At 44.9% G+C, this 261398-nt stretch overlaps 2 protein-coding genes across 2 annotated transcripts; both read right to left on the bottom strand.

The window, feature by feature from the left end:
* Positions 1–41908: 41908 nt before the first annotated feature.
* On the bottom strand, positions 41909–185857 carry LOC148506376 (uncharacterized). Its single transcript, XM_088446875.1, has 17 exons — positions 185812–185857; positions 157698–158027; positions 154790–155089; positions 152931–153215; positions 151913–152020; positions 149222–149536; positions 146772–147119; positions 144615–144908; positions 142433–142759; positions 119016–119303; positions 118115–118456; positions 91802–92089; positions 87571–87936; positions 82549–82836; positions 79054–79419; positions 77718–77756; positions 41909–42201 (listed from the first exon to the last, which is right to left on the bottom strand). Exons 1-17 carry the CDS (start codon positions 185855–185857, stop codon positions 41909–41911), a joined length of 4623 nt encoding a protein of 1540 aa, XP_088303001.1.
* Positions 185858–226965: 41108 nt separating this feature from the next.
* On the bottom strand, positions 226966–232082 carry LOC148506375 (uncharacterized). Its single transcript, XM_088446918.1, has 2 exons — positions 231522–232082; positions 226966–227614 (listed from the first exon to the last, which is right to left on the bottom strand). The coding sequence occupies exons 1-2, from the start codon at positions 231850–231852 to the stop codon at positions 227427–227429; spliced, it is 519 nt and encodes a 172-aa protein (XP_088303044.1). The 5' UTR covers positions 231853–232082; the 3' UTR covers positions 226966–227426.
* Between the last annotated feature and the right edge of the window lie 29316 nt (positions 232083–261398).

The following is a 261398-nucleotide window of genomic DNA, read 5'->3' as shown; positions in this document are numbered from 1 at the left end:
GGCAATGCTAATATATTGCAATGTGTATTTCTATGCTGTAATACTGTGTGACAGTGGTGTGTGATGAGACTATTATACTGTTTAGGGATAATTAGAGATTAAAACAGTGGTACCCAAACTTTCTTGAATCACGGCACCCAATAGTGTCAACATTTTTTTCACGACACCCTTAGGTCAAAAATGTATTTTTTGAAAAAGTCAGCAACAATTAATAAATTAGGTAAACTGTACTAACCTGTCACCCTTAGGTGCAGTTATGTGGTGGTGCACATGTTTGCACTTCTGGTAGTCCAGCCCCCAACATTGATTTTGCCAATCACATTGACCATAAGTAATTTGGTTTAGTAATGGACTACCAACCCCTGGCACCCATGCAAGTGCCCTGCGGCACCCCAAGGTGTATTAAGGTGTTGTGGTTTTGGAGTGTAGGGAGTCATTGGTGCAAATTTTGTTGCTACACTTTTTCCTATTAAGGGTGATACTTCTACGATAATGTGTTCTCTTGTCTACATTCTCTTCTATTCCATTTTCTATATTGCATATTACTGCTCTCATTAGAAGATTTGTGCTAAACATCAGCATTGCCTTGTGAATTTCTATGCCAGACATTAGTTTCATGTGTGGTTACTGACTTCTTTTGTCTGATGGTGATTTCCAACATTGCCAAACATCCATTATCACCGATGTCTATTGATAATTCTATGCATTGTCTATTGTCCTATTCAATTCTGAGATTTGTTCTTTTTCAACTTCCGTAACTGTTTCATGGCTGTCCTAAATTACCATGCGCTATCTCAACGTTATATTCTTACCATTGTCGTTGCTGATCAATGTGATTCTTTTCATGGTTCAGAGGTTGCCACACACCCAGCGAGACGCCAGGCTGCGACTTTACTCGCACGGGTAGTGGTGAACCACACGTACACAATCGCAAATGAGGCACAAAGGAACAAGGCGGAAGGAAAAGTCACGGCTGCTCGTATTGGAGCCCTTTTTACACAGATTGAGACTCATTCTCACAGTTATGTACAAATGCCACAAGCCCTGAGGGTGAGTGTAAGCTAGCAATACAGTTCTGTCGTTTCCGTTTTGATTGAAAAATATGCTTGGCGCGGCCGAGTCGCACGAGCCCTGGCGTGCTGAGAGGGGCTATTTGGCATGACTTAAACCAGTGTATGAGAACACATCTATACGAGTGGGGGGTAGGAGTTAATGTTACAATGGGGGTCAATGGACTAGGGGGACATTTTTTTAAATAAAATATTTTGACATTTTCAAAATGGGTTCTTGATTAAAAAAAAAAAGTCATATTTTGAGAACCTTTTTGCAAAAAAATAAATATATGGTCAGTTAAGTGGTTAAAAAGCTGGTACTGTTCCACATATTGGCCAGTGGTCATCGTGTTTCTTCTATATGAGATACAGGAAGTCTGACAGCGAGAATAAGACCACATTCGTCTCCCGGAGGCATCGGTGAGTTGTGTAAACTGTGAGCCTGTGTAAGAGAAGGCACAGGGACAATAGCGGCTGGGGTTCGCCAGTCGTTACTCCAGGGCACAGTGTATGTAGTAGGCCCCAGCAATTAAAAATTTAAATAAACAGATATCATGAGACAATGACACGGTGTCAGCCATGGATGGCTAGGCTTCACTTCAGATATCTCTCAGACCGTAGGCTTACACCATACTTACCTACTCTGGGAGTCAGGGGAGTCTTTAGAGAGGAGGGGGCCCGTGTGCATCCCCCCCGTCACGGGCCACCTCCTCTCACCGACTGACACGGCTGGCCGGCCACCGCAGAATCAGACTCTGGGCACTAGAGTCTGCCCAAAGTCTGGGGGTGGGGTCAATACGATGCAAATCATGTGATCAGGTAATTTTGGTCTTGCTCCCTCTTCTTAGACCTGTGATTCGCAGGATTATGCCAAGATGGGGGGCGTGGCTTAATGACACAAAGCTCCCGCCCTCTCAGGCACTAGCTGCAACTTCTCTCCTGGCTTCTCTGGGAGAGGAGTTAAAAAATGTAGGCAAGTATGGTTAATGGACTTGCTCCTGCGCAGTTTTGCACAGACTCAAGTTAAATGTGTAAATCCTTGGTTAGAGTTGCTTTGCAACACTATGTAGTGTACAGAAGTAACCGACGCACAAAATTAGCAACTCTGCTAGTGTCGGGCATCTATTTTGCTGAAAATGCATCTAATTTGCAATTGCGATGTGACTAGGAAGCACCAGGAGACTGTGATGATTAATGTGATATGTGAGACTGTGTAAGACTGAGAACGTAAATGGAGGTTGGCGTGGAAAAAAGGCGTGGCCGCTACATTGTAGCACTTCACATGCTGCTTGAGAGACTCTGGGGTACATTTACTATAGTGATAGTTTTTAGAAGTGGAGATGTTGCCCATAGCAACCAATCAGATTCTAGCTATTATTTTCTAGAAGGTGCTAGATAAATGTTAAGTATAATCTGATTGGTTGCCATGGGCAACATCTCCACTTCTAAAAACTCTCACTTTAGTAAATATACCCCTCTGCCGCACACAGATATACAAGTGTCGCCTATCAAATTAATCACCACAGTCTCCTGGTGCTTCCTAGTCACATCGCATCTTAAATGCATTGTCAGCAAAATAGACTCCCCGGTGATGGGTGTAGTAGGTATTACCGCCGGACGCGTGTCTGGCGGTTCAAATCCCGACAGCAGCAGCCCGCCAAGGGTGAAAATCCTGATCGTCAAAAGGTAAGTATGTTCTAACCTAATTCTACCCCCTAACCCTATCGGTCCCTTAGGGGTGCCTAACACTACCCTTCCCCCCCAAGTGTCTAACCCTAACCCCCCCTTCCCCGCAGCCTAAACCTAACCTCCGGGGGGGGGTGCCTAACCCTAAGTCCCCCCGGGAGCCCTAAACCTAACCCTCCCCCCCTGCGGCTGTCCGCGCCCGGCATCACTTCAATCGGGATGCCGGGCGTCGGTCTTCCGGCGTCTGGTTAATGACAGGCGTCTAGATTTAGACGACTGTCATTAGTACCACACCGGGATTAGAACGTCTGGAAGCCGGCGGTCGGGATTTAGACCATCTGCTTCCAAACTACATCCCCCGGTGCTAGCAGAGTTTCATGGGATCAGGCGCCACAGGAGGGGCTCTTTGACGCGACTGATGCAAATACGACTGAGGACACATCTGTAAAGATTACACTTTTTTTTTTAATTCAAAGCATAAACCATATATATATATATATATATATATAACATTTTCTTGTAATGTGGATGAACGAGTACTGCCAGGATACCTGTTAAGACTTACAATCGGCGGTGTGATTAACATTTTCTAAATGGGCAGCACAGTTGGCGTAATGATTAGCATCACTGCGTAGCAGCACTGAGGTCATGGATTCGATTCCCACCACAACTGTAACTGTGTGGAGTTTGTATGTTCTTTCCGTGCTTGTGTGTGTTTCCTCCGGGTGCTCCAGTTTCCTCCCACACTCCAAATATACAGTATACTGACAGGTTAATTGGCGTCTGACAAAAATTATCCCTTGTGTGTAAGTGTGTGTGTATATATTTGTGGAAGGGAGTATAGAGTGTAAGCTTCACTGGGGCAGGGACTGATGTGAATGGCCAAATATATTCTGTAAAGCGCTGCGGAATATGTATGCGTTATATTAATAACTGGTAGTAATAATTCTTGAAATTAAGTGTATTCGTTGCCCTTCACTGATCGAAATGTTTTTCTTCCTGTTAAAACCTGAATTATCAGTTTCACTAAATGCTTTAAAAAAAAAAAAAAGTAAAAAAAAGAGACATATTGCCACCAGCTGGTGTACACTGGTAATGCAGCTGTTCATTCTATATTATTTCACATTATAGAGCTGATACTATTATTGCTTATTTATATGGCACCACCATTTTTTGCAGCACGCTACAGAGAACATAATGTATGTATTTCACATCAGTTACTGCTCCATTGGAGTTTATAGTCTAAACTACCTAACAACAAGTACACAAACAATAGGGTTCATTTTGTCAGGATCCAATTAACCTCATAGCATGTTTTTTGGCAAACTGCAGTACCCGGAGGAAACCCACAGAAATGCAGGGAGAACATCCAAACTCCACATAGATAGGGCTCTGGTCAGGATTTGAAACCATGCACCCAGTGCTAACCACTGTGCAACTGTGCTGTCAGTTTATATATTTTAGATATAACAATTCAGATACAAAAAGGAAAAAAGATGAGAGACCCAGGTGGATGGTATTGGAGAGTGACAGGGATGGTGCTGGTGAGATACAGGGGGGTGGTGCTGGTGAGATACAGGGGGGTGGTGCTGGTGAGTTACAGGAGGTGGTGCTGGTGAGATACAGGGGGGTGGTACTGGTGAGATACAGGAGGTGGTGCTGGTGAGATACAGGGGGGTGGTGCTGGTGAGATACAGGGGGGTGGTGCTGGTGAGATACAGGAGGTGGTGCTGGTGAGATACAGGGAGGTGGTGCTGGTGAGATACAGGGAGGTGGTGCTGGTGAGATACAGGAGGTGGTGCTGGTGAGATACAGGGGGGGTGGTACTGGCGGGAACCTCTGTTGCATGTTGATGACATTGGCTTTACTCCTACGCTAACAGGCGGCTTCCGGACCATGTGATCTCCTGCATGAATAGTGAAAGCCGACAACTGCCAAGACGCTGCCTGTCCAGGGAGGATCAATTTCTTCAGAGGTTCCTTGTTGCAGATACTCATATAGGTAAGAAAATACTTATTCACATGCTCGCTATGTTTAGTCACTGGAGAGAGGAGCTGGGGGCATATACATCAGCTCCCGGAGCAGTGGGCATGCCCCCAGCAAGATGAAAACAAGGGGAGTAGCTTGTGGGCGTAGCATTTCACATGCGACCACACCCCTAGCTGCAAGGCCACACCTATTTCGTCAGGTGCGCGCCAAAGGCCGCTTTCAAGAACTTTTCCAGGGCCACTTTAAATTCCCCATCTGCCCCTGACTCTCATACACACTTGAGTTTGTTTTCAACTGTGTTATCAAGTGCAGACTTTGTTGCAGACAACAGTTGTCTGCAACAAAGTCTACACTTGATAACACAGTTGAAAACAAACTGAAGGGTGTACGAGAGTGTTCCAGCTGATAACACAGTAATAATACTGGTTGGATTCATTGTGGTGGTATAATTATTATTATTGTTTTTATTTTTATTATTGTTATTATTATTATTGTTACTATTATTCAGTTTATTGTTGTTATTATTATTTTTGTTATTGTTATTGTTATTATTATTACATTTTCATATTTTAAATACCTGTACTAAACCACTAACTTAGACTTAGGGGATAATCCTATTCCACGCGAAGGGTGCGAGTTGCCTTTGCAACTGCATAAAAACTCGACAAGAGACCGCCACCTCGCACCCCCCCGAGGCCCACTCCGAGCTCCAATTTGCTTAATTTTGCTCGGAGCCCTATGGGGCTGCAAGCACTTTTAAACGAATCCGGGAATGGGGAGGCAATCGGGAAGCCAACTGCCTAAATACCGGCAGCCGGCTTCCCGACTGTCTTATCTCAGCAAGGGTGAAATGCCGGGCGTCTAGATGTAGACACCCGCATTTCCCCGACGCCGGGAGACCGGCGCCCGGCATCACGATCGTAGTGATGCCGGGCACCGCAAGGGACAGCCGCGGGGGGGAGGGTTAAGTTTAGGGCTCCCGGGGGGGGACTTAGGGTTAGGCACCCCCCCCCGGGAGGGTTAGGGTTAGGCTAGGGGGAGGGAGGGTTAGGGTTAGGAACCCCCAGGGGGGACTTAGGGTTAGGCACCCCCCCCCGAGGGACTTAGGTTTAGGCAACGGGGAAGGGGGTGGTTAGGGTTAGGCACTTAGAGGGGGGATTAGGGTTAGGCACTTGGGGGGGAAGTTAGGGTTAGGCACCCCTAAGGAGGGTTAGGGTTAGGGGGGTTAGGTTAGTGGATACTTACCTATCAACGATCGGGATTTCCAGCGCTGTCGGGCTTCCGCTGCGTCGCACTCTGCTCCTGTCGGGCTGCCGCTGACGGGAATCGAACCGCCAGCCATGCGGCCGATGGTATTTCATACCAATTCCCAGGAATGCCGTCAAGTGCGGCTATTGTCGCGATGTCTCGCACCCATGGAATAAGATTGACCCCTTCATCTTTTTTCCTTTTTGTATTTGAATTGTTATATCTAAAATATATAAACTGACAGTACAGTTGCACAGTGGTTAGCACTGGGTGCATGGTTTCAAATCCTGACCAGAGCCCTATCTATATGGAGTTTGGATGTTCTCCCTACATTTCCATGGGTTTCCTCTGGGTGCTACAGCTTGCACCCACATGCTACGAGGTTAATTGGATCCTGACGAAATGAACCCTAATGTTTGTGTACTTGTTGTTAGGTAGTTTAGACTGTAAACTCCAATGGAGCAGTAACTGATGTGGAATACAGTACTGTATATTCTCTGTAGCATGCTGCAAAAAATGGTGGTGCCATATACTAATAACAGTAATAGTATCAGTTCTGTAATGTGATATAATATACTGTAGAATGAACAGCTGCATTACCAGTGTACACCAGCTGGTGGCAATCTGTCTCTTTTTTTTTAACTTTTTTTTTTTTTTTTAAAGCATTTAGTGAAACTGATAATTCAGGGTTTAACAGGAAGAAAAACATTTCGATCAGTGAAGAGCAACACTTAATTTCAAGAATTATTACTACCAGTTATAAATATAGCGCATATATATTCCGCAGAGCTTTACAGAATATATTTGGCCATTTACATCAGTCCCTGCCCCCAGTGAAGCTTACACTCTATGGGTCTGACTCAGAGCAGGACGCAATTTGCGGACGGTCGTTCTGAAAAAGGGGGTGGCTATTTAAATGAACCGTGCGCTCTTTGCGGTCTGTTGCCCCCTCTATGTCTGAACGAGCGAACAAAACATGCGGTCATTTTTTAAAAAAATACGCCCCCTGGCCGCTCGCACCATACGTCATGTCCGCTATTTAATAGATTGAGTACATCAAACAGCGTATGAACTGCTCGCTATTCTTGTGGTTGGTTTTTCCTACCGCAATCTTGCGAGCAGTTCTGACTATAAAATAACCCAGTGACGTGGTCAATGACGCTGCTGTATTAATTATGCACACCCTTAAAACGCCCGTTTTGACCTTTACGCACGCCTGCGTTCTGATCTCCACTCCCCGTTTTCAAGCACCTTCCCCTTTTACCACCCACATACGCCTCCTCCTGTCACTCAAAATAGCAGGCATTCGCTATTTAGCGAGCACACGATTTTCGGCCGCACTGACTGGTTCGCACATGTGTATTACTATCCATACGCATGCGCAGATGTGCGAACATCGCTCGGAACGAGCGAACGGCCGCTTACGAGCGGCTCTGAATGAAGCCCAATATTCCCTTCCACAAATATATACACACGTACACTTAATGGTGCATACACACGGTCAGACTTGCTAGATGAACAATTTGAACGATTTGACCAACGATTTCATGAACGATGAACGATTTTTTACAGCATTTAAATGAATGAAATCGTCCAAATCTGACTGCAAACACAGTCGATGTCAGATATCGTTATCTGACATGCGGGAACGCGCATCGTTGGTCTATGCATGCCCTACATGTCAAAGGCCCTCATTCAGAGCCGCTCGTTAACAGCAGTACGCTCGTTGCGTTCCAATGTTGACTAACCGCGCATGCGTCGGTGTTACACTGCGCATGTGCGTACGGCAGACTGCGAGCTTATTTTGACTCGTTCGTAAAATAGCGTACAGGAAGTGACATGTCAAATGTGATTGACAGAACAGGGCGTTTTTGGGTGTTGACGGGGGTGGAGATGGAAAAACGCAGGCGTGGCGAGGCGTTTTTGGGGCGTACATACATTAGCAGATGCGAACGTAAAATGTGTTCGTACCGACTCATACGTCACTGGATGATCCTCTTTCCCTTCAAAATGCTCGCACAGCTTAGGGTCTGGATTACTCGACCACATTGGCGATGGCCTTCTCCTCCGTCCCGGGACTCCACGATGTTGTTGCGATTAATCGCAGGTGGTCAGAACAGCAATTAGTGTTGGATTGTAAACCGGCTTGGTTTGTGTTTTGAAATCAGTTTTTTGGGTTAGCACAAAACCGTACGCAGGTGGAAATCATAGCTGCTAATGTCAGGATGACACAATCAATTAGCGTACATTTGTGGTGGTGTATTTTGGCCTCAATTTGTTGGTTTTGGCCTATTGTAACAATAATGTCATCATGTTTTTTTTGTTTTTCCCTTTTTCTTTTGGCCTGGTGAATTTGCATCGTTATGTAAATTTTTAAACGTTCCTTAAAGAGCCCTTTTTTTTAATTCATGTAAAATGTTGTTTTTGCACGTTTTTGCCTGTTGGCCCAGGATTAAATGTAACCCATTTTGACAATAATGTGAATACAATTTCAAACTTTTTTTTGAATTTTATTGCTCAAACAAAAACTAAAATAAAAATCAGATTGTAGATAAAGATTTTTTGCAGGGTTCATTCCCAAAGTTAAAATAATTGGGCCAACATAAAAGATTTAGGAAACTTAAAACACAAAATTAAAAACAATTCACAAGAAAGGAGAGGGAAGTTTTGTCCAGAAAGGAATATGAGCCAAGCACAGAAGGAGTGTTGGAAAAGTAGCCATTGCTGTCACCGTTTTTTCACCCATTTGGCTGGGGGAGGGAGGGCGCCAGACCGGGTCCGGGATGTCATCTGGCTGGCCTGTCCAGAGGCAGATGTTGTAGCCTCTGGACTAGGCACAGGGCTAGGCACATTTGGAGGATTGGCTGATGTTGTGCCAGAGGTGGAGGATCCTGATGTTCCGGCAGGAAGGGAGGTCGGCTCCACCATGTGCTGGCGAACGAGCTGCTCCAGGGCATTGGCGATGCGGATGTTGGCCCTGGTATTTTCCGCCAGGGCCTGACCAATGGTCACGTTGGCCGCAGCATTTTGCTCCAGGGCCTCAGCCACCCGTATCAGACTGGCGTCCATCCTCTGCAGAATCTCCGTATGGAAATCCGATTTGAAATTGAGTTCTGTGAGGAGGGCCACTGCCTGCGAGGGGGATTGCCCTGGACTGGCTTCTGCAGGGTCCTCAGCCGGATGTTCTGGTTCCTCCCCTGCAGAGCCAGCAGAAATTCTGCGGCCAAGGCTCCCCTCTGGAGCAGACTCATCCGCCTGTGTCTCTGTTGGAAAAATGAGAAAAGACTCACATTAGAATCTACATATTGGCACAATAACATTTCAGAGTTGGTGACATCACAATATTTACCAGGGACAACATGAGGAGCTGCAAAGTCTGGCATGTCCGTATCCATGTTGGACACGCCAAACACCTCCACAGGCTGCACACACCCCTGTGCCAGCTCTTCTAAATCCGTCAACTCCAATGACACAGGGGTGGCACCCCCTCCTGTCCCCCTTGCATGCCTAGCCCTGTCCGCCAGTTTTTGCTTTAGGCGATATTTGAAGTCGGCCCATCTGTGGGATAAAATTGGAAACATTATCCTTTTGTTTAAAATGGGGTTTGTTTTTAGGGGGGGCAAGTGTTTACTTACCGCTGTTTGACATCCCGGGCTAGACGGACATAATCACCCACCCTATTGACAGCAACGGCTACCTCTTCCCACATTCTCCACTTCTGGCTTGCACTCATATTCCTGTCTGCCTGTGGCAGGATGTCCACACACTTCTGAACCAAAACCTCCATCTCCTTTCTTGTGAATTGTGGCTGCCTTTTCTTTTTGGCAGCTTTGGCCGGAATACTGGGCCCAGCAGCCTCTTCCATGTCGTCCTCCTCACCTATTTGGGTAAATATGCAGAATTCTCAACTTCACAACTTGCCCAATATTATGTTTCTAATTAATCATTGAGACAAAATGCATGAAATACTTACCGCCTGACTGTTGTCCATTGTTTCCCTGGTCTGTAGCCATGTGTGAGCTTAAAACAAGAAATACACCAGAATTGTGTTTTTGTCTCGTGACGTATTTATACATGCGTCCTTATTTTGCGGCCGCATCATTGATTGTGCGTTCCTATGATCCCTCCTTAATTTGTGCGGGAAACTAAACACTATTTATGGCTTGGTGTGTCTCGAGTTGAGGTGGCGTTTTTGGATTGTTGGAGGTTACCTTGGTCGGAGTTTCTTGTTTGCGGATTTTGGAGTTGGCGTTGTTGGGAGTTTATTTTGTTTGCTATATTTTTGTGTTTATTTTCCGGACGCTTTTTTTTTTGGTGTTTTTTTTGGCCTCGTTTCTTGATTTGGTAAGTTTTGGGAAGTCTAACTTTGGTTCAATTTGTGTCTCCTTCTTTTTCAGATTTTTCTTAAGTTTTTTTTTTTCCTAATTTCATCTCTGTTAGGTTTTTATTTGTCTCGGCCCCAAAGACCTTTTGATCGGGAATCTTATATATTAGCTCTTGGTAAGTCCATTTTTTAACTTGTATTTGCGAACTAATCAGCGCATTTTTATCTGTTTGTATAGTGACTTGTATTTGCGAACTAATTAGTGCATTTTTATCTGTTTGTATAGTGACTTGTATTTGCAAACTAATTAGCGCAATTTTAAATGCTTATTCATCCTGTAAAATTGTTTGTGTTTTCCCTTTAGCATTTTTGGCTTACATTTGACACCAATTTGACGTACTGTGTGCAATGTCGTTTTGCTCGTTGGCCAAATGTGTGTTTCGCCTATTTTAGGTTTTGTCTTGCACCAAATTTACAAACATAAATGCACAGACTGAACAGATTTTTTTAAATATTGGGAATATTTACAGTTTGGACGTATCATGACAATACCCCGGCATGTAAGCAGCAATGGATGGTATCATCAAGCTAAGTTGTTTTAATTTTATTTTGGGGTGGGTAAAAAGCCTTACATTCAAATCTTGCCATTTCAGGTTGATCTGGGTCGGATTGTTCTGGCCATGCTCCCGGAAGCCGACCAACCTCAATCTCGTCCCAGGCGTAGGCATCGTAGGCGTGCAAGGCCCCAGATATTTCGAACACGTGTCGCCCTTTTTGGAATGCCCGATGATGAGGTTTTAAGACGCTACCGTCTTCCTCCCAAAATCATCATAGACACTCTCTCATTAATAGAGAGTGATCTTGAGCGGCAAATTGACAGTCCAACAGCAATACCACCACTTACGCAATTTATGGGGGTGTTACATTTCTGTGCCTCAGGATTGTTTCAAACAACGGTGGGAATAGTGGCGGGCATCTCACAATCCTCCTTTTCCAGGATCCTGAGGGCAGTGATGGAGGCACTTTTCAAGCACCTCCATCATTTTATTACAATGCCTTTGGATATGGGTGCCCTTAGTGTGGCCAAGGCCAATTTTTACCAAATAGCTGGCTTCCCACACATCATAGGGGTTGTGGATGGTACTCACATACCACTTCAGCCTCCAGCACGGCTGGAGGCCATATTTCGCAACCGTAAACACTATCACTCCCTGAATGTAATGGTGGTATGTAATGCCTCCCTCCAGATCCTGTCCCTGAATGCAAAATTACCAGGAAGTGCACATGACTCCTTCGTCATCCGGCAATCAGGGATATGGCACAAATTAACCAACCTACAAGCTGGTGATGCGTGGCTTCTGGGTAAGTGGAGACCTTTAGTACATAACAATGTTAAGCTTGATACACAGTGATCCTGATGTTGTCTATTCTTTTTCACAGGAGACAGTGGCTACCCTTGCACGCCCTGGCTGCTCACTCCTTATTTGGCTCCCACACCAGGCCCACAAAGTGAGTTTAATACCGCACTTACAGCCACCAGGCAAGTGGTGGAGCGCTGTATCGGCCTTTTAAAAGGCCGATTCAGATGCCTCCACCGCTCTGGTGGCGAGCTCATGTATTTGCCGGATATGGTGTCGAAAATTGTGGTCCTGTGTGGGATATTTCACAACATCGCCATAAGGAGTGGTGTCCCAATGCAGCCAGAGGATGCCTTACCTGAGGATGGCCCCCCCGAGGTTGGTCGGAGGTCAGTATGTGGGGGGGCCATACGCGATGATGTGGTGGCCAGATATTTTAGGTAATTATTGACCAAACAACAGTGTTTATACCCAATGTGTTACGGTTTGTTTGCGTTCATCTTTTTTTTTTATTTATTTTTTCCCCATCTTCTGTTTGTTTGCATAATCTTTGGCACTCCCACGATGACTACTTCCTGCTACCCTTCAAAAACCTTTATGTGGAAACTTGTGGAATATATTATGTTACCCATATTGCAACGCCATATTTGTGGAATCATGTGGGCATGGTCCTTCGTCAACCAGTTCTTGATTGTTGTGTGTTTGTTTCCTGTTTTTGGTATGTGGTGTATTTCTGATTATCACTGTGTGTTTTGTTTGTGAGTGACCACTTTGTTTTTTGTTTTCTGTTGTGAATACATTTTTTGAGAGTGTAATTTGGTTCCTTTTTGGGCATGTTAGAAGCAAGTGTAACCAGGCTCAAATGTTACATTTGCCTAAGGGGTAACCCAGTAATGAAGCAAGTTGAGCTAAAATGTAATATGTTTTCGGGGTACAAACCAACACACCAAGGAATCCTGTACAATCAGTTGGCTTCGTAAGATCGGCCTAAGCAGCTTGCCCACCAAATAGGAACCTGTAAAATGTTGTAAACTATAATGTTGCCCACCCCAAAAAAGGAAAATGACATTGGTACTGGTAGGTGCCTGTTTGCCTTCAAAATACAACACACAATCTTTAGTGAGAATAATTGGCAATCCTTGCTTGAAGAGTCTACTTATGTCAGTGTAAAGAATCTTTGATTTTCATAAAACGCATGAGACAGAGCGTTAATTATAACTAGGGGTGAGCGGGTTCGGATTTCTGAAATCCGAACCCCCCCGAGCCCCCCCGATCCGAGTCCGATCCGAGTCAGGCTCGACTTTTCCCGCCTGACTCGGATCTGACATCGAGGCAAAACGTCATCATCCCGCCTTCCGAGTCTCGCGGGTTTTGGATCCTATATAAGGTACCCGCGTCGGCGCCATTTTCTCACTCGGCTGTGGACAGTGAAGAGGGAGGGTGGGAGTTAGTGCTGTGTAGTGTAGTGTAGTGCTGCTGTTGTCCACTACTTCAAAGTCCATAGGGGCTGGCTGTGTTGTGCTGTGCTGCTGTTGTTAATAGGGGCTGTGTCCACTACTTCAAAGTCCATAGGGGCTGGCTGGACTGTGTTGTGCAGTCAGTTCTCCATAGGGGCTGTGTCCACTCCAAAGTCCTGTGCAGTGTCCCAGTCCTAAAGGGGTGCTGTAGTGTTGTCCAGGGGGTGCTCTGTCCATCAGGGGTGCTCCCCCCAAGTGCTAAAAAAATAATATATTTTCTGTGTTTGTGAATTGTGTGCGCAGTAGCCGCACGTGCATCAACAAAGTAGTGCCAAGCGTGCGCCTGTGTCATAAGTAAAGGGCCGGCTGGCTTGACCGTTAAAGGGTGCTGTAACCCCCGAAAGTACACTCCAGTCCAAACCAAAAAAAAATTATTTTCTGTGTTTGTGAATTGTGTGCGCAGTAGCCGCACGTGCATCAACAAAGTAGTGCCAAGCGTGCGCCTGTGTCATAAGTAAAGGGCCGGCTGGCTTGATCGTTAAGGGTGCTGTAACCCCCGAAAGTACACTCCAGTCCAAACCAAAAAAAAAATTATTTTCTGTATTTGTGAATTGTGTGCGCAGTAGCCGCACGTGCATCAACAAAGTAGTGCCAAACGTGCGCCTGTGTCATAAGTAAAGGGCCGGCTGGCTTGACCGTTAAGGGTGCTGTAACCCCCGAAAGTACACTCCAGTCCAAACCAAAAAAAAAATTATTTTCTGTGTTTGTGAATTGTGTGCGCAGTAGCCGCACGTGCATCAACAAAGTAGTGCCAAACGTGCGCCTGTGTCATAAGTAAAGGGCCGGCTGGCTTGACCGTTAAGGGTGCTGTAACCCCCGAAAGTACACTCCAGTCCAAACCCAAAAAAAAATTATTTTCTGTGTTTGTGAATTGTGTGCGCAGTAGCCGCACGTGCATCAACAAAGTAGTGCCAAGCGTGCGCCTGTGTCATAAGTAAAGGGCCGGCTGGCTTGACCGTTAAGGGTGCTGTAACCCCCGAAAGTACACTCCAGTCCAAACCAAAAAAAAAATTATTTTCTGTGTTTGTGAATTGTGTGCGCAGTAGCCGCACGTGCATCAACAAAGTAGTGCCAAGCGTGCGCCTGTGTCATAAGTAAAGGGCCGGCTGGCTTGACCGTTAAAGGGTGCTGTAACCCCCGAAAGTACACTCCAGTCCAAACCAAAAAAAAATTATTTTCTGTGTTTGTGAATTGTGTGCGCAGTAGCCGCACGTGCATCAACAAAGTAGTGCCAAGCGTGCGCCTGTGTCATAAGTAAAGGGCCGGCTGGCTTGACCGTTAAAGGGTGCTGTAACCCCCGAAAGTACACTCCAGTCCAAACCAAAAAAAAATTATTTTCTGTGTTTGTGAATTGTGTGCGCAGTAGCCGCACGTGCATCAACAAAGTAGTGCCAAGCGTGCGCCTGTGTCATAAGTAAAGGGCCGGCTGGCTTGACCGTTAAAGGGTGCTGTAACCCCCGAAAGTACACTCCAGTCCAAACCAAAAAAAAAATTATTTTCTGTGTTTGTGAATTGTGTGCGCAGTAGCCGCACGTGCATCAACAAAGTAGTGCCAAACGTGCGCCTGTGTCATAAGTAAAGGGCCGGCTGGCTTGACCGTTAAAGGGTGCTGTAACCCCCGAAAGTACACTCCAGTCCAAACCAAAAAAAAATTATTTTCTGTGTTTGTGAATTGTGTGCGCAGTAGCCGCACGTGCATCAACAAAGTAGTGCCAAGCGTGCGCCTGTGTCATAAGTAAAGGGCCGGCTGGCTTGACCGTTAAAGGGTGCTGTAACCCCCAAAGTACACTCCAGTCCAAACCAAAAAAAAATTATTTTCTGTGTTTGTGAATTGTGTGCGCAGTAGCCGCACGTGCATCAACAAAGTAGTGCCAAGAGTGCGCCTGTGTCATAAGTAAAGGGCCGGCTGGCTTGACCGTTAAAGGGTGCTGTAACCCACAAAGTACACTCCAGTCCAAACCAAAAAAAAATTATTTTCTGTGTTTAGCCGCACGTATATATCAAATCGATATAACATAAATGGAGGACCAAACTTTCTCCGATAAAAATAAAATAGAGAAAGATCAAGAACCACTTCCTCCTAGTGCTGAAGCTGCTGCCACTAGTCATGACATAGACGACAACGTCGTCTGCCAAGGCCGATGCCCAATGTCATAGTAGAGGGCACATACAATCCCAAATGGCAAAGTTCAGGAAAATGACCTTGAAAAAGACATTTAAATCAGCTGAAGAGAAACGTAAACTTGCCAATATGCCATTTACGACACGGAGTGGCAAGGAACGGCTAAGGTCGATCCCTAGTATGTTCATGACTAGTGGTTCAGCTTCACATGACGATGGAAGCACTCCTCCCACTAAAAAAATCAAAAGAGTTAAGCTGGCAAAAGCACAGCGAAGAACTGTGCTTTCTAAGAAGATATCACAAATCCCCAAGGAGAGTCCAAGTGTGGTGGTGGTTGCGATGCCTGACCTTCCCAGCACTGGACGGGAAGAGGTGGCTCTTTCCACCATTTGCACGCCCCCTGCAAGTGCTGAAAGGAGCACCCACAGTCCACTTGCTGATATGCAAATTGAAGATGTCACTGTTGAAGTACAACAGGATGAGGATACTGGTGTAGCTGGCGCTGAGGAGGAAGTTGGCGAGGAGGATTCTGATGGTGATGTGGTTTGTTTAAATCAGGCTCCGGGGGAGACAGTTGTTGTCCGTGGGATGAAAAAGCCCATCACGGTCATGCCTGGGCAGAAGACCAAACATTCCACCTCTTTGGTCTGGCAATATTTCTATCCAAATCCGGACAACAACTGTCTTGCCATATGTACCATATGTAAAGGTGAAATAAGTAGGGGTAGGGACGTCAACCACCTAGGAACATCCTCCCTTATACGGCACCTGCAGCGCGTTCATAAAAAGTTACTGTCAAGTTCAGAAACTTTGGCTCAGACCGTAAGCAGTCCAGGGACACCTAAATCCCGTTGTCCTGTTGTATCCAAGCGCCTGCAAACCACACCGTCAACTCCCTCCTCGTCAATTTCCTCCTTAGTCAGGATCGGAAGTAGTCCTGCAGGCCATATCACTGGCATGACTGACTCTCCTATCCGGGATTCCTCCGGAGGATCCTGCATTGCTACGCCTACTGCTGCCGCTGCTGCTGTTGCTGCTGCTGCTGGGAGTCATTCATCATCCCAGAGAGGAAGTAGGAACACCACTACTTTTACTAAACAATTGACCCTCCAACAGTCCTTAGCGAGGAGGATGAAGTACGACAGCAGTCATCCTGAAGCAAAACGTATAACTGAGGCCTTGACTGCTATGTTGGTGTTAGACGTGCGTCCGGTATCCGCCATTAGTGCAGTGGGATTTAGACAATTGATGGAGGTAGTGTGTCCCCGGTTCCAAATCCCGTCTAGATTCCACTTCACTAGGCAGGCGATACCGAGACTGTACAGAAACGTCAGAAAAAGTGTCCTCAGTGTCCTGAAAAATGCCGTTGTACACAATGTCCACTTAACCACGGACATGTGGACAAGTGGAACAGGGCAGACTAAGGACTATATGACTGTGACAGCCCACTGGGTAGATGTATCACCTTACGCAGCAACAGCAGCAGCGTCACCAGTAGCAGCATCTCAGAAACGCCAGCTCGTTACAAGGCAGGCTACGCTGTGTATCACCGGTTTCAGTAAGAGGCACACCGCCGACATCCTCTTAGAGAAACTGAGGGAAATCATCGCCCAGTGGCTTACCCCACTTAGACTCTCCTGGGGATTTGTGATATCTGACAACGCCACCAATATTGTGCGGGCATTACATCTGGGCAAATTCCAGCACGTCCCATGTTTTGCTCACACAATAAACTTGGTGGTGCAGAATTTTCTGAAAAGCGTCAGGGGCGTGCAGGAGACGCTTTGGGTGGCCCGAAAAATTTCTGGCCACTTTCGCCATTCAGCGACTGCGTGCCGAAGACTGGAGCGCCAGCAAACACTCTTGAACCTGCCCCGCCATCACCTGAAGCAAGAGGTTGTGACGCGGTGGAACTCAACCCTCTATATGCTTCAGAGGATGGAGGAGCAGCAAAAGGCCATACAAGCCTATACATCCACCTATGACATAGGCAAAGGAGGGGGTATGCACCTGACTCAAGCGCAGTGGAGAATGATTTCCGTGTTGTGCAAGGTTCTTCAGCCCTTCGAACTTGCCACACGTGAAGTCAGTTCAGACACTGCCAGCTTGAGTCAGGTCATTCCCCTCATCAGGCTTTTGCAGAAGCAGCTGGAGAAAGTGAAGGAGGAGCTAAGACGGAGCGATTCCGCTCGGCATGTGGGACTTGTGGATGAAGCCCTTCATTCGCTTTGCCAGGATTCCAGGGTGGTCAATCTGTTGAAATCAGACCACTACATTTTGGCCACCGTGCTCGATCCTAGGTTTAAAGCCTATGTGGTGTCTCTCTTTCCGGCCGACACAAGCCTGCAGAGGTGCAAAGACCTGCTGGTGAACACACTGTCAGCTGAAGCGGAACGTGACACGTCAACGGCTCCTTCTTCATTTTCTCCCGCAACTGGGGCTGCCAGGAAAAAACTTAGGTATCCTAAGCAACCCGCTGGCGGTGATGCAGGGCAGGCAGGACCAAGTTTGGACATCTGGTCCGGACTGAAGGACCTGGCAACAATTTCTGACATGTCTACTGTCACTGCATATGATACTGTCACCATTGACAGAATGGTGGAGGATTACATCGGTGACAGCATCCAAGTAGGCATGTCAGACAGTCCATACCTGTACTGGCAGGAAAAAGAGGCAATTTGGAGGCCCCTGTACAAACTGGCTCTATTTTACCTGAGTTGCCCCCCCTCCAGTGTGTACTCCGAAAGAGTGTTTAGTGCAGCCGGGAACCTTGTCAGCGAAAGGCGTAGGAGGTTGCTTCCACAGAATGTGGAGAAGATGATGTTCATCAAAATGAATTATCAGCTCTTCCAGGGAGACCAGCCTCCAGAACGTACAGAGGGACCTGTGGTGGTGGATTCAAGTGGGGACGAGTTAATACTTTGTGAGGATGAGGATGTACACACTGAAGAGGGTGAGGAATCGGTGGATGAGGAGGATGAGGATGACATCTTGCCTCCGTAGAGCCAGTTTGTGCAGGGACACATTAATTGCCAGCTTGTTTTGTGGGGGCCCAAACGAACCAATCATTTCAGCCACAGTTGTGTGGCAGACCCTGGCGCTGAAATGATTGATTTGTTAAAGTGTGCATGTCCTGTTTATACAACATAAGGGTGGGTGGGAGGGCCCAAGGACAATTCCATCTTGCACCTCTTTTTTTCTTTGCATTATGTACAGTTTGGGGCCTAGTTTTTCTAACTGCCATCCTGTCTGCCACTGCAGTGTCACTCCTAGATGGGTCACGTGTTTGTGCCGCCCACTCGTGTCGCTTAGCATAGTCATCCAGCTACCTCGGTGCAACCTTTTGGACATAAAAACACTATTGTGAGGTGTGAGGTGTTCAGAATAGACTGGAAATGAGTGGAAATTAAGGTTATTGAGGTTAATAATAGCATAGGAGCAGAAAAACCTACAAATTCTGTGATTTTAGCTGTTTTTATGCTTTTTTTCAAAAAAATACAGATCCAAAACACAAAACCCAGAACCCAAAACACGGAAGGGTGGTTTTGGCAAAACCAATCCAGATCCAAAACACGAAGAAAGATCCAGATCCAAAACCAAAACACAAAACACGAAAAGTGGCCGGTGCACACCCCTAATTATAACTGATTTATTTTTAAACAATTTGTAAAAAAAAAAAAAAAAGAACTAATTCCTAAGGAGGACCGCCAGATGGTCAAGGCCCTGAAGCAGCCCGGTGACTTGCTCCCGCATACGGGCCACACACTGACATATTTCAGCCCGACGCCTCTGTTCCTCTGTGGGTGACAAAAGTTTGGGGATTAATACATCAATAATGAAGCCACATTCAAAAACAACACAAAACAAGCAAACCAAAACTTAAAAGCTTGTGAAAAAAACAATCATTACACGGATAAAACCCAGCACCCCAAAATGTTGTAGGCCAAAAATACAAGGGCCAAAAAAAAATGCCCACAGGTGTGATATGTGTATGGTGAAATCAGCAGGAACAGGTAAAGACAATCCCCCAAAAAACAAAAAGGCGACAAAAAGGCCGCAAAAAAGGGGACGACACATGATTACATACAAACAGTTTGTGGTGCCAAAAAAAAAAAAGCAAAAACATACCGTTCTGCAAAACGCCAGAGCGAGAAGCCACTCCCTCGACCTCCTCGGAGGTGGCTACATTCCCCAAACCTAGGGGCAGGGTGTTGGCTGAATCCGGGGAGGGGGTATTTGGAGGAGGGGCGGTTGGAGGAGAGGGGGAATTGGGCTGGAGGGGAAGGAGCCCCGAAATCTCGGCCACAGGGTCTGGGGAGGAGGGGGTAATTGAGGAATTGGGGGTTGGCGAGAGGGGCCGTGACCGGCGTCTTGTCTGCCGATGACGCCGTAGTCTTTGCTGTGCCCCTAAAAGATATGAAAAAAATTGTGGTTAGTTTCAACATGAATCCAAAAAAAAAAAAAATTTAAGACAACAATATAGGAAAACATGGCCATGCAGATATGAGTACAATGAATAAATAGGACAGACATGAAAACATGCACACGCAGATATGAGTACAATGAATAAATAGAACAGACATGAAAACATGCACACGCAGTTAGGGCCCACAAGATAAACATGAAAACCACAGTCCATAAAACTTACTTTCTGCGATCTGCATGCGAAAGCATGCCAGCAAGCGGGGCGTCCGCCGGTGCAGGTCCGACCACCTGCGCTCCAGCTGGCCGATATGTCGGCGTGAGCCGAAGGAGCGCAGGCGGCGACGTACCTCCGCATATGCGGAACGCTTTCTGCGATTTGTGATGGGTGGAGGCTGCCTGGTGATCCGCCTGTCCATCACCTCCGTGAGCACCAGCAGCTCGCGCCTGGTGAATGCGCCGGCTCTCATGATGGCAATGGTGTATTTTTAAAAAATTAATTTTAATAAAGCACCAAAAAAAAATTTGATTGGCTAATGTATTTTGGAAATTAACAGGACCAATTCTATTGGTTAGTGTATGAGTCATGTGTTCGACAGGGCCAGAAATCTCTTGAGAGTTATGATAGGCTTGATGCAGTGACATGCGTAAGCAAATTTAAATAAAGAAATGAACCCCGGAAAATTTGCGGGGATCCAAACAAATAGAACAATTGTTTAATTGGGGCTAACATGTATTTTGACCAATAAAAGCGAATGTTTAAGCCGTATGTATTCTGCGGGTAAACACAAACACGGACAAGATTAAAGTTTATTGCATTGTGTTGAAAAAAAAAAAAGAATTAAGCTAATTGATACATTGATTGGCAGGATACGATTGAGGGAGGTAGGCAGAATAAACGAGCAGGTCATCGGAATCGGACAGGCCCACTTCCGGTTTGTACTTGTGCGTGCGTTCCCTTCAAGCCATTTCGGGGATGTATGTTCGCTATTTGGCACGCTCGTTAGTTAGAGGAGGGGTCTGTTGAGTTTGGGGCGGATTTTTATCTGCGTACGAAAATACGAGCGAGTGCTTGAATTTAAATATTTTTTTACGTACGCCGAACGTACGTACGCCCACTTGCGTCCGGGTCTGAATCAGGGCCAAAGATATGAACGTTTGAACGATTTTTACAATTGTTATCGTTAATATCTGATAAGAAATCTGACCGTGTGTATGCAGCATTACACACGCACACTTACACACTAGGGATCATTTTTGTCATAAGCCAATTACCCTACCATTATACTGTATATTTGGTGTGTTGGAGGAAATTGGAGCACCTGGAGGAAACACGCAGCAGCACAAGAAGAGCATACAAACTCTGCACAGTTATAGTTGTGGTGGGAATCGAATCCATGACCTCAGTGCTGTGTCGAAGCTGGATAATTGGCTGAGACAAGATCAGTTTAAAAATTGAATCGCAGCGACGCCATCTTGCGACTGGCCGCAAGACGCCATTTTGGAAATGAGATCGCAAGACGCCATTTTGCGAATGGCCGCCTAAGCGCCATTTTAGATATGCTTACCCTTTAGTACATGTGGCGATATTACTATTAGCACCATGCGATTGCATCTTTCACCATTTCTCATACACACATTAATATGCACAATTGCGCTGTTAACTAGTCGCATATTAGCGAATGCATAAGACTTTGTATGAAAACGCTGTTTTATTAGCTTCATGCGCACGCATCTGCCCCAAGTTAACTAGCGTCCTTATATCAAACCCCGAATACTCACACATTACATATCCACATACAAGGTTTAATAAGCTTTAAAGTATAAGATTTAAGTTGGCTCAGTTAGTATAAATGCTGTGAAATAAAGATTATTTGGTAACTAAGGTTTTATACATGCCAAGTAAGCCGTGTTTGGTTTTGTACTGATGCATACTCTTTCAACAGAATTCCGGTGTTATCGGTATGGAGATCGCATCATGCATTCCCAACTTATGGACTGCAGAGACTTCAAGCAACAAAATGTATATATAATATGAACAACTGTTAGGATGTTGCAGGGGGCGGGAGGGCAGAGACCCCCAGTTGTTAGAGGCTGGGTTGAGTCTATTTGAATCAGCCTGTTAAACGCTCTGTAACAGATGCTCCCCCCCTGGGAACCAATGGTATTAGCAACAAACTTCTCTATTGTCCTGTCTATTTCTGGGGCGTATAAATATGTGTGCTCCAACACTGGGTTTTTAGTCTTCTTGCTGAATGCTGAATGACGAAGGGGTTTCTTGCTGATGCCTATCATCTGGTCCGGAAGCGCTGCGTATGTATACTGTACTTGGGTCTGTATAATTCCTGTGTGCCGAATTGTGTCTGGATCAATAGCGTGTAACGGACTGTACTTTTACTTGAATAATACTTTGTGCTTTGGAACCACATGTTCTAAGTCTGGAGTCTCTATTTACTGTATGACTGCGTACGCAAAATAGCGTCATCCTTAGAGGTTTATAGGTAGGATATTAGAAGGTATAGGCAGGGGTATATAGAGGTTCAATTTCAGTATCGTTAGCTGTTACGCAGTGTTGCTAATCATTACGTCAACCGCGCTGCCCATTTAGAAAATTCTTAATCACACCGCCGATTGTAAGACTTGTCAGGTATCCTGGCAGGGAATCAGTATGATGAAATCAGTATGCATGGCCGGTGGTTCAAATCCCGACAGCGGAAGCCCGGCAGGGGTGAAGATCCCAAAGCTACAAAAGGTAAGTATTTACTAACCTTTTTTTTTACCCCTAACCCTCCTTTAGGGGTCCCTAACCCTAACCTCCCCCCCAAGTGCCTAACCCCTCTCTAAGTGCCTAAACCTAACCCTCCCTTCCCCTAGCCTAACCCTACCCTCCCGGGGGGGTGCCTATGTGAGAGGTGGGTGCGGTGCAGTGCCTGCTGCCGTGCAGGTGTACGTCTGTTCCTTACCTTGCGTCGCACCCTCTCACCTTCTGGCCGTATGCTGAGCAGACGGTCCTGGAACTACCAAATAAAACACGGACACGATGACCTAGGGGGAAGGAGACGAGGTGAGTACCGTCCTTCCTCACGTCGACCGACGTGCCCTACCGAACCGGGGGATAAATTCAGGTTTTAAGTGAAGATCATCATTGGCACTTTCGGCCTCAGATCCCGAATTTTCACTCACGCACCAGGTGAAGATCCGTCCTTGCACCGGGTTGCAAGGTTCACCGTCCGCCCAGAAGGAAGGAGAGATAGATAGTGACAAACAAACAGGGAGAGACAGTACACACAGATATTCCTCACAGTGTCCACTCTTGCTCTTCGTCCACTCACATGCCTACAGGTCCCTGTAAGGAGATACACAACACAGCCGTGCAGGGCCCAAACCTATGTCAAGCAACTACACATACTAAAACTGCATCACCCTCAACCTACAGTGTGTGTAGTGCGACAGATATAATAACTAAACTTTTGCCCTGCACGGAACAACAATCACAGACTATAAGTACACAAGAGCAAAACACGGTGCTGTCCCTTTAAATGTCTGCTACCTACCTATCCAGAGCTGGCCAGCTCCTCTTCTCAGTGACTGGGGAAACCACTACCTCATGGGTGGGAGCCGTACAGCTCTCCACCACTGCTCACACCTCTGATCATCTACCCCTCTATATTAGTGCTGCAGCTAATGGGCTCAGGGCCCTGGGCCTAACGCCCAGGGTCTTACCTGCGGCTCAGGCCTAGGTGCCTGCCAAACGGTGGGCTCTGGTAGTGGCCTGGGCCTAATGCCCAGACCACTTATTATGGGGCTCAGGCCTATTTGCCTGCCTATCTGTGGGGCTCATATAGCGGTCTGGGCCTAATGCCCAGACCACCTTATATGCTGGGTGGCTCGGGCAGCTGCCCGCCTATTTTATTGATTAGTGACCTGGGCCTACTACCCAGGCCACTTACACCTACTTAAGGGGAAATCCTTTTATGGGGCCTAATGCCCGCTACTGTGCCCCGGGCCTTTTGCCCGACTAATTACCCGCGGGCCTACTGCCCGACAATGCTCCACGTGCCTAACGCCCGACAACCCTGGCGGTCTAGGGAGGGGGGTATATGGTGGGCCTCACGGAGGGCCTACCTGCGACGTTGGAAGAGGCTGCAGGGGGGAACTTCGTGACGCTCTTTTACTTCCCTCCCCCGCAGTCCTCTCCGGTCCTCGCATTCTTCGGCCGCTGGCCCGTCCTGGCCAGCGGCACCGCCTCTTCCTTTCTTCTTCCAGCCGGCGCCGCCTGTCTTCTTTCTTGACAGCGGCATCTTCTGGCTCTTCCGCGGCCGCCTCCCTTGTTGACACGCCGCTCTTCCCATGGGGAATTTTCTTCTAAGGGTGCCGCAGCCACCCACTCTTCTTCCAACTTGTCTGGGGCATCTTCACTGCATTCAGGGTGTGGCACTAACCACCACCCAATAGTCGCTTCCTCTGGGGCATCCTCTTCTTCCCGGGTCTCTGCCGACATTTTCCATGAATCTGGACTCTTCTCCACAGACTCCTGCAGCAGGCGACAATTTCCTTCTTCAGCGAACTCCATCTCTTCCGCTGACATCTCCGGGTATCCAGATCGCGAACTCTTCCAGCATGGGGAGATCCTAGACTTCTTTGCCACTGGGTCTTCACGCTCTTCCTTATAGCGCGGCATCTTCACCTCCCAGTCATCCACATCCGTCCTCTGCGGGCAAGGATTCTTCTTCACTGGGACCTCTTCGGCGCATAACAGTGCCACTGCATCTTCCCAGGGACACTCATGGGCCAAGTGTCCCTGCCACTGACACTTCCAGCACGGGGGTGCTGTTGCCACCTTCTTCACAAAGGGATCTCTACCCTTCGGCTCCTGCTCAGGAACAATGGGCACCTGCGAACGTACTTCCAGCAGGCTCTTCTGCTCCATTTCCCTGGCTTCTTCTATCCATTTCTGGGCTCGGCCATCCAAGATCATCCGGTCTTCGTCCCACGGACAATCTTGAAGCTCATGCTCTGGATCTCCACATCCTTCACACCGGAATTCTTCGTCCTCCTGGTGCCACTCTTCATCACGTGGACAGCTATTATGCTCATGCCCGTAGGTTCCGCAGAGCATACACCAGAGTCTCTTCTTCACAGAGTTCTAGGACTTAACTTAGTTACCGACAAGTAACACTGTATTCTTTGCACTACTATTGATAGACTGTGTGAAGGGTACAAATAACACAAGTCAAGTAGACTGACCTTAACACTATTGACCAAATTAATCTGGTTTTACTATGATCCATATTACTGTGAGGTATTGGTCATAGTGTAATGAAGATGATGATGTGATCAGTATACTTTAATTACTCAGTCAACATTCAAGCAGTAACAACATTTATACGTTACATATAAACACACTATTAGTTTATGTACAGGATAAATTGTTATCCCTAATATTAGTTTTTTCAACAGTCATATGAATTATAAGAGGCATGAATACTCAGAAGTAATTATAATTTTCTTAATAGGATTAACAGTTGCCTTAAGTGTCAGCTCACTTATTTTATTCACATTTTTCCATTCTTGTCACTCATTCTGATTCTATTATTTTATTCTATTAATATTTCACTATATTAAGGTTTTTAAACATAATTAATAAAGGTTATATTTTATCTTTACTATAGTACATTTTCTTTTTGTGCGCCAATGTAGGACATTCCTTTTTTCCCTCTTGTGGAATTTGTCTGTTAGAATTTAGTATTGTCCTGGGCAGCACCCCCAATTTAATATCTAATTTGTAATTTATGATCTAATGGGGTTCAAAAGTATTCAAAGTGCAGTGGAATTTCCCCTTTTCCCTTTCCTTGACTAAACCCTTTCCTATACAACCTGACAATATTGTCAGGTTGTAGCATATTTGATGATGAGGGAGGGAGCCTGGCATTGAACAATATCGTTCCTGATATCGTTCAGTGTTTCTGCTCAGTGTCGTTAACGACACTGAGCCCACCCCTGCCGGGGACACACTGGTCGATGGCGCTCATGGAGCGAATCGTCCCGTGTATATGCAGCATTACTGACCCAACCTCCTCAGACCCACAGAAATGTCACTTCTATTAATGTTCAACTTTCCATTCTCAGTAACTTCTCTCCCAGACTTCTATGTTCACCTGTCCGGAGCTGAAAGTCCCACTTCTTAATCATTCCCTAATTAACAGCCCTTAACCACTTACCTGGTATGGTCGCAGTTTTCCGATCACACCAGGCAGATTAACAGTGGCGCCAACCTGTGGTGTGACTCGGGAGCGCCCGACATCTTTTACCTTCAAATGCATCTTATTTGCAAAGCAATGAGAATAGGACGCACAAACAGCTTCTGCGGATTACAATGATACGCGGCATGCCTATATTCTGTGTGCGACTGCCGGTGTGTCTGCATGTGAAACGCTGTGTTACAATGTCAGTGGCTGTCACATTTTGCATTGGAATAAGACACATTTTGGAGGTAAAAAGTTGCACGAAAAGACGCTCATTGCTACCGAGTCGCTTGGCGCTCACGCTTTATGTTTAACGCAACTTGTAGCGCACGGAGGTAAGATGTCTGTGGCATACTTGCCGACTTTCAGCCTTTCAGGTGATGATGATGCATTGGACCGAGCGCTTGCGTCATTGTGGCCCCACCCCCTCTTCACAATGCCAAGATTAACGGCATTGTGAAGCCGAAAAGGGGCCACGATGACGCTATTCAGTGCGAATCGTGTCACCGGCCTCCCACCCCCCGCAGCGGGGGTTCAATTTCTATTGTTTCTATTGCTTGCCTGCCTTTCCGGGGGGCCGGGAGCTGAATTTTTTTTTTATGAGTGATTTAGGTGAAGAACATCTTTTTCAACTTAGAAGATTTTTTTTAAATATTTGTAAAAAAAAAAAAAAAAATCGTTTTTGCAAACATCGGATCACCACCATCGGAACATCAGAAACATCAGCTTGAGGCACACAGTTGCAGATAGACTGGATAGGATGAGCTTAGAACCAGTGGGAACTGGAATACTGGAAAACTGGAATGGGACCGAATATTGGAGTCAGTAGTGCAGCAAAATGGTCAACTGTACTTAGAGTCTCTGGGCTGAGATTAGAAATCTGCAGGAGCTCTCTGAATATGCACGCAGCTAGACTGGGCACAACATTGCACTGGCAAGTGCTGTGTGCAGGGAGAATCCTTATATACCCCTGGCTTGTCAGGGATTGGCTGCCGGCATCATATGACCGCATACTGGTCTCCTGTTGGTGGAAATCCGGTCACCTGATCCAGACTGTCATGGCTGCACCTAGCCGTCAGCACTGGCAAGTGCTGTGTGCAGGGAGAATCCTTATATACCCCTAGCCTGTCAGCAGGGCCAGCGCTACCATTAGGCAGCTGCCTAATTGCGTTGGCACCTTAAGGGCGGCACTCACTGCGTCTCCCTATCAAGAAAATTAAGCCTGTTTTTTTTTTTCTCAGCGCCCCCAGGGAATGAGGGATCAGCAGCTCCTAGCACTTCTGTGCACAAATTTGCACCCAGTCGCTCACCGCTGCTACAGTTAGTGAACAGCAGCCAAACAGGCTTGCTCCACAGCAGGGGTGGGGTGGGCTGGGCCTGGGCAGGGTGCCAGATTGTCCCCCCAGGGTGGTACCATTTACTCTGTTTTGGGCTGGCCCGTGCACCTGGAGACAGCGTTATAGCATACGCTGTCTTTGAGCGATGCCAGAAGATAGCACACACAACCAGCAATAAGTTCCAACTGTAAAATGCACACGCACGTGACCCCGCCCCTGTGTATGCCTAGGTGAGAGGAGACTTAGCAAAGCTGCGGACCCCTCCTGGCTCTGCTGCGATGAGTCCAGCTTCAATTCTGCAGCCTTTCTTCTTCAGTCAGTGCTGCTGCCCCTGCTGTAACTCAGCGAGGCCCGTCTTCCTTTACCTGACAGCCGATGCCTGTGTCTGAGGAGCTGTAACTCAGCGAGGCCCCTCTTCCTTTACCTGACAGCTGATGCCAGTGTCTGAGGAGCTGTAACTCAGCGAGGCCCCTCTTCCTTTACCTGACAGCCGATGCCTGTGTCTGAGGAGCTGTGACTCAGCGAGGCCCTTCTTCCTTTACCTGACAGCCGATGCCTGTGTCTGAGGAGCTGTGACTCAGCGAGGCCCGTCTTCCTTTACCTGACAGCCGATGCCTGTGTCTGAGGAGCTGTGACTCAGCGAGGCCCCTCTTCCTTTACCTGACAGCCGATGCCTGTGTCTGAGGAGCTGTGACTCAGCGAGGCCCCTCTTCCTTTACCTGACAGCCGATGCCTGTGTCTGAGGAGCTGTGACTCAGCGAGGCCCTTCTTCCTTTACCTGACAGCCGATGCCTGTGTCTGAGGAGCTGTGACTCAGCGAGGCCCCTCTTCCTTTACCTGACAGCCGATGCCTGTGTCTGAGGAGCTGTAACTCAGCGAGGCCCCTCTTCCTTTACCTGACAGCCGATGCCTGTGTCTGAGGAGCTGTAACTCAGCGAGGCCCCTCTTCCTTTACCTGACAGCCGATGCCTGTGTCTGAGGAGCTGTGACTCAGCGAGGCCCTTCTTCCTTTACCTGACAGCCGATGCCTGTGTCTGAGGAGCTGTGACTCAGCGAGGCCCATCTTCCTTTACCTGACAGCCGATGCCTGTGTCTGAGGAGCTGTAACTCAGCGAGGCCCTTCTTCCTTTACCTGACAGCCGATGCCTGTGTCTGAGGAGCTGTAACTCAGCGAGGCCCGTCTTCCTTTACCTGACAGCCGATGCCTGTGTCTGAGGAGCTGTGAAGGAGCGGAGAAAAGTGAGTGCGTAACTATAACACACACTCTGCTGTTAGGGTAACACACACTCTGCTGTTAGTATAACTGTAACACACACACTCTGCTGTTAAGTGCCCCTAATACACATAATGCCCACAGAAGTAGTGCTCCTTATACAATGCCCACAGCAGTAGTGCCCATTATACATAATGCCCACAGCAGTAGTGCCCCTTATGCAATGCCCACTGTAGTGGTAGTGCCCCTTATGCAGTGCGCCCATTAGCAGTGCCCCTTATGCAATGCCCCCATTAGTAGTGCCCCCAATGTTAATGACCGCAGTGGTAATGGCTGCAGTAGTAATGCCCCCATTAGTACTGCCCCGACCTGCGGCTCCTTGGAGCTATGGGAGAGAAGTTATGACATCTCTCCCATAGTGCACACTGCAGGAAGCGGAAGCCAGAGATCAGTAGTGAGTGCCAGCCTCTGGCTGCCGCTGGCACTGTGGGGAAGGAGCCAGGCACCCCCTGCTAACAAAATCTCAGCTGGTGCCCAGCAAATGGTGCCTCCCTGTGGCGCCGGGCTGACTGACTGGCAGGGAAGGGTGGGCCCGAGGAGACAGAACTGGTTCCGTCTCCAAATAGAACAGATGGAATGCAGTTACGTCCCGTTCTGGTCCACTGTAACCCCTGGGTAACTGTAACACACAAAAGTAAGACACACACGCTGCTGTTAGTGTAACTGTAACACACACACACACTGCTGTTAGGGTAACTGTAACACACACACACACACACTGCTGTTAGGGTAACTGTAACACACACACACACACACACACACACACTGCTGTTAGGGTAACTGTAACACACACACACACTGCTGTTAGGGTAACTGTAACACACACACACACACACACTGCTGTTAGGGTAACTGTAACACACACACACACACACACACACACACACACACACACACACACACACTGCTGTTAGGGTAACTGTAACACACACACACACTGCTGTTAGGGTAACTGTAACACACACACACACACACACACACACACACTGCTGTTAGGGTAACTGTAACACACACACACACACTGCTGTTAGGGTAACTGTAACACACACACACACACACACACACACACACTGCTGTTAGGGTAACTGTAACACACACACACACTGCTGTTAGGGTAACTGTAACACACACACACACACACTGCTGTTAGGGTAACTGTAACACACACACACACACACACACTGCTGTTAGGGTAACTGTAACACACACACACACTGCTGTTAGGGTAACTAACACACATACACACTGCTGTTAGGGTAACTGTAACACACACACACACACATTGCTGTTAGGGTAACTGTAACATACACACACACACACTGCTGTTAGGGTAACTGTAACACACACACACACACACACACACTGCTGTTAGGGTAACTGTTACACACACACGGCTGTTAGGGTAACTGTAACACATACACACACACTGCTGTTAGGGTAACTGTAACACACACACACACACTGCTGTTAGGGTAACTGTAACACACACACACACACACACACACTGTTGTTAGGGTAACTGTAACACACACACACACACACACTGTTGTTAGGGTAACTGTAACACACACACACACACACACTGCTGTTAGGGTAACTGTAACACACACACTGCTGTTAGGGTAACTGTAACACACACACACTGTTGTTAGGGTAACTGTTACACACACACACACACACACACACACACACACACACTGCTGTTAGGGTAACTGTAACATACACACACACTGCTGTTAGGGTAACTGTAACATACACATACACACACTGCTGTTAGGGTAACTGTAACACACACACACACACTGCTGTGAGGGTAACTGTAACACACACACACACACACTGCTGTGAGGGTAACTGTAACACACACACACACACACACACACACACACACACACACACACACACACACACACTGTTGTTAGGGTAACTGTAACACACACACACACACTGCTGTTAGGGTAACTGTAACACACACACTGCTGTTAGGGTAACTGTAACACACACACACTGCTGTTAGGGTAACTGTAACATACACACACATTGCTGTTAGGGTAACTGTAACACACACACACACACTGCTGTTAGGGTAACTGTAACACACACACACACACTGCTGTTAGGGTAACTGTAACACACACACACACTGCTGTTAGGGTAACTGTAACACACACACACACTGCTGTTAGGGTAACTGTAACACACACACACTGCTGTTAGGGTAACTGTAACACACACACACACACACTGCTGTTAGGGTAACTGTTACACACACACACACACATTGCTGTTAGGGTAACTGTAACACACACACACACACTGCTGTTAGGGTAACTGTAACACACACACTGCTGTTAGGGTAACTGTAACACACACACACACACATTGCTGTTAGGGTAACTGTAACACACACACACACACACACACTGTTGTTAGGGTAACTGTAACACACACACACACACACTGTTGTTAGGGTAACTGTAACACACACACACATTGCTGTTAGGGTAACTGTAACACACACACTGCTGTTAGGGTAACTGTAACACACACACACACACACACACACACACTGTTGTTAGGGTAACTGTAACACACACACACACACTGTTGTTAGGGTAACTGTAACACACACACACACACTGCTGTTAGGGTAACTGTAACACACACACACACACTGCTGTTAGGGTAACTGTAACATACATACACACACACTGCTGTTAGGGTAACTGTAACACACACACACACACACTGCTGTTAGGGTAACTGTAACACACACACACACACTGCTGTTAGAGTAACTGTAACACACACACACACACACTGCTGTTAGGGTAACTGTAACACACACATACACACTCACACTGCTGTTAGGGTAACTGTAACACACACACTGCTGTTAGGGTAACTGTAACATACACACACACACATTGCTGTTAGGGTAACTGTAACACACACACACACACTGCTGTTAGGGTAACTGTAACACACACACACTGCTGTTAGGGTAACTGTAACACACACACACACACACACATTGCTGTTAGGGTAACTGTAACACACACACACACACATTGCTGTTAGGGTAACTGTAACACACACACACACACATTGCTGTTAGGGTAACTGTAACACACACACACACTGCTGTTAGGGTAACTGTAACACACACACACACTGCTGTTAGGGTAACTGTAACACACACACACACTGCTGTTAGGGTAACTGTAACACACACACACACACACACTGCTGTTAGGGTAACTGTAACACACACACACACTGCTGTTAGGGTAACTGTAACACACATACACACTGCTGTTAGGGTAACTGTAACACACACACACACACACTGCTGTTAGGGTAACTGTAACACACACACACACACTGCTGTTAGGGTAACTGTTACACACACACGGCTGTTAGGGTAACTGTAACACACACACACACACACTGCTGTTAGGGTAACTGTAACACACACACACACACTGCTGTTAGGGTAACTGTAACACACACACACACACACACACACACACACACTGTTAGGGTAACTGTAACACACACACACACACACACACACACACACACACACACACACACACACACACTGTTGTTAGGGTAACTAACACACACACACACTGCTGTTAGGGTAACTGTAACACACACACTGCTGTTAGGGTAACTGTAACACACACACACACACACTGCTGTTAGGGTAACTGTAACACACACACACTGCTGTTAGGGTAACTTACACACACACACACACACACACTGCTGTTAGGGTAACTGTAACATACACACACACTGCTGTTAGGGTAACTGTAACATACACACACACACTGCTGTTAGGGTAACTGTAACACACACACACTGCTGTTAGGGTAACTGTAACACACACACACACACTGCTGTTAGGGTAACTGTAACACACACACACACTGTTGTTAGGGTAACTGTAACACACACACACACACTGCTGTTAGGGTAACTGTAACACACACACACACACTGCTGTTAGGGTAACTGTAACACACACACACATTGCTGTTAGGGTAACTGTAACACACACACTGCTGTTAGGGTAACTGTAACATACACACACACACTGCTGTTAGGGTAACTGTAACACACACACACTGCTGTTAGGGTAACTGTAACACACACACACACACACTGCTGTTAGGGTAACTGTAACACACACACACACTGCTGTTAGGGTAACTGTAACACACACACACACACACTGCTGTTAGGGTAACTGTAACACACACACACACACACTGCTGTTAGGGTAACTGTAACACACACACACACACTGCTGTTAGGGTAACTGTAACACACACACACACACTGCTGTTAGGGTAACTGTAACACACACACACACACTGCTGTTAGGGTAACTGTAACACACACACACACACACACACTGCTGTTAGGGTAACTGTAACACACACACACACTGCTGTTAGGGTAACTGTAACACACACACACACTGCTGTTAGGGTAACTGTAACACACACACACTGCTGTTAGGGTAACTGTAACACACACACACACACACACACACACACACACACACACACACACACACACACACACTGTTGTTAGGGTAACTGTAACACACACACACACTGTTGTTAGGGTAACTGTAACACACACACACACACACACACACACACACTGTTAGGGTAACTGTAACACACACACACACACTCTGCTGTTAGGGTAACTGTAACACACACACACACAGACTGCTGTTAGGGTAACTGTAACACACACACACACACACACTGCTGTTAGGGTAACTGTAACACACACACACACACACACTGCTGTTAGGGTAACTGTAACACACACACACACACTGCTGTTAGGGTAACTGTAACACACACACACACTGCTGTTAGGGTAACTGTAACACACACACACACTGCTGTTAGGGTAACTGTAACACACACACACACTGCTGTTAGGGTAACTGTAACACACACACACACACACACTGTTGTTAGGGTAACTGTAACACACACACACACACACACACTGTTGTTAGGGTAACTGTAACACACACACACACACACACACACTGCTGTTAGGGTAACTGTAACACACACACACACACTGTTGTTAGGGTAACTGTAACACACACACACACACACACACACACTGTTGTTAGGGTAACTGTAACACACACACACACACTGCTGTTAGGGTAACTGTAACACACACACATACTGCTGTTAGGGTAACTGTAACACACACACATTGCTGTTAGGGTAACTGTAACACACACACACACACACTGTTAGGGTAACTGTAACACACACACACACACACTGTTGTTAGGGTAACTGTAACACACACACACACACACACACACACACACACACACTGTTGTTAGGGTAACTGTAACACACACACTGCTGTTAGGGTAACTGTAACACACACACATTGCTGTTAGGGTAACTGTAACACACACACACACACACTGCTGTTAGAGTAACTGTAACACACACACACACTGCTGTTAGGGTAACTGTAACATACACACACACACACACTGCTGTTAGGGTAACTGTAACATACACACACACACACTGCTGTTAGGGTAACTGTAACACACACACACACACACTGCTGTTAGGGTAACTGTAACACACACACACACACACACACTGCTGTTAGGGTAACTGTAACACACACACACACACACACTGCTGTTAGGGTAACTGTAACACACACACACACACTGCTGTTAGGGTAACTGTAACACACACACACACACTGCTGTTAGGGTAACTGTAACACACACACACACACTGCTGTTAGGGTAACTGTAACACACACACACACTGCTGTTAGGGTAACTGTAACACACACACACTGCTGTTAGGGTAACTGTAACACACACACACACACACACACACACACACACTGTTGTTAGGGTAACTGTAACACACACACACACACACACTGTTGTTAGGGTAACTGTAACACACACACACACACTGCTGTTAGGGTAACTGTAACACACACACACACATACACACACACACTGTTGTTAGGGTAACTGTAACACACACACACACACACTGCTGTTAGGGTAACTGTAACACACACACACACACTGCTGTTAGGGTAACTGTAACACACACACACACACTGCTGTTAGGGTAACTGTAACACACACACACTGCTGTTAGGGTAACTGTAACACACACACACACACACACTGCTGTTAGGGTAACTGTAACACACACACACTGCTGTTAGGGTAACTGTAACACACACACACACACTGCTGTTAGGGTAACTGTAACACACACACACACTGCTGTTAGGGTAACTGTTACACACACATTGCTGTTAGGGTAACTGTAACACACACCAGGGTTGCCTACCCTCCCGATTCGGGCGGGAGCCTCCCGATAAACGGGTGCAGCTCCCGCCCCCCCGGGAAGGCAGGCAAGCCTCCCGCATGCCGCCGATCCCCTGTCTCCCCCCCGCCAGTACCTGATAAACCCCCGTCAGTGGGGGGCCGCTGATGCGATTCCGTCATTTTGCCCCCCCCCCCCTGCTTCACAATGCCTGTATTTCGGCATTGTGTGGCGGGGGCGGGGCCAAAATGACGTGATCGCGTGGCCCCGCCCCTGTCACACCCGGAAACTGCCTTCAGCCCGCCCGGCCACGCCCCCTGTTCTGCCGATCTGGCTGCTCCCTCCCGGAAGGAGCAGCCAGATAGTCGGCAAGTATGACACACACACACATGCTGCTGTTAGGGTAACTGTAACACACACACACTGCTGTTAGGGTAACTGTAACGCACATACACACTGCTGTTAGGGTAACTGTAAAGGGGCACATCTACTTGCCGCTGGGGTAACGACAGTATGATTACCACATTGTAATTGTACCGTCATTCCTCATCCCCTGCAGCGCCTACACTAAAAGATATGTCGTTCAGTGCAGGCACCCTCATCCCCGATCTGTCGTTATCGTCAGTGACCGGCATGTTCTGGTGATGACTGATGTTGGAAATGACCAGCGGGAGTTCGCATCGCTGATTGTTTCTGACATTTTCATGCCCGATTTGTGCACGATTACTGAGCGATTGAACAATAACGTTGTCGTTATCATTCAATCGCTCTGTTTAATCTGCAAGTGGATACGCAGCATAAGACACGCACTCACTGCTGTTAGTATAATTGTACCACACACACACTGCTGTTAGTGTAACTGTAACACACACACAGCTATTAGTGTAACTGTAACACACACACACAGCTGTTAGAGTAACTGTAACACAGCGCTATTAGTGTAACTGTAACACACACACTGCTGTTAGTATAATTGTACCACACACACATACACAGCTATTAGTGTAACTGTAACACACACACTGCTGTTAGGGTAACTGTAACACACACACTGCTGTTAGGGTAACTGTAACACACACACAGCTGTTAGGGTAACTGTGACACACACACTGCTGTTAAGGTAACTGTGACACACACACACTGCTGTTAGTATAATTGTACCACACGCACATACACAGCTATTAGTGTAACTGTAACACACACACTGCTGTTAGGGTAACTGTGACACACACACTGCTGTTAAGGTAACTGTGACACACACACACTGCTGTTAGTATAATTGTACCACACGCACATACACAGCTATTAGTGTAACTGTAACACACACACTGCTGTTAGTATAATTGTACCACACACACATACACAGCTATTAGTGTAACTGTAAAACAGCAATGAACCTAAATACTGTTTTTGGCACTTACTGTATGAATTGACAGCAAACTGGGACTAGTACCACTTTTACAGTCACTTTAGAGAGTTTCTCCAAATTATATATTTAACTAAAATATATTTTTTACCCAGTAGCCCTCCCAAAACTGTCCTAGATACACCATGCCACAGCTACGTCAGTGTCTAACACCCCTTCCACACATAGAGCACAAACCCGGGCTTTTGCACGTGAACGGGTATCAAACTGGGTTCTTGCCATGTTTGAATGCAAACAACCCAGGAAGAAGTCCCAGGTGCACGTCCCTGCTCTTTACCAGGGTCGGGCTGAGACTGGGGTATTTGCTGTGTCAGGTTGGTAAACCCAGCATTTTCCCAGAGCTTAGTCTGAATGGGATATATAACACACCTGACCCGCTTCCATTCATCAACCCTATAAACACTGTAGCTTTTATAGGGATACATTGTCCTTAAATGCAGGGTCCCTGCTATACAATGATTCTGCTAGATGGGGAGGGGGACAGATGGGTAAAAATTATGTTTTAATGTAGTTACTTATGTCTTTATTTCCTAATCCTAACCAACTTCTAAAGCATATGTCACCCCTCCCCCATCCTCGCTTTATGTGCGGGCACACTGGCCAACCCCCGACCATATAACAATGTGGGCCTGATTCGCACTAACTACGCGCAATGCCAATATTCATGCAGGTGGCCGATGTTATAAGTACCGCGCATGTCACATGTATCCTGATGGTTACTGCAGGGAAATGTCATTTTGGGTGGGCCTTTCTGCGTGGGGATAGGGGTTGGCTACCCAGATGTGAGCGTGTACTCCTGCGAGTCTTTCCCTATTTTTGAAGCAGCGAGAAGACTCACAAGAGTTCCTGCAGCAGCTGCGAGTCCCAACCTATTACATGAGCACCATAATGTCTTGTTTACGCTGGAATGAACCATAATAACACATCAGCCATTACCTCTCCCTGCTCAGAGCACAGTGACAATGTCAGAGGAGACTGGTTACTGGGATTCTTTGCACATTTTGTCAGTAAATGTCATATATTGAGTCCCTTGTGCTTTAGACATCGCATCAGCTGTATGAGGTGTCGCTGTTGGCAGAGTTGGCAGGATGGGCAACAGGACAATGAGAACTCTGATCTGCTGTGGGAGGAAGAGGGAGAGCGGTATAAATAGCTATAGCAGAGCCAATGGACAGTGTCAGTGATTATTACATACAGTACATAACAGTTATACTCCTAATAAGGCCGCGTGTATATAGTGTATGATTAATAGGGGTGATGTACACAGGCTCCTGGCATAGTGAATGCACTGGGTAGAATGCTCGGTGTATCCAGGTTGCCCTCCCTCAATGTGAGTTGTACGCAAACCAAGATGTGGGCGGATCCTGGGAATATCTGCAAACCGCACATGCACCGTACAAAGCAATCGCTGACTGCACATGTGCCGGACATGGTACACGGACAAGGAGCGAGATTACATGTGCCGGACATGGTACACGGACAAGGAGCAAGAGTACAAGTGCCAGACATGGCACACGGACAAGGAGCGAGATTACAAGTGCCGGACATGGTACACGGACAAGGAGCGAGATTACAAGTGCCGGACATGGTACACGGACAAGGAGCAAGAGTACAAGTGCGGACATGGCACACGGACAAGGAGCGAGAGTACAAGTGCCGGACATGGTACACGGACAAGGAGCGAGAGTACAAGTGCCGGACATGGCACACGGACAAGGAGCGAGAGTACAAGTGCGGACATGGCACACGGACAAGGAGCGAGATTACAAGTGCGGACATGGCACACGGACAAGGAGCGAGATTACAAGTGCGGACATGGTACACGGACAAGGAGCGAGATTACAAGTGCCGGACATGGTACACGGACAAGGAGCGAGATTACAAGTGCGGACATGGTACACGGACAAGGAGCGAGATTACAAGTGCGGACATGGTACACGGACAAGGAGCGAGATTACAAGTGCGGACGGATTAATCCATATCAGAAAACAAGAAAAAAAGGAGCATTCGTCAGGGGGCACCAGGACCAACAATTTGTTAAAATAATATTTCTTTATTGGTACTATATACATTAAAAAGATATCCCCGTGATATAAAAACTGTGCAATATGTAAAATCTATTATATAGTGTGAAATAAAGATAGGACAATAGTGTTTATAGGAGTAACACTATATTAAATTAAAGGCCGTGCCCCTTGTCTTTATCCGTTATTTTATAATTGTAATTACTTCCGCTCAGTGGCCATATTTCTCTAATCTGAGTCTCAGGATTACTGTATTTGTCTTCTCCCATAGGGCCGTATTCAATTAGAGGCGAAAAGCCCGGTTTGGCGAAACGTTTTCACCGATTTGGACTTTTCGCCTGTTTTCAACTTATCTCTGTTCAATTCCCGGAGTTTTCACCTAAGCGGAAAAAAAACAGGGGAAAAGTTTTCTCTATGTCTAGGCAGGCAAATTGGAAGTGCAAAATCTCTATTTTGGGGTGCAAATGACACCCCCCTAATGACGAATCAGTCCAAAAAACTTTCAAAAATTTTTTTTTTTAAAGTGGGAAAATGGGTAAAAAGTGGGGGGCCTGGTACTTTGGGGGCTACAGTATATGGATGAGACCGGTGTTTTGGGGATTGCACAAGGCTGCAGCAGGTGTATTTTTAAGACATCAAAATATTCTAGTACCCATTTTCATGTACCCCAAATTTGACCTGGGTACTTTTTTTTCCCTAAAGAAATAGCTTTCTATCATTTTTCAGCACTTATGCATATAATCATATCACAGCCAACTGTGACACTTTAAGAACACAAAACACTTTTATTAGGGCTACTAGGACACTTATATCTTGATTTCTAGTGTTAGTGCAGCTTTTTCTGGGGTACAGGCTGATTTCCGCTACAGACCTATTAAAGAGCTCACATTCCTGACAATTGATTTCCATTTGCTTTATAATTTGTAGACTGGAAGAGGGATGGCTGGGGACACAGAAGAGGGATGGCTGGGGACACACAAAAGTGATGGCTGGGGACACACAAGTGTACTGGCTTGTGACACAGAAGAGGGATGGCTGGGGACACAGAAGGGAAATGGCTGGGGACACAGAAGAGGGTTGGCTGGGGACACAAAAGAGGGATGGCTGGGTACACAGAAGAGGGATGGCTGGGGACACAGAAGGGAAATGGCTGGGGACACAGAAGAGGGATGGCTGGGGACACAAGAGGGATGGCTGGGGACACAATAGGGATGGCTGTGGACACACAAGAGTGATGGCTGGGGTCACAGAAGAGTGATGGCTGGGGACACAGAAGGGGGATGGCTATTGACACAGAAGAGGGATGGCTGGGGACACAGAAGAGGGATGGCTTGGGACACAGAAGAGGGATGGCTGGGGACACAGAAGGGGGATGGCTGGGGACACAGAAGAGGGATGGCTGGGGACACAGAAGGGGGATGGCTGGGGACACAGAAGGGGGATGGCTATTGACACAGAAGAGGGATGGCTGGGGACAGAGAAGGGGGATGGCTGGGGACACAGAAGGGGGATGGCTGGGGACATAGAAGAGGGATGGCTGGGGACACAGAAGAGGGATGGCTGGGGACACAGAAGAGGGATGGCCGGGAACACAGAAGAGGGATGGCCGGGGACACAGAAGAGGGATGGCCTGGGACACAGAAACGGGATGGCCTGGGACACAGAAGGGGGATGGCTGGAGACACAGAAGAGGGATGGCTGGGGACACAGAATAAGGATGGCAGGGGACACAGAAGAGGGATGGCTGGGGACACAGAAGGGGGATGGCTGGGGACACAGAAGAGGGATGGCTGGGGACAAGGGGGATAGCTGGTGACACAGAAGAGGGATGGCTGGCGACACAGAAGGGGGATGGCTGGGGACACAGAAGAGGGATGGCTGGGGACACAGAAGAGGGATGGCTGGGGACACAGAAGAGGGATGGCTTGGGACACAGAAAGGGGATGGCTGGGGACACAGAAGGGGATGGCTGGGGACACAGAAGGGGGATGGCTGGGGACACAGAAGAGGTATGGCTGGGGACACAGAAGAGGGATGGCTGGGGACACAGAAGAGGGATGGCCTGGGACACAGAAAGGGGATGGCCTGGGACACAGAAGGGGGATGGCTATTGACACAGAAGAGGGATGGCTGGGGACACAGAATAGGGATGGCTGGGGACACAGAAGAGGGATGGCTGGGGACACAGAAGAGGGATGGCTGAGGACACAGAAGAGGGATGGCTGAGGACACAGAAGAGGGATGGCTGAGGACACAGAAGAGGAATGGCTTGGGACACAGAAGAGGGATGGCTGGGGACACAGAAGAGGGATGGCTGGGGACACAAGAGTGATGGCTGGGGACAAAGAACGGGGATGGCTGGGGTCACAGAATGTAATTTTTCAGAAAATATGGAGGGAGGGGGGCTCCAGTCCATAACTTTGCCAGGGGCGCTCAAACCCCTAGATACATTCCTGCTCCCTGCAAAAAGGATCCATTTCAATTCAGTCCTCCGATCTATGGGGCGGCCACCTCCTTTTGCTGTGCTGTCCCCTCTGGCTCTTCCTCTTCTAGTGCATTTACAATTTTCCCCTATTGATGGATAGCTCCAGCCATCCACCAATCAGTGCTTAGATACTCCCACAACAGTAATTGGTGGATGGCCAGCATCATCCACCGATCAGTAATCTAGCATCCAAAACATAGTACAAACACTGTACACACTGTGGCAGCAGCGCAGCACAGGAAGCAGTTATACTCCGGGGCCCCCTAGAACCTCGGGGCCCGGTACAGTTGTACCCCTGGGCCCCTGAGTAGAGGATCAGTAACGGGTCAGAGTTATCGGGTAACATAAGCATCATTACAGGTCTCTATGTCTCTACATTGCGAGAGAGTCAGCATTGTGAATGTGAACAGTTGACATGTTATACCACACCCATATGGTCATACTGCCGTGTGGCCAATCTGTTTGTGGATGGCATCAGTGACTGAGTTATGTCATTACGGGGTCTATTTACTAAGCAGTGTTAGGAGACAGAGTGAAAAGTGATAAGAACGTGATAAGGTGCCAGCCAATCAGCTCCCAACTGTCATCTCACAGACTGTGTTAGAAAAATGACAGTTGGGAGCTGGTTGGCTGGCATCTTATCACTTTCTTATCACTTTTCACTCTGTCTCCTAACACTGCTTAGTAAATAGACCCCTGTATTGTATAACACATCAGTAGCTGATATTCTGTGTCACAGTTATAAGAGAAGACCATTATCTTTGTGCAGTGGTTCTCAAACTCGGACCTTTCTCAGGTCACCCAGCAGGTGCACAGGTGTATTCATTACTCACTGACACATTTTGAAAGTTCCACAGGTGGAACTGATTATTTCACTTGTGATTCTGTGAGGAGACCTGGAAAACATGCACTATTTGGGGTCCTGAGGACTGAGTTTGAGAACCTATGTCTTAGTGTATAAATGTGAAGATGATTAATAAACAGCTGTATTTACAGTAAGTTATATTTATCAATGTAACGTACTCATCTGTCACTTGTGGTCCTGTCTATTGGCTGTACCAGGCTGGGATGTTGTACTCGGCAGATGAATTCTGTTCCTTGATCCTCTATCAGTGATGGAGTGAATAGCAGACAGGCTGTAAAGCTGTAGGTCTTATCTGGCTGCTTGTGTTTATTGCTAATTGTAGTATAACGTTCATTAACAAGATCCAGGTTACGGCCTCTACTGTCCTTCTTATACCAGGTCACAGTGAGATCATCAGGGAAATACCCAGAGATTCTATACTGCAATTCTATCACCGGCCGCCAGGGGAAATCTACAAAGGAGACTAGATTTACTGTGTGCAGGGGAAACTAGCAGAGCTGCAGGGGCAAACACAAAGGGATAAGAAAATCCCCAGTGTCAGCGCTAAAATATAAATGATAATATAATAAATAAAATAAATAAATATAAAAATAGCAATGAATGGTTTCAATTTCTAAAACTTGCTCCACGTTAATGTCAACTAAATGACCTTTAGGGGTACATTACTAAAGTGCAGGTTTTTAGAAGTGGAGATGTTGCCCATAGCAACCAATCAGATTCTAGCTATTAACTTCTAGAAGGTGCTAGTTAAATGTTAAGTAGAAACTGATTGGTTGCTATGGGCAACATCTCCACTTCTAAACACTCACTTTAGTAAATATACCCCTGAAGGTGCATACACACACAACGATTTTTTTGAACGATTATCGTTAAACGATATCGTTTAACGATAATCTTTTGTAAAAATCGTTCACTGTCTGAGTCAAACGATGAACGATTTTCGTTCATGCGCGTTCACGTTTGTAGTTTGTAGTTCAGTCAGACTTGTCAACTGAACGATTTTCAGTAAGTTATGGAGCGTACACACGGTCAGATTTGTCAGACTTGTCAGATTTGTCAGATGAACGACTGAACGACTAAACGATGTGAACGATTTGAACGATTTGAACGATTGAACGATTGAACGATTTTTGACTGCATTAAAATGAATGGAATCGTCCAAGTCTGACTGCAAACCCATCAGATGTCAGATATCGTTATCTGACAAACGGGAACGCGCATCGTTGATCGTCCATCGTTCAGGCATGTCAGATATGAACGATTTTCCTTCAGATATGAACGACTGAACGATTTTTAAATCGTTATCGTCCATATCTGAAGAAAAAATCTGATCGTGTGTATGCACCATTAATATGCAAAAATCGTTTGTAGTTCTAAAAAATCGTTCATTACATTTAGTAAATGAACAACTTTAGTAAACGATTTTAGTTAATTTTTTCAAGGGAAAAAATCGTTTTCTAAAATCATTCATTAACTAAATCGTTGTGTGTGTATGCAGCTTAAAGGTGCATACACACACAACGATTTTTTGAACGATTATCGTCAAACGATGAACGATTATTGTTCATGCGCGTTCACGTTTGTAGTTTGTAGTTCAGTCAGACTTGTCAACTCAACGATTTTCATTAAGTTAATATGCAAAAATCGTTTGTAGTTCATAAAAATCGTTCATTACATTTAAATGAACATAGTAAATGAACAACTTTAGTAAACGATTTTAGTTCATTTTTTCAAGGTAGAAAATCGTTTACTAAAATCGTTCATTAACTCAATTGTTGTGTGTGTATGCAGCTATAGACCCAAATGACTTCTCTGAAAAAAAAAAACATTTATTACAGCTGATATAGTATCAAATATATTTATATCAAAGGCATGTTAAACTGTAATTCCCACTTTCTTAGTAAATAGATTACAAATAAAAAATAAGTCAGTTCAAGAAAAAGCCTAAAATGTTAGATCCGTGGGATAACTAATTGGGCGATCCAACTAGCAAATGTCAGCATTCAGTCACATAAGACAGTTGTCACTTTATAATATAATCCCAGCTTGAAACATCATTCTAGGTGCTAGATGTAACTCACCGCTATGCAGTGGCGTAAATTCATCCCAGACGCCCCGGAGGCAAGTTATAATTTGGTACCCCCCCTATAACAAAAAGGGAAAATAAATATGGTGCATATCTATCTATCTCATATCTATATATATCTATCTATCGCATATCTATCTGTCTATCTCATATCTATCTATCTATCTATCTATCTATCTCATATCTATATATATCTATCTCTCTCTCATATCTATCTATCTCATATATCTATATATCTCTCTCTCATATCTATCTATCTCTCATATCTATCTATCTCATATCTATTTATCTCATATCTATATATATATATCTATCTCATATCTATCTGTCTATCTATCTCATATCTATCTATCTATCTATCTATCTATCTATCTATCTATCTATCTATCTATCTATCTATCTATCTCATATCTATATACAGTCAGGTCCATAAATATTGGGACACTGACAGAATTGTCATATTTTGGCCTCTATTCACCACCACAATGGCTTTGAAATGAAACAAACAAGATGTGCTTTAACTGCAGACTTTCAGATTTAATTTGAGGGTAATTACATCCAAATCAGGTGAACGGTGTAGGAATTACAACGGTTTCTATATGTGCCTCCCACTTTTAAGGGGTCAAAAGTAATGGGACTATCAACTCAAAAGCTATTTCATCGACAGGTGTGGGCTATTCCCTCATTATTTCATTATCAATTAGAGTTTGCCAAACAACATCTACAAAAGCCATTACAGTTCTGGAACAACATCCTATGGACAGATGAGACAAAGATCAACTTGTACCAGAGTGATGGGAAGAGAAGAGTATGGAGAAGGAAAGGAAGTGCTCATGATCCAAAACATACCACCTCATCAGTGAAGCATGGTGGTGGTAGTGTCATGGCATGGGCATGTATGGCTGCCAATGGAACTGGTTCCCTTGTATTCATTGATGATGTGACTGCTGACAAAAGCAGCAGAATGAATTCTGAAGTTTTTCGGGCAATATTATATGCTCATATTCAGTGAAATTCTTCAGAACTCATTGGACGGCGCTTCACAGTGCAGATGGACAATGACCCGAAGCATATTGCAAAAGCAACCAAAGAGTTTTTTAAGGTTAAAAAGTGGAATGTTATGCAATGGCCAAGTCAATCCCCTGACCTGAATCCGATTGAGCATGCATTTCACTTGATGAAGACAAAACTGAAGGGAAAATGCCCCAAGAACAAGCAGGAACTGAAGACATTTGCAGTAGAGGCCTGGCAGAGCATCACCAGGGATGAAACCCAGCGTCTGGTGATGTCTATGCATTCCAGATTTCAGGCTGTAATTGTCTGCAAAGGATTTGCAACAAAGTATTAAAAAGTGAAAGTTAGATTTAGGATTGTTTAGTTTGTCCCATTACTTTTGGCCCCTTAAAAAGTGGGAGGCACATATAGAAACCGTTGTAATTCCTACACCGTTCACCTGATTTGGATGTAATTACCCTCAAATTAAATCTGAAAGTCTGCAGTTAAAGCACATCTTGTTTGTTTCATTTCAAAGCCATTGTGGTGGTGAATAGAGGCCAAAATATGAAAATTCTGTCAATGTCCCAATATTTATGCACCTGACTGTATATATCTATCACTCTCTCTCATATCTATCTATCTAATATCTATCTATCTCATATATATATATATATATATATATATATCACTCTCTCTCATATCTATCTATCTAATATCTATCTATCTCATATCTATCTCATATCTATCTATCTAATATCTATCTATCTGCAGAAAAACACTAATATAGAATATGTGATTTTTTACTATTAGGCCTATTTACTAAAGTAAATTTGCAGGATACCCCCCTCCCCCCCTCTTTTCTGGGTATATACAGCTATGCGTTAGTCACTTATAAAGTCGTGACCATTAGAGTCATCCTGATGTAGTCGAAAGCCATCTCAAGTGGGTGGGGAGCCCTCCTGATACCCCAGATAGAGGGGAAAACCACCTGATGTCGGAGCTTTGAGGAATGAGTTTAAGACCAGATATTGTAAAAGTCCTACTGTGGTGGAACTACAAATCACAAAATGTCCAGTCTACTGCCGACTGCTTCACATGCTGGGAAGTTGCTCCACCAAAGATCTGCCCCCAGACTCAGTCGCTGGTGCCCCAGGACCCGCCTCCCATTCCCTCTTACCCGCAGCTCCGTCTGGTGCATCCTTGTTGACATCCAGCCCCTGGAAGATCTGCAGCTGTGATTATGCTCAGGTCCAAGGCTAGAGCTGCCACTAGGGAGGAGTGGGACAGGGAGTTGTGGGTGAGGGGGGCGTCAGGGTCACACTGGCATGAGAAGCTGCTGAGGAGCAGCGACATTAATGAGCAGGGACAGTCTATAGATAGACGAGAGCAGCATCTGATGGTCTGAGACGGAACCCACCACTAGTATATGGTTATGGTGGCTTCTCAGGTGCCGGGAAGAGGTGCCATGTATTGGGCAGCCATGACGGTACACTCCGGGTACATATTTACAGGCCTAAGTGGGGTGAATATATTGTGGGCAATGGAGAAGGTGGCCCTTCAGTGCTGGTGCCCAGCAGCAGGCGCCACCTTTGTCTCCCATAGTTTTGCCCCTGCCACTATGCCCTACATCTAGGGACTTAAAACTGCATGTGGCGGTGGCAGAGAATGTGCACGATGGCGCTGCTTTGTATATTACTGCTCAGTGGGTGAAGTTGAACGGGACAGCGCCAGCATTTCCCCCCTGTATGATCACAGTGCTGGGGAAATCCTGTAGTAGCTGGACTGGTCACAGCTGAGGGAGACAGGTACTTCTTAATGTCAAAGTGCTCCCTCACATAAACCAGGAACAATTCAGTAATGTATTAGAAGTACGGCTTGCGGCTGTAAAAGTGACAACCGCTATGGACAATCCACGTATGAGAATGGATGTAGCGGAGTAAGGCGTACCCACGCGTTTCGTTCTACTGCAGAGAACTTTTTCAAGATAGTTAGCTCTCCATATTCCTCCTCTGTTATAGCAGGCTTACATAAAGCATTGCTAGCCACTGGTGGTATATTTGTAGGTAATGTTCACAGACAATCGATAACAATTATAAATGTATAAACACTTAAAAAACATTATTTGCCCAAAGTTAATAAGTGCTGTATAATCCATTGCTGTATACCCGGATATGTAGTAAATGATTGATATTTATTTATTAGCTTTTAATACAGATTATTATTAAGCATTATAGATATATGTTTGAGCTTCTCTCATAGAAAGGACACAACTTGTTACCTTTGGCCAAATAATGCTTTTTTAAGTGATTATACATTTATAATTGTTATCGATTGTCTGTGAACATTGGGCCTGATTCAGACCCGCTCGCGAGCGCTTGCAACCGGGTCGATGGTGGCCCAGAGCACATGCGCACGACAGAGCCGGCTCCGTCATGCGCATGCGCGAGACCCGGATAGCGACGGGCAAACCGTCGCTCCGGGTCTCGCACCAAAGGGGGCATGCTGTCGATGTTGAGTGACAGCACGCCCCCTTTGGTGGGCGGGCCAGGGGGGTGGCTGCCCAAACGGAGGCGTTCCCATGTGAACGCCTACCGTTTGGGGCCGGCCCCACTGACATCACAAGTGATGTCAGTGGAAAGATTCCGGCTCTGTTAGAGCCGAAATCTCTCTGGGGCTTGCGCCAATGAGACCCTACCACAAGGGTCTCGTCGCAAGCCCGATGGTCGCGATGGTGTTGACCATCGCGACCATCTTCCTGGCCACTCGCTATAGCTGTGGGTGTTCTGTCAGAGCGTCCGGCTCTGAATCAGGGCCTTTGTTCTTTTTTTTTTTTATGCCACCCAGGTACAGCAGGGTCCTCCTGGTGTGAAAGCCACCAAAAGGAGGGTAGAGCATGCTCTTTTCTAGCCTACCATGGTGGCCGAAATTGGATGAGTGGTTGCTTGGTTGCTGCCTGTGTTACCTTTCCATGTGCTCCATCTCCAACAAGCCAGGGAGCCTCTCACATTGCATAAAGTCCCTGATCACCCTTGGTCGATTGTGGCTGCGAACATCTTTGATTGAGGGTTATGGAACACGTGGTTTTAGTACTGTAGACTCATATTTTGGTTTGTTTGTGTTGAAATCTCTGTCTAATATTACCGGTACTGCTGTAATCAACAAGATGAAAAGGCAATTTTTGGTGCATTGAATTCCTCAACAACTACAGTATTTACTGACAATACCATGTGATTTATAAGGGCAGAGTTCTAGGTGTTTGTGCCTCAATGGGACACTAACCACAAGAACAGCAGCCCAACGTACCCACAGACTAATGGCTTAGCTGGGAGAGCAGTCTGGTCAGCAAAGCCTCTTTCGGAAAAGGGGTCCAGAGACCTGTCTGATCTAATTCCTAATTTGAGAAATATTCCCAGAGATTGGCTCCCGCCATCAGCACAGCGTTTGTTACCCAGGTGCACCTGCATGAAAATTCCCATAGTTCAAGGGAAAACTCCTACCACACGTGAAACTGGATGTGCACAAGGCTTTAACAGGTACCAGACAACTAAGTTTACCTATGACAGATCCTCACACTGAGTCTCTTGCACCCTAGTCAACTAGTTTGTATGGAAGCCCCATTTGGATCTGACAAGCTTGGCAAGGTTTAAGGACTGGCCCATAGACCCAATAGGGCGATGTGGCTCTATATGAGCACAACAGGCTCCAGTTACTGTGCAACTCTGCTAAGTTCCAACTGGCTCCAACTGGCTCTCCAGTTGTGGAACTACACATCCCAGCATGCCTAGCCACTGTTTTGCTATTAGGGAATGATAAAGCTGTGGCAAGGTTCAAAAAAAGAAAGGGTGTAGATGCAAATAAAGTTATTGTAGCTGGTGGCTTTTGTCATCCCTGCCCAGGCGGCCATTTTGTATGTTCAGACCAATATTGGTATTTCACGAGTAAACATGTGTCATCTCTGGTGATCCAGCATCATCCACTGATTCCATTACGGTAATAAAGATGTGCCTTACTATGGGGGAGGTGTATCAAACCATCTAAATTGGACAAGTAGAGAAGTTGCCCATAGCAACCAATCAGATTCTAGATATCATTTTATGGAACGTACTTAATAAATAATAGCTAGAAGCTGATTAGTTGCTAAGTTTAACTTCTCCACTTCAGAAAGTTTGATACATCTCCCCTTATATGTGTAAATAGACTGGTTTGAACAGTACTATGGCCCTCATTCAGAGCCGGACGCTCTGAGCAGAGCGCTCGCTCTGAATGAGGGCCGTCCTCCGTATAGCTGTGGGTCACCACTCACAGCACATACGAGCGTGCAGGATGATGGTCGCGATGGTCTTGACCATCGCCAGTGCGAGCAGAAGCCTGTGGTCGGGGTTTTCGACCACAAGCCCTGGAGTGATTTTGGCTCTATCAGAGCCAAAATCACTCCAACTGACATCACTAGTGATGTCAGTGGGGCCGGCTTCTGACGGTAGGCGTTCCCTTGGGAACGCCTCCGTCTGGCAGGCACGCCCCCGGCACGCCCACCAAAGGGGGCGTGCTGTCAATCAACATCGACAGCACGCCCCCTTTGATCAGACACAACGAGCGAAGGAAAGTCCTTCGCTCATCACGTCTGGCGCATGCGCACGACGGAGCTCCCTCCGTCGTGCGCATGCCCAGTGCACACCATCGACCCACTTGCGAGCGGACAGCCGCTTGCGAGTGGGTCTGAATGAGGCCCTATGTCTGGAGAGTGGAGGGAAAATTAACTATTTAAGAACTGGTGGCTGTGTACTGTATCAATGATAAAGGAAAAAGGAGACAACTGTAAATAGAAGATATCACCAAAATGGCAACAAGGTAAAGGAGAGGTATAAATGATGGGGGGATGATAATCTGCCTGATGCTGGAGTGGATATGCTGTGAGCACATGCAGATGTAAGGGCAATGCTCAACTTGGGTTCTAGGTGTAACATTTCAAGGGGGCTGACTCTGCAGCATTGGAAAACGTGAGTGATTCTTTGGCAGGGTAGCATCATTGCAGGCGGTGCGAAAAGTCTCCAGCAAGGGGTGGAGAGCAGGGACAGTGTGGAACATTACAGATGCCCATTTTAAGAGCAGCAGATCTGGTCAGGCAGGTTACGCACCCACCAGCAATATTTGTTATATACAGATATACAGTAGCCTAACAGCAATATCTGTTATATACAGATATATAGTAGCCTAACAACAATATTTGTTATATACAGCAGCCTAACAGCAATATCTGTTATATACAGTAGCCTAACAACAATATTTGTTATATACAGTAGCCTAACAGCAATATTTGTTATATATAGTAGCCTAACAGCAATATTTGTTATATACAGTAGCCTAATAGCAATATTTGTTATATACAGTAGCCTAATAGCAATATTTGTTATATAGTATATACAGTAGCCTAACAGCAATATCTGTTATATATAGTAGCCTGATAGACTACTGTATATAACAAATATTGCTAACAGCAATATCTGTTATATATAGTAGCCTAATAGCAATATTTGTTATATAGTATATACAGTAGCCTAACAGCAATATCTGTTATATATAGTAGCCTAATAGCAATATCTGTTATATATAGTAGCCTAATAGCAATATTTGTTATATACAGTAGCCTAACAACAATATTTGTTATATACAGCAGCCTAACAGCAATATCTGTTATATACAGTAGCCTAACAACAATATTTTTTATATACAGTAGCCTAACAGCAATATTTGTTATATATAGTAGCCTAACAGCAATATTTGTTATATACAGTAGCCTAACAGCAATATTTGTTATATACAGTAGCCTAATAGCAATATTTGTTATATAGTATATACAGTAGCCTAACAGCAATATCTGTTATATACAGTAGCCTAACAGCAATATCTGTTATATATAGTAGCCTGATAGCAATATTTGTTATATACAGTAGTCTAACAGCAATATCTGTTATATATAGTAGCCTAATAGCAATATTTGTTATATAGTATATACAGTAGCCTAACAGCAATATCTGTTATATATAGTAGCCTGATAGCAATATTTGTTATATACAGTAGTCTAACAGCAATATTTGTTACATATACTGTAGTAGTCATACAATATTTGTTATATACAGTAGCCTAACAGCAATATCTGTTATATATAGTAGCCTGATAGCATTATTTGTTATATACAGTAGTCTAACAGCAATATTTGTTACATATACTGTAGTAGTCATACAATATTTGTTATATACAGTAGCCTAACAGCAATATCTGTTATATATAGTAGCCTAACAGCAATATCTGTTATATATAGTAGCCTGATAGCATTATTTGTTATATACAGTAGTCTAACAGCAATATTTGTTACATATACTGTAGTAGTCATACAATATTTGTTATATACAGTAGCCTAATAGCAATATTTGTTATATACAGTAGCCTAACAGCAATATCTGTTATATATAGTAGCCTAACAGCAATATCTGTTATATATAGTAGCCTGATAGCATTATTTGTTATATACAGTAGTCTAACAGCAATATTTGTTACATATACTGTAGTAGTCATACAATATTTGTTATATACAGTAGCCTAACAGCAATATTTGTTATGTACAGTAGCCTAATAGCAATATGTTATATACAGTACAGTAGCCTAATAGCAATATGTTATATACAGTACAGTAGCCTAATAGCAATATTTGTTATATAGTATATACAGTAGCCTAACAGCAATATTTGTTCTATATATTAGCCATACAGCAATATTTGTTATATACACTAGTCTAACAGCAATATTTGTTATATACACTAGCCATACAGCAATATGTGTTATATATAGTAGCCTAACAGCAATATTTGTAATATTCAGTAGTCTAACAGCAATATTTGTTACATATACTGTAGTAGTCATACAATATTTGTTATATACAGTAGTCTAAAGGCGCGTATCCACTACACGAGAAAAATGAGCGATTGAACAATAACGACATCGTTATCGTTCAATCGTTCATTAATCGTGCAGTGAATATGCCGGCAACGACCAGCGATGCGCGCTCCCGCTGGTCGTTGCCGGCATCTGTCATCCCCTGAACATGCCGGCCAACCTGCCGATATCGGCAGGTTGTGCATGTTCATGGATAAGGGAGGGTGCCTGCACTGACCGACATATCGTTCAGTGTGGGCACATTATCCACTGCACAGGATGATGAACGATTGAACGATTACGATGTTGTACTTGTACAGTCGTTCCATTCTTGTGTAGTGGATACACACCTTAACAGCAATGTGTTATATACACTAGCCATACAGCAATATGTGTTATATACAGTAGCCATACAGCAATATGTGTTATATACAGTAGCCATACAGCAATATGTGTTATATACACTAGCCATACAGCAATATGTGTTATATACAGTAGCCATACAGCAATATGTGTTATATACACTAGCCATACAGCAATATGTGTTATATACACTAGCCATACAGCAATATGTGTTATATACACTAGCCATACAGCAATATGTGTTATATACAGTAGCCATACAGCAATATGTGTTATATACACTAGCCATACAGCAATATGTGTTATATACAGTAGCCATACAGCAATATGTGTTATATACACTAGCCATACAGCAATGTGTGTTATATACACTAGCCATACAGCAATATGTGTTATATACACTAGCCATACAGCAATATGTGTTATATACAGTAGCCATACAGCAATATGTGTTATATACACTAGCCATACAGCAATATGTGTTATATACACTAGCCATACAGCAATATGTGTTATATACAGTAGCCATACAGCAATATGTGTTATATACACTAGCCATACAGCAATATGTGTTATATACAGTAGCCATACAGCAATATGTGTTATATACAGTAGCCATACAGCAATATGTGTTATATACAGTAGCCATACAGCAATGTGTGTTATATACACTAGCCATACAGTAATATGTGTTATATACACTAGCCATACAGTAATATGTGTTATATACACTAGCCATACAGCAATATGTGTTATATACACTAGCCATACAGCAATATGTGTTATATACACTAGCCATACAGCAATGTGTGTTATATACAGTAGCCATACAGTAATATGTGTTATATACACTAGCCATACAGCAATATGTGTTATATACAGTAGCCATACAGCAATGTGTTATATACACTAGCCATACAGCAATATGTGTTATATACAGTAGCCATACAGCAATATGTGTTATATACAGTAGCCATACAGTAATATGTGTTATATACAGTAGTATAACAGCAATATGTGTTATATACAGTAGCCATACAGCAATATGTGTTATATACAGTAGCCATACAGCAATGTGTTATATACACTAGCCATACAGTAATATGTGTTATATACACTAGCCATACAGCAATATGTGTTATATACACTAGCCATACAGTAATATGTGTTATATACACTAGCCATACAGCAATATGTGTTATATACACTAGCCATACAGCAATATGTGTTATATACACTAGCCATACAGCAATATGTGTTATATACAGTAGCCATACAGCAATATGTGTTATATACACTAGCCATACAGCAATGTGTGTTATATACACTAGCCATACAGCAATGTGTGTTATATACACTAGCCATACAGCAATATGTGTTATATACAGTAGCCATACAGCAATATGTGTTATATACACTAGCCATACAGCAATATGTGTTATATACACTAGCCATACAGCAATATGTGTTATATACAGTAGCCATACAGCAATATGTGTTATATACACTAGCCATACAGCAATATGTGTTATATACAGTAGCCATACAGCAATATGTGTTATATACACTAGCCATACAGCAATATGTGTTATATACAGTAGCCATACAGCAATATGTGTTATATACAGTAGCCATACAGCAATGTGTGTTATATACACTAGCCATACAGTAATATGTGTTATATACACTAGCCATACAGCAATATGTGTTATATACAGTAGCCATACAGCAATGTGTTATATACACTAGCCATACAGCAATATGTGTTATATACAGTAGCCATACAGCAATATGTGTTATATACAGTAGCCATACAGTAATATGTGTTATATACAGTAGTATAACAGCAATATGTGTTATATACAGTAGCCATACAGCAATATGTGTTATATACAGTAGCCATACAGCAATGTGTTATATACACTAGCCATACAGTAATATGTGTTATATACACTAGCCATACAGCAATATGTGTTATATACACTAGCCATACAGCAATATGTGTTATATACACTAGCCATACAGCAATATGTGTTATATACACTAGCCATACAGCAATATGTGTTATATACACTAGCCATACAGTAATATGTGTTATATACACTAGCCATACAGCAATGTGTGTTATATACAGTAGCCATACAGCAATATGTGTTATATACACTAGCCATACAGTAATATGTGTTATATACACTAGCCATACAGCAATATGTGTTATATACACTAGCCATACAGCAATATTTGTTATATACAGTAGCCTAACAGCAATATCTGTTATATATAGTAGCCTGATAGCATTATTTGTTATATACAGTAGTCTAACAGCAATATTTGTTACATATACTGTAGTAGTCATACAATATTTGTTATATACAGTAGTCTAAAGGCGCGTATCCACTACACGAGAAAAATGAGCGATTGAACAATAACGACATCGTTATCGTTCAATCGTTCATTAATCGTGCAGTGAATATGCCGGCAACGACCAGCGATGCGCGCTCCCGCTGGTCGTTGCCGGCATCTGTCATCCCCTGAACATGCCGGCCAACCTGCCGATATCGGCAGGTTGTGCATGTTCATGGATAAGGGAGGGTGCCTGCACTGACCGACATATCGTTCAGTGTGGGCACATTATCCACTGCACAGGATGATGAACGATTGAACGATTACGATGTTGTACTTGTACAGTCGTTCCATTCTTGTGTAGTGGATACACACCTTAACAGCAATGTGTTATATACACTAGCCATACAGCAATATGTGTTATATACAGTAGCCATACAGCAATATGTGTTATATACACTAGCCATACAGCAATATGTGTTATATACAGTAGCCATACAGCAATATGTGTTATATACACTAGCCATACAGCAATATGTGATATATACAGTAGCCATACAGCAATGTGTGTTATATACACTAGCCATACAGTAATATGTGTTATATACACTAGCCATACAGCAATATGTGTTATATACAGTAGCCATACAGTAATATGTGTTATATACAGTAGCCATACAGTAATATGTGTTATATACACTAGCCATACAGCAATATGTGTTATATACAGTAGCCATACAGCAATATGTGTTATATACAGTAGCCATACAGCAATATGTGTTATATACAGTAGCCATACAGCAATGTGTGTTATATACACTAGCCATACAGCAATGTGTTATATACACTAGCCATACAGTAATATGTGTTATATACACTAGCCATACAGCAATATGTGTTATATACACTAGCCATACAGCAATATGTGTTATATACAGTAGCCATACAGCAATGTGTGTTATATACAGTAGCCATACAGCAATGTGTGTTATATACAGTAGCCATACAGTAATATGTGTTATATACACTAGCCATACAGCAATATGTGTTATATACACTAGCCATACAGCAATGTGTTATATACACTAGCCATACAGTAATATGTGTTATATACACTAGCCATACAGCAATATGTGTTATATACACTAGCCATACAGTAATATGTGTTATATACAGTAGTATAACAGCAGTATGTGTTATATACAGTAGCCATACAGCAATATGTGTTATATACAGTAGCCATACAGCAATGTGTTATATACACTAGCCATACAGTAATATGTGTTATATACACTAGCCATACAGCAATATGTGTTATATACACTAGCCATACAGTAATATGTGTTATATACACTAGCCATACAGCAATATGTGTTATATACACTAGCCATACAGCAATATGTGTTATATACAGTAGCCATACAGCAATATGTGTTATATACACTAGCCATACAGCAATATGTGTTATATACAGTAGCCATACAGCAATATGTGTTATATACACTAGCCATACAGCAATATGTGTTATATACAGTAGCCATACAGCAATATGTGTTATATACACTAGCCATACAGCAATGTGTGTTATATACAGTAGCCATACAGCAATATGTGTTATATACACTAGCCATACAGCAATATGTGTTATATACACTAGCCATACAGTAATATGTGTTATATACACTAGCCATACAGTAATATGTGTTATATACACTAGCCATACAGCAATATGTGTTATATACAGTAGCCATACAGCAATATGTGTTATATACACTAGCCATACAGCAATATGTGTTATATACAGTAGCCATACAGCAATATGTGTTATATACAGTAGCCATACAGCAATATGTGTTATATACACTAGCCATACAGCAATGTGAGTTATATACACTAGCCATACAGTAATATGTGTTATATACACTAGCCATACAGCAATATGTGTTATATACACTAGCCATACAGCAATGTGTGTTATATACACTAGCCATACAGCAATATGTGTTATATACAGTAGCCATACAGTAATATGTGTTATATACACTAGCCATACAGCAATAGGTGTTATATACACTAGCCATACAGCAATGTGTTATATACACTAGCCATACAGCAATGTGTGTTATATACACTAGCCATACAGCAATATGTGTTATATACACTAGCCATACAGCAATATGTGTTATATACAGTAGCCATACAGCAATATGTGTTATATACAGTAGCCATACAGTAATATGTGTTATATACAGTAGTATAACAGCAATATGTGTTATATACAGTAGCCATACAGCAATATGTGTTATATACAGTAGCCATACAGCAATGTGTTATATACACTAGCCATACAGTAATATGTGTTATATACACTAGCCATACAGCAATATGTTATATACACTAGCCATACAGTAATGTGTGTTATATACACTAGCCATACAGCAATGTGTGTTATATACAGTAGCCATACAGTAATATGTGTTATATACACTAGCCATACAGCAATATGTGTTATATACACTAGCCATACAGCAATATGTGTTATATACAGTAGCCATACAGCAATATGTGTTATATACACTAGCCATACAGTAATATGTGTTATATACAGTAGCCATACAGTAATATGTGTTATATACACTAGCCATACAGCAATGTGTGTTATATACAGTAGCCATACAGCAATGTGTGTTATATACAGTAGCCATACAGCAATGTGTGTTATATACACTAGCCATACAGCAATGTGTGTTATATACACTAGCCATACAGCAATATGTTATATACACTAGCCATACAGCAATATGTGTTATATACACTAGCCATACAGCAATATGTGTTATATACACTAGCCATACAGCAATATGTGTTATATACACTAGCCATACAGCAATATGTGTTATATACAGTAGCCATACAGCAATATGTGTTATATACACTAGCCATACAGCAATATGTGTTATATACACTAGCCATACAGCAATATGTGTTATATACACTAGCCATACAGTAATATGTGTTATATACACTAGCCATACAGCAATATGTGTTATATACACTAGCCATACAGCAATATGTGTTATATACACTAGCCATACAGCAATGTGTGTTATATACACTAGCCATACAGCAATATGTTATATACACTAGCCATACAGCAATATGTGTTATATACACTAGCCATACAGCAATATGTGTTATATACACTAGCCATACAGTAATATGTGTTATATACACTAGCCATACAGCAATATGTGTTATATACACTAGCCATACAGCAATATGTGTTATATACAGTAGCCATACAGCAATATGTGTTATATACACTAGCCATACAGCAATGTGTGTTATATACAGTAGCCATACAGCAATGTGTTATATACACTAGCCATACAGTAATATGTGTTATATACACTAGCCATACAGCAATATGTGTTATATACAGTAGCCATACAGTAATATGTGTTATATACAGTAGTATAACAGCAATATGTGTTATATACAGTAGCGATACAGCAATATGTGTTATATACAGTAGCCATACAGCAATGTGTTATATACACTAGCCATACAGTAATATGTGTTATATACACTAGCCATACAGCAATATGTGTTATATACACTAGCCATACAGTAATATGTGTTATATACACTAGCCATACAGCAATATGTGTTATATACACTAGCCATACAGCAATATGTGTTATATACACTAGCCATACAGCAATATGTGTTATATACAGTAGCCATACAGCAATATGTGTTATATACACTAGCCATACAGCAATATGTGTTATATACACTAGCCATACAGCAATGTGTGTTATATACAGTAGCCATACAGCAATGTGTGTTATATACAGTAGCCATACAGCAATGTGTGTTATATACACTAGCCATACAGCAATATGTGTTATATACACTAGCCATACAGCAATATGTGTTATATACAGTAGCCATACAGCAATATGTGTTATATACACTAGCCATACAGCAATATGTGTTATATACACTAGCCATACAGCAATATGTGTTATATACACTAGCCATACAGTAATATGTGTTATATACACTAGCCATACAGCAATGTGTGTTATATACAGTAGCCATACAGCAATATGTGTTATATACACTAGCCATACAGCAATATGTGTTATATACAGTAGCCATACAGCAATATGTGTTATATACACTAGCCATACAGCAATATGTGTTATATACACTAGCCATACAGCAATATGTGTTATATACACTAGCCATACAGCAATATGTGTTATATACACTAGCCATACAGCAATGTGTGTTATATACACTAGCCATACAGTAATATGTGTTATATACACTAGCCATACAGCAATATGTGTTATATACACTAGCCATACAGCAATGTGTGTTATATACACTAGCCATACAGTAATATGTGTTATATACACTAGCCATACAGCAATATGTGTTATATACACTAGCCATACAGCAATGTGTTATATACACTAGCCATACAGTAATATGTGTTATATACACTAGCCATACAGTAATATGTGTTATATACACTAGCCATACAGTAATATGTGTTATATACACTAGCCATACAGCAATGTGTTATATACACTAGCCATACAGTAATATGTGTTATATACACTAGCCATACAGCAATATGTGTTATATACACTAGCCATACAGCAATGTGTTATATACACTAGCCATACAGCAATATGTGTTATATACACTAGCCATACAGCAATATGTGTTATATACAGTAGCCATACAGCAATGTGTGTTATATACAGTAGCCATACAGCAATGTGTTATATACACTAGCCATACAGTAATATGTGTTATATACACTAGCCATACAGCAATATGTGTTATATACAGTAGCCATACAGTAATATGTGTTATATACAGTAGTATAACAGCAATATGTGTTATATACAGTAGCCATACAGCAATATGTGTTATATACAGTAGCCATACAGCAATGTGTTATATACACTAGCCATACAGTAATATGTGTTATATACACTAGCCATACAGCAATATGTGTTATATACACTAGCCATACAGTAATATGTGTTATATACACTAGCCATACAGCAATATGTGTTATATACACTAGCCATACAGCAATATGTGTTATATACAGTAGCCATACAGCAATGTGTGTTATATACAGTATCCATACAGCAATATGTGTTATATACAGTAGCCATACAGCAATATGTGTTATATACACTAGCCATACAGTAATATGTGTTATATACACTAGCCATACAGCAATATGTGTTATATACACTAGCCATACAGCAATGTGTGTTATATACAGTAGCCATACAGCAATGTGTGTTATATACAGTAGCCATACAGCAATGTGTGTTATATACACTAGCCATACAGTAATATGTGTTATATACACTAGCCATACAGCAATATGTGTTATATACACTAGCCATACAGCAATATGTGTTATATACAGTAGCCATACAGCAATATGTGTTATATACACTAGCCATACAGCAATATGTGTTATATACACTAGCCATACAGCAATATGTGTTATATACACTAGCCATACAGCAATATGTGTTATATACACTAGCCATACAGCAATATGTGTTATATACACTAGCCATACAGTAATATGTGTTATATACAGTAGCCATACAGCAATATGTGTTATATACAGTAGCCATACAGTAATATGTGTTATATACAGTAGCCATACAGCAATATGTGTTATATACACTAGCCATACAGTAATATGTGTTATATACAGTAGCCATACAGCAATATGTGTTATATACAGTAGCCATACAGTAATATGTGTTATATTCACTAGCCATACAGCAATGTGTGTTATATACACTAGCCATACAGCAATGTGTGTTATATACACTAGCCATACAGCAATGTGTGTTATATACACTAGCCATACAGCAATGTGTGTTATATACACTAGCCATACAGCAATATGTGTTATATACACTAGCCATACAGTAATATGTGTTATATACACTAGCCATACAGCAATATGTGTTATATACACTAGCCATACAGCAATATGTTATATACACTAGCCATACAGCAATATGTTATATACACTAGCCATACAGCAATATGTGTTATATACACTAGCCATACAGTAATATGTGTTATATACACTAGCCATACAGCAATATGTGTTATATACACTAGCCATACAGCAATATGTGTTATATACACTAGCCATACAGCAATATGTGTTATATACAGTAGTATAACAGTAATATGTGTTATATACACTAGCCATACAGCAATATGTTATATACACTAGCCATACAGCAATATGTTATATACACTAGCCATACAGTAATATGTGTTATATACACTAGCCATACAGCAATATGTGTTATATACACTAGCCATACAGCAATATGTGTTATATACACTAGCCATACAGCAATATGTGTTATATACACTAGCTATACAGCAATATGTGTTATATACACTAGCCATACAGTAATATGTGTTATATACACTAGCCATACAGCAATGTGTGTTATATACACTAGCCATACAGCAATATGTGTTATATACACTAGCCATACAGTAATATGTGTTATATACACTAGCCATACAGTAATATGTGTTATATACACTAGCCATACAGTAATATGTGTTATATACAGTAGCCATACAGTAATATGTGTTATATACACTAGCCATACAGTAATATGTGTTATATACACTAGCCATACAGCAATATGTGTTATATACAGTAGCCATACAGCAATATGTGTTATATACACTAGCCATACAGCAATATGTGTTATATACAGTAGCCATACAGCAATGTGTTATATACAGTAGCCATACAGCAATATGTGTTATATACAGTAGCCATACAGCAATATGTGTTATATACAGTAGTATAACAGTAATATGTGTTATATACAGTAGTATAACAGTAATATGTGTTATATACAGTAGCCATACAGTAATATGTGTTATATACAGTAGCCATACAGTAATATGTGTTATATACACTAGCCATACAGCAATATGTGTTATATACAGTAGCCATACAGCAATATGTGTTATATACAGTAGCCATACAGCAATATGTGTTATATACAGTAGCCATACAGTAATATGTGTTATATTCACTAGCCATACAGCAATGTGTGTTATATACACTAGCCATACAGCAATATGTGTTATATACACTAGCCATACAGTAATATGTGTTATATACACTAGCCATACAGTAATATGTGTTATATACACTAGCCATACAGCAATGTGTGTTATATACACTAGCCATACAGCAATATGTGTTATATACACTAGCCATACAGCAATGTGTGTTATATACACTAGCCATACAGCAATATGTGTTATATACACTAGCCATACAGCAATATGTGTTATATACAGTAGCCATACAGCAATGTGTGTTATATACAGTAGCCATACAGCAATGTGTGTTATATACAGTAGCCATACAGTAATATGTGTTATATACAGTAGCCATACAGCAATATGTGTTATATACACTAGCCATACAGTAATATGTGTTATATACACTAGCCATACAGCAATATGTGTTATATACACTAGCCATACAGCAATATGTTATATACACTAGCCATACAGCAATATGTGTTATATACACTAGCCATACAGTAATATGTGTTATATACACTAGCCATACAGCAATATGTGTTATATACACTAGCCATACAGCAATATGTTATATACACTAGCCATACAGTAATATGTGTTATATACACTAGCCATACAGCAATATGTTATATACACTAGCCATACAGCAATATGTGTTATATACACTAGCCATACAGCAATATGTGTTATATACACTAGCCATACAGCAATATGTGTTATATACACTAGCCATACAGCAATGTGTGTTATATACACTAGCCATACAGCAATATGTGTTATATACAGTAGCCATACAGTAATATGTGTTATATACACTAGCCATACAGTAATATGTGTTATATACACTAGCCATACAGTAATATGTGTTATATACACTAGCCATACAGTAATATGTGTTATATACAGTAGCCATACAGTAATATGTGTTATATACAGTAGTATAACAGCAATGTGTGTTATATACACTAGCCATACAGTAATATGTGTTATATACACTAGCCATACAGCAATATGTGTTATATACACTAGCCATACAGCAATATGTGTTATATACAGTAGCCATACAGCAATGTGTTATATACAGTAGCCATACAGCAATATGTGTTATATACAGTAGCCATACAGCAATATGTGTTATATACACTAGCCATACAGCAATATGTGTTATATACACTAGCCATACAGCAATGTGTGTTATATACACTAGCCATACAGCAATGTGTGTTATATACACTAGCCATACAGCAATATGTGTTATATACACTAGCCATACAGCAATATGTGTTATATACAGTAGCCATACAGTAATATGTGTTATATACAGTAGCATAACAGTAATATGTGTTATATACAGTAGCCATACAGTAATATGTGTTATATACAGTAGCATAACAGTAATATGTGTTATATACAGTAGTATAACAGTAATATGTGTTATATACAGTAGTATAACAGTAATATGTGTTATATACAGTAGCCATACAGTAATATGTGTTATATACAGTAGTATAACAGTAATATGTGTTATATACACTAGCCATACAGTAATATGTGTTATATACAATAGCCATACAGCAATATGTGTTATATACAGTAGCCATACAGTAATATGTGTTATATACAGTAGTATAACAGTAATATGTGTTATATACAGTAGCATAACAGTAATATGTGTTATATACAGTAGCCATACAGTAATATGTGTTATATACAGTAGCATAACAGTAATATGTGTTATATACAGTAGCCATACAGTAATATGTGTTATATACAGTAGCATAACAGTAATATGTGTTATATACAGTAGCCATACAGTAATATGTGTTATATACAGTAGTATAACAGTAATATGTGTTATATACACTAGCCATACAGTAATATGTGTTATATACAGTAGTATAACAGTAATATGTGTTATATACAGTAGCCATACAGTAATATGTGTTATATACAGTAGCCATACAGCAATATGTGTTATATACAGTAGTATAACAGTAATATGTGTTATATACACTAGCCATACAGTAATATGTGTTATATACAGTAGTATAACAGTAATATGTGTTATATACACTAGCCATACAGTAATATGTGTTATATACAGTAGTATAACAGTAATATGTGTTATATACAGTAGTATAACAGTAATATGTGTTATATACAGTAGCCATACAGTAATATGTGTTATATACAGTAGTATAACAGTAATATGTGTTATATACAGTAGTATAACAGTAATATGTGTTATATACAGTAGCCATACAGTAATATGTGTTATATACAGTAGTATAACAGTAATATGTGTTATATACAGTAGCATAACAGTAATATGTGTTATATACAGTAGCCATACAGCAATATGTGTTATATACAGTAGCCATACAGTAATATGTGTTATATACAGTAGCCATACAGTAATATGTGTTATATACAGTCAAATAACAGTAATATGTGTTATATACAGTAGTATAACAGTAATATGTGTTATATACAGTAGCCATACAGTAATATGTGTTATATACAGTAGTATAACAGTAATATGTGTTATATACAGTAGTATAACAGTAATATGTGTTATATACAGTAGCCATACAGTAATATGTGTTATATACAGTAGCCATACAGTAATATGTGTTATATACAGTAGTATAACAGTAATATGTGTTATATACAGCAGTATAACAGTAATATGTGTTATATACAGTCGCATAACAGCAATATTTGTTATATACAGTAGCATAACAGTAATATGTGTTATATACAGTAGTATAACAGTAATATGTGTTATATACAGTAGTATAACAGTAATATGTGTTATATACAGTAGCCATACAGTAATATGTGTTATATACAGTAGTATAACAGTAATATGTGTTATATACAGTAGTATAACAGTAATATGTGTTATATACAGTAATATAACAGTAATATGTGTTATATACAGTAGCCATACAGCAATATGTGTTATATACAGTAGCCATACAGCAATATGTGTTATATACACTAGCCATACAGCAATATGTGTTATATACAGTAGTATAACAGTAATATGTGTTATATACAGTAGTATAACAGTAATATGTGTTATATACACTAGCCATACAGTAATATGTGTTATATACAGTAGTATAACAGTAATATGTGTTATATACAGTAATATAACAGTAATATGTGTTATATACAGTAGCCATACAGTAATATGTGTTATATACAGTAGCCATACAGCAATATGTGTTATATACAGTAGTATAGCAGTAATATGTGTTATATACAGTAGTATAACAGTAATATGTGTTATATACAGTAGTATAACAGCAATATGTGTTATATAGAGTAGCCATACAGTAATATGTGTTATATACAGTAGTATAACAGTAATATGTGTTATATACAGTAGTATAACAGTAATATGTGTTTTATACAGTAATATAACAGTAATATGTGTTATATACAGTAGCCATACAGTAATATGTGTTATATACAGTAGCCATACAGCAATATGTGTTATATACAGTAGTATAACAGTAATATGTGTTATATACAGTAGTATAACAGTAATATGTGTTATATACAGTAGCCATACAGTAATATGTGTTATATACAGTAGCCATACAGTAATATGTGTTATATACAGTAGTATAACAGTAATATGTGTTATATACAGTAGCCATACAGTAATATGTGTTATATACAGTAGCCATACAGCAATATGTGTTATATACAGTAGTATAACAGTAATATGTTATATACAGTAGTATAACAGTAATATGTGTTATATACAGTAATATAACAGTAATATGTGTTATATACAGTAGCCATACAGCAATATGTGTTATATACAGTAGTATAACAGTAATATGTGTTATATATAGTAGCCATACAGTAATATGTTATATACAGTAGTATAACAGTAATATGTGTTATATACAGTAATATAACAGTAATATGTGTTATATACAGTAGCCATACAGTAATATGTGTTATATACAGTAGTATAACAGTAATATGTGTTATATACAGTAATATAACAGTAATATGTGTTATATACAGTAGCCATACAGTAATATGTGTTATATACAGTAGCCATACAGCAATATGTGTTATATACAGTAGTATAACAGTAATATGTGTTATATACAGTAGTATAACAGTAATATGTGTTATATACAGTAGCCATACAGTAATATGTGTTATATACAGTAGTATAACAGTAATATGTGTTATATACAGTAGCCATACAGCAATATGTGTTATATACAGTAGTATAACAGTAATATGTTATATACAGTAGTATAACAGTAATATGTGTTATATACAGTAATATAACAGTAATATGTGTTATATACACTAGCCATACAGCAATATGTGTTATATACAGTAGTATAACAGTAATATGTGTTATATACAGTAGCCATACAGTAATATGTGTTATATACAGTAGCCATACAGCAATATGTGTTATATACAGTAGTATAACAGTAATATGTTATATACAGTAGTATAACAGTAATATGTGTTATATACAGTAATATAACAGTAATATGTGTTATATACAGTAGCCATACAGCAATATGTGTTATATACAGTAGTATAACAGTAATATGTGTTATATACAGTAGCCATACAGTAATATGTTATATACAGTAGTATAACAGTAATATGTGTTATATACAGTAATATAACAGTAATATGTGTTATATACAGTAGCCATACAGTAATATGTGTTATATACAGTAGTATAACAGTAATATGTGTTATATACAGTAATATAACATTAATATGTGTTATATACAGTAGCCATACAGTAATATGTGTTATATACAGTAGCCATACAGCAATATGTGTTATATACAGTAGTATAACAGTAATATGTGTTATATACAGTAGTATAACAGTAATATGTGTTATATACAGTAGCCATACAGTAATATGTGTTATATACAGTAGTATAACAGTAATATGTGTTATATACAGTAGCCATACAGCAATATGTGTTATATACAGTAGTATAACAGTAATATGTTATATACAGTAGTATAACAGTAATATGTGTTATATACAGTAATATAACAGTAATATGTGTTATATACACTAGCCATACAGCAATATGTGTTATATACAGTAGTATAACAGTAATATGTGTTATATACAGTAGCCATACAGTAATATGTGTTATATACAGTAGTATAACAGTAATATGTGTTATATACAGTAGTATAACAGTAATATGTGTTATATACAGGCCATACAGTAATATGTGTTATATACAGTAGCCATACAGTAATATGTGTTATATACACTAGTATAACAGTAATATGTGTTATATACAGTAGCCATACAGCAATATGTGTTATATACACTAGCCATACAGCAATATGTGTTATATACACTAGCCATACAGTAATATGTGTTATATACACTAGCCATACAGTAATATGTGTTATATACAGTAGTATAACAGTAATATGTTATATACACTAGCCATACAGCAATATGTGTTATATACACTAGCCATACAGTAATATGTGTTATATACACTAGCCATACAGCAATATGTGTTATATACACTAGCCATACAGTAATATGTGTTATATACACTAGCCATACAGCAATATGTGTTATATACAGTAGCCATACAGTAATATGTTATATACAGTAGCCATACAGTAATATGTGTTATATACACTAGCCATACAGTAATATGTGTTATATACAGTAGCCATACAGTAATATGTGTTATATACACTAGCCATACAGTAATATGTGTTATATACACTAGCCATACAGCAATATGTGTTATATACAGTAGCCATACAGCAATATGTGTTATATACAGTAGTATAACAGTAATATGTGTTATATACAGTAGTATAACAGTAATATGTGTTATATACAGTAATATAACAGTAATATGTGTTATATACACTAGCCATACAGTAATATGTGTTATATACAGTAGCCATACAGTAATATGTGTTATATACAGTAGTATAACAGTAATATGTGTTATATACAGTAATATAACAGTAATATGTGTTATATACACTAGCCATACAGTAATATGTGTTATATACAGTAGCCATACAGTAATATGTGTTATATACAGTAGTATAACAGTAATATGTGTTATATACAGTAGTATAACAGTAATATGTGTTATATACAGTAGCCATACAGCAATATGTGTTATATACAGTAGCCATACAGCAATATGTGTTATATACACTAGCCATACAGTAATATGTGTTATATACAGTAGTATAACAGTAATATGTGTTATATACAGTAGTATAACAGTAATATGTGTTATATACAGTAGCCATACAGTAATATGTGTTATATACACTAGCCATACAGCAATATGTGTTATATACAGTAGCCATACAGTAATATGTGTTATATACAGTAGTATAACAGTAATATGTGTTATATACAGTAGTATAACAGTAATATGTGTTATATACAGTAGTATAACAGTAATATGTGTTATATACAGTAGCCATACAGTAATATGTGTTATATACAGTAGTATAACAGTAATATGTGTTATATACAGTAGTATAACAGTAATATGTGTTATATACAGTAGTATAACAGTAATATGTGTTATATACAGTAGTATAACAGTAATATGTGTTATATACAGTAGTCTTCTATAAGTAATAATGAGAAAATATCAAGTGGTCAGAAAACTTTATTTTTTCCACATACAAAGATATTAGTGTAACTTTAACACAACAAAGAAGAACGTCACACACTGCTCTTTAAAATTAACAGCAAACTAGGAATATGAGCAGTTTATTAGTAACTTTAGAAGGATGCTCCAAACACTAAAGGGTTAATGTAATGGCCTGCTAACTGCGGGCATCGGCGAGATATCGGAAAGTGGTAATCAATTAAAGGGAAACACCAGGTTGATTTTGCCTTTTAAATGATTGCCGCTTTAGAGCATTGGGCAGTCTCACTGGTACTGTAAGTCACTGATGCCTGCAAGTCACAGACTATTACATTTACCCCTAATTGTATTTTTAAAGGGTTACTCCAACTAAATGCTTTGTTTACCCAACAACCCGGAGGGGGACAGATTATGGATAAAATGATGTTTCACTGTAGTAACTTATAATGTCTTTATTTCCTTATCCTAACCCACTTCTAAAGCATACGTCACCCCTCCCCCATCCTGGCTTTATGTTCAGGCACATTGGCAGACCCCAGACCATTTAACACTGTATGGGGCATTGAATACTGTACGGCGATGCCCGGCTGTACGTATATATAGACCAGTTACGGTAGAGCAGACATTGCAAGTTTTCCCTTGGACCTCTAAGGGGTGCGAGAGAAGACCTGCGATGCCATCACATCCCTCGCTGTGACATGAATCTCCCCCAGCCATACCTATCAGAGGCGATGCCCTGTACACAACCTGTATAATACATTCTTCTTTACTTTACACATTTCTGTAAGAAGATTGCATAGGATTTGTATTTGTTCTATTATTCGGCTGAATACTCTCCTCAGGATTTGTCTTATATAATTATGTTTTTATTAAGTTAATTCTAGAAATAAATATCATTATTACACCATCATTACTATATAAAGCAGGGAAGACAGAAACGAGTACAATCAGGGAGCATATAAGCACTTATTGTACTTGGTGTAATGTCAGGCCGGTGGATGGGTCTATAATAACGTAGTGTTCAGTACTAGGAGGGGAGGGGGAACAGTTATACCCCTCAGCAATTCTCTCTCTCTGTGTGGTACAAGTTAGACAATCAGCGAGGGGTCTGGTCACTGGGATTCTTTGCGCATCTTGTCAGTAAATGTTGTATATGGAGTTGTGCATTAGACGTCAGATCCGTGTATGGGGGAGGGAGATTTGGCAGAGAAGACTGTGGGAGGAAGAGAAAGAGAGGTATAAATAGCTATAGCAGAGCCAATGGACAATGTCAGTGATACTTACATACATAACAGTCATCTTATATTAATAACGAGGCGTGTACAATAGTGGATAAATAATAGGGGTAACATACTCAGGCATCTGGCTGTGTTCTTACCAAAGTGAATGCACTAGATACAATGCTCGGCGTATCCCAGTACCCCCCCCCCGCACGGCCCCATTCTGAGTTGGACGCAAGCCAAAATGTGGACGGATCCCGCGGATATGTGCACCATACAAAGCAATTGCTGACTGCCCATGTAGACCACGCATACGGACAAGGTCGGAGATTGAAAGTACAGACCTGATGGATCGCACTATCTGTGGAGCGGGCGTTTCTGGGCGGCAACTGGGCAGTGACCATGAGATCGCACGGAGCTGAGCCATCACGTGTGGTCGCTATGGGAGCGTCATGGGTGTGTAGACCGATGTCTGCGCTCGTGTGCAGCCCGGGGCCGGAGGTGGGAGCCTGGGAGACCTGTTTCACACGGACCTGTTGCACCCAGCATGGGATGGATGCGAGTCCAGATACTAGTGATGACCACTGTGGCTGCGGACGGAAAACCAGTGGGCGGCCTGGCCACCCGCATGCAGAGGGTGAGATAATCGTCCTTACCGGGTAGATGCGCGTATCAGCATAAGGTAGTAAGCAGCCTGCCGTGGCCGCAGCTGCACCCGACTCAGAATCAATCCCTCTGTGGCACCTACAGCAGAGGTTTATAAACTATATACCTGCACAGGAAGCAATGGGTTGTCAGGGGGTTGTCAGCCAGCTAAGCTGGGTCCCCGTGAGCCTCACTCTGCTGATCTATAGTGTTTATCTTCTCATTACCCATCATCACTGTTTCATGTGAGTGTTGGGCACAAGTCTCCCCTTTCCTGCTCATTACTCTATAGCAATACTATACTAGGCTGCCCGTCTGTTAGGGGGGTTCTAGGTGCTGGTAATATGGTGACATTGGGTGTATTATCTATATGGCTGTATGCCAGTGGACTATGGCTCTCCAGCTATTTTGGAACTACATGTTCCAGCTTTGCCGTCTCTCAGGGAATGCTGGGCTTTGTAGTTCCACAATACAGAAGAGCCACGGGCACTGATAAAAAAGTATAGTGGTTGAGGACCACCTACCACGCAGCTTGTGTTCTGACCTGTAGTTTCTCTTTGGCCCTTACACCTTGCAATGTGGCATTGCTGTACACAAAACATACAAGTGATGTATTGGTAAGAGCTGTGATTATATTAATAAAAGAATAAAAAACAGAACCCTGTCACATGAATTATATAAACGGGTTACTAGTTTACGATCCCTGCTTACCATAACTCTTACACTGTACCAAGTACACTTCACTAATAAACAATGCACAGATACTGTATGTAATTATAGGAGAGGGTGGTTATAGCTTTACTGAACACGGTGGTAAAGAAAAGCATGGGGACAGCAATCAGCCCTAGCCATGAGGATCTTAAATGAATGGGTGCGCTGTCCGCCCGTGGTGCTCTCATGTCAAGGAGAAACCCATCACCCTTCTCTCCAGCCCCCTACATGGGTTCATCCAAACAGGCTATCTCACACTACAGCCAGGCTAAAAGAGTAGTGTTCCCGACTATGGCCACTGACTGCCGTGCTTCCCCACCAAACCAAGGTTCTCTAATGAACCACCAACCCACCACAGAAAACCCTTTTCCTGTCATACTAAAGCCCGGAACAAAGTCATAACCTCACCTGACAAAGCTTCACTGTCTAACCTACATAGGGACACCTGCTTCACCACGGTACCTACATGGAGGAAAACAGACTTCTCCGCTGCTAAATTGACTTTTCTGTGAACTTCATCCACCTGACGCGACCTAATCTCACACGCCCAGGTACAAAGTCAGCCCAAATAAACAAAGTCCTAGACCACTCCCTCATCAAAACTTCCATTCGCCTTCTATCTGCCAGGTGACAGCCACCAAATTCGTAAGTTGTTACCTCGTAAATGGATAACTGATTGATTTGCGATTACGCTCGCACAGAGTATTCATTTGCAAAGTAGTCAGCGTTTGGGGGAGGTAACGTGGGGTGGTTATAAAAACGCAGGTGGGTCAAGACGATTTAAACACTGTTGTCTGGACTTGCATAAATTAGCCACTACGCCCTTGCTCACAGCAGGAGAGCCCTCTGTGCGTCTGGAGACCCCCTATGTCTGAGTCAGCTTAGATCTACTCAGCAGGCCTGTGGCCGCCTGATCTGTGTTCGATGTTTCTGGTTGTGTACGTGAGTGGCGGATGTGAGATGCTGTCAGTGGGCGTCTCCAAGCGCTGCACAGCGAGTGAGTCATTAGCATTTTTTCGCGATTACGAACTGTGGGAGATCGCAGCTGGGATGACATTTCCATCTATGGGCCGTATTCAATTAGTTTTAGCTCTGTCTTCCCGACTTTTCCCCGACATCGGGTGTTTTGGACGTGAAAGCTTTTCACGCATGCCCCTGCTATTCGCCGTATTCAATTCCAAGCTATGCGAAAACGGCAAGCGGCGAATGCGGAACAGGTGAGAAGTGCTGTCAGAATTGGGGAAATTAGCCTGAACCTCCCAAAAAGATGCACTAACACTGGGGATCAATGTAGATGTTCCTGAACAGCCCTAATCAAACTATTTGGGGTACTCAAGTTGTTTAAAATCAGTGTTATTAGCGTCTTTGCAAAAGTGGTGAAGAATGGTATTAAGTAGTATTTTTTGCAGAAAGTAAGTAGGGCTGTCAAATTTGGGGTACTTGAAAATGGGTGCTAGCATATTTGAAAGTCTTTAAAGTGAAGTTTAAAAAAACGTGAAAAATGCACCTCTAGCAAGCACCTGCAATCCTAAAAACATCTGGCCCATCCTTGCAGACCCCCAAGAAGTCTATTTCGCTAGTTTTTATGCTTGTCCTCCCACTTTGTATTTTTTCGCCTCCAAAATGAAAGTACTTTTTTGGGGTGTTCTTAGGTTTTTTCTCAGATTTTTTGACATAGTTGTCCTTTGGGAGGGGGGGAGGACTGTCCCAAGGGTGCTGAGTGGTTTCCCCACGTTTGCACCCCAAAATGTTAAAGATTTTGCACAACTTTTCACCTACTATTGTTAGGCGCATCTTTTTCGCCTATTACATTACATTGACTTTCCGTGTAGGTGAAAACCGTCTGGAATTGAATACGGCGATAAGTTCCGACCATGCGAAAAGCCGTCATCGGCTAAACTTTTTTGCGGAAAACGGCTTTTCGCGTCTAATTGAATACGGGCCTATATCTGAATCAAGCCCTCAGTCACCAAGTTTCTGAACCCTAACTCCAAACCACGTAATTCTCACACAACTGGATAAATAGACTTATCCCTAGCAGCTCAAAAAGACAAATAAATGGCCTAAAATATAAGAGGTCCATTCAATTAGGCGCAATAATCTCTATATATGCTATATGTCGCATTTACGGTAGCTACTGATTTTTGTTTGCAGCCCCATAAACTTGTGTACAAAAATCAGCGAGTCCAGGACGAGATTGTGCCACATGGGGGATAAGTTCCGCTAATGTTGCCGGCGTTTCTACGATGTTGTAGCGGAAACATGCCCCCCCCTTCCCAAGAGGACCTATCTTATAAAGAGGGCAGGGTAAGGGAAAGGCAACCCAGGTGAAGGTTCAAAAATCTGGGCTGACCTCTATAGGAAGCAACTAGAGATGTGCGGTTTCGATTCCAAGAGAACGCTAATAACCAAATTTAGGGGTTCCGAGTAGAACCGTCCGGAATCACTTTGGGGTACCCAGTCGAGCCGAGTTCCAGTTTGGATCTTTCCACGGTTCGGAACTCAGATTCTAAAATTGAACTCGGGGTTTGAGCTGCGTGCTAATGTTACGATTCCCACACGATTATGGGATCGCTATGAAGACTAGTGGAGAGTTGCTGCAGAGAGATGGCATTAGCAGCGGCAGATATTATGGCCTGATGAATGTCTTGAGACAAATGGCAGGAATGACCAGGACTGTAGTTAATAGCAGGATTACAAGACAAGATCAGACTGACAAGGACAAGATAGGCAAGACTGGACAAAAGGGCTGAAGTGCAACTTGACACATTACTAGAGAACTGAGGTGCTAGTTGAGACAGGACAAGGCAGGGCAGCCTAGAGGGCTGAGGCAGGCTTGCCTACCCTCCCGATTTGGTCGGGAGCCTCCCAAATATCGGGTGCCGCTCCCGACCCTCCGGAAAGGCAGGCAAGCCCCCCTGGCTGCCGCCTGACCCCCCCCACCCCAACTACTACAAGAAACCCCCGCAGCAAGGGGCCCGATGACAAGATTCGCGCTGATTTGCGTCATAGTGGCTCCGCCCATCTGCTGCACAATGCCAATATTTTCGGAATGGTGAAGAGGGGGCAGAGCCACAATGATGCAATCGCATGGCTCCGCCCCTAAAACCGCATCACCGCCCGGCCACGCCCCCCACTGTGCACAGACATTCAGCTCCCTCCCGGAAGGAGGAAACTGAATGTCGGCATGTATGAGCTGAGGTGCAACTTGAGACTGGACTTGAAGACAGATGAACAGAATGCTTGAACACAGGAGTTGAAGTGAATGCTTGAACACAGGAGTTGAAGAGATACACGGCAAGTACACTGACTGGAAGCAGCGTGGATGAGAACACTGCAAACTTAACTTTGGTGAACATAAACAGACACGGATGATGATCAGTGGATATGCAGGCTGTTATGTGCCCTAGCAGGCTGAGATGCAGGAACCATATGGCAAATCGGAGCACCCAGACACGGCAGGAATGCAGGCTGGATGACACACAGGCAAATCCAGGTCAGACAGACAGGCACTGGGTACTGGAACAGCAGAACTAGGTTAGGACTCAGACTTCTGAGCACAGAACAAACATACTCCGGACGTCAGATAATATAACCAGCATGGAGTGAAGGGTTGGCTGAAATGTAACAGAAGCAGGGTCCAATCAGAACCAATTCCTGGAGAGAGCAATTCCTAATCAAAGGCATGAGTGCACCTGCTCTGCACACAGACAGCTAGGTAATTAGTGAGCACATGATACAAAACACAGAGACAGACAAAAAAGGGGTCCCCCTCTCCAGGGCACCCCAGGCCCAGGCTGATAGCCTGGAGCTATCCCCGACACTTCTGGGTGGTGGGTGCCGGGCTGAATGTGTAATGTGGTGCATTTTAAAGAATATTTTCTTTTGCAGGTGAACTATAGGTCTCAGCAAGCCTCCCCCACATGCTGGTACTTGGAAAACCACAAGTACCAGCAAGTGGGGCATTTTGGGCCCACTGGTACCTATAGTACACCTGTAAAAGATATATTAAAATAAACAGACAACGATTTTAATTTTTTAAAATTTTATCTGCACCATCACCTGGGGGGCGGCCTTTAAGCTCTTTTTCATGTCCGCCGCAACCCCAGGACTTAAGCGTCTTTGCCTGGTGGGCACCAACCCACCAGGGCTTCAGCATCTTTGCCTAGTAGGCGGCAGCCTGTGTCGGCTCTTTTGCATGGCCACCGCCCACTAGGATTTCTGGCATCTTCGCCTGGTGGGCGCCAACCCGCCAGGGCTTCGGTGGCGGCGTCTGGCGGGCAACAACCCGCCAGGGCTTTGGTGTCTTTGTCTAGTGGGCGGCAGCCTGTGTCAGCTCTTTTGCATGGCCGCCGCCCATTAGGACTTCTGGCGTCTTTGCCTAGTGGGCGCCAACCCGCCAAGGCTGCGGCATCCTCGCCTAGTGCGCGGCAGCCTGTGTCAGCTCTAGGCTTCCCACTAGGACTTCCGGCGTCTTCTTTCTTCAGGAGCTCTTCTCTGCTCCCTCCTGGCCATCAGACTGCCATGCTGCCTCCTTGCGTTGGCTTGTATAAGCTAGCCGAGGGGGCGGGGCAATGACGCCATCCGCCGCTGCCAAGTCCTGCAGGCTGCACCATCACAGCCACCGCTGTAGCGCGCACAGATGCCACCATTGCCCGCTCCACCGCTGTCGCCCACTCCACCACTGCCGCTGGCGCCCGCTTGACCACCGCCGTGTCCCCACTTATGACCAATTCCATTGCCAAGTTGGTCCACCACTAAAGCCCGCAAAAGGCAGCCATCTTTGTACACCCAAGTGAAGCCACAGTTACTACACCTGCTGGAGGCTCCTACTACAGTTACGCAACAAGTTGAAATTTCCTATCTATTCAATGGCGCATTCTTGAGGTAATAGTTTAAAAACTGTATGTTTCTCAATTACCTAAACCCCAAAAGGCCCTATCCTGGAACAATGGCTACCTAATAAAACAAACCCCAAGTCTAAACTCGCCCCCTACCCTGAGTTATGCCTTCCCAAATATCCCCCATAGAGAAAAGCAGAAAAGTGGTCCTAATTGAGAATGTCAGAAAAAAGTGACATTTGGAGCTTTAGATTACTCCCAAATCCTCATTTTTTATATTTATGCCCTGAGATTTGTCATGCAGCACCGAGCAACAGTTCTACCCGACCCTACCAAATTTCAGCCCGGTGCCTCCAATAGCTTTTGAGGTGTAACCCCTTAAACACTATGCCTCCCCCTCCGGAATTCTCTATGGAGATTTCCATTTTTTTAGATGCAGCCTTAATATAAGGGCACGACTGTGCCACTATAATATATATATATGCCATCTGGCGGCACTCCGTGGTAGAAGAAAAAAAATGACATCAGCCGTGCTTCATAGGTATAAGCAACGTTTCAGCGCGTTGTGGCGCTTTTATCAAGCTTAATATGCATACAACAAATACAACACTTACCAACATTTAAATAGCACATGGACATAGAAAATACTCCCCCCACGTGGGACGCCCACGACCTCCACCGCGACCGGAAGTCACAGGGATCGGAAGTGACGTCTCCCCCTTCACATAGCGGTAACCATAGCAACCGCAATATACAAAACACATAACATGACACCCTTACAAACATTACATGCAAAATGTGTACAATAAATAGAACATCATATATAACCCCACTAACACTATGTGGTAATCAATTTACTATTTGAACAGCGTGCATGGCAACCATTATAAGCAACTATATAGTACGCATTATTTATATTGGCATCATCAATAAATAAACACAGCAACCACATGAAAATTGACCCTACCGATATCCATAATACACATTCCTATAAAGTACAATTATCAGTCATATATGCATATCTAAAGCTACATTGCCACATCTTTAAACTAAAGGCTAGCAACTTACACCCCTCATTAGAAATAGATATACCTTCTAATATAAAGTTATATGCAATCCAACGCCCCAATAATACATATCATTACATCAAACTTTTTTAGACAAACTTCACACCAATTATGTGAAACACTGTAACCCCAGTGATTCGTTCAATCCTCTAGGGGTTAATGAATCAAGCTTAATAATCCACTGAGATTCACACTGTAACAATTTGCGTTGGCGATTTCCTCCCCTAGCCAATGGTGGTACATGGTCTATAGTTCTATAGCGCAAAGACGCCAAGCTGTGTTTGTGGGACGTAAAGTGTCTAGCCACCGGCTGCTCGCTAGTACCTGAAATTAAGGCAGCCCTAATGGCAGACCGATGCTGCGCGATCCGCTCCCTCAATGTGCATTCAGTTTTGCCTATATAGATTTTCGAACACGGGCAAGTAATAGCATATACAAGCCGTCGCTCCGGGTCTCGCACCAACGGGGGCGTGCTGTTCGATGTTGAGTGACAGCACGCCCCCGTTGGCGGGCGGGCCGGGGGGGGTGGCTGCCCAAACGGAGGCGTTCCCATGAGAACGCCTACCGTTTGGGGCCGGCGCCACTGACATCACTTGTGATGTCAGTGGAGAGATTCCGGCTCTGTTAGAGCCGAAATCTCTCTGGGGCTTGCGGCAACAAGACCCTACCACAAGGGTCTCGTCGCAAGCCCGATGGTCGCAATGGTCTTGACCATCGCGACCATCATCATGGCCACTCGATGGTCACTCACAGCTATGCGAGCGGCCAGGAGGCTGTTCTAATAAAAAAAAAAAAAGAACGGCCCTGATTTCTTGGCCGAATTCCTCTCCGCTACCCTAGAATTGGGCTGCTAACCTCCCCGAAGAATCATCACTACTGCTAGAATCATCCCCCAACAACAATAAGCCATCACTGCACTATAGGTACTCACCATTCGCAGGTGATCCAGAATCATCGTCCTTTACTTCACCTGAAACAGGGAGAACAGCAGAATCAGTAACAGTGGAACCCATGGCGGCACGGAGCCCCAGAAGTGCTAAGCTCATAGGGACCTGCCGGGACAGGCCAAGGCTGAGGCACAACTGGCCTGCTAAAGCTGCTGGGGATACCAACCTTGGAAAACAGAAGGATGAACAAACATACAGGAGCTGTGTCATTAGTGTAATTCACATATTACATGTAGACAAAGGTCTGCTCTGATATATAAATTTATACAAGGTTACCTGATATACTAATGTTATAATGTAAGTAATGGAACTATTATTAATAAACGGTTTAGATAAGGGTAACTGTACATGCTAATCTAACTGTATATCTTGGTCTCAGATTATAAAATTCATAATTATCTTGTGGTTCCCTAATACTCACCTGTGGGAGTGGGCTGTTTCTTCACCTGTAACTGGGATGTACCACCCTGCAGAGGATTTCTGACCCTCGGTCTCTCGGTGATGGAGTGAGCACCAGGCTGGCTGTACAGGAGTATGTGTTATCAGACTGTCTCTGGGACTGGGTGACTGACATCTCAGAGTAGCTAGACCGCAGTGGAAAGGCGCGCTTTAGCTGAGAGGATGAGCGGGTTGTTAGACAGGGAAGGCAGCCTCCCCTGGCCAGTGTTTAACCCCCGGGACACTGGACTATTCCGTATCACTCCGGACTGTCGTCCCTGGTGGCCTAGTGGAAGCGCAGGTCTTAGTGCCTGGCTTCACATGCTGTCATCCCCAGGGAGTCCCCAGCCCTGGGGGAAAAGGACTGAGTCTCAGCGGGTCTCTGCCGCAGTGAGTCGCTGCTTACCTTAGTCCCCGTAGCGCCCGACCGCAGTCCAGGGATCCTCCGGGGTCCCTGCTAGCCAAGAACCCGGAGGCCCGCCGATATCCCCAGATCCGTACCGGCGTCTCGGCGGGGTGACGGAGCAGCAGTGTGTCCGCACTTGAAGAAAACTTTAAAAAAAATATATATAAAATTTCAGGGGCTGAATAACAGCCCCACCATTTGCAGTGACCTGACTCCGGGCCGGGCATCCAACGAAACTGAGGTGCCTCTGGCCCGGGGGCGGGGTATAGGAGGGAGACCCAGTGCATCCTGGGAGAAAAATTTAACTGCGTGGTGCCCGGATGACGCCATCATCACCTATACCCCAAGGTCTCCCTGTGGAGCCTATGGACCCTGAAGAGGAAATAAGGTAACCAACCATACACGTTAAGCTAAATGAATATCTGAGTCTCATAGATCATACAATTACAATTGTCCTGTGGTTTCCCAATACTCACCTGTGGGAGTGGGCGGTTCCATCACCTGTAACGCTCCTGTGCTTCTCTCTATTGGTGTCTCCAGGCTGGGATGTTCCACTCTGCAGAGGATTTCTGACCCTCGGTCTCCCGGTGATGGAGTGAGCACCAGGCTGGCTGTACAGGAGTATGTGTTATCTGCCTGTCTCTGGGACTGGGTGACTGACATCTTATACTTATCACCGTCATATAAAGGATCAGATTTCCGGCCTCCGCTCTCCTTCTTATTCCAGCTCACAGTCAGGGCATCAGGGAAGTACCCGGAGATTATACACTGCAGTTTGCACTCACTGTCCTGGATTAGGTGAGAGGCATCAATATCACCAACGTGTGGGCGCCAGGGTAAGTCTGCAGAAGAATAATTAGTTATTATAAAGGACATGAGTAAATAATACACCTCATCTAAAGTACAATATAATGAATCTTATTATACTTCTGTGTCTATAACAGTCACCGGGATATTTATGTCTTACATATGTTTTGTTATAAATCCCAGTATGTTGTCAAGTCTCTGGGCCTGATACAGAGGTGCACGCAGTCGCCACTGTGACCGTCTATTTGCGGTGCCATGGCGGCGATAGCCTGGTAATGCTGGTCTCAGCCCTCGCCCCGGTGCACCAGCCAGCGCCCGAATGAGCAAGCTATGAGACCCCCACTCTCAGCGTCTCTGCGCGATGTAGTACAGCCGGTGACTCTTACACATCACCATCGGCGCATCATCATCACCATCACAGGGACCATCGCTACTAGCACCAGCTCTATGGCGGGTGCAGGGTCTCTGTCTGATCATGGCCTCCTTTGGCTGCAGCTGTGCGTCTGAGAATGCAGCCACTATCACTGGCGCGCCCGAGACACGTCCATGAGACAGATGTTTTCTGCGGTCACGTCAGGCCAACGCCCAGGAACGCCCATGGTTTTCCCTTGCCATTTCTGATTCCAGCATTTCCCGTAAGGAAAAGCGCAATTCTGCACACACACAGGGTAACGCATGTGCCGTAGGGGTTTCCAGAATATTCTGCGCAGGTGCAGCAGAAAATAATCTCTCAATTACGTGAACGTTGGCAGTGCGTGCAGTTAGGGCGCACCTCTGAATAAGGTCCTCTGTGTTAGTAAAACGCACTCTGACACTGGGGTTTATCTCTCATTATGGGCAGAAGTTACTAAGCTTGTCTGCTTACTACATTGTGCTAAGGACGGGAATCCATGTGGCAGCCTATCCCGCCCACTGTTCTTATGTCCGCAGCCGCCATCATTAATATCAGCCTCGTGCTGGGCGCACAAGAGCTGTCTAAAAACAAATGTCCTGCCTCCGTCCGCACGCTGCGAATGAGCATGTTCCCCGCCCAGTTACCGCCCATCTAACAAATAGTGTGGTCCGCCGACAGATGATTCAATCTGTACGCACTAGCGTGCTCAGCCTGTGCGCTTAAGTTTGATTTGGTGCACGCGTAGTCGCCGATTCCTTTCTTTGGCGAATGGGCAGTATGTTGCCAACCGCTCAGTACGTCCGCATAGCGATTTACGTCTGACTCAGAATCCGTCCTATCATGCACAATTTTATTTCTGCCTGAAAATTTTTATGTGGTGAAAAAAATATTAAAATTTGTTGTTGAAATCTGGAAATGTAAAAACTACTTTGGAGCTTACACTCTATGGGCCTGATTCAGAGGTGAACGCTTTGCCAATGTTCACGCAGTCGAGTGTTTATCGGTGGTCTGCGCATGCAACACAGCTGCATTGCGCACGCGTGGTGAATGAATTGCGCTCGCTGTGAGGACTCACTCACAATTGATTGACAGGACGAGATTGTGTTGTAGGGGGTTATGGGGAGTTCCCGTACAAAACGCGGGCGTGTCGGGGCCGTTTCCTGGGCGTATACTAGCCCAGAGTCTGCGATCACTCGTGCAGAGAACAAAGCTCCAGCGTTACCGCGGCCATTCTGAGTGACTGTAGACTCACTTGAGGAGTCGATGTTTTCTGTTTCTGCGTCCTATGGTGCGTATGTGTGTGCAGTTGGGGGCAGCTGCGAGGGCTCCAATGGGCGTTTCAATACAAATTCTGCCGGGTAAGGCATTAGCCTATTTTAGCAATTGCTAAGCGGCAAAATTCGCAAATGCGTTTGCATTAGCGTACAGCTCTAACTCTAACCCTACAGTATATTCCCTACGACTAGGTTTCATTTTCTCAGAAGAAAATTGACGTTTCAGCACATCTTTGGAGTGTGGGAGAAAACTAACGCAAACATGAAAAAAATATACAAACTCCACACAGAAAGACATACAAACCCCACCCTGGTTAATTAGGCAGGAGGGCTATAAGGTGGTGCTTTCCATAAGGGATTCTTGTGACAGGACATTTAGTGCCTCACATAGCAGGACGTTGGACCTTATTCAGAGTCGGTCGCGAGCACCGATGTGCTCGTAACTGACTCGATGGTAAGGCCTGCGCATGCGCAGCGGCCGCACCGCGCGTGCGCAAGCCCCGCTGCGACAGATAAACTCTGTCGCTCCAGAGCTCTCTACCAAAGGGGCGGCTGTTGATGTTGATCGACAGCTCGCCCCGTTTGGTAGGCGGGCTGGGGGAGTGGTTTCCTTAAGGAACGCCTACCGTTTTGTGGGCGGCCGCACTGACATCAGCAGTGATGTCAGTGGGGAGCTTCCTGCTCCATCAGAGCAGAAAGCTCCCTGGGTTTTACGAGTGCCCAGACCCAAGCTTAGGGTCTGGTTGTAAGCCCCGATGCTCGCGATGGTGATCACCATCGCGACCATCAACCTGGTTGGTCGTTAAGCTGTGGGTGGTAACCCACAGCTTAACGATCGACAAGGAGGCGGCCGTTCAGGATGCAAGCGGCCGCCCTGATTCTGTGCGACCGCTTGCATCTAACGATCGCCTCTGAATGAGGTCCGTTATTTCTGCTATTAAAGTAGGAACCTATGTGGTAATAAAGATGATACTATGGACGTTTGTGTGTGTGTGAGTGTGAGTGTGTGTGTGAGAGTGTGTGTGTGATTGTTTGTGTGTGTGTGTGTATGTGTATGAGGGGGGAGGGGTCTCCTGCTAGAAAGACCAGAGGCACTAATATCCAAAGGACACACTGCAGAGGAAAGGGGACGCTCCTGTACACTGTGCACCGTTCCTACAGGTACTGTAATGATGCTGGAGGACAGAGGACACACATGGAGTCCTGCATCAGGGGAGGGCTGTGGTGATTTCTGTACCTAGCAGAGCGGGGTCCATTGTATTCGGTCACATTCTGTACTCACTAACATCCTCCCACAGTATAAGTGACAATTCACCTCTACAGAGAGCACTAGAGACTGATGTGGGGTCCTAAGCAAGGATCCCCCACCTAACTGCTTCACATGGGGCACTTTCTATGGAGTGGAGCTGCGTTCCAGGGGATATCCCCTTTACTGAGAGCACAGTACAGTATATGGAAGTCAGATAGTACTGTATAGTGTAGTTACACACTGTTACCTGTAGTGGTCAGCGCTGTGCGTATAGGCTGTGGCAGAGATTCGTGCTCCCAGGTCACATACACAGGAGACTGGAAATCCCGGGGATGTAGTGCGCACTCACTTATAGTATCAAATATTTTCCCATTTGCAGGTGAGGTTTTTGGGTTGTGTGATTGTATTGTTTTGTCTCCACTGCTCCATGTAACTGTAATACTCTTGGGGTAGAATCTCTTCAGTCTCAGAGTACACAGCACCTTCTCGGGGGCAGAGAGGGAGAATCTCACAGGCTCTATCACCTCCGGGGCCACTAGACATGAATAGGAGAACATAATAAGTATCATATAATAAATCATTGTAATACACTGACTATCATATAATGTCATTATCATACACATATAATGTAATTATCATACACTGAGTATCATATAATGTCATTATCATACACTGATTATCATATAATGTCATTATCATACACTGAGTATCATATAATGTCATTATCATACACTGATTATCATATAATGTCCTTATCATACACTGAGTATCATATAATGTCATTATCATACACTGTGTACCATATAATGTCATTATCATACACTGACTATCATATAATGTCATTATCATACACTGTGTACCATATAATGTCATCATACACTGACTATCATATAATGTCATTATCATACACTGAGTATCATATAATGTCATTATCATACACTGAGTATCATATAATGTCATTATCATACACTGAATACCATATAATGTCATTATCATACACTGACTGTCATATAATGTCATTATCATACACTGTGTACCATATAATGTCATTATCATACACTGATTATCATATAATGTCATTATCATACACTGAATACCATATAATGTCATTATCATACACTGACTGTCATATAATGTCATTATCATACACTGAATACCATATAATGTCATTATCATACCCTGAGTATCATATAATGTCAATATCATACACTGAAGGGTAAATTTACTGATTCGAGTTTGATCGAGATGACGACTTCGGGTGAGTTTAGGCATGTTTTTCATCTCGCAAAGGCAAACTGGAGTGAGTTTGGAAGAGAGTAGTCTCTTTTCACTGTTAAAACTCAGGTGAGATCACAAACTCGAATAAACTCACCACCGGCCAAACTAGGAAGTACTTTTCCTGAAAAAGATACAACGTGGGAATTTACCAAGAATCGAGATTACAATCTCGGGTGAGATTGTAGTAAACTCACTGATAAATTAAAGTTTAAAACACTCAACCTCCAGAGCTGGGAGTTTGGCAGAAACATACACAGATCAGTGTGAATTGTGTATGTTTCTGAATATATACCAAATGTAAAGTGTTTTTATTTAAAAAAAAAATGATGTAGGGTCCCCCCCCAAAAGCATAACCAGCCCTGGATTGTGAGAACAGCAGCATCAGTGACAGTGGAAGCCATAGCGGCACTGAGCTAAGGGCCTGATTCAGAGCCGAACGCTCTGAGCAGAGCGCTCGCTCTGAATCAGGGCCCTCCTCCATTAAAATGGAGCGTCCTCCTGGACGCTCGTATAGCTGTGGGTCAGCATATACGAGCGTCCAAAAAGATGGTCGTGATGGTCTTGACCATCGCGACCATCGGACTTGCGAAGGAGACCCTGCGGTCGGGTCTCCCAGCCGCAAGCCCAGGAGTGATTTTGGCTCTATCAGAGCCAAAATCACTCCCACTGACATCACTAGTGATGTCAGTGGGGCTGGCTCCAGATGGTAGGCGTTCCCATGGGAACGCCTCCGTCTGGCAGGCACGCCCCCGGCACGCCCACCAAAGGGGGCGTGCTGTCAATCAACATCGACAGCACGCCCCCTTTGCTGTGAGACCCCGAGCGATGGAAAGTCCGTCACTCGTTGGGTCTCGCGCATGCGCACGACGGAGCTCCCTCCGTCGTGCGCATGCGCAGTGGGGAACATCGACCCACTTGCGAGCGTACTGCCGCTCGCGAGTGGGTCTGAATGACCCCCTAAGCTCATAGGGACCTGCCAACACAGGCAAAGGCTGAGCAAACAGGACTGCTAATGCTGCTGGGGATACCAACCTTGGAAAACAGAAGGATGAACAAACATACAGGGCCTGTATGATTAGTGTAATTCACATATTACATGTAGACAAAGGTCTGCTCTGATATATAACTGCTCTGAGAGATATGGTAAGAACTTACTTTTATCTCTCTTCCTCGAAGTCCATAGGGTCCACAGGGAGACCTTGGGTTATAGGTGATGATGGAGTCATTCGGGGACACCAGACAGTTACATTTTTCTCCCAGGATGCACTGGGTCTCCCTCCTAAACCCCGTCCTTGGGCCAGAAGCACCTCAGTGTCGTAGCAAGCCATAGGCCGGAGGAGGATAACAGAAAGAGAAGAAAGTCTGGAACACTCAAGAATCACATTCTCACACAGAAGGAGACAGAAAACCGGTCGGGCCTTCCCTGTTGGTGACAGCCACTGTCACAGCTGTACCAGCTATTATTTATGTGTATACCTGCTGAAGCCTGCTCCTCTGCCCGTATGTGTATTCAGCTGGCTGCAGGAGGCAGGCAGCAGCCTGGACACCCGTCCCCTCTCCTCTCCTCTCACACAGACAAGTGTGCAAGCTCCGCCTCCCAGGCTGCACAGGATGAAGAACGAGGCGCTGCAGGAGCCAGGCAGGTAAGGGAACTGTATAGTAGTGTGTCACTGAGATTAATGGCTGCTGTAGGGAGGGTTGAGCTGTTTATTGGGTGCTGAGAAATGTATTAATGGGTGCTGGGAAGGAGGGTTAATGGGTGCTGAGAAGAGGGATAATGGGTGCTGAGAGGAGGGATAATGGGTGCTGAGGAGGGATAATGGGTGCTGAGAGGAGGGATAATGGGTGCTGAGAGGAGGGATAATGGGTGCTGAGGGGAGGGATAATGGGTGCTGAGGGGAGGGATAATGGGTGCTGAGAGGAGGGATAATGGGTGCTGAGAGGAGGGATAATGGGTGCTGAGGGGAGGGATAATGGGTGCTGAGAGGAGGGATAATGGGTGCTGAGAGGAGGGATAATGGGTGCTGAGAGGAGGGATAATGGGTGCTGAGAATGGATGATGGGGGATAGGTGCTGATTGTGGGTGCTGTGAGCGTAAATTGATGAATGGATTCAAGAGGAATGGGTTAATGAGTGCTGAGTGTGTGAAATGGTTAATGGGTGCTGGGTGGTTATTAGGTGCTAACAAGGTAGACATATGTATTAAGGGGTGCTGTGAGGGTGAATTGATAAATGGATTTTTAGAGAGGAGCGAGTTAATGCTAAGTGAGGAGGGTGATTTGGTAAATGGGGTTTATGGGTGTGAAGGTGAATAGGAATACTGGGTGCTCTGGTTCTGCAACAAAGTGCAATACAGTACATTTAAAGACAGGATGTGCATATGAAAAATTACATAGTTGATATAGACTTTGGTAAACATGTAAGTGTGGTTTTATGTGAATAGATTGAAAGTGTGTATTGAAGAATCAGGGGCGGTAATGTAAAGCTTTGCCTCGGGCGTCTACAAACCTCGCTCCGGCCCTGCCTGCACCATGGCACTATGATCAACTACGCAGACTCAGTGGGCCTGATTCAGACCCGCCCGCGAGAGCTATGCGCTCGCAAGCGGGTCGATGGTGGCCCAGTGCGCATGCGCACGACGGAGCCGGCTCCGTCGTGCACATGCGCGAGACCTGGATAGCATCGGGAAAACCGTCACTCCGGGTCTCGTACCAAAGGGGGCGTGCTGTCGATGTTGAGTGACAGCACGCCCCCTTTGGTGGGCGGGCCGGGGGAGTGGCTGCCCAAACGGAGGCGTTGCCATGTGAACGCCTCCGTTTGGGGGCGGCCCCACTGACATCACGAGTGATGTCAGTGGGAGAGATCTCGGCTCTGTGAGAGACGAATTCTCTCTGGGGCTTGCGGCAACGAGACCCTACCACAACGGTCTCGTCGCAAGCCCGATGGTCGCGATGGTCAAGACCATCGCGACCATCTTCCTGGCCGCTCGCTATAGCTGTGGGTGGTCACAAAAAACAAGGCCGCTCTAAAAAACAAGAAGGCCGGCCCTGATTCAGAGCGAGCGCTCTGTCAGAGCGTCCGGCTCTGAATCAGGGCCAGTGTCTTGTAGGCAATAGTGCTGCATACACTAACCCAAAAGGGAGAGGTATGCAGGGGGACCAGGCACACGCTGGCCAGAGAGAACTGTGAAATTGACATAAAATGGCCGCCGGAGACCTCAGAGGTGGCGTGGCCTGAGGAGGAGAGTAGCTCAGAGTAGCTAGACCGCAGTGGAAAGGCGCGCTTTAGCTGAGAGGATGAGCGGGTTGTTAGACAGGGAAGGCAGCCTCCCCTGGCCAGTGTTTAACCCCCGGGACACTGGACTATTCCGTATCACTCCGGACTGTCGTCCCTGGTGGCCTAGTGGAAGCGCAGGTCTTAGTGCCTGGCTTCACATGCTGTCATCCCCAGGGAGTCCCCAGCCCTGGGGGAAAAGGACTGAGTCTCAGCGGGTCTCTGCCGCAGTGAGTCGCTGCTTACCTTAGTCCCCGTAGCGCCCGACCGCAGTCCAGGGATCCTCCGGGGTCCCTGCTAGCCAAGAACCCGGAGGCCCGCCGATATCCCCAGATCCGTACCGGCGTCTCGGCGGGGTGACGGAGCAGCAGTGTGTCCGCACTTGAAGAAAACTTTAAAAAAAATATATATAAAATTTCAGGGGCTGAATAACAGCCCCACCATTTGCAGTGACCTGACTCCGGGCCGGGCACCCAACGAAACTGAGGTGCCTCTGGCCCGGGGGCGGGGTATAGGAGGGAGACCCAGTGCATCCTGGGAGAAAAATTTAACTGCGTGGTGCCCGGATGACGCCATCATCACCTATACCCCAAGGTCTCCCTGTGGAGCCTATGGACCCTGAAGAGGAAATAAGGTAACCATACACGTTAAGCTAAATGAATATCTGAGTCTCATAGATCATACAATTACAATTGTCCTGTGGTTTCCCAATACTCACCTGTGGGAGTGGGCGGTTCCATCACCTGTAACGCTCCTGTGCTTCTCTCTATTGGTGTCTCCAGGCTGGGATGTTGAACTCTGCAGAGGATTTCTGACCCTCGGTCTCCCGGTGATGGAGTGAGCACCAGGCTGGCTGTACAGGAGTATGTGTTATCTGCCTGTCTCTGGGACTGGGTGACTGACATCTTATACTTATCACCGTCAAATAAAGGATCAGATTTCCGGCCTCCGCTCTCCTTCTTATTCCAGCTCACAGTCAGGGCATCAGGGAAGTACCCGGAGATTATACACTGCAGTTTGCACTCACTGTCCTGGATTAGGTGAGAGGCATCAATATCACCAACGTGTGGGCGCCAGGGGAAGTCTGCAGAAGAATAATTAGTTATTATAAAGGACATGAGTAAATAATACACCTCATCTAAAGTACAATATAATGAATCTTATTATACTTCTGTGTCTATAACAGTCACCGGGATATTTATGTCTTACATATGTTTTGTTATAAATCCCAGTATGTTGTCAAGTCTCTGGGTCTGATACAGAGGTGCACGCAGTCGCCACTGTGACCGTCTATTTGCGGTGCCATGGCGGCGATAGCCTGGTAATGCTGGTCTCAGCCCTCGCCCCGGTGCACCAGCCAGCGCCCGAATGAGCAAGCTATGAGACCCCCACTCTCAGCGTCTCTGCGCGATGTAGTACAGCCGGTGACTCTTACACATCACCATCGGCGCATCATCATCACCATCACAGGGACCATCGCTACTAGCACCAGCTCTATGGCGGGTGCAGGGTCTCTGTCTGATCATGGCCTCCTTTGGCTGCAGCTGTGCGTCTGAGAATGCAGCCACTATCACTGGCGCGCCCGAGACACGTCCATGAGACAGATGTTTTTGCGGTCACATCAGGCCAACGCCCAGGAACGCCCATGATTTTCCCTCGCCATTTCTGATACCAGCATTTCCCGTAAGCAAAACCGCATTTCTGCGCACACACAGGGTAACGCATGCGCCGTAGGGGCTTCCAGAATATTCTGCGCAGGTGCAACTACGTGAACGCTAGCATTGTGTGCAGTTAGCGCGCACCTCTGAATAAGGCCCCTCTGTGTTAGTTATACCTGGTTAGTAAAACGCGCTCTGACACTGGGGTTTACATCTCATTACGGGCAGAAGTTACTAAGCTTGTCTGCTTACTACATTGTGCTAAGGACGGGAATCCATGCGGCAGCCTATCCCGCCCACTGTTCTTATGTCCGCAGCCGCCATCATTAATATCATCCCCGAGCTGGGCGCACAAAAGCTGTCTAAAAACAAATGTCCCGCCTCCGTCTGCACGCTGCGAATGAGCATGTTCCCCGCCCAGTTACCGCCCATCTAACAAATAGTGTGATCCGCCGACAGATGATTCAATCTGTACGCACTAGCGAGCTCAGCCCGTGCGCTTAAGTCTGATTTGGTGCACGCGCAGTCGCCGATTCCTTTCTTTGGCGAATGGGCAGCATGTCGCCAACCGCTCAGTACGTCCGCATAGCGATTTACGTCTGACTCAGAATCCGTCCTATCATGCACAATTTTATTTCTGCCTGAAAATTTTTATGTGGTGAAAATTTTTTTAAATTTGTCGTTGAAATCTGGGAATGTAAAAACTATTTATAACTAGTAACTTCCTGCAGTCCCTGCATGTTCCTCAGCGCTTTGGAGCTTGTTCATGCAGTAGAGCGTTTACAGCTGCATTGCGCACACGTGGCGAATGAATTGCGCTCGCTGTGAGGATTCACTCACAATTGATTGACAGGAAGAGACAGTTTTGTGAGTGGTTACCGGGAGTTCCCGTACAAAACGCGGGCGTGTCAGAGCCGTTTCCTGGGCGTGTACTCGCCCAGCGTTTATGATCGCTCACACAGAGAACAAAGTTCCAGCGTTACCGCGGCCATTCTGAGTGACCATAGACTCACGTGAGGAGTCGATGTTTTCTGTTTCTGCGTCCTATGGTGCGCATGTGTTGGGGGCAGCTGCGAGGGCTCCGGGGGGCGTCTCAGTACACATTTCGCCGGCTGATGCATTAGCATAATTTAGCAATTGCTAAGCTGCGAAATTCTCAAATGCCTTTGCATTAGTGTACAGCTCTAACTCAGGGCCTGCAGTATATTCCCTACCACTAGGTTTCATTCTCTCAGAAGACAATTACTGTTCCAGCATATCTTTGGAGTGTGGGAGAAAAGTAACGCAAACATGGGGAAAACATACAAACTTCACACCGAAAGGCATACAAACTCCACCCTGGCTAATTAGGCAGGAGGGCTATAAGCTGGAGCTTTCTATAAGGGCTTCTTGAGACAGTACCTTTAGGCCCGTATTCAATTAGCCACCAAAAGTCGGAAAGGTTTCGCCCGTCCGACTCTCACACGCAAAAACTTATCGGGCGCGCCCCCGCTATTCACCATATTCAATTCCAAAGAACGCGAAAACGGGACCCGTCGAAACTCAAACAGACGAAAAGTGCTGGCAAAAATGGGGAAATCAGCCTGACACCCCCCAAAAGATGCACTAACATTGGGGATCGCTATAGATGCCCCCGATTAGCCCTACTGAAGCTATCTGGGGCACTTAAGTGCTGTCAATTGCTTCTAATTAGCGTCTTTACACTAGTGATGAAGAATGGCATTAAGCAGTATTTCTTGTTGAAAATAAGTAGTCCTGTAAAATTGGGGGTACTTGAAAATGGGTGCAAGCATGGTTTAAAGTCTCTAAAATTAAGTAAAAAAAAATTGTGAAAAATGCACCTTCAGCAAGCACCTGCAATAAAAAATACACCTCCCCCGTACTTGCAGAGCCCCCAAAAGTCTATTTCGCTAGTTTAAAAGTTTGGAAACCCACTTTGTAGTTTTTTAAAGTAATTTTTTTGGGTGATCCTCTTATTTTTAGGGATTGTTTTGCATTGACTTTCCGCTTACGCGAAAAGTCTTTGGAATCGAATAGGGCGAAAAGTGTCCGTCTGGCGAAATGTCATCCGCAATACTTTTTCGCGGAAAACAGCTTTTCGTGTCTAATTGAATACAGCCCTTAGTGCCTCACATAGCAGGATGTTATTTCTGCCTTTAAAGTAAGAACCTCTGTGGTTTTACATACACACAGGATAAAGATGACACTATGGACGTGTGTGTGGGGGTGGGAGGGGGGGTCACTCATGCTAGAAAGGCCAGATGAAACATTACAAAGGAAAGGGGATGCCCCTGTACACTGGCGCTCATTCAGACCCGCTCGCTAAGATGCATACTCTCGCTGCTGCCGGTGGTATGCAGTGTGTATACATTGTACGCAGTGCGCATACCTTAGCGAAAGGTCACAATGCATTCGCTCGCTGCACATAGACAGCCCAGCAGAGTGAGTGACAGGAGAAGCCGTTTGTAGGTGGTGACAGGGGCCGGCCATTAAAAACGGGGGAGTGGAGGTGCAAACGCAGGCGTGCCTGAGCATCTCATCGGCGTGTTAGAGGTGTGCATAATTATAGGACAGCATCATAGTACACGTCGCCTTTACACTGAAGTGCTCGCAGTGCTTACGGCAGGGTATGGTCAACCTCAAGCGCTGCGATAGCATCCGATGTACCGATGGTTGCATACACTTCCTGAACATGACGTGCACAAGTGGGCGTCTTAAGACAGGCTGGTGGGTGTCTGCATACACTATGTGATCGCCCTCTAAGATATACTGGGCGTGCTAATGCATTGCTGTGCGATATCACTGCCTACACAATTTACATACACATCGTGCGAGCGAGCGATCACATCTCGGCCCTATGTCCACTGAGCCTACAGTTACTGCAATGATGCTGGAGGACAGAGGACACACTGCAGAGGAAAGGGGACGCTCCTGTACAATGTGCACTGAGCCTGCAGTTACTGTAATGATGCTGGAGGACAGAGGACACACATGGATTCCTGCATCAGGGGAGGGCTGTGGTGATTTCTGTACCTAGCAGTGTAGGGTCCATTGTATCCGGTCACATTCTGTACTCACTAACATCCTCCCACAGTATAAGTGACAATTCACCTCTACAGAGAGCACTAGAGACTGATGTGGGGCCCTAAGCAAGCATCCCCCACCTAACTGCTGCACATGGGGCACTTTCTATGGAGTGGAGCTGTGTTTCAGGGGATATCCCCTTACTGAGAGCACGGTACAGTATATGGAAGTCAGATAGTACTGTATAGTGTAGTTACACACTGTTACCTGTAGTGGTCAGCGCTGTGCGTATAGGCTGTGGCAGAGATTCGTGCTCCCAGGTCACATACACAGGAGACTGGAAATCCCGGGGATGTAGTGCGCACTCACTTATAGTATCAAATATTTTCCCATTTCCAGGTGAGGTTTTTGGGTTGTGTGATTGTATTGTTTTGTCTCCACTGCTCCATGTAACTGTAATACTAGCGGGATAGAACCTCTTCAGTCTCAGAGTACACAGCACCTTCCCGGGGGCAGAGAGGGAGAATCTCACAGGCTCTATCACCTCCGGGGCCACTAGACATGAATAGGAGAACATAATAAGTATCATATAATAAATCATTGTAATACACTGACTATCATATAATGTCATTATCATACACTGAGCATCATATAATGTCATTATAATACACTGAGCATCATATAATGTCATTATCATACACTGTGTACCATATAATGTCATTATCATACACTGACTATCATATAATGTCATTATCATACACTGTGTACCATATAATGTCATTATCATACACTGAGTATCATATAATGTCATTATCATGTAATGTCATTATCATACACTGATTATCATATAATGTCATTATCATACACTGAGTATCATACAATGTCATTATCACTCACTGAGCATCATATAATGTCATTATCATACACTGAGTATCATACAATGTCATTATCACTCACTGAGCATCATATAATGTCATTATCATACACTGATTATCATATAACATTGTATCATACACGGAGTATCAAATAAATTACCATTATCATACACTAGGCAACATACATTCTAATTATTAATCGCTGACAATATTACATTATCATACATTATCATTATTAATTTATTATACACTTAGGGCCTGATTCTGAGATGGACGCTAATGCGACCGCAGCTGCAATTATGTATGGAACGCAGATACAAAAATATGCTAATGGTTCCACAGATCACCCGAGCACAGGGACGCCCACCGCTGCCTTCTCATCTGCGTACGACGTCGCTTACTTGCAGAAATAGCGGTAACATTGACGCACATTGAGCAGCCATCTTGTCCTTGCAGCAGGTCTGACCAGCCACAAACACGGCAGCTCACCTAACACGTAGCGGGCGCGCATACGGCGTCTGTAATCACAGTGGCTAATTCATGCACGCCCGAATTTACAGACATGTCTGCGTTTTTCTGACCACCCCCCAAACGCTGACAGCCTGTAACTCACTTTCCGATGGACTCGTCTGTGCGTAATCACAATGCGATGGCAGTGTGTGCGCTGTGAGGCTTGCAATATACAATGGCATACAGTTGCTCAATTTGTGTAAAAATCGCCATTGCGTCCTTCTCTGAATCAGGCCCTGAGTATCATATAATGTCATCATTATCATACATTATCATACAATATCATCTTTATACAGATGTGTCCTCTTTCATCTTTGCCGCTTTAACGGCAAATGTGCGCATGCATCGTGCCATGCAACTTACCGCGCACATGTGCGCTATGATGTGCCAGGCTGCGCCAGCATACTAAATGTATACCCTTTTATTGTTTTAATGTTTATTTATGCAGTAAAGCGCCCCCATATTATATGGTGCTTTACTTACCCTCCATGTACCACTCACCAAACACACTAGAAAGTAGAGAGCAGAACAATGGGACTATTACAGCTATCAGTGACCCAGTGCACAGCGCACACCAAAGTACGTATCGCTATGTTTTTTATTTTAGCATATTCTCCATCTAAACATGTTCCTTTTCTAACTATTGGCTCCATTAGGGCTGAATTATTTCAATGTATATCCGGTTATGCACAGGCCCGCCAAGAGCCGCGCCGAGCCTGGGCAAAAAGGGGCGTGGCCTACTCGTGGGAGGGGTGGTCACGCCCCCCTTAGCTTAAAAAAAAAGTTTTGCAGCCGGCGCTGTACGCTGGCAAGGGGGGCTCATAATCAGCTTGATCGCTCCCCCCACAGGCATAGGAGACTGCTGTGGCTGGTTCTTAGCAGCGAGCAGTCTCCCAGTGCAGCCCAGCGCACAGCAGAATGTACTGGACTGCTGCTGAAGTAAGAGGGGGGGAGCGGTGCTGGACCCGGGCCCCTCCAGCAAGCTCGGGTAGTTAGTACCCGCCCCCCCGCCTCTCGGCGCCCTTGGTTATGCATTCAGACACCCCTGCACCGATTCGGATGAAACCAACGTGAAGTGGTCCAGTTGGATCCTGGCCAGATTTAAGGTCCTGGTAACGCCTCCCATTAGTGTACGCTGGGCAGAACTTTGACCTGAGATACCTGTTCTGAAACTGGATAGATTTGGACAAAAACGTCACAGAGTCGTAACATTGGATCCCAGAGGACAAACTAGGGGGTTGAGGTCCTGGTCGGACCTCCCGTTGGTGTACGCTGGCCAAAACTTTGACCCGGGGTACCTGCTCTGGGCCTTCCACTGGATGGATTTGTATGAAAACTTCACAGAGGGGTGGCAATTAGTCTGGGATGCCAAATGGATTGGTTGGGGTCCTGGTCGGACCTCGCGGCTGAGTGTGCCGGGCAGAACTTCGACCCAGGTGGCCTGTTCTGGGGATTCCGCTGGATGGATTTGGATGACATCACATAATAAAACTTAAAAACCTGAAGATTTAAACCCGGGCAACGCCGGGTACTTCAGCTAGTACTCCATAAAAGATAGAATCAGCTGATATTCTGCATCACAGTAATATAATTAGACCAATAAGATCATTATCTTAATATATAAATGTGGAGTTAATACAACAGAAATTACATTATATTTATTAATACACCGTACTCACCCATCACTTGTAGTGGTCCTGTGCTTCTCTCTATTGGTTGTACCAGGCTGGGATGTTGTACTCGGCAGATTAATTCTGTTCCTTGATCCTCTATCAGTGATGGAGTGAATAGCAGACAGGCTGTACAGCTGTAGGTCTTATCTGGATGCTTGTGTTTATTGGTAAATGTGGTATTACAGTAGGTGTTATCTGGCTGCTGCTGTTTATTGGTAACTGTGGTATTATGTCTATTAACAGGATCCAGGTTACGGCCTCTACTCTCCTTCTTATACCAGGTCACAGTCAGATTATCAGGGAAATACCCAGAGATTCTATACTGCAATCTGACTGCTGTATTCACGAGTAATGGTGGTTTCTCTAATTCTTCTATCACCGGCCGCCAGGGGAAATCTACAGAGGAGATCAGATTTACTGTATGCATGTATGTATTCTATAACTATCAGCGATTGTATGAACACATGTACAGGCGTGTTGGTAGTGATATAAAAACAAAAGAATAAATATCTTCAGGCACTTAATGGAGTGTAATGCAACTTGTCTCTTTAATGGGTTACAACTCCAAACAGCGATTCTATTACTGTAGGTAACAAACCAAAAAGGAAAAACACTAATAATGTTGATGAGTAGCGAAGCGGATATAAATCCAATAACGAGATGCAGGTGTGCCCATATAATCACAGATATATATAATAAAAATAAAACCACATAACAAATCTGGGAAAAAAGTGCATGAGACAATCTATTGTATACATTGTATCACATCCATATACTGTAAAAAGTATGAATAGATATACAGTACCAGCCACAGCCAAATCAAAGTATAGACAGTTTAATGAATAGCCATACAGCCGCGTCCGGCTGTACAGTAGGCATAAAGTCACTTTTTGGAGAAATTAAAACCAATGTTCCATATACTCACTGATAGTTTATAGTGAGAGATAATCCATGTGACAATCAGCTCAATGTATATATACAGGCTGTTCGTACAGACCTCCACCGCTGTTGTATTGATGATTAGGTTACTCCTGCCCGCTGCTTGAATGTAACTTGCAGCGTCTGTTATATATCTAGGCTGGAACTACACGGAGTTCCGATGTTAAACGTCTTTGCCTTGTCCGCTACTATGGAGCAGGGACGCAGCAACTCAGATAAGGCTCCGCAGAATGCTCTTTACACAGCACTGTGAACAGGCAGTGGATACAGCGCCAATGTGTGAGAGCTGCTGGCTCTTGCCATAGAGCATAGGCGGTGGTGTATACAGGCGGTGGGCAGCTGAATGATGTGGCACCGGTGTGAGAGAGAGTGCCGCTGGCTCTTGACGTGGAGCAATAGGCGGTGGTGTATACAGGCGGTGGGCAGCTGAATGATGTGGCACCGGTGTGAGAGAGAGTGCCGCTGGCTCTTTACGGGGAGCAATAGGCGGTGGTGTATACAGGCGGTGGGCAGCTGAATGATGTGGCACCGGTGTCAGAGAGAGTGCCGCTGGCTCTTGACGTGGAGCAATAGGCAGCTGTAGGGATCCTCAATAAGACTGGATGATGCTGAATTAGCTGGGAATTGCAGACAAATCCGTGTATTACCCTAATGCATTTCTTTCCATAGGGATTTCTTCAGAGGGGTATTGGTAGTGGTACAGGGGACAGGCTGAGTACTAATGATGGCTCTGATTTAGAGTTGGTTCAATTTGCACTTTTTGAACAAATCATATAGCACTGCAAGCAAGGTGTGCAAATGCATATTTTGCCTGCCGTGAAATACTGAATGATATTACATGCTGCGTGCATACAGTGCATCCGGAAAGTATTCACAACGCTTCACTTTTCCACATGTTGTTATGTTACAGTCTTATTCCAAAATGGAATAAATTCATTTTTGTCCTCAAAATTCTACACACAATGGACCTCATTCAGAGTCTCTCGCTAGCGCTGTGCGCTCACAAGCGGCTTGATGGTTTGCGTACGTGCACGCTTCGTTCTGCGCGGGCGCAAACTACTCTGTGCGATCGGAGGCCGCTCGCTCGCCCAGCAAAGACAGCCCAGCGAAATGAGTGAGAGAGGCTTGTGGGTGGTAACAGAGGCAGGACACTAATAACTGGGGGTTGGAGGTGCGAACGCAGGCGTGCCTGAGTGTTTCAATGCCGTTTTAGAGGCGTGCATAATTAACACGCAGCATCATAGTGCACGTCACATGCCTGTTTTTTACACTGAAGTTCTCGCAGTGCTTGCGGTAGGGTAAGGCAACCACAAGCACTGCGATCGCTTCCGATTGTCCTCGATGTACCAATGTTTTAATACACTTCCTGGAGATGACGTGTGCTGGTGGGCGGCTCTGCCTGTGCGATTGGGCGTACCCTGGCCGCTCGCTAAGACATGGTGGGCGTGCTTATGCGTTGGCGAGCGATCGCTACCCGTGGCGTCACTTTGACAAATTTGCATATTCTGGGGGCGAGCGAACGCATCTAGCGAGAGACTCTGAATGAGGTCCAATACCCCATAATGACAACATGTGAAAAGTTTTTTGAGATTTTTGGAAATTTAATAAAAATAAAAAAAAAACACTAAGAAATCACATGTACATTAGTATTCACAGCCTTTGCTATGAAGCTCAAAATTGAGCTCAGGTGCATCCTGTTTACACTGATCATCCTTGAGATGTTCCTACAGCTAAATTGGAGTCCACCTGTGGTAAATTCAGTTGTTTGGATATGATTTTGAAAGGCATACACATCTATATAAGGTCCTACACTTGACAGAGCATGTCAGAGCACAAACCAAGCATGAAGTCCAAAGAATTGTCTGTAGACCTCCGAGACAAGATTGTCTCAAGGCACAAATCTGGTACAGAAGGGTACAGAAAAATATCTGCTGCTTTGAAGGTCCCAATGAGCACAGAGGCCTCCATCATCCATAAATAGAAGAAGTTCCTAGAGTTGGCCGGCCATCTAATCTGAGCGATCGGGGGAGAAGGGCCCTAGTTAGGGAGGTGACCAAAAACCCAATGGTCACTCTGTCAGAGCTACAGCATTCCTCTGTGGAGAGAGGAGAACCTTCCAGAAGGACAACCATCTCTGCAGCAATCCACCAATCAGGTGTATGGTAGAGTGGCCAGACGGAAAACACTCCTTAGTAAAAAGCACATGGCAGCCTGCCTGGAGTTCGCCAAAATGCACCTGAAGGACTCTCAGACCATGAGAGACAAATATTGAACTCTTTGGCATGAATGCCAGGCGTTATGTTTGGAGGAAACCAGGCACCGCTCATCACCAGGCCAATACTATGCCTACAGTGAAGCATGGTGGTGGCAGCATCATGCTGTGGGGATGTTTTTCAGCGGCAGGAACTGGGAGACTAGTCAGGATAGAGGGAAAGATGAATGCAGCAATGTACAGAGACATCCTGGATGAAAACCTACTCCAGAGCGCTCTTGACCTCAGACTGAGGCGACGGTTCATCTTTCAGCAGGACAACGACCCTAAGCACACAGCCAAGATATCAAAGGATGGCTTCAGGACAACTCTGTGAATGTCCTTGAGTGGCCCAGCCAGAGCCCAGACTTGAATCCTATTGAACATCTCTGGAGAGATCTGAAAATGGCTGTGCACCGACTCTTCCCATCTAACCTGATGGAGCTTGAGAGGTGCTGCAAAGAGGAATGGGCGAAACTGCCCAAAGATAGGTGTGCCAAGCTTGTGGCATCATATTCAAAAAGACTTGAGGCTGTAATTGTTGCCAAAGGTGCATCAACAAAGTATTGAGCAAAAGCTGTGATTACTTATGTACATGTGATTTTTTCGATTTTTTTTTTTAATTAAGTTTGCAAAACTCGCAAAAAAACTTTTTACCATTATGGGGTATTGTGTGTAGAATTTTGAGGCCAAAAATGAATTTATTCCATTTTGGAATAAGGCTGTAACATAACAAAATGTGGAAAAAGTGACGCGTTGTGAATACTTTCCGGATGCACTGTATATCAGTCAGCTCTATTGTTACACTGCCTTTTAGCGATAGGCTAGTCAGCGCCACGACAACAACTTTACATTATATTGTGCATTTTTCATTTCCCCCCCCCTGCAGCACAGAATAGTTTTCCAGGTGCAGATTGTACCCAATTTGTCTCAACCCTAAATCAGCTCCAAAGTTGTTACATATGAGGATTTAGCAGCATTGTGCATTATTTACTGGTGATAAAAGACAGTGAAATCATGAAATGATGTCTTGTGCTACCATTTTACTACAATAAATTTGCTACATATAATATACATTAATATACATTTGCCATTCATGAAGGAGTCGGACACTAGTAACATAGAGAAGATGGAGTAGAAGTTTTGGTGAACCCGACTCCACAGCCCTAGGGCTAGAATGGTAATGAGTAAAGGGTGTTCCAATGGGACCTTACCCTACCCTCTGTGCCAGGCCTTGCCCGCAGGAATCTACGCCGATCCTCAGTTTATCAAACACCCGATCCTGCCTTGCCTCATGGAGCTTGCTTCACTCCGCCGGCTATTGCTGGATTCCACCTGAACAGCAATGGAGCCAGTATAAGCTCTTTTGCAAGAGCACCCTTGCCGCCAGGGCTTAGACCTCCTGGAGCCTTCTGGCCTCCTTCTGCTGCTACTTCCAGTCTTCTGCTCCTCTTCAGGAGCGAGTGGGTGGAGTGATAACGCGGCAAGCCTCGATTGGCTCCTGGTTGACCCATGGCAAGGAAAACCCACGGCAGGATATGCCTGCCCCTACTGCAGAAAAAGCAGATGCTGAACAGCTGCACAAGTGTTGGTCCGACCAGCTCCACAGGCTCTCCCTTTCCACTTAGATCAAGCAATAGGCGTTCCAAGGGTGTATCCGCACATCTGACATATAGAACTTCTACAGATCCGTGAGTACTGGGATTGGTATTCGGCAATATTAGCTGTAATTATTTCCATTTTAGTGCTGCTTATTTCGACTGCTAGTTAATACAGCAGGACAGTTCATATAGTACATTGTATCATATAGTGGATAAACCTTGTAACCTTATAGTGACTCCTGGAACAAAAGTATCAACTGATACAAATAAAGAACTCTATACAGTATCCCATTGCATCTGTTTCACCATCGTTCTTGGACCAATACACCACTACTGGAGCGTACACACGGTCAGATTTGTCAGACTTGTCAGATTTGTCAGATGAACGACTGAACGATTAAACGATTTGAACGATTTGGACGATTTGACCAAAGTTTTGAACGATTTGAACGATTTTTGACTGCATTAAAATGAATGGAATCGTCCAAGTCTGACTGCAAACCCATCAGATGTCAGATATCGTTATCTGACAAACGGGAACGCGCATCGTTGATCGTCCATCGTTCAGGCATGTCAGATATGAACAATTTTTCATCAGATATGAACGACTGAACGATTTTTAAATCGTTATCGTCCATATCTGAAGAAAAAATCTGATCGTGTGTATGCACCTTACTACCACTTACATTGTTCTAGAACTGTATTATTCCACCTGAGTTTATGCAGAGCTTTGCCCACACTAGTGCCCTAGGGTATATAAGATGGCAATTACAGTTTATTTTTTATTGTGTCTTCATATCATAAGCCTTTAGGCGTGTTATTGTAGACCTTTTATATTACATTTTGGTGTTTACTCAAATGTTCTTCTATTTCAGATTAAGCACTGAGGTAAATATTATTTTCCCTTCGGGTGACGGCCTCTACGTTTTGTGAATTCCTATTTGGGTGTCTTTGGCCGCTCACCACACCGGCTGTTGATTTATCATTGCAATTTATAGTGATCCTGTGTCTGCCTTGTGCCCCCTGCATGAAATAGCTTTGTCTGTCTTTTATCTGTTACAAATAGTTCTCCAAAATTCAAAAAGTGAGCTGCTGGTTCTTTTACATAAAAAGGGTTTTTACCAAAAAAACATGTTGTGCCAAGTCTAAATCTCTAAATTTAAACCAATTAATTTCCCAATCAACAATGTAAATTCCTCCAATGAGTCCTTCATAGAATGGATACTGTCACTATGTCCTAGCCGAATCCACTGCTCTGGTGTTCTACCTGACATTTTTAGTGATCATTTACTAGCACACTTGCCTACTGTTTTGGCCATGTGAAGGGGAGGTTCCACGGGGCACATTCCTGTGGCACAGTGAGGCGTGGGGTCCCCTGTCCTATCAGCAGTACACTGGTATTCAATACAATGGGTTGTGGTTTAAAGCAATTTTCTTTTTCTTTTGTGAGCAAAAATCAGAGCCCAAGTATTGTAATGCATGTGCTGAAGATGTTTCACTTCACTTGTTTTACCTATAGGGCCTCTAAATGTTCTGTTTTGGGGCCTCTACTGTTTCCTGCAATAATAATGGACTTACCCATAATCTGCAAATCAGCGTCCCTGTCTCTGTATAGAGCTGGCACAACCCTGTATATGAACAACTGAATCTTCTCACTATATATATGTAATGCACAATATAACTACAAACTATTTTTTTTTTTTTTACATTATTCATGCTATTTGGGACAAAGGCTAAACCTATAAAGTATAACTAACCTGATCTACTATTTAGCCTTCATCCATAATTAATTCCAAACTTGTCTTCCTCTGTAGAAATAGATCCTGTCTACTGTAACCACATGGACAGTAAGTGCATTGCACAACTGATACTAAGACCATGCGGGTGCAGTTTATGGTAGATACACCCGAATTACCCTTGTAAACTAGATACGCTAGATACTCAGTCAGCTATTTTGTTTTTGCTGTGTAACTACAGAACCCACCATGGTGACATATTGCCAGGCCTAGGTTGGCTGTCCGGACACGCAGTACACTTTGCCTGATTAGCCTTCAAAAGTCTTCCGGATAAAATACGCAAATTGCCTGCCAGACGTCTACCCCTGCAGTTTACAGCTCTTATTGTGATCTACTTCCAGAAGCCAGCTGTTTCTAAACGCAATAGGAATCTGGACGCACTGCAATTTCCTACTGAGCCCCACAATTCAGGAACAAAGTAGCCGAACCTCCTAAAACTGACGCTAAGACCTCTCAAAGCTTCTGTCACCCTCTACTACAAGCATAAGGTTTTATTGCTGAATACCTACTGTCAGGAACCCGGTGACAATTGTATTTGTTCCTCATACCTGAAAACAAGGTGCCTAACAATGTATTTAATTGTTAAAGTCATATTAAAATTCTCTGTAAATAAATATAACACTACATCACCTCCCCTTTACCTGTTATTTCTGTGTATTCTGATGCTTCCATGCTCCCGTGTTGCCAGGTCACTCTCGCTGGGGTTATCGGGACCTGTACAGGGATGTTACACTTAGTGATAATGGTAAATGTCCCATCGGGGTTCTCACTGACTGTGTCCTGTGATTGTATCTTCTGTATGTGACCACAGCTCCAAGTGATCGTTATGTCTTTCGGATAAAAGTTCCAGAGGCTTAAAGTTCCCACCAACTCCCCTGAGTCACTGATGGACAGCTGTACCGGCTGCTGGAGTCTGGGTTTTACTGAAATAGAGAAATAAAATAAAATATGTGATAAACATTAGAGGGAAAGATATAAAGGGGGTATACTTACTAACGTGCGGGTTTTTAGAAGTGGAGATGTTGCCCATAGCAACCAATCAGCTTCTACTTAACATTTATCTAGCAACTTCTAGAAGATAGTAGCTAGAAACTAATTGGTTGCTATTTGCAACATCTGTACTGTTCAGGAATCTGCGCAGGCGCAGTCAGTGTGCAGAATGGGTCCTGCTAACTCGCTCGCAGACTGGCATGAGACTGTCAGTGATTGACAGTCTGCTGCCATTTGTGGGCGTAGAGGGGGCAGCAATGCCCTCCGTTTCCTAAAACAGAGGCGCGCTCCCCGCTGTTGTGGGGGAGAGAAGAAGCCAGGATCTCTGTTGGCTTATGGAGATTTCCTGGCCTCTTCCTCTCGAAGTTGAGTGACAGCTCGCCCCCTTTGGTGGGCGGGCCGGGGGGGTGGCTTGCGGCCACGAAACCCTACCACAAGGGTCTCATCGCAAGCCCGATGGTCGCGATGGTCTTGACCATCGCGACCATCTTCCTGGCCGCTCGCTATAGCTGTGGGTGGTCACCCACAACTATGCGAGCGGCCAGGAGGCCGTTCTAATTAAAAAAAAAAGCCCTGTCCTGATTCAGAGCGTGCGCTCTGTCAGAGTGACCTGGTCTGAATCAGGGCCTCTATTCCAGTGAGATAGGCATCCAAGATCCTATTGGTCCAGGTTCTTGATGCTGCAGCTATTGTGGGATGTGCTGCAGGAAGCAATAGCACAAAGGCAACCATCACTGAGGAGCTACTGCTCTGTAGGCTGAGAATGCAGAGTTGCACTGTACAGCTCTACTGCTCCCAGTTGGTAGAAGGAGAAGGTGAGGAGATCAGACCCGATCGCAACGCTGCGTTCGCACGCTGCCTAAAGGGGCATAGTATGCAAATCCCGCGATCGCACTGCCTGGCTTAAGGACACCCTTCATGTCTTAGCGTGCGATGGCTGAGTGATCGAAAGCTGGTCTAATGACGCCCACCTTCCCTTCACAGCACACGTCATCTCCAGGAAGTGTATAAGACAATCGGTAACATCGAGAACCATCGGAGGCATGCGCAGTGCTTGTGGTAGACCCTACCCACTGCGAGTGCTTCAGTCAAAAAAAGAGCCAGGTGACGTGTACAATGATGCTGCACTTTAATTATGGACGCCCTTAAAACTCCGTTTTGGCGGTCAGACACGCCTGCGTTCGCAGTACCACTCCCCCGTTTACAAGCACCTTACCCTGTTACCACCCACAAACTGCACTTTCTGCCACTCAAAGTACCAGGCCGTCTGTTTGTTCTGGGTTATCGCTTCCTGAGGCTTGCGCACTGCGATGCATACGCAGAAGGCGACAATTGACCAGCATCGTGCGAACGCAGCGTTGCGACCGGGTCTAAATTGGGCCCTATATCCTACCGAAAAACTTCTATCTATAAATCAGCCATAATAATATCATCAGTGGACTAAGTTAATCCACCTCAATCACTCGGATATAACCATTAGACCTAATGAGGCTAAATTCATAATAAACTTTCTGTGTGATCTATGGTTATCCTATTGCCAGCTACAATTGTAGCTAATATTGATTTTTATTCAAATAGCAACTGTATTATTACTTTGTGTGAAGATTGTAGCATGTATATGGAGTTCTAAGATTTGGAATACTGTGAAGTGTCCAAAAGCAATATTTTGCTACATAAGCATCCTTCTTTCTTAAATTGTGGTTTTTGATATATGGATTTTTAATATGTGAACAATAAATGAGGAAAAATCCTGTTTAATGTCATACACCTATACGGCTCTTGTTAGTTTTTTTTATAAGGTTTATATAAGGTTTTCAATTTTTTCAACATTACAGTGTAGACATATAGCACCACTTTTGTGTGTTTTTATTTTTTTATGTGTGCTGTACTGGCAGTGTGTGCTGTACTGGTAGCGTGTGCTGTACTGGCAGTGTGTGCTGTACTAGTAGCGTGTGCTGTACTGGCAGCGTGTGCTGTACTGGTAGCGTGTGCTGTACTGGCAGTGTGCTGTACTGGCAGCGTGTGCTGTACTGGCAGCGTGTGCTGTACTGGCAGCGTGTGCTGTACTGGCAGTGTGTGCTGTACTGGTAGCGTGTGCTGTACTGGCAGCGTGTGCTGTACTGGCAGAGTGTGCTGTACTGGCAGAGTGTGCTGTACTGGCAGTGTGCTGTACTGGCAGTGTGTGCTGTACTGGTAGCGTGTGCTGTACTGGTAGCGTGTACTGGACTGGCAGAGTGTGCTGTACTGGCAGTGTGTGCTGTACTGGTAGCGTGTGCTGTACTGGCAGTGTGTGCTGTACTGGTAGCGTGTGCTGTACTGGCAGTGTGTGCTGTACTGGCAGTGTGTGCTGTACTGGTAGCGTGTGCTGTACTGGCAGTGTGTGCTGTACTGGCAGCAGGTGGGGTACTGGCAGTGTGTCCTGTACTGGTAGTGTGTGCTGTACTGGCAGTGTATACTGTGCAGCCATCATTTCTCTCCACGTAATCAGTTCTCTCAGTACTCTAACTTCCATACAGAATAATAATAATAATAAAGTGTCCAAAAGCAATATTTTGCTACATAAGCATCCTTCTTTCTTAAATTGTGGTTTTTGATATATGGATTTTTAATATGTGAACAATAAATGAGGAAAAATCCTGTTTAATGTCATACACCTATACGGCTCTTGTTAGTTTTTTTTATAAGGTTTATATAAGGTTTTCAATTTTTTCAACATTACAGTGTAGACATATAGCACCACTTTTGTGTGTTTTTATTTTTTTATGTGTGCTGTACTGGCAGTGTGTGCTGTACTGGTAGCGTGTGCTGTACTGGCAGTGTGTGCTGTACTGGCAGTGTGTGCTGTACTGGTAGCGTGTGCTGTACTGGCAGTGTGTGCTGTACTAGTAGCGTGTGCTGTACTGGCAGCGTGTGCTGTACTGGTAGCGTGTGCTGTACTGGCAGTGTGTGCTGTACTGGTAGCGTGTGCTGTACTGGCAGCGTGTGCTGTACTGGCAGTGTGTGCTGTACTGGCAGTGTGTGCTGTACTGGTAGTGTGTGCTGTACTGGTAGCGTGTGCTGTACTGGCAGTGTGTGCTGTACTGGTAGTGTGTGCTGTACTGGCAGTGTGTGCTGTACTGGCAGAGTGTGCTGTACTGGCAGTGTGCTGTACTGGCAGTGTGTGCTGTACTGGCAGTGTGTGCTGTACTGGTAGCATGTGCTGTACTGGTAGCGTGTACTGGACTGGCAGAGTGTGCTGTACTGGTAGCGTGTGCTGTACTGGCAGAGTGTGCTGTACTGGTAGCGTGTGCTGTACTGGCAGTGTGCTGTACTGGCAGTGTGTGCTGTACTGGTAGTGTGTGCTGTACTGGTAGTGTGTACTGTGCTGGCAGAGTGTGCTGTACTGGCAGCGTGTGCTGTACTGGTAGCGTGTGCTGTACTGGCAGAGTGTGCTGTACTGGTAGCGTGTGCTGTACTGGCAGCGTGTGCTGTACTGGTAGCGTGTGCTGTACTGGCAGCGTGTGCTGTACTGGTAGCGTGTGCTGTACTGGCAGTGTGTGCTGTACTGGTAGCGTGTGCTGTACTGGCAGCGTGTGCTGTACTGGCAGTGTGTGCTGTACTGGCAGTGTGTGCTGTACTGGTAGTGTGTGCTGTACTGGTAGCGTGTGCTGTACTGGCAGTGTGTGCTGTACTGGTAGTGTGTGCTGTACTGGCAGTGTGTGCTGTACTGGCAGAGTGTGCTGTACTGGCAGTGTGCTGTACTGGCAGTGTGTGCTGTACTGGCAGTGTGTGCTGTACTGGTAGCATGTGCTGTACTGGTAGCGTGTACTGGACTGGCAGAGTGTGCTGTACTGGTAGCGTGTGCTGTACTGGCAGAGTGTGCTGTACTGGTAGCGTGTGCTGTACTGGCAGTGTGCTGTACTGGCAGTGTGTGCTGTACTGGTAGTGTGTGCTGTACTGGTAGTGTGTACTGTGCTGGCAGAGTGTGCTGTACTGGCAGCGTGTGCTGTACTGGTAGCGTGTGCTGTACTGGCAGAGTGTGCTGTACTGGTAGCGTGTGCTGTACTGGCAGCGTGTGCTGTACTGGTAGCGTGTGCTGTACTGGCAGCGTGTGCTGTACTGGCAGCGTGTGCTGTACTGGTAGCGTGTGCTGTACTGGCAGTGTGTACTGTGCTGGCAGTGTGTACTGTACTGGCAGTGTATACTGTGCTGGCAGTGTGTACTGTGCTGGCAGTGTGTGCTGTAGTGGCAGTGTGTGCTGGACTGGCAGTGTGTACTGTGCTGGCAGCGTGTGCTGTACTGGCAGCAGGTGGGGTACTGGCAGTGTGTCCTGTACTGGTAGTGTGTGCTGTACTGGCAGTGTATACTGTGCTGGCAGTGTGTACTGTGCTGGCAGTGTATACTGTGCAGCCATCATTTCTCTCCACATAATCAGTTCTCTCAGTACTCTAACTTCCATACAGAATAATAGTGGGAACACGGGTTTACCTATTAAGGAAATTAGGGCCTGATTCAGAGCCAGACGCTATTTGCGAACGGTCGTTCAGAAAAAGGGGCCGGCTATTTAAATTGAGCGCTCGCTCATTGCGGTCTGTTGACGCCTCTATGTCTGAGCGAGCGAACGAAACATGCGCTCGCTATTTTGTAAAGACGCCCCCTGGCCGTTCGCATCATACGTCATCTCCGCTATTTATTAGAGTACATCGAAAGGCATCTGAACTGCTCGCAGTGCTTGTGGTAGGTTTTACTTCCCGCAATCACTGCGAGCAGTTCAGGCTAAAAGACAACCAAGTGACGTGGTCGATGACGCTGCTTTGTTAATTATGCACTCCCATTAAACGCCTGTTTTGACCGTTTGGCACGCCTGCGTTCGGATCTCCACTCCCCGTTTTCAAGCACCTTCCCCTGTTACCACCCACAAACGCCTCATACTGTCACTCAAATTAGCAGGCCCTCGCTGTTTTGCGAGCGCACAATTTCCGACCGCAATGACTGGTTGGCGCATGCGCATTACGACCCATACGCATGCGCAGATGTGCGAACATTGCTCGGAGCGAGCGGCCGCTTACGAGCGGCTCTGAATCAGGCCCTTAATATATAACGTAGATGGAAATTGGACCAATTGTGTAAACATGTCAGAGAAACAAAGTGACACAAAGAGGCTACAATTACATTATGATGTCTAAGGCCGGGTACACACTAGAACAATTTCTTCATGATTTGTCATATTATAATGACAAATCGTGAAGATTGTTTAGTGTGTACCCACAATTGCGTGCTCCCGCGGGTCGCATGCAAGATCATCAGCTTGGCGAAGATCTCTTATGCGGGGCTGTGCAGTTTAATGAAGGGCAGAATGACACATCGTTCCATTGTACATCAAATCGCATAGTGTGTACGGGCAATCTTGAATGGGCCGGGGCGAAGGGAGTTCGACCCGACCATTGGCAAGATTGCCCGTTGTTTAGATGTGTACCCGGCCTAATTTTAACAAGAAAAAAATGAATATGACCTACAGTATAGACTCCGTCACAGACATCTCTAACCCATACAGGTAACAGACAACAAACCTCTAGTGATACTCACTTACCCTGTACTTGTAGTGGTCCTGTTCTTCTCTCCTTCGGATGCTCCAGGCTGGGATGTACTACTCTGCAGATATACTCTGTTCCTTGATCCTGCAGTGATGGGGTGAACTGTAGACTGGCTGTGTAGTCAAATGTTTTATCGTTCTGCAGCTGGGATCTGCGAGTTTGTAACCTGTTTGTCTCAGGTATGTGAATTAATTCAGTATTTCCTCTGCCTCTCTTATACCAGCTCACAGTCAGGTTGTCCGGGTAATAACGTGAGATTGTGCACTGCAGCTGCGCCTGTTTCTCCAGTAACATATCTGATCTCTGTATTTCTCCCATTACTGGGCAGGAAATAAAATCTGCAAATATCGTGAACATAGAAAAGGTTCTCAGCTGACATTGAAATAACATTACTCAGTAGATACAATGGGCCTGATACAGACGTGTCCGAGCTGTGCACAGATTTCTTGCTTTGCACATATGTCGGAGCTGCTTGTGCAACTAATGGACAATCAGAGTCACGCGCATCTGAGCCGAATCTTCACTTGCAGCTGAGTGGGTGCAGCCGGGCGGCAACCTGATGCAGCAGATGTATAGGAGTGATGAGGACGCATATATGGGGTCAAATGTGAACACTGTACATGCGGAGATCTGCATGTGTTTCCAAGCTCTCAATGCAGCCGCAGATCCGTCCGCCTTGCGTGCTCCTTTGAATGAGGCCCAATGTGAGGAATTCACCAAATTAACTTTATTTTATTACATTTATTGTAACATATATTGCGGGAGATGTATGAAGCCCAGAAGCGGTATCAGCACACATTATGTGCGCTGATACCGCTTCTCCCCGATGTATGATCGGGGGTCTGGGCGGTAAATGACAGAGGCGCTATGCGGCAGATAGCAGCACCGATAGCCTGGGCCATGTACGAACGGTCATATCGCCTGACCGTGCGGCCGGCTGTAGCCATTGTTATCGACACCTACAGCCTGGCGCAAGCCTATCTCCACAGCATGGACAGCGCTGTCCCTGCTGCCGGCTCCAGGCTGCACGCGGGGATCTCGCGATACTTGCACGATCCCGCGCATGCTCAGTGGAGCCGGCTGAGACTGAAACACAGCGTATCAGCACTCGGCTGACACGCTGTGGTCTCTAGCGGGTAGCGCCGGAGGGGGGAGTTAACGCTCCCCCTCTCCACCAGATGTGATGTTTATACATCTCATCAGTAGTGCTTCCTGCTTCGCCTTGGTAAAGAAGCGAAGCGGGAAGCATTATAGCGGCATGTTAAGTGCTGCTATCATACATCTACCCCATTGTATCAGTTATTTCCTAAAGATTAAAAACATAATTACCTAATGTACAGTATTACTGTCTTTCATTAATACTTCATTAATACATTATTTAGTTGCAACAAAGGTGAATTCTGTATTTTGAGGAACTGTTTGGAAATCTTCGCATCTAGGGTGAGATGCATCAAGGGGAAAAATGCGGTCAAACCCCGAAAATGCCGGTTTGACCGCATTTTTCATATGCACCGAGCCCCGGACTGTGATGCAATCTGGGGCTTGGTTGCGGTGGGTAACGCCATCTTCCTGAATGAATGAGGGATGTTAAGACCCCAATTTGTGCCATTAATGTTATCTTTGTATTATCTTGTATTTGTACTTTAACTATTTTCTGTTCAAGAATTACTAACTATAAGCAACATTTTTATCTAATTCTTGACTGGACATTGAATAATTGAAACAATATCACTTTTTGCTGTTTATTTAAAAGACTGTTATAATCTTGCTGACCATTGTATGAATGATTGAATGAATGTGTTGGATCAGCCTTTACGGATCTGATAAGATTCAGACTTTTCCGTGAATTCCCGCACTGAATTTTTGCTATTTGTCTTAAACCCCCTACTGATATATTTCAATTAGTGTTGCATCTATATCGTAGTATATGCTCTATTTTTTACATACTTTAATGTGGGGGAAGTGGTGCTACCTTGCTCACTGAATAGGTATGATATCAAAAAAGGAAAACAGTGTGAGACTATTCAGGTGCACACAAAGACACTCAGAAATTAATAATCACTAAACTAATAAAACATAACCTTTATTTCATATATAAAAAACACATTTATTCGTATTTGTATTTTGCTGTTTCTTTAAAATAAAAACAAGACAAGAAGTGTTTATAGTAAGAAAAAGTGTTTAAAATCAGTAAGTTCGTTTCACTGAGTCACAGTGGAATAATTTCTTGGCTCTTATATTATTATTTAATTCATTCATGTAATAACTTATTAATACATACAGATTGTATGCGTATAATTCTGTGTGTTCACCTATTGAGTGAAAGTATATTTATTGTTTTTTAATACACAATTGCATGTTGTAGCAACACAGAAAGTGTCTTCTAAAGCTGCATACACACACGATTTTTTGAACAATTATCGTTAAACGATATCGTTTAACGATAATCGTTTGAAAAAATCGTTCACTTTCTGAGTCAAATGCGCGTTCACGTTTGTAGTTTGTAGTTCAGTCAGACTTGTCAACTGAACGATTTTCATTAAGGGAATATGCAAAAATCGTTTGTAGTTCATAAAAATCGTTCATTACACTTTAAAAATCTGACAGATAATCTGACAGAAAATCGTTCATAAAATCGTTCATAAAATCGTTCATAAAATCGTTGGTAACAAAATTGTTGTGTGTGTATGCAGCTTTAGAAGACACTTTATGTGTTGCTACAACATGCAATTGTGTATTAAAAAACAATAAATAAATATACTTTCACTCAATAGGTGAACAGTTAGGTAAACAGGATTAGTTTTAGGCTGCGGGAGCTGAGGGCTAGGGTTAGGCTGCGGGAGCTGAGAGTTAGGGTTAGGCTGCGGGAGCTGAGGGCTAGGGTTAGGCTGCGGGAGCTGAGGCTTAGGGTCAGGCTGCAGCAGCTGAGGGTTAGGCACTAGCTGAAGGCTTAGGGTTAGGCTGCGGCAGCTGAGGCTTAGGGTTAGGCTGCGGCAGCTGAGGGTTAGGGTTAGGCTGCGGCAGCTGAGGGTTAGGGTTAGGCTGCGGCAGCTGAGGGTTAGGGTTAGGCTGTGGCAGCTGAGGCTTAGGGTCAGGCTGTGGCAGCTGAGGGTTAGGCAGGCTTAGGGTTAGGCTGCGGCAGCTGAGACTTAGGGTTAGGCTGCGGCAGCTGAGGCTTAGGGTTAGGCTGCGGCAGCTGAGGGTTAGGGTTAGGCTGCGGCAGCTGAGGGTTATGGTTAGGCTGCGGCAGCTGAGGGTTAGGGTTAGGCTGCGGCAGCTGAGGGTTAGGGTTAGGCTGTGGCAGCTGAGGCTTAGGGTTAGGCTGCGGCAGCTGAGTGTTAGGCACTAGCTGGAGGCTTAGGGTTAGGCTGCGGGAGCTGAGGGCTAGGGTTAGGCTGCGGGAGCTGAGGGTTAGGGTTAGGCTGCGGCAGCTGAGGGTTAGGGTTAGGCTGCGGCAGCTGAGGGTTAGGCTGCGGCAGCTGAGGCTTAGGGTTAGGCTGCGGCGGCTGAGGGTCAGGCACTAGCTGGAGGCTTAGGGTTAGGCTGCGGGAGCTGAGGGCTAGGGTTAGGCTGCGGGAGCTGAGGGCTAGGGTTAGGCTGCTGGAGCTGAGGCTTAGGGTCAGGCTGCAGCAGCTGAGGGTTAGGCACTAGCTGGAGGCTTAGGGTTAGGCTGCGGCAGCTGAGGGTTAGGGTTAGGCTGCGGGAGCTGAGGGCTAGGGTTAGGCTGCGGGAGCTGAGGCATAGGGTCAGGCTGCGGCAGCTGAGGGTTAGGGTTAGGCTGCGGCAGCTGAGGGTTAGGCTGCGGCAGCTGAGGCTTAGGGTTAGGCTGCGGCAGCTGAGGCTTAGGGTTAGGCTGCGGCAGCTGAGGGTTAGGGTTAGGCTGCGGCAGCTGAGGGTTATGGTTAGGCTGCGGCAGCTGAGGGTTAGGGTTAGGCTGCGGCAGCTGAGGGTTAGGGTTAGGCTGTGGCAGCTGAGGCTTAGGGTTAGGCTGCGGCAGCTGAGGATTAGGCACTAGCTGGAGGCTTAGGGTTAGGCTGCAGGAGCTGAGGGCTAGGGTTAGGCTGCGGGAGCTGAGGGTTAGGGTTAGGCTGCGGGAGCTGAGGCTTAGGGTCAGGCTGCGGCAGCTGAGGGTTAGGGTTAGGCTGCGGCAGCTGAGGGTTAGGCTGCGGCAGCTGAGGCTTAGGGTTAGGCTGCGGCAGCTGAGGGTTAGGGTTAGGCTGCGGCAGCTGAGGGTTAGGGTTAGGCTGCGGCAGCTGAGGGTTATGGTTAGGCTGCGGCAGCTGAGGGTTAGGGTTAGGCTGCGGCAGCTGAGGGTTAGGCTGCGGCAGCTGAGGCTTAGGGTTAGGCTGCGGCGGCTGAGGGTCAGGCACTAGCTGGAGGCTTAGGGTTAGGCTGTGGGAGCTGAGGGCTAGGGTTAGGCTGCGGGAGCTGAGGGTTAGGGTTAGGCTGCGGCAGCTGAGGGTTAGGGTTAGGCTGCGGCAGCTGAGGGTTAGGCTGCGGCAGCTGAGGCTTAGGGTTAGGCTGCGGCGGCTGAGGGTCAGGCACTAGCTGGAGGCTTAGGGTTAGGCTGCGGGAGCTGAGGGCTAGGGTTAGGCTGCGGGAGCTGAGGGCTAGGGTTAGGCTGCGGGAGCTGAGGCTTAGGGTCAGGCTGCGGCAGCTGAGGGTTAGGCACTAGCTGGAGGCTTAGGGTTAGGCTGCGGCAGCTGAGGGTTAGGGTTAGGCTGCGGGAGCTGAGGGCTAGGGTTAGGCTGCGGGAGCTGAGGCTTAGAGTTAGGCTGCGGCAGCTGAGGGTTAGGCTGCGGGACCTGAGGGTTAGGGTTAGGCTGCGGCAGCTGAGGGTTAGGGTTAGGCTGCGGCAGCTGAGGGTTAGGGTTAGGCTGCGGCAGCTGAGGGTTAGGGTTATGCTGTGGCAGCTGAGGGTTAGGGTTAGGCTGCGGCAGCTGAGGGTTAGGGTTAGGCTGCGACAGCTGAGGCTTAGGGTTAGGCTGCGGCAGCTGAGGGTTAGGGTTAGGCTGCGGCAGCTGAGGCTTAGGGTTAGGCTGCAGCAGCTGAGGGTCAGGCACTAGCTGGAGGCTTAGGGTTAGGCTGCGGAAGCTGAGGGCTAGGGTTAGGCTGCGGGAGCTGAGGGCTAGGGTTAGGCACTAGCTGGAGGCTTAGGGTTAGGCTGCGTTAGCTGAGGTTTAGGGTTAGGCTGCGGCAGCTGAGGCTTAGGCTGCGACAGCTGAGGCTTAGGGTTAGGCTGCGGCAGCTGAGGGTTAGGGTTAGGCTGCGGCAGCTGAGGGTTAGGCACTAGCTGGAGGCTTAGGGTTAGACTGCGGCAGCTGAGGGTTAGGGTTAGGCTGTGGCAGCTGAGGCTTAGGGTTAGGCTGCGGCAGCTGAGGGTTAGGCACTAGCTGGAGGCTTAGGGTTAGGCTGCGGGAGCTGAGGGCTAGGGTTAGGCTGCGGGAGCTGAGGGTTAGGGTTAGGCTGCGGCAGCTGAGGGTTAGGGTTAGGCTGCGGCAGCTGAGGGTTAGGCTGTGGCAGCTGAGGCTTAGGGTTAGGCTGCGGTGGCTGAGGGTCAGGCACTAGCTGGAGGCTTAGGGTTAGGCTGCGGGAGCTGAGGGCTAGGGTTAGGCTGCGGGAGCTGAGGGCTAGGGTTAGGCTGCGGGAGCTGAGGCTTAGGGTCAGGCTGCGGCAGCTGAGGGTTAGGCACTAGCTGGAGGCTTAGGGTTAGGCTGCGGCAGCTGAGGGTTAGGGTTAGGCTGCGGGAGCTGAGGGCTAGGGTTAGGCTGCGGGAGCTGAGGCTTAGGGTTAGGCTGCGGCAGCTGAGGGTTAGGCTGCGGGAGCTGAGGGTTAGGGTTAGGGTGCGGCAGCTGAGGGTTAGGGTTAGGCTGCGGCAGCTGAGGGTTAGGGTTAGGCTGTGGCAGCTGAGGGTTAGGGTTAGGCTACGGCAGCTGAGGGTTAGGGTTAGGCTGCGGCAGCTGAGGCTTAGGGTTAGGCTGCGACAGCTGAGACTTAGGGTTAGGCTGCGGCAGCTGAGGGTTAGGGTTAGGCTGTGGCAGCTGAGGGTTAGGCTGCGGCAGCTGAGGCTTAGGGTTAGGCTGCGGCAGCTGAGGGTCAGGCACTAGCTGGAGGCTTAGGGTTAGGCTGCGGAAGCTGAGGGCTAGGGTTAGGCTGCGGGAGCTGAGGGCTAGGGTTAGGCACTAGCTGGAGGCTTAGGGTTAGGCTGCGTTAGCTGAGGTTCAGGGTTAGGCTGCGGCAGCTGAGGCTTAGGCTGTGGCAGCTGAGGCTTAGGGTTAGGCTGCGGCAGCTGAGGGTTAGGGTTAGGCTGCGGCAGCTGAGGGTTAGGCACTAGCTGGAGGCTTAGGGTTAGGCTGCGGCAGCTGAGGCTTAGGGTTAGGCTGCGGCAGCTGAGGCTTAGGGTTAGGCTGCGGCAGCTGAGGGTCAGGGTTAGGCTGCGGCAGCTGAGGGTCAGGGTTAGGCTGCGGCAGCTGAGGGTTAGGGTTAGGCTGCGGCAGCTGAGGTTTAGGGTTAGCCTGCGGCAGCTGAGGGTTAGGGTTAGGCTGCGGCAGCTGAGGCTTAGGGTTAGGCTGCGGCAGCTGAGGCTTAGGGTTAGGCTGCGGCAGCTGAGGGTTAGGGTTAGGCTTCGGCAGCTGAGGGTTAGGGTTAGGCTGCGGCAGCTGAGGGTTAGGGTTAGGCTGCGGCAGCTGAGGGTTAGGGTTAGGCTGTGGCAGCTGAGGCTTAGGGTTAGGCTGCGGCAGCTGAGGGTTAGGCACTAGCTGGAGGCTTAGGGTTAGGCTGCGGGAGCTGAGGGCTAGGGTTAGGCTGCGGGAGCTGAGGACTAGGGTTCGGCTGCGGGAGCTGTGGCTTAGGGTCAGGCTGCGGCAGCTGAGGGTTAGGGTTAGGCTGCGGCAACTGAGGGTTAGGCTGCGGCAGCTGAGGCTTAGGGTTAGGCTGCGGCAGCTGAGGGTTAGGGTTAGGCTGCGGCAGCTGAGGGTTAGGCACTAGCTGGAGGCTTAGGGTTAGGCTGCGGCAGCTGAGGCTTAGGGTTAGGCTGCGGCAGCTGAGGCTTAGGGTTAGGCTGCGGCAGCTGAGGGTTAGGGTTAGGCTGCGGCAGCTGAGGGTTAGGGTTAGGCTGCGGCAGCTGAGGGTTAGGGTTAGGCTGCGGCAGCTGAGGTTTAGGGTTAGCCTGCGGCAGCTGAGGGTTAGGGTTAGGCTGCGGCAGCTGAGGCTTAGGGTTAGGCTGCGGCAGCTGAGGCTTAGGGTTAGGCTGCGGCAGCTGAGGGTTAGGGTTAGGCTGCGGCAGCTGAGGGTTAGGGTTAGGCTGCGGCAGCTGAGGGTTAGGGTTAGGCTGCGGCAGCTGAGGGTTAGGGTTAGGCTGTGGCAGCTGAGGCTTAGGGTTAGGCTGCGGCAGCTGAGGGTTAGGCACTAGCTGGAGGCTTAGGGTTAGGCTGCGGGAGCTGAGGGCTAGGGTTAGGCTGCGGGAGCTGAGGACTAGGGTTCGGCTGCGGGAGCTGTGGCTTAGGGTCAGGCTGCGGCAGCTGAGGGTTAGGGTTAGGCTGCGGCAACTGAGGGTTAGGCTGCGGCAGCTGAGGCTTAGGGTTAGGCTGCGGCAGCTGAGGGTCAGGCACTAGCTGGAGGATTAGGGTTAGGCTTAAGAGAGGGGAGGGAAAGGGTTAGGCACTAGGGGGAGGGTTAGGTTTACGGAAGGGGAGGTTAGGCACTAGCTGGAGGGTTAGGCATATGGGAAGGGAGCATAGGGTTAGGCACTTGGGGGAGGGTTAATCTAAGGGAGGGTTAGGCACTATGGGGTGGGGTAGCATTACGGGTTAGTGATACTCATTGCCGAAACCACCACAGCTGCTGCTTCTGCCCCAGTGAACCCACGCAGTGCCCTTCTACACAGTATGTATCCTAAGCTGTGTGTCTGCTGTGTTACACACATGGCTACAGCTGCAGAGGAGTGACAGAGGGCATGGTGGACATAGTTATCCATACCCTTATTCATTGGGTACAGTAATACATTTGGGGGAGATGTATCTAGCCTACTAAAGAGTGGATAAGTGGACAGGTTGCCCATAGCAACCAATTAGCTTCTCTCTAGTGTTTGTTGGAAATGATGTGTGTGCAGGTGCTGATATTGCAGAGTTATACAGGCGCACACCAGCGGATGATGCAAACTATAAACAGCCCAGTTATTAAACCAGTGGTGTTGGTTTATTGATAGATAGCAAGTACAACCGTACTCACTGTTACATGTACACTGGTAATGGAGCAAAGCTTGAGCGAATGGGGTCTTGTACAGCTCACCAGCTGGCGAGTGTATGGTAGCATTTACGCTAGGCTGTTCCAGAGCGCCATGCCCTGCCTGATTCTAAAAGGCTATAATGTGCCCTGCCCTTATGGCGGTGCCCCACTGATCACAGCCTGGTGCCGGGGCGACGCGGTGCCCTTTTCCCACTGTGCCTCTCCCTATCCCAGCCATCGCCCCACATGCTATAATGTCCCGGGAGAGCAGTGAGCAGTGAGTAGGTGCTGTGCGCATGCACACGGCATCTTATTCACAGTGCGGGAGATCTTTGGGCAGCCCAGCATCTCCGTGAGTGCTGAGCATGCCGCCTCTGGTAAGGGGTCATGCTATGAGGTCATGCCCCTCCCTCACTGATAAGCCACTTTTTTCGGATGCGTGTGCACATTCAGAGCGCAGATTTGCCCTCCTTCTTGATCGGAACCCTGCCCGATCAAGAATCTGGAATGATCACTATGTATGGTGCTTGCAGGTAGAGGTGCAGGGTGCTGGAACAGCATTAAATGCAGGTAATAGCTGGGTCTCTCATGAGGTAAGTAGGAGACTTCTGTCTCCCAGTACTAAGATGGCTGCAGTCAAATGTGCAGGATCACATCAGCCTCCCTGCAGACTCTGGGTCCTAGTGCCATAGCATGTATGTACAGTCAGGAGACTTTCTAACAGCATTTAAAATGTAAAATCTATAACAATATAAGTAGAAGCCTATTGGTCACTATGAAAAACTTCTCCACTCTTTAGAAGGTTTGATACCTCTCCCCCATAGTCTCATACATATATATATTATATATATATATATACAGTAAGTCGCATTACTTGCTCTTTTAATACAGATCCTCACAGAACTAGTAATAGTGACTTCATCATTATCTCTACATTAATGTGTAACACATACCTGCCTACCCTCCCGGTTTTCGCGGGAGGCTCCCGATTTTTCGGGTAACCCCCCGCACCTCCGGAAGGGTAGGCACTTCTCCCGCATTCTGCCCACTTCCTAATGAAGTGGGCAGAATGGGGAGAACTTCCGCGGCAATCGTGGGTCCCTGTGTACAGGGCGGGGCTTAAAGACACGATTCTTCATGAATCGCGTCATTTAGCCCCGCCCCTTATTTAAATATGCGCCAATCGCGGCAATTTGGCGGGGCTTAATGTTGTGAAACGTTTGGCCCCGCCCCCGTCGGGTAGGCAAGTATTGTGTAACATCAGTAATTGCGTAGGGCAGAACAGGACAGAGCGCTATATACACACACAGAAGTCATGTGACCGGGCCCTACCCGCGTTATTGTGTCCCGTCCGTTCTGTCACTCTGGCAATGGGGGATCAGTAACGGGTCAGTGTTATGTGGTAACGTCAGCAGCATTACAGGAAAGGCATGAGTCTCCCTGAGTAACGCAGGGGGATCGGCTGGTGATCTGGCTTCTGTTATCAGCGCACCAGGGAATCATCAGCAAGATGGATAATGACATCATGGGGGACATTTATTTAATGCTTCTCAGGTACCTCTGCCAAATCAATTATTAAGATATATGTATGAAGATGCTGCCAGCCAATGGCCACAGTCCATATACTGTATGTGCAGTCACTGGCTGGCTGTACTACATGGGCCTCTGGTGATATGGTCAGTATGTAGTCAGTTTGCCGACATACAACATGTCAGCATTCAAAATGGCGCCGCTGACCGAAGGTCACCATTGTGAATGTCGACCACGCCATTTTAGGTTTAGGCATCAATTAGGGTTACAGTTAGGCTGAGGTTAGAGTTAGGATTAGTAAATGGGAAATTCTATTGTCGAAATGGCAGTGTTGACATTGTGTCAGCATTGTGAATGTTGACAGTTGACATGTCGACATTCTGTACATGTTGACAAATTATACCACTCCTCCCATGTGGTCATATTGTCATACGGCTAATCTGTGTATGGATGCCATCAGTGACAGTGTTATGTCGTTATATTGTAGAACATACAGAAGTAGCTGATATTCTGTGTCACAGTAATTAAAGACCATTATCTTAGTGTACAAATGTGGAGCTAATTAATATACAACAGAACTTAAATATAATGTAATGTATCAATAAACCATACTCACTCGTCACTTGTAACACTCCTGTTCTTCTCTCTATTGGCTGCATCAGGCTGGGATGTTGTACTCGGCAGATGAATTCTGTTCCTTGATCCTCTGTGAGTGATGGAGTGAATAGCAGACAGGCTGTGCAGCTGTAGGTGTGATCTGGCTGCTGCTGGTTATTGCTAACTGTGGTATTATGTACATTAACAGGAACCAGATTACGGCCTCTACTCTCCTTCTTATACCAGGTCACAGTCAGATTATCAGGGAAATACCCAGAGATTCTATACTGCAATCTGACTTCTGTATTCACAAGTAATGGCGGTCTCTCTACTTCTTCTATCACTGGCCGCCAGGGGAAATCTACAAAGGAGATCAGATTTATTGTATACAGGGAAAACTAGCAGACTGGCAGGGCCAAGAACATCAATAAATGTACATTACTAATACAATAATGGTGCACAGTATATACATATCTATAAGCAGAGAGCACAGGAAATGTCCATCTTTGTGGCCCTATGACCTGGCAGGAACGTGCGCTGGGCTTAGTAGAAAACTGAACAGAGCTTATTACCTAAGGTGACGGAAAGACTGACACTTGCCCACTGGCAGAGAGCAATGTGCTATTCAGGGGCATTTATAAACCCTCCAGTGTAATTCATTATAACTGCAGGACGTTTTACCCATTAAGTTACTGATGCTCTATATTCACAGATATTTGGTGTAATACTTTTATAAATTCCCCCTGTTGTCTCATGGTATAAAGACGTGAATGCAAAGCACAGAAAGTAGACAAAATAATTCCAAGTATTTAGTCAAAACTGAGGAGGGTGTATAAAAGGAGGAGAACCAATTGGTAAAAGTATGATTACTGCATAGTGCACCTTTTACAGTAATTGTTATACGGATTATACTGTAATACCTGTAATGCCGACATCTCTCCCTTGATGACGCGTCAGTGACTCGTGGCTCCAGGTCACCTGGAATGGAGACTGGAAATAACCCCAGGGAACTGTACACTCGCTGGTAGCGTCAAACGTTTTTTCGTCATTGGTCTGAGTAACTTTTTTGGTTGAAGGTAACGGCTGGCGTTCATGGGTCCAGGTAATGTTAATATTTTGGGGATAAAATTTCATGAAACTCATAGAACACAGCACGTGATCTGATGCACAGAGGGTTAATGTCACGCCATCTCCCACCCGCGGTGGCACTAGGGATAGAACGAGGGAAATTAAAGACAACATAAATGTGTATTTAATAATCATTTTTGTTTTATAACACCACATCTCCCTTAGTCAGGACTGTACTTATTTAAATCACTTATCAGCTATTACAGCCAAACCTCTCTATATAAAAATATATGTAAGTACCTTATAAAAGGTAGCGCCTATCCTCTAATAACACAGATTGGGCACTGCCACGCCCCCTCCTTCCACGCACCCTCCCCCTGAGAGTTTATCCAATAACGCTAGCAGTTGGGTGTGAGCAGGATTTTACACTGGAGCCGGGCAATGGTGAGTTCAGGCACGGCACTGGCCTGAGCCCTTTAGGCTATGGCGCTGCGGGCGACGGACCTGCTAGCCCGTGCCTAGAGCCGCCACTGTGTGAAAATAATAAGTAATGTGGTAATTGGCTCCGGTAAGCACCAAAGAATATATGTATGTAACTAAAACACAATGTATTGTATCATATAAAACAATAGGATCCTGAAATGTCATAAACATAAATACAGCATCTGCAGGTATATCAACTAAACAAACACATAAATGTTACATGTACAGTAGAAACCTCAGCAATAAAAATTTAATCATCTCACACACAATCTCAGGAACAATGTGGTCCCAATAGCTCACCAGCTAGAGTACACTCCTGTGCTTCCCAGAAGGGAGGGTCCAGATAAAGCTGTGTGACTTTAGGCTCCTGTGATGTGTGTCTATACACTACATAGGTCACCATTAGGCTCCTGTGATGTATGTCTATACACTACATATGTCACCATTAGGCTCCTGTGATGTGTGTCTATACACTACATATGTCACCATTAGGCTCCTGTGATGTGTGTCTATACACTACATAGGTCACCATTAGGCTCCAGTGATGTGTGTCTATACACTGCATAGGTCACCATTAGGCTCCTGTGATGTATGTCTATACACTACATATGTCACCATTAGGCTCCTGTGATGTATGTCTATACACTACATGTCACCATTAGGCTCCTGTGATGTAAGTCTATACACTACATATGTCACCATTAGGCTCCTGTGATGTGTGTCTATACACTACATATGTCACCATTAGGCTCCTGTGATGTATGTCTATACACTACATAGGTCACCATTAGGCTCCTGTGATGTGTGTCTATACACTACATATGTCACCATTAGGATCCTGTGATGTGTGTCTATACACTACATAGGTCATTATGCTCCTGTGATGTATGTCTATATACTACATATGTCACCATTAGGCTCCTGTGATGTGTTTCTATATACTAAATATGTCACCATTAGGCTCCTGTGATGTGTGTCTATACACTACATATATCACCATTAGGCTCCTGTGATGTATGTCTATACACTACATAGGTCACCATTAGGCTCCTGTGATGTATGTCTATACACTGCATATGTCACCATTAGGCTCCTGTGATGTGTGTCTATACACTACATATATCACCATTAGGCTCATGTGATGTATGTCTATACACTACATAGGTCACCATTAGGCTCCTGTGATGTATGTCTATAAACTACATATGTCACCATTAGGCTCCTGTGATGTGTGTCTATACACTACATATGTCACCATTAGGCTCCCGTGATGTATGTCTATACACTACATATGTCAGATTTAAGCTCCTGTGATGTGTGTCTATACACTACATAGGTCACCATTAGGCTCCTGTGATGTATGTCTATACACTACATAGGTCACCATTAGGCTCCTGTGATGTATGTCTATACACTACATATGTCACCATTAGGCTCCTGTGATGGGTGTCTATACACTACATAGGTTACCATTAGGCTCCTGTGATGTATGTCTATATACTACATATGTCAAAATTAGGCTCCTGTGATGTATGTCTATACAATAAATATGTCACCATTATGCTCCTGTGATGTGTGTCTATACACTACATATGTCATTATTCTCCTGTGATGTATGTCTATATACTACATAGGTCACCATTAGGCTCCTGTGATGTGTGTCTATACACTGCATATGTCACCATTAGGCTCCTGTGATGTGTTTCTATATACTAAATATGTCGCCATTAGGCTCCTGTTATGTATGTCTATACACTACATATGTCACCATTAGGCTCCTGTGATGTGTGTCTATACATTACATATGTCACCATTAGGCTCCTGTGATGTGTGTCTATACACTACATGTGTCACCATTAGGCTCCTGTGATGTATGTCTATACACTACATAGGTCACCATTAGGCTCCTGTGATGTATGTCTTTTACACTACATAGGTCACCATTAGGCTCCTGTGATGTATGTCTATACACTACATGTGTCACCATTAGGCTCCTGTGATGTGTGTCTATACACTACATAGGTCACCATTAGGTTCGTGTGATGTGTGTCTATACACTACATACGTCACCATTAGGCTCCTGTGATGTGTGTCTATACACTACATAGGTCACCATTAAGCTCCTGTGATGTATGTGTATAAACTACATAGGTCACCATTAGGCTCCTGTGATGTGTGTCTATACAATACATAGGTCACCATTAGGCTCCTGTGATGTGTGTCTATACACTACATATATCACCATTATGCTCCTGTGATGTATGTCTATACTCTACATATGTCACCGTTAGGCTCCTGTGATGTATGTCTATATACTACATATGTCACCATTAGGCTCCTGTGATGTGTGTCTATATACTACATATGTCACAATTAGGCTCCTGTGATGTATGTCTATACACTAAATATGTCACCATTAGGCTCCTGTGATGTATGTCTATACACTACATATGTCACCATTATGCTCCTGTGATGTGTGTCTATACACTACATATGTCACCATTAGGATCATATGATGTGTGTCTGTACACTACATATGTCATTATGCTCCTGTGATGTATGTCTATATACTACATAGGTCACCATTAGGCTCCTGTGATGTGTGTCTATACACTGCATATGTCACCATTAGGCTCCTGTGATGTGTTTCTATATACTAAATATGTCACCATTAGACTTCTGTGATGTATGTCTATACACTACATATGTCACCATTAGGCTCCTGTGATGTGTGTCTATACAGTACATAGGTCACCATTAGGCTCCTGTGATGTGTCTATACAGTACATAGGTCACCATTATGCTCCTGTGATGTGTGTCTATACACTACATATGTCACCATTAGGCTCCTGTGATGTGTGTCTATACACTACATATGTCACAATTAGGCTCCTGTGATGTATGTCTATACACTACATACAGATCTGCCCAGCTATTTTGTTGCTCATGGCGTGGCGTGAGTCGCGCCATGGACTTTTGACGTGGCGTGCAGGCCTCTGAGTCGCGCCATGGACTTGTGGAATACCGTGGTATTCTTCAACGAAGGATATGCTACGGCATGTAATACAGTGCTTAACCGCTGGGTGGCGAGTGCTCCACTGTTGTAATAGCATGTAATACAGTGCTTAACCACTGGGTGGCGAGTGCTCCACTTTTGTAATTGCATGTAATACAGTGCTTAACCGCTGGGTGGCGAGTGCTCCACTGTTGTAATTTGTACTGAATGCCTTGTACTGAATGCCATACTGTTAAACTTACACTAAAGTTGATGGATATCACATTCACAGCATTTGCATGTACTGTATGCACAACCCATACTGTATTTTTAATGTCACATAATATACATATACAGTATATAGTACTGTACCGTACGTAACATCTTATAACAGGATGCAAATCACTGCACATACTGTATTGTACATACAGTACGGTGCAGTAACTGAATAGTAGCGAAGTTGCCCGAGTTGTTGTCACGGTATAACCGATACTGTTGTTGAATCGTGCAATGAACCTTTAGTACATTCCTGCCTATAAACCTCTAAGATTCACCTGCCTAGAACCTCTAAGACAAAACCTGCCTATACCTCCTAAAACCATACGGTGTCGCTAATTAGCGCTGTGTTTAATCATACCATTAATAAAACTCTAAGACAGTGGAATAGCGGTCCAATGCGCTAAAGATTATTATTCAGGTAAAAGTACAGATGTTACCACGCTATGAGCTAACAATGAGCGCAAAATAAATTGTACAGTTATTAGGTCATAAGGTACAGTCAATACATACGCGTGCGCTCTGGGACCAGATACCGGCATCAGTAATGAAACCTTCGTCGAAACAGCATAACAGGAACACCGCAGACTGGCATCTCGTTTCAGAGCACTCACATATATACCCGTACTGGGATAAGCAATACAATAGAATACGTTGGCAGGTTCTCATTGGTTCCTCTTCTTGCTTCTTCCATTACGGTACAATTCATAGGTCAGTGCAAAGACTCAACCCAGCCTCTAACAGCCTGATTGTGTCCACTTTCCCGCTGCATAATAAATCTAGTCTAAACTATGGCATACAACATTTCAAGAAGTTATTCTCTCTAACATTCATATTTCATAGCCGCATGTTCTGGTCTTCTCACCGATGCCACCGGAACGCTGTGGGAACAGAGTAGATCAGTACGGCACTAATCACGGTCCACTTGCCATTTACTAAACCATAGTTACAGAAAACATTAATTTCTTTATATGCTGACATTGCGATTAAACCAAATAATAATCATTCCTTTCGTGCTGCGGGACCATTGCTTTTAAATGTGTATGCGGGGAGAAATGACATTAAATTGTGTTGTGCGTTTGAGGGTCTGTGGGGCACTTAGCGACCAGCACTAAGTTGGAAAGGCTTCTGTGTATGTGTGTGAGCATGCCAGTATGAGTTTGGGAAAGGTCACTAAAAAGCTGGCTGTGCGTCTAAATAGCTATTTTGCGTTGTCCTATGTTTAACATGAAGTGCAGGGAAAACACCACTAATTCGCATCTTTTTGCTACATCGCGTGTGTTAATGTGAATGCCGGGGAAAAACACCACTACTTTGCTAATGCTCAAATATACGTTTGTGGTGATTTTAATGTGTTGCAAAGTTATTTTATGTCTGCTAAACACCGTCGGTAAGTGTTTGGGGAAGATTGTTAAAAAACTGTTCGTGCTACTTTTTAGCAACTTTGCTACTTTTCAAATATAAGTCTGTGGTGATTTTAATGTGTTGGAAAGTTATTTTATATCTGCTAAACACCATCGGTAGGTGTTTGGGGAAGATTGTGAAAAAGCTGTTTGTGCTACTTTTTAGCAACTTTGCGTTGTGAGTTGCAAAATTGCTACTTTTATCAATTTTGCACTGTGGATTGTGTACTATGTATTTTTGACAAAATGGCGCTTGTGTAAGCTTTCCTTTCTAAAATGGAGTCTTGCTGCCATTCACAAGATGGTGTCTTGCGGCCAGTCGCAAAATGGCGTCGTCGCGATTAAATTTTAAACTGAACTTGTCTCAGCCAATTATTCAGCTTCGACAGTCCACCCTTTGATAGCAAACAACATGCTATCACAATCTGCTATTAGGATTTAATTTAGGCTTACATTTATATATTATTTAGTGTTATTATGGGATGGCACAAAGTGGTTCTTAATCCATCAATAATGTGTCTCTGGGTGGGGACATAAAACTACTATTATACGCACACCGCGGATCTTGGGAGATCATGTGACAGGTGTGGGAATGCACCAGTCTTATAACAGCAGTCTTGAAGGGGAATTTGAGACTTTACATTGTCTGGGTGTTCTATAAATAACACTTCAATAATATCTTCTATGCATGTCTAAATATTATACATTTTAATGATGGTACTTCCTAGCTCAGGGTTGTAATGCAGTTCTGTATCTACCTCGGTATACATATTATCATTTCTGACCACCATCATAGTTTCATTCCTTCGTTTCACTCTGTTTTTACATTTTCCACACTTCAACACAATAGGAACACACTGGACGCATATGCCAATTACTATGATGACAATCAGTATAAGGATCAAGAATTTGCTATGCTGGCGATCACTTCCTGGACCCATTCCCCTAGACCCAAGAACCATTTCACTGGGTTCAGCCATGACACCCATCCTTCTATCTTTTCCCCTACTTCAGCCACTGAAGCGTTATGGTTCTTGCGAAATTCCCACTTTAGCTGCAGAATTTCATCCATCTTCCGGTCTATCACCTCCTTAGGGTCGCTGGTATCATTGGTGACATAGGTGCAACATTTTACTCCAAATTGAGTGGCCAATGTTATGCAATACCCTCCAGTAACAGCTGTTAAATAATTCAACACTAGCCTGCGTTGCACCAGTTCTTTCTTGTACGCTTGCAATTCTCTCCCTGTGTACCTGAATGTGTCATCGTACATCTTGGTGATATTATCTATTAATTTAGCAAGTTCTTGGATATATCTAAAATTTAATGTACCCCTAACAATTCTGGTGGGCTCCAGGGCGACTAAAACTTGGAAGCCAGTTGTCTCACTGATTAACTGAGCGGCTTTATGCATATCACCAGGTATCATATTTCTCTTGCCTCTGTGTTCATATTGAGTGTGAAGATATGGTGACGGTGTGTTTTTATGTATACCCAGCATTTCAACATGTGTGAGGGTCATAACTTCTGGGACTACTCTTCCCAGGTAACACAAACCATCGGAACTCGGGGAGAGCCATTTATACGCTTTTCTTCCACATATAAAATATACATTATCAGGGAGAGCATAAGGAATGGTATGCATCATTATCATTAAACACATTTCTCTTGCAAACAATCCTATCTCAGGCTCTTCCATCTGGTATATGCAAGTTTCTGGTTGTATTATTTTAGCACAATAACCATCTGGTACTTTACCAATCATATCTTTGGTGGAACTCAATGTATACCGGTACCTAAAATGTTTCCCACTGGATTTAATTGAGCGTGGCAGATCATAGTTTATGGACTCATTATCAGCTCTTTGTGAGAAGGTCATCGTCTGATTATTCCCCATCACTTCCCAACTCCCGGGTTTATTGGGGTTGGTTATGTTCAAACACAAAAGTGATCTATCTACTTGGAATTGATAGAGTTTGAAATGAGGTGGTTTGGATGAGAGGAATTTTCCATCCAATGTTTTCCCTTCTTGCAATTCTAAAATTTCCGTGGTATTCAGCGGAAATGGCATCAACCCTACGTTATGCTGTCCCTGGGGCACATGTGAACACACCCAGCAATCAGTTTGATTTAACAATTTGCCTACCATGCTATGATAATCCTCTAAAGGATACCCTCCCCAGTACGGATTATATTTTGGTTGGCACCGTTGGATACAGTTCTCATCAACTAGGGACCCACAAAGCTCACAAATACAGGAATCCTCAGACAATAACCCTCCACACCTTCCCCGAGTATCCGGAATGATAGCTCTTTTAACAATAACAGTACTAAGATTGGAAAGACACTCCCCTGATTGGCATTGCACTCCTCCTGTCTCCACTCCATCGGCACTGCCATCAGCTCCCGTTTCCTCAATCGGTCCCCCATCACAGACACTGGATATCCCTGGACTGACCAGGATGGTGAACACTCTAAAAGAGAATATGAAAATGAACACAGCAGGCCTGTCCATTTTAACAACAAGTCCTGCAAAATTTCTCTCGGTTCAGGTATCTCACTACGACCTTTTCAATCCTCCCGGAACAAGCTCGCGAGTGACAGGTCCACACTATCAGCCTTGTCTCCGCCTTGTTTCTCCACCGGTTGATTGACCTTTTTGCAGTGAGTGGAATGGACCCAGGTATCTCTCTCGGCCACCTTCAAAGATGTAGTACTTGTCAGCAGCACCTGGTATGGACCTTCCCACCGGTCAGTCAAACAACCTGAACGCAAGAAATTTCTGATCATTACATATTCTCCTGGTTCAACATCATGACAGTTAGTTTCAGGCATATCATTAGACAACAATTTCAGTTTCTGCTGCTGTTGCTTTAACTGCCTACTCATTGATATAAGATACTTTACAGTTACCTCGTTGTTACCCTTTAGATCTTCCTGTGGACTTATAATCAAATGAGGTTGTCTACCGAACAATATTTCAAATGGGGACAGATTCAGAGGAGGTCTAGGAGTGGTCCTTATGCTATGTAGGACCAAGGGTAATGCTTCTGGCCATCCTAGTCCAGTCTCTGCCATGATTTTACTTAGCTTATTTTTAATAGTCCCGTTCATCCTCTCTACCTTGGCACTGGCTTGCGGTCGGTAGGGGGTGTGAAGTCGGCTATTAATACCCATCAGCTTACACATATTTTGAAAAACATCACCTGTGAAATGGGTACCCCTATCACTCTCGATGATTCTAGGGATACCGTACTTGCATACAAATTCCTGAACTATTTTCTTGGCAGTAAATGCAGCAGTATTAGTGGCCGCTGGGTAGGCCTCAACCCAGTTAGAAAATACGTCTGTGCACACTAGTACATACTTAAGGTTCCTGCAGGGTGGTAATTGGATTAAATCAATTTGTATCACCTTGAAAGGTCCATCAGTCGGTGGAATGTGGGACGGTTCAGTAGGGATCGCTTTCCCTATGTTCTTTCTCAAGCAGGTCAGACAGGACATTGCTATCTTCTCTGCTTGTGAAGAAAAACCTGGTGCGCACCAGTATGCCCTCACCAACTTGCACATACCCTGTTTACCCAGGTGAGTCAGACCGTGTGCTGCCTCAGCCAGGCTGGGGTAATATGCCTTGGGGGCTACTGGCTTACCATGTCCGTCCCTCCAGAGCCCAGAGGACTCTTGCCCACACCCCTTGGACTTCCAAATGGATTTTTCCTGAATTGAACTCAAATTTTGCATCTCAATTAATTTGAGCATGTCAACGGTTTGGAATGACATAATTGTTTCAGTTGGAGAAATTTTTTTTAACCCTGCTGCCCATTTTGCAGCTTCATCGGCTCTGTTGTTGCCCAGTGACACCGGGTCATCCTCACATGTGTAGGCTTTACATTTAATTACTGCCACTGCCATGGGCAGTTGGATTGCTTCTAAGAGATGTTTTATGTGTCGGGAGTGTGCAACTGGTGTGCCTGCTGCTGTCATAAAATTTCTCAGACGCCATAGAGCCCCAAAATCATGCACTACCCCGAACGCGTACCTCGAATCAGTGTAAATGTAAGCAGATTTGCCTGCTGCCAGTTCACATGCTCTAGTCAGTGCTACTAACTCTGCCACCTGGCCGAGTGAGGAGGACCGAGAGGTTTAGCTTCCATGATGTCTGTGTCATTTACAACAGCATAACCTGTACATAACTCACCTGTGTCTGTTTGTCTATGACAACTCACATCCGTATAAAAAGTTACATCCACATTCTCTAAAGGTGTGTCATGTATGTCAGGTCTAGCAATAAAGGTCTGATTCAGATATGTCATACAATCGTGCGTATCATTATGTCTGCCGAACTCACCTCCCGCCAGCAACTCTTCTCCTTCCACCCTTTGTACATCATGTTGTACATATGGTAGGTATGTTGCTGGATTCAGCGTACTGCAACGTTTAACAGTAATATTTGCAGGAGCGATTAGGGCTAGTTACCATTTGGTGAACCTAGCTGAGGAGACGTGTCTGGTTTGAGCTGAGTTAAACAGAGCAGATACAGCATGGGGAGTGTAGACAATCATATCATGGCCCAATACTAAGTCCTCACTTTTACTCACCAATAGAGCGGTAGCTGCTACACTTCTCAAACAAGTGGGGAGTGATCTTGCTACCGTGTCCAATTGGGCACTGTAGTATGCTACGGGCCTACTGGCATCACCATGTTTTTGTGTAAGGACACCTGCAGCACAACCATCGGCTTCCGTACAATACAAATCAAAAGGTTTTTCATAATCAGGTATTCCCAATGCAGGAGCTCTTGTCAGACTATCCTTAAGATTAAGGAAAGCCTGTTCTGATTCCTCTGTGTGTATGACACGATCGGGCTTTGAGGAAGAGACTAATTCCTGTAAAGGTAAGGCCAAAATAGAAAAACCTGGGATCCACATTCGGCAATATCCACACAATCCTAAGAAGGTACGAATTTGCTGTTGATTCTGCGGCAGTGTCATGTTTTGTATGGCTTGGATTCTATCTGTTGTAAGGTGTCGTAACCCCTGGGTTAGGCAGTGTCCCAAATATTTTACTCTGGATTGGCACGGCTGTAGTTTGTCCTTAGCCACCTTGTGTCCTGTTTGTGAGAGATGAAGTAACAAAAGTTTAGTATCATTCAAACATGACATAAACGAGTCAGAACATAGCAATAAATCATCCACATATTGAATTAGAACAGATCCATTGGCAGGTTGAAAAGATTGTAAACAGACGTGCAATGCCTGGGAGAAGATACTGGGGCTGTCTATGAAACCTTCGGGTAATCGTGTCCATGTGTATTGTGAACCTCTGTATGTAAATGCGAATAGATACTGACAGTCAGGATGGAGAGGCACAGAGAAGAAAGCAGAACAGAGGTCAATGACAGTGAAATGGGTTGCATTTGGTGGGATCTGCATCAAAATGACAGCTGGATTTGGCACTACGGGGAATTGGCTCTCTACTACCTTATTAACACCTCTAAGGTCTTGTACCAGCCTATAGCCCCTCCCACCACTCTTCTTCACTGGAAAGATGGGACTGTTGGCTACACTAGCTGTACGGACTAAAATTCCTTGTTGTAACAATCGCTCAATTATTGGAAAAACTCCTAATTCTACCTCCTGATTTAGTGGGTACTGGGGAACTTTTGGAGCTTGCCTACCGTTTTTTAAGTTTACCATTACAGGGCTTACGTTTCCCATTAATCCAGTGTCCTGTCCATCCTTAGTCCAAAGGGAATCTGGAATTAGGGACAACATTTCGTCTACTTGTGATGGGGTTTCATTTAAAACTGTAGAGTGATACATTATCCTTTGAGGAGTGTCTAACATATCCCGCACCTCGTATACCATTCTCTCTGGGATATCTAAATATACACCATCAGGGGTGCAATATATAACACATCCCATCTTACATAACAAGTCTCTGCCCAGTAGGTTAGTAGGAGCCGCAGCAGCCAGAAGGAAAGAATGTCTGGTATGCAACGGCCCAATGGTAACCTCTGTGAACTTTGTTAAAGGATAACGTTCCACTTTACCTGTTACACCCATTGTTGGTACTGTCTCGTTGGTCACCTGTAAATTAACGGGAGATTTCATCACTGACCTGGTCGCCCCTGTGTCTACAAGAAAAGGATATTCAGTACCAGCTACATCAACCATCATGACCGGTTCTTCCCTAGTACTTCCCGTTAACCTGACTATCTGTAGACTACAGGTATGACCTGACCCCTAGCGTTGGCTACCGTTCTCCAATAAAGCATTTACGGCTACAATTGGAGCTGGTGCCTGTTGAACATTTGCTGGCCTTTGTGCATATCCTTTATGGGGATATCTAGGTTTTCCCTGATGTGGGATTCCTACTCCTTTTACTGTGCAGTTTCTACTTAAGTGTCCTGTTTGTTTACAGTTAAAGCATGTTCGTGTTTCGGGTGAAGACATGTGGTGTTGTGAGGTTTGCGCAGAGGGTAAAGGTGGTGGATATGGGTAAGGATAGGGAGGGTAAGGGTATTGTGGGGGATAAGAAGTTGGTGGATAGCCTGGGACCTGTGGTTGCATCGGGTTAGTGGGATAGAGTTGCGTTTGTTGTTAAGTGGGGTTAGTGAGAGTGGGTGTGTGTGCAAGTGCAAGCGTGTCTGTTGGCTGTGATGTTACCGTCATTCCCTCCAGAGCGTGTATACTCACAGCCATTAGTTTCTCGCTCTGGGCTTCTCTCTTTTTGGAGATGTTCTTATCATGTTCAATGGCGGTTTCTATGAGGGTATCTATTGTAAGTCCCCGCCAGCCAGGCTGTGAGGTCTGTACCCGAGTTTTTAAACTCTCTTTCAGACCGTCCACAAGTACTGTGACTATCATTCCCCGGTGGTGAGTGCTATCTTTAATATCCTCTATCCCAGTGTACTGGGTGATAGCCTGCAGAACCCGATCGCAATAATCTTCTGCAGTCTCACTCTCTTTCTGTTTAATGGTGAAAATTTTGTTCCAGTTAACTACTACTGGAAAATATATACCCAATTGAGTTACTATGCGGGAAATGTTACCTTGGTTTACTTGATCTGTTAAGGGGACGTCACCATCCAATACACAATCCGTGATAAATTTTGTCACGTCGGTATTGCGTGGCAGACAGGCCCTTAACACCACACGCCAATCTTTATTGGTGGGTTCATGTGAACTACCCAAATTTCTCAAAAATCTTTGACATTTGGCTAATTCCTTTTTGGGATCGGGGAAATAATTTATGATGGAATTTAGTTCTGCTCTTGTCCAAGGACAATGCATTACTACTTCCCTCGTGGGCACTATATCGTTTGCGTCTGCATTTCCATTTGGAACAGTTATTGTCCGAATGGGATGCAGACCGGTAGCGCTGCTACCTTTGACCTGGTTACCTGGCTGGGGGTTTAATCTGCTGCTGCTACGTATGGTATTAACAACCTCCTCTACGGGTGCAGAGTGTGTTAACACTTCCCTTGCTGTTACCGATGGAGATGGCGGCTCCACCCATGATTGTGGTGATGCAGCATCTATCATTTGCACAGCATGGGAAATAGCAGACATTACAATAGGCTCATCATCCACATCATAAACATTTTCTTTAAGGTTGCTTAAGAGAGGGTACAAATTCTTTGTTACATTTTTATGTTTTTTTTTTTCATTGACTGCACCTACACCCCCATCCGCATAGGGTGGTGGTGGTGCGCGTGAACCATCTGTACTACCTTCTGCGATGCTACCTTGCAGTGCGTGCGTGCGCGCTATCAAGCGATGCGTCCGCGGCGCTATTTAGCGTCACCGGCGCATTGCCCGAGACTGTGCCCTCCTTCAGCCACATTTCCCCCTCGTGCTGCCACATTCAAAATATTTAACCTTTTTCTCTCGGGAGCGTATCAAACTGATGTGATCCCGGACATTGTCTAACACATTTTTATCAAAACTACCAATTCTGGGAAACGGTCTAGCACTCTTCCTCGTCATATTAAACCATAAATCACAATACCTTATTGCATAAGTACCGTACTTGGTATGCATGATACGACGGGCCGATCCGATCGGCGCCTCCATTAGCAGCACATCATTGCCTAACATTTCTACTGTTTACATGGCTCCCATTCTGGGACAACTCCTACGCTTTCCAATAAAAATTTAAACCGGTGAAAGACAATCAAGATACTTTCACTTACCTGTGGACGATTTAAGTCGGCGGCGCCCACACACCTGTATAAGATTTAGTAAGGCAACTTCCACACCTGGATAAGATTTGAAAAAGGCAACTTCCACACCCAGATAAGATTTAGTAAGGCAACTTCCAAGCCTATGAGAGTTTATATGTCGGCTACTCTCACGCACCTCTATACAACAAAAGACAACATGTACACCTGCTACTGTGTATAGAACGGTAAAGCTGCTTACCGAGCGACTAGGCTAACCCTTGCACCTAGCCCTTAAGGATCATACGATACCCTTAACTTTGTTCAACAAATATTCACTGTTACACACTTTTTTCCTGCACAGAAAAATACACGTTTAACCCAGATATTGGTAATAGAAAAAAATGTAAACCTCAATGGCTTTGTTCAAACACGTGGCAGCACAACCGGAAGTACGTGTACACAATTTGTGCGACTAGTCACATACACAGTGATGCGACCAGACCCACGTGTTATTACCTTAACGCTATTATGCTACTCCCTCTAAACTTTTATCAACGAGAGAAAACAAATTTTCTCTCCTTGTCCCTGGATTCTGATCAGCGCTTCCTCTACACAATAACCGGCAGTACGCTCTCAGCAACACTGTGGTAATGAAAGACTAATGCATCTCTCAAAAGGCGCCTCCACCCTTTTGCTGAGAGAGAACTGACCGAGTGTTACCGTGTATCAGATAACGTGATAAACCTCTAAGATTCACCTGCCTAGAACCTCTAAGACAAAACCTGCCTAAAGATTATTATTCAGGTAAAAGTACAGATGTTACCACGCTATGAGCTAACAATGAGCGCAAAATAAATTGTACAGTTATTAGGTCATAAGGTACAGTCATTACATACGCGTGTGCTCTGGGACCAGATACCGGCATCAGTAATGAAACCTTCGTCGAAACAGCATAACAGGAACACCGCAGACTGGCATCTCGTTTCAGAGCACTCACATATATACTCGTACTGGGATAAGCAATACAATAGAATACGTTGGCAGGTTCTCATTGGTTCCTCTTCTTGCTTCTTCCATTACGGTACAATTCATAGGTCAGTGCAAAGACTCAACCCAGCCTCTAACAGCCTGATTGTGTCCACTTTCCCGCTGCATAATAAATCTAGTCTAAACTATGGCATACAACATTTCAAGAAGTTATTCTCTCTAACATTCATATTTCATAGCCGCATGTTCTGGTCTTCTCACCGATGCCACCGGAACGCTGTGGGAACAGAGTAGATCAGTACGGCACCAATCACGGTCCACTTGCCATTTACTAAACCATAGTTACAGAAAACATTCATTTCTTTACATGCTGACATTGCGATTAAACCAAATAATAATCATTCCTTTTGCGCTGCGGGACCATTGCTTTTAAATGTGTATGCGGGGAGAAATGACATTAAATTGTGTTGTGCGTTTGAGGGTCTGTGGGGCACTTAGCGACCAGCACTAAGTTGGAAAGGCTTCTGTGTATGTGTGTGAGCATGCCAGTATGAGTTTGGGAAAGGTCACTAAAAAGCTGGCTGTGCGTCTAAATAGCTATTTTGCGTTGTCCTATGTTTAACATGAAGTGCAGGGAAAACACTAATTCGCTGCTTTTTGCTACATCGCGTATGTGTTAATGTGAATGCCGGGGAAAAACACCAGTAATTTGCTACTTTTTGCTACATCGCGTGTGTTAATGTGAATGCCGGGGAAAAACACCACTACTTTGCTACTGCTCAAATATAAGTTTGTGGTGATTTTAATGTGTTGCAAAGTTATTTTATGTCTGCTAAACACTGTTGGTAGGTGTTTGGGGAAGATTGTGAAAAAGCTGTTCGTGCTACTTTTTAGCAACTTTGCTACTTTTCAAATATAAGTCTGTGGTGATTTTAATGTGTTGGAAAGTTATTTTACGTCTGCTAAACACCATCGGTAGGTGTTTGGGGAAGATTGTGAAAAAGCTGTTTGTGCTACTTTTTAGCAACTTTGCGTTGTGAGTAGCAAAATTGCTACTTTTATCAATTTTGCACTGTGGATTGTGTACTATGTATTTTTGACAAAATGGCGCTTGTGTAAGCTTTCTTTTCTAAAATGGAGTCTTGCTGTCATTCACAAGATGGTCTCTTGCGGCCAGTCGCAAAATGGCGTCGTCGCGATTAAATTTTAAACTGAACTTGTCTCAGCCAATTATTCAGCTTCGACACTGTAGATTAATGAGATGCACGCACAGCTTTCACTGAGATGGGATGCATTACAGTATGACAATTTTTTATTTTTTTTATTACAAACAGCAGCGGGAGGAGTGCACAAGGATGAGGCCACTCTCTGTGGTTCATTGTAGCTGTCGTGTGGGCTAGTGGTTAGGTGATCACTTTGGTAGAATTATGGTCCCGGGTTCGATCCCTGGAAAAGAATATAACGTACCGTATATTTTTTTTATTGTCACTGTCTGCTCTGGACACTATAGTGAAACTACTTTAGTAGTGTTGTACTGTACTGTAATACTGTAGTGTTGTTGTTTAAAAGGCTGCTTAAAAGTAAGACATTACAAACAGATTGTGTGTTTCAATAGTGCAAAACTTTCGTCAATGTCTGCGCTGTGGTGGCTGTCTGCTTCGAGGGGTTGCAATGGGATTTCATGCGCATGCCCAGTGGAGGGTTTACAATGGGATCTGTAGTGCCAAGAGAGGGCTCTGTATTTCAATGAATAGTGATTTCATACTGTAACTGCAGAAACTGCTAGTGAATCTACTGTCTAGAATGTGAGACAGGGCTCTGTATCACAAACTGTGCGCCCAAAACGCAAAACGCAAACATGCGACAACGTAGATGCGGTCTCAGCCTTGTGCACTATGGCTATGTCCCTTGGACTGTGTCTGAGAGTGGTTTCCGTCTGTGAGAGAGCACTCTGTGTTCAAAGCTGACTGTGCGTTTGAAGCGCAAAATAGCGTTGCATCGCAAACTTAAGACAATGGTGATGCTGCTCCAACCTTGCACACTAAGTATGGTAGTAGTGGGATCTGTAAGAGAGAGAGCTTTCTGTATTACACGGTTGGCGCTATGGTGGCTGTCAGCCATCTGCGATGGATTAGAAATGGAGGGGGGTACAATGGGATCTGTGGCGCCAAGCCATACACCATGTAGCACTATGCCATCACTGAGCATGCACAGTTGGCTGTATTACTGCAGTCGGTACAGTACTGTATGCTGTTGAATTTCCATCTCTGGCAGGCGCATGCCCAGTAGGAGGGTTGCGATGGGATTTCTGGCGCATGCCCAGTGGGGCCGAGAGTCATACACAGTGCGCATCAGGTCCCTTCCCCCAAAGCAAGCAAGAGCCTCACATTACCATAATAAAGGATGCTTTGTTAATCCATTTACTGTAAGCAGTCAGCTCTGCCCTAGTGTCCTGAAAAATGCTACGAATTGTGACCATTGCCAAGGACACCATCCCCCGTCTGCTAGGACAACTAGTGTGCCGCTATGAATGTGCCTGTACTGAATATTAAAAACTGACGGTGCCGTACAATTTAGCACCACAGAATAGTGATTTCATAACTGCAGAAACTGCTAGTGAATCTACTGTCTAGAATGTGAGACAGGGCTCTGCATCACAAACTGTGCGCCCAAAACGCAAACATGCGACAACGTAGATGCGGTGTCAGCCTTGCGCACTATGGCTACGTCCCTTGGACTGTGTCTGAGAGTGGTTTCTGTCTGTGAGAGAGCACTCTGTGTTCAAAGCTGACTGTGCGTATGAAGCGCAAAATAGCGTTGCATCGCAAACTTATGACAATGGTGATGCTGCTCCAACCTTGCACACTAAGTACGTTGTAGTGGGATCTGTATGAGAGAGAGCTCTCTGTATTACACGGTTGGCGCTATGGTGGCTGTCAGCCATCTGCGATGGACTACAAATGGAGGGGGGTACAATGGGATCTGTGGCGCCAAGCCATACGCCATGTAGCGCTATGCCATCACTGAGCATGCACAGTTGGCTGTATTACTGCAGTCGGTACAGTACTGTATGCTGTTGAATTTCCATCTCTGGCGCACGCATGCCCAGTAGGAGGGTTGCGATGGGATTTCTGGCGCATGCCCAGTGGGGCCGAGAGTCATACACAGTGCATCATGTCCCTTCCCCCAAAGCAAGCAAGAGCCTGACATTACCATAATAAAGGAAGCTTTGTTAATCCATTTACTGTAAGCAGTCAGCTCTGCCCTAGTGTCCTGAAAAATGCTACGAATTGTGACCATTGCCAAGGACACCATCCCCCGTCTGCTAGGACAACTAGTGTGCCGCTATGAATGTGCCTGTACTGAATATTAAAAACTGACGGTGCTGTACAATTTAGCACCACAGAATAGTGATTTCATTACTGCAGAAACTGCTAGTGAATCTACTGTCTAAAACGCAAAATGCAAACATGCGAATGAATGAGAGACATGGCTGACGGTGCTGTGTATAGCATTACACCACAAACTTGTGAGAATGTAGTGACAGTGATTTCATGACTTTAGAAACTTTTCAATCCCATGATGCCCACACTACTTTGCCACTACGGTTATGACTACATTACAGTGCACCACAGACGCCTGCCGTAACGAGTGAATTAGTGTCGACGTGCGTGGTGCGTCATGCGATGTACGACGTGCGATGTACGACGTGCGTCACTGGCTAGTGAAAATGGCTTCTATGAGGGCAAGACGCTACTCGTCCGGCGAGCTCTTTGTCTTGGTGAAGTGGCGGGACCAAGCGTTCGCCACAAACCAAGACAAAGAGCTCGCCTATAGAAGCGCGAGCAGAGAAATCTATCGCCTATATGGCATACGGCGAAAAGTACGCTCACTCCAGCGCAGGTGGTCGGACCTGCTGAGGAGGGATAGGCCTCGCCTAGAGCGAATTCGGAGGCAAATAATTCGAAGTAAGTACAGCATTGCTGTATAATCACATGAATTACAGTATACTGTACAATAACGAATACAGTACAATGCACGACTCTGACATACTCTACATTACTGTACACTGCACTGTAGGGTGTTGGATACTACAGTATCTGACGATGACTGACAGTTGTTAACACATACTGACATGACTGGCAGACATTTGATTGACAGGCTGATTAAATCTACAGTACTGTACATGGACTAAAGGGTTACACACTATTGGTCGACATGGCTTGTTTGATTCATAAATTAGTAACAAAAGGCAAGTTGATTGATCCACCATTCTAATGTCTGTCGACCAAATCTATGTTAACCTACAGCACTGTACACACTATTTGTCTGTGCTGGGCCTGCCCCCTTTAAGCTTGACATTATTACTGTACGTCATGGACAGATTCAGGGGTCTCCAATCAGCTCCCAACTGTCATCTCACAGGCTGTGTTTGAAAAATGAAATTTGGGAGCTTATTGGCTGGTATCTTATCACTTCACCATTAGGCTCCTGTGATGTGTGTCTATATACTACATGTGTCACCATTAGGCTCCTGAGATGTATGTCTATACACTACATGTGTCACCATTAGGCTCCTGTGATGTATGTCTATACACTACATAGGTCACCATTAGGCTCCTGTGTTGTGTGTCTATACACTGCATATGTCACCATTAGGCTCCTGTGATGTGTGTCTATACACTACATGTGTCACCATTAGGCTCCTGTGATGTGTGTCTATACACTACATATGTCACCATTAGGCTCCTGTGATGTATGTCTATACACTGCATATGTCACCATTAGGCTCCTGTGATGTGTATCTATACACTACATATGTCACCATTAGGCTCCTGTGATGTATGTCTATATACTACATGTGTCACCATTAGGCTCCTGTGATGTATGTCTATACACTACATAGGTCATCATTAGGCTCCTGTGATGTGTGTCTATACACTACATGTGTCACCATTAGGCTCCTGTGATGTGAGTCTATACACTGCATATGTCATCATTAGGCTCCTGTGATGTGTGTCTATACACTACATGTGTCACCATTAGGCTCCTGTGATGTGAGTCTATACACTACATATGTCACCATTAGGCTCCTGTGATGTATGTCTATATACTACATGTGTCACCATTAGGCTCCTGTGATGTATGTCTATACACTACATATGTCACAATTAAGCTCCTGTGTTGTGTGTCTATATACACTACATATGTCACCATAAGGCTCCTCTGATGTATGTCTATACACTACATAGGTCACCATTAGTCTCCTGTGATGTGTGTCTATACACTACATGTGTCACCATTAGGCTCCTGTGATGTGTGTCTATACACTGCATATGTCACCATTAGGCTCCTGTGATGTGTATCTATACACTACATATGTCACCATTAGGCTCCTGTGATGTATGTCTATATACTACATGTGTCACCATTAGGCTCCTGTGATGCATGTCTATACACTACATATGTCACCATTAAGCTCCTGTGAAGTGTGTCTATACACTACATAGGTCACCATTAGTCTCCTGTGATGTGTGTCTATACACTACATGTGTCACCATTAGGCTCCTGTGATGTGTGTCTATACACTGCATATGTCACCATTAGGCTCCTGTGATGTGTATCTATACACTACATATGTCACCATTAGGCTCCTGTGATGTATGTCTATATACTACATGTGTCACCATTAGGCTCCTGTGATGCATGTCTATACACTACATATGTCACCATTAAGCTCCTGTGAAGTGTGCCTATACACTGCATATGTCACAATTAGGCTCCTGTGATGTGTGTCTATAAACTACATGTGTCACCATTAGGCTCCTGTGATGTGTGTCTATAAACTACATAGGTCACCATTAGGGTCCTGTGATGTATGTCTATATACTACATAGGTCACCATTAGGCTCCTGTGATGTATGTCTATATACTACATATGTCACCATTATGCTCCTGTGATGTATGTCTATACACTACATAGGTCACCATTAGGCTCCTGTGATGTATGTCTATATACTACATATGTCACCATTAGGCTCCTGTGATGTGTGTCTATACACTGCATATGTCACCATTAGGCTCCTGTGATGTATGTCTATATACTACATATGTCACCATTAGGCTCCTGTGATGTGTGTCTATACACTACATATGTCACCATTAGGCTCCTGTGATGTGTGTCTATACACTACATATGTCACCATTAGGCTCCTGTGATGTGTGTCTATAAACTACATAGGTCACCATTAGGCTCCTGTGATGTGTGTCTATACACTACATATGTCACCATTAGGCTCCTGTGATGTATGTCTATATACTACATATGTCACCATTAGGCTCCTGTGATGTGTGTCTATACAGTACATATGTCACCATTAGGCTCCTGTGACGTGTGTCTATACACTACATATGTCACCATTAGGCTCCTGTGTTGTGTGTCTATACACTGCATATGTCACCATTAGGCTCCTGTGATGTGTGTCTATACACTACATATGTCACCATTAGGCTCCTGTGATGTGTGTCTATACATTACATATGTCACCATTAGGCTCCTGTGATGTGTGTCTATGCACAACATACAGATGTGTCTACATACAGTACATCTTACCTCCGTGCGATGCAAGTCACGTTAAACATAACATGTGAGTGACATGCGACTTTGTAGTGTCGAGCTTATTTTCATGCAATTTTGTACCTTCAAATGCGTTTTATTTGCAAAGCGAATTTGACACTGTAACGTAGCGTTTCACATGAAGATATAACCACAGTCGCACAGAATATAGGCATGCCGCATCTCATTTAATCAGCAGAAGCTGCTTGTGTGTCCTATTTGCATAGTGAATTAGACACACTTGAAAGTAAAAAGTTGCACGAAAAGACGCCTGGCGCTGTGGAATCACGCCACGGCGTGGCGCGACTAGAAGGTGTGTTTCATGCGCAAGAAAGTAAGATCTATGTGGACACATCTGTATATCACCATTAGGCTCCTGTGATGTACAGTATGTCACACAGAAGCACAACCCTGTCCACTGCCACATAACTGTACCTAGAGCTGCCCACACACATAGCGATATTTTACCCGATCTGGCCAATTCCGACGCATTGGAACGACAGATCGTGTAAAATATGCCAAAATCGTGAGTCCCCATTCACGATCACGATGCGATGCGCGTCCCCGCTGGTCGCACATCGCATCTTCAGATCTGCTGTGCAGTAGGGCGGATCTGACAATCTAGGACACGATGCACTGTGAAAAGTCTGCATGCAGAAGAGATCGTATGAAGATTGGACACCAAATTGTGTGCATATCGTGTGCAGAGCTGCCGGGGAGAGTTTCAGGGGAAATCGTACTCATCGGCTGATCGTGTGCACATCGGTATGTTTGTGGGCACCTTAAGTTTGCCATGAAAGCTCAATTTATACTTAATTTAATCATTTTTGATGAATTTCTGAATAAGAAACTTTTGGCCTAGGGGTGCCGTGAAAATAATGCTCATACTCTAGGGAGCTGTGATTCAAGAAAGTTTGGGAAGCCCTGCACTAGATTCTTAGGGGTAAATTTACTGAGAGTCGATTTTTTCAGTTCCATTCTATTTTGTGGTGATTTTGAGGTGAATTGGTGGTGATTTGGACACTCGGGTGTTTACTAAAGGCAAAACAGACTTAAAATCCCCTCAAAATCCCCAGAAAGAGACAAATAGAACTTCAAATAGAGCATCGGTACTTTCCCATAGCCATCAGTAAAAGAAACTTATTTACTAACAGTCCATTTGAAAATAGGACAAAAATCAACCCAAAATCACAATTTGCAATGGAACCATCATAAACAGTGCTATTTGATTTTATATTATGTAGAATTGTCTGAAAACTCGCTACGATGGATAACACATGCTAGAGAAGCATGTGGGGCTGTATAAATCAGACATTTAAAGGCATAAAAATAACTTTTTTTAAATCGTGGATATGCAAATTAGCACTGGGATGAAGGCGTTTTTTTTTTTTGCAGCAACATTGTGGACGCACAAAAAGGAACCGTCTTGTGCGTTTATCGGGGCATGTCATGGGTGTGTAGCCACAGCTGTATCTTAGTGTTTATGTTAGTACGCCAAGAAGACAGATCTCTGGCACCTCAGTATGGGGCAGGTGTAAGTGCTGATGTAGTGGTGCCAATGGTGGCTGCTGTGGGCAGATGTCTGGGGGAGGCGCAGCCAGCTAGATCCGTGCGGACAGTCATCTTACCGTACCACTCACATTGCATTTGCAGCGAGCATCCGGACTTGTGATTGCATTGGGTATGTCTCAGAATAAAACCCTTAGGGGCATATGTATCAAGCCTGTACCAACCAATCAGCTCCTAACTGTCATTTTTCAAACACAGTCTGTAACATGCAGTTAGGAGCTGATTGGTTGGTCCTTTATTTCTCTCCAAGGTTTGGTACATATGCCCCTTAGCAACAGTTAAAGTGTACCCTTTACCTACACGCAATGGAGGCAGCCATATTGTGAGGTGGCCCAATAGTCACGAGATCGCAGCCTACAGGTTCAGTTACAAGCCTCTCAGTGATGTCACTGATCCACAGGCAGTTGGATAATTTTCAAAATGGCTGCCACTGTTGCATATAGACAACATTGGCCAGAGCCATTGAGAGCGTAACGGTGCCCGCTACTGAGAGGGGGGGAGGTGCATGGCCAAATCTCAGAGGCATGACAACGCCCTTTAAAAAAAAAAAAAAACCCTGCAAAGAGGGACATTGGTCCCCTCAGCATCTGGCCCAGGCCCCTCTAACAAGCCAGACCTAGGAAATCAGTACCCCCCCTCCCCCTTCTTGGCACCCCTGATGGTAAAACCAAATTTAGGAAAACATTTGCATATATATTTGTGATGTAAGACTATATGTAAATAATGTAATACATTTTGGATGATAATAATTCAGTATATAGAGTTTTTCTCACCATTCACCCTGGCAGATCCAGTACTCAGAGCGATTGGCTCTTCCAGGCTGGGATGTTCTACTCTGCAGATATACTCCAGGCCGTCACAGTCTGATGGTGGTGTGAAGGATAAGGTAGGTGAGCAGGTCCATGAATTATCAGCCTGTCTGATGGGCTTTATAGGAGGGACTGTGTACAACCTATTCTCACGTTGTCCCTTCTTCTCTAACCAGGTTACCATCAGGTCTTTAGGGTAATAGGCAGAGATTTTGCATGACACATCGGTACGTATGTCCTTCTGTAGGATAAGAGGCGTCATGTCCTCAATCCTTGGACGCCATGGAAAATCTACAAAATATTAGCAGAAAGTATTAAATACCATGCAATAAGTGTCATAGAGTGATCAGGTACATTATTATGTATCAATATAATAATCAATTTAAGTAATATTGAATGTGATGGACATGCACCCTTTTTCAATCTAAGGGCTATGGCACACTAGCGACTAGCCTATCTTTAGGCTAATTTGGGACTGCCCATTCCAATTAGTATGGAGCTCTGGGCCTGATTCAGAGCCGCTGGTAAGCGGACGCTCGTTCGCTCTGAGCGATGTTCGCACAACTGCACATGCGTATGGGTCATAATGCGCAAACCAGTGATTGCGGCCGGAAATCGCGCGCTCGCAAAACAGCGAGGGACTGCTAATTTGATTGACAGAATGTACCGTTTGTGGGTGGTAACAGGGGAAGGTGCTTGAACACGGGAGAGTGGAGATCCGAACGCAGGCGTACCTAACGGTCAAAAGGGCGTTTAATGGGAGTGCATAATTAGTAAAGGACCGTCATCGACCACGTCACTTGGTTGTCTTTTAGCCTGAACTGCTCGCAGTGATAGCGGTAGGAAAAAGCTACCACAAGCACTGCGAGCAGTTCAGATGCTTTTCGATGTACCCGATTAATCAAATAAATACCGGAGATGACGTGTGATGCGAACGGCAAAGGGGCATCTTTACTAAATAGCGAGCGCATTTTTCGTTCGCTCGCTCAGCCATAGAGGCGTCAACAAACCGCAAAGAGCGAGCGCTCAATTTAAATAGCCGGCCCCTTTTTTGGAACGACCGTCCGCAAATAGCGTCCGGGTCTGAATCAGGCCCTCTGTTCAAGCTGGAACATTATCAGTACATAGGCATATGATTTGACTTTCCTTTTGGTATAACTCAGGAGTAGGAAACCTGAGACACTCCAGCTGCTATGGAACTACACATCCCAGCATGCCCTGCAGTTTTGCTGTTATGCTAAAACTGTGGTAGGGTATGCTGGGATTTGTAGTTCCACAGCAGCTGGAGTGTCACAGGTTGCCTACCCCTGGTATAGCATAGCTGATTTAATTGCACATAGCCTTTCGCTGGTTACCTAGCTGGGTTTCAAATACGTTATTTATTTAGTTGTCCACTACAGCATTCAGTATAATTTATATACATTTGTTTCATTGTAATTAGATGATATATTAAAAACATTGTATTATTTTTTTATCCAAGACTGAAGCATTCATTAATAGTATACTGTATGTGTGTGAGCTCTGCTATCTATAGCTTGGGGATGCAGTTAACATACCACCGTCCGAAAAGCACGCTGTTGGAATCCCAACGCTGGAAACTTGAAAAGGGACTGAAGGAAGGCGTCTAAATCCCGACGCCTATCTTTAGACCAACGCCGAAATCCCGACGCCCGGCATGCCGAACGAAGGTAAGCCGGGGATTTGTAGCCGTTAGCCGAGGGGGGGAGGGTTAGGTTTAGGAGCCCCGGGGGGACTTAGGGTTAGGCTCAGGGAAGGGGGGTTAGGCACCACTGGGGGAGGTTAGGGTTAGGCACCCCCCCAAGAGGGTTAGGTTCAGGGTGCGGGAAGAGGGGGTTAGGTTTAGGCACCTCTGTGGGGAGGTTAGGGTTAGGCACCACTGTGGGGAAGGTTAGGGGGGGGAGAGGGGAGGGTTAGGGTACTTACGAGCCCTAGTCGGGATCTTCATTGTTCGGCCTTGCACTAACGGTATTTAGATTCGGCGGCATTACATACCGATTCCATAGCTTGTTACCCTTTGTGTTTGCTGGGAGGATTGCAGCCTTTCTTAGTCAGCTGCTAGACATTAACATCTTTGCTCAGAGCCTTCGGATATTGTTGCATTGTGTATAACACTACATGACCTCACCTGGGTCCCGCACAGATATCTCCCTGTGTTCTGGTGCTTCCATGGTCCCGTGTTGCCAGGTCACTCTCGCTGGGGTTACCGGGAGCTGAACAGGGATGTTACACTTAGTGATAATGGTAAATGTCCCATCGGGGTTTTCACTGACTGTGTCCTGTGATTGTATCCTCTTTATGTGACCACAGCTCCAAGTGATCATTATGTCTTTCGGATAAAAGTTCACAAGGCTTAAAGTTCCCACCAACTCCCCTGAGTCACTGATGGACAGCTGTACCGGCTGCAGGAGTCTGGGTTTTACTGAAATAGAGAAACACAAAACAGTAAATATTAGTGGGACATTACTGTGGACAGCGTGGGATGCATGGGAGGGAATTCAATTATGATATTGTATATTACACTAATATGTACATATTTGAGGGGTTGGGTATGGGAACCCGATGAACAGAATCCCGACAGATTTCTGTTAGTATTATAACCCATAGCCTAACCCTAACCTTCCCCCTAGTGCCTAACAATAACTCTCCTCCTAGTTCCTAACCCTAACCCTCCCCCTATTGCCTAACCCCCCCTAGTGCCTAACCCTAAACTTCCCCCTAGTGTCTAATCCTAACCCGCCCCCTAGTGCCTAACCCTAACCCTCCCCCTAGTGCCTAACCCTAACCCTCCCCCTATTGCCTAACCCTCCCCCTAGTGCCTATCCCTAACCCTACTGCCTAACCCTAACCCTTCCCATAGTGCCTAACCCTAACCCTCCCTTTACTGCCTAACCCTAACCCTACTGCCTAACCCTAACCCTCCCCCTAGTGCCTAACCCTAACCCTACTGCCTAACCCTAACCCTTCCCATAGTGCCTAACCCTCCCTTTACTGCCTAACCCTCCCCCTAGTGCATAACCCTAACCCTCCCCTAGTGCCTAACCCTAACCCTCCCCCTAGTGCCTAACCCTAACCCTCCCCCTACTGCCTAACCCTGAACCCAACCCGGATACTTCCCTTCGGGATTCTGGAGCCGGTATTCTGACCGTTGGCATCCTGAATGTCGGGATGCTGAGTACATGGGATGCTAGTGTATTTTAATGGGTGCAGGGTGTGCAGTGCACACGGGCCCCTGAGTCCATGGGGGCCGACGCCGCACACCCTGCACCCATACTTTTTATTTCTTCATACTTACCTCTCTGATGTCCCATGGAGTAGCACTGCTGAAAACGACTGGAAAATGGCCACCGCAGCCATTTTCCCGGTGTTTTGTTTATGCGCAGACAGAAATCACCAGGAAAATGGACGCCGCGCCATTTTCCCGGTGAACTGTGCATGCACAGTAGACTCTGGGCACACTCTAGTGCCCCAAATCTACTGCTGCTGTCAGTTCGCTGATGGCAGCCGGGAAGAGAGGAGGGGGCCCTGGATGGGGAGCGAACACGGGCCCCCTCCTCTCTTAATACGCCCCTGGCTGAGTACATCCCTATTTATTTAAGTCGGCGTTTCAGGGACACAGACAAATCTATTGCAGCCAGCATGGGGTGGATTCATATGCAGAAACTAATGATGAAGGCTGCTGCTGACGATAGTAATATAACAGGTGGGTGAGGCTTCCATCTGCAGACGCACGGATTGTCAGTATACACAGGCGGATTTTCGCATTAGCAGAAGGAAGTAGGCTGCCGCCCGTGACCGGTGGAGAGGTAACGGATGATGTGACTCATAAGGCCCTTCATAGTCCGAGCATATGCAACAGTCATTGGGTTGTATAGGCTCAGGTAGCGCTGTGTTGTTTTCATTTGGTTTTCATTTTCCTATTTATATGACTACTGTTTATCAAACGTCACACAGTACTGAGAGACTCATCTCCGGTTCTTGCTTACTACTTTATGTTTGATATTGTAATGTAATCTAACTTTCTGAGGGCACCCTATACATGTTATACAGTATTTGTGGTTGATCAGAATTATTTTATTGTGTTTTTATGTCTTGCGGCTGTATACTGGTCTTGTGCAGGAAAATCCCCATTCATCTTCAAGTAGAGTAGGTCAAAATGACAATTTCAGTTTACAGTTTATTGTTATTCCATTTTTACAATGTAACAATACGCTGAGGCACAGACCACTTTAAACTTTAACCCATACAGGTAAAAGACACCATTACTCCAGTGATTCTCACTCACCCTGTACTTGTAGTGGTCCTGTACTTCTCTCCGCCGACTGCTCCAGGCTGGGGTGTTCTACTCTGCAGATATACTCTGTTCCTTGATTCTGCAGTGATGGCTTGAACAGTAAACATGCTGTGTAGGTAAATGTTTTATCGCTTTGCAGCTGGGATCTGCGAGTTGGAGACCTGGTGGTCTCATTGTCAGGTAGGTGAATTAATTCAGTATTTCCTCTGTCTCTCTTATACCATCTCACAGTCAGACTGTCCGGGTAATAACGTGAGATTGTGCACAGCAGCTGCACCCGTTTCTCCAGTAACAGATCCGGTGTCTGTATTTCCCCCATTACTGGCCGGGAAAGGAAATCTGCAAATTTTATACACATAGAAAAGTTTCTCAACTGACATTGTACATTTACATCATGTTACTATTTATACTTTACTGTTTTAGGAGTGTTGTATCATATACTGTATCAATTTCTTCTTAAAGTGTGAATTCCTAAATAATGTAATATTATTACCTACCCAATATCAGTTTTTAGTTAAGACGGCAAACCCATAAACCCATGTTTGTTTGTTTTTACAGAAATCACTGTGACAGCTGGGTCATCACTAGTTTTACTTTGTTTGTTCAGGCTGCTAATAATGTTATTTAGTTCAGTATAGTTAATTTCACTCATGTGACAATTGTGGCAACAACCAGTGGAGAGCCTGTGACTAGCAGCCATATTTGTCCACCTTCCAGAAAGATTTTGAAAGTGATAATTATTAGTAGGACATCTCAGAAAAATCACATACGTGCTTAAAAGATACTTAACTTTGTATTTAAAGAAGAAGAAACTAATTATATGTGATAGCTGCTTTAATATATTCTTTAGTGCCAACCAAATCCAACATTTCTTTAAACTGAGTTAAATGTGTTTGTTTTAGATGTGTATAAAGTTAAACACACATTTAATAAATATTGCATTTTTAATATACTGAATGAATAATGTTGCTCTCGTAATAAAAGGAAACAAACATTTTTCCACTAATATAGTAATAAAATAGAATTTCTCTCATAAGAGAATTATCATAGTAACAGTTTCTGACTTATTTGGCAATATTTAGTAATTTCCTTCATTATATTATAAGTGTATGGTGATTCCTTTCCTTCTGATTGACCGAAGAGCACACACAGCAGCTGTCACAACCTCTTCATTTATTTAGGCAGATTTGTCTGCGTTTTTTATAACGGTTTCTAAAGCCGATGCTTAGTAAATACGGGGTTCTATTGATTGAGAGCCGATGTTCTATCCTAAAGTGTGGTTTTCCTGCAGTTTCCCTTCTGTTTGGGCTTTAGTAAATCCGCAGATTACAAAACCGTGAGGAAAATCCAAAAACGATGCTTAATAAATATGGCTCCTGGTGTAATACCGGTGACTATGCTGACCACACAGAGACATAAGGTTCTGAGGGGAAGATGTATCAAAGCTTTCTGAAGGACGATGCAATATGTACTTGATAAATGCTACCTCGAAGCACATTGGTTGCTATGGGAAATTTCTCCACTCTTCTTCCCCTGAGTCTGTGCCCGGCTCACTTCCTCTATAGACACAGGAGAGCACTGACTGGAAACGCATTGGCTTCTAGTGTATGGACCGTGTGTAAGATTATGATATGAAAGATACATGTACAGTAGGAACATTGGGCCTGATTCAGACCCGCTCGCAAGTGGGTCGATGTTATGGACTGAGCATGCGCACGACGGAGGGAGCTCCGTCGTGCGCATGCGCCAGACGCGACAAGCGAAGGAAAGTCCTTCGCTCGTTGTGTCCGATCAAAGGGGGCGTGCTGTCAATGTTGATTGACAGCACGCCCCCTTTGGTGGGCGTGCCAGGGGCGTGCCTCCCTGACGGGGGCGTTCCCACGGGAACGCCTCCCGTCAAAAGCCGGCCCACTGACATCACTAGTGATGTCAGTGGGAGTGATTTTGGCTCTGATAGAGCCAAAATCACTCCGGAGCTTGCGGTTGAAAACCTCAACCGCAGGCTCCGGCTCGTAAATTCGATGGTCGCGATGGTCTCGACCATCGCGACCATCACAATGCACGCTCGTATAGCCTGTGGGTGGTGACCCACGGCTATACGAGCGTCCAGGAGGACGCTCCATGAAAATGGAGCCCGGCCCTCATTCAGAGCGTGCGCTCTGCTCAGAGCGTACGGCTCTGAATGAGGGCCATTGTTCTGTAAGTATTATTCTGCATTGCAGTGTTGGGTCTCCCATAGTATATTGTATACAGCACTGATACAGGTACTTTATTGTGGTTATTATATAACGCTAAGGAACTTGTGCCGGCAGCAAGGAACCTAGGAACATTATATGGAGGTGGTAAGTGTATATATTAGTCTTATATAATGAGTGTATATTGAGTGTATATAATGAATATAATAATAACCTATTTAGTAGTATTCTCTTACAGACACTTACGTTTTATGTCACTCTCCTGACTCTTCCATTCTCTCTGTACCGGATGTTTCAGTTTTTCATGGGTCACCTCAGCTCGCACAGTGTACGGCTCATATACATTCACCTTGTCTCTGAGGCTCTCACAGGTGCTGGTGGCATTAAAGGTCCCGTCCTGGTTTTCCTGCATGATAGGGGGAGTGGATTCCAGGTTCCTTGTACCTGAAGGTGGCTGGATCACTGACCAACGTATTGTGATATCTTTAGGGTAAAAATGATCCACGTTCAGGCTGAAAGTGCCGTCCGCTGAGCACATGATATTTCTCACCTTCGGAAGTCCTGTAATGACAAACCATAAATTCCAGCAACATTTCCAATGTACAAAGACACAGGTAGAGCAATTTTTTTTTAGCACATTAACAGTTTTATGTACCAGCCTACAATGCCCAACGCATGTGTGTGAGCAGCTTAACAGACTTGCTGTGATAACCTTATACAGATATTCTTAAGTGGGAGCACAGGTGTAATCACAGCGGGAACACGTTGCCTGGGGAATCGAGAATATACCACATACAGCCATTAGGTGGCGTACAGAGCCCATCCACCCCAGGGCTGCTGTATCTGACCTGTGCAGACATTTGTTAGTAAAGAGACATCCAAGTTGTTTAGAATAAAAGGTCCCTAAAGTATACACTCTGTTTTTGTCACAGAGCAGCAGTATATGTATTACATAGGTATTACCTGCACCCTAGGTCAGCTCAAGAACTATCCTCTGTCATCTCAAAGATCATCGGAGCTACAGATGTGTTCACATACATCTGACTTCCTTGCAAATTAAACAGCCCTTCTAGTCGCGTGATATCGTGGCGTGACTCGGTAGCGCCGAGCATGTTTTCGTTCAACTTTTTACCTTCCAATGCGTCATAGGCCCGTATTCAATTAGAGGCGAAAAGTCAGAAAAGCTTTGCCTGTCCGACTTTCCGCCTCATTCGCCAGTTTCAGAAAACTTTTTATGCGCGTTCCCGCTATTCACCTTATTCAATTCCAAAGCAGGCGAAAACGGGAATCGGCGAATGTGGAACAGGCAGAAAGTACTGAAAGAATTGGGGAAATCAGTCTGTACCCCCAAAAAAGATGCACTGACATAGGGAATCAATGTAGTTGTGTACTAATAGCCCTAATAAAAGGGTTTGGGGTACTTAAGTTGTGTAAATTGCTTCTTATTAGCGTCTTTGCAAAAGTGGTGAAGAATGGCGTAAAGCAGTATTTTTTGGTGAAAATAAGTAGTGCTGTCAACTTTGGGGTACTTGAAAATGGGGGCTAGAATTTTTTTGTGAAAACCCACCTGCTGCATTCACCTGCAATCCCAAAAACACTTTGCCCCTCCTTACAGCACCCCAAGAAGTCTAATTCGCTAGGTTTTTATAGTCGTCACCCCACTTTTTCTCCCCCAAAATGAAAGTACCTTTTTTTGGGGGTGTTCTGAGGTAATTTTTTTTATTTTTTCGGTTGATTTGTCCTTTGGGCGGCTGTCCCAGGGGTTCAGAGTTGTTTCCCCAGGTTTGCACCCCAAACTAACAATTTTGCACTTCTTTTCACCTGCTATTCATAGGAGATACTTTTTTTGCCTATTACACTGCATTGAGTTTCCGCTTAGGCGAAAACTCCCTGGAATTGAATATGGAGATAAGTTGTGGACAGAAGCAATAGGCAAAATGTTTTCACCGATCGCGGCTTTTCGCATCTAATTAAATACGGGCCTTATTTGTAAAGTAATGCGAATAGAATGCACAAGCAGCTTCCGCTGATTGAAATTATATGCTCCAGCCAATCAGCTCCTAACTGTCACCCAAAAAGACAGTTGGGAGCTGATTGGCTGGAGCTCCATTTATCATACACAGTGAGTTTTAAAACCTGTTGCATATGCTAAAACTTGTCGACAAATGGGCCCTTTAATCCCCTAACCTAGTGGTTCCCAAACTGGTTGCTGTGGCACCCTGAGGGGGGCTACGGCTGCTCTTGTAGGGGTGCCTTGGGTTGAGGGTCCAGGACCAACTCAAATAATTTATGGTCAATGTGATACTGTAGGTAAAACTATCACATCACTGAACATAAGGGTGACAAGTAAGCACCATTTACTTCATTTAATAATTTTAATAAGAGACTTCGGGCCTAGGGGTGCCTAAAAACACACATGCTGACACTCTAGAGCGCTGTGATTCATGAAAGTTTGGGAACCACTGTCGTTACCTGTACAAAGCCCACTCTAAGTACTGCACAGTGCCAGAGTATTATGTCTCACTACCTAGCTCCAGGGATTGTGATTCTCTCTGTACCAAGTTATTCAGGTTCAGGGGGGGAGCAGCTAGTGGGCAGTGACCTGCGTGTGAGGCCCATTCCACCTTGTGGAAGCTCCTGCTGGGAAGACTCAGGATCCGTGAGACTGACAGCCTCTCCTCAGCCCGCCATGTGATAGAGATGATGGAGGATTACCGGGAGGACGTGAGGGAGCAGCACATAGGGACGCATTATAATGACTAATATCATCGCTATGTGCGAACGGTCTCACTTCACCCCAACTCCTCGTCTGGCGACTCCGCGGGGCGTCCGAATGGAGGGAGGGGAGGAGATGGGCCGCTCTTTCCTCCGTATCTGCCTTGATACATAGAATCATCTCTGATATTGGGATATAAAATAAGGCTTCTGATGACTTACGTTTCTTCCTGTAACTAATGAGAAGACTGGCGATGATAATGGATCCCAACGCACAAGTCAGCACAGCAGCGGCAATAATTACATAATGTTTGTGTTTCGCCCTCAGATCTGCAAGAAAACAAACAACATTAGAGTGATATATGGCGGGAGATTTATTACACCTTGGAGAGAGATAAAGTGCCAACCAATCAGCTGTCATGTTACAGGCTGTACTAGATAAGCGACAGGAGCTGATTGGTTGCTTTGGGCAACTTATGTGTGTACAATTATGATTAATACCCCTACCGCAAGTTACTATGGATGTTACAAGTCACCTCAGACACTGTGACCTGTATAGTATCCATTAGCCTACAGCCTCCTGATCCTTTATGTAACAGTTTTTTATATAGTCACCGACCTGCCAATCAGCTCCTGACTATCATCTGTTTGAAAAATGACAGTTGGGAGCTGATTGGCTGGTGCACCATTTATCATACTGCTTGGTGACTTCTAATATCCATGTAACTTATACTAGAGCTTTGCCACATATATTTATTCTAGGAGCTGGGATCGGATCATACACACTGACATTTACAGTACACGGTTAACTAATGAGCGAGCAGCGAGGAAAATTGTATTTTATATAAATAAAATATAAAAGGTCTTTTTGAGCACACTGTAAAGGGTTGGTATGAGGTGGGCGGTAGTGGTCCATTAAAAACAGAAAAGAGGTTTATGAATAATGTTGACACAAAAGGGACAAAAGAAAGACAAAAGGTTCCTAAAAAATGTAAAAAATGCGTAATTTAACGGCTGCTCAAATTAATTCTGGTGCCAGGCTAATCCACTTAGAAGCCAACCTGTCATTTCCAGGACATATGCCAGCAGGGCACCCGGTAATCTCTAGTATAGTACCTCAAAATCCTGGAAACCAGCAGGTAAGAAAAAACATAACGCCAACTGGGCTGCAGTGTTTATTGGATGAGGTACGGTAACAAGGATTGTTCCGTATGGGCACTTATAGTTGGCGTGTACTTACCTCTCCCTTCTACTAACAGGCTCTTAATCAGAGGATGGATCAGTGTGCCATGCTTCGCCATACAGGAGACCTCCATACCCCAGTTCTTTTCTGTGGGCAGGAACTGGTAGACCGACTCCACGGATGAACTGGTAACATTCTGGGTCTTCGTATTCTCCACAATAGTCCCGTTCAGGAGCCAATTCACAACAATGGATTCTGGGTAAAACTTGGACACATGACAGACTAACGTCTGCGCTACATTCATCTCAAATACCTTGGACGTGATGGAAATGGACGGAGCAGCTGCAAGTAAAGTGATACGGACACAAGTCATTGTAATACTTTTACCGTTCTCTTCTATTTCTGTGTATTCCCCACCTGTGATAGAGATTTAGGGGATTTTCCATCCAACTCCCCCCGCACTCTCGAAACTCCATACAAGTACAGTATTTACCAAGGGTGTTGCTGATCAGCTAATTACCACTCAACCCTCTTTCACAGCTAAACTGTACCCACGCGTTTTACCACAGAGATACATTATATATATTTTTCTTAAATATACAGGACTTTTTAAAAAGAGAAGATTCATTATATCATACCACACAACATTTTCCCATTGCAAATCAAGACATTACCCAAAAGGGGGCGTGTCTTCTTCAATTTGGGGGCGTGGCCACATCCCCGAGGATATATAGGAGAGAGCGCTTTCAGAAGCGCATGCGCACTGGCCAAACATCGAGGCAGCCGTGTGGTCATAGACCGTACGGCCGCCTCTGAATGAAGGCCCATGTGTGGGGTTGCCTCTCAGCCAAGGGAGTGGGCTCACTCACAATTTTGCCTAAGAACACAGCCATGAATAAAGAATGGTACCAACACATCCTCCAAGAGCAACTTCTCCCAACCATCCAAGAACAGTTTGGTGAGGAACAATGCCTTTTCCAGCATGATGGAGCACCTTGCCATAAGTGGCTCGGGGAACAAAACATTGACATTTTGGGTCCATGGCCAGGAAACTCCCCAGACCTTAATCCCATTGAGAACTTGTGGTCAATCCTCAAGAGACAGGTGGACAAACAAAAACTCACATATTCTGACAATCGCCAAGCATTGATTAGGCAAGAATGGGCGGCCATCAGTCAGTGTGTGGCCCAGAAATTGATTGACAGCATGCCAGTGCGAAGTGCAGAGGTCTTGAAAAAGAAGAGTCAATGCTGCAAATAATGACTCTTTGCATAAACTTAATGTAATTGTCAATAAAAGCCTAGGAAACTTATGAAATGCATGTAATTTTACTTCAGTATACCATAGTAACATCTGACAAAAACACTGAAGCAGAAAACTTTGTGAATAACAATACTTGTGTCATTCTCAAAACTTTTGGCCACGGCTGTATAATAAGTGGTGGATAAAATCAGGTTGTCATATTTAATAAGGATAGTTTTGTAAAAAGGAGTAAGGAAAATTCTATTCACATAGGTTCGAGTTTTTTTATGAGCAGTTTGGATTTGACTCAGTTTGTACGGATCCAAAAGGAGGTAAAACGTAATCTTTCTTCCATGGGAGATCCAAAATGTCCATGACATTTTGCTTCATTTTCAGATGCAAATTTGCTTTAAGTTGGCAGAAAGAACACAGTCGAATTCGAACCGCTCAGCTCTACTTTCTTTGACGGTTTACTTTTTTAGTATAATCATTTTTTGGGCAATTTTTGTTGTTTTCTTGTACAAAAAAAACAACTTTACTCCCACTACATTTTCTCTTTTCCAGTGCCTCCCAGTGCCTTTTAAATGAGGTAGGCACTTTTAAATGCAGTAGACCACAAATTAAAAGTACAAACTACAGTAGACTACTAAGGCCCCTATGAGAGCTTTGGTTACCTCCGTACACCAGCTGGAAGTCTTCCTGTAGAGGTCTGTTTAGAGACTGATGTTGGATTCTGCATGAGAAGATCCGGTCCCTGTCCTCCTTAGTGGGTGTTATCGTTACTGAGCTGTTCACGCTGAACGTCCCATCCTGGTGTCTCAGAAGTTTGCCCACAGCGGCTGTACTCAGTACCTCCCCGTCCCTCAACCATTTAATGTCAATGTCCTCAGGGTAGAACCCTGTGATGGAGCTGTGGAGGATACTCTCCTTATTATTAAGAACAGCTTTATCTGTGATTCTGATCTGTGGAGGAGCTGAAACAGATGAATATAGGAAATGTATATGTAACAAAGCTCGGATAAGTAACACAAACTGATGCAAAACTTACAAACCCGGGGCCTGATTACTTACCGATCGCAACTGCGATTATGCACGCAATCGGACGATTTTTGCGTTCAGGCCATATGTCAGCTTACACGTAGCGAGTGACATAGAAAATACAGGCGCTGATAGTGCCTACATGCCATATTAGTGCCTAAACGGATGATAATAGGTGATAGACAATATCACTTTAATATGTAGACAGTGCATGGACCCTCTTTTACAAAATAAAAAAATACTTTTATAAAATCCATGGATCAAATGTATTGTGCATCATTGCAAGCCAGGAAAGCAGCACATGCATATCCAGAGCCGTAATTAGGAGTGTGCGAGGGGCGCTGCCGCTCAGAGCCCCCTGGGTGGAACCACTGCTGTCCTGTGGTACTTGCATCTGGAACGGCACTCTGCAGCCAGAATCACTGCTGCAGCCGGAATCACTGCTGCGGTGCTGCCTGGAGCCTCCTCTGGACACTCCAGACACCGCAGCCTATACACTCCCCCGAAGCATCCTGCGGAAGCTCCGTGTACCGCTGTTCAGCAGGGCACTGATGGCCCCGCCCCCCTGGGCATGATGTCATGTGTCCAGGGTGTGTGGCCAGCACAGGGCGCCGTAACACAAAGTTACAGTGCTGTGTACATGCCTTCAACTGGACTGGTTGGAAAGACAGGGACTAGATAAGACCCTGCAGTATTCTGTGCCAGAAATGTATAAAAGGACTCTCTTATTATCGAAGCATAACCTCTTTACCGCTCGCTAAATGGGTTATGTCATCCTTTCTGCGTTTCTGTTCGTCAAATCTTTAGATGGCGGGAGCAATGCGGTCCCCATTGATGACAATGGGGACCCGGCGCTGCCCTTCTGGCATGCGCATTATATCGAAGCCCGTCGCTGGCAGCGTTAGGCTGTCTGCAGCCGAGCGGAGGACCTCACAGACGAGGAGGACTTCGCTGGACCTCGGCGGAGGGGTAAGTATTGATCAATACAAGTGCCATTTTCATTTGTATACTAAGCGAAAAACACTGCTGGTGTTTACCTACGTTAATAAATGGGGCCCTCTGTCCGCTCACGTGTGTAGATTCTCTGAAGATCTAGAGGAACGTGTGTCATCAGAACTTCTAAGAACATCTATATGATGTCATATCCCTAGCAACTGTCTTGAAAAGGCTGACAGCTTGAAAAAGTCCACAGGAGTGGACGAAACGCGTAGCTGTGCCCCTTTTTGTGGACCTTAATTGGACAATACTTTGAATTGATGTATGATCCATTTGCCAGGCATTAGGAGCTGGAGATCCTACCTGACTTGCTACATTACACGGCCCCTGCTTTTGCACTTTAACAGGTGAACCTGCAAGCGGGACTGAATCTTTGCTAGTAAAGCGCTGGGAACTTGTTACCTATACCCTTGTCTACCCCGGATCCTAATTGTGCCGCACCAAGCAGACGGCACAGAGTCTGCCGGACTGGCCAGGAAAGAGGGAGTTTCACCACAAAGATATTGTGTTTTATCCCAACGCACTGTGACATTTTCTATATATCGCAACATCAGGTAAACCATATATTGTAAGATTATAGTGCAAATCGGATCCAACTACTAATAGTTTACCTGGAACGGATGCTGCCATAATGCCCCGCTTAAAATTGCATTTCGATTGGAACATTATGAGCATATTTTACCATCTATGATAAATGGAATATGTTTATTTATGTATGATTTACTAATGTATTGGCCCGTACACACGGGTCGATCAGACAACGAGCAGATGATATCGAACATCCAGCATACGCACCAACCCCAAAATGACTACAACGACCCACGATCAATGATCACGGGTCCCTATAGTAACCAGGCCTGCATGCACGGGCGATGGTCGATATCGACCATCCGTGCCGCGTATCGTCCATCGTTCGGGGATTGAAAGGACCCCAAAGCAGGATGATATGAACGATATGAATGATATCGTTATCGTTCATATCGTCCTGCATGGTCGTACCGTGTGTACGCACCTTAAGGCTCAATTAATAACATTGTTGCTACTGCTATGTCTCCGATGTTCTTGTACTAGTTTGTTCCTAATGTCATCAGCCTGAGCAATAAGTGCTAGGTCCTATTTATATTTTATTGTAATGCATATAAGTATATGGTAGAATAAAAACTTTTTTATATTTGGGAATATTAATGCGGCCCAGATATTTTGTTTTCCAGCACATTTTCCTTTTATCTATTAGACTATGGCTTTGTGCCTACTGAGCATTCGCAGGTCTCCGGGAACATGGCGCCCGTGCCACAATCAAGGAGACTTCTCTATTGCACGTGTGCAAAATAAATGTAAAATGGCTGCCGCGCCATTTTTCGAGTGGTTTCTGTTGTACTGCAGTGCCATCCGACGCAGGACTCCTGAGATGTAAGTATAATTATGGGTGTGGTGTGGGACCCCCTCGACCTACAGGCCCAGGTGCACCGCACACCCTGCACCCATTGTAGATAGGCCCATGCAATTGCTACTGTATATGTACTATTTATACATTTTAACATCTTTTACCTTGAATATCTAGTCTGATTTCCCTCTCTTTACTGTCTGGGGTGTAGCTTACGAAACAGGTGTACATCCCGCCGTCAGACAGAGTTACATTTGCAATAGTCAGACTAGCGCCTCCATCCATTGCTCGGTCTATGTACGACAGTCGGGGATGTTCTCTTGTCACTGTTTTATCTCGAACACTTAAGATTTCCTTTCCCTGAAAACGCCAGGCTATTTTAAGATATTTACGGATGACAGGAGGATTATTCACTTTGAATAAGCAGGGGACCTGCACATCTGCCCCCATCGTGGCTTTGTGGGTTGGTGGAACGATCAGCTCCAGAGCTGCTCCTGTAGAAGTGAAAAGAGGATCTAGATTACTATACGTGAAATGTAGCAGGAGAGACACTGCGATGTGTAAAACTAAAGTGATCGCATTAGCGGCCCCTGTGATTCCGCACATGTATGGTCAGCTGACAGCAGATGTGCAAGTGGTGAGTGCTGGGACGGGATCTGTTCACACACAATACAATTATCTGGCCGTGGCAGGGTGGAGCGCTGTCACAATGCAGGGGTGATTACAACCATTTAAATAAATTAGTTCCAAAATATATATATATTTTGCATATCTATTTTATTCACATTGCAAAGATACAGAATATTAATAAGGATGCAATAAAGGTGATAAACATGTCTGGTTACAGAGATATATAATTGTCTAACCAGCAGCATTCTGAATATACTGTAACATAAGTTGGTGAAAACATCATATCGGTTAAATGGATTGCAGAAATGAAGTCTCCACCGAAAAGCTGGGCTATAACAAAATATATGTGTACTCTCTCCACATATCAAAATTAAACTTAAAGCTACCGTACAGTATATTAGTATAGCTTAGAGGCTAATCATGAACATTACAGTTATGTAGCAGTTAGAGAACACAACAATATTATAGTAGTAACCTGAACATATGCATGTTAATACAGTATATACTATATACCAAATACAGTGCATCCGGAAAGTATTCACAGCGCTTCACTTTTTCCACATTTTGTTATGTTACAGCCTTATTCCAAAATGGAATAAATTCATTTTTGTCCTCAAAATTCTACACACAATACCCCATAATGACAACATGTAAAAAGTTTTTTTTGAGATTTTTGCAAAGTTAATAATAAAAAAAAAACCTAAGAAATCACATGTACATAAGTAGTCACAGCCTTTGCTCAAAACTTTGTTGATGCACCTTTGGCAGCAATTACAGCCTCAAGTCTTTTTGAATATGATGCCACAAGCTTGGTACACCTATCTTTGGGAGTTTCACCCATTTCTCTTTGCAGCACCTCTCAAGCTCCATCAGGTTGGATGGGAAGCATCGGTGCACAGCCATTTTCAGGTCTCTCCAGAGATGTCTTATCGGATTCAAGTCTGGGCTCTGGCTGGGCCACTCCAAGGACGTTCACAGAGTTGTCCTGAAGCCACTCCTTTGATATCTTGGCTGTTTGCTTAGGGTCGTTGTCCTTCTGAAAGATGAACAGTCGCCCCAGTCTGAGGTCAAGAGCGCTCTGGAGCAGGTTTTCATCTTGATGTCTCTGTACATTGCTACATTCATCTTTCCCTCTATCCTGACTAGTCTCCCAGTTCCTGCTGCTGAAAAACATCTCCACAGCATGATGCTACCACCATGCTTCACTGTAGGAATGGTATTGGCCTGGTGATGAGCGGTGCTTGGTTTCCTCCAAACATAACGCCTGGCATTGACGCCAAAGAATTCAATCTTTGTCTCATCAGACCAGACAATTTTGTTTCTCATGGACTGAGAGTCCTTTAGGTGCATTTTGGCAAACTTCAGGCAGGCTGCCATGTGCTTTTTACTAAGGAGTGGGCTTCCGTGTTGCCACTCTACCATACAGGCCTGATTGGTGGATTGCTGCAGAGATGGTTGTCCTTCTGGAAGGTTCTCCTCTCTCCACAGAGGAATGCTGTAGCTCTGACAGAGTGACCATTGGGTTCTTGGTCACCTCCCTGACTAGGGCCCTTCTCCCTCAGTTTAGACAGCCAGTCAACTCTAGGAAGAGTCCTGGTGGTTCCAAACATCTTCCATTTACAGATGATGGAGGCCACTGTGCTCATTGGGACCTTCAAAGCAGCAGATATTTTAAACTCCCTATGGTTGATATGCGCACTATACCTTACCGACTTAACACAACTAAAACTTATCTAAAATAAACACACGGACAACAGGAGTTGGATTTAAAATTAAAGGTCAAATTTATTTGACATTAGATTATTAATAATTAATTAATAATTAATCATATTAAATTTGGGCTATCTAATTAGATAATTAGATGTTGCCAATTTAAATGAATTGTGAGCTTAAAGTTAGTTTGGTGGCGGACAACAAAGAACGGACACTCCCACAGACACACGCAGACCAAACACATCACTCGTTGGTGTTCAACTCTCCCCAAAAAGCACGCCCGGACGAGCTGTGTCATTACCGGAAGGGACGGGTTTGGCCTATCATTGAACCAGGAAAGCGCACCCATCTAATTTGTATAACTAAAAGCACACTACCGTTCTTTCCGCCAAAGCGAGGCAACTCAAAGCTGCAGCCCGCCACCAAACAAACTAAACCCAACTACACCATCACCTTACACAACGCCTCCACAAAACAGAAGCAAAACTGCCCCTGACAAAAAGGTCCCCATCAGACCCAACAAATGCACGTATTAGATCATGAGTGCCTGATAAACCAAGGTCCCCAACAGACCTACAAATGCACATATTAGATCATGATTGCATGATAAACCAAGGTCCCCATCAGACCTAACAAATGCACGTATTAGATCATGAGTGCCTGATAAACCAAGGTCCCCATCAGACCTAACAAATGCACGTATTAGATCATGAGTGCCTGATAAACCAAGGTCCCCATCAGACCTAACAAATGCACGTATTAGATCATGAGTGCATGATACACCAAGGTCCCCATCAGACCCAACAAATGCACGTATTAGATCATGAGTGCATGATAAACCAAGGTCCCCATCAGACCTAACAAATGCACGTATTAGATCATGAGTTCCTGATAAACCAAGGTCCCCATCAGACCTAACAAATGCACGTATTAGATCATGAGTGCCTGATAAACCAAGGTCCCCATCAGACCTAACAAATGCATGTATTAGATCATGAGTGCATGATAAACCAAGGTCCCCATCAGACCTAACAAATGCACGTATTAGATCATGAGTGCATGATAAACCAAGGTCCCCATCAGACCTAACAAATGCACGTATTAGATCATGAGTGCATGATAAACCAAGGTCCCCATCAGACCTAACAAATGCACGTATCAGATCATGAGTGCATGATAAACCAAGGTCCCCATCAGACCTAACAAATGCACGTATCAGATCATGAGTGCATGATAAACCAAGGTCCCCATCAGACCTAACAAATGCACGTATTAGATCATGAGTGCATGATAAACCAAGGTCCCCAACAGACCTAACAAATGCACGTATTAGATCATGAGTGCGATAAAACAAGGTCCCCATCAGACCTGACAAATGCACGTATTAGATCATGAGTGCATGATACACCAAGGTCCCCATCAGACCTAACAAATGCACGTATCAGATCATGAGTGCATGATACACCAAGGTCCCCATCAGACCTAACAAATGCACGTATCAGATCATGAGTGCATGCTAAACCAAGGTCCCCATCAGACCTAACAAATGCACGTATCAGATCATGAGTGCATGATAAACCAAGGTCCCCATCAGACCTAACAAATGCACGTATCAGATCATGAGTGCATGATAAACCAAGGTCCCCATCAGACCTAACAAATGCACGTATTAGATCATGAGTGCATGATAAACCAAGGTCCCCAACAGACCTGACAAATGCACGTATTAGATCATGAGTGCGATAAACCAAGGTCCCCATCAGACCTGACAAATGCACGTATTAGATCATGAGTGCATGATACACCAAGGTCCCCATCAGACCTAACAAATGCACGTATCAGATCATGAGTGCATGATACACCAAGGTCCCCATCAGACCTAACAAATGCACGTATTAGATAATGAGTGCCTGATAAACCAAGGTCTCCATCAGACCTGACAAATGCACGTATCAGATCATGAGTGCATGATAAACCAAGGTCCCCATCAGACCTAACAAATGCACGTTTTAGATCATGAGTGCATGATAAACCAAGGTCCCCATCAGACCTAACAAATGCACGTATCAGATCATGAGTGCATGATAAACCAAGGTCCCCATCAGACCTAACAAATGCACGTATTAGATCATGAGTGCGTGATAAACCAAGGTCCCCAACAGACCTGACAAATGCACGTATTAGATCATGAGTGCGATAAACCAAGGACCCCATCAGACCTAACAAATGCATGTATTAGATCATGAGTGCATGATAAACCAAAGTCCCCATCAGACCTAACAAATGCACGTATTAGATCATGAGTGCATGATAAACCAAGGTTCCCATCAGACCTAACAAATGCACGTATTAGATCATGAGTGCATGATAAACCAAGGTCCCCATCAGACCTAACAAGTGCACGTATTAGATCATGAGTGCGATAAACCAAGGTCCCCATCAGACCTGACAAATGCACGTATTAGATCATGAGTGCATGATAAACCAAGGTCCCCCTCAGACCTGACAAATGCACGTATTAGATCATGAGTGCATGATACACCAAGGTCCCCCTCAGACCTGACAAATGCACGTATTAGATCATGAGTGCGATAAACCAAGGTCCCCATCAGACCTAACAAATGCACGTATCAGATCATGAGTGCGATAAACCAAGGTCCCCATCAGACCTGACAAATGCGCGTATTAGATCATGAGTGCGATAAACCAAGGTCCCCATCAGACCTAACAACTGCACGTATCAGATCATGAGTGCGATAAACCAAGGTCCCCATCAGACCTGACAAATGCACGTATTAGATCATGAGTGCATGATAAACCAAGGTCCCCATCAGACCCAACAAATGCACGTATTAGATCATGAGTGCATGATAAACCAAGGTCCCCATCAGACCTAACAAATGCACGTATCAGATCATGAGTGCATGATAAACCAAGGTCCCCCTCAGACCTGACAAATGCACGTATCAGATCATGAGTGCATGATGAACCAACAACTCCGCCATCATGTCCATCCAAGTGCACTATCAACACCTTTAGGCCAACCAAACATTCGCACCGTATACATCAGACGCCCCTTCAATTCACGCCACAGCATTCCTCTATCCATCCACATACAATACAACATAAAACAACAATAACGATGTTAGTGACATACACAAGCACGCTAACCAGGCTGGAGGTGAAAACAAAACCTACTAGGATCTTTTCTACTTATCTGGGGAACTATTTGTTGCCTACGCAGAAAAAATAAAAATCCCTCCAAACCCGTGAAAGCGAGTTGTCTAAACCCCTGGTTAGCATGCCGAAGAAGCGCTAGCAAGCACCCTGCCCGTGATGCATCCTGTGCAAAATAGAATCCCCGCCGCACAATACATCCCGCTAAAGCAGCGCAGCTGCCGAAACATGAAATGCGCCATGGAACGCCCTTGCAAATGCCAATTTGAGCAAATGAAATTCAGTTTGGTTCACCCAGCTAACGTTACTCATTTTAGCAACGCAACCAATCTATTCAGCAAACCACCGTGCCATCAATCTGGTCAGCAGAGGTCACAGCTGCATCAACACCTGCAGAGGAGGGAGAAGGGAGAACAGGCACAAAATCCATAGCCGCATTCACAGACGTAGAATGAGAAACCAAAAGGCGCAGCACCAGGGCTTAACACCCCTAGCAAATGGTAAACACGCAAAAATGGACCTGTGAGTGGGGAGGGCGCAAAGTTTTCTGGGGAGGTCGCCGTGGACTGCGCCGCCAAGAAAGGTGTCAAATAACAAAAGATAATAAGGGGAGCTGAATCAGTGTCCTGCTTCAGACATGACCTGATTATAGTAGTATGAAATAATATAAAAACCCAATGGGAGTGAACTAAAGGTTTAGTATGAATACCATGATATTTAAACACATTTTAAAGCACCTCCAACAGGTTTAACTAAAGTGAAACACATGTACAATACGAGGCTGACATATCACCTGATCATAGGGATGTAAACGGGGAGATCAATGTATGTAACATAGGGCCTGATTCAGACCCGCTCGCGAATGCTATGCGCTCGCAAGCGGGTCGATGTTGGCCCAGTGCGCATGCGCGAGACCCGGATAGTGACGGGCAAGCCGTCGCTCCGGGTCTCGCTACAAAGGGTGGCGTGCTGTCGTTGTTGAGTGGGCGCCTTTGGTGGGCGGGCCGGGGGCGTGTCTGCCCAGACGGAGGCGTTCCCATGGGAACGCCTACCGTCTGGGGCCGGCCCCACTGACATCACAAGTGATGTCAGTGGGAGTGCCTTTGGCTCTGTTAGAGCCAAAAGCACTCTTGGGCTTGCGGCAACGAGACCCTACCACAAGGGTCTCATCGCAAGCCCGATGGTCGCGATGGTCTTGACCATCGCGACCATCTTCCTGGCCGCTCGCTATAGCTGTGGGTGGTCACCCACAGCTATGGGAGTGACCAGGAGGCCGCTGTAAAAAAAGAGAAGGACGGCCCTGATTCAGAGCGAGTGCTCTGTCAGAGCGTCCGGCTCTGAATCAGGGCCATAATTTCATCAGGAATGGAACACTGTTTATAACGTTGCGGGTGATAGTGGTCCTAATAACTCTAGCCATACATCCTTTGAATACGAGGTCAGAACGTGTGATATAGGGAGAGACTAGTATAGATGAATCAATACTCCAGATACAAGGAGGCATGATGAATCAGTATGAACTCTTATGATATTGAACAAGAATATGTATAAATAGCCTCATATTTAAATACCTACTAGGTAATTCTGACCAAACAGAAGGATAATATGAAGAGTGGCTAAACCAGAGCTGTGTCACGCTACTATTACACTTATCGATAGAAGTGCAGAAATAAGGATATACTGCACTAGATAATTAAATATATAGATTTCAGACACAATAAAACACTATAAAGTGTATAAATAAAAGACATCGTGACTGAGCACTACTGCATTTTCAATCATACTGTGTATTTGTGTATGTCCTTATTTTTTCTTATTTTTGTCTCTATTTTCCTGTGTTTTAAAGAACCACATATGTGGATATGAATAAGAAATTAAAAGTTATGTTTTAACTGAAATTTATGGCGAGACTGTGCACTCATATGGGAATCTTTGGCTCTATATTCTGCAAAGGTGCCAAAGCCACTTGCGCAATAGCTGCCGCCAAAGGATCCGCGATTGCTGCAGGTAGGGAAGGCCGAGACCTGGGAGGAGCAAACATAGGCGCGGAACCCGTGAGTACGGGGTGGGAGGAAGGTAATGAAACCTGCTGTACTAGTGGTGCAGCATCACCTAGCGAAAACCGGCGGGGAAAAACACGTGTATTACGAAAGAGCGCCCGCCGCACACGTTGTGCTGATGGCGGGGTGTAGGTGTGACCCAGCGCCAAGTGACCCCCACCAGTGGCAGACGTGGGATTTCTAGAGGAGGGTTTCCCAATGCACAATTTTAGAGTGAGTGTGTCCAGTTTTTCTTTTTTATATATTGAGTGTCCATGAATTCCAGCATATACGGACTATATACAGGACCCACAATCACAATAACTAAACCTGCGCAGTGGGGCCATCCTGCCTGAGCTGAATGTTTTTATTACAGATGTGGGCACAATTCCAGAGTATTTGAGCAAGTCTGGGGGAGCAGCAGAAGGACCGAGCACTGCTCTGCACATATATATACACATATTGGGTTCTAAAGCAGCACATCCATAACGGTGCCAGTATGCTGCATCAAAATCACTGGCCAGAGGGGTGCCCAGATCCGGAGCAGTGCAAAATCACCCTACCCCCCCTGCCTGGCCTAGAGCCCCTGAGTACTGGGGCAGCAATGTCCGTTAGCCCCGCCCCCCGCCCGGAACGCCGCTGACCCCGGCCGGGGACAGCAGCGATCAGGGACCCAGCCCCCAGGCCTGCACCGTCGGCGGGGACAAGCAAAAGGACCGCTGACCCCGCCGCCGTCATGTGTGAGGCCGCTCAGGACGCGCCCCGCAACAGCCGCGCGGGCCGCGTCCTTCACAAGTATGCGGAGCAACGGGACCCGCCGCCACCGCACAACACCATCAGGGAGCCTCCGGCACAGTGTCCGGATGTGACTCGTGCGGCGGGTCACGTGACCGCTAGCCGCATGGGACACAGCAGGGCCCGCTCTGGCTAAAGAGGCCGAGCGGGCTGAAGCTGGGCGCGGAGGCATAGCAAGGGGGGAGCCGCGCAACAGGAGGTGGGAGGGAGAAGGTTAGTGAGAAAAATAAGGTAAAATGAAAGTGAGAAATAAAGTAAAAGGGGGAATATAAAAGAGCAGAAATAGTGGGATACAAGAGGAGGAAGAGAAGAATAGCCTAATAGGGGAATTCAATTTGGAGCGAAAAGTCCGTTTCTGCATTAACTTCGCTCGGATGACGTCATTTTCGCAGGTTTTGGTTTTACCTCGTATTCAATTTGAAAACTTTTAGACGGTGCGAAAAGTCTAATGCATTCGACCCGGCGAAAAAGTATCACCTAGGAATGGGTGGCGAAAAAAAGTGCAGAATTGGGGTTTTGGGGTGCAACATTTCGGGAACCCCCGTGCAGCCTTCAGACAGTCCCCCAAAGGTAATCTGTGTCAAATTTTTTTAAAAAAAAGACTTTAGTACACCCCAAAAAATGACTTTGAATAAGTGGGCGAAAAAAAAAAAATGTTGGAGTACAAAGTTAAAAACTAGCGAACTTGACTCTAGGGGGGTCCCCAAGAATGCCCCAGGTGTTTTATTTGGTTGCAGGTGTTTGCGGCAGGTGGATTTTTCATGATTTTTTAAACTTCACTTTAGCAACTTTTAAAATGCTGTCCCCCATTTTCAAGTACCCCAAATTTGCTGCAAATTTTCTGCAAAAAAACCTCATAAATACTATTCTGCATCAGGTATAGAAAAACGCTATTTAGCAGCTATTGAGCCCGTTTAAAACCCCCAAATACCTTCAGCAAGCCAAATCTGGGGGTACCATAGAGAACCCCCATGTCAGAACATCATTTTGGGGGTGTCAGGCTGATTTCCCCAAAAAACAGGGAAGTTTTTGCTGATTTCAGTTTCCCCGGGTGCCGGTTTCGACGATTTCAAATTGAATACGGGTATAATCGGGGGCGCGCACTATACTTTTTCGACGGCAAAAGCTCCGATGTGTGGCGAAAACCTCGCCAAGCAGAAACGGCGAGATTAACGTCTCAAATTGAATTATAGAAAGGAAATAAAGGAAATAAAGAGTAAGTAAAGACAGTGTATGCACAATTTATACAATCACATTGGCCCTGATTCAGACCCACTCGCGAGCGGCTGTCCGCTCGCAAGTGGGTCGATGGTCTGCACTGCGCATGCGCACGACGGAGGGAGCTCCGTCGTGTGCATGCTCGAGACGCAACGAGCGAAGGACTTTCCTTCGCTCGTAGTGTCTGATCAAAGGGGGCGTGCTGTCGATGTTGATTGACAGCACGCCCCCTTTGGTGGGCGTGCCTGCCAGACGGAGGCGTTCCCAAGGGAACGCCTACCGTCAGAAGCCGGCCCCACTGACATCACTAGTGATGTCAGTGGGAGTGATTTTGGCTCTGATAGAGCCAAAATCACTCCTGGCCTTGCGGTTGAAAAACTCAACCGCAGGCTTCTGCTCGCAGTGGCGATGGTCGCGATGGTCAAGACCATCGCGACCATCATCCTGCACGCTTGTATATGCTGTGGGTGGTGACCCACAGCTATACGAGCGTCCAGGAGGACGCTCCATATTTATGGAGGTGGGCCCTGATCCAGAGCGAGCGCTCTGGTCAGAGCGTCCGGCTCTGAATCAGGGCCATTGTACAGAGCAGTTCCCTGACTCCTGCTAGAAATTCCCAGAAACAAAGAGGAGGAGTGTTTGGCTAACAGACCTAATATACCAGCAAGGCCAAACCCCCAAGGATCCCTATAGGCTAACACTAATGACTGACACTTAACAACAAAAGTCTTTACAGGTATACTGCTCCCACACACACGGGGCTTAAACTGGCTCAGTCAGATTGCACCTGCCTTACGCTGTCCTTCTATACCCTTCCCCAGATTTGTGCCTCAAGACAATCCTGTCTCAGAGGTCTACAGACAATTCCTTGGACTTCATGCTTGGTTTGTTCTCCGACATGCACTGTCAAGTGTGGGACCCATTAGGTAGAGTGTTTCCATGTAGCCACACTTTAGGCAGTCTTTCCAATGTAATTGATGCACTCATTCGCTATTAGAAACAGATGGGTATATTTACTAAAGTTTGATTTTGTTAGATTTTGGATTTGTGGTGTATTTGAATTTGATTTTCATTCGATTTTGCACATCAGAGATTTTTAAAGGCAAAATCGAATGTAAAATCGAATATAAAACTGAATCCTGTTCAAAACCGAATATCCTCGAAACATCGGTACTTTTACATAGAGTGACATAGGATCCCCTAATTTACTAACATTCGTTTAGAAAATCAAACACAAAATCTCAAAAATAACAGACTAATAACAGACAGACGCTTTGAGCTTCTAACCAGCTTTGTATCAGTTTTGCTTTCAGTCATTATCTGGGAGTCCTAAGCTGGCCATACACTAGTGCGATTTCGGGCCGATTGCCCGATTTTCGATGCGTCGTACGATGAATAGTGTGGAAATCGTGTATTGCTTTAGGTAGTATACGATCCGATGCGCGCTCCCGCCGCTCTTAAAACGTATCGGGTGATCAGATATGCAGCCCATATTATCTATCGTAATCTATGCAGATCGTGCCGTCTATTTGTGCATGCGATGCATCGTGCGACATCTTGAAGAAGTGTGCTCTTTCAATGACCTTCCCTCCTAAACTGCAGATCGATCGTACCGTGAGATCGTATGTACATCGTGTGTCAATCGTGCGGCCGGGAGTAGCAGGGAGCTGCCGGGGAGTTCAAGGGAAATCGTAAGATGAATCTTATCTTATGCTGGTTGTACTAGTGTATGGCCAGCATTAGGTATTAAACTCCCTATGGTTGATGTGTGCACTATACCTTACAGATTTAACACAACTAAAGACTTATCTAAAATAAACACACGGACAACGGGAGTTGGATTTAAAATTAAAGGTAAAATGTATTTGACATTAGATTATTAATAAATAATGAATTAATAATTAATAAAATATTGAATTTGGGCTATCGAATTAGATAATTAGATGTTGCCCATTGAACTTGATTGTGAGCTTAAAGTTAGTATGATGGCGGACAGCAAAGAACGTACACTCCCATAAAACACACGCAGACCAAACACATCACCGTTGGTGTTCATCTCCCCTGCAAAAAGCAAGCCCGGACGGGCTGTGTCATTTCCCGGTCGGGACGGTTTTGGCCTATCATTGAACCAGGAGAGCGCACCCATCTAATTTGTATAACTAAAAGCACATTACCGTTCTCTCCGCCAAAGCGAGGCGACTCAAGCCGCAGCCCGCCACCATACAAACCAACTCCACCATCATCTTAAACAAAGCCTCCACAAACATAATCCAACCTGCTTCCGACAAAGGCCCACATCAGTAATAAACGAATGCATGTCATTGAACCTGAGTGCACTATGAACCACATCCCAAAAGCACGATCAACATCGTAGGCCGAACAAACATTCGCCCCGTAGACATCAGACGCCCAAATAAAAGTATTGAAGAACCCACGACTTTCAAACCACACCATGCACACTAGCAAACCACAGACAAGACAACATAAAACAACAATAATGATGTTAGTGACAAACACAAGCACGCTAACCAGGTTGGAGGTAAAAACAAAACCTACTACGGTAGGATCTTTTCTACTTATATGGGGAAACTAGTTGTTGCCTCCGTACGAAAAATAAAAATCCCTCTAAACCCCTGAAAGCGAGCAGTCTAAACCCCTGGTTAGCATGCCGAAAAGCGCTAGAAAACCCCCTGCCCGAACGCACATAAAGACGGAATGCTCCGGATTTCTACCTACCCAGAGCCTGAATCTCTGACGTTTGAAAACCGGAAGCGGGGGCAGACGTGGCAGTCCCCATTCGAAACAAATGAGCGCCATATTGGCGCTAAGGTAGACCGAGATCCGCCATACACTGCTGCAAAAACTGACCAAATTTTTATTTACCACTGGAATCCCCATCCTGATGCACCACTACACTTCTTCACACCACCGTGTCTTTAGCTGATGGGGAATCCCACTTGTTTTAACTCATGATGAACTGATCATTGCCAGAGCTGTGAACTGATTGAACTAGTTCATTTTAAAGATCAGTTGATTTGAACTGATCATATGTGAACTACTCCTCACTAAACCTGCGCAACAGAGGTTCCTCACCGCACAATACGTCCCGACAAAACAGCGCAGATGCTGAAGCACGCACGGTCCCATCCACTCGCTAACCCGAATTACGCCATGACGCCATTGTAAATGCCAATTTGAGCAAATTAAATTCAAATTGCGATAAGCACACAGCTTTCGACTGCCGTCAATAGGTCAAGATCTATCGGCTATCATTTACCCCAAGCTAACGTTACCCTTTTTAGCAACCTAACCAATCTATTCAGCAAACCACCGCGTCATCAATCTGGTTAGCAGAGGTCACAGCTGCAGCAACACCTGCAGAGGAGGGAGAAGGTAGAACAGGCACAAATTCCATAACCACATTCACAGACGTAGAAAGAGGAACCAAAGGCGATGCACCAGGGCTTGAAACCCCCTGCAAACCGAAAGCGCGCAAACTGTGTATTGTGTGTCATAATGCCAGCATAAAGAGGACCAGCGATCACAGTAACCCATTATATGTGTCATACATAGTGTATTGTGTGTCATAATTCCAGCATAAACAGGACCAGCGATCACAGTAACCCATTATGTGTGTCATACATAGTGTATTGTGTGTCATAATTCCAGCATAAACAGGACCAGCGATCACAGTAACCCATTATATGTGTCATACATAGTGTATTGTGTGTCAGAATTCCAGCATATACAGGACCAGTGATCACAGTAACCCATTATATGCGTCATACATAGTGTATTGTGTGTCATAATTCCAGCATATACAGGACCAGTGATCACAGTAACCCATTATATGCGTCATACATAGTGTACTGTGTGTAATAATTCCAGCATATATAGGACCAGCGATCACAGTAACCCATTATATGTGTCATACATAGTGTATTGTGTGTCATAATTCCAGCATAAACAGGACCAGCGATCACAGTAACACATTATATGTGTCATACATAGTGTATTGTGTGTCATAATTCCAGCATATACATGACCAGTGATCACAGTAACCCATTATATGTGTCATACATAGTGTATTGTGTGTCATAATTCCAGCATATACAGGACCAGTGATCCCAGTAACCCATTATATGCGTCATACATAGTGTACTGTGTGTAATAATTCCAGCATATATAGGACCAGCGATCACAGTAACCCATTATATGTGTCATACATAGTGTATTGTGTGTCATAATTCCAGCATAAACAGGACCAGCGATCACAGTAACACATTATATGTGTCATACATAGTGTATTGTGTGTCATAATTCCAGCATATACAGGACCAGTCATCACAGTAACCCATTATATGTGTCATACATAGTGTATTGTGTGTCATAATTCCAGCATACACAGGGCCATTGAGTACAGTAACCCATTATATGTGTCATACATAGTGTATTGTGTGTCATAATTCCAACATAAACAGGACCAGCGATCATAGTAAACCATTATATGTGTCATACATAGTGTATTGTGTGTCATAGTTCCAGCATACACAGGACCAGTGATCACAGTAACCCATTATATGTGTCATACATAGTGTATTGTGTCAAAATCCCAGCATATACAGGACCAGCGATCACAGTAACCCATTATATGCGTCATACATAGTGTATTGTGTGTCATCATTCCAGCATACACAGGACCAGCGATCACAGTAACCATTATATGTGTCATACATAGTGTATTGTGTGTAATAATTCCAGCATATACAGGACCAGTGATCACAGTAACCCATTATATGTGTCATACATAGAGTATTGTGTGTCATAATTCCAGCATACACAGGACAAGCTAACGTTACCCTGTCCAGCGATCACAGAAACCCATTACATACGTCATACATAGTGTACTGTGTGTAATAATTCCAGCATATACAGGACCAGTGATCACAGTAACCCATTATATGTGTCATACATAGTGTATTGTGTGTCATAATTCCAGCATATACAGGACCAGCGATCACAGTAACCCATTATATGTGTTATACATAGTGTATTGTGTGTAATAATTACAGCATACATAGGACCACAGATCACAGTAACCATTATAGGTGTCATACATAGTGTATTGTGTGTCATAATTCCAGCATATACAGGACCAGTGATCACAGTAACCCATTATATCCATCATACATAGTGTATTGTGTGTCATAATTCCAGCATATACAGGACCAGTGATCACAGTAACCCATTATATGCGTCATATATAGTGTATTGTGTGTAATAATTCCAGCATATACAGGACCAGTGATCACAATAACCCATTATATGTGTCATACATAGTGTATTGTGTGTAATAATTCCAGCATATACAGGACCAGTGATCACAGTAACCCATTATATGTGTTATACATAGTGTATTGGGTGTAATAATTCCAGCATACATAGGACCAGAGATCACAGTAACCATTATATGTGTCATACATAGTGTACTGTGTGTAATAATTCCAGCATATACAGGACCAGCGATCACAGTAACCATTATGTGTCATACATAGTGTATTGTGTGTAATAATTCCAGCATATACAGGACCAGTGATCACAGTAACCCATTATATGTGTCATACATAGTGTATTGTGTGTCATAATTCCAGCATACACAGGGCCAGTGAGTACAGTAACCCATTATATGTGTCATACATAGTGTATTGTGTGTCATAATTCCAACATAAACGGGACCAGCGATCACAGTAACCCATTATATGTGTCATACATAGTGTATTGTGTGTCATAATTCCAGCATACACAGGACAAGCTAACGTTACCCTGTCCAGCGATCACAGAAACCCATTACATACGTCATACATAGTGTACTGTGTGTAATAATTCCAGCATATACAGGACCAGTGATCACAGTAACCCATTATATGTGTCATACATAGTGTATTGCGTGTCATAATTCCAGCATATACAGGACCAGCGATCACAGTAACCCATTATATGTGTTATACATAGTGTATTGTGTGTAATAATTACAGCATACATAGGACCACAGATCACAGTAACCATTATATGTGTCATACATAGTGTATTGTGTGTCATAATTCCAGCATATACAGGACCAGTGATCACAGTAACCCATTAGATGTGTCATACATAGTGTATTGTGTGTCATAATCCCAGCATATACAGGACCAGTGATCACAGTAACCCATTATATGTATCATACATAGTGTATTGTGTGTCATAATTCCAGCATATACAGGACCAGTGATCACAGTAACCCATTACATGTGTCATACATAGTGTATTGTGTGTCATAATTCCAGCATATACAGGACCAGTGATCACAGTAACCCATTATATGTGTCATACATAGTGTATTGTGTGTTATAATTCCAGCATATACAGGACCAGTGATCACAGTAACCCATTATATGTGTCATACATAGTGTAATGTGTGTCATATAACCAGCATATACAGGACCAGTGATCACAGTAACCCATTATATGTGTCATACATAGTGTATTGTGTGTCATCATTCCGCATATACAGGACCAGTGATCACAGTAACCCATTACATGTGTCATACATAGTGTATTGTGTGTCATAATTCCAGCATATACAGGACCAGTGATCTCAGTAACCCATTATATGTGTCATACATAGTGTATTGTGTGTCATAATTCCAGCATATACAGGACCAGTGATCACAGTAACCCATTATATGTGTCATACATAGTGTAATGTGTGTCATATAACCAGCATATACAGGACCAGCGATCACAGTAACCCATTACATGTGTCATACATAGTGTATTGTGTGTCATAATTCCAGCATATACAGGACCAGTGATCACAGTAACCCATTACATGTGTCATACATAGTGTATTGTGTGTCATAATTCCAGCATATACAGGACCAGTGATCACAGTAACCCATTACATGTGTCATACATAGTGTATTGTGTGTCATAATTCCAGCATATACAGGACCAGCGATCAAGGTAACCCATTATATGTGTCATACATAGTGTATTGTGTATCATACCTCCAGCATATACAGGACCAGTGATCACAGTAATCCATTATATGTGTCATACATAGTGTATTGTGTGTCATAATTCCAGCATATACAGGACCAGTGATCACAGTAACCCATTATATGTGTCATACATAGTGTATTGTGTGTAATACTTCCAGCATATACAGGACAAGTGATCACAGTAACCCATTATATGTGTCATACATAGTGTATTGTGTGTCATACTTCCAGCATATACAGGACCAGTGATCACAGTAACCCATTATATGTGTCATACATAGTGTATTGTGTGTCATAATTCCAGCATATACAGGACCAGCGATCACAGTAACCCATTATATGTGTCATACATAGTGTATTGTGTGTCATACTTCCAGCATATACAGGACCAGTGATCACAGTAACCCATTAGATGTGTCATACATAGTGTATTGTGTGTCATAATCCCAGCATATACAGGACCAGTGATCACAGTAACCCATTATATCCATCATACATAGTGTATCGTGTGTCATAATTCCAGCATATACAGGACCAGTGATCACAGTAACCCATTACATGTGTCATACATAGTGTATTGTGTGTCATAATTCCAGCATATACAGGACCAGTGATCACAGTAACCCATTATATGTGTCATACATAGTGTATTGTGTGTTATAATTCCAGCATATACAGGACCAGTGATCACAGTAACCCATTATATGTGTCATACATAGTGTATTGTGTGTTATAATTCCAGCATATAACAGGACCAGTGATCACAGTAACCCATTATATGTGTCATACATAGTGTAATGTGTGTCATATAACCAGCATATACAGGACCAGTGATCACAGTAACCCATTATATGTGTCATACATAGTGTATTGTGTGTCATCATTCCGCATATACAGGACCAGTGATCACAGTAACCCATTACATGTGTCATACATAGTGTATTGTGTGTCATAATTCCAGCATATACAGGACCAGTGATCACAGTAACCCATTATATGTGTCATACATAGTGTATTGTGTCATAATTCCAGCATATACAGGACCAGTGATCACAGTAACCCATTATATGTGTCATACATAGTGTAATGTGTGTCATATAACCAGCATATACAGGACCAGCGATCACAGTAACCCATTACATGTGTCATACATAGTGTATTGTGTGTCATAATTCCAGCATATACAGGACCAGTGATCACAGTAACCCATTACATGTGTCATACATAGTGTATTGTGTGTCATAATTCCAGCATATACAGGACCAGTGATCACAGTAACCCATTACATGTGTCATACATAGTGTATTGTGTGTCATAATTCCAGCATATACAGGACCAGCGATCAAGGTAACCCATTATATGTGTCATACATAGTGTATTGTGTGTCATACTTCCAGCATATACAGGACCAGCGATCACAGTAACCCATTATATGTGTCATACATAGTGTATTGTGTGTCATACTTCCAGCATATACAGGACCAGCGATCACAGTAACCCATTAGATGTGTCATACATAGTGTATTGTGTGTCATAATCCCAGCATATACAGGACCAGTGATCACAGTAACCCATTATATCCATCATACATAGTGTATTGTGTGTCATAATTCCAGCATATACAGGACCAGTGATCACAGTAACCCATTACATGTGTCATACATAGTGTATTGTGTGTCATAATTCCAGCATATACAGGACCAGTGATCACAGTAACCCATTATATGTGTCATACATAGTGTATTGTGTGTTATAATTCCAGCATATACAGGACCAGTGATCACAGTAACCCATTATATGTGTCATACATAGTGTATTGTGTGTCATCATTCCGCATATACAGGACCAGTGATCACAGTAACCCATTATATGTGTCATACATAGTGTATTGTGTGTCATCATTCCGCATATACAGGACCAGTGATCACAGTAACCCATTACATGTGTCATACATAGTGTATTGTGTGTCATAATTCCAGCATATACAGGACCAGTGATCACAGTAACCCATTACATGTGTCATACATAGTGTATTGTGTGTCATCATTCCGCATATACAGGACCAGTGATCACAGTAACCCATTATATGTGTCATACATAGTGTATTGTGTGTCATCATTCCGCATATACAGGACCAGTGATCACAGTAACCCATTACATGTGTCATACATAGTGTATTGTGTGTCATAATTCCAGCATATACAGGACCAGCGATCACAGTAACCCATTACATGTGTCATACATAGTGTATTGTGTGTCATAATTCCAGCATATACAGGACCAGTGATCACAGTAACCCATTATATGTGTCATACATAGTGTATTGTGTGTCATAATTCCAGCATATACAGGACCAGTGATCACAGTAACCATTATATGTGTCATACATAGTGTATTGTGTGTCATATATCCCATTAAATATGCCCTACCCCCCCCTGCCTGGCCTGGTGCTCCTGTGTACTGGGACAGCAGTGGCCGGAAGCCCCGCCCCCCGCACAGTAGCGATCAGGGACCCAGATACAACGGCCTGCACCGGCGGCGGGGACAAGCGGAAGCACCGCTGACCCTGCCGCCGTCATGTGTGAGGTCTGTGAGGACGCGCCCTCAGCAGCAGCGCGGGCCGCGTCCCACCTGATTATGCAGAGCAACGGAGCCCGCCGCCGCTGTACAACACCACCAGGAGCCAAGGCTGGTAACGCAGCCTGCGGCTCCGGCGCAGCTGTCACTGGCTAGGACCCGTGCCGCGACCCAGAGTCGCGGTGGGGCCATGTGACCGCTAGCCACACGGGACACAGCAGGCCCCGCTCCGGTTAAAGAAGCCGAGCGGGCTGAATCTTAGCTTTGCAAGGGGGAGCCGCGCAACAGGAGGTGGGAGGGAGAAGCTAATTATAAACCAGGTGAAAATTAAAAGTTAGAATGAAAGCAAAGGGGGAATAAAAGCACAGACTGGGATACAAGTGGAGGAAGAAAAGAATAGACTAAGTATAGAAAAAGAAATAAAGAGAAAGAAAAGACAGATCACTTCCCTGATTCCTGGCCTAGAAATTTCCAGAAACAAAGAGGCTGAGGGGTCTATTTACTAAGCATTGTTAGGAGACAGAGTGAAAAGTGATAAGGTGCCAGCCAATCAGCTCCCAGCTGTTATTTTTCAAACACAGCCTGTGAGATAACAGTTAGGAGCTGATTGGCTGGCACCTTATCACTTTTCATTCTGTCTCCGAACACTGCTTAGTAACTAGACCCCTGATCTTTGAATAACAGACCTAATATACCAGCAAGGCCCAACCCCCAAATAAACCTATAGGCTAAGACTAATGATTGACACCAACCTCAAAGTCCTTAAACCACGGGGTTTAACCTGGCTCAGTCAGATTGCACCTGCCTTATGCTGTCCTTCTCAGCCTACCTCTAGCAAACACCTCACAAGTTATGTCTGCACTGATCTCCCTCTGCCACAACTACATCTGCTTTCCCAGCCAGGAGCCACAATGGTTAGGGTAGCATTCTATAGTCTCTCAGGCATGTCTAATGTCATGGGAGCTATAGATTGCACACACATTGGGCACATTAATCACCATCATGCATATTCTCTGAATGTGCAGGTAGTCTGTGATGCAATACAAAAAATCATGAGTGTTGGCTATCCTGGTTCGTGCCGTGGTTCAAGTAAGTTTGGGAATCACTGGTGTTGGCCATTCTCTGATGGGTGGGGCGAATTCCACAAAATTAGCAATGGCTGTGCCATGTGTCCAGCCAGCGGGTAAATCACACACCCGTGCCATCGCCATACGAGGGAGAAATGGCAGAACATGTGGTCGGATGTATGTCCCTGATTGCCCATCTAGTGTGTACGAACGCACGGTTAAATTGAAGTATTCAGAAAAAAAATATTTTTTGATTTATCTTTGTCAAATTCCCCAAAATAAAAAAACAAAACATTTCTCCATATACCAGTATATATAGATTCTGTGGGGGTGTTTCTTTCTACAGGAAATCATATTGGAATGTTTATGCTTTTCTGTCATGGGGCCGTATTCAATTAGGCGCGATAAGTCCGAATCCGCGGAAAAGTATCGCGAGTGACGTTATTTCGCCAGGCGGAAACTTATCTCCGTATTCAACTCCAAAGACTTTTCTCGTACGCGGAAAGTAAATGCAATGTAATAGGCGGAAAAGGTTCGTCTATGACGAACTGGGGTTTTGGGGTGCAAACTTCGGAAAACCACTCTGCAGCTTTGGGACAGCCCCCCAAAGGATAACCGTCCCTAAAAAAAATTTGAGGGACACCCCAAAATCTGAAATGGGAACGAAAAAGTTCAAAGTTGGGGTACAAACAAAAAAAAGTAGCGATATAGATTTCTGGCGGGTCCCCAAGGATGGGTCAGGTGTTTTTGGGATTGCAGGTGCGTTTTTCATGTTGTTTAAAACTTCACTTTAGGAACTTCAAAATATGCTTACACCCATTTTCATGTACCCCAAATTTGACAGGACTACTTATTTTCACCAAACAATACTGCTTAATGCTATTCTTCACCACTTGTGTAAAGACGCTACTTAGAAGCAATTGTCACAACTTAAGTACCCCAAATACCTTCAGTAGGGATATTTGGGGGTATCTATATTGATCCCCAATTTGAATGCATCTTTTGGGGGGTGTCAGGCTCTTTCCCCGTTTTTGACAGCACTTTCCGCCTGTTAGAGTTTCGTCGCCTTCCGTTTTCGTGTCCATTGGAATTGAATTGGGCGAAAAGCTGGGGTGCGCACGAAAAGTGAATTTGCCAAAAACAAGCGATGTAGGTGGAAAGTCAGACAGGTGAAACTTTTCCGACTTTTCGCATGTAATAGAATACGGACCATGGAATCTTAATGGAGACGCAAGCCACCACTTTATAAGTGTGAGGCCAGCGGAGAAGTCGTTATCTATCCCCGATGTACTCGGTCTCTGTCAGTGTGACACACAGGTAGGATATGAGACAGTGGTTTATATCACTGATTTGATCTTTTACTCTGCATTCTGCCACCAACAGCACCACAAGCTCCCCAATAGGTCAGACCCCACAGGCCCAAGGGGAGAGGGGAATACAGGGAGAGGGGGATACAGGGAGAGGGGAATACAGGGAGAGGGGGATACAAGGAGAGGGGGATACAGGGAGAGGGGAATACAGGGAGAGGGGGATACAGGGAGAGGGGGATACAGGGAGAGGGGGATACAGGGAGAGGGGAATACAGGGAGAGGGGGATACAGGGAGAGGGGATACAGGGAGAGGGGGATACAGGGAGAGGGGAATACAGGGAGAGGGGAATACAAGGAGAGGGGAATACAGGGAGGGGGGAATACAGGGAGAGGGGAATACAGGGAGAGGGGATACAGGGAGAGGGGGATACAGGGAGAGGGAATACAGGGAGAGGGGATACAGGGAGAGGGGGATACAGGGAGAGGGGAATACAGGGAGAGGAAATACAGGGAGAGGGGAATACAGGGAGAGGGGAATACAGGGAGAGGGAGAGGGGATACAGGGAGAGAGGGGATACAGGGAGAGGGCATACAGGGAGATGAGAATACAGAGAGAGGGGAATACAGGGAGAGGGGAATACAGGGAGAGGGGATACAGGGAGAGGGAATACAGGGAGAGGGGGATACAGGGAGAGGGGAATACAGGAAGAGGGGATACAGGGAGAGGGGATACAGGGAGACGGGGATACAGGGAGAGGGAATACAGGGAGAGGGGAATACAGGGAGAGGGGATACAGGGAGAGGGGGATACAGGGAGAGGGGACACACTGAGAGGGAATAACGGGAGAGGGGAGAGGGGATACAGGGAGAGGGGAATACAGAGAGGGGAATACAGGGAGAGGGGATACAGGGAGAGGGGAATACAAGGAGAGGGGAACACGGAGAGGGGATTACAGGGAGTGGGAATACAGGGAGAGGGGATACAGGGAGAGGGTATACAGGGAGAGGGGATACAGATAGATGGGTATACAGGGAGAGGGGAATACAGGGAAATGGGAATACAGGGAGAGGGGAATACAGGGAGAGGTAATACAGGGAGAGGGAGAGGGGATACAGGGAGAGGGGAATACAGGGAGAGGGGAATACAAGGAGAGGGGAATACAGGGTGAGGGGGATACAGGGAGAGGGGATACAGGGAGAGGGAATACAGGGAGAGGGGATACAGGGAGAGGGGATACAGGGAGAGGGGAATACAGGGGGAGGGGAATACAGGAAGAGGGGATACAGGGAGAGGGGAATACGGGGGGAGGGGATACAGGGAGAGGGGATACAGGGAGGGGAATACAGGGAGAGGGGAATACAGGGGGAGGGGAATACAAGGAGAGGGGAATACAGGGAGGGGGGAATACAGGGAGAGGGGAATACAGGGAGAGGGGATACAGGGAGATGAGAATACAGGGAGAGGGGATACAGGGAGAGGGGAATACAGGGAGAGCGGATACAGGGAGATGAGAATAAAGGGAGAGGGGAATACAGGGAGATGAGAATACAGGGAGAGGGGGATACAGGGAGAGGGGAATACAGGGAGAGGGGAATACAGCGAGAGGGGATAACGGGTATGGGGATACAGGAGAAGAGAGAGAATACAGGGACAGAGAATACAGGGAGAATTGATACAAAGTGTGAATACAGGGAGAGGAGATACAGAGAAGTAATCCACCTTCATACGAGATGAAACCCTTCAGGCCACAAGGCACAGAGCACAGCACCAGCCTTCACCCAAACCAACATTTCATGTTTGGATACAGCCATCCCCTCTGGACACAGTGGTTTATCCCACTGAATTTAAACATGTACTCTGCATACTGCCACCAGCATCACCACAAGCTCATTCAGTAAATGTTATTTCACACTCACACTTAACTCTTTCTTTTTTCCTTACAACACACACACAAAACCTCTAATCACCCTCTGCGAACACACCCAAACACCCCGAAGCACATCCCTACCCCATTGTCAGGATACGTCACACACATATAACTCCACAAACTCAATCCAACTTTACACTGACGTCCCACCACCGCCATCTCCCCCCACGCCCGGACTAACAGGAGAGTGCTTTGTACATATAGATTATCTATAACCTTCTATTAGATGGTAATACAGCTATAAGGACATACAGTATATTTTTGATGCTGACGCTGAGATACTCATGGCAGAACTGGATGCAGAAGACGTAACACTATTACAGTATGTATCAGGTTCATAGACAGACATAGAGGGGTATTTATTGGGGGACATTAAGGTCATTTATAAACAATATTCCCAGCTCACTGTTTCTCTTAATACATAATACACTGTACTTGTTCAAACCATTTATGCAGAGAGATTTTTCTCCCTGTACATTTGAGCCCAGCGCTGTCCTTGGACAATGGACTGAGACGTTATTTGCTCAGTTGGAAATATGTTACTATATCTCTGTGTTTCAGGGCCAGCAGTTCAGGTTGTACATTTATGAAACCATACTATATATGGGTATCTTGTGTATATAATCTCACTATACAGCCTCCATTTATACTCACACATGTTGTGAATAGCGTAATAAGAACGCATGTGGAATTGGGTAAATGATTACTATGTATTACACAGTAAAACAATAAAATTAAGAAAAACAATATAAATAAAAAAAATATATAAAAACATAAATAAAAGCACATTTGTACCTACTGTATTAGTTTGCACATTTATATCAGGTTGGTGATGTGCCCTATTGTGATGTGCTGACGACCCCCCCCCCCCCCGAGATGTGGCGACTGCCCCAACATGACAATAGCTTATGAACCTTTTTGGAAGAGGCAAAGCCACGTCAGGATTAGTATCTGCGTTATATATTTGCATGGTGCCTAGTTTAAACAGAGAGTGCAAGGGGAAAAAAACAAGCAGTGAGATATTAAGACAAATAAATGAATGGCAGTTTTACCCCTTTTCCACCAAAAACCCAAGTCCGACCTCGTTTACACTGCAACTTCGATCTGGGTTATTATTTACTTGTTAGCCCCTTTCACACTGAACCTGGGTCTGCCCTGCTAAACTTGTGAGGTCATAAAAAGTGGGAGGTGACTGTCACACAGCCACCAATCAGCTCATTTTAGGCTGATCGGCTATCCCGGGTCGCGCCGTGTACACTGCACCATTACCCGGGTACATCCTGGTTCCGACCCTGGCAGCTACCTGGGTTGGATTGCTGCGTCACTTGACCTGGGTTACTTTTCAGGGACCCTTTTTCACTGAGCTGCGAACCAGGTAGACCCAGCAATAGCCCGGGTTATCGCAGCAGTGGAAAAGAGGCAGTAGTAACAGTAGAACTTAGTGAGGGGGATTCACTAGAACGTTACAAAAGCGATGTGCCCTTCTGTAACGACACATTGCGCTTGCCGACATCACAAGTTTCACCTCGCGCTCCATAGAAAACTTGCGCAGTCAGCACTGCCGTAACTAGGGCGATGTTTGCACAGTGGTGCATCACAGCGATGCCCAGCAGCACATCGTATTTACCTGAATTCCCCCCACTTAACGAATGCCCGGGGACGTCGAACCAAAATGCTGCATTCGCGTTTTAGTTGCACGGAATTGCACAGCCGCTTCCATGCAGCCTTTCTTTATAGGTGAACTACAGGTACCAGCGGGCCCTTAATGCCCCGCATGCTGGTACTTGTGGTTCTCCAAGTACCAGCATGCAGGGGAGGCTTGCTGGGACCTGCAGTTCTACTTGTAAAGACAAAGGACCTCATTCAGAGTCGGTCGAAGCGACCGCACGGTCGTACGCTACCGATGTTCGCTATACTGCACATGCGTAAAGTTCGCAATGCGCGTGCGCAAACTAGGCGCTACGATCAGAAATTTCTCTCTCCTTGAACACAGCCAGGTCGGTAGTTTGAGTGACAGATGGAGGCGTTTGTGGGTGGTAACAGGGGAAGGGGCTTGAAAACGGGGGAGTGGAGATCCGAACTCAGGCGTGCCTAATTATGCGAACTGCGTTTTATGGGAGTGCATATGAATTATGGGAGTGCATAATTAACAAAGTAGTGTCATGGCACATGTGACATGGGAGGTTTTTACACTGACATGATCGTAGAGCTTAAGAGAGGGCGATGATGTGCAATGCGTACGAGAAGGGGGCGTATTTTTTTGTCTTCCGACCACTTCCTCCCCTTGGTCGGCCAACTACCGATCCGAACTTAGGGACGCAACTTGCGAGGGAATCATTTGAATATCCGGCCCCTTTTTCCGTACGACCGTGCGGCCGCTTCGACCGACTCTCAATGAGGTCCAATGTTTGCTATTCTTTATTTACACTACACCACATAATCAAACCGGCACCCACCGCCCATTGGTGTTGGGGATAGCCCAGGGCTATCAGCCAGGGCTTAAGGTGCCCTGGAGGAGGGGACCCCTTTATTGGGGGGTCCCCAGGGAACTCGGCTGACTAGCGGTCAGGGCTGATGCTGTATGTGAAAGGGCTCCCCTGGCTGTGGCATCAGCCCCCCGCTAGACATATTCCGGTGCTGGTTCTGGAAAATGCAGGGGAACCCTACTCATTTTTTCCCCTGTATTTCCAGAACCAGGACCGGATCAGAGCCCAGTACTGGTTGCGCAGAATACAGGGGACCCCTACGTCGTTTGTCCCCTGTATGTTGCCCAACCAGCACAGGGTCCCTAAAAGCCTGGCGCTGGTTGCTCTTTGGGGGGGCACACGTTTTTTTTTTTAAGCACTTTTTTTTTTCCACAGATGCACGGATGGTTCTCATCCATGCATCTGTGCTTATTTTATTACAGACAGATGCATGCATCATAGATCTCCCCGTGTGTGCATCAGTTTTCTTTTTTTATTCTAAGCAAATGAAGCCGCTCGGATGCACGATTCATCGCATGCTGAAAAAACGGCACGATCAGCAAATGAACACGACGGATAAGATGGACTGCACATCTGATCACACGATATGTTTTGACGGCTGCGGGAACGCGCATCGTATCCTACCTAAAAAAACACAAGATTTCCACACGTTTCATCGTACAGCGCGTCAAAAATCGGGTAATCGACCCGAAATCGCGTAGGTGTATGGCCAGCATTACCTTAGTTTCTGGATTATTGGTTCATTTCAAATCATGGTCACAATAGCAACATTGATTATGTTGACCCCAAGGCAAAATCGGGGGTAGCACACAGAACGGTGACTGTGAGTCCTGCTCAGTGCCTCCCACCTCATTGTCTCCCCTTCAAACACATGCAGCAGAATATACAGGGTAAAGCAGTGTGTGAGGACACATAACCTGCTCAGTGCCTCCCACCTCATTGTCTCCCCCCACAGCACACATAGGACCTCATTCAGAGTCGGTCGTTGCGGCCGCACGGTCGTAAGGTAAAAGGGGCCGGATATGCAAATGAAGCGCTCGCAAGTTGTGTCGTTAAGATGGGATCGTTAGCTGGATGAGCGAGGGGAGGATGCGGCCGTAAGACTATAAATACACCCCCTTCGCGTTCGCATTACACGTAATCTCCGGGCATATAAGGATTAATCGAGACCATCGGGAACCATAGGAGCTGCTCGTAGAGCATAAGGTTGACCATACCCTCTCTTAAGCACTACGATCTAGTCAAGGTAAAAACCTCCCATGTCACGTGTGCCATTACTGTACTTAGTTAATTATGCACTCCCATAAAACGCCATATGCATAGTCAGGCACGCCTGTGTTCAGATCTCCACTCCCCCCTTCACAAGCACCTTCCCCTGTTTCCACCCACAAACGCCTCATTCTGTCACTCAAACTAACGACCTGGCTGTGTTCAAGGAGAGAGCAATTTCTGATAGTAATAGCTAGTTTGCGCATGCGCATTGCAAATTTTACGCTTGCGCATTTTAGCAAACATCGGTGGCGTACGACCAAGCGGCCGCAACGACCGACTCTGAATGAGGTCCATACAGTGGTATATACAGGATAATGCAATGTGTAAGGACACATAACCTGTTCAGTGCCTCCTCCCTCATTGTCTCCCCTCAGCACACATACAGCAGAATATACAGGGTAATGTAGTGTGTGGGGACACATAACCTGTTCAGTGCCTCCTCCCTCATTATTTCCCCTCAGCACACATACAGCAGTATATACAGGATAATGTAGTGTGTGAGGACACATAACCTGCTCAGTGCCTCCTCCCTGTCTCCCCTCAGCACACATACAGCTGTTTATACAGGATAATGTAGTGTGTGAGGACACATAACCTGCTCAGTGCCTCCTCCCTCATTGTCTCCCCTCAGCACACATACAGCAGTATATACAGGATAATGTAGTGTGTGAGGACACGTAACCTGCTCAGTGCCTCCTCCCTCATTGTCTCCCCTCAGCACACATACAGCTGTATATACAGGATAATGTATATACAGGATAATGCAGTGTGTGAGGACACATAACCTGCTCAGTGCCTCCTCCCTGTCTCCCCTCAGCACACATACAGCTGTTTATACAGGATAATGTAGTGTGTGAGGACACATAACCTGCTCAGTGCCTCCTCCCTCATTGTCTCCCCTCAGCACACATACAGCTGTATATACAGGATAATGTATATACAGGATAATGTAGTGTGTGAGGACACATAACCTGCTCAGTGCCTCCTCCCTGTCTCCCCTCAGCACACATGCAGGATAATTACCTGTTTGCAGGTAGAGTATGAGAAGCAGGAATCCTGTGACCGACATTTTCATCATCCTCATATAAGGAAGAATCTTCTTTCTCTATCTCTGCAGAATGATTCTACACTTTCACTTCAGCAGCTGATCCTATAGGACCTGTATCATAGTGCAGAGACAGTGCCCACTTCTGGGAAACGTGCAGAAAATAAAAACAAATAGAGAGTTTATAACAATGGTTTATTTAGTGCAGACTAGTAATGGAAAACAGACAGCAGCCTCCAAGCCCTAACTAACGGCCTCCAGCTCTTTTTGTTATATTATAACTAACAGCCACCAGCTCTGTTTGTTATATTATATCTCATATCAGGGAGATTTATCAAATTGTGGAGATAAAGGGGGTCATTCAGACCCACTCGCAAGCGGCAGTATGCTCGCAAGTGGGTCGATGTTCCCCACTGCGCATGCGCACGACGGAGGGAGCTCCGTCGTGCGCATGCGCGAGACCCGGCGAGCGACGGGGAATCCGTCGCTCGGGGTCTCGCACCAAAGGGGGCGTGCTGTCGATGGTGACTGACAGCACGCCCCATTTGGTGGGCGTGCCTGCTAGACGGAGGCGTTCCCATGGGAACGCCTACCGTCTGAAGCCGGCCCCACTGACATCACTAGTGATGTCAGTGGGAGTGATTTTGGCTCTGATAGAGCCAAAATCACTCCAGGGCTTGTGGCTGGGAAACCCTACCGCAGGGTTTCCGTCGCAAGTCCGATGGTCAAGACCATCGCGACCATCTTTTTGGATGCTCATATATGCTGTGGGTGGTGACCCACAGCTATACGAGCGTCCAGGAGGATGCTCCATTTTAATGGAGGAGGGCCCTGATTCAGAGCGAGCGCTCTGGTCAGAGCGTCCGGATCTGAATCAGGGCCAAAGTTTGCTGAGAACCGGGCAGATGCTTCTTATATAAACCTTTTGTTTGTCAAGTATTAAAATCAGTGGAATAAGTGCATAGTTGAAGGTGCCCAAGTCGGTGAGTACTGCAGGCTTGCCTACCCTCCCGATTTGGTCGGGAGCCTCCCGAATATCGGGTGCCGCTCCCGACCCCCGGAAAGGCAGGCAAGCCTCCCGGCTGCCGCCTACCCCCCCAGACTAATAGTAAAAACCCCCGCTGGCGGGGGGCCCGATGACGCGATTCGCGCTGAATCGCGTCATCGTGGCTCCGCCCCCTGCTTCACAATGTATTTTTTCGGCATTGTGAAGAGGGGACGGGGCCACGATGACGCGATCGTGCGGTCCCGCCCCCGCCCCCAAAACGGCATCATAGCCCGGCCACGCCCCCCACACAATGCAGGCATTCAGCTCCCTCCCGGAAGGAGGGAGCTGAATGTCGGCAACTATGGAGTACTGTATTAACTTAATGGCCAACATACAAATAAAACTTTGTTTCATATCAATAATTAATAAAGAAAAGGATTATCAGGCGATCTGGGAAGAATGTCCTCTTATTATGAGTCTAATCTCCTCATATATCTATATTACAGATGAAGGTATATTGGTTTTTATACCATCATTATGCTTTGCTACTGGTTTTAGATGTTACGTAAACTAAAAAAAATTTGTAAAAATTGTGAATGGTAAAATGGTTTCACTTCCAACCTTAGGCCCATATTCAATTAGAGGCGAAAAGCCGCGATCTGCAAAAAGTTTTCGCCTGTTTCCGAAGTATCGCCCTATTCAATTCCAGGACATTTTCACCTGGGCGAAAACTCCATAGGCAAAAACAGGCAAAAAAGTTTCTACACCCAAAGGCAGTAGAAAAGAAGGGCAAAATCCAGATATTTGTGGTACAAATATGGGAACTTGGGGCCTGATTCAGAGCCGGTCGCTATTTGCGGTCGTTCGTTCAAAAAAAAGGGGTGGCTATTCAAATGAACCGTTCTCTGTTTGCGGTCTGTTCACGCCTCTATGTCTGAACGAGCGAACAAAACTTGCGTTCGTTTTTTGGAAAGATACGCCCCCTGGCCGCTCGCATCCTACGTCATGTCCGCTATTTATTAGATTAATCGAGTACATCGACAAGGGTATGAACTGCTCGCTATTCTTGGGGTTGGTGTTTGCTACCACAATTTTGCGAGCAGTTCTGACTATAAAATAACCCAGTGACGTGGTCAATGACGCTGCTGTTTTAAATATGCACACCCATAAAACGCCCGTTTTGACCTTTAAGCACGCCTGCGTTCTGATTTCCACTCCCCATTTTCAAGCACCTTCCCCTGTTACCACCCACATACGCCTCTTTCTGTCACTCAAAATAGCAGGCATTCGCTATTTTGCGAGCACATGAATTTCGGCCGCACTGACTGGTTAGCGCATGCGTATAACGATCCGTACGCATGCGCAGTTGGGCTAACATCGCTCGGAACAAACGAGCGGCCGCTTCGAGCGGCTCTGAATCAGGCCCTTGGTTCAGAACCCTTTGGACACCCCCCTAATGACTAATTAGGCAAAAAAAAAATCTTAAAACACCCCAAAAAAAGAAATGTAATTTTTGGGGTGAAATGCTAAAAGTGTTTGAAAATTGGGTTACAGTAATGGGTCTGGTAATTTGGGGTGCTGTATGGATGGGACAGGTGTTTTTAGGATTGCAGGGGGCTGCAGCAGGTTTATTTTTAACATTTTTTTAATCTTCATTTTATAGACACAAAAATATACTAGTACCCATTATAATGTACCCCCAAATTAACTACAGCAATTATTTTTCCCAAAAGACATTGCTTTCCATCATTTTTCCACACTTATGCAAATATGCATATAACAGCCCTTTGACTCAATTTACGTACTCAAAATACTTTTAAAAGGACTATTAATACACTTCTATATTGCCAGGTATTGTTTTTAGGGGTTACAGACTGATTTCCCCCCCAAAAGCTGTCCTTTTTGCTAGTTTTCGCTATTTGCTGCATTCGCACATAGGGGCATATTCAATTGAGTGCGAGGTTTAGTGAGGAAAAAACCCTTGCAGCCCTTGATCCCAATTTTGGATTACCACGGGTATGCGCACTCCCGATACCCGCGGTATCCAATTAATAAAAAGTGATTGCAGGGTTTTCAGAGCTGAAAACCTGACGCCATGTGGAAAAAAAAAATTTCTACACTTACCTGCCCGGGGGTCTCTGCGGCTCCCTGTGGCCTCCCCTCCATCTTCTCACTGGAAAGGGGGCTTCTGGAAGTACCGGGAGCTGCTGGGAGGCTCCAGAGGCTGGTGGGAGGAGCAAGGGCTGCTGGGAGATGTAGTTCTCCCAGCGCCCATTACGGGGGGGAACACAGACACTGGGGGGGTAGGGGGGCACACACACCGGGGATCACACACACACAATACTCATACACACACACACACTTGGCCACACACATAGCAATTTTTTACCCAATTAGGCCGATTTTGACGAATCGTGATGGCAAATCATGAAAAATATGCCCAAATCGTGAGTATCTACTCACGATCACGATGCAAATGCGCGTCCCCGCTCGTCGTACATCGCATCTTCAAATCTGCCGTGCAGTAGGGCAGATTTGACAATCTGGGACACGATGTGATCCAAATCATGAGAGTTTTTTACTCATGATGTAATTCACGATTCATCGTACGTTGGGGAATTGACTGACATGACCCTGTACACGCCCAATCACCATCTTGTGCAGCATCGTGGATAGGAGAAGAAGCACGATAGAGCCTGCATACCTGAAGTCTGGATTACAGCACTTTGGTGAGTATTGGTACTGTATTTAATGCAACCCCACTGCCCACCAATGTGTGCCACCCACCTACCCACAAATGTGTGCCACCCACTTATAAATGCATGACCCAGCCACTGCCCGCCATAATGAGGTGGGCGGTGGCTGGGTCATGCATTAACCTCCCACTGCCAACAATGTGTGCCACCTACCTAAACACCAATGTCACGGGCCACCTAATAAATAACTTCAAAATAAAAAAACTCTAAATACTTTAAAATTGAATAAAAAAATTTAGTTCAACAACAAAAATTAAAACATTACAACAACATAAATACACATCTAAAATTTGTTTTTGTTGTTGTGATACATTTGTTTATGATGTTTGAATCTACCACCATAAACAAATGTATGTCAACAACATAAGCAAATACATTGCAACAACAAATAAAACATATTACAATACTTATAAAAACACATTACATTCCAGTTAAAAAAAAATATTACAATACAATAAAAATACATAACAATCCTGAAAATAAACATATTAAAATACATATAAAAACACATTACATTCCTGTTAAAAAATGTTTATATACAAATAAAAACATATTAAAAAACCAAAAAACAAAAATATAAAAAAATCTGGAAACCTGTAGAAATATACATTAAAAATGTACAAAACAATTCACATTTGTAGATTAATAAAATGTCCTTATTATTTTTTCTTCCTAGCAATGTCTATGGATAGTGAATTGGAGTTTGTGACGGGATTCCTAGAGATCCTCCAGTCAAAGGAGTGTCTATGGCGGATATCCTGTCGACAGTACCACAACAAGTCGCAGAAATTGGCAGCTTTGGGGGTGTTGTTGGACTACACCAAAAAGTTAATTGCGGATGCTGACCTTAAAGCAGTACGCCAAAAAATCCAGAACCTGCTTACCGTCTACATAAAGGAAAAGAGAAAAGTGGACGATTCAAAAAGCTCCAGTGCAGGCACCGACGACGTGTACCAGCCAACACTGTGGTACTATCACCTGATAAGCTTCATAAGCAAACAGGAGCTACAACGCCAGTCAGTTGTCCTGATGGCAGAGCGAGAGGGAGAAGAGGAGGCGGCAGAACTGAGTGGACCGTCTGAGGAAATTTTGGTAAGTAGAGACACAGTACATAAACCAAAACCTTCTATTGTTTTTGTAGCTTAATCCCAATTGTCCACTATAGTCATCTATCTCACAGACAGTCCTCCTGCCATGGCACCACACCTGGTCCATTGAAATAGGCCATATACTCCTCCCTCACTTCTTTGGTACGTGCTGTCGATGGTGGATTTGGTGGTGCAGACACTGATGTAAACTGGGCAATCTCCTTTGGAGGTCCTACATCTTCTGGTCTAGCTGGGACTGGTCCTCGTTGTGTAGTTTACCTTCGTAGAAAGTTATGCAGCACACAGCACGCCATCACGACCCAGTCTATCTTCTCCACACGTAGGTTTATGGTGGTGTGGAAAATGCGGAACAGGTTGCTGAGTATTCCAAACACATTTTCCACAATGCGCCGTGCCCGGTATAGACGATAGTTATAGATCCTCTTCTCTCTGGTCAGGCCCCTCTGTGCAAATTTCTTCATCACATGTTTGTGTAATGCAAAAGCCTCGTCTGCGACAAAAATGTAATTTAGGCCGCGCTTTGTCTCCTCCAGTGACGGCAAGTGGAGGGTTTTGTTGGTGAGTCTCTGGTAGAAAGCCGTCTGTTTGAAGGAAACACCATCTAAAGCATGGCCATTTTATCCGACATACACAAACAAAAATTTATAGTTGGCCTTCACCACTGCCATGAGAACGATTCTGAAGAAGCCTTTGTAGTTGTAGTAATATGATCCGGTGTTGGCAGGTGGGTTGATGCGGATGTTTTTTCCATCGATGACTCCTCTGCAGTTAGGGAAATTCCAATGTTGTTCAAATTCTTCAGCGATGCTCTTCCACTCTTCCACGGTGTTAGGAAACTGGAAAAATAGAAAAAAAAGTTTTAAAGCATGACTATAATATTGCTTTTCTTTTTTTTTCCTATATAAACTCCCATTTGTCCACCACGCCAGACATAAGTTTGCTCGTGGACAGCGAGGTGGAAAACTTGACCCCAATACGAACACCCATTCTACCAGGAGCATCATCTTCTTCGGTACCACCCCAAAAAAAAAAAAAAAAAACACGGAAGAAAGCAGCAGCACACAGTACAGGAGGACTTGTTTCTCCAAAAAGCTGAAAGCATCCTTCAGAAAGCCCCTGATATTGACAATTTTACTGCACATATTAATAGTCGCATGGGCAAAATGGATGAGGTCACTTCAAAAAATTTCCACAGGCTCGTCTACGAGCTTCTAATTAGGTCACTCAACAGCACTTTGCATGACTCCACCTACATTGCAGACCCACTGCTTTATTCACCTGCCCCAAGTGCCTATATCTGGCTCTCCCCAGCCCAGTTGGAGATTACTCCACCACCCAGCACCCCTACCACAAGCCAGACCATTTATAATGCTCTGCTGGAGTCAGAGGAGGATTTGCCGCGTTACTCTTAATTTTTTTTTCTTTTCTTCTTCTTGCCTGTACTATCACCAGATTTTATCACTCCCAATAGGTGCTCACTGAATGGTATACGGTGGTGATGACACTAATTGGACAAGGTCACTACACACATGGCTCAAGTACAGATTGCTGGAAGCCGGGGCCACAATCTGTACTTGTGCCATGTGTGTATTGGCCTGTTCAATCTGGTGTCTGACCCACCGTACAACAGACAGCCGGCTATATATAGGGATTGATAAAATATGGTGATAATGCTGTTTTGTACAATTTATATACATGTTTATTTTATATATTAAAAATAACGTAGTGTACTGTTGCCACACAACTGTTAATGACTGCTAGTCTTGTTTATGCAGCCTTATTAGCTGTCACAGTTATTATAAAGAGTTAAATTGAAAAAAAACAAACAAAAAAAAAACTTTTCTTTCACAAGAAACCAATGTGAGGTGTTTTTTTTTTCTTACCTTGCAATACTGGTCCTGCAGCACTTTAACGATGGCTTTGCAGGTCTCTGGAATGATGACGGCCAAGGACTGAGGTGAGATGAGGGTCCCAAACTTCAGGTCTTCAAATGACCTTCCTGTAGTCAGGTACCTCAGGCCACCAGGTACCTCAGGTACCTTCCTGTAGTCAGGTACCTCAGGCCATAGCCACCAGCTTCTCTTCAGCAGGGATTGCCCTCCGCCACCTTGTGTCCTGTCTCTGGATGTGGGGGGTCACCAGATGCAGCAACTCCTGGAAGGTGTCGTCATCCATGCGCAGGTGGTTGCGGTAGTCGTCCGGGTTGTTCTCCTTGATCTCCATCAGCAGGGACATGTGAGAGCGGGTATCCCTTTGCAGCAGCCACTCTTTGGTCCAGCATGTTCTTCACCTCCTTCACTGGGCCCTCTCCTGGATCACCTTGACCCCAGCTTGGGCGACCAACACTCTATACCGGGATCCATCAGCACAGAATTCAGGAACAGGATAGACTGCAGGTAGCACACACTTGCAGGTAGAAGACACTTTGTAAAAGGCAAGCCAAATACAAAGCAGAGCACAGTAGCAATGTACAGGGTTCAGCAGGAATATACCTAGCCTCACTAGTAGCAGAGCAGAATGTGCACAGGGTTAACATGGTGCCTGCTTTTTATACTCCCTGGCTAGCTTTTGTTTGTTTGGGAAACTCGCGATTTATCCTGCAGAATCTCAGGATGCGTACGATCCGATAGATCGTGAGATTGGAAGTCAAATTGGCAGCTTATTTGACCTAATCGTGCTCACGACTGCCGGGGAGCTACGGGGAGAATTCAGGGGAAATCGTACACGATGTCGGATCGTGAGCACATCGCTATGCCTGTGGGCACCTTTACAAACACTCACACTCACTGACATACTCACCCTACTGCAGAAGAGCCGGCTCCCGAGGCTGGATGAAGAAGACAGCTCTGCAGAAGGTGAGTAATTAAGGACTAATTAAGCTAATTGGAAACTTCGAATTGCTTAATTCCTCAGGGGAGGGTGCCGTAGCTGTCCCAGAGCAAGCCCCACTGATTTTTCCTAAAATTAATGATTTTAGAAAACATCTGACTTGCTCTGGAGGTGCGAGAATAAAAAACTCCCACACTTAATTGAATAGCAAAAATCCTGCACCTTTAGAAAAAACCTCGCAGGTGCAGGATTTTTGCTTTTCTCGCCCCCAATTGAATATGTTCGCATTAGTGGCAGCGAACAGGCTGCTTGAAATAACAAAATTCAGTGGTAACGGTCCAGGTCCATGAAAACTGAGCTTGTTCTCTTCATTACTCACAAGGATCTGGTATTTATTTCCTTTAGTAATACCTCTTTTCCACCAAAAACCCAGGTCCGACCTGGGTTTTTGGACATGGTTCCAACCCTGGTCAGACCCAGGTCAGACCAATTTACACTGCACCTTTGATCTGGGTTACTTCCAGGTCAGCCCTGTTCACACTGAACTCAGGTCTGCCCTGCTAAACCTGTGAGGTCATAAAAAGTGGGAGGTGACTGCTCCACAACCACCAATCCGCTCATTTTAGGCATGATCCAGATCAGATAACCTGGGTTGCACCGTTTACACTGCACCATTACCTGGGTCCATCCTGGGTCCAACCCTGGTAGCTACCTGGGTTGGATTGCAGGGTCACTTGACCCAGGTTATTTTTCAGGGACCCTTTTACACTAAGCTGCATCCCGGGTAGACCCAGCAAAAACCCAGGTTTTTGCTCTGGTGTAAAAGGGGTATAATATTAGGGAAGGGGAAACTCAGGGATGGTGGAGCGCCGCACTAGGGTGGATTAATAGGGGTAAGTAAATGTAATTATGAAAGATTGAATGATATCTTTTAGACTCTAAACATATAATTTAATCTTTCCTAATTACATTTACTTACCCCTATTAATCCAGCAATACTGTCATTCGTGGGTGCACCCAAAGAGCAATACAACAGGGTATCAAGAAAATGAAAAGGAACATTACTCATAATAGTAGGGGCACACCTCTGAGTAATTATTCAATTATCTAAAAAAATAACCTTTAATTGATATAAATTTAAATAACTTTGGACAACGAAGAAACACAATAATAAGCAACATGTTTCAGCCAAAAGAGATATATAACGTTATTGGTTAACGAGATCACTCCTCATATCGGAATACCAAAATATATCAATGCCTACAACATGATGAAAGAAGAACAAACAAGTCAAACAATATAGCAACAAAGCTGTGAGAACAGTGCTGTTAGTGCAATGTACTGCTGAGGTAGGCGTCGGCGAAAATATATTTGACACATGAAAAAAAGAAAATTTCAGTGAAAAAAACACACAATTAAAAATAGCACCAGACCAAATATAAATAGCCACAAAATATCACTATTCATTCGTATTAATTGAGGCGTCCCTCAATTTATTGGGAATGGGATTGTTTATTCCAACCAGGTATATCATTGAATATGTATACTGTGTCTAGATTGTAAAAAATTAAAGTAGCTGTGCATTTAGATGCAATGGGATCTGCTTTCTCCAGTCTCGCAAAACATTAGACTTTAGATGAGAGTCCCAGTGCAACGGCCCAGTTAAGAAACAATAGGGCTGTTTCTTCTGCCAGCACTGGCTCAGAGCTTAACCCTGTTGCTAGGCAGTGCAGGGTCTCAGCAACAACCGCGGCTGGTGAGAGAACAGCTGAGTGGAGAGATATATATAGGGGAATTCAGTATGGAGCAAAAACTCAGTTTTTGCGTTAATATCGCACCTATGACATCATTATCGCAGGTTTTACTTTTACACCGTATTCAATTTCAAAGACTTTTCAGTGGTTCGAAAAGTCTTTGAAAAAAAACGGGGATAACGTTTCACCACTGAATAGGTGGCGAAAAAAAGTGCAGGATTGGGGTTTAGGGGTGCAGGCTTAAAAAAAATAGCCTGCACCCCTGGGAATGACATTTTAAAAATAACTGTCAAAAAAATAAATAAAAAATAGGGACACCCCAAAAAATTAATTTAAAAATTGGGGTGAAAAAAAAAAAAAAGGGAAAAAATTGTTTAACAATAGGGAAATAGGTTCAGGGCTATTCTGCAAGTATGCGGCAGGTGTTTTCTAGAATAGATTATTAGCGGCAGGTGTTTTCTAGAATAGATTATTAGCGGCAGGTGTTTTCTAGAATAGATTATTAGCGGCAGGTGTTTTCTAGAATAGATTATTAGCGGCAGGTGTTTTCTAGAATAGATTTATAGCGGCAGGTGTATTCTAGAATAGATTATTAGCGGCAGGTGTTTTCTAGAATAGATTATTAGCGGCCGGTGTTTTCTAGAATAGATTTATAGCGGCAGGTGTTTTCTAGAATAGATTATTAGCGGCAGGTGTTTTCTAGAATAGGCTATTAGCGGCAGGTGTATTCTAGAATAGATTTATAGCGGCAGGTGCACAAATGCAGGATTTTTAAAAACTTACTTTAGGGACATCAAAATATGCTAGTACCCATTTTCATGTACCCCAAATTTGATGGAACAAAGTAAAAAAACGAAAAAAATAACCTAAGTGCTCTTCTGCAACACTCCTTCAATGTCGGGAAAAAAACACGTGCTGCGGCTATTTAAATCCCCGACTTTCATTTACAGGCTAAAACGGGGTGCCCATAGTGATCCCCCATGTTTTTACAACATTAGGGGGGTCCTACAATTTTTTTAAGGAAAATTTCGTAACTTTACGCAAATCCCACTTCGCAGGCTCCCGTTTTCGTTAGTTTCATATTGAATACGGGGATAAGCGGGCGCGCACCCGATACTTTATCCCAGGTAAAAGCTCCGATATGAAACGTAAACTTCGACAGCGAAGTTTACGTTTCATATTGAATTCCCCTCATAGTGTCAAAGTCAAATAATTGGATATGATCGCTTACAATTATTATCTGACGATATAGTCGTCTATGGTCGGATGACGTGTTACTAGGACGCTACTTTGCGTTGCGCAATCCAATGCGCACAAATGCGATTCCACAACACACATAAACTGACGCACATAACGTACACATATATATATATATATATACATACATACACATAGACGCTCGTATGTATATTCGCATACGTACACGTAGACGCTCATGCGTACTCACATACATACATTTGCTATTTCAATACACAGATGCACATATGCGAACGCATACATATAAAATGGTTCCCAGTATATATAACAGTGTATATATACTGTATATATATATATATATATATATATATATATATATATAATATGCAGATAGCCGGCACTCCCAACCTGCTCAATATTAACTTGCGTCCGGTGCCCTCCGTGTTACCTCTCCTAAGCAAGTGAGGGCATATGTACATCGATGAAGGCGGCACTCTCGACGACTTAAAAGCAATAAGAAGTTATAAACCAATATGTTATTTTTGGCGTCCACGTATAAATAATATGTTTGGTGGTGGGATTATATGCTAAGGGGCACCAGTCAAAATTTTGCCTAGGGCACCAAATTGGCTAGGGCCGGCTGTGATGATCACGTTGATTACCATCTCCAGAGATTTATGAATATATATGTGATATTTATGACATTAGATATCCTGGAGTTGAGTGATGATTGACTTATGATAACCTTTATGTTTTATGTTGTATGTTTTCGTTTTGTGTGTGGTTTAGATCATTTCTTTTTTCTATATGTAATACATTAAAGACTGTTTATAACAGTAATTTATATTGTGCCCCCAGCAAAAGAGTTTCTTGTTCTTTTTTTTTCAATTATCTCATTGTATCTAAACTCTAGGGCAGTGTTGGCTAACCTTGACACTCCAGCTGTTATGGAACTACATAACCCAGCATGCACTGCTACAGTTTTGCTATTAGGGCATGCTAAAACTGTGGCAGGGCATGCTGGGATATATAGTTCCACAACAGCTGGAGTGTCAAGGTTAGCCAACACTGCTCTAGGGGAGCATCGCCAGCTTTATTATTGATGGCATTAAGTATCGTTGAAATACATCTCAATGTATTTTCTACCACTTAATATATAGTGTTAATTTCTGATTTTAATGATATTTTATTACCTGTGCGGAGACGCTCTCTCTTTTCTTTCTCACCCTCATAAATAACAAGCATAAATGTAAAACATGGACAACCATAGAGTAAGGAGTATTCTGATAACGCTCTCAAATCAGTTGTTCAAAAAGAATTCTAGATATAAAACTTATTAAAACATATTGACACAGTGTAACAAAAATTACTCCATGTATCTCATTGCACGCTACGTGCTGTTCCCACAGTGCCTACATATCCGTGCCTTTCATTGCACGCTACGTGCTGTTCCCACAGTGCCTACATATCCGTGCCTTTCATTGCACGCTACGCGCTGTTCCCACAGTGCCTACATATCCGTGCCTTTCATTGCACACTACACGCTGTTCCCACAGTGCCTACATATCCGTGCCTTTCATTGCACACTACACGCTGTTCCCACAGTGCCTACATATCCGTGCCTTTCATTGCACACTACGCGCTGTTCCCACAGTACCTACATATCCGTGTCTTTCATTGCACACTACGCACTGTTCCCACAGTGCCTACATATCCGTGCCTTTCATTGCACACTACACGCTGTTCCCACAGTGCCTACATATCCGTGCTTGCACACTACACGCTGTTCCCACAGTGCCTACATATCCGTGCCTTTCATTGCACACTACATGCTGTTCCCACAGTGCCTACATATCCGTGCCTTTCATTGCATGCTACGCGCTGTTCCCACAGTGCCTACATATCCGTGCCTTTCATTGCACACTACATGCTGTTCCCACAGTGCCTACATATCCGTGCCTTTCATTGCACACTACATGCTGTTCCCACAGTGCCTACATATCCGTGCCTTTCATTGCACACTACACGCTGTTCCCACAGTGCCTACATATCCGTGTCTTTCATTGCATGCTACACGCTGTTCCCACAGTGCCTACATATCCGTGCCTTTCATTGCACGCTACACGCTGTTCCCACAGTGCCAACATATCTGTGCCTTTCATTGCACACCACATGCTGTTCCCACAGTGCCTACATATCCGTGCCTTTCATTGCACGCTACGCGCTGTTCCCACAGTGCCTACATATCCGTGCCTTTCATTGCACGCTACGCGCTGTTCCCACAGTGCCTACATATCCGTGCCTTTCATTGCACACTACACGCTGTTCCCACAGTGCCTACATATCCGTGCCTTTCATTGCACACTACACGCTGTTCCCACAGTGCCTACATATCCGTGCCTTTCATTGCACGCTACGCCCTGTTCCCACAGTACCTACATATCCGTGTCTTTCATTGCACACTACGCACTGTTCCCACAGTGCCTACATATCCGTGCCTTTCATTGCACACTACGCACTGTTCCCACAGTGCCTACATATCCGTGCCTTTCATTGCACACTACACGCTGTTCCCACAGTGCCTACATATCCGTGCCTTTCATTGCACACTACGCACTGTTCCCACAGTGCCTACATATCCGTGCCTTTCATTGCACACTACACGCTGTTCCCACAGTGCCTACATATCCGTGCCTTTCATTGCACACTACACGCTGTTCCCACAGTGCCTACATATCCGTGCCTTTCATTGCACACTACATGCTGTTCCCACAGTGCCTACATATCCGTGCCTTTCATTGCATGCTACGCGCTGTTCCCACAGTGCCTACATATCCGTGCCTTTCATTGCACACTACATGCTGTTCCCACAGTGCCTACATATCCGTGCCTTTCATTGCACACTACATGCTGTTCCCACAGTGCCTACATATCCGTGCCTTTCATTGCACACTACATGCTGTTCCCACAGTGCCTACATATCTGTGCCTTTCATTGCACGCTACGCGCTGTTCCCACAGTGCCTACATATCCGTGCCTTTCATTGCACACTACATGCTATTCCCACAGTGCCTACATATCCGTGCCTTTCATTGCACACTACATGCTATTCCCACAGTGCCTACATATCCGTGCCTTTCATTGCACACTACATGCTATTCCCACAGTGCCTACATACCCGTGCCTTTCATTGCACTGTGGGAACACTGTTCCCACAGTGCCTACATATCCGTGCCTTTCATTGCACACTACACGCTGTTCCCACAGTGCCTACATATCCGTGTCTTTCATTGCATGCTACGCGCTGTTCCCACAGTGCCTACATATCCGTGCCTTTCATTGCACGCTACACGCTGTTCCCACAGTGCCTACATATCCGTGCCTTTCATTGCACGCTACACGCTGTTCCCACAGTGCCTACATATCCATGCCTTTCATTGCACGCTACGCGGCAGGGGCAAACGCAGGAATTCTAGAGGGGGGTTTCCAAATGCTTAATTTCTGTGCAGAGCAAATAAAATAAATAATAGAAATAGAAATGTACAAGATATTTAAATTTAATAACATATGTTGAATTAAAAAGAGGCATAAAAAGTTGTAGATTAATGTAAAAAATAAATCCATGTTGTAAAACTCTACTAAGCCACCCTTATATTCTATGAAAATAATGCTGGGAACGCATTTAGATGACGGTTTGGTCAACACAGCGATCCACTGTCAGAGCGGCTGTATGGTAAGCTATACACACTTACCAATCAGCTGCTATACTGTATATGTCTGTGCTGACATCAGAACTGGGCGGGCATTTCAATTTGCCTGCCCATTTGTTACGTCAGTGTCGGCAGTCCCTGTACATTGTCTGTGCTGCAGATCTGACCTGATATGTTATGTTATTCCCAGGGGTGGGCCAGGGGGGATAATATTTATTAGATTATGCCAGGCTGTCAGCTTTTCCCAGGGGTGGGGGGATGGGAGGATAATATTTATTAGTTTATGCCATCTGTCTGCTATTCCCATTCCCCCACCCCCCCTGGAATAACATACAGAGGACAGCTGGCATAATGTAATAAATATTATCCTCCCCCCTTCATCCCCCCACCGTATACATGGAGCAGTTGAATGTAATGTTTAATACATTATATCATGAACCCCTCCTGGCTGCCCCGCCGCCCGTGCCTCCTCTCTCCGCTACACACCACACCGCCACCCGCCCCCCCCCCCCCGCGCGCAGTAGAAAATGGCACCATTCAAAAAAAATATTATTGGGACTCCCAGGCCCCGCCGCCTGCCCGCAAGATCCCGGCGCTCCCCCGACACAGCAGTAGCTCAGTAGCTTAAACAATTAAACATTATCCCCCCCGCACCCGGCAGCCACCTACCTCTTGCGGCCGCACTCAACAGCTCCGGAGCCTGGCGCAGTCCACACAGCACGTCGCTGACAGTGTCCAGGGCGGCATGAGAGGTGCTACTGACGTCACGGTGCCTGGCCTGGGAACTGGCTGGGAGGGGCTTGCGCGCTGCAGCTCCCCCTACAGCCAGCCCAGGCAGTGTCAGTATGTGTAATAAAAAAAAACAAAAACATTTGTTAAGCAGCGCTGCTCGCCGGGTCGGACAGGGGGGGTTTCCAGGGACTCGGAAACCCCCCCTGCGTGCGCGGGTGCGCGCTGTTCCCACAGTGCCTACATATCCGTGCCTTTCATTGCACACTACACGCTGATCCCACAGTGCCTACATATCCGTGCCTTTCATTGCACGCTACGCGCTGTTCCCACAGTGCCTACATATCCGTGCCTTTCATTGCACGCTACACGCTGTTCCCACAGTGCCTACATATCCGTGCCTTTCATTGCACGCTACGCGCTGTTCCCACAGTGCCTACATATCCGTGCCTTTCATTGCACGCTACGCGCTGTTCCCACAGTGCCTACATATCCGTTTCTTTCATTGCACACTACGCGCTGTTCCCACAGTACCTACATATCTGTGCCTTTCATTGCACGCTACGCGCTGTTCACACAGTGCCTACATATCCGTGCCTTTCATTGCACGCTACGCGCTGTTCACACAGTGCCTACATATCCGTGTCTTTCATTGCACGTTACACGCTGTTCCCACAGTGCCTACATATCCGTGCCTTTCATTGCACGCTACACGCTGTTCCCACAGTGCCTACATATCCGTGCCTTTCATTGCACGCTACACGCTGTTCCCACAGTGCCTACATATCCGTGTCTTTCATTGCACGCTGCGCGCTGTTCCCACAGTGCCTACATATCCGTGCCTTTCATTGCACGCTACACGCTGTTCCCACAGTGCCTACATATCCGTTTCTTTCATTGCATGCTGCGCTCTGTTCCCACAGTGCCTACATATCCGTGCCTACATATCCGTGCCTTTCATTGCACGCTACGCGCTGTTACCACAGTGCCTACATATCCGTGTCTTTCATTGCACGCTACACGCTGTTCCCACAGTGCCTACATATCCGTGCCTTTCATTGCACGCTACGCGCTGTTCCCACAGTGCCTACATATCCGTGTCTTTCATTGCACGCTACACGCTGTTCCCACAGTGCCTACATATCCGTGTCTTTCATTGCACGCTACACGCTGTTCCCACAGTGCCTACATATCCGTGCCTTTCATTGCACGCTACACGCTGTTCCCACAGTGCCTACATATCCGTGCCTTTCATTGCACGATACACGCTGTTCCCACAGTGCCTACATATCCGTGCCTTTCATTGCACGCTACACGCTGTTCCCACAGTGCCTACATATCCGTGCCTTTCATTGCACGCTACACACTGATCCCACAGCGCCTACATATCCGTGCCTTTCATTGCACGCTACACGCTGTTCCCACAGTGCCTATATATCCGTGTCTTTCATTGCACGCTGCGCGCTGTTCCCACAGCGCCTACATATCCGTGCCTTTCATTGCACGCTGCGCGCTGTTCCCACAGCGCCTACATATCCGTGCCTTTCATTGCACGCTACGCGCTGTTCCCACAGTGCCTACATATCCGTTTCTTTCATTGCATGCTGCGCTCTGTTCCCACAGTGCCTACATATCCGTGCCTACATATCCGTGCCTTTCATTGCACGCTACGCGCTGTTACCACAGTGCCTACATATCCGTGCCTTTCATTGCACGCTATGCGCTGTTCCCACAGCGCCTACATATCCGTGCCTTTCATTGCACGCTACACGCTGTTCCCACAGTGCCTACATATCCGTGTCTTTCATTGCACGCTGTGCGCTGTTCCCACAGCGCCTACATATCCGTGCCTTTCATTGCACGCTGCGCGCTGTTCCCACAGCGCCTACATATCCGTGCCTTTCATTGCACGCTACACGCTGTTCCCACAGTGCCTACATATCCGTTTCTTTCATTGCACGCTACGCGCTGTTCCCACAGTGCCTACATATCCGTGCCAACATATCCGTGCCTTTCATTGCACGCTACGCGCTGTTAGCACAGTGCCTACATATCCGTGCCTTTCATTGCACGCTATGCGCTGTTCCCACAGTGCCTACATATCCGTTTCTTTCATTGCACGCTACGCGCTGTTCCCACAGTGCCTACATATCCGTGCCAACATATCCGTGCCTTTCATTGCACGCTACGCGCTGTTAGCACAGTGCCTACATATCCGTGCCTTTCATTGCACGCTATGCGCTGTTCCCACAGTGCCTACATATCCGTGCCTTTCATTGCACGCTACACACTCTTCCCACAGTGCCAACATATCCGTGCCTTTCATTGCACGCTACACACTGTTCCCACAGTGCCTACATATCCGTGCCTTTCATTGCACGCTACACACTGTTCCCACAGTGCCTACATTTCCGTGCCTTTCATTGCATGCTACACACTCTTCCCACAGTGCCTACATATCCGTGCCTTTCATTGCATGCCACACACTCTTCCCACAGTGCCTACATATCCGTGCCTTTCATTGCATGCCACACGCTGTTCCCACAGTGCCTACATATCCGTGCCTTTCATTGCATGCTACACACTCTTCCCACAGTGCCTACATATCCGTGCCTTTCATTGCACGCTACGCGCTGTTCTACAGTGCCTACATATCGTGCCTTTCATTACATGCTACACGCTGTTCCCACAGTGCCTACATATCCGTGCCTTTCATTGCATGCTACACACTCTTCCCACAGTGCCTACATATCCGTGCCTTTCATTGCATGCTACACACTCTTCCCACAGTGCCTACATATCCGTGCCTTTCATTGCACCCTACGCGCTGTTCCCACAGTGCCTACATATCCGTGCCTTTCATTGCACGCTACGCGCTGTTCCCACAGTGCCTACATATCCGTGCCTTTCATTGCACGCTACGCGCTGTTCCCACAGTGCCTACATATCCGTGCCTTTCATTGCACGCTACACACTGTTCCCACAGTGCCTACATATCCGTGCCTTTCATTGCACGCTACGCACTGTTCCCACAGTGCCTACATATCCGTGCCTTTCATTGCACGCTACGCACTGTTCCCACAGTGCTTACATATCCGTGCCTTTCATTGGACGCTACGCACTGGTCCCACAGTGCCTACATATCCGTGCCTTTCATTGCACACTACGCACTGTTCCCACAGTGCCTACATATCCGTGCCTTTCATTGCACGCTACGCGCTGTTCCCACAGTGCCTACATATCCGTGTCTTTCATTGCACGCTGTGCGCTGTTCCCACAGCGCCTACATATCCGTGCCTTTCATTGCACGCTGCGCGCTGTTCCCACAGCGCCTACATATCCGTGCCTTTCATTGCACGCTACACGCTGTTCCCACAGTGCCTACATATCCGTTTCTTTCATTGCACGCTACGCGCTGTTCCCACAGTGCCTACATATCCGTGCCAACATATCCGTGCCTTTCATTGCACGCTACGCGCTGTTAGCACAGTGCCTACATATCCGTGCCTTTCATTGCACGCTATGCGCTGTTCCCACAGTGCCTACATATCCGTTTCTTTCATTGCACGCTACGCGCTGTTCCCACAGTGCCTACATATCCGTGCCAACATATCCGTGCCTTTCATTGCACGCTACGCGCTGTTAGCACAGTGCCTACATATCCGTGCCTTTCATTGCACGCTATGCGCTGTTCCCACAGTGCCTACATATCCGTGCCTTTCATTGCACGCTACACACTCTTCCCACAGTGCCAACATATCCGTGCCTTTCATTGCACGCTACACACTGTTCCCACAGTGCCTACATATCCGTGCCTTTCATTGCACGCTACACACTGTTCCCACAGTGCCTACATTTCCGTGCCTTTCATTGCATGCTACACACTCTTCCCACAGTGCCTACATATCCGTGCCTTTCATTGCATGCCACACACTCTTCCCACAGTGCCTACATATCCGTGCCTTTCATTGCATGCCACACGCTGTTCCCACAGTGCCTACATATCCGTGCCTTTCATTGCATGCTACACACTCTTCCCACAGTGCCTACATATCCGTGCCTTTCATTGCACGCTACGCGCTGTTCTACAGTGCCTACATATCGTGCCTTTCATTACATGCTACACGCTGTTCCCACAGTGCCTACATATCCGTGCCTTTCATTGCATGCTACACACTCTTCCCACAGTGCCTACATATCCGTGCCTTTCATTGCATGCTACACACTCTTCCCACAGTGCCTACATATCCGTGCCTTTCATTGCACCCTACGCGCTGTTCCCACAGTGCCTACATATCCGTGCCTTTCATTGCACGCTACGCGCTGTTCCCACAGTGCCTACATATCCGTGCCTTTCATTGCACGCTACGCGCTGTTCCCACAGTGCCTACATATCCGTGCCTTTCATTGCACGCTACACACTGTTCCCACAGTGCCTACATATCCGTGCCTTTCATTGCACGCTACGCACTGTTCCCACAGTGCCTACATATCCGTGCCTTTCATTGCACGCTACGCACTGTTCCCACAGTGCTTACATATCCGTGCCTTTCATTGGACGCTACGCACTGGTCCCACAGTGCCTACATATCCGTGCCTTTCATTGCACACTACGCACTGTTCCCACAGTGCCTACATATCCGTGCCTTTCATTGCACGCTACGCACTGTTCCCACAGTGCCTACATATCCGTGCCTTTCATTGCACGCTACGTGCTGTTCCCACAGTGCCTACATATCCGTGCTTTTCATTGCACGCTGCACGCTGTTCCCACAGTGCCTACATATCCGTGCCTTTCATTGCACGCTACACGCTGTTCCCACAGTGCCTACATATCCGTGCCTTTCATTGCACGCTACACACTCTTCCCACAGTGCCTACATATCCGTGCCTTTCATTGCACGCTACGCGCTGTTCCCACAGTGCCTACATATCCGTGCCTTTCATTGCACGCTACGCGCTGTTCCCACAGTGCCTACATATCCGTGCCTTTCATTGCACGCTACATGCTGTTCCCACAGTGCCTACATATCCGTGCCTTTCATTGCACGCAAAGCGCTGTTCCCACAGTGCCTACATATCCGTGCCTTTCATTGCACGCAAAGCGCTGTTCCCACAGTGCCTACATATCCGTGCCTTTCATTGCACGCGTAGGCGCTGTTCCCACAGTGCCTACATATCCGTGCCTTTCATTGCACGCTACGCGCTGTTCCCACAGTGCCTACATATCCGTGCCTTTCAATGCACTCTACACGCTGTTCCCACAGTGCCTACATATCCGTGCCTTTCATTGCATGCTACGCACTGTTCCCACAGTGCCTACATTTCTGTGCCTTTCATTGCACGCTACACGCTGTTCCCACAGTGCCTACATATCCGTGCCTTTCATTGCATGCTACGCGCTGTTCCCACAGTGCCTACATATCCGTGCCTTTCATTGCACGCTATGCGCTGTTCCCACAGTGCCTACATATCCGTGCCTTTCAATGCACTCTACACGCTGTTCCCACAGTGCCTACATATCCGTGCCTTTCATTGCACGCTACACACTGTTCTCACAGTGCCTACATATCCGTGCCTTTCATTGCATGCTACACGCTGTTCCCACAGTGCCTACATATCCGTGCCTTTCATTGCACTCTACACGCTGTTCCCACAGTGCCTACATATCCGTGCCTTTCATTGCACGCTACACACTGTTCTCACAGTGCCTACATATCCGTGCCTTTCATTGCACGCTACGCGCTGTTCCCACAGTGCCTCCATATCTGTGCCTTTCATTGCACGCTACGCGCTATTCCCACAGTGCCTACATATCCGTGCTTTTCATTGCATGCTACGCGCTGTTCCCACAGTGCCTACATATCTGTGCCTTTCATTGCACGCTACACGCTGTTCCCACAGTGCCTACATATCCGTGCCTTTCATTGCATGCTACGCGCTGTTCCCACAGTGCCTACATATCCGTGCCTTTCATTGCATGCTACTCACTGTTCCCACAGTGCCTACATATCCGTGCCTTTCATTGCACGCTACGCGCTGTTCCCACAGTGCCTACATATCCGTGCCTTTCATTGCATGCTACACACTCTTCCCACAGTGCCTACATATCCGTGCCTTTCATTGCACGCTACGTGCTGTTCCCACAGTGCCTACATATCCGTGGATTTCTTTGCACGCTACGCGCTGTTCCCACAGTGCCTACATATCCGTGCCTTTCATTGCACACGAAGGCGCTGTTCCCACAGTGCCTACATATCCATGCCTTTCATTGCACGCTACACACTGTTCCCACAGTGCCTACATATCCGTGCCTTTCATTGCACACTACACACTGTTCCCACAGTGCCTACATATCCGTGCCTTTCATTGCATGCTACACACTCTTCCCACAGTGCCTACATATCCGTGCCTTTCATTGCATGCTACGCGCTGTTCCCACAGTGCCTACATATCCGTGCCTTTCATTACATGCTACACGCTGTTCCCACAGTGCCTACATATCCGTGCCTTTCATTGCATGCTACACACTCTTCCCACAGTGCCTACATATCCGTGCCTTTCATTGCATGCTACACACTCTTCCCACAGTGCCTACATATTCGTGCCTTTTATTGCAAGCTACGCGCTGTTCCCACAGTGCCTACATATCCGTGCCTTTCATTGCAAGCTACGCGCTGTTCCCACAGTGCCTACATATCCGTGCCTTTCATTGCACGCTACGCGCTGTTCCCACAGTGCCTACATATCCGTGCCTTTCATTGCACGCTACGCGCTGTTCCCACAGTGCCTACATATCCGTGCCTTTCATTGCACGCTACACGCTGTTCCCACAGTGCCTACATATCCGTGCCTTTCATTGCACGCTATGCGCTGTTCCCACAGTGCCTACATATCCGTACCTTTCATTGCACCCTACGCGCTGTTCCCACAGTGCCTACATATCCGTGCCTTTCATTGCACCCTACGCGCTGTTCCCACAGTGCCTACATATCCGTGCCTTTCATTGCACGCTACGCGCTGTTCCCACAGTGCCTACATATCCGTGCCTTTCATTGCACGCTACACGCTGTTCCCACAGTGCCTACATATCTGTGCCTTTCATTGCACGCTACACACTGTTCCCACAGTGCCTTCATATCTGTGCCTTTCATTGCACGCTACGCACTGTTCCCACAGTGCCTACATATACGTGCCTTTCATTGCATGCTACGCACTGTTCCCACAGTGCCTACATATCCGTGCCTTTCATTGGACGCTACGCACTGTTCCCAGAGTGCCTACATATCCGTGCCTTTCATTGCATGCTACGCACTGTTCCCACAGTGCCTACATATCCGTGCCTTTCATTGCACGCTACGCACTGTTCCCACAGTGCCTACATATCTGTGCCTTTCATTGCACGCTACGTGCTGTTCCCACAGTGCCTACATATCCGTGCCTTTCATTGCACGCTACATGCTGTTCCCACAGTGCCTACATATCCGTGCCTTTCATTGCACGCTAAGCGCTGTTCCCACAGTGCCTACATATCCGTGCCTTTCATTGCACACTACGCGCTGTTCCCACAGTGCCTACATATCCGTGCCTTTCATTGCACGCGTAGGCGCTGTTCCCACAGTGCCTACATATCCGTGCCTTTCATTGCACGCTACGCGCTGTTCCCACAGTGCCTACATATCCGTACCTTTCATTGCACGCTACACGCTGTTCCCACAGTGCCTACATATCCATGCCTTTCATTGCATGCTACGCGCTGTTCCCACAGTGCCTACATATCCGTGCCTTTCATTGCATGCTTTGCGCTGTTCCCAAAGTGCCTACATATCCGTGCCTTTCATTGCATGCTACGCGCTGTTCCCACAGTGCCTAGATATCCGTGCCTTTCATTGCATGCTACGCGCTGTTCCCACAGTGCCTACATATCCGTGCCTTTCATTGCACGCTACGCGCTGTTCCCACAGTGCCTACATATCCGTGCCTTTCAATGCACTCTCCACGCTGTTCCCACAGTGACTACATATCCGTGCCTTTCATTGCATGCTACACACTCTTCCCACAGTGCCTACATATCCGTGCCTTTCATTGCATGCTACACACTCTTCCCACAGTGCCTACATATTCGTGCCTTTTATTGCAAGCTACGCGCTGTTCCCACAGTGCCTACATATCCGTGCCTTTCATTGCAAGCTACGCGCTGTTCCCACAGTGCCTACATATCCGTGCCTTTCATTGCACGCTACGCGCTGTTCCCACAGTGCCTACATATCCGTGCCTTTCATTGCACGCTACGCGCTGTTCCCACAGTGCCTACATATCCGTGCCTTTCATTGCACGCTACGCGCTGTTCCCACAGTGCCTACATATCCGTGCCTTTCATTGCACGCTACACACTGTTCCCACAGTGCCTTCATATCCGTGCCTTTCATTGCACACTACGCACTGTTCCCACAGTGCCTACATATCCGTGCCTTTCATTGCATGCTACGCACTCTTCCCAAAGTGCCAGCACATACATGTATTTTGTTCCACACTGCATGCTGTCCAATCAGTGCCTAGACTTCTGTATACCCTATTGCAGCACTTCAAAACAGTGCCAACACATCCATGTACCTTATTGCACCTTACGCACTGCTCAACCAGTACCAACACCTGCGTGTACCTTATTTCTCAATATGTGCTATACAAGCAGTGTCAACACATCTGTGTACCTTGTCCTATGCTAACAAATACGCACACTTTGTGTACTCAGCTGTACCGTCGGCACTTGTGCCTACTGTGTTAAACACCTCGGGTATTTCGTAGCTACCGCCTCTCAGTGCATAGTGTGAGGTTCTGGTTTTGTTGTGGGCCCGGGGTGGTGATAGGAGCAGACACTGAAGCAGGTTTAAATGAAAATATGGAACTTTTAATTAGTGGTTTGGTAGACATGAATATGACAAACACTAAAGTCCAGATATAGCACTAAGTGCACTTGGGATCAGTGGTGAGGTAATGGGAGAAAGTCCAGTTAGTGAAGGGCAATGGAAAATGTCCAGGTAGTGACTGGTTAATGGAAAATGTCCAGGTAGTGACTGGTTAATAGAAAATGTCCAGGTAGTGACTGGTTAATAGAAAATGTCCAGGTAGTGGCAGACAATGGGAACTGTCCAGGTAATAACTGGTTAATAGAGAAAATGTCCAGGTAATGACAGGCAGGGAAAATCAGGTGTAGTGGTTGAAATGAAGAATGCAGGCTGAGGAATAAATATCCAGCAGAGTGTCAGTTGAGGCAAGGTGCAGGGTGAACAGCAGACTCAGGTACTCAGGCAAGGGGAAGGTAATGGAGGGTGCAGGGTAGTCCTGCGGGGTTGGAGCAGATAAGCAGGCAGGCAGGTAGCGTATCACAGGTAACAGGTGGTGAGCACAGGGAACTCTCTCTCAGCTATGCTGAGAAACACGTTGCACTGGCAATGAAGTGAGGCTCTGAACCTCCCTAAATACCAAGTGCTGTGCCGTGACTGGCCAGAGAGAACATGTGACAAACCAGGATTGGGCGATTAGGTCACGTGACCGGAGACAAGATGGCGGCGCCCATGCCGGAGCGGAACGGAAGCACCACCAGGCCTCACCAGCCCAAAGTGACAACATGCCCGCACAGAACCACGCACAGCAAACACCAGCACCTCCGCCAGACACCCCCCGCCATAGTGACCTCACAGGTAATACCCGTCGACCACCATGCCGAGAAACTCTGGTCATGACACATAGCAGCTGTTCCTCTTTTGTGGTGTTCCCCAATAGGAGCGAAATCCCAAGGCTTCACAAAAAGTCTCCCCTTGGGTAGTTTGGCACCAAGAATTAAGGACAGTCATATGTAGGGGCAAAACATTTGTGGACTTCTTGCAGAAGACGTCTGATCTTCTCTATGGGGATCGATGAACACCTTTAACATCTTCAGCAATAACTCCAATGGGCATTTTAACACAGTTTGACTGACCAGCCTTGCACCAGTCAATTATCTGGTCTTGAGGCCAGTCGATTACAAGTTTATGCTTGGATAGCCAGGGATAACCCAAAATTATATATGAGGGAGAAATAATCACATAAAATGAAAAACTTTCTGAATGGAGACTTTCAACAGAAAAGCTGGAAGAGCCTGTCTGAAACTTGATTGGTCCCCCTGTAAAGGTATTGTCATCCAGTCTAATAATTAAAATTTGTGTTTCTAGAGGTGCCACCTGCAGGCCAAGCTTGGAGTCTGATGCCTCAACAATTATGTTACCTACAGCTCCACTATCAACTAATGCAAAAAATTCAGAGGTTCCAACAGAGGTTTTTACATTTATTTATTTTAGACCTCTCAGTCAAAGTAAGTAGGAATTACCAAATTTGCATGGACTCCACCTTCTTTTTTGAGAGGCCACTATAGAAGTTTCCTCAACTCTGCTGAAGTAAGAACCCCTCTCTCTCTCTATCTTTACCTGGAATGCCTATCAATGCATGTGGTCAACTGCATTTTGGCTTCCAGGGCAGTATAGAATATTCTATGAGCTGCTCTTTGATCTGATCAGTAAGATCCAACCTGTACTGGCTTCTTAAAGCAGGGTCGTTCCAGTCAATATCTGTGGACCACCTTCTAAACTCATTGGAGTACTCATTGGAGCAAGGCCTGGAGATGAGACTTGGCTAATTCCACCCTATCTGAGTCTTCACGCAATAGACCGATGAAAGGAAAGAAGGAATCCACAGTAGAGAGTGCTGGATTTCCTGAACTTTATCCAAATCCCCAGGTCTGGGGGCAACTCTTCAGAGCCAGAAGAATAGGGCCTCAAATTAAAGTAGAGCTTGCAGTTTTCTTTGATGTTCTGAAAGCATTTATAATCACCAGAGAACCTGGGAAGTTAGGTTTGGTTCTGTGACCACAACAGGGGTAACTGGAACTGGCCCGGCTGCTTGTTCATGAATCGTGACCATTAAGGTCAAATCTTGCTAAGCTGGATTTAGCACCTCAATGTTGTTTGGCAGAATCCATGCAGGAGTAAAATTTCTGACTTGCATTATGTCGGACCCAAACTGTTTGTTATAATGTAGGGAAACTAACAGTGTAGGGGGTAAATTTACTAAGAATCGGGATTGTCCCGATATGCAAAGTGATTCATCTCGCTGGAATTCACCTGAACTCGGGTGATTTAATCTCTTTTTATATCTCAAATTTACCAACAGGTTATTTGAGGCTAAACGAGTTTGCTGATGGTGATGTAGGTCGATATTCTCGGGTGATTTGTAAGCAAGCTCGAGTTATGTCACCAGAGATTGTAGTCTTCTTTCTGCACAACTCTCCCTAGCAAGCAGCCTGCACATATCAGTGATATATGTGTAAGCTGCTAGTGTTGTACCTATAAAAAACCGAGTACATTTTTTTTTTTTTAAATGACGGGAGGTCCCCCCCGAAAAGACTAACCAGCCACGGACTTGCCAGCCAGTCCTGGTTCTTAAAATCAGAGGGAAAAAAATGTGTAGGGTTCCACTGTAATTTAAGAACCAGCACTAGGCAGCAGGGACAGAGCTGGTTTTAAATATAAGGAGAAAAAAAATGGTGTGAGGTTACCCCTATATTTAAAACCAGCTCTGGACCCTTTCTAGCGGGGGACTGATGCCATAGCCAGGGTTGCCCTTTCACCTGGCCCCCCAGCCGCAGCATCAGCCCTGACCGCTAGTTAGCCCAAGCCTCCTATGAGCCTCCTTCCGATAAAGGGGTCCCCCTCTCCAGGGCACCCCTGGCCTAGGCTGATAGCTGGGGGCTATCCCCGCCACCCCTGGGCTGTAGGTTGCGGGTTGATAGTGTATGTGTAGTGTTAAAAACAGAATTAACAACATTGTCTTTACAGTAGAACTGCAGGCCCAAGCAAGCCTCCCCTGCATGCTGGTACTTGGAGAACCATAAGTACCAGCATGTGGGGCATTAAGGGCCTGCTGGTACGTGTAGTTCACCTGTAAAGAAATGTGTAAAAAAACACACAACACACACACCATGAAAGTACAGTTTTATTACATCCATACACACTCACACATACTCACCTGCTGCCAGATGTTCACGTCCCCTTCTCAACGTAAAGTATCCAATGGAAGTACCTGTAAAAAAAGATCCAATACTCACATTTTGTCCCACGATGTTCTCCGCAGTAATCCAAATAGGGCCCCGAACACACTGTTATAACACGCTACAGCATGTTGTTACAGTACGCTAATGACAGCTCACTTGTGCTGTCATTAGTCCCGGACCGCGAGCCAATCAGCGGCGGCTTAACATTAGCAGCTGCTCATTGGCTGCGACCCACGTGGACCCAGCCAATGAGCGGCCGCTAATGTTAAGCCCATGTGGGTCCCAGCCAATGAGCTTCTGCTAATGTTAAGCCGCCGCTGATTGGCTCGCGGCCCAGTACTAATGACAGCTTATTCCATGAGCTGTCATTAGCGTACTGTATCAACATGCTGTAGCGTGTTGATAAAGTGTGTCCAGGGCCCTATTTGGATTACTGCGGAGAACATCGTGGGACAAAAGGTGAGTATTGGATCTTTTTTTACAGGTACTTCCATTGGATACTTTACGTTGAGAAGGGGACGTGAGCATCTGGCAGCAGGTGAGTATATATGTATGTAATAAATCTTTATTTTCACGGTGTGTGTATCTTTTTTTACACATTTCTTTACAGGTGAATTATACGTACCAGTGGGCCCTTAATGCTCCGCATGCTGGTACATGTGGTTCTCCAAGTACCAGCATGCGGGGGAGGCTTGCTGGGACCTGTAGTTCCACTGTAAAGACAATGTTGATAATTCTATTTTTAACACTACCTTTTATTGGAGGGGTCCCAACTCCCCAGGGATCCCTGGTCAGGGCTGATGCTGCAGCTGGGGGGCCCGGTGAAAGGGCTCCCCTGGCTGTGGCATCTGTCCCGCCACTAGAAAGGGTCCAGAGCTGGTTTTAAATATAGGGTGAACCTCACACCATTTTTGGCTCCCTATATTTTAAACCAGGTCTGGCCCTGCTGCCTGGTGCTGGTTCTTAAATTACAGTGGAGTCCTACACATTTTTTTCCCTGTAATTTTAAGAACCAGGACTGGCTGGCAAATCCGTGGCTGGTTAGTCTTTTGGGGGGGACCTCATATAATTTTTTTTTAAAATTAACCCTATTTTAACCATTTACAGAAATAAACATACACAAATCACAATGATTGTGTGTGTTTCTGATCATCTTGCAGCTCAGGGGGTTGAGAGATTGAAAAGTGATTTTGGCAGAGAGTTTCCTCCTATCTCACCCAGCTTGTCATCCCGATTCTTGGTAAATTTGAGAAATTTTTGTTTTAGGTGAAAAGTAATTCCGATTTGGCCCGATGGTGATATGATTCAAGATTGCTATCTCACCCGAGTTTTACGAGTGAGATGAGAGAAATCTCTCTCTAACTCACCCGACTTGTCTTTAGTAAATTTGCAAGCAGGAAAAAAATGAATAAATCACCCGAGATGGTCGTTTCGACCTGTCTTGAATCTTAGTAAATTTACCCCTAGGAGTCTAACAGTGGTCAGGCCTTCACCATGGACCCCTGCTGGGAGGTTTGAACTCTGCTGCTGACACTCCGCAGGCTGTGGCCACCTGGGTAAGTACCATATGTGGTTTTGTTCATTTGGGCAGGACATTGGAAACAGTGTTAATGATGGAAAAATAATGTTAGGGAGAAAGGGTAATAACTTGAAGAATAATCTGGGGACAGGCAAGTAGTATGGTCAGGCAGCAAACAGACTTAACCAGTAACAGTCTGTGGTTGAGCACAATATGTGACAATGGAAGAGCGGTGGGGAGTATAATATGTGACAGTGGGAGAGTGGTGGGGAATATAACATGTAACAATGGGAGAGGTGTTGGGGAATATAATATGTGACAATGGGAGATAAGTGTGGGAATATAATATGTGAAAATGAGAGAGTGGTGGGAAATATAATATGAAACAATAGGAGAATGGTAGGGTAACATAATATGAGACAATGGGAGAGTGGTGGGGGAATATAATATGTGACAATGGGAGAGGGTGGGGAAATATAAAATGTAACAATGGGAGAGTGGTGGGGAATATAATGTGACAATGGGAGAGCAGTGGGGGAATATAATATGTGAAAATGAGAGAGTGGTAGGAAATATTATATGAAACAATAAGAGAATGGTGGGGGAATATAATATATGACAATGGGAGAGTGGTGGGGGAATATAATATGAGACAATGGGAGAGTGGTGGGGAATATAATATGTGACAATGGGAGAGTGGTGGGGGATATAATATGTGACAATGGAAGAGCGGTGGGGAGTATAATATGTGACAGTGGGAGAGTGGTGGGGAATATAACATGTAACAATGGGAGAGGTGTTGGGGAATATAATATGTGACAATGGGAGATAAGTGTGGGAATATAATATGTGAAAATGAGAGAGTGGTGGGAAATATAATATGAAACAATAGGAGAATGGTAGGGTAACATAATATGAGACAATGGGAGAGTGGTGGGGGAATATAATATGTGACAATGGGAGAGGGTGGGGAAATATAAAATGTAACAATGGGAGAGTGGTGGGGAATATAATGTGACAATGGGAGAGCAGTGGGGGAATATAATATGTGAAAATGAGAGAGTGGTAGGAAATATTATATGAAACAATAAGAGAATGGTGGGGGAATATAATATATGACAATGGGAGAGTGGTGGGGGAATATAATATGAGACAATGGGAGAGTGGTGGGGAATATAATATGTGACAATGGGAGAGTGGTGGGGAATATAATATGTGACAATGGGAGAGTGGTGGGGAATATACAGTAATATGTGAAAGTGGAAGCGTGGTTGAGGATATAATATGTGACAATGGGAGAGTGGTGGGGAATATAATATGTGACAATGGGAGAGTGGTCGGAATATAATATGTGACAGTGGAAGAGTGGTAGGGGAATATAATATATGACAATGGGAGAGTGGTGGGGGAATATAATATATGACAATGGGAGAGTGGTGGGGGAATATAATATGAGACAATGGGAGAGTGGTGGGGAATATAATATGTGACAATGGGAGAGTGGTGGGGAATATACAGTAATACGTGAAAGTGGAAGAGTGGTGGGGAATATAATATGTGACAATGGGAGAGTGGTGGGGAATATAATATGTGACATTCACAGACTGTGTAATGGTTAGCATTACTGCCTCACAGCACTGAGGCCGATTCAGAGCCGGGCGCTCTGACAGAGCGCTCGCTCTGAATCAGGGCCATCCTTCCTAATATTGGAGCGGCCTCCTGGCCGCTCGCATAGCTGTGGGTGACCACCCACAGCTTATGTGAGCGGCCAAAAAGATGGTTGCGATGGTCTTCATCAGGCTTGCGACGAGACCCTTGCGGTAGGGTCTCATCTGCCGCAAGCCCTGGAGTGCTTTTGGCTCTATCAGAGCCAAAAGCACTCCCACTGACATCACTTGTGATGTCAGTGGGGCCGGCCCCAGACGGTAGGCGTTCCCATGGGAACGCCTCCGTCTGGGCAGCAAAGCATCGGCACGCCAACAAAAGGGGGCGTGCTGTCACTCACCATCGACAGCACGCCCCTTTGGTGCTAGACCCATAGCGACGGCTTGGCCGTCGCTATTCGGGCCTCGCGCATGCGCACGACGGAGCTCCCTCCGTCGTACGCATGCGCTCTGGCCTAACATCGACCCACTTGCGAGCGCTCAGCGCTTGCAAGCAGGTCTGAATCAGGCCCTGAGGTCGTTGGTTCGATACCCACTATGGCCCTAATTGTGTGGAGTTTGTATATTCTCCCTGTGCTTGCGTAGGTTTTCTCCAGGTGCTCTAGTTTCCTCCCACACTCCAAAAATATATTGGTAGGTTAATTGGCTCCTAACAAAAATTACCCCTAGTGTGTATGTGAGCATGTGGTAGGGAATATAGCCACTGGGGCTATATAAATAACTGGTAATAAATAAATAATAATGTGACAGTGAGAGAGTGGTGGGGAATATAATATGTGACAGTGGGAGAGTGATGGGGAATATAATATGTGACAGTGGGAGAGTGGTGGGGAATATAATAGGTGACAGTGAGAGAGTGGTGGGGAATATAATAGGTGACAGTGGGAGAGTGGTGGGGAATATAATATGTGACAGTGGGAGAGTGGTGGGGAATATAATATGTAACAGTGGGAGAGTGGTGGGGAATATAATATGTAACAGTGGGAGAGTGGTGGGGAATATAATATGTGACAATGGGAGAGTGGTGGGGAATATAATATGTGACAATGGGAGATAAGTGTGGGAATATAATATGTGAAAATGAGAGAGTGGTGGGAAATATAATATGAAACAATAGGAGAATGGTAGGGTAACATAATATGAGACAATGGGAGAGTGGTGGGGGAATATAATATGTGACAATGGGAGAGGGTGGGGAAATATAACATGTAACAATGGGAGAGTGGTGGGGAATATAATGTGACAATGGGAGAGCAGTTGGGGAATATAATATGTGAAAATGAGAGAGTGGTAGGAAATATTATATGAAACAATAAGAGAATGGTGGGGGAATATAATATATGACAATGGGAGAGTGGTGGGGGAATATAATATGAGACAATGGGAGAGTGGTGGGGAATATAATATGTGACAATGGGAGAGTGGTGGGGAATATAATATGTGACAATGGGAGAGTGGTGGGGAATATACAGTAATATGTGAAAGTGGAAGCGTGGTTGAGGATATAATATGTGACAATGGGAGAGTGGTGGGGAATATAATATGTGACAATGGGAGAGTGGTCGGAATATAATATGTGACAGTGGAAGAGTGGTAGGGGAATATAATATATGACAATGGGAGAGTGGTGGGGGAATATAATATGAGACAATGGGAGAGTGGTGGGGAATATAATATGTGACAATGGGAGAGTGGTGGGGAATATACAGTAATATGTGAAAGTGGAAGCGTGGTTGAGGATATAATATGTGACAATGGGAGAGTGGTGGGGAATATAATATGTGACAATGGGAGAGTGGTCGGAATATAATATGTGACAGAGGAAGAGTGGTAGGGGAATATAAAAGGTGACAGTGAGAGAGTGGTGGGGAATATAACATGTGATAATGGGAGCATGGTAGGGGATTTAATATGTAACAATGGGAGAGTTGTGGGGAATATAATATGTGACAATGGGAGAGTGGTGGGGAATATAATATGTGACATTCACAGACGGTGTAATGGTTAGCATTACTGCCTCACAGCACTGAGGCCGATTCAGAGCCGGGCGCTCTGACAGAGCGCTCGCTCTGAATCAGGGCTATCCTTCCTAATATTGGAGCGGCCTCCCGGCCGCTCGCATAGCTGTGGGTGACCACCCACAGCTTATGCGAGCGGCCAAAAAGATGGTTGCGATGGTCTTCATCGGGCTTGCGACGAGACCCTTGCGGTAGGGTCTCGTCTGCCGCAAGCCCTGGAGTGCTTTTGGCTCTATCAGAGCCAAAAGCACTCCCACTGACATCACTTGTGATGTCAGTGGGGCCGGCCCCAGACTGTAGGCGTTCCCATGGGAACGCCTCCGTCTGGGCAGCAAAGCATCGGCACGCCCACAAAAGGGGGCGTGCTGTCACTCACCATCGACAGCACGCCCCTTTGGTGCTAGACCCATAGCGACGGCTTGGCCGTCGCTATTCGGGCCTCGCGCATGCGCACGATGAAGCTCCCTCCGTCGTGCGCATGCGCACTGGCCTAACATCGACCCACTTGCGCGCGCTCAGCGCTTGCAAGCAGGTCTGAATCAGGCCCTGAGGTCGTTGGTTCGATACCCACTACGGCCCTAATTGTGTGGAGTTTGTATATTCTCCCTGTGCTTGCGTAGGTTTTCTCCAGGTGCTCTAGTTTCCTCCCACACTCCAAAAATATATTGGTAGGTTAATTGGCTCCTAACAAAAATTACCCCTAGTGTGTATGTGAGCATGTGGTAGGGAATATAGCCACTGGGGCTATATAAATAACTGGTAATAAATAAATAATAATGTGACAGTGAGAGAGTGGTGGGGAATATAATATGTGACAATGGGAGAGTGGTGGGGAATATAATATGTGACAATGGGAGAGTGGTGGGGAATATAATATGTGACAAAGGGAGAGTGGTGGGGAATATAATATGTGACACTGGGAGAGTGGTGGGGAATATAATATGTGACAATGGGAGAGTGGTGGGGAATATAATATGTGACAGTGGGAGAGTGGTGGGGAATATAATATGTGAGAGTGGTGAGGAATATAATATGTAACAGTGGGAGAGTGGAGGGGAATATAATATGTGACAGTGAGAGAGTGGTGGGGAATATAATATGTGACAGTGGGAGAGTGGTGGGGAATATAATATGTGACAGTGGGAGAGTGGTGGGGAATATAATATGTGACAGTGGGAGAGTGGAGGGGAATATAATATGTGACAGTGGGAGAGTGGTGGAGGAATATAATATGTGACAATGGGAGAGTGGTGGGGAATATAATATGTAACAGTGGGAGAGTGGTGGGGAATATAATATGTGACAGTGGGAGAATGGTGGGGAATATAACACTGGAGAACAGTCAATCTGTTGCCAGGGATTTAAGAGTCGATTGCGATTAATTTTGTGCTCCTGATCATGAATATGCCATGCTTATTTTTTAATTGGCTCTAGGTTTTGAGATATGCATATGTCTTTAATATTTATGAAAAATTAAATGAAACAATTTTAAAAATAGTTAAAGATATTTTTTTATTCTGGTTAAATTTATTTCATAAAATGTTATAAAAAGACACGGGATAATTACATACATAAGTGTTAGGAAGCTATGAGAACCGCTTTTTGTAGGATTTTCTTTTGTATTCTTGTTGCAGGCAGTCCCTCTGCAGACTTCAACAGTAATCGGCCATCATGTGACAATCCCACCTTCCTTGATATCTTTCTTCCATTACCTGAATATCCTGGTGGAACCGTTCACCCTGTTCTGCACTTAAATCTCCTAGATTGGACAGGAAGTGATGTAAATGGTTGTACAAGAAATGTACTTTAATATAATATGTGACAGTGGGAGAGTGGTGGGGGAATATAATATGTGACAGTGGGAGAGTGGTGTGGGAATATAATATGTGACAGTGGGAGCATGGTGGGGGTTATACTGTAATATGTAATAATGGGAGAGTGGTGGGGAATATAATATGTGAAAGTGGGAGAGTGGTGGGGGAATATAATATGTGACAGTGGGAGAGTAGTAGGGGAATATAATATGTGACAGTGAGAGAGTGGTGGGGAATATAATATGTGACAGTGGGAGGGTGGTGGGGAATATAATATGTGACAATGGGAGAGTAGTAGGGGAATATAATATGTGACAGTGAGAGAGTGGTGGGGAATATAATATGTGACAATGGGAGAAAGGTAGGGGAATATAATATGTGACAATGGGAGAGTGGTGGGGAATATAATATGTGACAATGGGAGAGTGGTGGGGAATATAATATGTGACAATGGGAGAGTGGTGGGGAATATAATATGTGACAATGGGAGAAAGGTAGGGGAATATAATATGTGACAATGGGAGAGAGGTGGGGAATATAATATGTGACAGTGGGAGAGTGGTGGGGGAATATAATATGTGACAGTGGGAGAGTGGTGTGGGAATATAATATGTGACAGTGGGAGCATGGTGGGGGTTATACTGTAATATGTAATAATGGGAGAGTGGTGGGGAATATAATATGTGAAAGTGGGAGAGTGGTGGGGGAATATAATATGTGACAGTGGGAGAGTAGTAGGGGAATATAATATGTGACAGTGAGAGAGTGGTGGGGAATATAATATGTGACAGTGGGAGAGTGGTGGGGGATATAATATGTGACAGTGGGAGAGTGGTGGGGAATATAATATGTGACAGTGGGAGAGTGGTGGGGAATATAATATGTGACAGTGGGAGAGTGGAGGGGAATATAATATGTGACAGTGGGAGAGTGGTGGAGGAATATAATATGTGACAATGGGAGAGTGGTGGGGAATATAATATGTGACAGTGGGAGAGTGGTGGGGAATATAATATGTAACAGTGGGAGAGTGGTGGGGAATATAATATGTGACAGTGGGAGAATGGTGGGGAATATAACACTGGAGAACAGTGAATCTGTTGCCAGGGATTTAAGAGTCGATTGCGATTAATTTTGTGCTCCTGATCATGAATATGCCATGCTTATTTTTTAATTGGCTCTAGGTTTTGAGATATGCATATGTCTTTAATATTTATGAAAAATTAAATGAAACAAAATTAAAAATAGTTAAAGATATTTTTTTATTCTGGTTAAATTTATTTCATAAAATGTTATAAAAAGACACGGGATAATTACATACATAAGTGTTAGGAAGCTATGAGAACCGCTTTTTGTAGGATTTTCTTTTGTATTCTTGTTGCAGGCAGTCCCTCTGCAGACTTCAACAGTAATCGGCCATCATGTGACAATCCCACCTTCCTTGATATCTTTCTTCCATTACCTGAATATCCTGGTGGAACCGTTCACCCTGTTCTGCACTTAAATCTCCTAGATTGGACAGGAAGTGATGTAAATGGTTGTACAAGAAATGTACTTTAATATAATATGTGACAGTGGGAGAGTGGTGGGGGAATATAATATGTGACAGTGGGAGAGTGGTGTGGGAATATAATATGTGACAGTGGGAGCATGGTGGGGGTTATACTGTAATATGTAATAATGGGAGAGTGGTGGGGAATATAATATGTGAAAGTGGGAGAGTGGTGGGGGAATATAATATGTGACAGTGGGAGAGTAGTAGGGGAATATAATATGTGACAGTGGGAGAGTGGTGGGGGAATATAATATGTGACAGTGGGAGGGTAGTAGAGGGATATAATATGTGACAGTGGGAGAGAGGTGGGGAATATTACATTGGGGAACAGTCAATCTGTTGCCAGGGATTTAAGAGTCGGTTGTGTTTAAGTTTGTGCTCCTGATCATGAATATGCCATACTTATTTTTCAATTGGCTTTAGTTTTTGAGATATGCATATTTCTTTACTATTTATGAAAAATTAAATTAATCAATGTTAAAAATAGTTAAAGATATTTTTTATTCTGATTAAATTTAATCTGTAAAATGTTATAAAAAGACACAGGATAATTACATACATAAGTGTTAGGAAGCTATGAGAACTGTTTTTTGGAGGATTTTCTTTTGTATCCTTGTTGCGGGCAGTCCCTCTTTAGACTTCAACAATAATCAGCCATCATGTGACGATCCCACCTTCCTTGATATCTTTCTTCCATTACCTGAATATCCTGGTGGAACCTTTCGCCCTGTTCTGCACTTAAATTTCCTAGTTTGGACAGGAAGTGATGTAAATGGTTGTACAAAAAATGTACTTTAATACTCATGTTGGCACCTACTTCTTGAAACATTTTAGCATGTTGTGGACTAATTCATGATAGTTGTCTACCTTTTGATTGCCTAAAAACTTTTCAATGACAGACACATAACTCAGCTATAACACCCCAATTTGGTGGAATGTCGGTGAATGGATTGTACTTGCTGTTTTTCTGGGATCTGCTTAGGAATGGATCGCAGGATAGATCAGGGACGTTCCTCTTTCAGACTCCTCCTACCATGGCAGAGAGACAGGAGACTCCCCTGGACCCAGCACAGTAATGACACACTTTGAAAGTAACATTAGTTTTATTATGCTAGTATACTATGTCACACTAGTAAGGTATTGGGTAAAAGGTTGACATGCAACGGTGCAGTACACAATATCAAGTATGAATACAGTGGCTTATGTGGACTTAGAATACTCCTTTCTCAGCAGTCAATATAAATAGCTACTATACGGTTGATTAACAATCACAACTAGGGCATCACCACAACATTAAGAATGACCATTGCATAAAACTACAATTTTCTGTAAATATAATTATAATCAACTGTTCCAGTGTAAGGTCTTACTGTATGTAACCAATGAGAAGCACAATATCCCTATCTGTGCGTCTTTGAGTTATTGTCTCTTTAATCTTCCCTGTACAGGCTCTCGTTGGTGCACATACTGTAAGGAGTTGCAGGGAATCACCTTATATTGAGATGCAGGAGTGGCTGTGCTGTCCCTGTACATGTGGCCACTCAGGGCATGCACTGTGGTACACTGGTGTTAGCAGTATAATGTAGTCTCTCTCACTGCACTGGGTACAATGTAGCTTGCTGCTGTACTTAGATAGCTCTCACTGAGGCAGCAGGTACACTGACCCACTGCTATAATCTTATCCTGCACTTGTGTGCACTGGGACTGTCCTTGTTGCAGAAAACATCTGAGTCAGCTCCTGGGATTTATTTCTCTATGTGCTCCCTTTCTCTCTCTGATGGCACAGGGTATGTTGGTTATGAATGCTGTAGATTTGTGTAAGTTCAGGCAATGGTTACTCACTGGGCTGTATTTACTACAATCCGCATTGGTAATGCAGATTGTAGTGTGATATCACCGAGTGAATTCGCATTGCGAAGTCAGGCAATATCACAGGGATTTACTACAAATCCCTCGCAGGGACAGAGCTTGCGACAAAGCTTTGTCCCTGCGAATCCCCTTTGGAGCCTTATCACGGTATTTTCACAAAAAATACCGTGATTAAGTGCCCGCGCACTGATACCCCCCCTCCGGCGCTAAGCCCCACCCAAGGGTGCTAAGCCCCACCCCCCCATGATCGCGGACCCCCCCTCCCCCCCCACGACCCCCCTCTCCCTTACTTACACTTACCTGCATGCTCCAGGCCTCCAATGATGTTCTCCATTCCTCCGGTCAGGTGATCTCCCATACTGCACTGGGACCCGATCACCTGATGACCGGGCAGCATTGCACTATGGGAGACCAGCTGACCGGAGGGGAGTCATCTCCGGAGGCCCGATCACTGGTCCCTGGAGTCAGGTAAGTAATTTTTTTTTTTACTATTTTTTTTTCTTTTTTTTACAGTAATCAGCTTGCGGTCTGTTTAGACCACACAGCTGATTACAGGGACCGACTTCCGGCTCTGCTCTCCCCGTTAGAGCAGGCCAGGAGTCCGGTAACCGGGGTAGACCCTGGATAACGCCACCTCCAGGTGGCGTTATTATCACAGGGCTTTCCCCGATATTTTTTTCACATTTATTTTTAGTAACTCTGGTCAGATCACATTTCCCATTACAGTTATGGGAAATGCGATCTGCTTTACTAAAAATAAGTGATACTTAGGGGTTGGAGTAGAATTTATGAATTCTACTCCAATTGCCCTGTAATAACTATAGGTGATACTAAAATAATGTGAAAAGGGTGTGAAAACACCCTTTTTCACTTTATTTTAGTAAAAATAATGTTAATAAATAGAGCCCACTGTGTCTCTCTTTACAGCAATAGCAGACTCTCTGCTGCTGATATCTACAATTGTCAGATTCTGCAGGAATTTCAATACGAAGAGATGGAAATGTTGGACAAATATACGTGAAACAATCGCCTGACTTGTCCAATGCTTTTACAAATTGTTTCATTAAACCCAGTTTGATATGGAGAGTCGGCAGTATGATTTTTTTATGTCAATTAATGGCTCATGAATGATGTTGGCTTCTCCTACAGTAATAACTTCTCTTGGAGGCCATACGGTTTGCTGCCAGTGCTTTTGTTTTGCACGACTATCCCATAATGTGACAAGGATACTTCGTATATCCACTTTGCTGCCCAAGAAGAAAATTTACCATTTTTAAAAATAAGCAAATTTTTAAGACTAACTTGATATTTTCATACTGTTGTTTAAGTTTTGTTGAATGACTGATAGGAATCAACGCAAATGTATTCCCATTGTGCAGTAATACGCATTTTAAACTCCTTTTAGAACTATCCAAAAAGAGCCGCCAGTCTTCTGCTCGATATTCTGGTAAGCCCATCATCTGGAAAAGTTACGGAATATTGTTGCAATACACAAGATTGTTATCTTGGCTAAAGAACAGCAGTATGGCTTGTTCTCTATTTCGATACAACATTATAGTAACATCCGGCTCAGGACAGTGCTTTTCAAGTATGGATGCTAAAAATTAAATCGTTTAGTTCCTTTTGAGAAAATTTTTTGGAGTAGAGGAACTTTCTTCAAACTCACTTTCATCTGTGTTGTCACTTGCACTGGATGAAATTAACATTTCCACATCATCACATTCAACTTCACACAAAGAACTTAATGATGGTCCAGGTAAATCTTCGCTATGTGGTATCGCTTGTTTTGCAGAATTCATACTTGGGTATCCCCATTTGCGTTTCTTAAATCGATTCATACCCTTCACATATACAGCACAAAAATAGCAGCCACTCAAGTGATCTTTGGCTCACACCACATCATAGGTATGCCGAAATTAAGTCCTTTTCGATCACCTATAGTCCAATTGCGGAGTGATTCCACGCAGGTTTTACAAACTTTGTGAGGCACCCAAATCTTGTCAACACTATATTTGCCACAAATATAACAAAAAAACATCAGGGTTGTTAGTACACCGTCTCCTAGAAGAACTAATTTTTACGGCGAAAACGTTTTGTTTCACACATTCATTGCAAACTCCCAACAAAAGCCGAGGACGTACTGAACAAAACGGCGGGAAATTGGTTGTGGTGGGACAGAGAGAGAACAAAGGAACAGGAGGTGCGCTAACTGCGTCACTCGGTCCTCTCCGATGCTTCTCTCTGTATGCTGGGAGGAGGCGTGGCTGTGGTCTGAGGATGTCCCAGCAGGCTCAGCAGTGCGCTGCCACGCCTCCTCCCAGCATTACTGAGGAGATATGAATGTGTTATGTGTCTCACACGTGACTACCAGCTACGTTATCACAAATAAAACAAATTATTTTATTGTTGAAATAGGGTAGTTGTTAAAAAAGCAAAACTAAGTCAATTCTGTCAAAAAATATTTTTTTGTTCTCCAGTGTAATATGTGACAATGGGAGAGTGCTGGGAGATATAATATGTGACAGTGGGAGAGTGGTGGGGGATATAATATGTGACAGTGGGAGAGTGCTGGGAGATATAATATGTGACAGTGGGAGAGTGGTGGAGGATATAATATGTGACAGTGGGAGAGTGGTGGGGAATATAATATGTGACAGTGGGAGAGTGGTGGGGAATATAATATGTGACAGTGGGAGAGTGCTGGGAGATATAATATGTGACAGTGGGAGAGTGGTGGGGGATATAATATGTGACAGTGGGAGAGTGGTGGGGGATATAATATGTGACAATGGAAGAGTGGTTGGGGAATATAATATTCGACAATGGAAGAGTGGTGGGGAATATAATATGTGACAGCGGGAGAGTGGTAGGGGAATATAATATTCGACAGTGGAAGAGTGGTAGGGGAATATAATATGTGACAGTGGAAGAGTGGTGGGGAATATAATATGTGACAGTGGAAGAGTGGTGGGGAATACAATATGTGACAGTGGAAGAGTGGTAGGGGAATATAATATGTGACAGTGGAAGAGTGGTGGGGAATATAATATGTGACAGTGGAAGAGTGTTAGGGGAATATAATATGTGACAGTGGAAGAGTGGTAGGGGAATATAATATGTGACAGTGGAAGAGTGGTGGGGAATATAATATGTGACAGTGGAAGAGTGGTAGGGGAATATAATATGTGACAGTGGAAGAGTGGTGGGGGATATAATATGTGACAGTGGGAGAGTGGTGGGGAATATAATATGTGACAGTGGAAGAGTGGTGGGGGATATAATATGTGACAGTGGGAGAGTGGTGGGGAATATAATATGTGACAGTGGAAGAGTGGTGGGGGAATATAATATTAGAGTGGTGGACAATGGGAGGGCCACATATTGTACTGTATATGTGACATTTATTTGAGACTCATGTGTGAGGAGAGGCCCATTATATATACGCATATCCCGACACATTCAACCATCACTGGGGGCCTGAGCCGTAACTAGACTTTTTGGTGCCCTGTGCCAGAAAGAGCATTGGTCCCCTCCCATTATTTTTCAAATAGGGACATAAAAAACACACCTGAAAAAGGGCCATGGCCTCATGGGGAAGGGCCAGGGAAAAGAGATAGGGGAGGCCAGGAGATGCTGGGGATAAAAGTAGAGGAAGCTACAAGTGAGAATGATAATAAACAGAAAATTGACAGGCCCGAACAATGCCCCCCCCGCTGATATGAATCGCCGCCAATGTCAGAAGATGCTAATTCATTCCACTAGTTACTTTGCTTTGATGGGTGATCAGCACCATGGGTGATTGGTGAAGCTCTCAGTTTTAGGCATGTAAGTACTGTGCTTTCTTGAATTCATGGGCAGCGTAAGTGACTCAGTAGAGGAAAAGCTATGATGCAGACAGACCGTCTCCCCGTGTGGGACCATAGCTGTAGCTGACACCCGCGCTCTGCACTGCGACTCTGTCTCTACCTTCTTATATAACTGTAACTTACTCTTCCTGCTACTTTCCATCTGGTCTTGTTTCAAACTCTTGTGTTAATTCTCTGACACTTTTTATCCCGCCCTGGATTACAGTCTTCTCGTTTCCATTCTCTGCTGGGTTTGTATTTTTATTGATATCATTTCCAATATTGGAGACTCCTGGTGACTTCCGTCCCGTTCTGTTTCCTGTACTAGTTTCTCCATTTTCTGTAGATATAAAAACACAGGTCAGATAATGGGGGACAGTGTTAGCTCAATGAATAGGGGGCATTGGGACTGGTTAATTACATATTGCTATTGCGATTACAGCTGCAATTATGCACACAGATCTGCTGCGAAAATATGCTAATATCCGTAATCGCAATGCCGTCGCACTGCCAGCCTAGGGACGCCCACTGCCGCTATCTCACATCCGTAATACCTTGCAGTCCTGCGTATACATCGGCAAAATCGAGTAACATCGGCCTCGTCATAGGCAGTGAGTACACAAGCTGCTTATGCCGTCGCAGTAGCTAATTTATGCACGCCCAAGTAACGACGTTCAAAGTCAAATGGACTGGCACGCCTGCGTTTCCCCCGCCACTCCCCTGTCACCACCTCCTAACGCTGCCCTGACATCACTCAGTCTGCAACGGCTCTGTATCTGCGTGAGTGATCGCAGAGCAATCGCACTGCTAACTTACGCACACGCACTGCTATGCATACGCATGCGCAGTACGCAACAATCGTCTGTCTGCTTTCACTATTGCAACAGCCCATTGTCATTGGTGATAAACATCCAGAACCAATGTTGTAAGCTGAGATAATTACAGTAGGTGCAGTAAAGGTTGTTGTGAAAATGTAAAAAAACGGAGTGATTTCTCATTGCTAATTCGCCCTTTATTATTCCTCATTTGGGCCTCTGTATCCTATTCAGTGTCAGTCACATCTGCAAAACCCCTGTGCTGCAATTCCCCTAGGCTGCCGCTCGCTACCCTTGTTGTACGTGGCTGATATTAGCCTGTGACAGGAGGCGTGGCTTCACCGACAGTGCAGAAAATGTCACAAGTTCCTGCTTATATTTACTGGGTCTGTGACAGATCTCAGTTACATCGTGCTTTCACCTTGAGGGCCCCAAAGGGGTTACAGTATGTCATCCTTTCTGTATGTAACAAACAGCGGTACAGTAATCTAAGATTGCCGCTGTTTGTCACTGCATCACTCTTAAACCAAGTTTGTTATATACATAATATATATACATAGACTTGCCATATCATCCCTTTACTTCAGGATACATATGAATACATATGAATAACACAGGTTCTGTGGCTGGCTGACTTCAAGTCTCCCTTTCACCTGGTTTTAATGAGCCACAGACCTGTGTAATTCACGTGTGCCCAAATGAAAGGAATGCTATAGCAAGCCTATATTTACATAATAGAGTGCAAATCATACTTACCGACTCTCCTAAGCAGCCCGGGGAGGAGACGCTGCTATCAGCTTCGGGGGGGAGCGGGGTCAAACTGTTAGACTTGTTAAGCCGCGCCCCTTTTATGGGAAAAGCCTACAATCCGCAGGTCTGCTTGGAGGGAGCGGGCTAAATAATTTGCGTCATGTAGCCCTGTCCCCTCCCTACGGAACCGCAAATTCCCTGTAAAATCTCCCCATCCTGCCCATTTCACTAGGAAGTGGGCAGGATGCGGGAGATCTGCCTACTCTTCCAGGGGTGCAGGGGGCTACCCGAAAAATCGGGAGCCTCCCACAATTTCTGGGAAAGTAGGCAAGTATGGTGCAAATGTGGTAATAAAAAAAAAAACACATGGAGCTTGGGACATACTAGACACATAAACAATAAGATATAGACTCTAGGCCATGATTCTGAGTGAGACGCCGTCACTTCCATTCTTGTGTCTTTGCTACATTAGAATCTGCAGCTTTCTGCTGATGCCACTACAAAGCCTTTACTTGGTGTCCATCCATCTGTCTGACTGTGCTAGAGCTGAGGAGGCCTCTCACAGCAACTATAAGCGCTGCCTTACTGGTGCACCAGTCACACCATGGAAACCTGCACCAGTCCTATGGTATAGTAAGTGTAGATTCTCTGTCTGAGTATGGCCTCCTATGAACGCGGGTGAGCTTCTATGTGCACCACCGCCTCCAGCTACATGCTGCAACTGGCCTGCGACATGGGTTGAGTATGAGATGCCGTCGCTCAGGATCCCAGTGGTCAGAATCCTGACGCCAGCATCCTGACAGGGTTAGTATACCGACACTTATACCGTCAGTATCCTAACCCACCCTCTCCCTACCCCTCCCACCATGTTGGCTGAACCTAACCTCCCCCCTTGTGCCTAAACCTAACACTCCCCCTGCACCTTAAGCATAACCTCCCCCCCGCACCCTTAACCTAACCCTCCCCCTAACCCCACTACTTACCATCGGGATGCCGGCGCTGGAATTTTGAAAGGTGTCGGGATTCTGGTGGCGGTATTCTAGCCGTCAGTAGCCCACCTGTCGGGATTATAACTAACTACCCTGCGACAGTGCGACACTACCATAAGATTCAATATCTCTATGTGATTTTTTTTGCCATTCTCCTGTTACCTCCCGGTCACTGTCCAGGAAAGCCCCTGACATTTCTGCCGTACATTATAATTGTGGTGCTAATCTGTAAGAGCAAAATTGGGAAGGATGCGCTGTGCTGCTCAGAGCATGCGCGGATGAAAACATCGCTACACTGTGCCCAACATCGCTGCTGCGTCCGACTCGGACTGAGGCCCATAGAGTACAGGACTCTTTGCTGAGTGTAAAATTCTAGCAAAGTGCAACTTCTGTGTCGTTTAAATGTAATGTCGCTGTGCGACTGCGGAGATACATCAATAGCGTACGCAATTTACCTAAGGGCCTGATTCAGAGTTGTACGCTGTGCCGATGTTTCCGCGAATGGAGGGTTATTTTGCCACTGTGCATGCATCTGAGCCGCTCTGCGCATGTGTCAAGGTACATTACTGCAGTCACACGTGGCGAGTCTTCAATCGCAGTGTGATCGACAGGAGCATTTGGGGGGCAATGAGGAGGGTCAGCTAAAAACGCAGGCATGATTCTACCATTGTGGGGGCGTGCCACATCCTGCGTCTGCGATCCCGTACACAGGACACAGGGCTCCAGCGTCTCAGTCATGGCGGCATATCTGAGTGACCAGAGACTTACTCAGGAAGTCGATGTCTGATTTGCGTCCGGTGCTGGGTATGTGTATGCAGTCGCGGGCAGCTGTGATAGCGCCGGTGGGCGTCTCAGTGCAAGTCCCGGCTGCTGTTCTATTGAGAACGAGTCCTGGGTGCTATGATCAGAGAGGAGCTATCTGGCAGAGTGTGGACAGCTGCCTGAGCTAAGCCGAGACTCTTAAGCTGGCCATACACCTGTGCACACACCTAAATATATATCTGCCCAATCTGTCTGGTGGGAAGGAAAATCTGGGCCGGCTTCCAGAGTGTGGGAGCAAATTTCTATTGTTATTTTCTCCCATACATTACCAGATTTTCCTTCCCACCACACAGACTGGACAGATATACTGTATCTATAGGTGTGTACACAGCCTAAGATCATCTGTCCAGTTGGCTGGTTGGAATGAAAATCAGGTAATGTATGGGAGCAAATGACAATCAACCATTTGCTCCCATACACTGGAAAATGGACAGTAGGTACCAGTGGTCAATGCTGAAAATTGAATTGCCCGGGGGTCATGTACCCCCATGCCAGCCTGGCCCCCAATGCCAGCCTGACCCTGACACTCAGGTATGTTAGTTTATGCTGCATGGTACACTAGTGATTATGGGGCTTGTGCACAGTTGGTTAAGGTCTGTTATATCCATGTAAATACAGCTTATCTGTATCTGAACATGCGACTCATAGTGACTGCAGAGGCTGAGCTAGGGGTGGGCAAACCTAGGTCACTAAGGCATGTTCACTCAATTATAATCATTATAATAAAAATAATATTAAGACCTGGACACAGACACATGTGCACGTGCACGTGTCAGGGGGTATATATGTTGCAGGTGATGAAGGGCTGGTGATACACAACTCAATGATGATGTAACAATAGACATTACATTTATTCCACCTAAAATCTCACCTGTCACACTGAGCTCTCCCGTCCTCTTCTCCAGTGGGGTCACCAGAGTGGGGTGCGTCACCCGGCAGATGAACTCTGACCTGTGATCTGTTAGCGCTGACACAGATACACTCAGACTGGCTGTGCAAGTGTAAGTCTTATCCGGCTCCTGTGTGGGCTCCATTACAGAAATCCTGTATTTATCACTGGGAGACACCTCAGTGAAATCCTGCTTATTCGGTCTTCTCCTCATCCACATCACCTTCAGGTCTTTCGGGTAATACCCCCAGATCCTATACTGCAGATTGGCGTCTGTGCCGGATACTAATTGCGGTGGCATAATATCATCCATCACTGGGGGAGAAGGAAAGCCTGTAGGACATTAATGGTGACATTGAAAAAAGTGACCTTCAAAGTATCCAAAACTAAGATTAGTGTTAACACTACAGTAAATGCAGCTTTAGATTAGGTCCAATTATAGTACAACTTAATTTCTTTCTTATACTATAGATAACAAAGAAAATATACCTATTACCAACTAGTTCCTAATGCCAATACCTAAACCACCTGACAATGGGCTTGTACAACTCTGTGAGCAGCGTACGGCGTATGGCTACACCACGATGAGGGCGGTGAGAACCATTTTGAGACCTGTTTATAAAACTGTTGGGGTACCCCATATCCTGACACAGTGGGGCCCTAATTTCCATGGGGCGTTTCGCACATTAGACTGAACACTTGTGTATTGGAAAGTAAAACACAGAGCCATAACTAGGGCTCCGAGTGCCCTGTGCCGCCCCTGCCCGCTTTGCACATAACGTCATGATGTCGTGCATAAGGGGGTGAGGCCGCCAGAACCTGAAGTTGCAGCAGAGCCCGGAGCGTCTTCAAGACGCTCTGGGCAGCTGTAATTATGGCAGGTTCCAGTGGATGCTACAGGCAGAACTGCTGCAGCAATGCTGGCTGCAGTGTGCAGTTCCATTGACTTAAAGTATACTGATCATTTACAGTAGAAAGTGATTATGTTTTATATACCTGCCCACTAACCCACTGCACTTTTCCTTTAATGCTGCACATGACTTGGTGTTCTACTTTTAATTGTCTATTTATTTCGTAATTCTATGAATGACCCAACCTTACAGTCTTCCAGGAATACACATAGGACCTCATTCAGAGTCTCTCACTAGGGCGTGATTGCTCGTATCAGCAGTGAGCGAGAAAATGCAAAGTGAGCGCTCGCTCGCAACGCACTGCGCAAGCGGGTAAACACTCACCACAATGAAAGCACGGACCACGTAACAGGGCGAGCGAGGACAACAGTCGTAGTAATCTGTCGGACACAGCCGTCAACCTACGTCAGGGCCGGATTAATAATGGGGCTGATGGAGCTACAGCTCCAGGCCCACTATCAGAAAAGGCCCACAGACAGAAGCATCTATTATGAGCAGCTATAGACAGGAATTTATATATCCGTATACAGCAGAAAGAGCTGCCCGAGGCCCCCCCCCAGGCCGCACCCCCCCCCCTTGCCCGGATCAAAAGGCGATCACACAAACATTACAGCGGCACATGGAGGGCTTCGTTAGCCCTCTCAGTGCCGCTTACGCACCTATGACCTGCGCAGCATGTGACATCACTGCGTGTGGCGTCACATGGGAACCGCCCACCACCACCGCATCCCGAAGCTCCCCGGTCCCTTCTGTATATCTACCAGCACAGCAGCTCCGTGAACGCGGCCTGGCCCTGGCAGCAGGGGTACTGAGGTGAGGTTAAGATGCTCGTCAGTCCTGCTGCCAGGCTGCTGACGTATAGTTAAATTCTATACATTATACAGGGTAGGCTTAGCCACTAATGAAAGTTTATTAATATACTAATATTTACAATATATACACTGTGTGTGTGTGTATATATATATATATATATATATATATATATACGTACACACATATACACACTATCTCTCCCTCTCTATACACACAGTACATAGAGATTATATATATATATATATATATATATATATGTACTGTGTGTATAGAGAGGGATATAGAAAAAATATATATCTGTATATCTTTCTAAAAATATGTATGCATATCATAATATATAATATTAAATAAAAATATATATCTTTATAAGTATACTGTATATAGAGAGCATATATATATATATATATATATTATGTGCGTGTGTTGTTTATAAATAAGTGTGTTTGTAGGTTTGCCATTGTATACTATAGCACATCTTTTACACAATATAGGGGGGTAGAGACCTTTTCAAAATGAGCGGGTTCCATAGAAAACGTTGGAGCCAATAAGATCTTGTTGTCTTACTCTCCATCCAATTGCAGATGAGTTGCTTTGCTTTGGCACAAGCATTGGCAGATCTGTGAGCACAGAGGATGGTGCTGTGCTGGCAGGGTGAACCACACTGACACACAGTGGGAACAAGCCTGTTAGTCCATTAGTTGCCTACCCCTGCCATATTCAGTGGCCATTCTAGATTTCCCTCTGTGAAGTGGCCCAGATAGGGCTGCTTTGTCCTACCCCTTTCTGTTCCTCACTCACTCTGCAATTGTGAACGTTCTCAGGCGCTCTGCTGGTTTCACTGTCGCCGGTTCAGATAATCAGCTGGCCCACCGCAGTATAAAAGCGGCTTCAAGGACCAGGGGGGTGGCACCATCCTGTCGCTACAAACTGTTTCCCTTCTGTACATCCGTGCTGCCGAATGCACTTTCAAGCGCCTGTGCACTCTGTAATACAGAGTGGTGCATACGCCACCATCGGTCACACCAATCCTATGGCAGGTGCTGTTTCTCCTATGTCCTCCTATGCCTGCGGCTGTGCGTCTGCATACACTGACACACCTGTGAAACTCCCATAACACATCCATTACACAAACCATATTTGTGTGCATTTCTATCCTGCTTTCCTGTCACCACACAGGATCACATCACTTTTCCACAACATTTCTGATACTGAGAGTTTTGATCACAAAAGCACCTTTTCTGTGCATACCGTATGCTCCGTAGGGGTGTTTAGAAATTTTGGAGTATGCGTAGTTGAAAAAAAATTGTTTAACTACGTGATCATCTGCATTGTGCATGGTTCTAAGTCAGGTACAGAATGTGTACTGGGGTACTACTATTTGGCATAATGTGTATCAGGGGGTACTGCAATGTGGCATAATACTGTAATGCCATGTGGTTCCCAAACTGCACCGTGGCACCCTGTCCACCACCACATAAATGAACCTAAGGATGACAGGTAAGCATAATTTACTTCACTTTACTAGTTCACTAAATTTTTTTCTGAATGTCTCAATAACAAACTTTTGGCTTAGGGGTGCCATGAAAACAATGCTGCTACTCTAGGGCGCCGTGGTTCAAAAAAGTTTGGAAACCACTGCTGTATTCATTGGTGTCACTACTAAATAAAACGGATGGTGATTGTTTTAACATCTTGAATGTGTTGTGAGTTGAAAGGGAAAAAGTGAGATTTGGTGGCGGCAGAATGGCTGTATGTGCACAGATTTGGTTCTTCTTTTTGGCCTTTGGAAAGTGATATAAATAGAAATTAAAGGGATCCTCCTAATGGCCTCATAAATGTGGAGGACACATTCACCAATGCCGGCCACCTCCCTCCTGAGTACGTCCCGCAGTGGCTCCTCTCCTGCAACTGAAATGTAAAGGAAATCGATTAAGAATTAATAAGTATTTGTTAATAATGGCAAACAGTTTTTAATAACAACCACCCACCATAGGCCTGACTAATTGGTGTGTATCCCTTTGCCACATTGCATTCTTTTCTGGATCCTACATTACATATACATTGCATAATGACATCTGTAACATATGTACCTTCAGGTCCTTGGACCAGCACTTCTTGGGCTGATGCAGCCGAATTCCCACTTCCTGCGGAGTGGGTGGGGCATCCATCTTCTGGGATGGGTGTGGAGGAGTGGGTGGGGGATCCTTCTTCTGGGAAGGGTGGGGAGGAGTGGGTGGGGAATCCTTCTTCTGGGATGGGTGGGGAGGAGTGGGTGGGGGATCCATCTTCTGGGATGGGTGGGGAGGAGTGGGTGGGGGATCCATCTTTTGGGCTGGGTGGGGCCAGAGCTTGCCTCCTCCTTTGTCTTCTTTGACGTACTCCTTTGAATTTTGAAATTTTATTAAAAAACTGACAATGTCCAAAAAATACTTATCCAGATCTCCCTGTTTTAGCAGAGCAAAGGCATGTTGTTTTTTTTTTAAAGTAATTTTTAAAAAAAAGGGAATACTGTCGAAGCCAGATGGTTGGCTGAGACCTAAATTGTAAAATCAAAATCTGCACAACGCCATTTTGCGAATGGCTACACGACTCCATTTTGCGAATGGCTACACAGCGCTATTTTGCGTTTCCCACACAATATCAATATATACGACGCTAGGTTGTTATCTAGCGTCGTGCGTCTCCCATGCAATAGAACACTGTTTGAAGTCCTGATTAAAACCATACGTACATTTATTAATACACATAATATGAACAACCCTGCAAAGCACGTACCACGGTGTACTCCACAAACACGTAGACGCACAATGCATACTAGCGTCTTTACTTAATATCCCCACACTGACACATTGCATACTTACACTGAAAGGTTCCCTAGCATTAAGGTTAATATTAGAGGTTTTATTCGTTATCAATTATATTGTGAAAAACATATTTGGTATTCAAGGTTTAGTACATGATAAGCAGACCATGTTTGGTGCCATTCTGAACCACTGTTTATTTGCAGATTTCCAGTTCCATCGGCAAGGAGATCGCAACATGCCTCTGCAAGTTATGGATCATAGAGAGATAGGCATTGATATGTACTCTGTAATGTAATGTTTATTAGCCAGTTTAGACTTGTTCTTCAGTGGGAAAATGCACACAAAGAGCTGTTGGAAGGCTGAACTATTACAATACAAACTGACCTATGAACTGTATCGTAACAGAAGAACCAGGAGGAAGAACCAATGGGATTATGCCAACTTGTTCTATTGTATTGCCTATCTCTGTAAGGGTATATATGGAAGCTCTCTATTTCTGGTAGTTAGTCATCATCTTCTTGCTGTTGGCGGAGGCTTCATCGTTGATGCTGGGAAATCTGGATCCAGAGCGCTTGCGTATGTAATGACTGTACCTTAATGTATGTATAATCTTTTGCGCTAAATTGTGTTTAGATCAAGGCGTGTAACTAAATGCTTTCATGTGAATAATAACTTTTTTGTGTTTTGGAACCACACTCAAAGTCTGGAAAGCAATTATTTCAACTTGCGACGCTACTTAGCAACTTTAGGGTATAAAGATTATCAGGAATTCATAGTTGGGGGCTCGTAGAGTGAATCACGCTACCACAATTCACCAAAGGGTACGCAGGAAAGAACGCACTGCTTTTGAAAACCTGCTACCACTTGATGCTGAGAGACCGCTATCCGTTATTGTGTGAGTTCAAGGAGCGCTGATTAGAATTCAGGGACAAGGAAGGAATAGTGTGTTTTCTTTCATTGTTAAAGTTTTGTGTTAGGGGGTAAGTCACACAATAGCGTACGTATATTTCCTGTATTGCTGCCACGTGTTCAAATGGTCATTGTATGCATAGCGTGAATGCTTGTTAAACCTCTGAATTATACTACTATATTAAGGGAAAAGGTTTTATTTGTTTTCTGCGCAGAAATTGTGTATGTAATTGAAACGTGTGATTGTAAAGCGGAGGTTCCTGCCTGTTAAGCCTAGGTTGAAACTCGGTAGGTGCCTGACAGGGCCGTACAAACTACTGGGCCAGTGTACAAAGCAGGTACATTGTGGTTATTGAGAAACTAAGGGGTTTCTCGGTCCGACACCCATTAATCGCAAAGTCCGTTGCAGTGGCAAACGCAGGATTTCTAGAGTGGGGTTTCCAAATGTTTGATTTTAGAGTGAGTGTAGCCAGTCCATGAAGATGGCAGAATTAGCACTTATCCAGCTTTAATATGCGTCATACAAAGTATATTGTGTGCCATAATTCCGGCATATACAGGACCAGTGATCACAATAAGCCATTACATGCGGCAGTAGGGCCATCCTGCCTGAGCTGAATGTTTTTATTTTAGGTGTGAGCACCATTCCAGAGTATTGGAGAAAGTCTGGGAGAATGGGGGAGCAGCAGAAGAACCTAGCACAGCCCTGGACATATATGTACATATTGGTCTCTATAGCAGTACAACCCTAACAGTGCATGGTTTCCAGATCTCCTAGTTGGTGCGCAGGTTATTTATTACTGGCTGATACATGTTAAAAGGTGGTGCTAATTATGTCATTTGTGATACTGAGAAGAATATGCAGCACTAGTAAAATTGTATTATATTACTATGTCTATTGTGGTTATGGTGTGGCTGGGAAGGGGGGTTTCCAGGCAGCTGGAAACCCCCCCTGCGTTTGCCTATGCGTTGATCATTTAGGGTCTTTGGGAAATGCAATCGAACCGCATGGTTATATAAACTGTGATTGTGAAGTGGGTTGTTGTGGGAGTGAAACTGCTGGCAAGGTTAGGAGTTATTGGAACTCCTAGATGCTACCAGCTGGGAGTAAACTCAAAGTAGGAAGCGAGTGGTGAAGCTTGGAGTTAAATTCACCACAAGTAAAATAATTCGCTAGGCAGTTATTTTACTCCTCGTTTACGCACACGGACCAGATTGCCTAGCGGGAAAGTGGTGCATAGCGGGAAGAAGCAAGCGGCTGAAGCTTGGTTTGAATTCACCGCAGGTAGAATAATTTACAATAGGTGGTTATTCTGCTCCTCGTTGTGCAAGCTGACTGTAACACCCGGCTGGCCGACTGTGCATAACGGAAGGGAGTGCGTGAACGTAGCTCACTGAAAATCGTTCACCAATCGAAATTCTCTAGAAATTGCTAAGCGTTTTCTCAGATGGGTGCGAAGCAATCTCTGGAAATGGTCGATGATGTGCTGCTGGTGGAAGGGCCACTTGGGTCAGCCAGGTATATCATGTTTAAAAAAATATGGTGCGTACGCTACAGCGAACTGTGATATATGGGTCAAGATGACCAAGGAATGTAGGAAACCTTTTCCTAAGATTGGTAGCTTTGATTTGGAAGTTCTGAATAATGTTAGAGATAGTATATGTTTAGTGAAATCTCTAAAGAAAAGTATAAAGTTTAATGATTGCTTAAAGTTGTGGCAGCATGAGGGGAATATGTGGCTTAGTGGTTTGCACGCGACGCAAACTAGCATTGCACTCACAACGCAAGGGAATGCGCACGTGATGCTAAACAGTGTTGTGTGCGTGCCGCAAAGTAGCGTGCACGCATGGCAAAGTAGCATTGCCGAAGGTAATGTTAGTAGCGCACATGCACCACCACCGCCCTATGCGGATGGGGGTGAAAGTACAGTCGATCTCAAAAATCATAAAAATTTAATAAATAACTTGTACCCTCTCCTAAGTAACTATAAGGAACATGTTTATGATGCAGATGATGAACCTGTTGTAATATCAGCTCTCTCCCATGTTGCCCAAATGTTAAATGTACCATCACAGCAAACACAGGTAGCTGCCCCGCTAGTACCAGAAATGGAGGTAGCCCCACCAGTGCAGGAAGTATTAACAACCATTGTACCAGTAGTGGAGGTTGTTAATACAATACATAGTAGTAGTAGGCTGAACCCTCCACCAGATAATCCAGTCAAAGGTAGCAGTGTGGCAGGCATCCATCCCGTCCAGACAATAACTGTTCCCAATGGGAATCCTCACGCACATGGTGTAGTGGCCACAAGGAATGTAGCGATGCATTGTCCATGGACAAGAGCAGAACTACATTCCATAATGACAGATTTCCCTGACCCTAGGAAAGAACTAGCAAAGTGCCAGAGATTTGTAAAGGATTTAGGTAATGCTCATGAGCCAACCAACAAAGATTGGCGAGAGGTATTACGGGCATGTCTACCACACAATACTGACGTAAAAAGTTTATCACAGCCTGTGTATTGGATGGAGATAGTCCCATGAAGGTAATCAGGACAACATAGCCCACATTGTCACCCAGTTGACCGTATATTTCCCAGTAGTAGTTCACTGGAGTAAGATTTTTACAATTAGAAAGAGAGTGAGTCTGCAGCAGATTATTTCACCAGAGCACTGCAGACTATTACACAATACACAGGTATAGAGGATATAAAAGACAACACACCACAGAGAAATGACAATCACAGTGCTTATGGTTGGTCTTAAAGACACTCTAAAGGCCAGGGTTCAGATCTCACTTCCTGCTTGGAGGGGAGTTACGGTAGACACACTCAGAGAATCTGCAATTGAACATGATAAAAACATACTTATAAAGAGAGAAATGCAGAGTGAGAAACTAATTGCTGTTAGTATTCAAGCTTTGGAAAGAATGCAAATATCACCGCAGCACTCTTATCACACAAACCCACAATACACTCATCCCATACAACCTCCAAACCCTTATCCCCATACACAACCACAATCTTTCCTCATTCCCCAACCCACACAACAACAACCTTTCAATACACAACAACCATGAAGGTGTTATAGATGTGACAAGGAGGGGCACATAAGTAGATTTTGTAAAGCTAGACAGTGGGAACCCCAAACCAGGGAACACCGAGATACCCACAGAAGGGACACCCACCACAGTCAGGAAAATTCCAGCCATCACCTGCTCACATCGTAGCAGTGAATACTTTGCTGGAAGAAGATAGTCAGCTCTAGGGGTCAGGTCACACCTGTAGACTACAGCCAGTCAGGTTAACTGGGGATACTAGGGAAGAACCTGTAATGATAATTGATGTAACTGGCACCAAACATCCTTTTCTTGCAGACACAGGGGTGACCAGATCAGTTTTAAAGTCTTCATCCAATTTACAGGTGACCAGCAAACAGTACCAGCAATGGGTGTAACGGGTAAAGTGCAACAATATCCTTTAACCAAATCTGCAGAGTTTACTATCAGTCCATTGCATACCAAACATTCCTTTCTCCTGGCAGCAGCGGCCCCTACTAACCTACTGGGAAGGGATTTGTTATGTAAAATGGGATGTGTCATTTATTGTACCCCTGATGGTATATTTTTAGATATCCCAGAGAGAGTTGCGCATGAGGTGAGGGATATATTGGACACTCCCCAAAGGTTAATGTTTCACTCTACTGTTTCAGATAAAAATCCATCTCAGGTAGAGCAGATGTTATCTCAAATGTCAGGTTCACTTTGGACCAAAGATGGACAGGACACTGAATTGATGGCAAATGTAGCACCCGTAATGGTAAATCTAAAAAGTGGTAGGCAAGCTCCAAAAATTCCCAAGTACTCGTTAAAACCAGGAGTAGAGATAGGGGTTTATCCCATAATTGAGCGGTTATTGCAACAGGGAATTTTAGTCCATACAGCAAGTGTAGCCAATAGTCCCATTTTTCCAGTGAAGAAGGCTGGGGGGAGGGGCTATAGATTAGTACAGGACCTTAGAGGGGTTAATAAGGTAGTTGAGAGCCAATTTCCCATAGTGCCAAATCCCGCTGTCATTCTCATGCAGATTCCGCCATCCGCAACCCATTTTACTGTCATTGACCTCTGTTCTGCCTTCTTCTCTGTCCCTCTTCATCCTGACTGTCAGTACCTATTTGCTTTTACATACAGGGGGGTACAATACACATGGACACGATTGCCCCAGGGCTTCATAGACAGCCCCAGTATCTTCTCCCAAGCCTTACACGACTGTTTGCAATCTTTTCAACCTGCCAATGGATCTGTTCTAATCCAATATGTAGACGATTTATTGTTGTGTTCTGATTCGTTTATGTTATGTTTAAATGATACTAAACTTTTATTGGTTCATCTCTCACAAACAGGGCACAAGGTTGTTAAGGACAAATTACAGCCATGCCAGGCTAAGGTTAAATACTTGGGACACTGCCTAACCCAGGGGCTATGACATCTGACTACTGACCGAATCCAGGCCATACAGACCATGACACTGCCGCGAAACCAACAGCAAATCTCTACCTTCTTGGGAATGTGTGGATACTGCAGAATGTGGATCCCAGGTTTTTCTAATTTGGCTTTACCATTGCAGGATTTAGTCTCTTCCTCAAAGCCTGATCGTGTAGTACGCACAGAGGAAACAGAGCAGGCTTTCCTTAATCTTAAGGACAGTCTGACAAGAGCACCTGCATTGGGAATACCTGTTTATGAAAAACCTTTTGAATTATATTGTACGGAAGCTGATGGATGTGCAGCAGGTGTCCTCACCCAAAAACATGGTGATGCTAGCAGACCTGTAGCATACTACAGTGTCCAATTGGACACTGTGGCAAGATCACTCCCAATGTGTTTAAGAAGTGTTGCTGCAACCGCTCTTTTGGTAAACAAGAGCGAAGACGTAGTGTTAGGGCATGGTACAACTGTCTACACACCCCATGCAGTATCTGCCTTGTTGAATTCAGCCCAAACCAGACATGTTTCCTCAGCTAGATTCACAAAATGGGAACTAGCTCTGATAGCACCTGCAAACATCACCATTAAGTGTTGCAGTACGTTAAATCCAGCAATGTATTTACCATATGTGCCTGGGGATGCACAAAGGGTGGAGAGAGGTGAGTTGCTGATTGAAGGTGGGTTTTGCAGGGGTACTGACAAACATGACTGTATGGATTATTTGAATCAAACCTTTACAGCTAGGCCTGACATACGTGATACATCTTTAGAAATTGCAGATTTGACGTTTTACACGGATGGGAGTTGTCATAGACAAACTGACACAGGAGAGTTATGCACAGGTTATGCTGTTGTAGATGACGAGGACATCATAGAAGCCGAACCCCTTGGTCCACCTCACTCAGCCCAAGTGGCTGAACTGGTGGCACTAAGAAGAGCGTGTGAATTAGCAGAAGGCAAATCTGCTAATATCTACACTGCCTCTAGGTACACCTTCAGGGTAGTACATGATTTCGGTGCTTTATGGCGTCTGAGAAATTTTATGACAGCAGCAGGTACACCAGTCGCACACTCAAAACATATAAAAGGACTATTGATGGCAATGCAAATGCCTAAGGCTGTGGCCATCATTAAGTGTAAAGCCCATACATGCGAGGACGATCCGGTGTCATTGGGAAATAATAGAGCAGATGAAGCTGCCAAGTGAGCAGCAGGGTTGAAAATGAATACACCAATTGATCAGACAATGGTTTTTCAAACTACTGATATGCAGCAGTTAATTGAGATGCAAAATTTGTGTTCCATTCAGGAAAAAGGCAGTCTGGAGATCCAAGGGATGTAGGCAGGAGTCCTCTGGACTCTGGTGAGATGGACAAGGTAAGCCGGTGGCACCCAAGGCATACTACCCAAGCTTGGCTGAGGCAGCTCACGGTATGACTCACCTGAGAAAGCAAGGTATGTGCAAGTTGGTCAGTGTGTACTGGTGTGCACCAGGTTTCTCTTCCCAAGCCGAAAAGAGGGCAATGTCCTGTTTGACATGCTTGAGGAAGAATGTTGGAAAAACAATACCACCCGAGCCATCCCACATCCCTCCGACCTTTTCAGGTAATACAAATTAATTTCATCCAATTACCACCCTGCAGGAACCTCAAGTATGTATTAGTTTGTAGAGATGTATTTTCTAACTGTGCAGAGGCATACCCAGCTGCCACTAATACTGCTGCGTTCACTGCTAAAAATATTGTACAGGAGTGTGTATGCAGATACGGTATCCCTAGAATTATTGAAAGTGATAGGGGTACTCATTTCACAGGTGATGTATTCCAGAACATGTGTAAGTTGATGGGTATTAATAGTAAACTTCACACCCCTAACCGACCACAGGCCAGTGCCAAGGTGGAGAGGGTAAACTTTACTATTAAGAATAAATTGAGTAAGATCATGGCAGAAACTGGATTGGGATGGCCAGAAGCATTACCGCTAGTCCTTCATAGCATCAGGACAACTCCTAGGCCCCCTCTTAATCTGTCCCCCTTTGAAATACTGTTTGGTAGGCAACCTCATTTGATTGTAAGTCCACAGGAAGATTTGAAGAGTAACAATGAGGTTACTGTGAAGTATCTTATAACAATGAGTAAACAGTTGAAACTGCAGTAGCAGAAACTGAAATTGTTGTCACCTGATATGCCTGAAACAAACTGTCATGATGTCAAACCTGGAGAATTTGTTATTATCAGAAATTTCTTACATTCAGGTTGTCTGACAGATCGGTGGGAAGGTCCGTATCAAGTGTTGCTGACGAGTACAACTTCCTTGAAAGTAGCATAGATACATACCTGGGTCCATTCCACTCACTGCAGAAAGGTCAACCCACTGGTGGAGATACAAGGCGGAGTCGAGGCAGATAACATAGACCTGTCAATCGCGAACTTGTTCCGAGAGAGTTAAAGACTGCAGTGAGATAACCTGAGCTAGGGAAATTTGCAGCCCACTGTTCCAACATTGGAGTGGCAGGCTCGGTTTGTTTTCTTATTTTCTTTCTTTGTTTGGTTTGGGATGTCCTGTTTCTGTAACGGTGGGCAGATGATGGAGGGAGAGGTTGATGGTGATATTGATGGAGTGGAGTCGGAAAAAGGAGTGCTAAAACAATCGGGGGAGTATCTGACCAAACCCAGTACAGTAATTGCTAAGAGATCTGTTATTTTGGAAACTCAGAGACAGTGTGAAGGTCTGTCATCTGAGGACTATTGTATTTGAGAGTTTTGTGGGTCCTTAGTCAATGAGAGATGCATCCAGCGGTGTCAGCCTAAGTATAACCCGTATTGGGGTGGGTATCCTTTAGAGGATTATCATACCATGGTGGGCAAAGTTTTAAACCAAACTGATTGTTGGGTGTGCTCTCACGTGCCTCAGGGACAGCATAATGTAGCGTTAGTGCCATTCCCATTGAATGTCTCTGAGGTTTTAGAATTGCAAAGAGGGGATGCACTGGATGGAGAATTTCTTATGTCCAAACCACCCCATTTTAAGCTCCACCAGTACCAAGTAGATAGATCACTTTTATGTTTGAACATCACCAACTCCAGCAAACCAGGAATTTGGGAGGTGACTGGGAATAACCAGACGATGACCTTCTCACTAAGAGCTGATAATGAACCTATTCATTTTGAACTTTTACGCTCCATTAGACTAGGTGGGAGACATTTCCGGTATAAATATACACTTAGTTCCACCAAGGAAATGGTTGGTAGGGTACCAGAAGGGTACTGTGCCAAGGTCATACAACCAGAAAATTGTATGAGTCAAATGGGAAAAACTGAGATAGGATCACTAGCTAGGAAAATGTGTTTGACGATTTATGATGCATTCTATTCCTTACGTTCTCCCTGATGATGTGTATTTTATATGTTGAAGGAAAGCATATAAGTGGCTCTCTCCGAGTTCAGAAGGTTTATGCTACCTAGGTAGAGTAGTTCCAGAATTTATGACCGTTACACATGGTGAAATGCTTGGTATCCGTAAAAACACACCATCTCCATATCTTCATATGCATTATGAACATCGTGTCAAGAGAAACATGATACCTGGTGACATACATGCAGCTACACAGTTGACTAGTGAAACAACTGGTGTCCAAATTTTGGTAGCATTAGATCCCACCAGGATCGCTCGGGGTACTTTAAATTTTAGGTATATCCAAGGTCTTGCTAAATTAATAGATAATATCACCGAGATGTATGATGACACATTCAGGTATACTGGTAGAGAATTACAAGCTTATAAGAAAGAACTTGTGCAACATAGGCTAGTGTTAAATTATTTAACAACTGTCACTGGAGAGTACTGTGTAACTTTGATCACCCAATTTGGTGTCAAGTGCTGCATGTATATCACAAATAACACTAGTGACCCCAGGGAGGTGATAGACCGGAAGATGGATGAAATTCTGCAGTTGAAATGGGAATTTTGGAAGAACCATAATGCTTCAGTGGTTGAAGTAGAGGAAAAGGTAGAAGAGTGGTTCACTTGGTTGAACCCAGTGAAATGGTTCACTGGTCTAGGAGAATGGGTCCAGGAACTGGTTGCTACTGTGGGTAAGCTCCTGATCCTTATACTGATTGTCATATTAGTAATTGGCTTATGTGTCAGGTGTGTTCCTAATGTATTGAAGTGTGGAAAACGTACAAGGGTGAACCAAGAAACCAAGATGATGGTGGTGAGCAATGATATTATGGTCAATACCATAATATACCAAGGTCAAGGAAGAACTGTATTACAACCCTGAATTAGAATGTACCATCAGCTGATGTATAGATTTAGCCATGCATGAAATGTATTATTAAATGTTATTTTAAACATCCTAAATAATGTAAGTCCCTATCCCCTTCAAGACTTCCTTTATAGGTTAGGTGCATCCCCACATCTTCCAAATGATCTCCCAAGATATACGGTGTGCGTATAAGGGTAGTTTTATGTCCTTCCCAGAGACACATTATTGATGGTTTAATGACCACGTTGTTCCATCCCATAATATAACATTAACTAATATTTCATAGTGTAAGACTAAAAATAAATGTAAAACCAGAATGTGATAGCGTGTGGTTTGCTATCAAAGGGTGGCCTGTCGAAGCTGGATGGTTAGCTGAGACCTAAATTGTAAAATCAAAATCTGCACAATGCCATTTTGCAAATGGCTACATGACTCCATTTTACGAATGGCTACACAGCGCTATTTTGCATTTCCCACACAGTATCAATATATACGACGCTAGGTTGTTATTTAGCGTCGTGTGTCTCCCAAGCAATAGAACACTGTTTAAAGTCCTGATTACAACCATACGTACATTTATTAATACACATAATATGAACAACCCCGCAAAGCACGGTGTACTCCACAAACACGTAGATGCACAATGCATACTAGCGTCTTTACTTAATATCCCCACACTGACACATTGCATAGTTACACTGAAAGGCTCCCTAGCATTAAGGTTAATATTAGAGGTTTTATTTGTTATCAATTATATTGTAAAAAACATATATTTGGTATTTAAGGTTTAGTACATGATAAGCAGACCATGTTTGGTGCCATTCTGAACCACTGTTTATTTGCAGATTTCCGGTTCCATCGGCAAGGAGATCGCAACATGCCTCTGCAAGTTATGGATCATAGAGAGATAGGCATTGAAATGTACTCTGTAATGTAATGTTTATTAGCCAGTTTAGACTTGTTCTTCAGTGGGAAAATGCACACAAAGAGCTGTTGGAAGGCTGAACTATTACAATACAAACTGACCTATGAACTGTATCGTAACAGAAGAAACAGGAGGAAGAACCAATGGGATTATGCCAACTCGTTCTATTGTATTGCCTATCTCTGTAAGGGTATATATGCAAGCTCTCTATTTCTGGTAGTTAGTCATCATCTTCTTGCTGTTGGCGGAGGCTTCATCGTTGATGCTGGGAAATCTGGATCCAGAGCGCTTGCGTATGTAACGACTGTACCTTAATGTATGTATAATCTTTTGCGCTAAATTGTGTTTAGATCAAGGCATGTAACTAAATGCTTTTATGTGAATAATAACTTTTTTGTGCTTTGGAACCACATTCAAAGTCTGGAAAGCAATTATTTCTTGTGCAACTTGCGACGCTAAATAGCGACTTTAGGGTATAAATATTATTAGGAATTCATAATACATAAAGGCACCTGTGTCACCCATGTGACAAGAATCCACAGATACAGCATAAAATGTAGCCTGACACTCAAATTGTCACACATCTTCTGCATTTAAACACATATGTCATAAACCATGTGGTTTAAAACAAAATGAAACTCAAGGTGCCCACACATATACCGATGTGCTCACGATACGATTTTAAGGCCAATTTCCTCATGAACTTTCACGGGAGCTCCCTTGCCGTCGTGATCATGATTTTGGAAAAAAGACACCCAATCTGTCTTACGATCTCACGATCTATCGGATCGTACGCATCGTGAGATTGGCCATAACAAATCGTGAGTTGAAAAAAAAACAAAACAGGCTCTTGACTATTGGAGGGAAATTTAAATAGCCATAACAATGGGAGGGGCTAGCTTGGGAGTATAAAAAAAGCAGGCACCCTAAACTCTGTGTACATTCTGCTCTGCTACTAGATGAGGCTAGGTGTATTCCTGCTGAATCCTGTGCTCTTTGTATTTGGCTTGCCTTATACAAAGTTTATTCTACCTGCAAGTGTGTGCTACCTACCTGCATTCTATCCTGTTCCTGAATTCTGTACTGATGCATCCCTATCAGTATAAAGTGTTGGTCGATGAAGCCGGGGTCCGGGAGATTAGGAAGAGGGCCCAGCGAAGAAGGACGAGAGCATGCTGGACCAAGGAGTGGTTGCTGCAAAGGGATACCCGCTCTCACATGTCCCTGCTGATAGAGATCAAGGAGAACAACCCGGACGACTATCGGAACTACCTGCGCATGGATGACGCCAGCTTCCAAGAATTGCTGCATCTGGTGACCCCCCACATCAAGAGACAGGACACAAGGTGGCGGAGGGCAATCCCCGCTGAAGACAGACTGGTGGCTACCCTAAGGTACCTGGCTACAGGAAGGTCACTGGAAGACCTAAAGTTTGGGACACTCATCTCACCTCAGTCCTTGGGTGTCATCATTCCGGAGACCTGCAAAGCCATCGTAAAAGTGCTACAGTACCAGTATTGCAAGGTAAGTTAAAAAAAAACACCACACATTGGTTTCTTGTGTAAACTTTACAAAAGAACATTATCACCAAATTTTATGAATCTCAATAGGTAGCCGGCTGTATGTGATAGGGTGGGTCAGACACCAGTTTGAACAGGCCAATACACACATGGCACAAGTACACATTGTGGCCCCGGCTTCCAGCAATGTGTACTTGTGCCATGTGCGTAGTGACCTTGTTCAAATGGCATCATCACCACCCTATCCCATGCAGCAAGCACCGATTGGAATTCATAAAATTTGGTGACATTAAAAGCAAGACAAAAAAACAACCAAATTAAATATCACCAAATTTTATGAATCTCAATAGGTATTCGGCTGTATGTGATAGGGTGGGTCAGACACCAGTTTGAACAGGCCAATACACACATGGCACAAGTACACATTGTGGCCCCGGCTTTCAGCAATGTGTACTTGTGCCATGTGCGTAGTGACCTTGTCCAAATGGCGTCATCACCACCCTATCCCATGCAGCAAGCACCTATTACAATTCATAAAATTTGGTGATATTAAAATCAAGAAAAAATTTACATCTCTGTATATTGGGGCGACTCATCTGCTGCATCCAGCAGAGCATTATACAAGGTGGTGCTGGTGCTTGGGGTGCTTGGTGGGGGAGTAATATCTAACTGGGCAGGGGGGGCGGACATACCTATTTGGGGCAGGGGAAAATAGCATTGGATCTGCAATGTATGTCGAATTTGAGATATTTTTGCTCATACAGCGACTCAAGAGGTCGTAGTTTAACCTTAAAAAATTTCTTTGGATATCTGCATCCAGATTTCTCAATGTGCTGTTCACATGAGCTGTGAAATCATCAATTGCATCTGGGGGTTTCTGCAGCAGCCGTTCTGCATTTTGTAAAAAATGGTCCTCACGTACTGTGAAATTCTCCTTTCTGCCTTGTTTTTTTTTCTTTTTTTGGGGTTGTTGAGAAGATGAGGGTCCAGGTGGAACTTGAGTTTCCACTTGTGTGCTATTCTTCGGATCACTGTCGCCACCGACCAGACTGAGGTCCGGTGTGTATGCTAAATCAGGGTCTTGGGTGGGAGTCTATATAGGGAAAAAAGATATAAAAAATATTATAGTCATGTTTTAACTATTTTTACAGTTTCCTAACACCGTGGAGGAGTGGACCAGCATCGCGGAAGATTTTGAATAACGTTGGAATTTCCCTAACTGCGGAGGAGCCATCAATGGGAAACACATCCGCATCAACCCACCTGCCAACACCGGATCATATTACTACAACTACAAAGGCTTCTTCAGCATCGTTCTCATGGCAGTGGTGAATGCCAACTACGAATTTCTGTTTGTGGATGTCGGCAAGAATGGGCGTACTTCAGATGGTGGGTCCTTCAAAAAGACGGCTTTCTACCAGAGACTCGCCAACAAAACCCTCAACCTGCCCTCACTGGACGAGACAAAGCATGGCCTAAATTACATTTTCGTTGCAGACGAGGCTTTTGCATTACATGAACATGTGATGAAGCCATTTGCACACAGGGGCCTGACCAGAGAGAAAAGGATCTACAACTACCGTCTATCCCGGGCACGGCGCATTGTGGAAAATGCGTTTGGAATAATGAGCAACCGCTTCCGCATTTTCCACACCACCATCAATCTACATGTGGAGAAGATAGACTGGGTCGTGATGGCGTGCTGTGTGCTGCACAACTCTCTGCGAAGAAAATGTACTCAACGAGGACCAGTCCCAGCTAGACCAGAAGATGTAGGACCCCTTGAGGACATTGAACATTTGACATCTGTGTCTGCACCAACAACTACAACAACATCCACCGCACGTGCCAAAGAAGTGAGGGAGGAGTACATGACCTATTTCAATGGACCTGGTGCTGTACCATGGCAGGAGGACTATCTGTGAACTACTGACTAAATTGGACATTTGGGATTTAACAACAAAAACATTAAGGATTTTGGTTTAAACTGTGTCACTACTTACCAAGACTTCTGCAACCTCCTCATCTCCCTCACGCTCAGACATCAAGATGATTGATTCCCTTTGAGGCTCTTGTTCACTGATGAATGACATCATTTGGTAGTACCACAGCGCAGGAGTATAAATTTCATCTGTAGCCGCTCCTGATTTTTTGGAGTCATCCACCTTCTTTTTTTCTTTGATGTATACTGTCCTGAGATTTTGTATATTTTGCCGTACAGTTTTCAGGTCTGCATCAGATATGTATTTTTTTGTATACACCAAAAGTTCGTCAAGTGCGGCCAACTTCTGCGACTTATTGTGGTACTTCCGAGAACTGATCTTCCACAGACAGTCTTTTCGAGTGCAGGATTTCAATGAATCCTGTAATGAATTCACATTCTGAATCCATGGACATTATCTATGAATAAGAAAAAAAAGGACATTTAAATATTTGTGTATATAGTTTTGTTAAATGTAATGTTGTTATAGTTCACATTTTTAATGTTTTAATATTTTCTTTTTTTACAGGTTTTTAAAGGTTTGTTATGGTATTCTAATCATGTTTTCTTTTACAGGAATGTTATGTGTTTATTGCTTGGTAATATAATGTTTTTCTTTGTTTGACAGTATGGGTTTTCCACCTTTGGGCCTGTCGTTGTGGTAGAACTACAGATCCCAGGATGCCCTAAAAACAGTTTCAAAGGTGGGTGGCAGGTCATCCTGGGAATCTGTAGTAACACAACAGCTGGAGACCAAAAGGTAGAAGACCCCCAGCTTTAAATAATGTGTGTTTTTAAATGTAATGTATGGTGTTTTTTTTGTAAAAAACGTGTTTATTTATTTATTTGAGGTATTACACACATTGGTGGGCAGTGGGAGCTTAATGCATGACCCAGCCACCGCCCGCCTCAATACGGCGGGCGGTGGCTGGGTCATGCATTTATTACCTGGGGGCACACATTGGTGAGCAGTGGGGGAGCTTAATGCATGACCCAGTCACCGCCCACCTCAATATGGTGGGCGGTGGCTGGGTCATGCATTTATTACCTGGGTGCATACATTGGTGGGCAGTGGGAGCTTAATGCATGACCCAGCCACCGCCCACCTCAATACGGCGGGCGGTGGCAGGGTCATGCATTTATTACTTGAGGGCACACATTGGTGGGCAGTGGGGAGCACATATTGGTGGTCAGTGTGGTTGCATTTAAACTGTACAAATACTCACCAAATATACACCAAAACAAATATCCAGTGTGCAGGCTCCCAAAGTGCGACTGTCTTGCTCCATACACGATGCTGCACAAGATGGCAATGGGGCGTGTCCAGGCTTCTGTCAGTCAAATTCCGCATTGTGTGATGAATCGTACGATTCATCGTGAGGAAAAAAATCCTCACGATCGGCGTCCATCGTGTTCATGGTTGGCTAATCTGCCCTACAGCACGGCAGATCAGAAGATGCGATATACGACTAGTGGGGACGCGCATCGGGATCGTGCTCGTGAGTATAAACTCACGATTTGTGCTTTTTTTAGCTGATTCGTCATCACGATTCGTCGAAATCGGCCAAATCATGTAAAATGTTGCTATGTGTGTGGGCACCTTCACACACACACAAACTCTCACACACACCTAATGACTACAACAGTTGGGCTTATTTTTAAAAGACAGTATTTAAATTATGGGTTGCAACTTGTTGGCAGCCATTTTGTGTGTTTTAAAAAATAGGCACACCTTAAAATGTGACTAAAAAAAGCCCTTCAAAAGCAGAAAATAAAGCATAAACACACACACACACACGCAGAAAGGCATACACAACACATAGCATAATCGACGCAATGCACATACGCATTGCTTACTTTGGCGGTTGTCGGCACGCATTTGCTCCAGGAGGGCCGGGGTCCGACTACAGAGATCCGACCAACGACGCTCTAATTAGACCACCATCCAGCGAAATCTATGGCGCCACAGCCTCGATCGGAAGTCCGCGTAAGCCCGCATCTTTATGCGGTTAGGCACATGCGGGTCTACGGGTCCCAGGCAACGGTCTTTAGCTTGTGTTAATATACGGAGCTCCCGCTTGCAAAAGCTGGAGGATCTCATGATGGCAATGACAAATAGTAAAGTGTGCAAACTTTATATAAACTATGGTGCGGTCTGATTGGTTGGCCATTCAAAAATGGTGGAGAAACACAGGACATTTGTTGATTTAATACATCTATAACAACACAACACCTATCAGACATCATGTGACTCACCTCATTCCACAGATAGGATATGCCTGTGTGGCCTTTAGGGCTCTCTCAACACTACACAGCTCCTGGGGAAAGTGTTTGGAATTGTGAGGGGTGCTTTTAAAGGGTGTGTTAGTCGCTTGTGTATTACGTAGTGCACAGCGTGGGAGTGGCGCACAGTAGCAGGCTGGCCCATCACATGGAATGATACAATGTCAAGTTAAACCTTGTCGGGTTTCAGATACACTAATCCAGTTGGCAATACCCAGATTCACTTTTGGGCATAATATTCCTTTGGATGATAGCAAAAAAATCTGCGTGAAATTTACAAAGATCATCAATCGGAAGCACTCCACTCATTTGGAGACCACTTTTCTGAGAAATAAGTAAGTTTAACGCTTAATTTTTTATTTTTTGGTTACAGTACAAAATTATAAAAGTTTTTCTCTAGGTAAACAAACAAAGAAGTAGTAAAACTGAAAAATTATTGTAAAATGGCCTCACTCCTTCAAAAATGTTTGGCCTAACAAATAATTGTTGTGAACCTTTTCAAAAGGTGGAGTGACCTTTGCAGTCGACGCTGAAATTGCGGATCCAACACTTTAATGGGCCAGGGGATCCCCTCCCTGACATCTTGGCTTTGACCAAAAGCCAATATCGCCTTTTGGGGGCCTTAGATAGGAGGCTAGCAGTGGAGGCCAAAGTATACCATCAGGAGCCTCCACAAAATGACCCACATGCTGAGTCTGGTAATTATTTGCATGCACCTGGCTCTGTATCTGAATTTTTTAAGTTTACTTTGTATTAATTGTTTTTTTATCACCCATTTTTTTAGGCACTAACATGGCTGCAAGCCTTCAGATGGATGGGGTGATGGCACAACCTTCATCAATTGTGCCTCCCCCATCCTCCACTGCCACCCTTACCGAAGTCATGGATGGGCTTAGGGTGGCAGTGTTAAGGCAAGCAGCAGCCATGGAGGCTGTCCAGGCCAGCATGTTGGAGCAAACCTCCTATCTAAGGTCCATAAGCCAAGATGTCAGGGAGATTAAAGAACATCTGACTGGCCCAATAGAAGGTGGGGTGGACCAGTGCCCTGCTGTGGCTGGACCATGCACCCAGCAGGGTCCACGACAGTCCACCCGGATCCGTAATTTCAGCTTACCAGAGTCAGCTGCAAAGAAGAAAAAATCAGATTGATGATCTTTAGTGAATTTCACCCAGAACTTTCCTAAATTATGTCCCAAAAGTGAATCTGGTTAGTGCCCCTGGAAGGCCCACAAGGACTATTTTGACTTTGTATTGTTCCATATGATGTGCCTGCCATGTTTTGAGGGGATGTGTTTGTAGGAGGTGCAGGAGGATCATCTGGTGGCGGCACAGGCCCACTTTCTTCACCCACATCTGCAAGTGTGTCCACTTCTTCATTTTCTGTTGGTAATCCAAAACCAAATTCGTCCAGAAATTCATGTATTTTTAATGAATTAAATAGATAATTTAATTTATGTTTTGACCAAAATATTCAAATGATGCTTTTGTTTAAATTCAAATCCCCCAAAAAACTGATGCTTTGGGAAATTATCTTTGCAACTTTTGAAAAAAAATAAATAAAAAATTCATTGACAAAATGTTTTTTGTTTCTTCTTCCAACATAAATTATGATTATGAAAATAGTATGGTTGACAAAATCCGGCCATGGCCTGCAACAGTATTGGGCGTAAAACATGTATTTACTCTGGAATGGCATGCTGGGATATGCAGTACCACAAACAAAAAAGCACTATCACTTTAAAAACTTTAAAAAAAACAACAACATGTTTTTGCGATTTATAAAAATACAAGGACTATTGTCTTGGAATAACAATTTCTGTGTGTGTAATCAAATTTAAGATCCAAATAACACACAAAACTAGACAAAAGAAAAGAAATCTTCCAAAAAAACATATGCTAATTTATGCAACCACTTTGCTATTAAACAATGCAATGAGTAACACCTGTGACTCTATTAATTGAATGCAAACATTGGCAGAGGCAGAAACCATTGCCTGCACGCGCAGTACTTGTGGTAGACCCTGGGCTACCACAAGCACTGCGAGAAGTTCCATCTGAATGGATGCGATATGACGTCTGCTATGATGCACACTTTAAATTATGCACGTCCTTAAAACGCCGTTTTGACGGTCAGACATGCCTGCGTTCACAGAACCACTCCCCCGTTCACAAGCACCTTCCCCTGTTACCACCCATAAATGGTACTGTCACTCAGAGCAGCGACCTGATAATGGCTTACGAGCAACCAAAATCAGCTCGCAAAGACTGACTTGCGCACGCGCACTGCAAATTATACACATGTGCAGATGTGAAAAAATCACTCATAGCGAGCGATCGCGCCCTAGCGAGAGACTCTGAATGAGGTCCATAGTGCTAAACTATTCAGCACCATCCCTAATTCATCTGACATCTGAGTGGTATATTTGTATTATTTGATACTTCACCATTCATTATTTTATAGATGAGTTTTATTCCACTACTCAAGCTATGTTTTCTCATATCCTCTAGTAGTGTACACCATCATACAATAATTGTCTAGTGCCAGTACAGGGTTAAAAAATTAGCATTCTTCCTGTCTGCTGACCCAAAAATGTGATAAGGGATATTATTACTAGGGGACATAAAATAACAGCAAATAGTAAACATTGAATTATTATAATAACATAAAAAACTATAATTATAAGAGAGATTTTATAGAAGGTAAAATATGAAGGCATTCTGCAGTGGGTTCAATGAATGCCTTTACATTGAACCCACTATATCTAGCTAAAAGCATTTGTGCGAACTTCTATAATGGTCACTACACACAGAGTTCTCTTATCTCTTTTTTCCCTATTTTATCAATTTATTTGTACATTATTAATGTTGTGATTATGTTATGGATCACAAGATACTAGGCAATATGGAATCCTGTATGTTTATTAACTGTATTTTAATTACCAGCATGGTGACCTGCAAATGAACCAGTATGTCCATCTGCAGGGATAATTACCGTATTTGTCTGAGAAGATGCCATGTGTGGATGAGGCTGGCAGATTTCTGTATAGCCCATTAGGAAATCCAGCAAATGATCCAACAGACAGATGGTACAATTATGGGGTCTTATACACTCCTGCTTATTCTTCTCACCAACATTAGATGTTATATTTTCTTTTTTTGTTTATAAGAAAGGTTTTTGCCTAAGATTATCTATATATGTCATTCTTTATTAATTGTGGGGCTGATATAGAAATGGATGTTATTCATACAGCCACTGCGTCTGTGTATGTAGTGCTGTGCAAAATTATGCAAAAGCCGCCAGAGGCATTTTAGATAAAAATACGCCCACTTCTGGCTTCTCTGATACATTGCTGCATTCGAAGATGCAGCCATCAGATCAACTGTGTGACCATTGGACTTCTGCGTAATTCTCAGATGTCTCAGGATGACCAGTGAAAGCTTCATCCAAGGATGCAGCTACTTGCTTCTGTAAACCCAGAAAACAGCCTCGTTTTCTGGATCGATGGCCGTCACCATCCCCAAATGCCAGCCGCATGTTAATTATGCTGCAGCTTTTGGGGTACTTTGAGCTAAATCTCAGACCCAGATCTACACATGTGCAGATCTTAAAACATCACAGATGATCGTTAACATTCGAATTAACATACATTTTCTGAATCAACTCCTATTCTTGTATATACTTTAGGCATTGGATCTAATCAAACTTAATTTAATAAGATTGGTCTCTGTGATTCTTATCAGATCCATTTTGCCTGTGGATACAGCTAATCCATGCTACATATCTGTAGTACGTTATTAATGATACTTGGGATTTAATTATAATTGTACAAAGCGATCAGAAACTTCCTACTTGGAGTGTGTTGCTCCTGAAATCCAGTCCGTGGTGGCATACATTTGAAATTAATAGTGAGTGGGAGAGATACTGGGGAGTGTAATCATTTCTGCAGACAGACCAGGTGGTTGTGTTTTTATTTACTCTAGTGTCAGACCCACATTACGCAGGCTCAAGTGAGTGCTGATCTGGACCAAAGTTACGAACAATGGTTAGAGATTGGAGTATCTTGTAACCAGGTCAATGACAATATACTTCATTCTATATTCAGACACATAGGACAGGATGTGATAATTACAAAAGCTGTAGAACCTCAAAAAAACCACAAAACATAATATGACTCTCTGTGTGTTTTAAAAAGGGTCAGATATCCGATATATCCGATGTGGAGCCGTGGCCCAGCAGTCCCTATAGAATTCTATGGGGATGCTATGTGCCCATATGCAGCAAGCACCGATGGTCGTGCATGCACAATAGGATTCCCAGGTCATAAACTCGGAAGTACTATCTTCTCAAGGGGCAGCACATTTTGGAAGTGAGTGTCAGTGAACCATCACTTTAAAAATGTGGGGCTGATTCATCTTTGAACACATTTGTGGATCCTAACACAGATTCTACACATGTGCAGAAGGAGCTGACTGGCAGAAGACTGTCATTGATTGACAGTCCGCTGCCATTTGTGGGCGCGGAGGGGGCGGTGACGGTCATCCTGCACATGCGCATTACAGTATCACCCACCTACAAGGCTTTGCTGAAGCCAGAAAGGCTGTTGCTGGGTCCTCATTGCCGTCTATGGGGACTGTATCACTATCACTATGTATAGATTGCACAAGCAGTACAGTGATGACCAGCCATAAGCTAAGCTTACCGCTTTTTGTTAAATACTGAAAGGAGGATATAACCCCTTTAGTGAGTGCTAAATTAGGACACTCATTGATTAGGACACTCATTGTAAATCTGTGCGGCCAGTCTTGCTGTGCGCAAGATCTTGCAATCTCTATTTAAGGATGAGCCGTTACAAATGGGCCAGTGCTCTGGACTTGCCCCCCAGGCTAAAAGTTTCCAGCCATTGGCTCAATGAGATAAAGGAGTCTCTTTATTAACATTATTTTGACTAAAATAAAGTGATAAAGGCTATTTTGTGTTTTCACACCCATTTCACATTATGGGCCTGATTCAGAGCCGCTCGTAAGCGGCCGCTCGTTCGCTCCGAGCGATGTTCGCACATCTGCGCATGCGTATGGGATGTAATGCGCATGCGCGAACCAGTCAGTGCGGTCGAAAATCGTGTGCTCGCAAAATAGCGAATGCCTGCTAATATGAGTGACAGGATGAGGCGTTTGTGGGTGGTAACAGGGGAAGGTGCTTGAAAACGGAGAGTGTAGCCCGAACGCAGGCATGCCAAACGGTCAAAACGGGCATTTTAAGAGTGTGCATAATTAACAAAGCAGCGTCATTGACCACGTCACTTGGTTGTCTTTTAGACTGAACTGCTCGCATGATTGCGGTAGAAAAATGCTACCACAAGCACTGCGAGCAGTTCATAAGCCTTTCGATGTACTCGATTAATCAAATAAATAGCGGAGATGACGTATGATGCGAGTGGCCAGGGGGCGTTTTTTCCAAAATAGTGAGCGCATGTTTCGTTCGCTCTTTCAGACATAGAGGCGTCAACAGACCGCAAAGAGCGAGCGCTTAATTTAAATAGCCAGCCCCTTTTTCTGAACGAGCGTCTGCAAATAGCGTCCGGCTCTGAATCTGGCCCTATGTTAGTATCACCTATAGTTATTACAGGGTAATTGGAGTAGAATTCGTAAAATTCTACTCCAACCCCTAAGTATCACTTATTTTTAGTAATCAGATCGCATTTCCCATAACTGTAATGGGAAATGTGATCCGACCAAAGTTACTAAAAATAAATTGTGAAAAAATATCGGGGAAAGCCCTGTGATAATAACGCCACCTGGAGGTGGTATTATCCAGGGTCTCCCCCGGTTACCGGCCTCCTACTCTGCTCTAACGGGAAGAGCAGAGCCGGGAGTCGGTCCCAGTAATCAGCTGTGTGGTCTAAACAGACCGCAAGCTGATTACTGTAAAAAAAAGAAAAAAAAATTGTCAATTTTTTTTTTTACTTACCTGACTCCAGGGACCGGTGGTCGTGCCTCCGTTGATGTCTCCACTCCAGTCAGCTGGTCTCCCATAGTGCACTGTGGCCCGGTCATCAGGTGATCGGGTCCCAGTGCAGTATGGGATATCACCTGACCGGAGGGCATGGAGGACATCACCGGAGGCCCGGATCATGCAGGTAAGTGCTATTAAGGGAGAGGGGGTCGCAGGGGGGGTCACAAGGGGGGTCCACAATCATGGGGATGGGGCTTAACGACGGGGGTGGGGCTTAGCGCCGGGGGGGGTAGCAGCGGCGGGCGGTCGGCGCATGCGCGGGCACTTTGTCACTGTATTTTTTGCGAAAATACCATGACTAGTGTGCAGAGGGGATTCACAAGCTCTGTCCCTGCAAGGGATTTGTAGTAAATCCCTGCGATATTGCCTGAATTCGCAATGCGAATTCAGTCGATAATATCACACTACAATCTGCATTCAATATGCGGATTGTAGTAAATCGAGCCCAAAATATTTATTCTTCGGGTTCCAAAGGGTCCACAGGAATTACCTTGGGGCAGGGGCTGGCTGGCAACTTTTAGCCTGGGGGGCAAATGCATGCAGGCGGCCCTGGCAGAGGAGTAGCATGTAGCCAGAGTGCCTGAAAAATGTTCGTACTACGGCGCTTCCCTCCCCCCCTCAAGTGTTCCAGGGAGGAGGCGAGTCCATATGAGATTAATGTAAAGTAAAAATAAAGATTAGGGGCAGCCCCCTTTCATAGTGCCCATATGCAGTGCCCCCCTGTGCCCCAGGAGAGGACCCCCTTATGCAGGCCTCCAGTAATGCCCCCAGTAGTGATCCCCCTATGCAGTGCCCCTTATACAGTGCCCCCAGTAGTGGTCCCCCCTGTGCAGTGCCCCTTGTGCCCCGAGTAGTAAGCCCCTTATAAAGTGCCCCCAGTAGTGGTCCCCCCTGTGCAGTGCCCCTTTTGCCCCCAGTATTAAGCCCCTTATAAAGTGCCCCCAATAGTGGTACCCCCTATGTAGTGCCCCTTATATAGTGCCCCCAGTAGTAAGCCCCTTATATAGTGCCCCCAATAGTGGTACCCCCTATGCAGTGCCCCTTATATAGTGCCCCCAGTAGCAGTCCACCCCCCATGCAGTGCCCCCAATAGTGTAACCCTAGTAGTAGCCCCCCCTTGTAGTGGCCCCAGTTGTAGTCTCCCCCCTATGCAGTACCCCCAGTATTGCCCTTTATATTGAGCCCCCAGCAGTGGTCCCTCAATGCAGTGCCCCCAGTGGTAGTTCCCTCCCCCCTATGCAGTGCCCCTAGTAGTAGTAGTCCCCCCTTGTAGTGCCCCCAATAGTAGTAGCCCCCGCTTGTAGTGCCCCCAGTAGTAGAAGCCCCCCTTGTAGTGCTTCCAGTAGTAGTAGCCCCCCTTGTAGCGCCCCTAGTAGTAGTCCCCCCCTTGTAGTGCCCCCAGTAGTAGTAGCCCCCCCTTGTAGTGCCCCCAGTAGTAGCCCCCCCATGTAGTGCCCCCAGTAGTAGTAGTCCCCAGTAGTAGCCCCCCCCTTGTTGTGCCCCTAGTAGTAGTCCCCATCCTTGTAGTGCCCCCAGTAGTAGAAGACCCCAGTAGTAGTCCCCCGCCCTTGTAGTGCCCCTAGTAGTATTCCCCCTCCTTGTAATGCCCCCAGTAGTCATAGTCCCCCCCTTGTAGTGCCCCTAGTAGTAGCCCCCCTTGTAGTGCCCCCAGTAGTAGTAGCCCCCCCCTTGTTGTGCCCCCAGTAGTAGTAGTCCCCCCCCTGTAGTGCCCCCAGTAGTAGTATTCCCCCCCTTGTAGTGCCCCCAGTAGTAGTAGTCCCCCCTTGTAGTGCCCCCAGTAGTAGTAGTCCCCCCCTTGTAGTGCCCCCAGTAGTGGTCTCCACCCAGTAGCCACATGTAGTAATAATAAAAAATAAAAAAACACTTACCTGAATCCCCGCTCCTGCCGTCGCCACCCGCTCCTCCATCTGTCCTTCCCGGCCGGGCTGCTCAGCATTATGGGAGAGATGTCATATGATGTCATGATGCCTCTCCCATTACCCACTGCGGGAGCCAGAAGATGGAGCGGCTCCTGCAGTGGGCGCAGCAGCAGCTAATGAGAGTCTGTCAGACTCTCATTGGCTGCTGATCAAAACAAACACACAGCTGCCGTCACTTGTGTAGCGCTGACCGAACTCTGGGCCTGATTCAGAGCCGGAAGCAATTAGCGCTCGCTCGTCCTGAAAATAGGGGTGGCTATTCAAATGAACCGTTCGCTGTTTGTGGTCTGTTCACGCCTTTAGGTCTGAACGAGCGAACAAAACTTGCGGTCATTTTTTGGGAAACTACGCCCCCTGGCCGCTCGCATCCTACGTCATGTCCGCTATTTATTAGATTAATCGAGTACATCGACCAGCGTATGAACTGCTCGCTATTCTTGTGGTTGGTTTTTGCTACCACAATTTTGCGAGCAGTTCTGGCTATAAAATAACCCAGTGACGTGGTCAATGACGCTGCTGTTTTAACTATGCACACCCATAAAACGCCCATTTTGACCTTTAAGAACGCCTGCGATCGGATCTCCACTCCCCGTTTTCAAGCACCTTCCCCTGTTAACACCCACATACGCCTCTTTCTGTCACTCAAATTTTCAGGCATTCGCTATTTTGCGAGCACATGAATTTCGGCCGCACTGACTGGTTCGCGCATGCGTATAACGATCCGTACGCATGCGCAGTTGGGCAAACATCGCTCAGAGCGAACGAGCGGCCGCTTACGAGTGGCTCTGAATCAGGCCCTCTGTCCGGTCAGCACTACACACTCGGTGTAGCGTGTGTCACAGTGACACAGACTGTCCGCGGCCCGCATGGTGCTGCGGCCCGGGGGGCACATGGCACCCTGCCCCCCGGCCCAGCCCGCCACTGCCTTGGCGTATGTAGTTGGATAGCATCCAATGCACCAAACAGCAAAAGCTTTGGAGCTCTGAGCATGCACTGGTCCTCCT

The sequence above is a fragment of the Taudactylus pleione genome, unplaced genomic scaffold (genome assembly GCF_031769625.1).
Source record: "Taudactylus pleione unplaced genomic scaffold, aTauple2 ptg000407l, whole genome shotgun sequence".
NCBI lineage: Eukaryota > Metazoa > Chordata > Amphibia > Anura > Myobatrachidae > Taudactylus > Taudactylus pleione.
The sequence above is the reverse complement of the archived record's forward strand: the minus strand, read 5'-3'. Positions and strand labels throughout refer to the sequence as shown.

Coding starts and splice junctions, on each gene's coding strand:
- LOC148506376 (XM_088446875.1), bottom strand. CDS start 185,857: ATGTCGGTCACAGGATTCCTGCTTCTCATACTCTACCTGCAAACAG. Junction 152,021..152,930: donor CCTGTTAGTAGAAGGGAGAG/GTAAGTACACGC, acceptor GTTTTCTTGCAG/ATCTGAGGGCGAAACACAAA. Junction 92,090..118,114: donor AGGAGTGTTACAAGTGACGA/GTGAGTATGGTT, acceptor ATTCATGTCTAG/TGGCCCCGGAGGTGATAGAG.
- LOC148506375 (XM_088446918.1), bottom strand. CDS start 231,852: ATGGATGATATTATGCCACCGCAATTAGTATCCGGCACAGACGCCAAT. Junction 227,615..231,521: donor GGGAGAGCTCAGTGTGACAG/GTGAGATTTTAG, acceptor TTATATCTACAG/AAAATGGAGAAACTAGTACA.